The sequence below is a fragment of the Opisthocomus hoazin genome, chromosome 5 (genome assembly GCF_030867145.1).
Source record: "Opisthocomus hoazin isolate bOpiHoa1 chromosome 5, bOpiHoa1.hap1, whole genome shotgun sequence".
Classification (NCBI taxonomy): domain Eukaryota; kingdom Metazoa; phylum Chordata; class Aves; order Opisthocomiformes; family Opisthocomidae; genus Opisthocomus; species Opisthocomus hoazin.
Genome location: NC_134418.1, coordinates 31,716,575 through 32,004,932, shown reverse-complemented (window position 1 = coordinate 32,004,932; position 288,358 = coordinate 31,716,575). Strand labels below are relative to the sequence as shown.

The following is a 288,358-nucleotide window of genomic DNA, read 5'->3' as shown; positions in this document are numbered from 1 at the left end:
CATACACTGAAGAGTTCACATTTGTATTATATTCCACATAAGCTGTAATGGGTTTTTTCCACACCTGTAAGAATTTCTGTAGAATTGCATGCATAGCATTTACAGCTTATGCTAATGATGACTACAAAGTTGTTTGTCTTCACAGAATTAGACATAATCATAATACATTTGCCAGCTCAAATGTGCTGAGGCAATAAAGCAAATTCTGCTCACATTACTCACCACAGTAATTCCCAAATAATTAGTTTGTCATACTAGATAATAGATCTGTGATGTGTCTCAATCATAAACCACGTAATGCATGGTATGGGCATAAAACACTGCTGCTGCTTGAGAAATGCAAAAACAGAAATCAAATTGCTTAAGGTTCAATAAGCAGCCAGCTTCAGACCTACCTGTTTTCATATGCTCTTGTGGAGCTTTTCTTCCACTTCTAGTGTAAGGAAAATCCAGTTGTTTTCTTAAAAGTTCCACTGGGTATGCTAGAAGAACCCTCTCTAGTGCATCCCCACAATTTGACATCACACAGTTCAGTCAAAAAATGTATTAGCAAAATCACTCCTCTTCTGTATATAATTGCACTTATCATACAGTTTTTGTCACTCTAGAGAGGATCGAAAACTACATGACTGTTAGTTGTGTTTTTCTGCAAGCAGAATTCTCTGAGACCTTGCTTAAGTGGATTTCCTAGTTTTTCACTTCAAATTGCTTATTTGTTACTAATAAGCAGTTATTTATATGCATGCCTGGTTTATTTTCCCCTCTCTACAAAGAGGAATATTAATGCTTAAAAGCAGAAATGGGGTGGGGGAGTTCACCCCAATGTTATCTTTTGGGTGACTTTCTTCTGTCCTGGCATGTAAAAACTTCCCAGGGTGTAGTTCAGCCTGTAAAGTGTTGTACATAGCGCTCACATTGTTTAGTGAACGTTACACGCGTAGGAAATCTACTGTTGGAAAATATATCATCCTGAATTGATTCCAAAAGCATTCAGCAAGCGTGTGTGTGTTTGTGCTTGGTTTTGCCTATGTGAATTTAGTTTTCACGTCCAGAAACTGGTGCTCAATTACCATAGAAACACCAATAGTCATACATATACTAAAATCAGCTCAGTACATGATATTACAGCAATTTGCATCACTGTTCAGTTACATTTTCTTCCTGAAGAATTTCTAAAACAAATGAATATGTCCTTAAGCAAATCTCTACGATCAGTGCAATAACAAAAAAGGAGACAGATTGCTTGAAGCGCAATGTGTCGTGCAGTAATTTCCAAAGGGCTAATCATATGAACAGAGAAAATACTGGTGCCAGTTTTACTTTAATTAGTTAAGTTTTATTGAGTGCTACTGTCCCTAGCTGCTGCTCTTTGTGATTACAAAACCATCTACAGTTTGAAACTGGTTTTATAGTTCACCCTTCTTCCAGGCAAGCAGCTGGCAAAAAAATCATTAAATAAAAACACTTAAAATGCAAAATGTGGAAGAAAGATCATAAATATGGAACATATTTTGTTTTCTTAAATCTGCAGTAATGGCCTCACTGGGTTCTCCAAAATGCAAAATAATTTGGATCTATGAGAGTACCCCGAGTGTTGTGAAAGTCAGAGGAATAACCTCAGTCTCGGTGAAGTCCCGCTGGCAAAGCCATCCTTCCAGTTGATACTGTGCTAGAGCCAGCGATAAATTGGGTTGGGGAGGGCGTCCCCAAAAACAGGCATTCTCACTGCTTTTCCTGTGCATTGGGACAGAACTATTCATAAGGTGCAATTGGCTGTGACCCAGATAAACACTGTGTGCAAAAACATGGTGGAATCTCAGTTTTATGCTATTTGTCAGAAAAAACCTTTAAAGGTCCCTTCCAACCCAAAACCTTTGTCAAAGCAAGCACTTCATGTCCCTTGTACACAGCTTTCTGTACCATAGCTTTTTTGGATTTGCATTTCTTGTGTTAGGCAAATTATGGGGTTCCAGGAGCCTAACTGGTGACTAATGGCTCTTTACAAGGTATAGAAATGACTCCAAGAGAATTTGTGGCAGAAAATTTTTGGGGTTCTGTCACTTTAATTAAAAATACTGCCTACAGTTGTTTTCTTGCTAAACTAGTCCAACTCGCCAAGTCAGCATAATCTGTTTGAATGTTGTTAACTCACTGCATAGGAGAAAAAGCAGAGACAGGCTCTCTAGTGCAAACAGTTACAAGTGAGTTACACAAGGGTATCTTGGCAGTTTTCAGATGCTGACATGCATCTAAACAGTCTTGGAGCAATCTAAATCAAATTAAGGTCATTTTAACTTTGACCATAAGTGGCCTCATGGGGAGTTTAATCCATTTTAACATTTCCAGCTGCAGCTAACTCAGATTTAATTTTCTTGTGTATTCCCAAACAGGCAGCTCTCTGTGTGTGATATATTGGAATTCTGTGGGTCAGCAGTCTGTGGAAACCATTGGTAACCAACAGGTGAAGAGAAAATCCTGTAGTCCTGTAGTTTGGAATTCGTAGGAGTTACACATGCAAACCTTCACCAACTACATGTTAAGTGATCTAAGAGCCTGCACTGACAGTATATTACTTGTTACTATGAGTTAGATCCAACCTTGACACTTAAATCTTTTTACCCCCAAAATTTTACCTAAGGGACTGTAAGTATTGTGCTGTGGACTGGAAACAGCAGACTTGGATCAAGGCTCCAGATCAAAGTCCAATCAGCACAATACCTTCCACCTGACAGTTAATACATCCACAGCATTAGCCATAAAACATGGAAAGTAACCAAGTTTCCTGTTTCATGCCACCAAGCATATCTAAGTTACTGTACCCGTGAAATTAGGGCCTGCAACCATGGGATATTTGTTTGGTGTATTTGAAAAGACCCATCTAAGAACAGAACTGAAGATTTCATATTTATTGTAAACAATTGTGAGAGATCTGCTTTATCTAAGAAATTAGTCTGGTTTACTCTAAACCATGAAATCGAAATGGATGTCTTTGTCAGTACCGTTAAAACTAGACAAGAGACAAACAGGAGTTTGATTGCAAGAAGACCATTCTGGAAGTGACCTCCTAGGTTTTTGGCTCCAGGTTTCTGAAATAGCAGGCAATTGCATTTTCAAGTTTCATTTATACAGTTGCCAAGTCAATCTTTGATCAGTGGCAGTCTGTATATTAAGCAAACACAGGCCTCTCTGCTTTTGAGTAAGCAACTTGTGTGGTTTGCCTGTATACAGACCACGAATTTTGCAGATGAGTTTGAGCATCCAAACAGTAATTTTAAGAACTGATTTTAATATATGCATTCTGCTAGTAAAATCAAAATATATTCTGGGGCAAGTATGCATTCTGTTAATCAATGTTTATGGTTTATCTTGTTTAGCTCAGTAACAGGTCACCTAGTGAATTACACAGAGTTTCTTCTACTTCTTCCTTGATTGTTCTAAACCTAATATTTTGCTTCTTTGTAAAATAGGTGTCTATTTTTATCATTAATGCTGGCTATCATATTTGGATTTTGCCTCTGATAAGTATTTCTATTAACAAAACTCCACAGAGAGGAATGCAAACAGAAGGTTAAATACAGCTAAATGCTGGGCTACTGGCTTTTACAATTTTATCAATGTCTGCAAATTTACTTATGGACTCAAACCTGAGTGTGAGAGAAAAAAGGAACGTGACTTGAGATTATTCAAGGTAAATGGCTGTGGGGGTGCATCTGTTTCTTTCATTTTTTCTTAAAAAATAAAAAATTGAATCCCATGAAAATTAGGTGCCTGACCCATGATCTGAAGGCATAGAGCTTTGGCAATATCATAAATTTCATTAATGCATTTATAATTTTTTAACTTAGAGAAAATATTAGAAGGAATTTTCCATAGCGATAGAAAGAGAGCTTGTATCTTAATATCTCTTTTCCCAAAACCAAGAGGGCTACAGCCTTAATGGACTTACATGTACACATTTCTACATGTCAGAAAAAAAGGCTTAGACATTCCTTCCTGATTCTTACATTTCACACAGTTCTATTGGACAAAATACAGCTTGCGGGTTTAATTTATGAAAATTGTAGGAGTAGAAGTTTAGACCATACATGCTATTACTGTGTCCAAAATTCTGAGGTTTTATGGTAGCGAGAGTTATTGGTCTTACAGTGTGGATGAAAGAACCTGTGGAATAAAGAGCATCAAAAGTCAACATAAACAGCTATTTTTTTTACCCATATGTTACATATATGTATAAAAGTGTGTGTGTATATATAGAGAGAGCGTGTACATGCATATACATGCACACAAACACTGACCTACCAGCAGCTGCAAATTATTCAAGATTTAAGAACAGAGTTTAACAAATACATACAGTTAAAGTCTACTCCCAGTGAAGAAACGTAACCTGTAGATCAAATAACTCAAGACTTTTGTAGGTTGATACCAAAACTGCTGGCACTCTGTTGAGGAAATGACAGTTTTTCAGGGTTTTTTCCTCTTCTTTTTCCTCTGTTGTGTGGTGATAGTTTCCATTTCACAGCATTTGTAAGGCCTGTCACTGGGGAATGGAGAAAACAAAAGTAGTAAAATTCCCTCTAAGCCATGGCAATTGTTTGAACAACTGCAGAATGACAACGCTACAGTGGCTTGTGTCACTCCAAGGGCTTCATCGATAGCTCACCAGAGAGAGGATTACGTCCACAAGCTTCAGTGGATTTCACTTCAGGCTTTTCCTGGCCTAGGCTAATCAACCATTCCTTAGCCAAAATATGTTCCTCGTATCTGTAGGCACTGTGCAATAGCACGTCTTTAGTTGCACACTGAAAAGTAAATGATTTTTTCCAAGACTGCATTTGGGAAGCTCCCTGAAGTTGTCAGGGTGCCTACGTCTGCTCATACAAGAATACTTGCACAAAATGTCAACTCTCAGATATTTATTGTGAGCTCTAAGGAAACTGCAAAGAAATAGGAGATGCCTGTTCTATCCTGTGAGCACTTCTAAAAGAAAAGGAAATGGTTGCTGTATAGAAACACATACAGCGTTTTAGCAATGTATGCTTTGAATGCTCTGCCCATTACTTTTCTGCACAGGATAGGTATTCGCTTCCCTACGTAACATGCCACACCGCAAAACTCATTAGGTAGCATAAAAGTATTACTGTTCAACATATAAAAAGATTTGTCCCTGGTGAAGCTAAGCTTAATGGTACTGTCAGTAGTACAGAGCCGGCAATGAAGTATCTGCATCGGTAATTCATCCCACATGGGAAAGCAAGGAGACATGAGGTTTTCATTTCAATTACTCCCTATCTGTGGTGGAGGAAATGCTAACCCACCTGGGAGAGCAACTTGATTTTATTGCAGGACTGTGTCTGTCGAAAGTCCTCTCGCAGGAGCTGGCCAGTGTGTAAATGAGTCTCGTACAATGCTGCTTGCTTGGAAAGAGGATGAAGGAATGAGCAATTAATGAGAATAGATAAGAACTGGTCTGTGCTGAGGTTGGAGGGCAAGATAACAGACTATGTTGATGAATCTCAAGTTTGTTTTTATAGTAAAGGAAAGCTTGCTTTAGGTAATCTTCCTGAAATAGGATTTAAGTTTCCTCTTTCCCCACAGTGTCTGGTTACTTGTGGTGATGTATCAAAAGGCTTGCATGTAATTGAAAAGGCAGCCTGACGCGAGTCGTTAAACGTGCTTGTCAGGAATTTGGAGAGGAGGCTGGTGCTGTTTGGAAGAAAGAATCAGTGGGGCTTCATCCGTGAGCCTGGGACGATGCTAGGGTTGTAGCTAATTAATCCAAGCAGCGATACGTGTGATATTACCAAAGCAGAACACTATAAAGGGTTCTCAGAAAATTCTTAATTCATTACTGTTGAAGTTTGGGAAAGGAGGGGATGGTATGTTTTCATAAATTCTGGCAATCATCCAGGCCCAGCTGAAATCCTGTTTAACGTATGGAGCTATTGCTAACTTTCAGAATGCTCACAAATTCCCAGAGGAAGTGATAGAAAACCCCTACCTGCAAAATTTAAGCTCATTGTTACTACTTACACTGTAGTAGTGCCTTGAGGCTCTAATTTGCCTAACGTGCTCTTTTACAGCATTTTGGCTGGAACTTACTGCCCTCTGTAGAATCCAAGAGGTCACATTTTATGCTTTTTAATTACTAATTGAACTTAATCAGCTATTTTTGGTTGTCCTAGTGTTCAGAACACGCTGCTGCTTACAGATTTTACATTTCTGCATGACAGCGTTACGCTGAATTTCATTCTGGTCAACTTTTGCAGTATAATTTGATGAATGCTCTCTTTTTCTTCGTCACGTTTTGGTTCCTAAGCAACACTTATTTTCTGCCAAATTAGTTATCCTTTTACCTGATGCTCTGTGACACAAAATATACACTAGTTCTGCTGAATACCACAGGTGATTTTAGTGCTGCAAGGATTTTTTTTTTACGAAGGTTTCCAGACTTGGATTCGAATCAATGTAAGAACGGTTAAATGTCACTTACATGTGTAGCTGCTGTATTAGTTTTGGAAAATTGGTGATATCATCCTAGATCCTAGGAAAAAAACGTGCCTGCAACAAAAAAGGCACATGCAACCATTATTCAGAACGAGCAATAGACTTAGTAACACAAGGCAAGATAAGAGCTTAATAAAACAGCAACTCCTGTCCACTGAGGAGTCTCTTTCCAGCAGGCTATAGATTGGGGGCTCACAAGGCTATATCTGCACAGAAATTTTAATAAAGTTTATATGTAGCATACGTATCTCCAGTTCTATCATGTATCTGTGCCCTACGTGATCCGTGTATAGTTATAAGATAAGATAGGTAGCAGTGTTTCAGCCTCATGGAAGAATTGGCCAAAAAAGCCAAACAAATGCTTTATGTACACCAGCTGAGATGCTGCAAGTGGTAACGAGGTGAGGCAAGTGTGCCGGGAAGAAGCTACAAAGACACAGGTGTAGGTTGGTGCAGACTGGATCTTGAAGGAATTCCCTTCAGTTCAGATCTGAAACACCTTGTTTCAATGGTTTTAAGAAAAGACTTCTGGTGGCCTTGCTGCTATGCCAGCCACAGCATTTCTGTGGGTAGATGAAGAGTTCATTTCTATTAAAGAGCTTTCGAAGGAGCGATAGAGCCTAATTCATAAAAATGGGAATAATAAACCAAGGAAATCCACACCACAAAACAAAATACATTTTCAAATTCATAAAAAATAACATTTCTTTTGAAATATACTATGTTCACATGTGCTTAGATCATTTACTAAACTTTCATGAAGTGCTATTATATTTAAATATTATGAAGAGATTTATAGCACAGTTCTGAAAAGCCTTGGTTTTTTTTTCCTCTTCTATCATGTTCTGTCTCTTAATGCGTGTTTTAGTTACATGTGTAAGCAGACAGTTTATGAATGGGTGAGGAATACAAGTAGTTGCCTCACGGACTGGACAGTATCATATTCAGACTAGGAATAAAATACAGAAGTTTGTGTGACACTGATTAACAACTGGAATAGTGCATTAGGCCTATGATGGATACTCTATGACTTTTACATTAAGCCTTGGTTCAGTTCTACAACATACGCTCAGATGTTCATAAGAGCATAAATTCAGGGAAGTTCTGTAGTCTCTATTACATGAGCTGATACATAGATGATCATGGTGGACTCTTCCAGCTTTAAAATCTATAAATAAATAAATAGAATTCTTACTGTCTTCACTAAGTGCAGCTGTGACTGCTTTGAAAACCTCACTATTACACTCCCTTACAGTAAACAAAGCAAATGAAAGTTCTTACAGTACGTACTTGCACAAAGCAAAATAGTATCACTAGAATGTGCTAGTTCTCTTGTGCTATCAAGTAAACAGTAATTAATAATATATGTACATATTAGCGATATAACAAGGGGATATGTGTCCTGAAAAGAAATATTTTTAATTTTTTATTAATACACTTTTAAACAACTGACAGAATATGGAACAATTTTTGGATGAGGAGAGACTAAAGAAACTTAAACTTTTCAGTAGCCTTCTCTTAAAGACTGGAAGAGTATCATCGTTATTCATAAAGTCCTGAATCTTGTGGGGAAGACGCATACTGAACTGTCATTCATTCTGTCATGCAATACAAGAAAAAGGGATGCAGAGCAATCCAGCAGGCAGTGGGCTTGAAATAAATAGAAGGTGATACTTCTCACAGGGCATTAGCCTAATTGTGACACTCGCACCAAAAGTGGCCATAAGACCCAAAATATGAGCAAGTTTAATACAAAAGTATATCATTTCTATTTCAATTATTGATTGTGACACAACTTCTAACTTGGGAAATCCCAAAACTACTGGTTGCTGGAAGGAACCCATTTTTTAGACAAGAGACATTTGTTACCAGCTCTAGGTAGATAAGAATACGCCAGAACAAGCTTCATTGTTTTTTCCGGTCCCTATATAAGGAATGCAGTTAGCATTTTTGTGATTTGACTAGTTAGTTCTGCTTTTGAGCTGAGTCCTATTGTTTGGTTTGTGAATGGCTCCCATTACTGAAATACATAGGTGGCATTTATGACAGATTACCTTACACTTTTCTACAGTAATGACATTCTAGCAGTTTATAATTCTAAACTAGAAACCAGACTAACTAAGTGGCCTGGTCAAAGTTGGAGTGAGGTGTTGGAGTGGGTTTGGGGTTTTTTTTGGTGCGTGGGGGGGAAGACTGGATGTTTCGGGTTTTTTGTTGTCAAGGTTTTCTTTTTTTTTTAACTGAAAAAAGAAAAAAATAAACAAATATTAGCAACCCAAGAGCATCGTCCTATAAAACCTATGATCTCATTGTGTTTTCTTGATTGATTTTTCTCCCTAGATTTGTAGTTAGTGATGTCAACAGTGCGACACTGAAATAAGCAAACAAAATCTCAGAAAAACAACAGCAATTGTCCTGTTCAATACATCTATCTTAATTTCATTCAGCAGCGTAATAAAGTCTCCTTAGCCCCAGTGACAGACACCTCTTTGGCAGAAGTCTGGCGAGGTGATTGTTCCACGTACCCTTGAAGAAAAGGGATGAGATAAGAAATGGCAAGAAATTTAAGCATTTCATGCAACTCCATTGCACCATTCTCTCTCAGCCTAGAGAAAAATCAGAAAAGCTCAATGAGAAATTTACTGTTGTTTTTAACTTTCTACCTTTGTACACTTAATTGATAGTCAAAATGCAGAATAGATGTGTTTGCTCCACAAATCATTGTGGCCCGTGATCTATCTTGCCTATTCAAAAGATAATACTGGGAAGGGCTGCAAGATTTTAGTGAGTTTGAATACCACTGTCCTGCTAATCCATGTGAATCCTAACCTAAGACACTGCTGCCAAAAGCAAAAAAGGTGGCGTTTTCCCTCCACTTGCAACAACTCTATTAAAAGAATTGAGAAGTGGATGAAAAGAAGCTCCTTCTCCAGCATTGTTCATGTGAGTAATACATCTGGGGAGCAAGAGCCCAGTAACTGTTCTGTCACGTTTTTTTAGCACACTCTCTGAGAATTTTTTGCTTAATCTTCCATGTAGATAAAATAAAAATTCATCTATATCATTGTTCAGAAAACACTTGCCCATATATGCTCACTCTATCAGCAGTATGGAAGCAGGTGCACTAATGTATAAAAATGAATTATTTCTTCTGTCAGATTGACTCAGAACTTTTTAGAGGTTTGCATAGGAAGCAAAGAACCAGTCTGGCGTTCTGCAGAGCGACTTGCCAGACAAAACAAAAAACCCCATAAGCTAGAGGAACTGTATGATCAGTATTATGAAATAGGAAGGCAGGGGATTTCAGACGTGTGAAGAACGATGGATGTGAGAGTGCAAGTGTAAAGAAAAGAAGAGTTATTATTGCTTTAAGCTTTTCAAAATGGCATGCTTTAAATTCCATGCAGGTATTACCGGCTGGCAGTATATTCTCTTAGCACAAAATGAACATAAACACAGGCAACTGCTTATGCTTCAGTCTGCTATTCTGCTATTTAGTATTTTTTGTCAATGTATTTTCCAGTATTTGCCTAGAATCAATGCAAATCAACACAACTCCTGTGTTTTAAACAGTCTATATAGTATAAAATGAGGCCCAGCACAACTTTGATAGTTCCAAATGGATCTTTTAAATGTCATTTTCCACATTGTTTTTTCACAGCCAGAGAAATCAATAGCAAAAAAAAAAAACCCAACATTAAACTGATGAAATATGGAATTTCAAGCAGACCTATATCTAATAACGATCTTTCAAGTTCCCTGTGCTGTTATACAGACTTTTGGGATCTCCTAGGACAGCTGCATACCTGTCGTCAGACCATGTCAGGCCACTAGGTATGGCTTTGCCATATACTAGAGCTCAGCCGTCTCTGTTAATGACTTCTGTCTTTTTACATACCTGTGACCATTCAGTGCATGTTGCCTTTCTTGTGGCATTTTTCTTGGTATAAAACTGCACTCTGCAACCACTGTCAAGTAAGCAGTGAATATTTCATGAAATATTTATTTGCAAATCTTGAATGTCCCCAGTCATACATAGCTTTTTTGTTTGAATGTATGATTAATTTTTAAGCATCCACATTTCCTCAATGACACCGAAATAATTTTCTAACAGCATCTTTTTCAGTTCAGGCACAATTGTTTTAATTTTTCACCAAATAAAATGTCAACACTTGACAATTTGTCATGGACTGGGGCATTTTTGTGATAGAGCACTGTTCTATTCAATCAAATCCTGATTAGAAATTCTCTTTGGGGGGCAGTAGGGCATAAGAAGGATAATAATGTAGGAATAGTGGGAGTGGTAAAGGCATAAGTGAAATAAAACTTGAACATGTTCATCTTTAGCTCCAAGTCTATTCATCCGATAGGTAATCTGTAACAGATGTCTGAGAGTTTTTTATTTATAAATTTGTTTATAAGCTTTACTTCAATATTATAATTCAGCTGAGCAATCCTGTCCTATTGCATCATTTATGAAACTTTAAAAGTCACATCTGTGAAATACTCTTTCCACTGCCATTGCCCTGCTCTAGCTGTGCTAAAACATCACAGCCACTGATTTGCCACATTTTGGCCATCATTCTGGCCATGGTGGGCTGTCACAACACGAACCAAATTGTGCTCCTTCTCTTCAGGAAATGTACTAGGAGCCATTATCATTCCATTTGTGCATGCCCCTCCTGGAACTTTTTTGACTGGTCAATCATTTTGAGTTAAACATGAAAAAGGGAAAGAATACCATCAGTTCTGTCAATTCACAGAATCACAGAATCACAGATTCATCACAGATTAATATCACAGATTCTTCACAGGTTAGTATCAGCAGCCAGGTAGAGGAAAGAAGAAAAGCGGGTAGAGCAGTTCCCGCGGTAGCAGCGGGTGGGACGAGCAATACTCGCATGGCGGGGTGTCAATCAGCACGCACGTAGTTCCAGGCTCACCACCATAAATGCTATCTGCTGTTCAGCGGGTACATCAAAGACTGTACGGATGAAGCTGGAGACGGAGAGAAGAGCGCTCGAAGAAACAAATGACACAAGGTTATATCAGCACTGCGGAAATAAGACGATTCGGTTAGTTCAACATGTAGCGGACTGCCTAGTATAAGACAGCAGCAGAGGAAAACGCACTGCACTCGTGTGCGCTTAGAATGTCAGAAACTGCAGCGAATATAGGCTCTTCACAATTCGTGGCAGCTCCTCACAGAAAAGGGAAATTTCCAGAGGCTCTGAAGCCAAGATCTTCTTTAACAGGAGTTCTAACAGTTGCATAGCCTGAAAATTTTGTAGATACCAAAGAGGCCAGCAACTGCTAAAATATTTTGGGGCAGGACAAAACTATAAATATCAAAGTAGATGTGGGTTGTGCCAGAATATTTGTCACCATTTTTAAACACATCTGAAAGGATGAGACCCTTATTGGCTATATTTCCAAAAGAACTAAGCAGAATCACTGACAGACGTGTGACGTTAGACTACAGAAACAAAGAACGAAGAACTGTGATAGACATATCTGTGAAAAATCTTTGCCCTCCAGGTGAGTGCAGGACAGTAACTATAGGAAATACAGGATAAATTTATGAGTGTATGCAAGTGTATTTGTAGGTGCTTGTTATAATTATGTTGCAACCTCCCTTTTGGTCAGGCACAGCTGGTTGAACTATGGGACCTTCTGAAAATTTATTTAGATTTGTTGTAATTGCCAATCGTTATAAAGTGTAATTAAAACTTATTAACAAAGTAAGTGTAAAGTTCTATATGCATGACCTGAAGCTTGTTTTCTGCATTGCAGTGAGTCATCCAAATGTCATTTCTAGTATCTAACAACTATTTAAAACATCCTGAGCCTTACAAGCACTTCATTAGCATTCTTTCTTCCGAAGACCATGCACCATTCCAGATTAAAAGCATCCCTCCCCCTTAAAGCTCGCATTAGAAAGGGACAGCTTTTTTGCAGCTGTGCACTCGTAACACCAAAATCAAATACATCATGAGGCCAAAAGCAATACTTAGAATTACATTTTGCTACAGTTGTGCCCTTTTGACAAATATGTGTTTTCAGCTTTACTGTTGTCTGGGAAAAAAATATGTACTGTTATGTGAATGACAGGCATTTGCTAAAACACTTGAGGCAGGCTGTGGTATTATCACTCATAAACTAGAAAAGTTTTTTCTTTACAAAGAGAAATATTTCTTTTCCACTGTAAAGCTTTAGTTATTCTGAAAAGATCCATCCTGTTTAAATTTTCTAGATTTATGTTGCATTACAAGGTCATGCCTTGTCCCAGATTTCTTGCTCTGGCCTTTTTAACTGCACTAACATTCAGACAAGTTTTAATAAGACAGGTGACCTTCTTTGTAAAAACTAGTGATCTAGGAACAAATGAGACTGTTCCTTCTGTTGTATTTGTGGCCAGGAAACCATGTTGGAGATTATAGCTGCTCTCTGAGATTTTAACAATGGTGTGCCAAAGCTTTAAAGCAGTAACATGCTGATGGCTATGGCAGCCTCTAAATGTGCAACGTAACCTATTCAGATTATTTGGCCCTTCAGAAACTAAGTAAAGCCAGAAAAATGTCCACGCCCCTTACTCACTAACATCCAGACTGTAGCATTAAAAAGAAAAAAATAATCAAAGGAGATTTTGTATCTACATTTGTATCTGAGGTTAAGGGCCATCTTCACTGAGAACCAGCGTTCTTGCAGCAGAAACCCACCAACAGTGCTCGTATTAGTGGTAAGGCAAAGAGCCTCTCTGTCCAAGGACGCTTCCCGTGGACGTATGCGTGTTGATGACAGCATCAGAGATGTGGGTCCGTGGCCAAGCACAGGCACGGCTGCGAGACCACCAAACGGGGTCTATAAAGCTTGTTCACTTTTCAGCCCTGAGGTTAAATGCAGCAAATGCAGCTCCTTTCCTTCATGACTGGTAAGTAAATCTAGCAGCCACTTCATGTTGAGTGGGGTTATATCATCTCGAACATCACTGAGAACTGTGGGACCCTTTTTTCAATAAGGACTTTCCCTGGCATCTGTTACTAAAATATCCCCTTTTCCTCAGAAAGCACACTAGGCAGCATACCATCCAGTTGCTGTTGCCAGAAGCAGTTGTTTCGGTAGGACTCTACAAATTTAAAGAGTTGGTTCTCTTTCATTTGGGATCATGAACCTTATGTAACTGGGGAATGTGAGGGTCCTGCAGGAAGGCAGCCACCAGCTCTGAAGTTGTGTTGTTTCAGTCATTACAGGGGCTGACATGAGAGGTGTCTCTAAGGTCAAGTCCTAAATTTCCAGAGTGACTTTATCGGCATCGGTTGAGTGGCTGCCATTTACATCGCTGCAGGCAGCTGAGATCAGAATCTGGACCTTTGCCTATGAAATACAGCAGGGAATTGAGGAAAATCTGTGTTAAATATAGAATAAGTTAACAGCAAAGTTCTGGTTATGTCATCATCAACCAGGGAGTAAGCCACGGGTGGAATCTGATAATTCACAAGTAGCACATCTGTAAATTAATTACCAGGGTCCACCAATGAAGGCAAGCGGAATGATGTAAGTCCCATGACTCACCAGGTTTTTATTCATGTTTCTAAGTGATGAGTGCCTGGCAAAAGCACAGCATCCACCATGGCAGCAGCACACGGTGAAGTCCTGCTTTTTCCCTTCCCCACTCGGAAGGTATGCTGAGGACAGCGGTGTGCAAAAATTAGCTGGGCTAATAGGAAAAGCCTAGTTACATTTCCTGCTCTTGGAAATAGGAAGAACATTGACGGAGTGTGTAGGCCAAGGCCTGCTTTGCTCTTACTGTAGTTGTAGCTATTAAACTAAAAATAACAGTTCAAGAAGCTGTTCTTGAAGCAAAGCTTTCTGGCCTGAGGCATAACCAGGAAGAGCACTGGAATGCAGGCCCTGAATTGCAACCTCTCTTGTTACTGACAGCTTTGCTGGGCAGCTGAGAAGAAACACGGAGTCTCCAACTAGTAACAATTACCTTTCTAAGACTGAACTGAGTGTTAGAAGAACACTTATAGTGTTATCATAGGAGCATTAGCGCTTGAGTCTATTTTTTCCTACAGACTGTCTTCCCAAGACCTCGTTTACCATTGTTATTCCTGCTTCTCTGGAGCTGGGAGGGAGTTTCCCTCTCAGGACCAGTGATCGCGCCTTCCAGCCTTACGCGCTGCTGCCATGACGCTGGAGCTGTGCGCTGGTCTCCTCCTGCACCGCTGGACTGTCTCATGCCTGCAGCGGCTGGCAGACGGGGCTAGGTGGGGCAGAGAAAGAAAATGTAGTGTGTTGTCATCCTTCTGGGAAGACGTTTTTATCTGCATCCTCCAAGGTTGTTTCCCCCCCCCCCCCCCCCCCCGATAAACCCCTCAGATTCCCCATTCCCTGCACCTGACCTGGTGTGGCAGCAAGCGGTGCAGTAGCGTGGAGGGAGTCGGAGTGGAGCTGCGGCTCAGAGACACCCCTCTGAGTGACAGCTGTCAGGGGTTGCTCCTCAGAACCCAGGCTTCCGACAGAAACTCCTCCACCCAGGCCAGCTCTGTGCTGTCCCTGCTAGTGCTGACTCTTTGTCGTGATGGGCTTTGAAGGAACGGTCTCCTCTAATTTTTCAGCTGCGCTTGACTTTAGAAAGCTGGTATCTTCTTGGGCTTATATTTGCATGTCAGATACGTATGTCTCAGAAACAGAAAGGTTAGACGTCAGCCTGATCTGAAGCAACTAGAAAAGGGCACGTTTAACAGCCCCTACCTTGACTGAAGATAAACTGCAGATAAGCCTTCAGCTAAAGTCATCCTCTCTGCACGTGTTGAATTGAGTTAATTTTATGGTCTCAATACGTGCAGAGACTGCATAACAAATACTCAAAATATGTCATTTCCTAATGGTATAATAAATTCAATTTTAACTATTGTATATTTGAATTAATGTATTCACTGCACTGAAGTTTAAATGCCTGTGAAGGTTCTGTAATTTTTTCCCCTAAGGGAAAAACACTTCCTCCAGCTTTCACAACTCTTCTGTTCCTTTGACTGAGCATCATGAATGGGCTGTATAAACCACCCTTGCAACTCCTGAGTGTCTACAAATATTTTCTTAAATGGAATACTAACAGCACGTTATCTTCCAAGGCCTCTTTACTTGAAGGTCAGCAGAGTATTTTACTGACATAAGCCTACTTTTGTTTTTACAAAAGAGGAAAAAAAAAAAAAGGAAGTTTTGTCAGGCCCATAAAGAAAGAAGGCCAAGTTTCTAGATGTCTGATAGAGATTGCCCTCCGATGTTTTCATTTGCAGTTGGGTGGTGACTAACAGGGTTTGGTATGGCCAATGGGGCACTGCCATAAGGCAGCTCTGGAAAATCAAAGGCTGTGTTCTGCTGTCTGCTAACAGCGGTGTGCTTTAAGGAGGTAATCTCTGCTGCATCTCCCTAATGATTTGGGGGGTTTTCTACTCTTCAAACAATCTTAATTCCAAACTCTTTTCTAGATGATTCTGTAGTTCTACTCGCTGACATTGGTCACCTACTCGGGAATGATCCCCTTTAGCCAGCCTCCTGCCAATCTGAGTATCTTGGATGTGTTGGAAATATTTTTATTATATGCTTTATATAATATTATATGTAATATTATATATAATATATATTATATGGCTAGTTACAACTAACTATATTTGGATATCATAATGCATGGGTTATATAATAGATGTACTGTCACAGCTGGTGTTTGATATTTTTAAAACAAACGCAAGAATTAATGAAAAATTATTTAACTACTAGAAAATATGTATACATTTGATCAGATATTTAGTGTGGTGCTCTAATGTTTGTCTGGGTCCATGGTGCTATTACAGCTTGTATTAAAAGGACATCATCTTTTGTTTGCCATTTTGAGGTAGATGGGTTAAAAGCAAACTAGCATTGCTAATCCAAATTGCGTTTTACCGTTTGTAGTTTTAGGTTTTTATGTACATTCTTTTGGTCTTGTAACACAGGGAAGAAGCAGGAGTAAAAAAATTTGAATAGAGAATTCTTTTAAAGGGAATGTCATTTCAGTATATGAAAATTTAAGGGTTTCTTCAGTTTAAGGTTTTGGAGGGGTTTTTTTTAAAGAGCTTGAGTTAACGTTCTGTAAAGTTTGTCTGATTTCAGAAAAAGATCTTCTACCTCAGAAATTAAACTTTGTAGGTTTTACAATGCAGATGTAATTTTATCATTATCACTTTCCGGTGTGGACAAGCCCTTAGGTAGCACATTACACTCACTAACTCCACTTGTACGTCCATGTTCTCCCTGCTGGAAGATTGTAAACTGCAGCACAATGCTTAGTGGTTTCTGAATAGCTCTTTTCAGTCGAAATTTTAGAGTGGAGACATTCCTGTTCACGTTAGGTTGCACAAGAGCAGTTAGATTAGACCCAAATTAGAGTTCCCTCAAGACAGCATTACTTTTTCTCTCCAGAACACGGATGCCAAGTGCTTTTAAGAACTGAATTACATGTGTGCAGACATCCAGGCAGGCCAAAGCCAGACAGTTGCATTAGACAGCGTTACTGAAGGCAATTAGAGTGTGTAGACAACATTCAGCACCTAATGCGCATGCTATGGATATCGGTTAAGACGCCGCTTCTCGTGACTGCTCTGTCCATTTAGTGCATGGAAACTTCTTTGAAGCATCCATTGGAAGGTGTACCTGGGAGAAAAATACCAGCTCTGGGAACCATTAAATTGGCTGTCATGCCAGGCCTTCTGTTCTGCTACGATAATGCTGATGCTAGCAACTTTTCCATAGGGAAGCTGCTCCAGCTGATTTGACTTTCCATGCAGTGCACAAGTGAATACCGCCTTGTGCACGAGGGAAGTTCTGCTCCATGAGACGAGAAGCCTCCCTTGCTCCCTCCCCATCCAAAAACGTTCTTGTGTGCTGCAGAAGGCTGTGTGACTCAGAGCCATGGGGAGCAGAGCAAACTTTTGAGAGTACACTGAACTTTCAGAACAAGAATCGTCGGCTCTTAAGAAACAGCAGGCAGAAGCGTTCCCGTGGGAGGGACGCCCGCCGGCCTCTCTGTTGGCAGGGTCCAGCTGGAGCATCCGAGGGCTGCCGGCACAGAGCTGCGGCAGCTGCAGGATTTTGTCCGGGTGGCTGCTTAAGGGTTAACGCTTTATAAAATCCAGTCTGAGTAAAAGTTGTTCCTACGACGATGACTCATGTTAAGACAGGTCAAACCTGCACATTTACTTCAGTTTAGCGTAATCATGCATGAATAGAAGTTTCTGATTGCTTCGGTGTCTTTCAGGACTGGGCTGAAGTTGTATTTTGCAACTGCAGCACATTCACACTTCAACCCAAATTTTAAAAAACGATAGTACTTTGAAAAGGCGCATTCCTCGCGTTTGCCACAGCCTGACCAGAATTGGAGGGTTTGGGATTTGGGGCTGGGTTGTGGCTGAAAAGAAACCCGGTGCATTCCTACCTCCCAGCTGTCTGTGGCGATTTCAGAGAAACGCTTCAAACAATCAGTATTCCGGGGAGGGAGGGGGAAACGACCCCCTCGCTCTGGGAAGGCGAGGCGGGACCCGCCGAAAAGCGAAGGGCTGCCCTTTGCAGCGGGGGGGTGGGGGGACATGACAGCAGGCTCTGCCCCGGGGTGGGGGGGCGCTTCGCCTCCGAAACGCGGGTCGCAGCGGGGGGCGAGGCCGGGGAGGAGGCGCGGAGAGAGGGCAGAAGGGAGGAGAGGCCGCAGCGGAGGGGAGGGACGGGGAGAAGGCAGGAAAGAAGTCGACGAGGGGGCCGGCCGGGGGGGGAGGGGGACGGGTGAGGCGCGGGCAGGAGATGGGTCCGCAGGGGGGAGCGGGGCTCCGGCCGCCTCCCGGGGCCGCGGTCCCCCTGGCCGCCTCCGGGACGGGACCCGCCGCGGAGGGGAGGGAGGGAGAGCAGGGGCGGGGAGGGACCCGGCGGCGGCGGAGAGGGCGGGCCGGGGGGCGCGGGGCGGGCGGCGCGGCCCGTCCCGTCCCGTCCCGTCCCCGCCGGCCGCCGGGCCGCCCGGGCTCGGCCGGCCGTGGGCAGCGGCCCCGGGACGGGCAGGCAGCGGGTCCGGAGGCGGGACGAGGATGCTGTGACCCCCGGCGGGGCCCTGCCCACCGGGCCGGCACCGGGCAGGGCGGCCTCCGGAGCCTCTCCCGCGGCGGCGGCGGCTGCGACGAGCGGGGCTCCCCCCCACTCCCCCCCGGCGGGACCCCTGGCGCTCCCTGCCCCCCGCCTCAGGGGCTCTTTCGGTTTGTTGGGGTGGGTTTTTCGGGGGGGGGGGTTCTTTTCTTTTCGCTGTTACTGTTTTTTTCTCTTCCGTCTCGCTGTTGCTCCCGCCGAGGTGAATGGCCCGCGGTGGGTGCAGCTGGCCTCGGCGCCTCTGCAAGGGGAAGATGCTGGCGGTGGGGGTGCTGGCCGGCCTCTCGGTGCTCAGCCTCCTCACCTACGGCTACCTGTCCTGGGACAGTCTCGGGCTCGGCCCCGGAGAGACGGAGGCGACGAGGACCGGGCTGGGAGAGGGGCTGGGGGCTGGCGCCCCAAGTTCGCAGCCTCACATCGTCTTCATCCTGGCTGACGACCAGGGATTCCGAGATGTAGGGTACCACGGATCGGAGATCAGAACGCCCACTCTGGACAAGCTAGCTGCTGAAGGGGTTAAACTGGAGAACTATTATGTTCAGCCTATGTGCACACCATCCAGAAGCCAATTTATCACTGGAAAGTAAGTTTACTACTACTTCATCATTCGCCTCGCCAGCTTAAACGCTGTCCCTGTCGCAAAGAGCACGGGTCTAGCCGGGCTCGGTGCACCGCTGCCTGATCCTGCGGGCAGGGACGTGCCTTCCCGATACACTGAAAAACCTTGAACAAAGCGGACTTTCTAATACATGTGAAATAACAGCGAAATAAAACCCCACGCTCTGTGAGCCAGTAAGGATTCAACCCCGTGAGCTACCCCTGCAGAGCGCTGTAGTACATTTACGTTTACTGCGTTACTAACATACGTGCTAGTTGTCAAGTAATGCTGCTGTTACTGGGAAGCGATCAGCTTAGGTTTTCTGTGCAATTTCAGAGTGACTTACAGGAGTGGTCTGTGTCGGAGCTGAAAGCGTTACGTTTTCCCCAGCACATGCGTTGCAGCCGGCACGTTGGATCACGGGTCTCGCTGCATGTTGACTTAATGCGAGTCCTCTCTGAGGGTTATATTGAATTTATGAGATGATTCCCCAGTTTATTTTCTCCTTTCCTTGACTATAAACAGGAACAAGGCAATATTAATATTGCTTGTAAAAGAAACACATGGGGATGAGTGCAGGGAATCCAGATGCTTCTCGGGATCTTCTGAGCTGCAGTATCACTCTTGTCATGATGCGGTTGCTGCTCTGCAAACGATGAGAAACTTTTCTCTTAAGCCACTGAAATAGCTGCCTCATCAGAATGGTAGAAGCAGTGGGTTGGCATTGCGTGCTTTGCTGTCTCCAGTAAATTGTGTTTTATTGTGGTCTGTTAAGTAAATAACCAATTACTCAACCTCAGGGGCTTCTTACGTGTGGAGGTTAATAAGGACTTGGGGGGGTAATACGCGTTTGAACTGTAGGAACAGTTCCCACGTAACTCCAAGTGTGGACACATTTACTCTGGAACAAAAATGCCTTGTTTCTGTTCAGCTTAACTCACTTTGACAGGAACAGGGAACTCTTAAGAGCAAAACAAAATGAGAGGAAAAAAGCTACATAGTTTGTTTTCTCCTTTCCTTGAGTATAAACAGGAACAAGGCAATGTTCATATTGCTGGTAAAAGAAACACATGTTTAAATAAAACAAGCAACTGGCCTGGTGTCTCACATCTCCATATGGTAGAGCTGGAGATAATTCCCGGTCTCGGTCTGGGTCCCAGACTTGCTGGACCAGGGAGATTTGCGTGGAGACTTGACATGTTCTCTAGAGCAAGGCTTCCCCACACGTTTTTTTTTTCGGTTTGGTTGTTTTTCTTCTTTTTTCTGTATGTGGACGGTGTCTTAGAAGAGAAGTTATTCTGAGACACCTACTCGCTCATTCACAAGAACAGTTGCCCTGCGGCAACTACAGCAACAGCTTGCAAAGGAAGCATGTACCAGGATAGTGTTTAATGCATCTTGGTTGTCTTTAAAGCCGTGCAGCAGTTGGAAGCAAGGACCTGCGCCAGCAGCGTGTAGCCAGCCAGCGTTCTGAGGCCAGTGGTTTGGGAACCAGTGCTTTACAAAGGGAATGTCAGGCCGCACAACAATGACTCACGCAGCGGCGGGAGGAACGGGATGACTGGGTTCCAGGGGAACCAGGGTGCTGCGTTGACTCTTGGACACTCCAGAGGTTGTCTAAACACGAAAAGGAATAAAAGTAATGTAAGGCTTAACAGTAACTCAGTTTAACTGTTTTGATCCTTCATTAAATATGGAGCAGTTTGTGTGTAAATACATACTAATATTAAACGGCAGGCATGTTCTGCAGAACCCTGCTCTTTTCATCGGCTCGTCAGGCGGAAGTGGATCTGCAAGTCTGCCTGCTTTGGTTTTGGAACCTTCTATAGGAAAAAAGAAAATTGCTTATACTTCATTTTTATTTTCTTAGTCTGCTGGTCTGAAACCCTTGGAACATTTTTTTCATGTTGTTCTACTTTGTGAAAGAGGAGCAGCAGAGAGAACTGCCTCGCATGACTGAGAACTAAGGGAGGGAATGGCGAGGGGTTAATGGGCTTGGGTAGAGTATTAACAAGGTAGATTCAGGGGATACTATTATCCCTTCTGGCTGAAGATAAATGCTAGTGATAACTACTTTTAATGCTTTCTTAGTGAGGCGCATTAATTAAAATGCCAGGACTCAGAAACTTCTAATCCAGCAGAAGTGTTGGTATTTCTTGAATTCCAAAATGTGTTAGTTCAAGGCTAAAAGCCTGCTCGTCCACTGAAAGATCACCTGGATGCTCCATGCCTCCCAGTACACGTATTGCACTTGACATGTTCCAGACATTACCTGACTGATCTATGAAAGACAGAGGGACTTGTGTAAACCAGACTCATCAGGGAGCACTGATTCATGTTGCCACGTGGAAGTTAGACTCCAGGGAAAGAGGCTTCAAATGCCTCAAATTCTTCATAGGTCTCCAGGCAGTCCCTCTAAGGCTCATGCTAGTGAAGAGACCCTTCTCTTGGTAGCTGTCCTACACTAGTGAATGAGCACCAGGAAGGAGGTTGGAGGTGGCCTGTTGAAAGGAATTGGTGGAATTAGCTCTTTTTTCCCCTTCGTGCCGTATAACAGCTGGTGAGCCTGTCTTTCTGACCACTTCTCCTTCCCTCTGTTTGCTTTCTCATGTCCTGTGCTTGAGGCTTTGGACTCCCTTCTTTTCTTGCTTTCCGCCAGTATTACCTCTTTGCCCATTCACTCCATCAAAAGCTATTGCTTTTAGGCTAATAATGAGGCTGCCTTCCACAGCTGCTTATTTTGGGCTTACTTAATGGGTGTGGGGAGGGGGTTGCGGCTGAACCTGCGCGATCGCAGGAGGTTTGCTCTGCCTTCTGCTGCTCCCGGGACCGCTGCAGGTCCTGCCCGAGCTCCCACAGCAGGACTGAAAATCTGATAACCTGTGGTTTTTGGAGACTTGTCTCCAGTGTTGCCTTGTGCTGGTTTGAGCAGGGCAGTGGCCTGCATATCCTCAAGAGGTTATTGCCTGCTGATAAATTGTAGAAAGGCTTGCCTTTTTTTTTTTTTTCTCTCCCAAAGGATGTGAGTGAGCATAAGTTGTCCTCCAGACTGTCTATATTGCGTGATACTGTATGTTTTTGTTGTTTCCTCCTTGAAAGTAATAGGCATGCCTCAATCAACTCCATAATTTAAGTAGAATAGCTCAGGATACCAAGCTTTAAGCTCGGGCTGAGGCGAAACCTGTCTTACTCAGGCACTGAGTTAGGTGAGAAGACATTTGCATGTGTGCAGACATCAGCCGTGCTGGAGTATCCTTAAGATGCAGATGTGAACGTGGTGCAGAATGCAGCTAAACTAAAAGACTAATTTTTAATGCATCCATGAAATGAATGAAACATAAAAACATTTCTGTTGTTTATGCTATTGTAATTTACATAGAAGAACATAAAAAGTAGTGGCTCAGACTTCAAGTCTTCACGTTGTCCCCCCCTAGGAAAAGGAGTTAAGAATGCACAATGATACACAGCCTGCGCCCAGCAGCCAACCGGCCAAGCACTTGCCAAGTTAGCTGTTGTATATGTGTGCTTAATAGCCTTGATGGTTTTTCGTTGCATCAGTAATCTTGTAGACCAGTTTGGTAGTACGATTTATGAAGATCTGGATTTATGGAACAATACAAGTCACGTAACTACTAAGAAAATCTAAGATTATTTGTGTCTGAAGTTTTCTTCATGTGCATGTATGAGAGTGGATTGAGATGAAGCAGAGAGTACAAGATTCATTTGTTGTGGTCACATGTGGTGTTGCTTATTTAGATAATCTGTTAAGTTACATTATCCTGAAGAGTCATCTCCTTTTTAGATGAAGAATTATTGAAGCATAGTTAGCATGTGGACAGTTTCGCAGAGTTTTTAAAGAAATTTTGAGAGGTTATGACCAAAAGAAGGAGTATTCCTTTGAGCTGATGAGACAAAAAGACTGTAAGCCTGGATGAACATCTGTTGGGGTAGCTGACCCAATTCTGTAGAGGGTATTATGCAGCACAGTTGTATTTTCTGGAGCAATACTTAATTTAGCAAAGGAATTTGAGAAGTAAGACTGACTGATAAGAGAAGAAGGACTCTCGATATGATATGCCATACATTTTTTTGGCATTATGTAGGCTGCAGACAGCAACTTCCTCTTCTAGGCTCCCAGTTTTGTGCTGACCATCAGACTTGTAACCTTAGGACCATTCTGTGCACTGGAATACCTCTGCGCCACAGGAAGGTTCCTGACCTACACGAGAGTAGGGATCTCTGTTTGTAGAGACCAATGCACAGCTAGGGTTACAGATCGCTGAGGAATCTGAACTCCCTTTTACAGTGAACAGTTATGAATTATGTAAGCCCTACACTAATCTCAAGAATGAGCTTTGCACGATGGATGGAATGTGGAGGTGGAAGATGCTGAGAAATGTTGAAGGGCTGGGGAAAGAAATCCTTCTTTTCCCTGGGATAAAATGAAATGTTGAGAAGTTGCTCATCCAAAGCAGACAGAAATAGAGCGTAAAATCAGTAAGCATAATCAAAGTGTTATTTTAATATAAATAATTGTATCTGTTACCTCATTATAGAAACATTACACATTTATAAATATATATTGTTATATATAGCTAGTTGGTATGTATTCCTTTGTAGGCATCCCTGTGTGGCAATATTGAGACTTATTTTGACAAACAGAAACAGAGTAGAGGACAGCTAAAGTGCTTTGAATTGAAAGCAGTGCAGCTGACTTGCGAGCAAGAAGAAATACTGTTTTCTGGGGGTTCAGACTTCTTGGTAAGCCTTGTCTTTCCCTGCCTCCTGGGTGCATAATGGTCCAAACTGCAGCTTCAGCAGTTTGGTTGCTCGGAGAAGGATCCAGTACAATGGTGTGTGACTGGGAAGTGTGCTCTGAGTTGAAATGAAGGGTCTCAAAGACTTGATGGGAATACTGGGAAATGTACGTAACACCCCATTATATATATTCCCTATGTTGTAGTTAACAAAATATGAAGGACTGCAGAATATCAGCTCTAAGTATCAAGAGATGGTCTGATACTTTATTTGCTCTGAAGTAAAGAGACTTGGCAGTCATTGGTCCTGAGTTTAATTCTAATCAGCGTTTCTACTAAGAACCTGGATGATGAAATAAAATATTCTGATTAAATATGCCACTAAGATAGGAGGGACTGCCAGCATTAAGGGACTGTAGTGATATTGAAAATCATCTTGACAAATCATATAATCTGAAAAAAAGCAGAATTAAAGTCAGCAGTGATAAATAGAAAATACCGTGCTGAAGCAGGAATAACTTTACAAGCAGAGGATGGTGAACAATGCTTAGACAGCATTTCTTTGGAAAAGTAGCTGGAATTACAGTGGATCATGCACTGAATATAAAGTCAGCAATGTCATGCTGTTACAAAAAAGGCAAACATCATACCAGTTTGTATAAACAGGGGAGCCTAGTAGATATGTGAAGCAGCCCTTCTGCTCTACAGCTGGAGCACTTGTGCCCAAACTTGGGCATTGCTCTCCAAGAGCAATGTGCATAATTGGATAGCGTCCAGATAAGGGTGATCAGATATCTCAGAAAGATAACTGTGGAGAAAAGATCAGAAGAAATGGAGTTGTTTAGTCTAAAGAAGAGAAAAATGAGAAGGGACGTGATAAGTCTTCAGTATTTTAAGAGCTAAGCAAAGAGAAAGGGCATAATGTGTTTTCAGTGTGATGATGGATGGTAGAAGAAATGAGGGGCTTTCATCAGTAAAGAAAAAACTTCAGGTTAGATAATAGGGAAAACTTTCAAATGCTAAAGATTGTGAAACACTGGAATATCTGGCTTTGGGAAATTGCTGAGTTTCTTCATTGGCAGTCATTAAGAACAGACAAGACAAGTATGTCAGGAATGACATAATGTAGTTGAATCTGTCTTGGGGAAAAGGGTTGAACTGGATGGCTTTTCTTCCAGCTCGTATTCATCTGTGGCTCATTTGAAGTACATATTAACTACAGAAGGCGTTCTGAAGGAGAGTGTTCATAAAATATTTTTAAACACTGGAAATTATTTCAGCGTTCATTCTGAGAGAAAACAGTCTGTGTGAAAGTTTCATTTCAGTTTTCTCCTAGAAATTTCTGTTTTCCATATCCTCATTTTCTCTGTAAAATTTCAAGATTTTTTCCCCCTAGGCCTTCATAACTCTTGCAGTGTGTAATTATTTATTTCTGCTGACTTCTTTCACGACTTTTTTGGGACTGCTGCCAAAGATGTTGAGATATCTTTTTCCATGTTCTTGTTATGTCTTTCACTTAGGATGACATTGTCCACATATATATACGTATATATGTGCAGCCTATGCAGAGAACGAATGAGTAATTAAATGCAGGGACTTCCTTTTCTTTTTTTGTTCTGCCTCTGTGCTCTCCTCTGTTCGTTCCACAGAAAATTAGATCCAGGTACTGAACTGCTCTATGGTCTTAAGCTAGAAGTAGTCTATTCACGTCACCATCATTACTAATGCAGTGTACAAAGGAGCGTATGAAGGAACGAACTACATGCAAACAATAAAAATTAAAAAAAAATAACATGGAGGAAGTAGTGAAGTGTAGTACAGGTTGTGATAAGTCTTTAGGATCATATAATCATAGAATGGTAAGGGTTGGAAGGGACCTTAAATATCATCTGGTTCCAGCCCCCCTGCCATGAGCAGGGACACCTTCCACTAGACCAGGTTGCTCTGAGCTCCATCCAGCCTGGCCTTGAACACTTCCAGAAAAGCAGCATCCACAGCTTCTCTGGGCAACCTGTTCCAGTGTTTCACCACCCTCATGGTGAAGAATTTCTTCCTAATATCTAATATAAATCTGCCTTCTTTTAGTTTAGAGCCATTCCCCTTTGTCCTATCACTACACACCCTTGTGAAAAGTCCCTCTCCATCTTTCTTGCATCACTTTCTGGTGATATCAAAAAATATTATTTGATAGTTTGGGTCCGCTGCTTGTAAGACCAACATAGTATTATCTGGCATATATAACTAACTAGACAGTGGAAATGGATCAACTTCTATACAAAGTGCAGTAAGTTAAAGAAACACAGTTGGAAATAAAGTTACAAAATCTGTGATTGTAAATTATCAGTACTCTGAGGAGTTTAAGGTATAGACTTTTAGCCTGTGGGGTTTTCTTTTTCTTTTTTTTTTTTTTTTTTTTTTTTAACTGGAAAAGAGAAATTATATTCCATGGAAAATTTAGGCTTAAAATAATTAAGGCATTTTCCTCATCCAGCATTGTTCTTGATGTGTTTTCTTTGTAACTGATGATGCATATTGCTGCCTGTAACTTGAATGAGTGGTAGCGGTGGACTCCTAACAACTCTCATTTTTGAATGTTACTCTTCCTTCAGGAGACCCTTTGGGTGAATCAAGACAGGAAACTGAGATGGGCATCTGGAAATAAAACTGTGTAGTAAAAAGACGGGGTTTACTTTCATGTCAAAGTACTTTATATTTCATGGAAGGATTTGCCAGATTTATAAGCTAGAGGTCAGAAGGATGGAAAGATCTGTCTGCTTTCTTTTTGTCCTTGTGACACTTACGTTTGTGATATCAGACCTAGGGATTTGTTTTCATAATTTTGTGTATCTTAGTTCTGGGTTTGATTTTTTTCTGCATTTTTGGTTTTAAATCAATTTTGTATGTGTTTTTTTGAGTCAGGGCCTCTGCACACATTAGTACAATATTGTTTTAAGGTAACGGAAATCTTTAAATTTGTAAAATGTTTGATCGTTTTTTAATCCATTTAACATGTGCCTGTTTTCTTTTTGTTCCCATGATTTGTGCCTACCAAAGCAGTCTTCGTAGAATTGAGGATATTCTTATTGTAATATTTAATATCCTTAAAATAATATTTCATTAATATGTGCACAGGCAAATAAAAACCATAATAAAATATGATAAATTAAAAGTATAAGTGTTTATTTTGTATTACCACTTGTCAAGAAAGATGAGTGGATGAAAACTAAGCTATTATATTTATGGAACTTGTGGTTATTTCTGATTTTTTATTTTCTTTTCAAGAAACTAATACAATAATCTCTTTCAAGTTTTGGGCAGTTAGATTTTTTTCTTTCTTGTAGTAATTAGCGTGAATTGATTTTTACAGGAAAAGTTTATAATTTGTTGTGGAATCTGATACTTCCATTAAAAATGTAAAATGTTAATGTTTAGTAATGGATACCGTTTGACAGACCTGAGCAATTGCCTCGTCAGTGCATGACACTTCATGCTGCTTTTTACGTGTTCTACTCCAGACTAGTACAGTTTCTTGCGGTGTGAGGAGCTAGCACTTTCTCATTAATTGCTAGCTGTCAATCTTTGAGATTTCCTATTTCCGTTGTATTTTTTGCCTTGTTTTGTATTGATTCATAGTCAGATTTTCTCTCCTGAGGTGAGTTTGCTTAGTTTTAGAATGTATGCTTAAGAATGAATTAGGTAATTTCACTAGCCTTAATTCATTAGATTAATATAAATAGTCCAGGGTAAACGAAGATTGTGCCTGTGTGAGTGATCCTGTGTAGGAAGTGTTTGCTTTTTCTGTATCAGTGGTCTTTTTATGATAGCTGCCCAATTTATTAGTTTTCTTACTTAAAAGCCAGTAGATCTAGCTGGTGACCTCAGCTTGTCTCTGTAAATGTAAATTGGTAGGCTGAAATGCAGTATGAGGAGTTCAGAAAGAAATCAAGATAACACTAATGGGTAACAAATTAAAAATACTAATATAAAAGATGTTTTCACCATTGAGGTTTGACTAAAATAGTTTTTGACTTTTTGTGGTCTGTGATGAAATTGAAAAATTTTAAATAGGGAACTTATAGTACCTGCTGGCTCATAATAAGAAATAAGTTAAACTTTTCATGGTTCTAGTTCAACTGCAATTGTAATACGTTAATTGACTGTGTCAGCTATCACCTGCTTATTAATTCAGGTTGTTATCACCATATTATCAAGCTCTGCCTTGGTGGGGGGGACATTGCTAGAGTTAGAAAACAAATCTGGGATAGTGAAGTACTTTTTAATATGCTTTGAATACAAAATTATCTTCCCAAATGCATATATGTAGAGACTGTATTAGATAATAAGCACTGAAGTAGACATTATTAATATAAGTATGCTGTGGCCCAAGAGCCTGTATTTTTGACCTAGGAGCAGAAAATCAGTGCATAGGAACCACACCTGTACCTTATTTTTCTTACCCCTAAAAACCTGTTTAATGAAGACATTTGTGCCATTCCAGCTTTCTCACTGTCATGGCACATGGTGTTGGTAGGTGGTTGGTTGTGATCTGTAGATGGACTGCACCTTGCACCGGGGTAGGGGTGTGATGGGAAGGGGGAGGGCTGCGGAACTGGTGGCACCAGCAAGCGTATGACCAGGGGGTCCTCACATGCAGGGAAGGCAGGAATGAGAGAGAGACCATGGAGCTAATCATGGTTCACATCTGAGGCACCAAATGTGCGTTCCCGTCCCGTGCGTTGGAAGAAAAAGCAGCCCAATGCCTCCTTTAAAGGGCATATAATAAGTCATAGAAATGTGTTTGGTTATTGAGATTTGTAAGCGTCAGTATGGAAGTGTTTACTCCAATATTTGGAAGCTTTAAATGATACTAAATATTGTACAAAAGAAAGTCCCACAAATCTTCACCTTGCTTGAAGTCACAACCTTCAGCAGATCGGTAGAATCAGGCCTAAACTCCCTCCGTCTCAGTTTCCTGATGACACGAAGTGAAAGACAGACTTTGCAATGCATCTCGCTGGGTTGTCAGCTTCCAGCTTCTGTTGTACACACTGCACGCTCTGATTATCATTTTGTGCGTTAAGATCCACATGATAAAGATATTTCAAGATACAATTTATTAACGCTATCCAGTTCTCTTCCCCTTACGTGTTTATTGTATAATGGCATGGAGTGATGGCACACAGGCAGTTTCCGTGATGGACAGTGGAAATCCGAAATTTCCCACAACTGAACATTAAAATATTCAAAAGAATCAAACATATTTCTTCTAATAATTAAAAATACCTGATATTTAGTATTGAAAGCAAAACAGTGTCCTTATTGCTTAATGATATTTTAATCTGATTATAGAGAAATGCAGGATTCTAACTAAATTGCTCTGGCTTTTATTTTTACTTTTTGAAAAAAATAATTTCAAAATATTAATTCAGCTTTTTGGAGTACATTTTAATTCCAGTACATCCATTTATCAGAATATTAGCTGTTTTCTAGATAAATCTCGTGTGTCCATTTTCAGATTCAGTCTATCTTTCTCTTAATTTATATATTTTAAAGACTTGCTTCCCTGATAAAGAATATTGTGCCATTATGAGATACCGTTATGTAATTTTTCTTAACATTTATAGAACATAAGTGGGTACGAGGGTACTAGTGTAGAGGCAATCTCTGTGATAATAAGCTTTCATAAGAAATTACTTCCCTTCTGTTTTGAAGAAGGAGAAAATTACAAATTTGAGGAAACATTACAATTTGAGGAAAACATGAAGCTAGAGGGAGTGGAGAAAATTAGTCTCGGGGCAGGGGGAAGCAATGTGGTATTTTTAGACTAAATGTGCTCTAATAGATAAACTGTTACCTCAAGAAATTGTGCCTCTCTGAATTTAATAAACTTTTTCAAAACAATACTTAACATCACATTTTATATGCTTAGTTTTAATTGTCATATATTGTAGTTCATAGAATCATAGAAAACTGGGTTTGAGGGGAACTCTTGAGGTTGTCTAATTAGGCCTCCTGCCAATTTATATTACACAGCAGGGACACACAGACTTTAAAAAATCTCTTTTATTGTTTGTTTCCTCCTGGAAATAAGAAAATACTGCAAAGTATGCATGAAACTGGAATTTAGACTATTGTTAGGAAATTCCCTAGCTTTACCAAGTTATCAATTTTAGTGAACTTAAGAAAACCGTTTCATGAACTTTTTCACATTTCCATTCATCACTTAAAAACAGGTGGGTTTTTTTTTTCTTTTTAAGGGCCAACTGATGAAATTAGTTTGGTGAATTTGTTAATGACCACAGCATAATGGCAGCTCCTTCCATAACTGTTCCATGGTCCTGTTTTCAAGCGACTTCAGAAAAAGCTATTCTAGTATGTTTGCTGATTTCTCCTAAAGCAGGGTTTTTTGACTGCTGTACTTCCCTTACTACCATCATTTCAAATTCATTCTGATCTGCAGTCTGCTTCTAGAATTTACTGTCCTGCAGGATACTTCTCTTCAGTTTTCTCCCCTCCTGCTACACGAGGTGAGGCTCTGAGAGCTAGGTTTTTTAACTCTGCAAAAGGCAAGGCTGAGGGGAATCTCACCCCTGTCTTCAGCCACCTCCTGGGAGGAACAGAGAAGGCAGAAGCAGGTTGTTTCAGAGATGCCCAGGGAAAGGAAGAAAGGCAGTGGGCACTGGTTGCATCAAGGCTCGAGCAGTCTGCTGGGAGAGGTTGTGCCGTTTCCATTCTTGAGAAATTTAAAGTCAACTGGAGAGTGCCTTGAGCAACCTGGTTCAGCTTGGAATTCACCCTGCTTTTGTATAGGGTTGGACCAAACAACCTCTACAAGTCACTTCCAGCTTAAATTATTTCGTGGTTCTGATTTGTCACAGTAAAATTTCTGGTGGGGCGAAGGAAGGAGCAACTTGCTTTGGTGTTGTTTCTCCCCCTGTAGAAGTACTCTAGGCAAAAAATAAAGTTTTTAGATTTTGGTTTATGGCCCTCTTAACCAGTCTGAACACTTGCTCTCCTGAGTCATTGTAATTACAGCCCTACTTAAGTCTTATTTCTTTAAGAGCACAGTATACTGCTAAGAATGTAACACCACTAAATTTAGCATGGTATCTCAAATTCTGAACAGTCGCCTGTACTTCTACCAGATCTATGCAGGAAGTATATACGCTACTCAAGATAGACTTACATGTGTCAGGTATGTACTTCACTGAAGCAGTTATACAGTTGGTGGTATTTATATCTGTCTTCTTTCTTCTGAACTTCGTTGTTGCTGCTGTTGTGATATGGAATTCATTTGAATAGGAAGATGAGAATTCAACCCTGTATACAGTGCAGAAGGAAGATAACATTTCCTTGGTTCTTAATTTTGTCACTATACAATTTTGGGCCCTTTTACATTGCAAAACCTTGAAGATTTCATTTAAGATCAAAAAGAATGAGCCTGTGTGATAAACTGAGGAATATTTTGCCATCTTGGTAATACTAGTTATACATGCTGTAAGTATTGCAGTCTTATGTAATGATGAAGAGCTTAGGTAATACGGTTTGGCGCTGTTACAGCCCTGTTGAGTCTTTACTCTGTCACAGGTTTCACTTTATAACCTTTGGCAGTAATGCGCTTCCCACAGTGAAACGGCATGTAACATCTCTTAGAGTTTTAAGGTTCTCTGTTACAGATTTCAATGTTTTATATGTTTTTGCCACATGAGACAATTACATGGTTTATGTATTGGGTCTCCATTGTCACCAGCTTATGTTTTCATGTTCTTTCTATCAGTTTAAAATTTTGGGACTGCTTTATCTGACTGTGATAAGGCTTTGCAGAATGAATGTTGCCAGAGCTGAGTTGATTGGAGACTGGAGCCCAGCAGCAGCAGGCTTTTTAGCCGCCATTCAAAGGAGTCAAGTATTTTCATAGACCTTTTCAGTAGAAATGCTTCTGCTTGCATTGAGCTCAGAGCTTTCTATATAGTACATTATATCTCTGCCATGCAAAACATTGGCTATTTTCCAGTGGGGAAATGTAGCTCAAGTAGCGTGTTAATGTTGTCTCTGCTAACCTCAAGGCTCTTATCTGTGTTGCTGCTAGAAGCCAAGTGGCTTTCTTCAGCATCCTTTTGATAACTCTGCCTGCTGCTACTAAATGTGACCTTGAAGTGTACTGGAGTTTAATGGTCTCAATTCTAGCTGTTATCTCCTACACTGCATTGGTTAACTAGGCATGATCTGTACCAGTATGCTAATTTAACGATATTCTTTGTATAGATGTAGCTTTTCTGTGCAAGTCCTTACAGGCTTTTGAATCTGAAAAACTGTCATGTCAAGATGACACTTTATTGTTCAACATGCTTCCTCTATGTAACTGAGTCATACCTGCTCACTTCAGTAACAAAACCATGTATTTTGCTACCATTAACCATGGTGAGTCAGCTTAGGTAAGGCAAAATTAAGTTTGTGGCCTATTTTGTTTTGTTTTTCGTAATAAACAAGTCACAGTCTGGAACATCTTATAAGAAAAAATAACAAAGTAACACATTTCTGTGTGAAATAATTTCATGTTATAGTTGGGGTTTTGGGGGGATTTGGGAGGCATTTCTGCTCCTTAGAAAATTATTGATCTTGCTAATAAATGTATTTAGGGCCAGAAGCAGATACAGGAGAAAAAAATGTAAGCAGTCAGTCAGATGACAGAGATTTACTTTCTGACCTTGGGATCAGTTGCCCAGGTTCCTGTGTCTGGGAGTCCTCCCTGTAGGGTGAAGGCTCCCGTCACACAAGAGGAAAAATGCTGAACAATCCCTTTTCCTTCCCAGTTAATGACGAGAAAGCTGTTTTCTGGTTTGTGTTTCTCTTGTGATGTATGTGTGTTTTAGAAAATGACAGTCGCATAGGCATGAAGGTAGCGACGCTTGTGTGAGAAGAGGTGTTTTTTCTAATTAACACTGAATGCAGTTAGGTTGATAGTAATTGTAAATTAAGAATAAGTTCCTGTGTTAGAATAATTGAATTAAGTTATTACAGTTTTGTGTAAGAAAAACAGTTGTAGTTGAACATAATATGGCTGGCACCATGAAAAGCAGCTTTTTTGTGCAAGTTCACCCCTTAGGGAGTAATTAAGCCGTTACACATACCATACTCCTGGCATCTAACGTACTTGCAAATGAAAGCACCAAAGCTGGGACCCTGTATAGCCATGTGTGTATGTATAGAGAGAGCCAGTGGAGATAAATGGACATCTCTGAGGAGGTGACTCAAAACACCTTATTTACATAGTTAAAGTATGTGACTGCTACCCCTGTGTGTAAAATGGGCTGAATAAAATTCTTTGAGCCTTACCATGCGTGCTTTCTGACAGCTAGAGAAATAAATAACAAATGAAGAGCCGTATCCAGCAGAGTTCTGCTGGATAAAGTTCTTTCAAGAAGGACAATGGTGGGTTTGTTTACTGGGGCGGAGAAGTGACATAGTAGCTAGAGCATACTAAAAGGATTACCACATCTGTCCTGGTCTAAATCTTCTCTTGGATTGCCTTTATGGTCACAGGCAGGCAGCATAACTTGTCCGAGCTTCAATTTGCACATCAGCAGAAGTGAACCTTCTTACGGCGTTGCTGTTACAGGTTTGGAGCAGGGGAGGTTTCTGAAACTTAATCAACGTTTATTAACTTGACTGAGTTGCCAGTTCCTTCCACAATCTCCTGTCCTTCTAGGGGAAAAGCACAGGAAATTACTCTGTCCGTAGTAACACTGGTTCTCTGTGCAACATTTCCCTCCCATCCTTCAGGACGCCTCTTTGACCTTTTTCACACTATTCCCCCAAAAAACATTGGGGACTTTCAGGTTGTTCCAGAATCAGTTTTAAACCTTTGCAGCCTCCTAAACATGTTCCAGGCTTTCCTGGATATCAGCCCACCAGGTTGTCTTTTTGGACTCTTCTGTCTGCTTACAACGCCAGTTAATTTGGCTGCCCAGACTTAAATCCATTTTCTTCATTTTCTCCCTTATCCTGTCTCCAGCACCAAGCAAAGAGGAAGCCAAACCAAGTCTTCTCCAGAAGGAAGAATTGTATCACCCTGTCCTTTAGTTCTCTAATTCTTCAGGTATTTCTTGGCTGAATAGCAAGCTTGATGTACCTTTCAGACACAGTCAGAATTTATGTTCATGTTAATCAGTTACCGGCATGCATGCATGCAGCTTTTGTATCTGTACGGTAAGAGTATTTATACTTGCCTTATCAGAATATTTTTGAGGCTGGATTAATTATAGTTGATCACTGTAGTAAATACACTTTAAGGAGTATCATAGATAATACTCCTTGCACAGTTCTGAAAATATGTTAAAACAGTTTAAAAGCCTGCTGCCAAATGAGATTTTCTAATAAATACTTGATTTTTACCCTGTAGCTTGCTATCAGTGTCGTATTTTAAAACTGGAAGAGAAAAGGTGATACTAACAGGGAGAAGAAGGAACTTTACAAAGGTTGTGCTAATCCTAAGAATGTTTGAAAAGATAATAAACCTAAGGCATTTGGAAACAGTTCAGGGTTTTCTAATTAGATATGACATGATATGATATGTGATGTGATATGATATGATATGATATGATATGATATGATATGATATGATATGATATATAGGCAAGATTACTCACCTTTTAAGTTCACCCTTCTTTATTCAAATCAAACCATGCTTCACTGATTTACTACAAGTCCTGGAATTTAGTTCTCTGCTACTGCCAGCTTGTCTTAGCAGTGTAGGAAAATTTGTTACACTTTAGTTTGCAATCTGATACGAGAACAAGGTGTTTTCAGAAAAGCAGATGTTCTTTTTACAACTGCAGCGTCCTGGGTTCAGCCCCTCTTCGCAACAACTGGCTTTGCTGGTCCCGGCTTCTGCAGGCGCTGCCAGCGTTTCAGTACCGAGGAGGAACTTGCTGCCTTTGTGCTAAAAGGAACAAATTAAACGCTGTGCTGCTCAGGCTGGTTTTTCTCAGCTGTGCTCTGTGGATCCAGTTGCTTTTGCTGCGCGGCAAAGTGGACTACATTTAAGTGAATCTCAGCTGGACTGACTGGCTCAGACACAGCTTCTGCTCCCTGGATGGTTTTCTTTACGGCTTCTGGGCTGAAGCTAGCTTGCTTCTGGCCAGTTGGGAATGGAGAGAACAAACTGGCATTTGTAGCTTTGCATCCGTACATATACCTCTAGAAAACAGGTATTTAAATAATTTTAATAAATTAGCAAGTCCATCCTACAAAAATATTATTAAAATATGTGGGAGTAACTTGTTCCGAAAAACCTTCAACAAAGATTTCCACACTTTCCCCAGGCAGTCTTAGCTATGATTTCAATTACATAGCTTTTAAATTGTCCATCTTTCTTGCTGCAGTTTAAGCCTATGATCTCTTGGCAATTCCCAAGTCAAGAACTTACTTTTCTACAAAAAGATGATAAATCTCCTATACGTCTGAAGTCTATTATCATGTCTCTGCTCTTCCCTTCTCTAGCCTGAGTAAAATCAGTTCTTTCCATCTTTCCACATAGATCTTGGTTTATGTATCTCTGATGACTCTCAATGTCAATGAACCTTTTATATTTGAGCCTATTTTTCATGAAAAGTGACGCCCGGAACAGGACACAATGTTCCAGTTAAAGTTTGACTAGTACTACCTCGATATTTTGTTCTAAATCCCGAAGTTTCTAAAGTATTTTAACTGTTGAGTAATTGGAAGGCAGTACATCATCTCCTTTACTGGCATGAATTTACCTCAGCAGAAAATCTGGCCAAAGCATCTGTGTATCAAAAGAGAGTGTATGACTCTTTTTCCACTGCTGATGAGTAGGAAAGAACAGATCTTGTACTATTTTTACCAGATAAGCTGTGATCTGCAAATTAAAGCAAGATGATTATCCTTATGGGTCTGTTAGAACACCCATGTTCTGGTGCAGTGCAGGTCAAAGTGCACTCGAGCCACCCAAACCATAAGAAGATAACAGCCAAGTTTGAGTATGTCCCCTCTCTGGTCTGAATGTTTGGATCTGAAGCAAATGCATTTCCTTTTCCTCTAACAAACCTGAAAAAAAAAACTTTGTCAGCTGTTTTATTGCCTTACTTTAAACAGGATGCTGTATGTTTTAGTAACCAGTCACTTTTATACATCCCAATTAAAATGATGCTTTTTTCACAACATCAGGTCATTGCTGGCTCATCTTCAGATTGGGCTAGCAGTAAGCTAGCTTTTTTTTCTGCGAGAAAATAAGTTTGTGTGGTTGATTATTGCTACCTAAAAGCACTCCTTTACTGTTGCTGTAAATGGATTGCCTTCCGTTTAGTTCAGTCTGTTCCTCTAATTCAGGTTTATTTTGAATGTCAGCTCTTCTCTCCAAAAGGCAATGCAGCAGTTCTACTAGCGCAAATTTACAGTCTGCACAGGTAATGAAATATACTGTATATAAATTTCACCTTAAAAATGTATTCATAACCTATATGAAAATAATCCCTATAAAAGTAATTAACCCAATTGCTTTTACTTTTTCCTCATGGATGTATTTTACCAATGAAAAAGCCTGTAGCTTAAATATATTTATTCTAAATTCTGCATCTTAGAACTTGAAACTGAATTTGCTGAATATATTTTCAGGATTAGTTAACGAAATCATATGGGCGTTTCATGATGTCTTTTTCAGCCTTGGGCTTTTGGAGTCTTGGGTGTTTGGTTTGGTTTTGAGGTGTTTCTGCTCTCCTTTCTCTGTGTTTCTACTTCATCAAACAAAGTAATTATCTTGGCTTTTGGCATTACAATATCAAATAAACCATGCCATTGTCAATGCATCCTGCTATGCTAGAATATTACTGGATGTCATCTGCAGGTATTAAATGAAGATAGGAATAGGCTGATTGTCCAATCTTAATTTGTTGCTGTATTTCTCCGAAGAAATGAGGCGAACAGTTACCACAGTGAGTGGACAGAACGTTCTCTGTATCCGTGCTGCTGTGCTGAAGCTGGCAGAACAAGGCTGGTACAAGCTGGGAAACCGGGCTGTCCTGCTTTCAGTCTCAGTTGTGTACTTCCAATAGTGAGCAAGCAAGGATTCATCTTTTACAAGCTGTAATTTCTCCATAGATGGGGCTGAGCCTTGTGGCTCATGGACCTTCAAGATAAAGTTGCTTGCATATGTTTCTTCACAATAAATTGTCTATATTGAAAATCAAGGTGATCATAAATCATATGCAGGGCCAGAAAGCTAATAGGCAGGTACAGCTCCTGTATTCAACAACACAAGTACACTTGTACTCTTTAATATTCTTGTTACTTTGTTTCTCTACTGGGGAAAGACCAATTTTATGAATCAATGGACATTGACATAAGAAGGCATTTTCTTAAAAGACCGTTTGAAGCTTTCAGGTTTTTTGAAGTAGACATATGGTGTTTAACAGCAAGGACATTTTCTACAAAATTACTGTTGGGACCTCATTAGGTTTTAAAGATTAGAGATGACCAATCAGGCATGCTCCAGGAGTTTCCTCTACTATGGCTAATACCTGTTTTTATTAGCAATATGACTTATTTTCTTTTGTATCATGTCCAGCAAAATGAAATTTTCACTTATTATCAGCGAATTGGATTTTGGTTTCAGGAATAAACCATGCATGTTCTTCATTGTGCACAGAGTTTCTTCTCTTCTTCTCCAAAGAACATGGATTATGATGAAGAAGGTAGGAAAAAGAATCCCTTACTAGATTGCAATCATCAAGATTGTATCACAAAAAATTGAAATTGTCAGTTTCTTCATTTAAATTAACATTACTGGAGAAGTCGGTGTCTGTTGCTCAATCAGGGATTCCTGGGTTTTTTACATCAGCAGTTTTTGTTCTCTTTTTTCTTTAACATTAATAAAATATCCTTGTAAATTGGCCAGATTCCATGCACGGTATTGTAATTTAGTAAAATTCAGTGTTACTCATAATTTTCAGAAGAGACTGCTGCAGATTGTAAACCTTCACTATTCAAAATAATAAGTGCTGAAGAAGTAGCCAGCCTTTTAAAAAGGCTTCCTAGAACAAAAACTTCCATGCTCAAAAATACATTACTGCTAAAAAGAAATACTGTCATTTTCCTGCAGTGGTGATAGAACAGTCTGTAGAATAGATATCTGTTGTCCTTCTTAATGTATTGCCTGACCTAGTTTTCATCAAGTGCGGCTACCGTGTAAAGAATCGCCATCCAAATGAAAATTATGGCAGAAGAGTTCCAGTTTTAAAATGATTTATGTCAAATGATCGTGTACATAATTGGAAGTAGTTTTTTAAAGCACTGTCTTGTGTCCAATTTAAAAGGGAAAAGAATGGAATACTGAATGCCAAGTAAAGTTTTGGTATCTAGAAAAAGATTAGCAAGGGAGACATAAAAGTGTTCATTTTCTCTACCACCATTCTTCTATGGAAAATAAATTTTCTGTCTCGTTTGAACTTTCAGTCTTCTGGCAACAAATGTACATGGCCATAGTAGTTGGCTTTTTTAAAAAAAAAAATAGGCATATGAAAAAACCCACCCTTGTGTAGCCTAATTCCCTTGGCGTGCATGTGGGAAATTTTGAATTTAGCAAATGGAACAAGTGTGGTCTGAATCTGCTCTGTTTGGTAGCAGTTGATCAGTTGCGTCAAAACAGTCCAGCTTACTTGGAATTAAATTCTGCACATTTTTGAAGGAAACACTTGCAAACATTACCACGCTGCAAAAGTGTCTGAAACAGTTGGTGCTGGTACAACACTGGCCAGGCAGGAATGGAATTAAAATATTTCCCCTTCGCCGTCTGCTCTAGGCTTATCAGCTGCTAATGCCATGCAGAAACTGTGTCTGTCTATGATATGCTGATCCAAACTGATAATATTTTCCTGCATAAACAGTTTTATTTTGAAATAAATCTTTCAGCAGTTTGGGCTTTAACAATCATGTTTTAACTGCAGTCAATGTGTCTTGCCCCAGAACCTCCAGTGCATCAAAATCTGCTGCCCTTCACAATTAATAACATCAATTGCAGTGACATGAGTGGAAATATTCCAGGTTTACAGTGCAGACTAGCTAGTGACTTCATATTGGAAAGTATTCAAATTCTGAGTCTAAATGAACTAGACACAGAGCATAAATTTAACTTTATATTCTTTGAAAGTACTAAAATATTTTATGCAAATGGCCCAAATATTGCAGACTGCATATAGTGAATTTCGATCATTTCTTTTAGGAAACCTGAGCAAAGGAAAGGGATTACTTGGAAACGAACTCTAGAAAAGTTTACTGTAAATTTAAATCAGTATAAACAAAGACTTATTTTAGTGGTTCTTGCAGTTCAAAAATGTAGTTTTTAAACTTTATTTTATGTTTTTTATTTTATTCTTTTTGCTGAAGACAGCCAGTGACTGTAATTCATCTCCCACCCCTCTACTGGTTGTATGGGTCACCCTGAGTCAAGGTATATCACTCCTGTGAGATCATGTGCTTCATATTTTCTTCTGTGTTCCCATTCTGTCAAGCAAGTGATGCTCAGTCAGCGTCAGGGACTAGGAACGCAACATGCTCAGCCCATGCCACCTCCTGTCATGGCAATGTCTTTTCCATGCCTGCAGAAAGAAGGGGAAAAAAGGTGATATACCACCATATATGAGACATTTACATTTTCTCACTCGTTGTGACTCCTGAGATGCTCAGGACAGCCTTAGAAAGCTGGTCAAGAGCCAGAGATACTGTGCGGTATGCCGATCATGTCAAGTACATGGGTCCATCTCTTGCGTGGTATACACAGGAAACCAGGCAAATGACCATATCCAGAGGTAAAACTTCATCCATCTCCAGAGATGAAGTCCTGATTAGATGATTTACTAATTTTCTTAGTTGTTAATGACTGCACTCTTCCTAGTATTTGGTGTACATTTTGGAAGCATGACTTTTGCATTGGTGTGGTTTTACATTCATGTATCTTTGTTTTGTTAGCTAGATGAACCTAAATTTAAGCGCCAGTGAAGCTGTTATTTACAAGATTTTATTTAATACATACATAGTTTTGCCATGGTTAGTGAAAAAGATATGACTTATTAAAATATAAATAATTTGTTACACATAAAATGTCTTTCCCTTAAAGCTATAATTTGATATTCCATTTAGAAATAGCAGTGTGGATTTTCTTAAATTAGTTGTTTAGTTAAATAAATCTTATTAAACCCAGATAGTCTGTTTCGGTAAGTGGTAGGCACCTGAAGACAGGTAACACACAAAAAGCCAGAAATACACACTCACAAACACACGAAAAACTAAATGCAGCTTAACTGTGTGTCCCCTCCTGTTTTATGTTCCCTGTTGGAACTGAGGATCCTAGTGATAAAACGGAGTGTTCTGAGTTCGCGTGGTACAGCCAGAGATTGGCATGCCAGCAAACATGACAGGGAGGGAACAGATTGCTTCACTTCACAGATATAGATGATTTAACCTGTTTACTATGTATGGCACACAGTCGTTAGTCTTTGAGGAAAAAACACCTTCGCAGGCTGTGAGTGTTTGCTGATACCACTTGCTTCTAAACTTGCACCTCATCAATTCATTATTTAAGGAAGTGAGGAAGGAAAGAAACCATGTCTTAATTTGTGTAGGTGGATGGTAATGCAAGAGCCAGCGAAGCAAGAGGACAACATGCAGTGCAGCCAAGAGCAAAACTTCTTCCAGGAGAGAGAACGTGTTGCTGTCCTCGTGCTGCCCATGCTTATGCAGACCAGAAGAGCCCCAGTAGCACCAGCATGCTGGTTGGTGATGCGGGTAAATGGCAAAAGGGAAGAAGAAATGGGAAAGATGGGCCTGACTTCCCCCTCTTTCTGTCCTCCTTCATTGTAACCTACCCTCCCACGCTGGACTTGCTCTAGGAGTTTTTGAAAGCCATTTTCAGAGGGATAAAGGACGAGCAATCCAGTATCTGTAATTGTCTATCACAGACTTCAGAGAAAGTCACTGAGCCATGGAGACTGCAGCAACTTCAGTCTTAAAGTTTTGGCCCTCCATAGCTGCTTCTGTCAAAGGATGTCGCACAGCTTTAAAGACATTGATAAGGTTGGCTTCACAATGCTCTGTGAGAGGAGGATAACTGAATTATTGTTCTAGTTTGCTAAAATGAAGAGCTGGGATGGGCAAATTCATTTTAGCTTAGCTATGTGGTTTAAGATATTTTTGCTTTGCTCAAATCTTTCCAAAGTCACAGGTTAATGCCGAGATGCCAGAGGGAGCAAAAGGGAATGTAATTTTGGCTTTGCCAACTCAGACCAAAGTTTTGGGTATTAGCGTAAACTATCATTGAAGCTAGGTTTCTGCTAGGAGCAAGGCAGATTTTCTCTGCTGTGTGCAACCTCTGAGCGAGGGCAGAGAAAAGAAGATCTCAAGAGGATGCCACTATTTATTAAAGAGTCGGAGTCCTACGTACTTCATCCTATGTCTCAGGGGAAGTTTGAGACTAATTGATAGAGAGATTCATTCCACCTTTCCTGAATCTGTATTTTGCTTCTTTAGCTGCCAGTTTACTTTAGGATGGAAAAGTGCAATGTGCAGGCACAGTGTTTCATTTTTTTGGTTTCTTTTCTAGAAAATAAACTATCTGCAGGTACTAAAAGGCCATCAAACGCCTTTTAAACAAGCAGCTGAAAACATGGCCATAACTGGGAAGAGTTTTGAAGTAGGAGTTATTGAATCAGGAGAAGTGGAATTTTGTAAGCACATTCCTGACGGACTGAATGGGAGAAATCATGCTTTCTGGTGAGAGCGTGAAATAGTGCATGTGCATGTTGGGGTTTTATTAAAAGGTATAGTAAGCTGCACATGATTCCACTTGTTCAGCAAGCTAATTGAAATCTTTCTTTTCCATCTGTGGGCTAATCAAGAGCTCTGTAATAGTCACACACTTGAAATTTTTAACATTGTGAGACTGTTGTTTTGCTTCACTTTTCCTGTCTCAGTAATACACCTTGGAAATTGCAGATTCAAGGAGAGAATGAGAATTTTCTTTTTTTTTCCATTGCAAGAAAAGATAGCAAAAAAGAAAAATGTTTTTTCAGCAAGAACAGCAGAAGAAAAACAGGTGGATGAGCAAAATACAGTACTTTTTAGTTTGTTGGCTCCAGGATTCTGTTTCTTACCACCAGAACATCTGCAACTATATTAGAGGTTGTATAAACATCTGAACTGTGTCTGCCTTGATCGCACTTCTGTTTTGCGATTTCTGTTTACATTCTGTCATAATAGAGCTAGAGGTATTTTTCTTATTTTTCTTCCTCTGATACTTGGTAACTGTCACACCTTGTACTGATGCATGAGACCAAGAGAAGAACAAATTTTAGGTGGCCACGGGCTTTTTTGTTTTTTTTTTTTTTTTTTAACATAACAAACTCTTAACTTCTAATGTAACCTGGTGTTGAGACTGTGATCAGAATCAGGAACCTGAACGCAGGAACGTGACCCTGTCTGTCCAATATCCTTTGTAAGCCCTGTAGCCATCAGTAAAATGAGTCTCTCCATTTCACAGTTAAAGCTGCTGCACTATTCTTTGACTTGGAGACTGAGTCTGCAGAGCAATAGTTAGAGCTCTCACCTGCAGTGCAGCTCCAGACCCTGTTCAGTGAACATGTTAAAAAGAGCAACTGATAGAGATGTGGGCTGCCTCAGATTTCAGGCCACGGTGCTAGTGATAAAGGCTGATGTGCCTGACTCTTCTAAGACATTTTCCAGTTCAAACTTTTGGTAGTACTGTTTCCACTAAAAGGTTGGGTTTCACTGGATTTTCTAATTTTTTTTTTTTAGTGGAAGTATTAATTCCCCAGAAAGCTGACCAGATTTAATGGACTGAAAGACTCTGACTCTGACTCTGACTTTTCAGAAGTGCTTTTAGTGTGCTGGAGAAGTCTAAAATGCAGTGGAAAAAGACAGCAATGTGAATATCCAACCTGACTGCCTACTGGTAGGCTATTTGAAATGTGGGGAACCTGGAGAAGATGCACTGAGTTCCTGAAGCCTTTCAGTAAGCTAAATAGGTGAACTCAGGCAAAGCCATGACATTCATGCAGAAGAAAACCATATAAACCAGAGCAGAAGGCAAAATCGGAACTTCTCATAAGTGAGTCTGTGACGCTCATGTTAGTTTGGTCCCAGTGACCCCGTTAAGGAACCCCGGTGACCCAGCAAAGCTTTTATTCCAGCACATAAAATCCTTAAATGTAGCTGATGCAAAGGATATTTATATGCTCAGAAGGAATACTGATGAGAGATTTTTCTCGAGCAAATTAAATGAAAAGAAGGTTTGTTCATAAGCAAGTGCTCTAAATCATAGTGAAGCTAACATCTTAATTTTGAGTTCAACTGAGAAAAAGTTGGAACAGCTATTTCAGATCCTGTACAGGGAATGCAAGTAATCTCAGAAGAAAAGCAGGTATTTCCTTGTCAAACCAATCATTCTCGCTTAGATTCTAGAATTGCCATTGACTGTCATTTCAAGCATGGTTTTTTTTCCTCCATCCCACAGGAACGAGAGTGAAGACAGATGGGAAAAAGTGGAGGGGAAAAAAAAAGACACGTTTTCTGAGCTGGAAAAGTTTGGAGGATGTTAGAAAGTGTAGTTAATGCAGGCCTATTTAGCCATGTTGGACTGAGATACTTTGATGGGCTGTATAAAATGCCTTGCATTAGATATTTATTTTTTGATAATACTACAAAACCTTGTGCACTTTATGAAGCACTAAATGTTAGCCTGGAACAGCCTTGGAACAGCCTGTGTATCACTGTCATCTATAAATCCAGATGTGCAATAAGATACATAGATGTATACAGCCATATTTTTATTTTTCTGGTGGAAATCAGGATTTACATTAACCCACACTGAAGGAGTGGATTATTCCTTTTTTAATTATATATTTGGGAGTGGCTCACTTAAGGTATATAATGAATTAATGCTGTTTGAGCTTTACTGCTTCTAATATATCAGAATACAATTGCCTCCATGCAACCTTGATATTAACATTAAGTGGAAATTTATTGTCCTTTGAGTTGGCTTGTAGCATTGGCAACAAACAGAATTACTGTTGTGGGGGTTTTTGTTGGGTTTTTTTTTGACACACAAGGATGATGAATTTCTCATAGCATATGAGATACAATTTCAGAGACAGATGAGAATCAGTCAATGGGTCACAGAAATGCAGTTCAAAGACCCATAGTTCATAAAATATTCATGTACTGCTATGAAAATAAAGGGAAAAAGGCACTTATGTAAGCTCCATATAAATACCAAAGAACTGAAGAGCTAACATAAAACTGTCTTTCCCATTCCACAACTGAATCTAACTTTCATATTTCAAGAGAAACTGTGTCCAGCCATGGCTTTTCTGCAACTGTCCCAGGGTGTATGCCATTTCCAAATATAATAGTTCAGTTCTTTGCTATTGTTCCTAGGCTGATGCATCATTTCTAAGCTATGCTCACTGTGACCAAGTGCAGAAAACTAGTTTGCCACAAGTTTTGGGGTTTTTTTTTCTGCATAATAATGCAATCTGCAAATGAAAAAGGAGCAGGAGGGAAGACACATCAGAGAATTTACTGGGTGGTTTAAACTTGAATGACGTTCCAAGAAAACCCTCCAAAACCCACCACCACCTCCAAATCAGAAAAAAAAATCTTAGCTTCCAGGCAATGAAAGCCTGAGAAGTAATTATGTTGTCTGTTAGCTAGCTCATAGCGTCCTTTACACTGTTACTACATATCATAGAATCATAGAATGGTAAGGGTTGGAAGGGACCTTAAAGATCATCTGGTTCCAACCCCCCTGCCATGAGCAGGGACACCTTCCACTAGACCAGCTCAGCGCTCCATCCAACCTGGCCTTGAACACTTCCAGGGAGGGGACAGCCGCAACTTCACTGGGCAGCCTGTTCCAGTGTTTCACCACCCTCATGGTGAAGAATTTCTTCCTAATATCTAATCTAAATCTGCCCTCTTTTAGTTTAGAGCCATTCGCCCTTGTCCTATCACTACACATCCTTGTGAAAAGTCCCTCTCCATCCTTCCTGTAGGCCCCCTTCAGGTACTGGAAGGCTGCTATAAGGTCACCCCGGAGCCTTCTCTTCTCCAGGCTGAACAGCCCCAACTCTCTTAGCCTGTCAAAATTTCTTTTGATTTTAGATAAGTAGCTATTTGTTTTTAAAATACAGCACTTCTACAATACCCACTAGTGACTTTACGTCTAGACTTTACGTACTGAAAGTTGTAGAGAAGCCCACAAAAAGTAATGAAAGGCTTAAAGTTTTGGTTAATGCTAATAACTGGCTTGAGCCCTAACGAAATCACTAAGTTCCACCCTGATTCTAATGTGGTTTCCATGGATTTTTCATCTTTCCCTTCTCTCTTTCATCTCCTTTCTTCCTAATATGGTACAGCAGTCACCATTCTTACCGGAAGAGATTGATGCAGTTTCCGCAAATGACCATCAGTACTGCTTCCCTGTTGGTTAAATAGATTATATCAGAAAGATAGAAGAAACTTTGCTTTCCAAAGTCAGAGCCAAAATGGATGTTTAGCCTAGACTCTTCGCTTGCCAAGGAATGCGAACTAAGGCTTTACAGATCTTTTGCTGCTATCTCAGTTTGTTGCTGCTGACTCTGTAGCCACCTCTCTTGCTTTTTGATTTTGAACACGCGTATGTGAGCCTGGTTTTGAAAAGCAGAGGTTTGATTTTAACACGAAGAAAAGCTAAGAAATTGGCCCTGCAATTTATAGAACACTGCTCATGAAAAGCTGGGCATTAAATGAACTGTTGAGGAATTCTACAGTCATGCAGCCAGATTACCGGAATTCAGAATATATTATGTGCTGAATATTGAACAAGTTAACTGGGACAGTTAGTGAAGAACTGGTGCATTTAGGCAGCATGGTTGAGTTGCAGGGGCAGGGGCAGATTTGGACAACAAGTTGAAAATGTGTTTTAGAGTATGCACCCACTCTTGTGAGAAACCTGGTTAACTGATCCTTGATAAGCCCGTTGCTCTCAGACAGTATTTGCAAAATTGGCAGTGACTTACTAAGCTCAAGTTGTACATAGTAAGGAAATGCAGTACAGGACGTTTCAGATTTGGTAATGTAGACGGATAAAAATCTGTAGAAAAAATTGTCAAGACGTAAACTGTCTAGTTTGTAACTGAAAATCAGTTAGCATCATGCATCCAGCTATGCTCTTGCTTTTCTAACATTTCCTTGTGTGAAGCTGCCTTTTTAAGAGCTCTCGTTTTCCATCTCTGGGGCACTGACCCTAATCGTGGACTTTTCTTAGGCCATTGTGGAGCCCCAGGCTGAGACTGGGAAGACCAGGACTCTTTCTGCAGTTATGCCTTTGGTGCTGGGCTGCTTCTGTGACATGCTTCATGTTTCCCTGTCTCAGAGTGCCTGTATTTAAAATAGGTATGTTGATTTATCTGTTTTGTGGGACGCTTTGAGACTGAAAAGGAAAAGCTATGTAAATGAGTTATATATTGTTATTACTAATAGGAAAATATAGAGAAGAATTTTGTTACTGAGTTAGCTAACAGGTTCCCTGAAGGGTTTACAGCTTCTTCTGGGCTGCCTCCCTCCTATGTGACCCATTAGAGCTACACTGAGAAGTGTTTAATGAAAGGAAAAGTCACATACAAACAAATCTGAACAGATGTGATGTTTTGATATTCGGCAGTTTTATCAACATCTTCACGTTCTCCCAAACGAAGACAGCTCTGTGGTATTGTCACAACTCATCAGCTCTGCGTGGTATTGTACAGTCGTAATGCAGACAACACTATACAATGCCAGCAAATTGCTGTGCGTGCGTTCAGTGGTGCTGATTTTCTCCTCCTTTGGCTCGCTTCGCTCCTGAAGAGGAAAGAAATAGTTTGTCTTCTCATTCATGACAGATACAAAGCATGCCGGATTATTCTTTCTTCTCCTTCCCTCTTTTCCCTTTACAATCCCCACAATTCCCATATTCCTCTCCCCACACAGAGACGAATGTTGAAAATAACAAGAACAGACTTTAAATGATGATGTTTCATTTGTTTGGCATTACAGCATTTCGTTGATTTTGACATTATTGCCATGAGTATTAACCACTGAAATCCATGATTTCACAACCTTAAAAGGCCATAAGTGATTTGGGAGCCGCAAGTTCTTTGCCACTGATTGAGTAATGTTCCACATAGTTAGTTGTGCTTGAAAGGGAGTGATGGGCTGTGGTGTTACTGTCGTCTTTTTCAATAAAAGCTTGGCTCCCACAAGAAACCCTAAGGTTGAAGATCAAATGTGTAGGAGTTGCTTTGCTGTGATGATGATAATTTTGGTTTGGAACCTCTGAGAAAACAGAGGATGCCCTTTTAATTTCCCTTTGCAAAAGAAAACAACAAAGGGGAGGACTACATCATTCTTGTCTGTACTCATGCAATATACGGTTGTACTGGGGCATAAGAATTACAAGTCAAAATAGAGAACAATTGACTGATCTCCTTTGTCAAAATAAGCATTTTGGACAGTGTATATATTTTCTTCTAATAAAAAAGCTGCCATGCTACTCTAAGGACCTAGATGTCGTATTAGACCGCCCCATACATAATCACGTATATACGTAATATATACATAATCATACGTAATCAAGTATACAGAAGTTTGTACCCACCTTAGCAAATTCATTTGCCCTGGCTGGAGTGCAAGGGTTACAGAAAAAACTTGAAGGACCAGATTTTTTTTAAAGGAAGCTTAATAATGCAGATTGGGAATCAGTGGTCTTTTTTTAGTGGCTGTAACTTGTATTGATTTAATGGAGATTTAGGGACAGGTTTTTGAGAATCCCATTAGGCACCTATTTGTGTCTTTAGCTTTAAAAACACCTGTAGACTGGTTTCTGAAATTCTTGTGATGTTGCAAAGACTAGAAGTGCACTTAAGCATCAGTTCAAAAACAGACAGTTTTTTGAATCTATCCCATTCAGGAAAGCTCTTCTGTCTCCATGGAATTTAAGCAGGTGTGGAAGGTCTGTCTTTACAAAGGGATCTTCCCAAGTGAGAGCTCTATAGCTATTTAATGAAACAAACACTGATGAACCCTAAACGTGTTTCCCTTTCTCCTTAACAAGTAATGTTTCTCAAAGAACCACTGCTACATGTTATTTTTAATTTTTAAAAGGGTTTTATTTCTTACGGCTCCAAATGAAACCTTTGAAAAAGTAAATGCCTCACATTCTAAAAGATCACAATTTAAATTACTTCAATTTTTCTTAATGGTTTTTAATTTACAATATTATGGTGATTTTGTCTTTCAACTGTTGAAATTAGTGATGGAAATTCATGGGCTATGACAATATATGCAATCAATTAGTAACACAACACCATAATTTATGCTCATTCTTTCTGTATAATATACAGGTGGGAATGTAGCGAACTCAAGAATAAGAACAGCATATACAGCTGAAAGAGAAATATGAATGTATGAGCATCTTTTGGTTTGACTGTAGAACAAAATGGGTTACTGTCAAGTGTCCATTTGGTGCACCCATTTGAGTGCCTTAGAGTGTGGGAAGGGTAGCAAGGTCCGAAGGACCAAAATAAGAGATCTGAACAAGGGCCCTGTGTAGTCAGTGAAAACTTTATCCTTAGTGTCTGAATCAGGCTGATAATCCCATCCACCTCTGCCAAGTTACTCTTTGCCTTGAAGTTCTTTTATAGTATAGTATAGAATATTATACATGCAGAATAGTATACTTCCTACCTCAATATGAGTGATCTGTGTTTTCAGGAGGGTATCTGTCCTTAAATCGCTTATCACAGGGTATGTGATGCTACTTTATAGAGGGGAAAAAGCCCCATAGAAGGCAGGCATACAGTGTTGATGGCATCGATACATAGGTTCCATGAATGTACTAGGATTTAATTGTTTAACATATTGAATGCATACTGCCAAAACTTTGTGTGTGTCCAATTCACACCTCACGTATCTTTATCCAACTCACTCCATTACATGAGTCATTCTTGTGGTATTTTGTCTGGAATCAAAATCACCTACTAACATCTTAAATAAGGCAGGGTTTCATTAATATATTAACATTTTATAGCAAATATTTTATGTATGCTTTGTCTGGTTTTAAACATAATTGCTATAACTGTAAGAGATGTGTTTGCTAGATTTTTGTTGGACTAACAATGATTAGGCACCTGTTTGCATTCACGCCCTATCTTATACTCCATTTTACTTCCAGGCCTGTTGCACTGCGGCCTCAGTTGCTGTCAGGCTTTTGGACACTCCCGCAATGCAAACAGTGAAGCAAGGTGTGGCTGAGGAGTAGTATAAATGAGAAATTACCGATTGTTAGAAGGGATCAGAGAGTGCAGCGGTGACATCCGAGTTAGCACTATTTGTTTTGCTAAGCCGGATTTAGGAGGGCAATAAAGATGCATTTGTCCAAATCACTTCATTATTCAGTCGTGTGGAGGCCTAGAAACAGACGTGCTGTTTTCCTCTGTCCCTTGTTAACTCTAGTTTGTTCTCTTCTGTGGTGTGGGAGACTGCAGGGAGAAGTGCAGCAGGATGGTGGGAGGGGGCTGCGTAGTGCCCCATGCCCTGGCATCTTGCAGCCATCAAATGTGTGGGCTGCCGTTAATCACCGGAACAGCTTTCTGATTTCACTGCGCTCCTGCTCCGCGTAGCAGCCTTACGTTTTTCCTCGCCTTTGCCTAATTTGGACACAGTGCAAAGACAGCGACTCGAGTCCGTTTGGTACAGAAGCAGAAGTCAGCCCTGTGAAGTACCAAGCTCCTGCGTTACGCTGCCTCGTCATGATCGGAGGCAGCTGTGGGAGCTGAACCTCAGGGGCGTTTTAGTATTTTCTCCTGTTACAAGGGATGGGCTGCAGTGAGCTGGGCACAGCACCTGCTGAAGTTGTTTAGTCCTTTTTGAGTTCCAACCTATGGAGCTTCTAAGAGAGAAGGACACTGATGACCTCAACATTTAAGAATATGTGGCAAAGGAGTTCAACTGGTCATCATACTTTTATTGCTTTACAGAAATTTGAAAGTCCCTAAAGTAAGAAAAATACCGTGCTTTGAATACAGAAATTTTACTTTCCTTTTCATGCCATATTATACAGTATGTAATTTCTCTGATGTGTTAGTTAAAAATTGTCACATAAATGACTGACAGCCCTGAAACACTGCTCCCCACTCCTTCCTTCCTTTGCTGCAAAAGCACACCTACATCTACATCCACTCAGATAACGGCAGCGAAAGCATTTCATTTCCATGTTCAATCTCCCCTGTGAATAAACAAAGATGTTTCATTTCTCTATGTTGTCAATCAGGAACCTTTCATCTGGGATCCATGTTAGTAAAATACTTCATTATCTTAGTGTATGATTTCTTTGGGAATTGCACGCAGTGCCTTCAACACCATCTGTTGTCTTAACCAAAAGTGGACTTGCATGTTGTGGTCAGTTCTGAGAAATGGATTTTAATACAATATTTCTCAAGTGAATCAGGAAGTAGAAAAGAAAATCCATTAGCGCTAACAACAGTCTGAATCTAATGAGGAATCAGGATCTAGTTCAGTAGCCAGCAATACGTGACAGAATTTGTGCATAACTACCAGTAATCATTGTAAATAAATAGATGCTTGTAAGTGCTGTTTTAACAAATCCAGTTACAAACTGGTCTTAACATCAGGGTGAGGCTGCTTTGCATCCTGCCAACATTTTTTATCAGAAGACTAAAAAGCCCGCTGTGAGCGTCAGCTCTGTTGTACAAGGGACATAGTACCATCCTTGCTTAAAGGCATGAGAAACACAAAGGACTAAGAAACTAATATGAAAGTGTCAGAAGGGCAAAAGAATTATAGGTCAGTTGCAATGCTCAGGCTAAAATCTATGCAGAACCCAGAAGAAAGCGTGTCTCTTGGCTCCCAGCCCTCTCTTTCAAGTCAAGGTTATTCCTTTCGCTAATGATTCAGTGCCACTGCTGTTGCCAGTAAATGTCAGCCCAGAAAACTATCTGTGTTGCTGAAAAGTCAAAATGCATTTTTTTTCTCAACCCAGATGAAGCTGTTCTTCATATTATCAGGGCTGTAGCTTTTCTTGGAAAATTACTTCAGTTCTAGCATAAGCTCTAGGATGGCATGAAACAACTTCTGGCTTGTGTCTGTCCCAGGATACCTGGAAAGACAGCAGCGAAGGGCGTTGTTAGCTTGCTGACAAGAACGCTGGTGTTAAAGATCTCGAACAGGAGGTGTCTGGGTGGGCATTGCAGTCTGTGATAAAAAAGCTAAAGTTGCTTAAGTGGATTAAATGGATTGCCCACTCTCACTTTTTCAGTTCTCAGTAACAGTTTATAATTTAATATGCAACTGATGTGTCAGCATTATCAATTACAAGTGTCTACAAATGTGTAATTAAGTTTTAAACGTAAATGCTCAGCTATATCACATTGCTCTAGGTGGATATCCTGCTACCTTGAATTGCTGTGTGATATATGGGAGATGAGAGATAATAATTTCCTTTTGGTGCAAATGTACATGTTTTACAATAATGTTATACGATGGACCACATTAAGCAGAACAAATAGAATAGCAAAGTTGAGATGAAACAGAAATAATCATCCAAGAATATTTCTTAATTAATAAACATTCATAATGAATCTCTACACTAGAAAATGCATTAATTCAGGGACTCGTTTTGATATTTTGATGACACTGAGCAAAAGTTTACCTAAAAGAGTGTTCAACTGAAACTGATCAAATTGATCCTTCTATTTAAGTAGCTACCTATTGATTAAGGGGGCTAGAATCTGTTCTCTCTTTCCTGTAATACGTGCTTTGAGACAGTTGAGCTTGACACGCGTCATAGGACAGAATAATGGGAATATTTTAAATGCTAAAGAGAGATTGTGGCCATTACCACTCGATTAGCACATTCTCAATAATAATTTATCTCTAATTTTAAACCTGTTTAGTCTTACGGACTAATCTAAGGTTTCAAAAGACACTTAATGGCCTATGATATACTTAAGCTCAGTAAAGCGATGAAACTATGACATTCTCCAATGTCACGCTTAGAAATAGTATGTTTATGTAGTTGCTCAGTGGTTAATGGAAAATTATAGATTTCACAAAGTTAGGATGTTGTGTGAAGGTATCTAAAACATTCGAGATGTCTCTGAAGCTTGGAATAATCCTGACTTTTTCAATGTCATAATGTTCTTTAATTATAAAGCCATTATCTTTCTCAAATGATACCATATAAAATCATGATATGGTAGTTGTTAACCTATATTTTACATCTTGTCATTTTGTCCTCAGTCATCCTTGCTGTCAATTCAAGGTCATCCTGCAGCATTCAGATTGATACAGACTCCGAGTACTGGGTGTATAAATAATACATAAGGACAATACTAATTCAGAAATAGTAATAAATTATCAAAATGGGTACTTTAATTGAAGTGTAAGGTAAGAAAATAACTGTTTGGCTGCTACCTTAAGGACTACTATCAAGTATGTCATTTTTGTGAAAGATATCTTCCTACAAAAAGCAACCAAATAATGAATATCTTTCATGTCTCTTAGGTGTATTCACTGAATAAATTCTTCTTATATGAAGATGAATTAATTTTCTTAAACTGTCACAGAATTACGACTTTCAACCTGGAGATTTTTAGCTGAAAAACATTTCACACGTGTACATGGCAATTGTTGGGTTTTTTTTTCCTGGTCATGTAGAAATGCCTGTCTTATTACTAAATAATGTATTCTTTTAAACAAAATGAGATACGTTGAAATTTACCCTATCTGTAACAATGACTAGTTCAGGATATTAGTAGTGTCTGAGATGGCATTCTCTCCAACACAGAAGTGAACACCCAGGTTGAAATGAAGGCTGCTTTTACACACTTTCAATGCTCAGGAGTTACATGCTGTAGCACAGAGAACAGCCTTTACAAACTGGTCTGTGCCATGTCCCTGTTCTGGCACGCCGGTCTTGCTCCAGTCTCATGCAGTGCTTGCAGCAGGGTCTGAAGACCACTTTCTGAAGTCCCGGAGGGGAGGGAGTTCTTCTGCATGCCAGTTTATGGCTTTTAGACTCCACTTATCTCATTTTCTTCTGTTTTGCCTCCTGTAAGAATGACTGAAGCAGGACTAAAAAATTCATCTCTTAGTAATGAATTGGTTTTCCTTTGCCATTTGCTTGCCTTAACTTCAGAGACATATGCAGGGATGGTCTGTTTATGTGAGCTTCTCTTCTTGCCAGCGTAGCTCCAGTATACTCCTAAACTCACAGCAGTGCATTTCTTTTCCTTGTAACATGTTGATTAGGTGTAATATCCGATGGGATCTATTTTTGCTGAGAGCCCAGAATTTGGTGCAATGTCTGGATTTGTGGTTGGCATGCAAAGTATTTAGTCAAATTGTTTTCTTTTCATGTCACTTCCATCTAGACATGAAACCGAGAGTGCTGATTATGCAATCACACATTTTTTTTTCCCTTTATTCTAAATTAATAACATTCGGTGATAAAGTTGGAAACGTTGTGCTCTGTTTCCACAGCTGCAGCGAACTTGGAGCAAAGAAAACAATAGCTGCGTATACACATATGCATTCCAGCTGCTGCCAACTCCCACGTTCTCCTGTATCCTTTTTGTCCTCCCGTTTGAGCAGATAAATTGTCTCAGTGACAGGAAAGGTTAGTAGCGGATATGCTGCCAATTTAATAATGTTTTGTAAAAAATTGGAATTCGTGTACGAAAATACTAATTACAACTCATTTTGCGGGGTGATTTAAAGTTGAAACTTCTGTTTGAGTTTCATTATGTGATTTTTATTTTTCCCTGCACTAAGAGCACCTTGCAACCAGGGAGAGTAACCCCGAGGAAACACAGATTAAGGTTTCTGTTGCTTTTTTCTCCCAGCTTGGTTCCACAGTCAGCTGTTTTTCCTTTAAAGGTAGGAACTCTAGAGATAACAGTTTCTTTCCCGCTGTTCACCAAGCTCTGCCTCGCTCCCGGGGTGCCAGTTGCGTCAGCAGGAGTTGGGAAGATAAAAGAGAGCAGAGCTGGTGCATATCCTGGAGATTCCAAATTGGCCAGTATATAGAGGCACAAAGAACAACATTTTCTGGCTTGGTTCTCCAGCTCTTGAGCAGCAGGGTCCGTTGCTGTACTGGAGCTTCTGAGCCACCACAAGGGTTCCACTGGAAGTCCCTCTGGTTCTTGCTATTGATACATGTTTATTTTTGTTAATGTAACTCTGAGTGGCATTTCTGGGTGACAGATGATAAAAATACATTCACAGCATAAGCGATATAGTGGTGTAAGGACATCATTCAAATGGGCAAATGTCAGGGCTTGCGTGAGATCAGAATTTCCAAATGATTTTGAGGTTGAGTTAATGCATCAAAATCCATATGGCATTTGGTTAAACAAGGATACCTACTCCTGTAGGTCTTTGGAAAAAGGCAGTTGGAACAGAACTGTAACATTATTAGTCCATGAATAAATCACTACTTCTTTTTTTTCTTTTCCTGTATTTGATGGAGGAGCCTTAGCTGATTTAAAAATAAAAACCCCCACCACAGCCCCCCAGAAAAACTTGAAAGTAGGGCAAGATTCAGAGTCTTTCAAGTGAAACGTTTGCAGTAGCACTGCCAGAGTGATAAAACAATAAATAATTTCAGTTGGACTTTTTATGTAAACACTTGGTTTAGAAGTGGATATTTTTCTGCTCTGATTTATAAGCACATAAAAATTCAGGGAATACAGTTGAAGATGAAATAAATGTGTGTATGAGTGCATGTGGAAACTTCAGTTTTGTTTTATGTGGGCCGACAAAGTGAAAGTCTGCAAAGGTTTAGAGTTGACATTTAGTCTTGAATGTTGCGTTTGCTTCTCTGATCCATCTACATTCATAACCCACTTTCCCCCCCAAATCTTAAAGTTATAAGCCAGAAGATAAAAATGGTTAAATGATAGATTCATTGAGTTTTTCCGGCATGCATTTAACATTGACAGAAGACTTGAGCAGAGAAAATGTTCCGTGGGACCTGTTCAGATTTGCCCATACTCCTCTGTTTCTTTCCTGAGGAAGGTAGGAAACCTGAGGCTCATCCCAGAGTGCATTCAGTCAGTTGAATGGGGACCAGAGGGGTCATGCCTGCTTCAGAAAAAGGACAGTCTTTGCCTCCCTCAAATTTGTAAAAAAAAATTAAATGGAGTTGGTCAGGCTGTGGTACAGTATTCTACATGCCATTTGCTGCAGCAGAGCTCATTTGAACCTTCCAGCCATAACTCATATCACAGTGAAGAAATGCCTCCATACTCTGCTAATATATCTTTGCTCCTCTTTTTTCTACAAGGAGATTTTCTTCTGTAAGTCATGCACCCACCATCTCAGTGGGTGCATCTCCCTAGCTATAGTACAATTTGCAAGCATCAATAAAATATTTTGTATCTAATTCAAACCACTGGGACAATATTGTAGATATGCAGAGTATCTTACCCACAAACTTAAGCAGGTAGAAAAATAAGCAGCATAAGCCAATACATCCTTTCTATCCTTAATTTGTATTGTTCCGTGAAAGGGCACATTTTGTGACAGATCGTGTTCTAATGTAGAAGGCATTTCCTTCACTCCTTAGTGTTGTTCAGAATTTTAACCAGGACAAAATGCTGCATGGCTGACTTGAGAGTTATTTCCATACCTATAGCATCACTCATGTTCATGGCACAAACTTTGATTGCTTACTTTGGTCCTGTTTCAGCCAACTACCTGGCTGAAATCACATTCTTATTTAAACTATATGTTGAACTGAAGCCTTAGCTGTAACTTTACTTTGGAACCAAGTATCTGGAACTTAGAGCAGAAAAAAGCACTTTCTCCCGTGCTGCTGCATAGCTGCTATTTCTGAAAGACAAACTGTTACTTATATAGTAAAGGCTCAAGGCTCCTTAAGATTGTTTCTGAGAAGACTGTATTGCATGAAAACCAAAAACTTTCATGCTAGCATTTAGAAAAGGTCTCACATGGACTAGTACACAGATGCCATAGACCATCAATACTGAAAAAATGGGATTGACGGAGTTTAGCTAACCCGTTCTTGTTTAGAAAAGATATTCAGACTTGCTGCCATAACGAACGCTGAGATACCTGCTGCCTGCTTTTGCTCTCGTGGAAGCAGAAGGGGAAATTAGCAAAGACAAGACTTGTCACCTGTCTCTTAGTTAGGAAAAGACTGGAAATAAAAAAGACAGCAAAATTTAGAAAATATTTTGCTTATCAGTAAATTTGCTTAATACAGAATGAGAAAGAAACACTGTGGCTACAGGCTATGGCTTTTGCTGTCATCAGTCTGAAAGGGCTATGAATTGATACTTGCTGACTGCTTTGCAGCAATTCATGTCAAGTTGTGATGATAGGTTTATTTGCATCTCATTGAAATCAGCTTACCTCTATCTCTCTGCCCCAGTGTCTCCTGTATCAACCTGCCCCTCTTCCAGCTTTACTTTCTGACTTTAGTTTTAAAAACCTTAGCAGATTCAGCATAAAACATTTAGGTTTTATGGCAGATATTACTTTCATATTGGTCCATGTCTGATCGAGAACTTTGCATCTCTCTGCCATGCTCTTCACCAGCCTGTTTGGAGGGCTGAGAGCAGAACAGCTTCCAGATAGCTTCTGCTTCCCTCAAGAGCATCTTACAGAGCTCAAAGCAACTTCGAAGTAAATAAGACTAAACATACCTGTCCAAAGTAACAGCTGTTTCAGAAGGTGAGGGTTTATGGACTCCACGCTAAAGCCTCAGTCTGCTATGAAGAAGTCTTTCTTACATCTATTTTCACTTACTGGTCATTGAGTCCTGCTTCTAATGATTTGCTGGCAGCAAGCGGGATGTTGGAATTTTTACCTCCCCACTAACTTCAACCTCTGAGAACTGGGAACCTCCAAGCCAAAAAATGCCACCGATTTCTATATTCTTTACTCATCTACAATAGCTATATTTCTAGGTCTTGTGTTATGCAAACAATTTCAGGTAAGATGTCAAAGACTGGTCTTTAGTGGTCTCTAAACCTAGTTTATAGACTGGTAGCTACTTGCTGTATTCTATTATTTTTAACAAGGAAGTGCATAATAATCAATAATGATCCCTTTAATTAATGTACCATGCATACCTCAGTGCTATCGCTCCGTTTGCAACTCCTACTGGCAGATTGTTTTTTATTTAAAATATTCTCTTCTAAATCCTAGGCTAGAGTTTATTATTTTTAAAATTGAGCAAATTTGTTCAATGTATCCTAAGCTAAGCAAGCGTAATAAAAATACATTTTCAACATGAACTAACTAGAACTATGTGAAAGTTCCTGAAATTAGAAACTTCATACTGTACTTCTTTGTTAATCTTCAGTGAGCCTTAAGAGAATCTCAGTTTGAAGACAATTAATGCAGTATTTTAAAATTATGAAAGCTTAAAATCAATAGTTTTGTACATGCACATTACAAAATTAGAAACATCCCAGCTTTGTTCTTGGCGCAGAACCCACCCTGAAGTTAAGGGGGAAAATACTCAATAGAAGACTTAGGGAAACTTTTTTTAAGGAAAACTGGTTTGGCCTACATATGTTTAAGACTGCATAAGCACCATGGGGATGTGAGGCATGCCAGGAGAATCTCTTCTGCTATACAGGCCTGAAGTCTTGCTCTCTGCTTCAAGGGGATAGTAGTGAAAATTACGGTCGTTGATCCACTTCTCTATTTTGGTTTGCTCTCCAGATGAGAACGGGGAAACTCATTTAGCTTTACTAAGGACATCAGAAGGGGGAAATTAAGCCTGTAAATGTTAATGCATTCCTCAATCTCAGGTCAAATTGACTTTAGTGTCCCTGTGGTGATTTACGTCCACAGAGACTCTGGAACTTGAACGTACAGTTGACCTTTAACAACTTCATGGTCTCTGCACCTTGAGACTGAAGGTAGGAGTAATGTAAAAGCCACTGGCTTAGCTTTGTGTCTTTCTAGATTAGAACAGGAAGGGAAATCATGTTGGAAAGCAGTATCATGATCTCAAACTCAGGATGGAGGATTTATTTGTTTATTTATTTTTTTTAAGAAACCTCTGAAATATTTCTCTCAATATCCAAGAAGCAAAGTACCTATGAAGTCATCAAGATACTCCCACTGGGAGTCCATTGCTTTGAAGTTTCCACTACAAATGAGTAAACAAAGCGGTGTAACAGTCAACTAGCATTAAACAGCTGCCTTAGCTGGAATGCTTATCACAGTGTTTTTACTGTAAACATCTGAGCAACTTCCCACTAGTAAAATAGAAACAAGAGTAGAAAATGCGCAAAGAAGAGCCATCCCCATGTAGAGAGGGTAAATTAATTTTCAATATGCATATTATTAGCTGAACATTTCACATAAATTTAACTTAGTTCCTTATTCTGCAAATTTCACATTTCAGGTATCTCATAGAGACAGACATGATCTAGAAACTTGGAGGGGTAGGGAGAAAGAGAGCATAGTTCATGTGTATAAAGTATTCACAAGCCTTGAAACCTTATACTTTGTACAGTATATAATCAGTCTATTACCTTTATCTAAATACTATCCCTAAAGCTCAAAGTCTAAAAAACTATAAAACTAGATTTTGTGGCCTGTCAGCATTTGCTTATATTTAACTGTTTACTTTACTTTGCTGCTTATATTTAACTGTTGTAATTATCGTAAAGAATTCCAGACTGTTCATAACTTGCTTTCTGCATTTGGGATTAAATTCAACAAATTTATTCTAAAGAATTAGCTAGTCTTGTGGTGGAAAGCGATGAAAAGTACAGAATCTATTTCAGAGACATTTCACGGCAGTTAGTGAGCTCACGAGCTTATTTTCTGGAGAACTCCCCCGAGATCAGCATCTGCCTCTTATTTCCTTTATGTTCTGCTTTGTGCAGTTTTTTACTTCTCTTGCACAGTCTGAATACAGTTTCAAAACAGTAATGTTGAGACACTTTTCCTGTTGCTATCAATGCCATTTACTTCTGTATAATCACTGCCTTTTGCTCAGATTACTTTGTTTTCCCATGAATGGTCTGCAAGTCTTTGAAAAGAAAATACTTTCACTGAAAGAGTAATATCAGCACATAATGGATCAATTAGGAAGGCGTGTGGCACAGAAAAGTGAACAAAATGACCATTTTAATAGTAGTAAAGAATTAATAATTAGAGGTTGTTATCTCTGAAACATTTCTACAGTTGATATATTTTTACTTAAAATTGATTATTTTGCAGATCCCTTTTTACATATATGAATATAAAAATGCGTATCTATTTGTATGTGTGCATATATGTGTATTCAGAAGCATAGCTATGCCTTAAATAGCATGCACACACATATGGGAAACACACCAAAGTCGCATGAGAAAAGGCCGCGGCAGAGAATTGGAGCAGGACCACTGCATGTGCATTGTAGCCAGCACATTGAATAACTTACTGAGGGGACTGCTGAAAGAGGATGCACTGCTGTATGCCAGACATTATCCTAAGAAGACTATATATAACTGAGGCTAATTCTTGATATTTTTTGGTTCAGTATTTGTCAGATTAACAGTGTAGGAATTTCATGCTTGGATATATAATTGAAAGGCCCTAGCTGGGGAATCAACGTGTTGTTTATGAATTCTTTATGAAAATGAACATCATACTTTCTGTGTAGGCTTTGTCAAGAGGCAAACTGGTTTGCAATGTGCTGTAAATTCTGTTGGCTGTTCTCGCCAGGCTCGGCTTCTGTGTCGAGGAGAAGGGTGGAAGGATCTCTATTACAACAACATCGCTTTAGGGAAAATGCTGACTTCTAGCAAAATTAGCTTATCAGGGGAGAACCTGTCTGGCTGGGACTAAGGGTTGTTCTCAAGATAGAAGAGGCCGTCAAGGTTTAAGAAAGCAGAAGCTATTTCGTAAAATAGCAAGGTGGTTGCAAGGACTTTTCAGTTGGATCAAATAAGGGGAATTTACTGAGAGTTTAACAAGGCAGAGGAAAGAGAAGGAAATTAAATGTCTTGTGAACATCGTTCCCTGAGGACTCTCAAAGATGGAGTGAACTGAAGTATGGGGCATTAGTCAGCGTGGTTTCTGTATTGTAGTTTACCTGTTTTAAAAGGAGAAGGATATTATACTTGAATCATGGGAATGGTGGGTATTTGTGTGTGCATGACATTTCTTTCACAAAAGAAAAGTGTAGATCCCAGAAACCTGTAATTTTGAGAGTATCTCCCATGTCAGCATCAGCTTGTGAGTGTGAGGACAATTGGATGGCAGGGCTCCAGATCCACAAACTGGTAACAGAAACAACCCTCTGAAAAAGTGCCAGTGAGACAAAGAAAAGCAGTCGCGCTGCAGTGCTTGGAGTACAGGCTAGCTTAAAGCAGAGGAGTGCAACACCCAAAGCTTCTGCAATGAATTAGTTAGACTAGAGCTTCTGGTTCTGTGAAAATAAGTTCAAGAATAAAATGGGAGTTACACAATTATTACAGTCTATGGTGCCTTCTAAGATCTTGGCCAGGAAGGCATCATATAAAAGCAAACTTGAAGTTATTTATGGACAGGCAGAGCCTAATGTTTTAATTTTCTAGATAGCTCAGGAGTCCAATCAGATTGGCAATACTAGCAGAATGTGTCGGGAAGTCCCAAATCCTACTACCACAAATCAATAGAAAAGTGTTTTAGGGGGAGGATTCACAGTATTGGTGGACCTAGCAGTTCTATTCATGACTGATAATTTAATCTATTCTCACACTCAGGGAGAAGTCTTCTTTGGTTTACAATGTGCTGTTACATGTTATTTTTTAGCATCAAACTGAAATAAATGGATTTGTCCTTGATTTTTGATACTACTGCCCATGCTGAATTCAGTTTCGAATCATATGGAGGCCATATGTATTCTTTACACATAGACTGTACTGCACTGCAGAATTTATTATTCTGTCCTTTAAACATACTGCTGTTACATGCTCAAAGTCTAGCATATTTATATGCTGTAAATATGTTTGCCACTAGCAAATTATGAGGCATTGTAAAAATTGTATTTATCCACGTAATTTTCTATTGTCTTTGTTAAATGGGGACATGTGAAAGCTTTCTGTGGAGGAAAAAACAGTGCCTCAAAATATCTGTGCTGCTGTACATATAGCTATTTTGACTAACTCTGTTCATGAAGGGAAACATTTCATCAAACAGTTAGGCAAGGAGAGAAAATTACTGCTGAACAAGAGATCCAGTGAAAAAATGATCACTTCCTTTTGAGTGATTGCTCATAAACCTCTTTCACGGTAACAGCATACGCGTCTTTGAGTTTTGACTGGGGTAAGCGCTGTCCACGTGTACTTATGCCTCTTACTCAGGAGATAGATGCCGAAGCATGGGACTGTAGGGGTTCCAGGAGAGAGCAGAGCCAGGCCCTGTCATGTGCATGCTGATGACTGACTCGGTATAATATTAGTAATATCTCTGCTAAGTCATAGCCCATATGCATATCGCATGACGGATGACCAGAAATCAGACCCTCGAGCGTTCAGCAGAAGCAGGTCCTGAGTCAGTGCTGTAGTACTTGTTTGTGCTCAGAGGTTCACGCTCAGAAAAAACAACGCAATCGTTCTGCTTTCTGGGGATAATACAGGGAGGGATACCGGGAAGGTCTGTGAGTTTGACTGCTTGCTTTAAAATAGGAGTGCCCAAATAATGGTTCCCAGGCAGCACATTGCCTCTGAGATCCTTTGACATTGCGCACAGCTACAAGGAAATTAAAACATTAAAAATGAGGCCAGCAGGGAGAGAAGTGTGTGAAGCTGCTGTGTCATGTTTCTTGTTCAGTATTGTTGCCCACTGGCCGAAGGAGGTGGGGGAACCGCTCTTAAACACTTATGAAGCAAAACAGATGCTGTTCTCCTGTTTCAGCAGATTTAATAGTATGACCTCATTAGTTTTTGACATATGCACTTCAAAATACTTCCAGAGAAAACTGCTGCATGCATAGGAATATTTTCTGTAACAGTTACGCGCGTGGGCGTCCACGCGTAAGGGCCTGAGCCTTGCTTTCCGCTCGCCCCGTCCTGATGCCTGTCTCCTCCCTGCCTCCAGGTACCAGATACACACGGGCCTTCAGCACTCCATTATTCGGCCAACCCAGCCCAACTGCTTACCTCTGGATAACGTCACGCTACCTCAGAAGCTGAAGGAGGTTGGTTATTCAACACACATGGTCGGCAAATGGCACTTGGGGTTTTATCGCAGAGAATGCATGCCCACACAGAGAGGATTTGACACTTTCTTTGGCTCGCTCTTAGGCAGCGGTGACTATTACACTCACTTCAAATGTGACAGCCCTGGGATATGTGGCTATGACCTGTACGAGAATGACAACGCAGCTTGGGATCATGACAACGGCATCTACTCGACGCAGATGTACACACAAAAAGTACAACAAATCTTAGCTTCTCATGACCCCAGGAAACCTATATTTCTGTATATTGCTTACCAAGCTGTTCATTCGCCTCTTCAGGCACCAGGCAAGTATTTTGAACATTATCGATCGATAAATAACATCAACAGGCGAAGATACGCTGCGATGCTAGCTTGTTTGGATGAAGCCATAAACAACGTAACCCTTGCTTTAAAGGAGTATGGTTACTATGAGAACAGCATTCTCATATATTCTTCAGATAATGGTGGGCAGCCAATGGCCGGAGGAAGTAACTGGCCTCTCCGAGGCAGCAAAGGGACCTACTGGGAAGGAGGTATCCGTGCTGTTGGGTTTGTCCATAGCCCCCTCCTGAAAAACAAAGGGTCTGTGTGTAAGGAGCTTGTGCACATCACAGACTGGTTCCCCACTTTGATCACACTGGCAGAAGGGCAGATCGATGAAGATATCCAGCTAGATGGCTATGATATATGGGAAACCATTAGCGAAGGCAGACGTTCTCCACGGGTAGACATCTTACACAACATTGACCCAATTTACACCAAAGCCAAAAATGGGTCCTGGGCAGCTGGCTATGGGATCTGGAACACTGCGATTCAATCCGCCATCAGAGTGAATCATTGGAAACTATTGACGGGAAATCCAGGATATAGCGACTGGGTACCTCCACAGGCCTTCAGTAACGCAGGCCCCAACCGCTGGCACAACGAACGCATTTCTTGGTCAGCTGGCAAAACAGTGTGGCTTTTCAACATAACTGCTGATCCATATGAACGAGTGGACCTCTCTGCAAGGTATCCAGATGTAGTGAAGCAGCTGTTGCGGAGGCTTTCCCAGTTCAATAAGACTGCGGTTCCTGTTCGATACCCACCTAAGGACCCTCGGAGTAACCCGAAGCTGAATGGAGGAGTCTGGGGTCCATGGTTTAAGGAGGACAAAAAGAAAACAAAATCAGATAAAAGTAAAGGTGCAAATAAGCAAAAGAAGAACAAGAAAAAAACAACTCGGAAAAAAGGGCAATCATTACATTGCCGTTCACGTCTTGCTGGTGGATAGACTCTAAGCACACTCTTTTGCCAAGTCTAACTCAGCTTGGCCCAACTTTCTTGAACTTCTGACAGAATATACTAGAATATACTGCACTATGGATGAAAGTTGTCATCTTCTAATGTTTTCTCTGATTTCACCAGCACGAGATATCCCAACACTCTGCCTTGAGTGTACAGAAACGTCCACATGACAAACTTTCTCCTCTGCAGGATGAATGGTGCTCACCCATCACAGCTACATTCCACATAATAATGGCATTAACACCTAATTTCATTAAACTCATTTTTGATGGACAAATGGTGGTTTCTTGCCTAAATTAGTTGGAATATTTGGAGAATATGGAGGTGTTAATGGCAGATGTTCTCAAACTGACAGATGGTTCATAGGAGAAAGGAAAAACAAAACTTGAGAACCTCTGTGGGTCAGAAGGTGTTAGTCAGCAACCTATGACATTTTTTGATACGACACAGCAAAAACATGAAGCCATCGGAGTAACTTTTTAGAGATGCTGGGGAGGGGGGCATGATGGGAGGAAAGCTGCTTTGAATTAGACTTTGTCTGCCTTACATAAATCAGAAATATCTTTAAAATTTCCTAGATGTGCTAAGCTCCCCCCATTTGAAGTAAAACCAGAAGGCTGTTATTCAACACACATGAACAGCTAGCACACGCCATGTATAATTTATTATAAGCATAGACAAAAACATCACCAAAGTGAATGTAATATTTAAACACTTTAAGATAACTATACAGCAATCTGTAAAACACATAATTTATTTTACAGCACAATACTTATTTCTCTTCCATTAAATCTTTAATTACTGGGTGATGCAAGGTACCCCTTTGGGTGCTAGGATTGTCTGAGGTTTTTTTTCCCTTGATTTTTAGTTTTCTTTCCACTCTGTCATTCAGAGTTTTATTTAACAGATCCATATTCTCAGAGTACTGTAAAACAAGAAAATACTGTATACACTGCTAGGATGAGAAAGGAGAATGATTCAGGTGCATCATTTCATTATGTATTTGCCTCCAATTATTTTGAATGTAACAAAGTGATTATTTAATTTAGTAGTCACATGAATATTGTTCAGTTTCTGTACAGAAGCTAGGCCACCTTTATGTTTGGGGGAAAATTCTACTTTAAACCTTTTATTTATGTATCTATTAAAATAGTTTATTTTTATGGCATTCATAAAAGTAGTCTGCCTCTTTTTTGCATCAGAGATAGTAATTCTGTCCTTGTTTATTTTAAATGAACTCAGTAAGCTTTTTTTATTGCTATTATTTTTGGTGCAGGGATGATTTTATGGCATTTCCCTTCTGAAACAGAATTTCTTCTTCCAATATGTATACCGTTTGAGACATAGTTCAAAGTTTGCCCTTTTCCAAGGTGTCTGCATGGATGATTAGTGGATGTACTGACTGCATATTCCTGGTGATCTGTGATAATGGATACAATACATATGCACATATAAGTTTCAAGATGAATTATGTTAAGTAAAATTGATGATTCATTTGTTAAATAGCCATAACATATTTTGGTAAAATTTAAAATAAGCATGCTTTTCAGCTACATCTTACTTGACTCAGATCACATTTATGGAAGTGGATTATGGCTGAAAAATTAAACATTTGTACAATCAGTGCACACTAAAATCTGAATCATGTCCAGTGCTCCAACACCCCCCGACCTTTTTTGAAAAGAATCTAACTGCAAATATGTACTGCCTAAAGCTAGTAAATCACATATTTTCAGCTATAAAGCAGCCAATAACGAAAACCTAGAAACAAGTTAGTCATATTTTATTTACTTTTATAATTAATATACTGGGGAGAAGATAGCAATGGACTTCCTGAATAGTTACTTTTAAATAATAATTATGAAAGGATGATGTGTATCTGCACAAGTGTTTGATATTGTCAGTGTTTTTCATATTGTTTGGTCCTAAAGATGACTAATTAATTCTCTTAGGAATCTGTCTAGCTTTACTTAAGTTTCAGACAATGGGTAATCAGGAACTCAGATGTTCTCTAATTTCTCACTTATTTTTTTAAATGTACCGTTGATGTCCTTAAAAGAAATGAAGATAATGTCTTGAGACATTATAGTCCAAAATGCGATGTATAAAACTCATGTCTGTGAAAAAATACGTATCTTTTTTGTCTTTGAGAAAAAGTGAGACTTTTTCAGTTAGTCCGGATCAGCTATCAGTACACAGGTATATGTTCAGATTGGGCAAATGTAGAAATTATCACCTTTTATGATGTAACTTTTCTAGTTTGGGAAAGACTCAACGTTTCAGTAATAAACATTAGGAGGGAAATGAAGGAAGCAGGAACTGATTTTGAAACATTATACTGTCTAGTTTACAACTTAGCACATAAATCATGATGTTTATGTTGAAATACCCCTGTGTTCCACACGGAGTTCAGCATTAGAAAGAAATGTAATCTTTCTGACTTTCCAAGGTCATTTAAAAAAGGCCAAAATTAGATGTGTAAGCTAAATTATACATAAAGAAGGACTAAGATATTTGAATTTATTTTATTTTGGTGTAATAGAAACAAGGCACTGTAATAAAGTGTTATCCTCATAGAATCAATGATTGCCCTTTTCCATGATAGTTTTATGGTTGCTTTGGCTTTTATTGGACTGAAGCAACCAGAGAGTATTATTCTCTAACATTTTATTCTAAAATTATTTATAACTGTTCTGTCTCAGGCAAAATGGGAGTCCTTGAAAGTAAGCAGTGCAAAACAGAACAGTGGATCTGTTCTTGCATGCCTGTATATTAAATAAATGTGCCACGAGAGTAAGCGTTTGTAGAGTGCACAACGGGATATCTTTTCTAAGGCTGCACTGGCTCTTAGTTAGGTTGATTCCCTTGAAATGGATACTCTGATCTGGTATAGGGCAAAAGCTGGATTTAGAGTGGGTTACAAAATACCCACAATTTGGAAGCCTTCCTGAATCTTTTGCTGAAAAGATGTGAAAATACCGTGTTGCAGTTTTCCTGTCTACTCTCTCATGCAGTACTTTTGTTTTCACTCCAGCAATACAATGGCCTCTAGTTTTTGGTGATAATGTATAGCTCTCAAACTGACTTTGTGTTTACTGAGTTGTAGGTCGTTCATACACTCTCACAGCAGGATTTCACAGGTTATTTATGCCTCGGAATGTGTTATGTGCCCAGTCTCAGGGAACGTATGATAGGTAAACATTGTAAACAGCTCAAAAAAGGCAGCTAGACTTACTGAAACCATAGTCCTATACTCTGAAGGCAAACCAACAGTCCTTCTAATTGCTAGGCAGGCGTAGCGAGGGAGTTGTCACTTTACTCAGGCTGATATATTTGTGCAAAAGCACTCCTGAAAAGCAATTAATATTCAGTGTAAGTGAATAACTGATCTCTCTACCCATATGTTTAGGAGATCTAGAAAAAGACTGGGTGGGCGGAGGAAAGGCAGGGAGGATATACTTACTATTTTTAAGTTGTCTCGAGCCTTCTATTCTCCATATGCTATATGGGTACAAGAAGAAGGCAGGTCTGATAGTAACTATCTGATCTGGTCTTAGTGACATCCACACCTTTGGGAAGACCAGCCTGAGCAGGCAGACAATATTTCTTCCTTTTCCACGTATTGTTGATAGCTGTGATCTTGGATCATCATTTCTACACCGAGGCAACCTGAAGAGTGAGAAGGGTAACTGCAGGGAAAAGAGGAAAAAAGAAAAACTTGAGAAAGACAACAACTCAAAACAAACCAGAATCAAGAAAGCCTTGCCTTGTGATTGGTGCTCCCTGAACATAGTATATCATGCTGAATTGCTTTTTAAAATCTTGTAAGTGTGAAAAATATTTGTGTTGTCCTTTTCAGGCTCTCTCAATTTTATTCTAAAGCTCTTTGACATAATTTTCTAATGGTTAGATCATTTTATCGTGTTAACATTATTATTATTATTGTTGCTGTTGTTGTTGTGTTATTTAGTTTGACATAAAGTTGGAAGACAAAACACTATCCTGGCTACAGATAAAGACCAGTGGAAGGAAGTGCCAAGAATGGTAAGTAAATCAAAAATGTCCATGTTTATATGTGGGTCATGTTGCAAGATGTGAGGAAAAGTCCATGCGGTTATGAAGCTCAGTTGGGAATATGAGTTACCATAACTAATGGAGTCATTAGTGTCTGAAGACATCCAAAAGGTTCCTATATCTGCTGGGACATGAGGCTTTTTGGAAAGTGAATTAGGCCATTAAACCCAGCAACTTTCTCTTTCTCCGTGGAAGTAATGGGTGCTGATTGGATTTCAAGCTGATGAAAGAGCACTCATGTTTCCATCTGTGCTGGATTGTACATAAGGGGTTATCAGAGGTATCATCTAGACAACATTGAAACTTGGGGGGTTGTGATCACACTGCACAGAACAAGCTGCTGCTTCTTTCTCTGTGTTTCATGCTCTGCACATTCAGCAACCAACACTCACACTTTTACACAGCCATCCACATTTTGGAAGTTGCCTTGTATAAAGACCATTAGCTTTCTGCAGCAGAAAAGTGAGACAGCAACAAAAGTTAGAACCTATGAGGTCAGATACTGGGCTGCAGCATTTAGGGAATAAACTAGAAATGGACTTGCTGTTAAAATTTCTTCCAGTTAAAGGAGATTCAGATTTGGTTGATGGTGAAGAAGAAGAGTAGTTTCCACAATGCAATTAGACAAAAGAAATTAGTATGTCTGAGCATTCCTTAAACTGCAGGGAGATACTGCATTCTTCAGTGTAGATGGGGGTGCTGGATCTACCAGCTTCTACTCCAAAGGTGGTTCAGAAAATTTCTGAAGAAAGAAAAAGAAAGGAAGAACATAACATATGGTATGTTTTACAGGATTTTTTTTCAGATACGGAGATCTATGAACAAAGGATTGCACCTTTGGTGACTATTATTGTGCATTATAGGCAAGTCCTGCAAAAAAAAGTGGTAATTTTCAGTATGTAGCATTCACAGACTAACTACAGGTTCCTTTTGTCATCTTGCTTTAAACCCACTGAATATTCATCAGTGATGTTCAGCGAAGCAAGTAAAATCTAGTTTACTTCATGCTGCATATACTATAAATTATACTATCAATGTTAGGTCCGCATTTCCAAAATATAAATGCTAGAATATACAATATACCTGTTGACTACTGACTTCATGAACTGTACTCTCAGGACAGCAGTAACTTTTCTTTTGCTGGTCTCAATTTTCTCATTTCCAAGAACAGGCAGAGAATGCATATCCCAAAGAAAAAAGGAGCATAAGATTTAATTTAGCAGTTAGATAACACAACTTTAGCATTCCATTCCTGTTCATCAGAGTGCTCAATAACGCACTCATTTCATTTCTGTGGAACACACGTCAAGGTCTTAATGGAGTGGAGGGGTGATGTAAAAGGCGGGCCAGTGTGAAAAGAGAAAAATATTCTCTCCCTAAAAAGAGGGAAAAAAAAAAGTTCTTTCCCGCTTGTTTTCACGTCTGCCAAACAAGTTAATAATAATAGATATAAATACAATTATCAGCATGAAAGAAGATCTAATTAAGTGCCTGGTTTTGAATTAATGTTGCAACAAAGGTATATTCCATGATATGGTTAAAAGTTATTCTATAAATTCCATTCATTTCAGTTATAATCAGGGCAACTTTGCTAAAATTTAGCTTGCAACTGAAGTAACAGAACTGATTAATGACTGTTATTGTGAATTTCCGTAACAAGTGCAGAATAGAGTCCTGAAATGTCATACCAGCATAGCCTGAAAAATATATTTTTAAAATTCCTTACAAACATCAGAGTCTCAGTAAAAGTCAAGTATCTAATCACCTAAAATTAGCACAGGCCGTGATGTTTGTTGCCATTCCCTAGATTTGCTTAAAAAGATCACTTTTGAGAGTTACTTGGCAAGGCCATATTTATTCCTCCCTTAAATGCAGCTTTGCTCCTGCTAGTTAAGATTAGCCAGCACAGAACTGCATGCAGGAGAAAGTCAAAGGGGCTCTAAAAGCAAGAACAGTTCTTCGTTATTAGTATATAGGGCGTCGTTTGGAAAAGGACGGCACTAGTATCAGAATCCAGTACATTTGGAGAGATTTGCCAAATTCTAATGCGATAGACTAATTCATTCCTTTTAGATAAGCAAGATATATTTTATTTTTTAAGATGGCTAGAGGAGGAGGGCAAATCTGGCCCTGTGAGAAAATGAAGAGTACCAAGCCGTGACTAGTGTCATACATGGAATGAAGAAACTGCAAGTTGCTTAAAATGAATATTTTGGGTGAGTGAACTGAATGTCATTAAAGAATGTCATTGCAGGGATGCAATAGGAAGGCCAAGGCCCACCTCAAATTGAAACAGGCAAGGGATGTCAAAAACAACAAGGGCTTCTTCAACTACATCAGCAGCAAACAGAAGGCTAGGGACAATGTGGGGCCGCTGCTGAATGAGGTGGGTGTCCTGGTGATGGAGGATGCAGAGAAGGCAGAGCTACTGAATGCCTTCTCTGTTTCAGTCTTCAGTGCCAAGGCAGGCCCTCAGGAATCCCAGGCCCTGGAGGTAAGAAAAGCAGCCTACAGAGAGGATGACTTTCGCTTGGTTGAGAAGGACTGCGTGAGGGATCGTTTAAGCAATCTGGATGCCCACAAATCCATGGGCCCCGATAGAATGCACCCACGAGTGCTGAGGGAGCTGGCGGATGTTGTTGCTGAGCCACTCTCCATCATCTTTGAGAGGTCCTGGAGGACAGGAGAGGTGCCCGAGGACTGGAGAAAGGCCAATGTCACTCCAGTCTTCAAAAAGGGCAAGAAGGAGGACCCAGGGAACTGCAGGCTGGTCAGCCTCACCTCCATCCCGGGAAAGGTGATGGAGCAGCTTATCCTGGGGGTCATCATCAAGCAAGTGGAGGAAAAGAAGGTTATCAGGAGTAGTCAGCATGGATTCACCAAGGGGAAGTAACGCTTGACCAATCTGATAGCTTTCTACGATGGCATGACTGGCTGGGTAGATGAGGGGAGAGCCGTGGATGTTGTCTACCTCGACTTCAGCAAGGCTTTCGACACTGTCTCCCATAACATCCTCCTAGGAAAGCACAGGAAGTGTGGGCTGGATGAGTGGTCAGTGAGGTGGATTGAGAACTGGCTGAATGGCAGAACTCAGAGGGTTGTCATCAGCAGTGCTGAGTCTAGTTGGAGGCTGGTAACAAGTGGTGTCCCCCAGGGGTCAGTACTGGGCCCAGTCTTGTTTAACTTCTTCATCCATGACCTGGATGAAGAGTTAGAGTGTACCCTCAGCAAGTTTGCTGATGACATCAAACTGGGAGGAGTGGTGGATACACCAGAAGGCTGTGCTGCCATTCAGTGTGACCTGGACAGGCTGGTAGGTTGGGCAGAGAGGAACCTGATGAGGTTCAACAAAGGCAAATGCAGGGTCCTGCACATGGGGAGGAACAACCCCATGCACCAGTAGAGGCTTGGGGTGGACCTGCTGCAGAGCAGCTCTGTGGAGAGGGACCTGGGTGTCCTGGTGGACAACAGGTTGACCATGAGCCAGCAGTGTGCCCTGGCTGCCAAGAAGGCCAATGGCATCCTGGGGTGCATTAGGAAGAGTGTGGCCAGTAGGTCGAGGGAGGTTCTCCTTCCCCTCTACACTGCCCTAGTGAGGCCCCATCTGGAGTACTCTGTCCAGTTCTGAGCTCCCCACTTCAAGAAAGATGAGGAGCTACTGGAGAGAGTCCAGCGGAGGGCTACAAGGATGGTGAGGGGACTGTAGCATCTCTCCTATGAGGAAAGGCTGAGGGAGCTGGGCTTGTTCAGCCTGAAGAAGAGAAGGCTGAGAGGGGACCTAATAAATGCTTATAAATATTTTAAGGGTGGGTGTCAGGAGGATGGGGCCAGACTCTTTTCAGTGATGCCCAGTGACAGGACAAGGGGTAATGGGCACAAACTGAAGCATAGGAAGTTCCAGCTGAACATGAGGAAGAACTTCTTCCCTCTGAGGGTGACGGAGCACTGGAACAGGCTGCCCAGGGAGGTTGTGGAGTCTCCTTCTCTGGAGATATTCAAGACCCGCCTGGACAAGGTCCTGTGCAGCCTGCTCTAGGTGACCCTGCTTCAGCAGGGGGGTTGGACTAGATGACCCACAGAGGTCCCTTCCAACCCTGAACATTCTGTGATTCTGTGATTCTGTGAAATACTTTGTCTATCATCATCTGGTTTGCTTCTTAAAAAAACAGCCTTCAAAGCTCTGAATACTGGGAAAACTTTAAGGGCAAGGGTGTAACTAATAATGTCTTACCCTTGGGCACCCCTCTTAAGTCTCTGTCTGACAGCGTACCTTTTTTATAGTGATTGGTTCCAGTTTTATTTGGGGTTTCATTAGCAGATTTCATTACATTTTATCACTCTGGATGGAGTGAACATAGTGTTGATGAAGAGCATATTGGAGCTTTTTGGTTGGTGGTGTTTAGTCTGACCAAATCATGTAGGCTCTCAAGTAATCAATAAGCAATCTCTTGGCAAGACCTATTTCTAATACACTTAAATAATTGATCTCTTATTACTACGTAGCTGTGGAGGATTTGAAAATTACATTTACATCCTCTCCATTCTGTTTGGACAGCAGAGGAAAGTATCTGCAGTTAATAAACGTTAACCTCCACAACGAAGTGTTTGCAGAGATACGGAGGGAGTGCACAGCCCTGGCCTTCAGCCCAGATGACTTCAACAACTCAACCTTTTGTCTTTAAACGTGCTTTCTTTGAGAGTTTTACTACTACTGGATTTTTTTTTCCTTCTCTTTGAAAGGAAAAAGGCTAAATGATTAATTTTGCTTTCGACATCGGATGTGAAAGCCTGCTTGGAACCCCCCCCTGTGCAGAATGGCAGCAGGAGAAGAACAAGAAGTGCCTGGTTTGCATCAGGAGGAACACGCCGTGCTGCTTCCACTTCCACCACTCTCCTCAGCCTCCCACAGCCCCTGCTACCGAGTCATTAACAGGAAAGTCATTAAACTTTTCAGCATGTGAGTATGCCAAGATCCGATACTTATCCCTAGATAATGAGCGAGTTCAGATGAAACTGTGCCCTTTCTGGTTCCTGTCCTTTCTTTCCAATCACTTTCTTACTTCCAGACACTGACTAAACTTCTGGGATGGTTATAATAAAATCGGTGGAAGATTTTCTCTATTAAAGATTCAGCAGGCTGAGATCTCACTGACATCTGTTTCCTTCTTGTCCATGCCAGCAAAGACCAGCATGAGGACTTGTACTAGAAGACAGTCCTTGAAGTCCAGCTAAAATCATGTCTTTCTCATATTAGTCATGATTGTTCCTCTGAGGTATACAGGAAAGCATTTCCTATAACATAATCCTAAATTCAGCTAAATTCATAAACAAACGGTAACTGTTCTCATTGTCCTGTTTGCTTATACAGTAGACTTTTTAAATATACAGTGTCTTGCTAAAGACACAAGCTTGCCAGGTTGCCATTTCCTATCCTTTTCTTTAATTCCTATTTCATTACTCAAGCCTAGTAAATTCTTTTTAACTGTTACTTGAATAAGCCTGAAGAAAAGCATCCAGTTCTGGTTTAAAGCAGAAAAATATGAAGAATCTATTACTTCCCATTGTAAATCTCTTGCAATAGTTAATATCTGAGTTAAAAGTATATATGCCTTCTTTTTAATTTGATTTTTTGTCTGGCTACAGATTCCAGCCTTATGTTATCTTTATCCTCGAGACTAAGAGTCCTTTGGCACCTGGGGTTTTCCTCTTATGATTATACATCTGTATTCCCGTCTTTAACTTTTTTAGAAGCTGAACAGATGGCATCCTTAGAGTCTAATCATTGTATGGCACTTTCTCCAGTTCCTGAAGAGGACCTGAGGCTTTTTTGCACACCTTCTCAAGTTTTTCAGTAGACTATGAGAAACGTGGACATCAAAAGTAAATACAATGTTCCAGTACTAGTTTCACTCAAGCTATATAAGGCTCCTGAGAAGAAAGGACTGGTCCTCTGCCTCTGATGAATGCATGTCCTTTGTGACTCTCAGATTGATTGAAGGTTTCTCACCACTCCAGTCATTCTCCTGGTACACCTTCATTCCTTGTTGCACATATTCTGTGCATCAGTCCATAGCTGGTTTCAGTAAAACATATTTTGTTGAAGAGGCTGAATTTTTATGATTCTATGTTTTTTTCAGGTAATCTGCATCACTTTGCGGTTGCCCTGTCGTCTTTGTTTTTGCACCACTCCAGCAGCCTTTGTGTCACCTGCAAATCTTGTCTGCAGTCATTTTGCATGGGCTGGACCCAGTGCTGCTTCCCATGGAAGCACCTCCTTTAAAAGGTGACTTCTCACTGGAGGCCTGTCAGGTAGCCATTGCCAATGCTATTTGGTGTGTGCTCTACTTGCACTATCAGAGTTATTTTAACCTGAAGATTGCTTGGTTCAAGTACCAAAAAAGTTTGGCATCCAGGAGTCTTAAAAGCCTAAATCTCATATGATGGGAGGAAGGTAGCTGTCATGTTCAAACTCTGCCCTGGGGGTTGCGCTGAGCCTAGAGCATCCCCTGCTGCTTCAGTCTAGGGATGGCATTCCCAGTCAAGGAGCCCAGGCAGGGAATGGCTGTGTAGTTTGTGTTTATTTTTGTTGTTTCGTGTGAGGCAATCTTTTACCCCTAAGGTGGTATTTATTCTTATACAGGGGGGGAAAAAAAAAAAAGTTTGAAACTGTCCTGGAAAAAGGATTTGATGTTTTCTCACAGCAATTCCATTCTTTTTCTCAACTCCTACAGCCATTTTCTAAAAGCCCCCTGTGCAAAACAGAAGATGAAAATTTATAAAATAAAGAGGATAAACAAGCTCTCTAATTTTATATCCCAAAATGTAGTAACAGCAGCCATGCCTATAGTGTCCAATACAGGAAAAATATGGATGTCCTCCTCTAAGGAGTAAATTTTCGAAAGTCACTTTTTCACATTTCATGATTCCAGAGGGTACGCATTGTTTAACTCACACTTATGTAAATCAGATCTATCATATTTATTCAGATATAGCCTTCAGGGTAGCGTGCATAACTGAAATGTTTTAGTGGTTGCATTTTCCCACCAGAACATGTTGAAGATCATGTAGGTGAGTAATCAATGCCATAAAATAGCTACTCCATTTCCATCGCTATGGACAAATCCTCATTCTTATTTTCCTGCTTCTGAGTGCGGCATGTTGGTTTATCACTGCTGAGTGGTGAAATTCACTCCATCTCACCAAAACACTACTGCGATACGCATACCTAGTTATTTCTTCCACTGTTTTCCTTCACTGCGTACACTCTTGGTTTTGAGCAATTTCTGTACGTTTACTAAATCTACCCTCACAGTTTGCAATGCGGGGCATTATTTCTAGCCCTCTTTCACATACAGAAAATAAGACATAGGTTGTTCCAAGGTGACAGAGGAAGTCATTGACAACGGCTGGCAAAGTCCTGATGTCCTGAATTGGAGTCTAATGTATAAACCATAAGGCCATCATCATTCCTCAGACACTTCATCAGGTGTGCTCTGCTGGTGTTTTGTAGCAGCAGTGTTTAAATCAGTGTGCAGTAGGACCATGGTAGCCTCTCGATTGCCTGGTTCAGCTGCTGCATACTGAGTTTGGAGATGGAGAGCAGATCTGGACATCCTCACCATCATCCCAGTGGACTGGGGAGGCAAAGGTCACATTCTAAAATCAGCTACTACCTGTGCCCGCGGTTCAGTGGGGAGGAGCAGGCGTTAGGGGAACACTGGGGCTCACTTTATAATTTGCATGCTAAAATCTTTTGCTGCATCCAACAAGATGAGTAATATTTTCCCTATGACAATATCAAATATATTTGTAGAACTGTCTTCTAATTCCAGAATTTTTTCAGTCTATAATTGCCTAGTGATATTATTTCACCAAAGATCATTAATTTTATTTTTTTCTTCACCAAGGACTTTCTGAAAATATAAACAAAAGTAGAGTTGCACTGCAAGGGCATCAGTACTGCTGGAAACAATTAACAGCTTTAATAATGAAAATAGGGCAGGTCTGAGAGTTTGTAGTTGCTTCTGTTTACAGATCCCAGTGAGATACTTACTGGCTTAAATGGGCATTTTGTGAATTACTAAGGTAGATGTGACAGCAGTAAATCAAAATTGCAATTTATTTATTACAGGGAGGGTAGATAGAAGAAAAAACACTGTAGGTGTGATGTTACCAACATTCTCTTTTGTTCCCAGAGGAAAAGATGTGTCAGTCACTCTCTTCTGCATTGTCTCCTGAGGTAGATTTCCCAAGATACGAAAGCATGTTTCTAGTGCTGTCGTTGAGACTTATTGATCCAATACTGTAACTCTGTTATATTACAGTTCCTTACTTTACCTTAAAGAAACAATGAAAAACTTACTGTTTAGTGTCTATCAGATGTGCTGTATTTGCCCAACACTACTTGCACTGCAACATCTCCGCAATATTTTAGGTATCCACCATTCATTATAATCAATTTAGGTTTCTCCTGATTCATTCACTCCTCAGTCTCTCATTTTTTTCTACAATTTTGTAAGTCTTGTTTGTCTGTCTCTTCACTTGCAATTTTAATTTATTTTCATTAAAAGCAGTAATGCTGTTCATAATTCTGGATCTGCACTGGTCCTGTAAGCATGTTAGTTTTTAAGCAATGCAGATATTTCCTGACCAGTATTATGCAGTAAACAGGTTACCGTGTGCAACTAGATGGAGGATTCAATCAATGCTTTTGTTAGCTAGTTGAAGCATAGGCTTTTGCTAAATTTGCTAAAATCCAGAATGCCTTTGCCTGACCATCTGTTTCAAACAGAAATTAATCTTTGGCTTTAATTATAAAACTTCTATCTATATTATTTTTCTTTTCTTATCTAACCCAATCTGCCCTTTTGGAGATTGCTTGAAATCTCCCTGTATTTTATGAAAGGTGGGTGGGATTAGCAGAGTGGCTGATGGTGTGATTTCATTTTTTTTATTAGCCTTCCTCTTAATGATTTTAAATCTATTTGTGCACTTTGTGCAAGTTGAAGCAAAAAATCTGTGTTACCAAACTGTGTTTACAAATTTGCTACAAGATACCATGTTATGAAGCAGTCTAAGTACAGACATGTTAAACCATATGGAAAATCCACCCCAATCTTGCTAAATTGTTCCAATGTTTAATTGCCCATATCATTAAAAGAGTGCACCCTCTTTCTAATTGTTTTTTCTAATTTCATGGCCTAGCCCTCAGATCATGTTATAATTCTTTATGTGTTCCCCGTGAAAGTGTACGTAGATTGAGACCAACCACCAAAAACTCCTACTTCAGGTGCTGTTCTCCAACAAAGAATTACTCATCTTCAAAAGGATTTGTCATTGAAGTGCTTTGTAGATTTTTTTTTCAAAGAAAGTCAATCTTTTTCTTTTCAATTAAATGAGGGACAGAAAGGAGGAAACAGAGACCACCGGGCTGGGGTGTCAGGCGAGTTCTTACTATTGGTAAGATCCACTCTGGACTCTTTGCTTTCATCTTGTAAGGAGCAGGAAAGGGAGCTCTTCTTCCCCTTGCTCTGGTAGAGTGGCTTCCTTTTCGTTCTTGTTGTCAGCAAGCCATTGTCAGTTTGGTTTCTTCTAGCTGGGTTGGCCAACATGCCCTGCGCATCCAGCACATACTTTTCTCTTCCGCCTACCCACTCTGAATCATAGTACTGTCCTAACTTCCATCTTCTGTGGTGCAGGGCAGCAACTCCTTTTTATGACCAAGAAAGAAAAGAAAAACAAGCTGAGTTATGCTTCTTGGCACATTTTCCAGCTCCACTGGAGAACTTGGCCCTTGCCAGTCAGTAAGAAGAGCTTGAGCAAGCAGAGGAATCTTTTTCCTGCCAAGCTGTCTTCCCAAGCAGAGCCTAACTTGTAGCAACGCAGTGGGGAGATGAGTCAGTGAAAAATGGACTTAGGTAAACACTGTTAACTGATGTTACAGAAATTTCTGCCGTGTCTCCAGAGACAGCTGCATTTATTTCTTCATCCAAGTACCGAGATGAGGAGGTATTTGAACACTCTTTAATTGAAATCCTAGAGTATTTGCTGGTCTTCTCATAACTTTTTCCCCTGCAAATTTCAGTTCCCATCCCTCCTCATCATCAGCTGTTGGTGCATGTCATCACAATGCAGGCCTACACATAGCACTGTTTATGAAAGAGTTTAGCTCATTGTCTTCAAACGATTTCCAATGTAGAATAGGGGGCCAGATTACCTTTTTATATTCTTGAAGTTGTTTTCTCTCCAGAATGACCAGAGTAGCTTTTATCAAAATGTACTTTATTCAAATGGTTTCATAACATTCTTAAATTAAAAGCAGTATTTTTTTTAAAAATGAAGATTAAAAGAAATTAAAATTAGAATTATTTCTTGTTTCATGTAGCTAGCTTTCATTCTATGGAAGTTCAGCCAGACAAGGCACACAAAGGATATTTCCATTAAATAAAGACTTTTAATTTTTAAGAGAGAAATTTCTCATGGTCAATTAGACTGTACTTGTTAGGCTCATTCTAAATGTATGTTTTGTATCAGTGTAATTTGTTGATGTGATTTTGCACCAATGTAATTAAACCAATACAACATCTCCGTGATCCCTTATACAGTCGTGTAAAGATGTTTTATAGTTACATTGCAATAGTTTTTTTCCCCATTCCTCAGACAATATAGATAGATATACCTATATGGGCTTCTTCTGGGGACACAGATATTCTTTTTGCCCTCATAGGGCAAAATGCATTACTTTAAATTATGGTTGGTAGCAGGCAGAGACTCCTTTCTGCACTCTTTGAAAGTCGTTGACCATCACAACACTTCTTTATTACCTCCGAATTGTGTCAATCTGCCTGCCTTGTAATTTCACACGGGGATTTGTGCACTAATTCTTTCTATGCAGACCACCCAGACCTTGGATACCGTGTCCCAAATTCTGTCGTCTTAGCACTCACTGTCACTGTTAAACCAGCCCGTGTTTTTATTCCTGTATGATTTCTCTCTACTAAGTGCTTGTACAGAAAGTGTATGTACACTAAATGTTTCATACAGCTTTTAAAGGACTCCTGAAAGGTTTAGCTGTTACGTTAGAGAATGACAGAGGCAAGTATCTTGACACTCCTTCCTTCCCAGAATGCGAGGCAAATATCTTGACACTCCTTCCTTCCCCCCATTTCTGTACTATATTCAGTGAGTGAAATGATTCACTATGATTCATTCTCATTCCCTCCCAAGCTGTGTTCCTCCCTGAAAAGTACAATATTTCTTTTCATATTCTCCATGAATACTGTGGCTGTGACTTCTTTCTCCTGTATTTCTCATAGAGAAGTTTAGCAGCAGGTCCTGTAATGAACAGGCATCCAAGGAGCATGAGAGAAAAGCTGGTATTCTATCTGGAACCAACTCTCTGCACCTCTTGGAGAATAATTTATCAGCTCTTGGTGAAAGGAAACACGATCTGAGAATTGTTCAGCTGGACCTTAAAGTTTCTGGGCCATGAAATGCAGAATAATAGGATTAGAGAAGCAGGAGGTGGAAGATACTTACGGAGTTCTCTTCATTTCCCTGCCAATAAAGGCTATAGCTTTACACACTCAGCCTCTGAAAAACAATACATCGGCAACTGCACAGATACAATTGGTTTGTGTAAAGCAGGAAAGATGTTGACACTTCATCCAGTTCTTCGTCTGTGTTTGAATGAAGACCTCCAAACAACAAAAGCGTTCATCTGGATTTTTACAGCACTAGATGAATGTTTAAAGCATGTATTCTCAAACAATGTCTCTGTGTATATTGAATACAATGAAAGATATTTAGGCAATAAAAGATAAGCCAAGAGACTTGGAAGCAAGCATTATCATATGATGTTACCAAAGTTACTGTCACAGCAAGACAAGTAGTTGTATTAAGCAACCTCACCCTGGAATTTGAGGACCTTTGCTTTTCCATTCATAAATTCTACTAATTCAATGGCTTCTGAGTGTTTATCGCTAGCATTAGGCCCTCTCTAATGCATACAGTCCTTCGGAAATGAAGCTTTGAATATTTGTTTCAGGTTCCAGCTGCTCTGCTTTGGGATGTGAGAAGTGTGCTCAGACTCATTAAATCTGCAGGGCTTGGAAGCTGTCCTCGTGGTTACGCCACAGACAATATTGCATGTGAGACCCAAGCACTGTAACTCTTTGGCACGAAACACGGGGGAGTTCAGCAGCAGTTCCAGAGCTGACTCTAACACGTCTCCTTGTTTTTCAGCTGCTGACGAAAAGGTACCTTTTTAAAAAAAAGTCAGAAGTTAAACAGATGTCCTTGGAGAAGCTGAAGATGGAAATATATTTCTCATGTGAGCTTATTGCACGCATGCAGAATGGGGGCCGCTTTGGGACGTTTCAGAAGAGACCATCAACCTTTCCTCCAGGTCGCGGGGAGCAGAGCTGCCTCGCTGCTTTCTTGAGTTTTGTGGGTAAAACGCGATATGGTGCTTGATGTTGAATTCTTAAGCACAAAGAGGATAAAGTCCTACAGGACTAAATTTCCCGAGGCTAAGAAGGGACAGTACTTTTAAAAACATGGATAAGCCAGCTATGCTACCATGCCACTTCAGTTGCTTCCAACTATAAGCAGAGATCCAGAGGCTGTTTCAAATCCATGAACTGCTTATGGACTTTTTGCCTGAGAGGTCAAGTTGCAGTTGCCAGTAAATAGCAGATAAAGTAGAAGCAACTTCCATGCCACTGTTGATGGATGGCAGGGAAATCAGAAGGGAATATTAAGTAGGAAATTATTAGCTGCTGAAGGGAGGGGAAAAAGAAGGACTCTTTTCCTTTAAGTTTGCTCATTTCTTGAACTTAACACCGCTAACCTGAAATACTCTATTTCTTTTTAACTCTGCTTCTCATTTGCTTTTGCATTGCTTTCATCTAGAGTGTTACATTCCAAGTCACTGTGAAAAAGCTGCCTTAGGAATATTCTTGGCAATACTGCAAGCAGAAAGTACAGGAAACCTCACAAGAGAGTTTGTTCCAGCAGCGCTGCCATCCACGTTTCACAGCTGCAGGGACATTCAAAGCAAATCTAAACACCGTCTTTTCCCTCCTATAGAACCTTGCTGAGGTGGAAGTACCTGGGACCAGAAAAGTTTAATTATGTTATGCCACAATCACGACCCACTGAAATAAAGGGAAAAAAAATTAATCCATGAGAAAAGTTTCACAAACCTCAAAGGGGGCAAGATGGTATAACCCAGTTACTGCATGACAGGCTGGCTTTGGTAACTGATTGTGGGTTAACTTTCTGAAAGTGTATTTACATAAAGAAAGAGAGTGTACACAGTTATTGGGGAGTTAACCTTTCCAGTACTGTTACAGGTGCCTAATTTAGCTGCTAAGCTTTACTGCACACATAGATTAGCTTTGTCAGTAAATGCAATGAAGTCTGTTACTGGTACAAGATCTTAAATATCATCTTAACCTCTACACCCCATCTAAAAATTCTGTGAGATAAAAGGAGTCCTGACCACCCCATTTTGACCCGGGGATTATTACAAAATCACAGAATGGTAGGGATTGGAAGGGACCTCTGTGGGTCATCTAGTCCAACCCTCCTACCAAAGCAGGGTCTCCTACAGTAGGCTGTAGAGGACCTCTACAGAATTTTCCTCTAGAGAAGACATAATGGAGGAGACATAAGGCTGTATTGTGAAGACCTGACTCCCTCTTGAAGAGGCCAAGGGGATAAATGTGATTCAGAACTTTATTAGCTGATTTCACCCTATATTTAAGTGCCATCTTTCTTGAGTGACTCAGAAACTCAGCTTTGGCTTGTACATATTGTGCTACAGTTTTCAAAGCTCCTCAGGATGCCCCTAAAGGAAAGGTAATATTGCCAAAGATGTACTGAGAGGTATACTGGCGTAATTGCTCTTCTGTTTGGTTTTAATTTCAGTTTTGCTTCAAGTTCGCAGTATAGCTAACACTTTTTATGTTCATTACTTTTAGAATTATTTTGCTTATAGGTAGTAAATGTGTTGTTATTGGTATTATTAGATTTTCTCAATTCTCAATTGGAATTGGCAGATCTCTTTTTCTAATCCTGGCAACTGTAATAACCACATAAGCCTCAGCTTGCTATTTAACCCACTTGTGTTCATTTAGGGAAAATCATCAGAGAGGTCTCCTACAGTTTAAAAAAATATCTGCACAGCGGTGTGAATGTGTATAGGTGTAAAGACTAAGACATATCAGGAAATAATTTATCAGCAATTTTATCAGTAATTTTTATGCAGAAGTCTGACTTATTTTCTAATATATAACATTGCAATAATACAGATTTCACTAGGCAGATTAAATGCTGAGTAAAACTGTGAAAATGCAAAGATTTGGCTCAATAAATTAGAATGCTCTACTACTAGCCAGAAAAATGCAGTAAGTGGTCAAATTCTAGGCTGGTGACTTTATTGTAAGTAAAGTGTAATCTGTAAGTAAGAATGACTGTGGACTGGGACAGGGTTCAGGAATTAAAAGCTGGCCTCAGCATTAAGAATAAATCACGTGTAGAAACAAAATTTTGGTACAGTTCTGTTCCAACTTTTGAGGATATAGCACTGACTCCAAAAAGCCTGTCTTTATTTTGTGATGCCTCAGCTCCAGTTCAATTCAGAGAAGTTAACTAATAGCATTTAATTATAGCTACAACAAAGACTTATGTCAAACAGTGTAACTAAGTCAAAGTGGAATAAAAGTCAACTAATATGCTTCTGAGACAATATCTCCAAATAGATTAAACGTAAGAAAATACCTAAATGTATTCTGGAGGTATTACAGGAATAGGAGATACTATTTTCTTGCAACAAATGACTTTCAAACAGAAAATAGTAATCATGTAGAAAGGGAAAGCATTAACAAATACTTCATTGCACTAAATAACCCTCTTTAAAAATTATCCTGATTGTCATGACCTTCTTTTTTTCTCACTTAGCTGATCTGCATGTTATGAGTTACTAGTTGAATTGGGTGTAAAAACAAAAACAAAAAAACCCCAAGTATTTCAGAATGACTTGAGTAAAAACAGATGACAGTTAGAAGATAGCTATGCTAGAACAACAGTACTCATTATTAAGGAAATAATATATAGCAAGCTATATAGAGCACTGGGGAAAACATTGGGAAGAGGGAGTATACATTTTTTCCAGTTATATTATCTTCCAAAAAAACAGTCACACACACATACTATGTTTGCAGTAAAATTGATACATGGAAAAAAAAGGTCCTGTAAAAATAGCAGCATTGGACTGCACAAACTGAAGCATAGGAAGTTCCAGCTGAACATGAGGAAGAACTTCTTCCCTCTGAGGGTGACAGAGCACTGGAACAGGCTGCCCAGGGAGGTTGTGGAGTCTCCTTCTCTGGAGATATTCAAGACCCGCCTGGACAAGGTCCTGTGCAGCCTGCTGTAGGTGACCCTGCTTCGGCAGGGGGGTTGGACTAGATGACCCACAGAGGTCCCTTCCAACCCTGAACATTCTGTGATTCTGTGATTCAAAGAAAATTGTTTCTTGTACACTGCACACACACACACACAAATCACCAACAATCAACTTCTGTTATTAATAATAGCTTTCCTTACACTTTTTTAATAAATATGAAATCTTTGAATTATGCCATATTGGTCAAAATGTTACAAAAAGAAAAGAATATTCTATGTAGTTATATTTTATATAACTGCACTGATATGGCAAGGGAAACAATAAAGCTATGTGTTAGGGTAAAAAAGTAAACATGCAATGTCTTTATGCCCTTCTCTTTATTCATTTAACTTCAAAACCAAATTCTATTCTTTTTCCCGTAGTATCTGTGCCCGGCGCTTCAAGACAAGATGCAAGAACTTACCTATAGCTTTCCATGCTGACTCTTGCTGTAGTTTGCAATAGTTATGTATTGGCCTAAATCACTGACTATGGCTTTTAATATGATAAAAACTCAAAAATCTTGATGTCTTTATAAATGTATATTCCCTCCCTGTGAGTTCTGCTAAGCTGTTGGATTTGGTGACTGCTGGTAGCATTGAGTTCCACAGCTTAGTTACTATGGAGAGGTATTTTTGTGTCAGTCCTGGTTTTCACACCTTTAATTTAATTGAATATCATCTTGTTCCTGGGCGGTGGGGTGCAGAGACAGAAGCTTCTGAGTCACCTTCTTTATTTGATTTACTTTAAGATGTGCATCTTGTGAATTGCTCTTCAGAAAGCAGAGCCTCCGTCTTTTCTGTCCTTGATCTATCAGAGGTTTTATAGCCCCTTAATCACTTTTGTTCTCTGAATCCTTCTGTTCCTGCAGCACACTTCATGACACGAGGTAGCAAGTGCTGTAGAGGCTATCTGCAGAGGGCTGTGTTGTTGCTTCATATAAAGGAATCCCAACTTTTGTCGTATTCATTCGCTTGTTTCTCATGCATCCTACCATCTTGCCAACGCTTTTTTCGCAGCTGCACATTTTTCAGAGACTTTAGTGAAGTTTATTGACAAGTATCAGTGAAGTATGAAAAATGGTTAACCCATTAGAAAGAGATATAATTTACTAAATGTATTCAAGATAAAAGAGACTTAATAACCTTTTTTGCTTCCAGAGAAGTTATAACATCGCAAAGAGGAAATGTACACTTCTATGTTTGGTAAGGTTTTACTTTTTTTTCATTTTCTTTTGTTTTTCTTGTATGTAAAAAAAAAAAAATCATCCATGCAGAAAATGAACAGTAATGGTGTAACTACTGAAAACTCTTAATCATACAACTGGCAGTGGAAGGAGAGAGCTATGTATATGTAGAGGGTACCCTCAGGACTTTTACATGTATCTAGATTATTTACTTTTGTTTTAAGAAACTGCTTGAGTGTCATTTTAGGTCAGTTTACATTGATAGAAGTGTCCTACTTGATCTGTATGCATGTTCTCATATTAATGATTGTACAAAATTGTACAGAGGTGAAAAAGATCCCTGACAATTTCCTTATAATTCTAGGGAAGGTTTGTTATATACCATTTCTATTGCTGTGACTTTGACGTAAGTAGGGAGATGCTGGTGAGACAAGTGTCAGATCTGAGCAAACCGCATCTCCCGTTAATAATGTTGGTCGCTAACTGTAACTGCGCATTTCAGGGCTAAACCAAAGGCTTGGCAAATGCGGGAGCAAGGAGAATCGGGGTACAAAGTGAAAGCAGCACCTTAATGCAGTGAAAGCTCCAGGCAGCAAGGCAGAATTTGGTTTTACGAAGTGCGATGGTCAAGGGAACGAGTTGTAATAGGCAAAAGTTACCAAGTATTCGTATCCACCACATATGGTAAACATATTCAATATTGTTTTCATATGTTGCATCTAATCAAGTGTTTTTTCCTTGGAATGTATGGGAGTTGTAAGTTGGTAGTGGCAATGTTTTTCAAGAGTCACTTATTCTTAGTAGGAGAAGTGTTTGGAAAAAGTTGGCCTATCCAGTTGAAATGCTGAGAAGTTTCTAGGCAGGTGAGATGTGGAGGCACTCACAAGATTGTAAACTCTGATTCTTCATTACTAAAATGTTATGAGACTTCTCTGTAATAGGTACACCGTGGTCAAAATGCAGTTTTACATCTTTGAAAGGTTACATTCTGCTTTCCTACAGCAATACCTTTGCACTACGCAAGAGCAGGCTCTTCCTGCCGGCTTAGAAAGCCATTTTACCTACTGCAAACATGAAAACCCTTTGAAACAAACAGAGCTACAAATGCGTTCTGCAGACATTGGATTAGGTACAAAATGCTGCAGTTTGACACGGTTACCCATACACTCGCACAAAGACCGCACCTTTTCAGTTTTGCTAAGAAACTCTTATCTACAAAAACTTCCAAAATCTCCATTATTGCTCAGAAAGTATCAGTATGGACTAGTAAACTAGTATTTTTTCCTAACTTGGCTGGAATCACCATAATGACTCTCAGCATGCAATAATATTTTCCCCTCGGAGTTTGGAGAGTAAGAGTTAAGAGAGCTCAAATCCTTTATTATTCTGGGCAGCTGTAAAGGAAAGTATTTTGCATTTGGTAGAGAGAAATTACTGGAGCATGTATTTCAAATTGAAAGTGTTCACAAAACCAAAGTGATCTAAATTGAAACTATCATAGTTGTTCACAAGCTTTAATATTTCCTTGAATTTGATCAAGGAGGGGTGGAAATTATTGCTTAAAAAAAAAAGGTGTATGATTATTGTACATTTTATTTCTAGAAAGTGAATCAAACCCTTGTTTAATTCATGTAGTGATCCAAATATTGCAACTGCAACATTTTGTATGAAATTTCAGTGGAATGGTTATTGAGTTTATGTAAACTGTCAAGGGTTATTTGGCTTTCTGGTGTTCATACTATTGATAGCTGAGCTGTTGAATTCTAAAGCTAAAGAGAACTTCTGCATGTAGTGATAGAGACAATATTAAAAAATATTTATAGTCAAGAATATGCAAAAGCAGAAGAAGTGAAAGATATTACGTAATATAAAGAATGTCAGAATATACAAGTGGTGGCTTAAACCCCCATTTTTTGCTTTGATTGCTACATTTAAATCAAGTATGTATCTAAATACTGCTTTTACTGAGGCTTAAGCGTATGAGTATCTTCACTCACATTAGTGGCTGAGAATGCTGTTTAGAACCACAGTACGAATGTGGTGCATTCAGCATTTGCAAAAACGTAATGCTTTTCCTTCCAGCCCTGCATGGTCCTGGAGATGTACTTATTCCATTTCTTCCACAGCTTAAGTTTTCTTTTGACTCCTGTAATAGGAAACATGGCAATGATGTTTATCTCCTGAACAAGACACAGCAAATGGTAAGAGCAAACATCCATTCTGTCAGGTCGTGGCTGTGAAAATACTATCCTACCTGAGATACCAGTAATTTATGTTTTCTGATTCTGTGTTAAATGTATCCTTTTCCCAGGCAGAGTCGGCTGCATTCTTTCCACCAGAGGCTGACAAGGTGATTTGCGTTTCTTGTGCTTTTACTTTATCTCCTCTACAAACAAGCAGCAAATTTCAGCAGCTGGTGTGGCTGTTACAGCCCTTCCATTATTTACATTAAAAGGAAAGGAGAGAAGGAAGAGGAGGGTAGCTGGGGAAAAAATAAAAGAGAAAACAAATTTGAAGCTGTAGGGAAAATAATTATACTTTCTGAGTACAGCAATTCATATGTATCATAAATGGGGTCAAATAAAAACACATGTAAAGAACCATACCAAATACAATGTACACCTATTGTTCTGTAATATTATGGCTTAATCTCTTTGGCTTTTTCTGGGAAGTACCCCATATGCCATGATTATTACTAGTGACAGCTGTCATTTGTTGGTAGTTCCTCCCAAGTTGCTGAAGGTGATCAAATAAACAAGCCTGCTCTCCTGCTATTACCAGTTCTTACTTGTTCAGTTGCACGTTTTCCTTTATGTCAGAACTCTCTTCTCTGACCAGAACGCTCAAATATTAAATTAGGACATTCAGACAGGATTTGTAAAATCTTTATAGACAATGAAGTATTCACTCATTGATATATTATGTTTCTGCTTTAAAATACAGGCGTTCATGAAGTGTAAACATTTCCTCTCTTAAATATCATCATTATTTTCACCAAGAAGCCTTTGTCACTTTGCTGTAGAAAATCCCTGTGTCAGACAGAGAATGGCTATAGACCATTTACCTTTATCTACATACTCTGCCTACAGTAGAGGGAAAATAATAACGCCTAATATTTTTTTCATGACACATCATCAATCTGTCATTTTGAAAAAATGAGAAGAAGTTGAATTAATTATTCTCTTATTGATTCCCCTTTGCCAGATTCATCAGACTATCCTATCCCTGCATAAAAACCCCCAAATACCGGTCTGGATAAAACTTGGCAGAAAACTGCACTGCCTCCACCAAATGACTCATTTGTATTTCATTGTTTTGAGAGGTTTCCTCTGTAAATATTTAATAGATGATGTATATATCTAGATGAATATCAAAGCAGAAAACTTAAAAAACCTTGGCTGCAAGCTTTCATGGTTCCTGATAAGATAAACTTTTTTAATCAGAAAGGAATTAACAGCTCACTCCTAGCACAAGCTGATCAGATTTTTACAAATCATGAGTAATTGCATAAATACTAACATCTGTCCAAATACTTGCCATTAACAAGAAGCATGAATTAGTAAATGCTTGCAAACAAGACTGTAGCAGTGGTTCACCTGTGTTCTTGAAAATGAGTCTTTTTATTCACATCAGCAGTATGAGGCACAAGTTCTATTACTTGAATCAAAATTGTATGTGTATCTCGTGATGTAGAATAGAGAAAGTGTCCATATATTTCTTCCACGCTTCTAATACTTGACAGCAAAAACCTTAGCTGATTATTTGTTGGCACTTTCTTTACATTTCAGTTGGTTCAGAGAGACCAGTGTGCTTCAAGCTTATCATTTACACAGAGGATGAAGACGGCTACAAAATAAGCACGGTCATAGCAGCTCACAAAGTAGTGACCCAGGAAGACCCTCCTGTGCAACTGATACAAAATCTAACAGTTAGACTTGTAAGCATCAGGGAAGGATGCAGGGGCCATCAAAGTTATTTGTACTTGAGTGTAAACTGTTGAAAAGCTAAATCTCTTCTTGGACGGATTTGTGCAAGTGCAGTATTCTTCAGGGACCCATGCAAATCTGCATTGCAATAGCCTGTTTCCTGAGGTTTCCTTAGGGATCATAGAGAATTTATAGGAAGGCTGTATTTTTTTTGTAGTTACACTGCCTTTACCAGCTGCACAAAATTCTCTCTTGCATGACTACATTCCATAGAAGCAATTACAGAAAACTCTGTGATTCTTATTTTAATTTCCTTTAGTAGTTCTGTTGAGACAACTTTTCTTTAACAAGTAACCAGAGCATGCACGTGCAGTGACAGAGAACGCTATGAATGAGCCTGCACGTTCATCCTTCTTTACACTGAAGATATTTGGAAAATGCTATGATGTTTCTATGCATGCTGTATGCTACTCAATTGCAATAATGTATGTAATTTTATGAGAAATATTGAAAAGAGCATAGAAAGATTTACTTGTTGTGCATGTGTTGGGTGGAAGGCACAGAGAAATACTGGAAACCTTCAGAGTAAACACGCTTTGAGGGACTGTACACCTAAGGCCGTGCAGACCAGAGATTTAATTTCTACTCTTATCTTTTCTAGTGTTGCTGCTTGAGAATGTGGTGCTTTTATCAATACAGAAAAAAAGGTCTTTTCTTTCAAAGCAACAGCACAATAAAAGAAAGCAAAACCTGACCTCATTTGTTGGTAGCAGTGTTGAGATGAACTGCAGCTCTGACCTATTTCTCCAGAGTTACAATTATCTGCTGTAATGGTACCACTTTACTTTTTAAATCCCGGATTACTGTACTTAGAGATTGAGAGAAGTTACTCTCTTTCTGGTTACAGACCCAGTTACTTCAGGGGCAAACCAGCATGAAGAATTAATGAATGCATGTGAATGAGCAAAGGCAAGGCATGTGATCAAGTCATTATAATTTATTGGTAATTTTTATTTGAATGTGTTTATATGACTTTATAATTTATTTATATAATTTTATTTATATACACTTTTATGTGTGAATTTATATAAAATGTATTTCTGTATCCATATGTGTCCCCACACAGAATGATGCAAACTGAGGCCGTGTGCTGAGGGGATTTGGGGTTTGTTCATTTGTTTGGCAGACTGTGATTTGCTGAGATGTGATCAGCCTCTCTATGCAATATGGGAACAATAAATATAAAAGACTTTAAGAAATCATGTTCTTACATATTCAGAACCAAAACCCTTGGTAATAGAAGTTGACATAGCTGCCTTTAAGTCAATTTAATACTTGCTTAAATCAATGAAAGGAAAGTGAATTACATTACATGACGATCTGGTGTTTATAATTGGATTCTTTTTTTTTTACTATTATTAACAATGTATCCAACCTTACAAAACAAACTTCTTTTCCCCCGAGTTTCATATTTGTCTATGTCCCCAAAATGAATACAAAATATGTTCTTATGTTTTCTTCAAGTCAAATTTCCATAGTAAATTTTCAGTCTTCAGAACATATCATTCATCTTTTTCTGTTTTACCACTCAGGATACTGTTAGCAGCGTTCACAGCAACATGGCACTGGTTACAAACATTGAGTCCTGCCAAACCCAGTCATGCAGAAATCGTGAATCAGGTTCTCACGAAGCATAGGATTAGCTCTAAAACTGAGTTTCAAGGAAAAAAAAAAAAAAACACAACAAAAACAACTCATATCTTTTCATTTACCCTCTGCTTTCTAGCATATTTTAAAGTTTACCCCAAACCGTAACACTGACAAAACACTTAACACCACGGCTCTTACACAATCGTATGCCAACTGCTATAAATGTAACGCTCCACTTTCAACAAGAATAGTACATAGTCAATTCAGGCCATTCACTTCACATAGGTTAGACTTAATTTACTCAATCCTTTTATTTTTGTCTGCCTGCAGTTTAATGGAAAATCATTCCCTTTTTTGGTCACAGGTCTGCTCTATACAAGGTGATCAAATAAAATGGTTGTTCAGGGCTTGGTGTTGCCCTGTTGCCTTTCATCCCTGGCAGTAAGATGCTACAACCACTAACCACAGAATATATGAATTTTAAAGAGAGAAAGCCTTGCAGTGATTGCAGAAGGCTGAGTTCAAGCAAGGATAAGAAAGTAAACTATCACTTGAATTCCTCTTCATGAGGGGCCTCATTTGTTTTTTGATTCCTATGCGAAGTCATTAAGGTTTGCTGCGAGGGGAATGGTACTCGATGCAGTTTGGAGGAAGACATTTATGGCACCATCCCTGAAGGGCTGACACTCAGGCTAAGCATCTGCTAGCATCAGCTAAATATGCAGGGGAGAAAATTTGGAGAAGCATTAGGATAAGCTTTGGCCAAGGCAGCTGAGAAAGATGAAAAATTTATGCTGTTATTTAAATTACTTAAATTAATTTTATATCTTCTCCTGTCCTTTTCCATCAAGGTAGCAAAGAAGGGATTCACATTCCACTAATGGAAAGTTTTGGAACAGAAGATACTGCCGTGGTTTGCCCAAAAATGAGGCAGAACATTTTCATTACTCCTGAGTGACATTTATTGAGAACAGGCAAAAGGTGGGTGCATTTGAAGTGATGAGAGAAATACATACATGTAAATAAAAATTAAGATTTAAAATTATAGAAAAAAAAGTTATATAACTAGAAAGAAGATCTATAAAAATGAGGACATACACTAAAATCTCCAACACTAACTGTAAGAATAAAACAAACATCTTCCTTGTTCTTGGAACAAAACAGTTTGGAAAATACACCAGAAAAGGCAGATGAATAATCTATTCAGTCTTGGGTCTCATCTCTCCAGGGAATTTCAAGTACTTGGAATCTTGTGGCTCATGGCATAGCAATAATATGCATTTCTTAGATAGACGGGACTTTTCTATCATTTTCTTCTTCTTTTTGTCTGTGTACAGATTTTTTGTGATAGCTAGATACATACATTACGATGTCTTCCACTATATAATCAATTACATCGTTATTATGGTTATTATTATAATCAATTACTTTGCTTCCCAGTAAAATATGTAGTTACTTTCAAGGTCAAGACAATTTATAAATGTCCAATATTTAACAATTGCTCAACATATATTCAAGTAAAGTTCCTCATAATATCAACAGAGATCTTGATAAAGACTTTAAATTGTAAAGTTTGTTCTAAAGATTTCATGACTGATAACAATTTCAATTAGAAGAAACAGACGTTCAACCCTATCATCTAGTTGGACCAATGTCTCTTATCGGAGACATTCAGAGAATAAAACAACTGCATTGTCAGTCACTCTGTAGATGCTACGGACTCCAGCTGAATACAGCATATTCCGAATACTGCCTGTATTCAGAATAAAACACAGATATCGGAATGAAGGCTGTGCTGAAGAGAATAGCAACAGCAAACATCTTTTTAAGTTTCAGCCCTTCAGAAGTATCGCCCATGTCCAAATCAAACAAGGCTTAGTCTCAGCTAAATTTCACCTGCTGTTTCATGTCTGCTACGAAGTGTACTTCTCAAGTATTTTATCCTCCAGCAATGTAATAGAGACAGATGGACAGTCAAAAATATATGTATCCATTTGTATAGATGTAATATAAGTACTAATTATGTCTTACATGATGCAATGTTTAAAAACTAGGTAATGTTTCTAGATCATACATAAAATTCTGGATTATGAAGTGTATCCCACAGACATTTTTTCAGCTGTTTATCTCATCTTCCTAGAACAAAACACTTTGCTACAAGGAAGTTGTAGCAATAGCAATTCCTTGCTAAGAAAAAATATAAACATATCTTTTACCATGTAGCTTAATTTGGTTTTCATGATTAAAAACTTAGAGTAACTTACTATTTGTATTTTGACATCACTACATCTTAAAGACAAAAGCAGATGAAGTTTATAAAGTAGTAAACAGTTTTTCAGTTTTGAATCGGATCTCAGAATATGAAATTTTGAACAAAATACGGAAAAAAATTGCAATTAACATTTAAAACCTGACCAGTTCTGTAGTCAAATGCTGATTAAAAACCAAAATGTTTATTATCTGAAGCATGTGTCCAGCTCTCCCCTCTTCTCACATTTTCCCTACTAGCTCAAATGGTAGATTTGGAAGAAGAGAAAATAAATTTTCTCTTCACCATCTGTTATCTGACATTTGAAAAAAGTCATTGTTTGACCAGTAATGAGACACTTGGCAGCATTTGGGCTATAAATCATTAGCCTCTAATTTGCAAAGCTGGTGCATTTTTAAAGGCAAAACAGATAATGCCCTATGTAGAAATGGCCACATTGCCCAAGACACAGAGCCTCATCTAAGCACTAAAATACAAAACAGATGGAGGAAACCTTCCAAGGGAATATACATAGGGAAAAAAAATTGCTGTGAAATGTAAGGAAAGAAAACTCTGCCAAGCTCAACAGGACTATAGAAAGCGTTAATGACCCAAGGATTATCTTTTCCAAAACTAAATGAAAGACACAACTGTGAAGAAAGATGTTTTCGTAACACAAACATCTAATCAGGAAATGGCATATACCAACATGGGATTATCCCCGAAAGATGAAATTGGAAAGGATTTCCCATCCTAGTTACATCAACTTTCTAAGGATCAACTTTAGACATAATATCCCAAAGCTGACTTGACAACTTCACAGAATAAGGAAAAAATAAAACATAAAAAAACAAAAACAGATGTTTGCTGTTACAGGAGACTTCATATTAATGAATCATATGCATTATATAAGCAAAGGAGGAAAAAAAAATAAGGACCATCTGAAGGCCATGAAACAGATCTCTGTTGTGCTAGGCATTGTGAAAACACGGAGTATGAGACAGCTCCTGCCTCAAAGAGTTTAAGCTATAAATAGAAATTGGGTGGGGAAAGTGGTAGAAGGCCAAGTCAAGGAGAACGGTGTTGTAGCAGTAAAACCAAGGGACATTGGGGCTTGTTTCCACTGCTCCAGGGCGGTTTACCTGGGAGGGGATTATAAGGTGCAATGGAAGGGAAATGAGAAAGGAAAAGATGACTGGAACCACCGCAGAGGACAGACGAGAAAGGGCTGTGGGATCCCAGAGTAAGGCAAAAGAAAATTGCTGGCCTTCCTGAGATGGCGGGGCTTCAGCCAGGGCTAGAGGAAGTTTGCTGAATATCCAAAGTGCTGGCTTTTCTGGGTGTGTGGCTGCGACCCAGGCTGGGGCCTCTGCCTGGCTTCAGGCTCAGGCTGTCACAGGGGATGTGCGATGATGAGGAAGGAAAGTACTAGCTGGGTCCTATCTGGTGTGAATTTTATGTTAATCTGATGATGGTCATAGGGATTTGTGGTGCTATGATATATCAGAAGGTTATTGATAGACGGATGGACAGATAAAGATAGATATTTTTTTTTTTGGCAGGAATAGAAAAGGTAGATCTCATTAACTGCAGTAGAATGTGATTTCAACAAATGTAAACAGCATTTGGGTAAGAAATCTGTGAATAATTTTTGTTGCTGTTTCTGCATTCTGTGTCATTTGCTCATAAGAGATCATTAACGTGCCTTAACATTGTCAAAGAGTACAGGCTCTGAAGGTTACACTTTGAAGCCTGTGAAGGTCCCCTCTAAACCCACACTTTCCACACACCTAAGGCACATATGAATGCATCTTGGTGTTCTCACCTGCTCTGCTATGGGGGTACAAACATACCCTCTTGTATTATTAGATTAGCAGATCACTAATTGTCAGCACCTTATAAAGAGACTTGCACAATGAAGAAACATTTGCATTACACTGACCACAGGAATCTCTGCGTGTGTAAGAGTGAACCGGGCCCCCTGAACAGAAGAAGTGACTGTGTCTTTCTGTTATTGAACATCCGTACACTACATCAATGAAAATGGAATATGTTTCTTCTTCAGACATCCAAAGCAAATAGAGTGGGAGGGAGGAAAATACAGATCTTTGCCCTCAGGGCTGTGTTAAGAAGGTGCCAGGACTCAGTGACTGACAGAGAAAATGGCTCTACAAGTGGAGGTTCGTTCTTCACAACAGTCACCTCCTTCTCCTTCATTGATAAAGCGCTCTGTAAAGGATTAGTTTTAGCTGTTTGGCTCTGGGCAAAGAAAACGTAGTGCATAAGCTGTGTAAAGTCATACACTGTTCAGAGAGGAGCCGTGCTTTGCTTAGTCACAATATCTTAACTGTCTCTTGCTCTGAAAGAATAATTTTCTACTTTTTTTTTTTTTTCTTTCTACCTTGGCTGTGGCTCTCCTCTCTCCTTCCTTACTACAGTTTTTATTTGGTTGCTCACGGGGGAAAAGCAATAGGTAAGAAAAGCCTAATTGAGGCAAGATTAATGCAGTTCCACTGAGAATAAGGAAAAGATTTATTCTCTCCCTCCCTTCCACATATGTCTTGTTAGGAACTCGGCCTCGCCTAACATATGTACGTTTATTCATCTACTTCCTTCTCGTCCTCTGGGAGAAGCTTATCTCATGGAATTTATTGACTTGGCTGCCTTGTTTGTATCCATGTTAATAGTAAGATGTATTGAACACTCACATATTAGTCTTACTCTCAGATGCGAGTGAAGGGGGTTTATCTATGCTGAAAAATATGTACATTTGGCTTGCCGTAACTAGGAGTTACCGTAAAGAAAATGTTGAAATTGGAGACTCTGAGCTGGCAAGAAATGTAAAGGTTTGAAAGAGTGGAATCCAGCAGAGCTGCTGAAATAAAGCATCTAGTTCAGAAGAAATGGGCAGCCTTGTGATCCTGCTCTATGATTTTCTTTCTCTTAGCTGACTCTCGCCTTGGGCTGACAACTTCAGCTAATGCTGACAAACATTAGCAAGTGATGGAGGAAGGAAATATTTTTTTTTAATAACTATTTGATGAAAGGCTGTGAGAAGAGATGAGGAGAACATAGGAGTCCGATTCAATTTATATATAATTGACTCGGGCAAGAGGAAGGAGCTTGGGCCGAGCACTGCATGCGTTGCTTTCTTGCTAACCTTGTACTCGAGACTCTGGTATATCAGAAGATAGTTCTATGGTTCTTTCTGGAAGGACAGCTTTGAAGGTCACCCCGTGGCATCACTCTAAAATTTTGCTCTGTCCAAGGGACAGACTCTTACATCAGCCCAGAAAAGGAATGTCTTTACCCATCATCAGATTCAAAAACCTGCCGTAGACATTAATAAGCTCAAAACAGGCACTAGACCCTTTTACCAGACAGCTGTATTTACTGAAATCATCTACATGTTTCTATATTCAAAATGAAATTTTCATTTTTACTTTTCAGAAGAGGAAGTCTGCTGTTCTGTGCTTTCTAATATGCAACCTACCCTTGATATTTCACGACTTCTCACCTTGCTGAACACATAACTCCTGGAAACAGAGTGCTGTTGGGGTGGTGTGAGGGATAACTCCTGTTACTGCTTCCCAAAGTGGTCTGAAACTGCCACGGACAGCATAGGGACCAAGAGTACATTTTAAAAGCTTTCAGTGTTTCAACTCTGCTTGCCACATACATATTTTTGTGTCCTTTGTTTCTCTTCCTTTCAAGGGCAAATTTTCACTTATATTCACTGCTATCACTTTCTCCTTCTTCTGCTATGTGTGTTGGGAACAAAGGTTGTGCTGTTTAAAGGAGCAGCCTGACTTCCAATGAAATGAAAGTAACAATATTTATCTTGCTTTATTGTGACTTTCATTTCTTTCAAAGCCAGGCTACTTCTTAAACCTGCAGTTTTCTTTTTCAGCCCAAGCTTGTGGTTTTGGGGATGCCTACTAAAAGTTTTTTTTATGAAGTTCTCAATTGTTTGTCACTTTCTTCAGTTTAATTCTTTTTGTCACACCTTATTTTGCATAGAATTGGTTTTGGCTAGTAAAACTGTCTCTTAAACACCAACTAAAATACACCATTATTCAGTGTTGGAAATGGCTTTTTGAATTTGGGGACTCTTCTATAATCTGTAGAAATCCTAAGGCTATTTCAGTAGTAGAGGCCTGAGGCTGCCATCAAACGGTAGATAGGTACTTACTCCTACTCTTAGTGCTCAGGGATGTTCTTGTAGCAGAAACTAATGATGAATTCCTCTTCGTGCTTCAGTTTGTAGAGCTTTGTTCAAGACAGTAAGCGTCCATTTTGTTGTAATCTCAGGACATGATTACAAACATTTTTTATAGGGTACTGATATTATTTTCCTTTTACCCACTTGATTCTGGCTCCAACCAGTGATTTAACAGTCCATTTGTAAAGAAAAGAACCAAACAAAGAATGCCCCCAGCCCCAGCCAGATGCAAGTGATACTAGCTAAAATGGATGCACACTATGATAATACAAAATTCCATTTGTTTTTATTTATCTGCTGCAATAGATTTCAAGTACGTCTTCACTTTTGCTAAGTGATTCCTTGGCATTTTTCTTGTCATCTTGACTCCTGCTAAGTGATTTTTGCTCTCTCTTTCCTGTTTCTACTTTTCTATTCTGTGTTGGCTTAACGGTCTCCTTACCAGTGTACCCTTGGTTCACCATCCCATGAGAACTATCCACGACTCCTTAAAACTTTTTACACAGCCAATGGTGCACTTACGGATTTTTACTTTTTCTGTGGAACAGGGAGGATTTCTGATAGGATCCTTTAAATATTCTTTTCTTCCGTGTTCTTCTGAGCTATCTGAAATTTTATTGGGTAGTTATGAGACCATAAATGCTGATGTGCACTATTATCCATACAGATTTCCCTGTTAGCTCCAGAAATGTAACACTCCTATACACCGACCACATGTCCTTGTTCAAGGAAGACCATTCATACTCCTGCTGGTTTATTTTTTACTGAAGAAGCTAAAATTAATCTCAGTTCAGTTGTAAAACACACTGAACTCTTTCAGGTTGGGATGCTCAGCAGTCCACGGCTGCACATTCTAAATCTCTGCACTCCAATCCCCCAGGTCAGCCTTCTGAGATACTTTCTGCACAGCCTAAAACCAAGTCAAGAAAGCAAACTCGCCCTGTGCATGTCTTCATTCCCTTCAAAACTCCTATTATTCAGTCTGTTTGCTGCGGACTAATTTTCTGTCATTTGTTTGATTCCCTATATGAGCACACTGATCACATTTAATACCTTTTGGGGAAAGCAAATGAGCTGGTATTTTGGGACTTATTTCTGAACAATGATGTTCATTTTAAATAAGAAAAATCTGCTGCTGCAAGGAATTAGCGATTGTTTTCAGCTCATGAATAATCAGCAGTATTTGAAAATTATTTCCACGGATCCATCTCCAGATAAAAAAGTGGCATTTCTCCTGTCAATCTGAGATCAATGCAGAGAATTTGTCTTAATCCTTCCCAAACCATTCAACCTCCAAAACTAATAGTCGCAGCCAGGCAGTTGGCAGGTGGCAAATACCAGCCCTGGGGGGGTTGTGATGACTGTGAGTAAGCAATTTTACTGCTCAACAGATCACCAAGAGACGTTTTAACCTTAGCAATTATTTTTCTCAAGGTCAATGACATCATGAAAGGAGCCAGAAACGTATTTCTTTGGACAATTATAAGCAGAGATTTCTCTTGACCTTGATGTTTATAGGGTCCCAACCATCAAGAGGCTTGCAGTGAGAGGTTATATGGGTCTCCAGAGCAACCCTGCCAAAAGTTTGGAAAAGTTCCAAAATAGCAATAATGCATGATTTCATTGTGCATGGCTAATTGTTTTTCCTGAAAGAAAATCTCATGTTTGGCAGGTACCTTTGTAACAGAGAGATAGCAAGGGTGGTTTTAAATCCCTGAACAGCTATTATTGCACAATCAAACTTTGTAACTCATATATATCTCCCCTGGAAATACAGTAATACACTGCTAACGTCAGAAAAAAATGGGATTTGGGGCCATGGTATTTCATTACAAGCTGTACAGCAGAAACTTGAGACCATTTTTAAGAAATGATTATTTAGGAAATATATCGCTATGATATATATCAGTGTATATGTATGCAATATATATACAGTGAAGTGGTCTACTAGTTCACTAAATGGAAAAGCCCACTACATATATTGGGTTTTTTAAACAAAATGGGGGACAGAAACACAACCGTTGCCCACAGAAACAATTTCTTTCTGTCTGTCACTGTTCACGAGTGAAAGGAGAACACAGGTAAGAGGAAAAACTCTGATGAATCAAAAATCTGGTCTACTCTGCTCTACTCTAATGTACTCTACTCTACTCATGCCACAGTCCAAACTCTCTTTTCTTTCATGAGGAGGTGGGAGTCTCCTCTTTTGGACTAAATCCCCGTTGAATCTTGACTGTCTGTAGTTGGATGTCTGAGCATCTAGTTTCCTTCATCATTTGGACGCAACTATTTGGAGATAGGCTTGGCTTATTCTTATTTAGGTGATGGTTATATGGGATTTGTGGTGCTAGAATTTATCAGAATGGATATAGATATAAATATGTTTTTATATTTTAAGCAGAAATAGAGAAGGGCTTGTGAGATGTCCCCCCAAGATGATAATTATAATGAGATTTAGACATGTAATTATAAGTAATACGTAGAATTTAGCTTTACCATCTTTGAGAAAGAGGAGATCAAATCTGAACACTGCCAGGGGAGGATTCAAAGATGACAGGGAAAAGAAAAACCAATTTTCTGATCAGAGACTGAAAACAAAGAATGAAAGAGGATGCAATTGCACTCTCAACATCGAAGTGGTATTATCAGCATTTGGGGACAAGCTTAATGGAAATTAAAGAACAACATTGGAACAGAGCAAATGGCTCCAACCTGAAAATGGACATGTATATGCTGGATATTAAGCAAAGTTTTCTAACCATTAATGTTGTATTGGCATGGAGTAGAATTTTAATCTGGCTAGCAGAGGAAGATGAGAGGTGAAGTCTGGCCATATTATAAAAGGCTGAAATGGTCCAGAAGCATCCGTGTAGTCCTTTATGTTTAATTCCTGTGTGTGGCATGCCTAGAACCAAGGCAAGGCCTGTAGGCAGGCTTACCTGTAAAGGAATCAGATAAGAGAAATTGGAAAGAAAACCAAGTAGCTCATAAAATTCTTGCTGAGATTTACTGTTACCTCAAATGTTGTTGTCCACATTGCAATTTCAGAGATTCAATCCATTCTGTTCATTTTTGTGAATCTGATCACAAAGAAACAAACTAGCAAATACTCAGTTAAGCAAGCGTATTTCTAAGTTAATTACAGATGGGACAGTAAGCACATACCGACTGTTGTTGATGGCACGAAATAGAACCACTTTTGTTCCACACGCTTTGCTCTCATCAGCCTGTTTTACATTTACCCTCTCAGAGGATATTAATTTGGTAGCATTATAACTCATCATGTGCATTTGTGCATTTTAGGTGGCAAGCAATCTTTTTGTTTTAGACTGCTATAGATTATAATAATCAATTTATTCATGCTTTTTCAGTGTAAAATTTGTTAGAGACAAACTTTTTTTTTTCCCAAAAGAAAATATCTTAAAAAAATTCTGTCAAGAATACTTGGATGATTCTGCTGAGAAAACTTACCTGCATACAAAATTCATAAGCTGAAAATAGTCCTTTATACAAATATATAATGACCTTATAAGCATGTTTTTCTGCACAGCAGTACCCTCAGTGTTTCTTCAATTATTTAATTTTTTTTATCAGGAAAGACTAAACCTTTTCCTGGCTCAATGGGAAATACAGCCCAGGGTTTTTACACTGGGTTTTTAAAAATATTTTTCTTTATCTTTTTATTTTTAGTTTTTAACTAAAAATGTTGGCCACAAGCTTAACATGCCAATCCACTCTTGGCTCTGGATCTGTTGCAGGGGTTACCCGTTTCCCACATGATTACCCTTTCAGACTGTATACCTTCAAACTGCATATCAACTGGATTATTTTGTCTCATCCAGGATTTCCTACGGCAGCCCATTCACTCCCTACCGCTGTCTTTCTAAATGAGCTCTTTCGGTTTTAATGATGACCAGGTAGTTTTCAAGCTCTCAGCAGATAACCTCTGCAGAAGGCTTGGCTGGAAAGTCAGCAATTAATCACAGGCAGGACTGAACGCAGGCTCCCCTGAAAAGCCAGCTTCTCTGTGATAAACTAATTACCTGCTGGCAACATTTAAATTCTCTGGTCACAGCTATTAAAAGCCAGAAGAGATCAATAGATCACCGTACCTGACTCCTTCCATAAAATGGACCATTACGTTTCATGAGGTCACCTCTGAACTAAGCCCAGCAGCTCAGATATGATGAAAATACCTTTGAGAAGAGCAGCCAGTGTTGTCTTAGGAGCATCAGAAGATAAACATTCGGATCTGGAGCAGTTTGCCTCCTGCTTAGTCATTAGGAAAACTGGGAGGTATTTCTGCCTTGAATCTCCCTGCTTCGCATTATTCTGTTCACTAGCTTACGGTAGATTAACTTTTCAACTGTGCTATAGAGAAACAGGAGATAATTCCCTTATGAGTAGTTCACTTATTAAATGTATTCATCCACCTTAAAAAAAAAGTCTGAAAGGAAAAGCAAATGTGCTGTGCTGGGAAAAATATTAGAGACTGATATTCAACCCCACCTGTTAAGGACAACACGCTATGAGAAATCGTCTAAGTCTCAACCGAAGCCCTTTCCTTCTTATTATTAGCGTGTGTCTTTTTCACACCAGAAACCTCTAAGGTTTCTCTGAGCTTCCCAAAATGTGCGTAATTGGTAAAGCCAGCACCATTACTGATACTTGGTGGTTTTAATTTTTTTTTTTTTTTTTTTTTGCTTTGAGAAGAAATGAGTAAACCTTGAAAAGGACTGCAGGGAGGGCAGAGAACTGCACAGAACTATTTTGCTTTAATCATCTAGAAAATATCTTTTCCTCCAGTCAGAGGTTTCAAGGTCAAATAGGTGTCATTACTTTTCAGCTGTGATTGGGAAGGTGATCGAAGAAACGATACAACTAAAGTCCTGTCTCCACATTCTGAAGTAAATAAGCAATCTTACATCATGGATAAACTTAATCTTTTACAGATGATGGGTGAGTTTATTCACAAGCTATTGTTGTTCGTGCTTCCAGAGATGTTAAATTATAAATATAGATGAGGGCTGTACTTCAACGCTCCGGAAGCCGCCTTTCTAACCCCTTTGGCAGGGCTGTTGAACTAAACACAAAGCTTTTCTCTCTCAGAATCTCTTGGGGCATATTAATCCTTCACTTGTAGGTTTGTCAGATGAAAAGCAGCTTGAATGGTTTGATTTTTTTTTTTTTTGGATTGTGTCTGAAATACTACTGGTGCTGTATACAAAGCATATAAAGCCAGCGTCCAGATACCCAAAAGCTTATGTGATGCTTCTTTCATTCGCAAGATACCCAGCTGACCTGCTACTGCTCAGAACAGTGATGGCTGAGGCTGAGGAGCAGCCCGTCACTTGCAGTTCCCGCTAACAAGCCCATTAGTGATGGCTGGCAAACAAGACCGCTGTGGAATAAGCAAGGAGTTTGTCTAGGAGGCTGAGCCACATGTTATGTGCATATACATGATGGCCACTGTGGGCTACTAGTGTGTTTTACCAAACTGACAGCTACAACACTGGCTACAACAACCTTCGTATCAAGACGAACTATCAAACGAACTATTTGTGAAGAAATGAGTAAAGATTGAATGGCTTCCTTTAAAGACACATCTTCTAAGACACAATATAGCTCTCTGTGAATGGGAAAATTGCACACTATCCCCTTGCGTTCTTCCCATGCCCTCTTGACTACTTATATATGCAATATGTAATATATACTCTTATAAAAGTCAGCTGTGCGTGTGGCTTGGGGACAGCACTGGACTAGGCTCTGTGCTCCGATGCCAGCATGGCTTCTCCTTCTACCACTGCGAGAGACAAAATACAGGGCTGGATAGGCCAATGGTTTGACGTAGCAGGGCATTTCTTACGCTCTTATGCTAGTTTGATCCACAAATCCTTACTTATAAAGCAATCTTCTCTCATGTAAGTAGCTTTGAGCACTCAGACAATATATCTGAGCATCAAATCCACATTTCCTATAAAACAAAATGGGTCACAGTCATTTTTCTGTCTTTCACTCGACAGATCTACACCGAAGGTGAATCTGGTTTGCTGGGTTTATGTGGGGAGCCTGCTTTTCTATGCCAAGTACTTTGCAAGTCATCTTTAAAGCTTACCATACCCAGGTATTTATTCTACGCAAAAATGACAATTTTTTCAGCAAAATGGAAGAATAGCAGCCTAATTTAAAGCAATCCCTGCAATGTCTCCTTTGAAACTCAGACAGGATTCAGAGTTGTTCAGACTCTTCCAGTCCTGAATGGCTTATCGAGTTTTGAAAATCCTTTATTCAAATCTTTCTTTGCTTTTAATTTAGTTTTCTCCCCCTTTTCACATGAAATTTCTCAAAATCAAGGCAATATCTTTTAAAATCTTTTCAGAAAGAAAACTTGACTGCTGTTTTCTACCTAGTCCTGAAGTCAGGAAGACAGAAATATCAACAGTGGGCAAGAAGTCAGGCACTGGAGCAGCATTTAGTTCTGTTCTGTAAGCAATCAGAGAAGTAATTTTGTGCCACAAGGAAGATTTATCTCCACTAGATACCAAAAGATACCATTCCATTAATGGCAGTATCAGATTTTCAGCTTGACATTTGTACATTTGTTCATTCTCACACATTGGAGTGGTTGTACCTCCAGTGTGAAAGTACAAAAAGTACTGTAATCTCATCCTAAGCCTAACCGTTTTTTCTCCACTTTCCCACCAGCAACCCAAAATAGCCATAACTTGCTTCATGCAGTTAGCCATAAATGTCAAAGGTGAAGAGACCACATATTCACCATCATTGTATGCCATTCACTTGGGACTCTTGTGTACTCTGCAGGTATATAAATATGTAAGAAAGGGCCAAATACATCATGAATCTCATTGAAATGGATGATTAATATGTGAACATACAAAATTAATACATTGTCATGATAGCAAGAAAAATACAAGAAGAATATTTATTTTACTGGTGCGGAACACTAAAGATTACGTAAGGACACAAAAAAAAAGTTCATATTTCACATTTTCATATTTCAGTTTTACGTTTTACATTGATTATTAACTTTAAATAGTTTACAGTGAGAGAGATGAAAGCAATAACACGGATAGGAGGAAGAGATGAAATGACAGACCGAAGAAAAAACATTGTTAGTGATTTCCACTGTGTGGTTCAATATGCCCATGAAAGAATGCGCGTGGGTTTTTTGTGTTTTAATTGACTCATGCAGGTGGCTCTAGAAATCTCTCTCTTTCTTTTTTTTCTTTTTCTCATTTCCCCAGGGTTGATATATTTCTGTAGGTCAGGTAAAGAGGGTCTGAAGAACAACTACATCAACAAGGAAGCAACGCAGAAACAGAAACCTGGACCAATATTCAGTCAAACCCATTCATTATGCAACTCATTTTGTACTCATGTAAGTAGATCCTTGACTCTGAAGGAACTTGTGCCTAGGGAAAAGGAGTGGAAGAAACTGTTATGTCCCCATAGACAGCACCTGACGGGGAGCATGATACAGTGAAGAGAGGGAGAGCATGAGACATGCAAAACCTCAGTCAGTCTGAAATTCAGGAGCCCTGGAGATACCCAAGGAGAGGAGAGTATGGACCTCAGGAGAAGAAATTATTTTAGAAGCATGTATATATCTGAACTTGACCCATCTCTCTATCACATGAGAGACCTGATATGAAAGGAAATTTCTGTGATGAAGAGTGGAAGGTTGTCACCAGGCCATGGAAAAATTCTCTTCACGAATTCGTTAGTTCCATGTTGGAATTCAGGAACAGAGGAATGCAAGATCAAACAGGCTCACATGCTGCAACACTTCAAGTAGCTTTTTTTAAAAATAGAAATCACATCTGGTGTCTCCTTTGAAAAAAATAAAGTATTGTACAAAAAGTTACAAAAAGTTCTGGATGAGATTCTCTGGTCAGAAGTTCAAGCAGCTTAATATGATCAAAACTCCAGTCGAGGTTTTTCGAACGAGAGTTCAGATTCCTCTGTGCATGTGTCTGTGCTGGAGTGGTTGCAGCATGACAAATGCCCAAGCAGCAATAGCCGATGTTATGAAATAGCTCAAGTGGAGGTCAGTGACAACCAACTTTGGGGTAGAACTCCAGTTCAACCATAGTAAAACATCCCCATCACTGGAGAACTAATTACGCTGTCAGTCAATGTAAATATGAAACGTAATACCAAATTATAGATACTATTCCAAAGAAAAAGACTTCAAAGAGTACTGGCTTCAGACTACTTTGGTCTGAGCTCTATCCCTGGTAGCCTTCTGTGTGAGATGAACATAAGATATGTATGTACAGATGAGGCTTGCAGCAACAGTTCACCGGGTCTGAACATCTCCTGTGAGTCCGGAAAGGCAAACAGCATTTGAATAGGCAGCAGCAGCCTGGCAACTAATAAACACCACATTACTCTGCATCTCATAAATCTCTGTGAACTTCATTTATTCTCTTCTGAGAATGAATAACTAATGTGAAGCCTCTTCTTGCCAGTTATTGTAGCACTACACAAAATGATTTAGATGTGGAAGCTGCTATTAATAGCAGCAAACGAGCTACTAATTGGATGGTTATGTAATGGCATTGTTATGAAGCCTAGTTTGGGTTTGACACCTTCTGTTTTCTAACAACAACATTAAAAACCCTTAACAAATCCATGGTTAGCGATATGTAACGTGAAACAAAGACTAAATAATTACCAAGTTTTTCAAACTCAAATGGGATTAAAAAGGAAAAAAAAAATCAATTAATTTATCTGAATTCTAGTAGAAATGAGGTGGAAGTGAATCATTCAAGAGATCTGCTGTTCAAAGGGATACTTTAAAGGAACTTTCTTTAATACTTGCCCTGCACATACTGACAAAGAATTCAGAGTGGCCTGTTTCTGTGACTTGTGAAATCTCAGAAAGCTTTTTTCTGTTAAAAAAAAATAGGCTTTCAGTGAGTATGAACAGAATATAGTTTAAGGAGAAAGAAGAACGACCAGAAAAGATCTCTGTGACACACACTGATACAAGTCATGTACTAGCATTAGGCATGGATCTCTACTCTTGTAAATGACAATATAGATGTGCTTACACAGTTTGACATTTTTAAAGTAACTTAAAAAAAAAAAAAGAAGAGAGAAATAAATGGGCATGACATTTTATTCCCTGCTGTACAGAAGGAGAGAAAAATTACACTCCATTAGGAGAGAAGCTTTTATCTGAGATGGCCCTTTGCAGTGCCTCTGTTCTTGGTGTTTCTGAAGGCTGGAGCATCACTAATGTAACGTACAGCACCGGGAACTATCATCCTGATCTCAACTACTGTCCTCTAGTTGTGAGGTTACTTTCCTTTTGATACATCAAATGCAGCATTATACAGAGCCTATAAGAAGAAGGATCCCTCCAGAGGTTTGTAGTCATATATATATATGTATAATATAATATTTAAAGAGATGATAATTCTTTGTCAACATTGCACAGCTCTAATGCCTCTTGGTTTAATCTTTTACCTCTCAACATGCCTGGTGCCAGCAGTTGTTGTTTGATCAGTGTTATCTATAACCTTTTGTTGCCAAGGGAAATCAAGGCTGTCACTCCAGAACCGCTTCCTTAATGAAGGAGCCCGGGATTCTCACACAAGAAATCTAATGAACACTTCAGCTGTCTATCTACAAACACATGTCCTCATGTTTGTGCAGAGAAATACATGTAGTTGCTTCCAACTGAGTCACCTCTTACATTTCAGGAAGCTGTGAGAGGAGTAGCAGCAGCGTGGGAGGAAAGCAGGGTGCGGTGGCGGCATCATGACCTGCACGTAAAGGAATTCAGCCCCTGACAGAGAGAGTGGGTATAGCAGCGCGCACTGTCCTGCCGGAGCCAGACACAGCCTACATATACACAGCTATACGCACGCCATCACACGGACTGCCTCTGTCATCTGCAGCAGTTTTGCAACTGATAGGATATTTTGGGTTGCGCTCTTTTTTATTGCTTTTTATCTGGCAAGAGATACTGTACTCAGCCATGCTGAGTCCGTGTTATTTTCCGCTCCTTGTCATTTTACATTGTCTAGGTGGTGATAAAAACCCTGATTTATCCAGCACAGAATGCTAGGAAGGGGTTATATCAATAAAGGAAAACTCTACTTCAGTTCCTTCATTGTTAAAGCACCCAGAGGAAGCAGCCAAAGGGCATACAGAGATTTGATGCATGATGTCCCAGCACCACAGTAATTACAGCAAGCATGCCTAACAAACTGTGCTAACTTAGGATTCGGCAACCGTTGAAAGGAACAAGACATTAGAGAAACCAACCAGGAATTTGGGTGGTCCAGATGTCTTCCACATGTATCCAGTTAATTATCAAGAACTAGAAACTCTTATCCATTATGTGTGTGTGTGCATATATATCAGCATGCATAAATATATATATATCTCTCCAACTATTAACTTCATTAGACTATTTTGGAATCACAATGTGGCAAATAACTCCTACACATCAGATGAAATGACTTTTCTCTTAAATGTACCTTTTCACTAGTAGTATAGTTTGTCTGTATTGTTACTGCTTTTCTATAATCTCACTTGTGTGAGAAGGAAGAGGGATATGGCAGCTTCTCTGAGTAATAACGCTATTTCATACTTCTGTTGTGGCAGTACTGAAGGGTTCTAACACGATACAAACTTACTCCCAAAAGTTCTTGATCCCAAAGTTCATTCACAGCCCTATGATTATTTAATTCTTGATTATCCTGAATTTATACTGGTATAAATTTATACTTTCACAATACTTCAAAAACTCTCAAAATACTTTAAATAGTGTCTAAATCTTTAAATTCTGCTGCATGTTAAATACCTTAAAAATATTTGAAAGTTACCTTTAAATGATGTTTAAATATGGGAAATTTTTTCCTATCTCTGATATCACTTTTTCCCCCTCTGTAATAGTGCTTTTTTCCACCCTCTGCATTGCCTGCCTGCAGGCATACATGCCACATACATACTACGTACATACTACACGCTACATACAAACATCACTGGTTTTCCCAGGGCATGGCAACCCACGCTTCCTCGTTGGTGAGTGCATGTGATTATTGTCTGTCTATTGTCTGTTTATATCTGTTACCATTTCCTGCTGGGTTTATATACCGCATTTCATGTGTCGGTCATATTTTAATTGATTCCTGGCATTTTATGCTGATGGGTAAAATTCATGAGATGAGTGAATGGACCAGTAATTTCCAATAATTTGGCAGTCAGACTACTTGTTTGCACTGCAGAGAAGTAGTTTGTTTGTTTGTGACACCACTCAGATGTTATTTTGGGACCCCAGCTTACAGAGTGTTAAAAACCCAAACTGTTCCTGGGCTTTCTGGTATTGTCCTTCAAAGGAAGAAACATTTAGCTAGGTTGTGACTGCCGCGTGACTAAGGCTGGGACAGAAAAGCCTTCCAGGGTGATTAAGCTATTTAGGTGCTCTTTTCTCCTTAGTGGTATTCAGCCAGGGAAGGTGGAATCACAGAGGAAAAATATGAGCTGAAGGAAAGATGGTTTTCCAGTGGAGAAACCGAGAACCTACTTCTCTGCAGGATATCATCCAGGAAACACCATTTTTTGTTTTCCTCTGGATTTTACCAGGTCTTTTTTTTTTTTTTTTCCCAACAAATGGAACGAGCTCCCTGCAGTTCTGAATCAGAAAGATTCTCTAGACAGAAGCGAGGATGGGGACGGAGCTTACCTATAGCTTGTGTCAACCGGAGGAGATGATGTTGAATATTTGCATATCATAAGTGAGGGTAAAAACCAGACTGTATATGAGTAATTCCCATTGATCTTAAACTACCAAGCTCCTGCAGTAAAGCCTGTGGCTATCATTGCACTTCTGGTACTGTTCTATACCAATAACCAGTACTATGAAGTGTGGTAAAATGTATTCAGGAAAAAAAAAACAAATTAAAAAAAAAGATAGTTGATTAATTCTGATGATTAGTGTGTTAAATCTGTATTTACAGACAAAATAACTATAAAGTTATACAAAAAGCATAAATGAAAACATTGCATATGTCTAATCATTACTTGGGGTATGAATCACACTATATTTTATAATAATTACTAGAAAAATATTTACTTGAGCCAAAGCTTCAATACAATTAAGGAGATTAATCTAATTCAGCAGACTTCTATGCCCTGTATTGGCCATCAGTTTTGCTTGAAATAAAAATGATAATAGCACATCCATCATATTTCACAGTTCCAAGAGAAAAACTAGTGCTCCAAGTGTGAAAAATTCCTTCTGGTTATTTACACAAGTTATTTAGTGCTAAGACATTGAAAGGAAGATAGTGCTGTAAAGCTGGTAAAAGACCCAGGCTGAGTTAAAGTTCCCTCCTGTAACACAGTACTTCTGAAAGCTATTTGCAACAGCTTTGTTTGCTAGAATCTCCGAAACAAGCGGTGTCCATCCCACCCGAACCTGGCGAGCCACAGCCTCTGAGCTTCTCAGATGGTGCTCCATGGGTACGTATGCACCCTGACAGAATGGCTGTCAGAGCCAGTTATTTATTATTTGCTCTTTCCAAACAGGAGTCTAATAAAGCTGGTGGTGAAGCATTGGCACAGGTTGCCCAGAGAAGCTGTGGCTGCCCCCTCCCTGGCAGTGTTCAAGGCCAGGCTGGAAGGGGCTTTAAGCAACCTGGTCTAGTGGAAGGTGTCCCTGCCCATGGCAGGGGCGTTTGAACTGTGTGGTCTATGAGGTCCCTTCCAACCCAAACCATTCTGTGATTCTATGGTTCTATGGCTAATTCCAATTGCAGCAAAGGCTCACATACGGCATTGCCTTCTGTCTAAGGTCACACTCTGTTTTACTCCATTCAGCGAAGGGCCACTGCACAGGAACTGCTCCTGTCCCTCTCAGCACGGACTGTACTTGGATGGCTGTAAGGGAAAGGCCTGCCTTCCTTCACTCTTTCTGTAAGCGATCCACATAGCTTCTGAATAGCGAAGGTAAGCAGAAAACAATATTGAAATTGCTGATTTTGCCCACCGCATGGAAACGCTCTCATTTGATCAAATGTCCCACTGTGAAATGTCTCTCCATTTCAAGCAAGAGTGTGGTGAAGGGCTGGGCTGGAGAAGACCCTTGCCCTCAACTGACCCAAAGGTAAGCAAGAAGCAAATGCTTTGCACCTTGGTGTATACCTGGAGAGAACGTAGGCAGAGAACTGGCAGGATCATCTTTAATTTTCCCAATAAACTGAGAATGGTAAAGACCATTACAGTAGCCTTTTGTACCATAAAAGCAGAGAGAACAAATATCATGTTACATATTACTGAAACACAGCGGTAACATTCACAGCTGTGCCCTTATCAAGATCTTTCGTGTTACAACAAGAAATGTTCTGTGGAGTTCGACAGAACACGGTAAAGGAAATGTTGGGAAATGATGGCACTCTTGCAAATGATTAAAACAGAAACAAAAAGAAAGGAAAAAGCGTTTTTTGTATTACCGATGTACTTTTTGCAAAGTAACACCTCTTGAAAAGGAAACCAGAACTTCCCTTATTCAAATAGTTTTGTTTCAGTGAACTGATTTAGACAATTTGCACTTAATTCAATGAATCTTTTTTACTTAATGTTTTTTGGCCAGTAGATAAGAACATATTTGTCGCTCTGAGTATTCTGAAGTATGATGAGTGCAATATGTGAAGACATAGGAAATGGCGTTCTGACAAAGTTAAATTAGTCTGCAGGCTACCTGTTTGGAAGTTGTATATCTCTTTATTCTTTCTTCTTTTCATTTTTCTCTTACTGTTAGCACTCCCTGCTGTCTAGGTCACAAAACCAGTTACTGCATTTCTCATGTACTTACATTTAAAGCCTCCATAAGTATTACAGCTGTGTTTTTCTCAAAAGTCAGCCTTCTTGCCAGTCAACGCTGTCTCAACATTAGCCTATGCACTGGTTCTTCCAAGATTCTCTGAATCTAATATGTATAGGACATGAAATTACTTCGAGTCACCTCCCTCATTTGTTTTGGAAAATGCCTGAAAATATTTACAAAACAATCACCAAAAGAGCATTCAGAATGAAGAGTCAGCACAACTTAAATAATTGCATGTGATTTCTACCAACTGAGTAGACATGTCTTGAAATTTTATTATATATCCTTGACTTTTGGTCCCTGGTTAGACTGAGGTTTGCTTCTCATCGTGATAACTGGCAATAATATCCAGCAGGCTTTTGGGTCACTTAGGAATAACTAAAGCACATCATATTATTCCTGTTCTTTTTCACTGCTTCTTCCTGTTCCAGTTCTTATGGCAGCTGTGGTACGGGATTCATAAGACCAGCATGTAGTCATGGTGGGTTTGTAGCATTTTGGAGTTGCCTGCATTCTCTGATGCCTTTATGGAGCTTGCTTAATGCGAGGGGAGCACAGCAGATGAGTGAATGCAGACTCCTCTGTTTTCTACTTCATTTGTAGACCTGTGAGCTTCTGTGGAGTATGTCAGCCAAGATCATAGCTAATTCATAACCTTGATCACACTGAGGTTGTCATAGCCAGCTTTTCCAGATGCATACATTTCTCTTGAATGTACATGACGAGGTAACATTAAAATCAGACCTCTTACCACGCCAGACAAATGCATGTGTTTCTCAGAGTCAATCAGCACTGAACCAAAAGCAACAAACCCCTGGGAACTCTGGAAGGAGATATATTTATCCTTTGTGAGTCATCCAATCATAGAGGCCTCAAGGCTGGTGCTAAAACTTCCCAAAACATTCGGAAAGCAACCACAGAAATCAATCAAACAAACAAAACCCTTTAAGAGTGCTAAAAGGAAGCTACAGAAGCACATCGGAGCCAGCACTCACTCGTCAGGACATCCCTTCTCTGCTCCTTCAGCTTCTGCCACACATGCCAGTTCTTCCAGCACACAAATTCCAAAATTGCTGGGCTTTTTGCTCACACTTCGGAGGCCTGATGCCTCCTGAAACCCTGCAAGTTAGGTTGCAGTGACCCTAAAGCTGTGTCTCACTTAAATGTTCGATGTGCTTGTATTTGTCAATACCAGTTTCTCTGAAGTAGTTCAACTGCTCCTACATGTGAAATGAGCATTGTCAAGAACAGATCTATACCCTTCTACAGACAAGATTTCATAAGCAATTTTCCAAAAGTAACTTGAGTTTCTGGGGTCTGAGCAGGTGAGTTTTGTTGTTTCGCTTTCTTTACCTTTCCTTGGAAGGAGCTTTGTCAACGTGATATATCTCCCTGGCATCTTATCTACAGTTGATTCTTTTGCGTGGGAGGTCTCTTTCCTATTTCTTCTCAAAAGAGAGTGGGAAGGAATTTAATGAGGTCTGCGTCTATATGAGTTTTAGAGAAATTTGTAGCAGTTATGTCTGTATTTGTCACATCTGTGTTTCAGACCAGAGCAGTTTTTTGTTAATGTTGGCAACTCTGAACAAAGAAAGTCTTAAACTTATTAAATGTAAACTGCGTTAGCCAGCTGATGGGGAGGAAAATCCAGACCACTTTAGTGGCACCTTGGAATCATTCAATTTTAATTCTTTTAATTAACATCAAATACATTTTTGCTGTATGGAAAATTTTCATAATTTAATTCCTTTTTTGTGCTTATCTATTCCTCACTGTACTGTCTAACTGCAACCTAACCATCCATATGTGTGTGCGCACCCTGGTATATAGTTATTGACAGCATTTGGCATGTTGGCTCCTGGACGTTGTGCAGAGCAAATACAGATAAGCAGTTTACAGCCCAGTGAAGTCTCACAGAATTCAGTCTGGGCGCTCTTGTGGCTGTAGTGCCCAGAAGAGAAGTGCAGTCTGGAAAAGTCTTTTCTGCCTTCCTCTACAAAATTACTTCTGAGGTTCAGCAGTAATCTTGGCAGACTGTAAGCCAGCCTGTCTGCTGAAGAATATTTACAGCTCAACTTGTCCAAGCTGTTACCTTTACCACATTCAGCAGGTGATCTACTGAAAACAAGGAAAAGAATCCCATTAACTTTAGTAGCTACTGGGATAAGTCCTTATTCAACTCGGATGGGAAGGGTGATTTGCCTACAGATAATTGATGATGAAACCAATATTAATCCAGCTGGCCAATGACTCAATTTTGAGAAGGAGAAATAGCCCCTTCCTTTTTCAAAACATATTGTAATTATGCAGTCACTCTCCTAAATGTTACAGTTTAAAATACCTTTATTGAAGCATTCTGGACACTTTCAATTAATCACTGGTCTTTCCTTAGTTAGATCTGAGGATTCAAAACGTTATCACTTAGAGCAGTGGTGTTTGCTGACTTTGTCACTGAATTCCTGCATTTGGCATCACATTGACATGGTTTCAGTCATTAAGTGCATGAGACAGCAACCTCCTGCATGCTTTTCTGTGTTCTGCTCTTCCTTCTCACCTTCCAGTCCTTACTCCATTGACTAATTCATTCACAGCCTGAAGTATCTTTTTTTAATAGTATCTACCATTCAAATCCATGTCATGCAAGTCAGTGGCAAAAGGTATAATCCTTGCCTAACTGACTCTGCTACTTGCTTGTAAGAAGAGCTGTGTAAATAATATAATATTTTGTTTGCTAGGGATTCATAAAAAATTACTCAGCTCAAAATTAAGGTGCATTAAAAAGAAATCACTCTCTTCAAAGGCACTGTTTTAAAGGAACATTCTTAATCAAGAATACTTTCAAAAGAAAAGAAGAAAAATGTATTATTTAAAATTCTGAGATGAAACTTGTGTCTTATTAGAGCATTTCTGTTTCCTTTCCAATGCAAACAAATTAAAACATCTCAGCTTTGCTAAGCCTGTATTTTTGCCCTTGTCACACACACATACACACACACACACCCCCCTCTAAAGATAAAAAAAAGGCATTAATTTTTCATGTAGTTCTCCCTGTAGTGCTTCTAGAGGTAGGAGTTAAATGGCCAGCAATGCCTCCTAGCCTGTCAGGAGTAATGCTTTTTTAGGCCAGAGAGAAGTTTTGGTCTCCTGCATACCAAGGGCGTGACAGAATCACTGAGCTATCAAATCAGTTATTCTGCCAACATCTTTCTGGTTCACTGAAGAGTAAATTAATCCTATGTATGAGTGCTCCAGCATGAGAATAAGAGCGAGAGCACACACACTGCCATAGTCAGGTAGTAAGCTGCTTGCCAGAAGTGTAAATAATGGATAAATAATTAATTTTCTTTGGGGAACCTTCAAGGATCTACTTTTCTGAGTGCTCATGCACACATGGTGGAACAACTGCAGCAAGGGATTGAGCAAGAGAGCTTCTCCATGGAAGGAAAACAAGCCCTAGAGCAGGTTCCTCAGCAGCTCCACAGCGGTTCTTTACGACACACTGGAGACCTGGGATGTCTGGGACTGGCACCAGTTTCTGGAGTCAGCACTGATCAGAAGGCGTTTGGGAGGGAGCTGCTCCAGCAGAAGACATTAGAACACGCCTTAGGCCACCATCGTCACTTGGAAATTATAGGCTACAATGAGTGAGTCTGGCACGCCGACCAGGTGATGTTACCAGTGCTTTCGTCCACCTCAAAACTTCATTAAGGAAATCACAACAGCAACATGAGAAAACAGAAGAGATACAATATACGGTGCAACAGATAATTCAGTACTGACCTGAAATCTCCTGCCTCCAGTTCAAACTATGACAATGAACTGCAAGCCCACATATTGTCTTCTGTGTGATCCTCTTTTTATCCTGTTCTTGCATCTTTCCTTGTTTCCACATACCTGCTTGATCCTTTCATTGATTAACCGCTCTCCATTTTTCCTGCTGTCTTCAGATAATCATTATTCTATCCACTTTTGCATGGATTATCTTGTTTCTGACCCCAACAACTGTTTTACTTGCTTCCAATTTCCTTTTACTTTCTCCATTTTCTTAGAAAAAGTTTTCTCCCTTTGTTCCCTGTCCTCTTCATTTGTTATGTTTCTGTGACTCTCCATTCCTATTATAAAACTCATTTACTCTCTCTCATCTCTCACGATCAGCCACAGGTCCATTGGTCTAATTTCCCCTTTCCATCTGCTGTCTGACACCTCTCCCTTCCTCTCGCTCCCACACAGCGTTCTCTCTTCCTTTTTTGGTCCTAGCTTGACATCTCTCTTCTGACTTCTCCATAGAACTCCTACCCATCACCTTCTCTGCTGATCGTGCTAGCAGAAATGTTTCGCCTTATCCCATAGATCTCAGCTTCCTTCACCTCCCTGATGCTCATTAGATCAAGCCCACAACCACCTTCTTGGCCAGTTCAGGGATGCTTGTCGTGCAGTATCAACACGAGCCTCTGTGGTAAAGCAATGATACTTTCAACGTACTATTAAGGAGGCATTTGCTCACAAACTAAATATACAATATTTCTAGCAGTCCTCATAATGCGAAGTCTACACGAATGAGCCTTTGAAAGCTCTCTGACTCCTTCAAAGCATAAGCAAATTGAAAATCTGGATTTGCAAGATCAGAAATAAACCAAAAACCTCACTTTGTCTGCCTAAAAATAAAGCCATATAAAGCAAAGACCTTGCTGAATAACAAACTCATAAACACAGTTTCCTTCGCCACAATAAATGTTGTTTCAGATTCTGAAGTTGAATATATAATTCATTCCACTGAGCTGTAACTGCAGGAACTTTACAGGAATAGCTCTTCGGCTTCTTACTGACTTGAACTGCTTACTGTTTTTTTTAAGCCTTCTTTTAGTTCATTATCGAGATCTGACTTTCTGCATCCACCAGGTCAACCACAGACTAATTGTTTCTGTGGCCTTCATAGAAACCTGAAGCTCTAACTGGCTTTTAGACGTTAACCTAGCGGGCCAGAGCCTCGGCTGCCATTCTGGCTGCTTTGGTCTGCTCAGGAGGAATTTGGAGAATGCACGGAGTGCTTAAGCGGCAGCTACAAATTACAGGTTTGTTTCAGCTCAAGAGGGAACCACATTTAAGAGATGATTTTGTAATAAGAAAAAACCCTCTGAAGTGAAGTGTTTCCAAGCTATTCATCACTTCCCTAGTATCTCTGCTTATGGAAATTCTCCAAGTCCTACGATACTGATCTTGTAAACAATTATTTTCTTTCCTTAGCTCCTATAATACCACTCATGCTTGATATTTCTGTTAGAACTCCTTGGCCCCTTCTTAGACTTCCCCCCCCCTCCAGCTTGGGAAATGGGAAAAAAAAATAGATTTTTTTTTTTTTTAAAATCTCAGTGTGGATAACGCATCCTTATAATGTTATCAAAATCCCCACAAAAACAACAAGAAGAAAGTGAATTGATATTAGTAATTTCTTCTTCTGAACATTTTTTTTGTTAAATAATAAATGTATGGCACCATACAAAGACACTTTGGCCAAATGCTTGTTGTCAGAATACACTATTAGGAAAAAACAACATAAAACAGGGGAATACGTTTAATTTCTTAATGTCTACATATATATAGATGAGGAACCCGGCAGACATGCCCCCGTAAATACTCACAATCATCAGACAACTCTGGGGTTTCAGTACTGCTGATTGTATTATTTATGCAGATATATACAAAATTATGCACAACTTGCATGTTACATTTTTGTTGGAACTAAAAAATACGCTACCATTCTGAATACTTTTTAATTCACGTTCACTTCACCCATCTGAGAATCGATTCATTCTTGCTACAGTGTAAATTTGCTGGTCTGAAGTGAAACATCCTCCAGCCTTTTTGTACTCGCACGGCTGCACGTAACGCTTCCCTGCAGAGGCACTTACGGAGTAAACGCTTTGTACTTGCTCACGAGTTTCCAAGGCTTCCTTCGCTGCCATCTTTGTGCCTGTTTGTATGAGGTGCAGCTGCCTCACCCAGAGGAAAACCACCCTCGTGCACGGGCTCTCGCCTTCGCACTGCAGGCACACAGGCGTTCACATTAGTTTAGGGAAGTGTTGGCAGGTTTTCAGCTCTTCCTACAACACCACAGCTCTGGATCCCGATTCTAGAAACTCTGGAGCTTTCATGTAAAAGACACTCTTGTGGATGTATTTTGTACGCGTGTCTTCTCGCACATCAAAATAAGGATTTCGGTGCTTTAGGCTGGCTGCTGAGACTCCAGCTACACGCTGCTTTTTACAGTGAAGCTCTTGTTGTACCGCAAACTGACATACTCAACGCTTTAAATGTTTAAAGCGCTGTGCAGGTGTTAATTTAACTCATTACTTATCTCACCACCACTTAGCTCATCAGAAAGGAAAAAAAGCAAAATGATACAACTTGCCCAAAGTGAAGCACATAATCACGGGCAAAGACTAGGCCAGAAATAAGAGTGAAGTCACAACAGCATTGGTGGCACATACATGTTTGAAAATCCTTCTGAAGTAAAAAATTCAAAGTTGGGAAAGAGTGAGTTTTTGTTTTGAAAATCGCTACAGTTCCAACAACTAGCATTTCTTCATCTGCCACTATTACTATAGCTTTAAGTATTTTAGAAAAGGAAATCTTATGGATAAACCAAACCTAAACATACACACATTTTTCACTTACCCCCCAAAACTGCAACACACAAACGCTTTATGTATTTCAACAGCGGTTTGACCACTGCTTTCAGAAACATGGAAGCGGATACATTCCAAACACTTAAAAATCTAACAACATTTAAAGTATCTTGGAGAATTATCTCTTGAATTTCAGCACGGCCTGGTAACCCCTCATTTTGTGTTCAACTGTGGTCTTCGATGACGCGGTTGCACGCCATTTTAACAGAGAAGCCTGCCCTTCCGTGGACTATCGCATTTTATCTCCATCACCGCACATGTCCTCTCCGCTCTGCCTGCTCGCCCCTTCCCGTCTGTCTGTGACGCGAAGGCGGCGCGGTTCGTGTTCCCCGGCGGTGCCTGCCTTGGGGCGCACGGTGCTCCCCTCGCAGCATGAATGGCTCAACATCTCCTTAAAGCGATGGCCAACGTCCACGTCCCGCCGGCCCCTCCAGTGACCTCTGCTGCCAGCGACTTCCCTGTCGCTGCTCCCGCTCCCCATCCCTGGGGCTGGATCCCCATGGATTCGGTGTGACCGCCGCGGCTGGGTTCGGGAGCCAAGGGACGCGTGGATACCGCCTCCCTTTACCGTCACCCCAGCCTAACGGTGAAACGCCGACCGCCTCACGGCGAATCCGTCTCTAACGAGGCAATTCATTGCTACGAAGCTGTTCATGCCACTGCGGCGGGTGAAGAACGGGGGAGACCCCGCCCCGGTGCCGCACAGCCGCCGTTCCTCTGCGAGGAGCTCCCGCCCGGCGAGGCGCCGAGGCCGCACGCTGCCAGCACCGGGCGCAAAGCCCCCGCGCCTCGACGGGAGGCGGCCCGCCGCCGCTCGGGGACGGCGCCTGCCCGTGGAAAACCGTGGCCGGCGGGGGTGGCGGCCCCGCGGTCGCGGTCACGGTCGCCGCCCCGCGCACGCGCGGTCCCCTTCCCCTCCCGCACGCGGGCAGGGCGCGCTGTGACGCCACGGTGCTGCCGCCACGGCCGCCCCCCCCCCCCGACCCAGCCGGGCGGTTGGTGACGTCAGGCGGTCGCCGAGGAACGGGGCGCAGGTGCATCCGTTTCCTCAGGGCGAGAGGCCCCGGTGCGGAGCGGAGGGTCCGGGTGCGGGGTCCGGTCGGGTCCTCCCCCGCCGCCGGGCGGGAGTCACCTGGCTGCAGCGTCCCCCGACGGGGCGGGCGCGGCTGGCGGGCTGGGCTCGCTAGGGGGAAGCACGGCACCGGGAGACGCGGCGGGGCGGCGCTGGGGGGGGGGGTGGGGGGAGCGGAAGGCGGAGGCACAGGCACCCCTCGGCCGGCCGCGCCGCGCCCCCCGCCCCGGTTTTGCTTTCCGTTTCGGCGCCACCTCTCCCGGGCGGCCTGGGGAGAGAGGGAGCGGGGCGCTCATTGATTTATTACTTGTTTCCCGAAAGGGCGGCGGCGAGGGAAGACCGAGGACCTGCGCGGGGAGGACGCGCCAGCTGGCGGGGAGGAGGGCGCCGAGGCAGCCCCGTCACGAGAGGAGGCGGCGGCGGGGAGGAGGAGGAGGAGGAGGAGGAGGAGAAGGAGAAGCCGGCGCGGAGCCTCTCCTCGCCTCGCAGACGCTCCGCCGTTCCCGCCTCGCCGTCCCCGGCCGCCGGGAGGTACCGGCGGCCGCCCGCCCTCATGATGGCCTCAACCACCACCTGCACCCGGTTCACCGACGAGTACCAGCTCTTCGAGGAGCTCGGGAAGTAAGGACGAAGCCCGCCGGGCGCGCCCCGCCGTTGGGGGAACGGCGCGGGGCTGGGGAGCCGGCGTCGCCGGGGCGGGGAGGGGGCTGTGGGGCTCGGTGCTGAGGGCCACGGCGGGGAGCGCCCGGGTTGCCGCCTTACACCCGGGCATTACGTGCGGGCTGGTGGATGGCGCTCCGCGCCCGCCCGTCCCCACGGGTACGCGCGGCCCCTGGGGCGACGGGAGGCTCCGGGCGGGCGGCGGGGAGCTGCCCTGCTCTTATTTATTGTTTCTCACGGTCGTGGCCGTGGCTGGCGGGGAGGGGGGCCCGGTCGGTGAGGGGCCGGCGGCCGGGGCGCCCCCCCGCGGCGGGGCGGGAGGCGGCCGGGGCCAGAGACTCTCGGCCGCGATCGCCATGTTGGGGGCTCGGCGGGGGCGCTGGGGCCGGGGCCGCGCTGACCCCCACGGTGCGTGCTGGCCTTGGGGGGGGTGTGTGTGTGTGTGTGTGTGTGTGAAAACGTGCCTCCCCTCCGTCCCTCCCCCCGGCCGCCATCGGTTGCAGCCGGGGATGGGTTCGGTCTTGGGTAGGGCTCGTGGCTACAGCCGCCTTAAAGCCCCCGCGCCGGTAACGGGGCTGAGGCTGTGTCCGCTGCTTGCTTTCCAGAGGGGCCTTCTCCGTCGTGAGGAGGTGCATGAAGATCACCACCGGGCAAGAGTACGCCGCCAAAATCATCAACACCAAAAAGCTCTCGGCTAGGGGTGGGTACATTTTGACCTAGTATTTGTGATACCTTCTGCCCCCTGCTTTTTTGCGTTCTTGTGATAGGTGTTAAAAAAATAATAAAAACAGCTAAATGATTTAATATGTTGCAATTTTTTTATTTCCTTGTTTTTTTGTCTTTTTTTTTTTTCCATTTTCTTGGTGATTGTTCTTTTCCTGTGTTAAATCTTTCATGAATTGACTACGTGGAGGTCTGAGGTGGCTGTAAAGCATTTGAGAAAAGATGTCCGAATACTGAGACAGTTTAACATAATGCTTCAGTGTTATATCTGAATAACTTTGAATATCAGCTTGCAAGCATTTTGCAAGCTGGTGTTTTTTGGGGGTAGGTTAAGTAATAATAAATTTCCATTATGGCTTTTATTTTAAATTTTTTAGCTTTACTGAATTTTGTGTTTCCAGTGCATTTAAACGTGAAGGTCTGACTGTGAATGCATAAGAAAAAGTGTACTTCTACCTCATTCTAAACTTTGTTATGAGAAGAAAATGGTGTAAAGGAAGAAAATTATCATTTTATGAACTAGCCAGTTCATAATGTGAAGCAAGTCATTCTGATCAAGCGATGAACTGCTTCACTCCTATAACCCCACCTGCTGTACGTCTTGTTTGTACTTTGTGTGATGCGTATATCTCCTAGGTATTTTCAGTATCAGCAAATGTGTCTTTATGATACATTTGAGGTAAATACACACATGCTGTGGGTTACTGTTGTCAAAAGCAAGCCTTAACGGTGATCTGTCAATTTCTTGTTAAGTACAAGTCAGAGTGATTGTGCAAGGGTGTCGGGGATTACAGATTATTATCCGTTAGCGTTATCTGTGTTTTGATACAACTTTGTGGTGTGGTAAAGAACGTGGAAGGCAATAAGCGAACAATGTCAGAGTGTAAACCTGTTTATGGCCTGGTTTGATTTTGATGCAAAGGAATCGCTGCAGCTAAACAGGAGTTTGAATTAATTCATTAAATTTGAACATGAAGTGTTACTTATGGCATTATGGCATGTTCTGGTAATGTGCTGTTCTGATAAAGATCTTTTGACATGGTGTCGATACTCTTACTTTCAACTGATGAAAGTGGTGTGAAAATTTGCTTTTTACCTTTTGCTGAATTTTAGTCTTCATACTCTGACTGCAAGATTTGTTTTCCTTTATTTTTCTAAAGGTACTTCAATTTAACATACTCATTTGTAGAGCTGTGGATTTAACGGGAGAAAGGTTAAGAAAATGGTAATACTTGAGATAAAATATTTTCACAAGTTTGCCTAAAACAGATCTTCCTTTTTTCTTTTGTTAGCACAATAAGGTGATCTGTTGAATTTTATTGCTTAAAATAAACCACCCCATTCTGTGTGATTTCATAGATCTAAGTACCTTTCAACGCGAGTAGCTATAGCAAGATCAGCACCAGGTTACTTACATGCCGTGGGTTTGATGTGTCATAGGATAAATCTTGACATGCTGGACTAGATTAATAAAAACTTTGTTTTCCTTAGAAGTCGTCATTTGGAACATGCTATATTTCAAACTTTAATTTTTGTACTTCGTGAAAGACCAAGTTGTCCTTGGTGTAGTCCATTAATGAGTGGAAGCAAATTTGGGAGAATTTATCTCATCAGATGGAATGAGGCAAAACTCAGAGATTTTTCTACAGGTCTAGTACGTAAGCTCCCAAAGGAAGGGGTTATGATTCGAAGCTGGACCGTGAAATATTCTTTCTTATCAGAGCATGTGTGATGCCAGGCCCATGAGTGCAGGGAATGCGTTTGTATCTCTGTGTTCAGAGATCCCAGAAATATTAGGTAGTTTTTATTTGGTTGGTTGTTTTTTGTGGTGGTTGTTTCACTTTCTAGTCTTTTGAAATCTACTAAACAGCTTCTGAAGAGCAAACTTCTTAGAGAAATCTTCAGATTCTTACTAGGCAATTTTTTAATTGCGGAAAGGTGCGCTTTAATTGCACTTGTGGTGCAAAAACTAAATATTAAAAAGCCTCAAACTGTGCTACTTTCTCGTGGCTGATACAGGTGTACAGCTTATAACCAAGATACTGTTTTTCAGACCTAAATTGTACTTTTCATTCTGCTCATAGCTGAATTCCTTTAGGATGAGGTAGCAGTTCACTTATGTGTTACATACTTCTTACTGGAAATACCAACTATAATGTAAATCTAAGGACTATTCATTGGGTCAGCTTCATCTGTGAGCAGAGTTAGGGGCTCTTGGCTTGAAGATGCATATCCCTTGTACGGGACCTGGCTCTCTGGGCATCTTTAAAGCCCAATGACGAGTTTGGGCCTTCTTGCTTGCCAGATTGAAGAGCAGTTTCAGTGTATAAGGTGGAGGAGTTGAGACTCTCGAGACTAAAGCAAGCTTTCTTAAGGCACCTTTATTTAACTCGGAAAGGGAACATGTATAAATTTTATATATGTTTGATAAATAGCTTTGAAATTAAAATTTATTTAACTGGCTTCAGCACAGTCAGAACAATACTTGCCTCTCCATCCCGCCTTCACCTCAGCCATAAATGTTTTTGGAGATTTGTCCAAATCCTTACATTAGTAGTCCTTCTAAAGTGAGGAACTGATCTGGTCACAGACTTATGCCGGGGAAGGTGTGTTGTCATCTGTTTCCTTGTATAGTTACAGGGAAATTTCAGACTAATTGCGTGTGTGCAGAGGCATGGGCTTTGGTTTTAATTTGGAGGAGAAAGGAAGCTATGCCTCCTGTTCCAGCAGAAGTAACCTTTGTGCTGTAAAGTTGATGAGCAGTTATTTATATGTGATGTGCTCTTGTTTATATTTGGGACTACCAATTTGTAAGAAAAAGAAATTTACGATTTGAAGTATTTGACTTCATGTGGCAATTCTAATTCCGTATTTTTCTGATTTTACTAACAGAAAAATATTTGCAATTTAAATATTTTCATTTCAGTATAGCAAAATTGCTTTTGCTTATTAGAATATCTTATTCTTCTTCTTAAAGTACTCTTAAGCTGCACTTAAAAGTTCTGAGCTTTGATTTCACATTTACTAAGTCAGCTTAAAGCGTTACATTGCCATTAGAGTATCAACAGCTAGTTTTCTATGCATAGAGTATGTTCTAGACAAGCTTGCCCGGTTTGATTATGCTGCTGATTTTTAAAAAGTGGAAAAAATAGGTATGTAACATACCCCTCTAAGTGCAACAGTGAACAAGCACACAGAAAACTAAGGATGAAGGGAAGAATGTATGTTTGCTGGGTATGGGTTCTGTATTGTTTCATCTGATGACATCGTTGGGATTTTCTTACTACTCGGTTTCTGAAGTGTGCTGTTTTGGGCTTCTCTGTTGCTTTTCTTGTGTTGAAAGCAATGTAGATAAAAGTGAACTTCTGTGAGGTGACTTTACTTTTCCCCTGTCTGTTCCAAATACCAAATAATTAACAAATCATCTTTTTCTTTTTGTCAGTATCTGTACATCTTTTATCTTTTCTTTTGAGAGTCTTCTGGCTTTGATCCAAATTGATTTCATATAAACAGATCCTATTTGCTTAACAGGTTTGGGCCTCATTTGCTGACTTAAAAAAAAAATTAGGCAAGTGTTTGTGTCTCTGATGATACTTGAAAAGATCAATTACTAATATATTTTCATTGGGTGTAGTTTTTGCCAGTATCTCATGTTGACATTTTCTCTGTAGTGGCCAAAAGCACTGTGCCTTCGATGGCAATTTGATGGCATCTGTGAGGGGAGGATGATGTTCCAGTCCATTTTCTTTTCTAGGGTGCTTTTGTAAATACTGCCTAGACACACCTCTCCCAGCCCTTAGGTTGCTGCGGCAGAAATATAAAGAGCTTTGTTTATGGGCATGCATGTTATTAAGAGTGATGTAAGAATCAGCTGGAGGTTATCACTTCTTTGTGAAAAAGCTCTCGTGAGCTTTCAGGGACCAGCCATTCCATTAGCTTCAGTGAGCTTTTGAGCTTTAAGCCTCGGAGGCTTCACTGGTTATTTTTCTTCCTTCGTAGCAGGAAATTTCCCAAATCTTTTTCAGCATCTTCCTATTCTTCAAAGAAGAGAGTATTTCCTCTGTGCTTGTGACTGCAGATGCAAGGCATAGGCAGTGGTGACTAGAGCGATTGTGCTTCCCCACAAGAAGCTCTGATGGGCGAGGAAGCTGAAAACCCCACCTTTTTGGAGCAGGATTTTAGTGGCGGTATTGAGAAATCTTGCTGTGGGAAGAGTCTTTCAGTGTCTAAAGCTGTGCAAGTAGAGCACCTCATGATCCCTAAAGTGATTTAAAATACGTTAGGGATATGAATGAAATGTGAAGCATATAGGGTAGTATTTTTCAGTGCAGTTTTTTTATGACACAGAGATAAATGTTTTTGTTGTGACACTAGACTAACATTTCATTTAGTGAGGTAGGCTGTGTCAGTCAGTGCCAGATGTTTTACAAGCGGGCAAGCTCCAATAAGGCTTCCTGTATTGCACAGGAGGAGAAAATAATTCTTCCTGCTAGCAAAGGTTCCTAATCTAGCTAAAGAACTTGATCTCTGAAGCACACATTTAGCTGTACAAGTCTATTAGAGTCTGTGTATTTTTAATGCTAATTTCTGTTGTTACATACACATTAAGTTGTTCCCACACAGGGAGTACTATCCTTAAGGGCATTTAGTTGCCAGTGAAGCGGATTTCGTCTTTGTGAGGACAAAAACTAAGCTTGGGATTTTAGCTGTTTTCTTCAGTATCTTGCCCTAGTCTGTTTCTCAGGTTGATTACCTGTCAAGAAGCACCATGTTTGCCGCCTTCTGTGTGTTAAGAATATTTTTAAAAATGTTTTTCGATTGTATGTAAGAAGGCTTACCTGCTAACGTGGCTGCCCTTTTTTAATATTTGTGCTCTTTCTGTCCTTCAGCTTAGTGATGACATTCTTTTTAGTTTGACATAGCTGTTGTGATTTAACGTGGATATGTTTGCATATTTATCTGCAAGTAGTTATTTCAATTGCAAATTACCATAATTTAACAGGCTACTGCTTCTATCAGTATTAAAATTGAGTCCATTCACAGAGTAGTAGAGAGCACTCATAAGAGTATTATTAAAAAAAAAAATTAGATTTTTGTTTAGATATTCTGTTTTGAAGGTTTGGAGCTTCTGTTCATGCTTTGTTTTTAGTGAAAATCTGAACAGCTTTCAAATACCGGTGAGAACGAGGACTTTGAAACTCGTTGTGTTGAGTGTTGGTGGGTAGTAATTTATTCTAACAGTTTAAACTAGATTTGAAAATATTTTTCCTGGCAGTTCATAGTTAAATTATCCATGGCAAATATTATACAGTTTCGCTAATGTCACTTCTGGTTTTCTCTGCGAAGGATTTATTTTCTCTCTCCATTGTGACTGTTGTTGCTGTTATGATGGGAAAGTCTCTTTGTAGCTCATACACTGATGGGCCTTACATAAATTACCTTAGAATTTGAAGATGCATGTATTACTCTTGTTATCATTAAAGCTTGTTGCTAGTGTTCTTACTGGGAGTTACGTACTAGCTAAAGTTAAAATTGTAGTATGTACTTCAACATATTTCCACGTGGAGGATGGGGGAAAAGGAGTTCTAGCATACTACGCTGCTCTTCTTGTCTTGCACTCCAGAGAAATGTCCTTGACATGCAGCTCTGCGTAGTTTGAAGTAATACTCTAAAAACAGTGCTTACCGGTTAGAAGTTTGTGGCAGTGTAGCCATTGATTGCAACGGACTCATGACCCAAATTCAATATGTAAAATAATGCAGGGGAGTCAGGGAGAATTAAAAAGGCATCGTCTGTCATCTGAGTTTGACCAAGCTCAACAGAGAGGGGGGGAAAAAAATACATAAGAGATGTTCTTCTGTCCAAACTCCAAGATTATTAAGCATGCCTGAAATTATAAATAGGTCGAATGCATCCGTCCCTCTTTGGTGCTTCCCATTTTCTCTCATTGTGTTTCACCACTACTTTGGCCTACACCCCCACTCTGCTTCAGATTCTCTTCCCCTGAAATGTTAAGAACAAAGGGATTCTTGGGGACTTACTTGGCTACCACTTTCCTGCCATTTTCTGTAAGAAGTTGGAAATTCTGGCACTGATGTTTGCTTTTATTTTGTGTGTTCACTTACGGGAAACTAAAGACTTAACTGCGCATCTGAACAGCTACGCTTCCAGAATTGCTGCTGTTGGGAGAGAAGGGAGGACTAGAGGCAGGGGAAAATATGAATTGACTACCTTTATTCAGCTTCCACATCACATTCTGATACTGCCGTATGGATCTGTTCTTTTTCTCCTGGTCTGAGAGAAGTTGCGTTCCCTGGAAATGTTTTACTGCTTATGTCCCAATCTTACTTCCAAATGAAAGCGCTTCGTTAAATATGAAAACAAGGAAATAAGCACAATGGTAAACACTTAACCTTTATTATAGGTTGGTTCTGTCTGCACATAATACTGTACATAGAAAACATTGTTCTATGTCTATTTATTCTGAAACCACAGGTGAGCTGAGGTATTAAAGTGACTTGCATCTGTCCTCATTGACAGCAAGGTAGAAATATGCTGGTTTCTGGAAGAACTGAGACTGAATTTCTAAGGGTTTGTTCTGCACCTAATTTCAAAATCTCTCTTAGTCTTAAAACTTACCTAAAATAAAAATGGTATTAGAATGTGGAAGTCCTGCCATATGTGGGTATATATTTGTCCAAATACTAAAAATTATTTATTAACTTTCTCTGGTTGTGATTACTGGTATGTGAAGTCATCTCTGCTGCTCTTACTTACACTTTTATGATTCCAAGGTCTGGGTTTGGGTTTTTTGTTTGATGGTTGTGGGTTTTTTTTGTGTGGTGACTATTTTGGCTATTGCTTGGAAGATAGGAGAAGGCTGTATTTTTTTATTTTTCCATTTAATTGGGAAGCACCTGATCTGAGAGACTGAAAAAGTTAGCTAAATATTTTGCTTTACAAACATAAATATTGCCAAAATAGTGCTTTTTATGTATCTGTCCTTCATTTGACCTCCTGAGAAATGTAGGCCAGGGTGTTTCATGTGTCAGGATCCAGCTTCCTCCTTTGTTGCATATTTGTCAAATGCTTTGTAAGGATGCTGTGGGGATTTTTAATAGCATGTGTGAGAAACATAACTTCCTCTGTTCATTGAAAAAGGTTAAAAGAGAACAAAAACCTAACTTAAAGATGGTAGTTCCTTTTGTTAAAGTCCGTATTAAAAATCATTATGCATTGAATTTGAAGAAACATCTGCTGTGTTTTGGAGAGACAGAAATCCAATCTGTCTGTTTATTGCTTGTGTTCAGCTCTCTGTATATCTTTGTGTGCATGTTTGTGCAAACTCCTCCTCTGTTTAGTCCTAGTATTATGAGAAATGTCTTGTGCGTGGTATCAGGAGAGAGTGGAGAATTTGTGTGACATGGTTTTAGTATTTTCTTCCAGGGGAGACCACTGAGCTGTTATCAGTGTCGTTTGTTCTGAAATGCATGGAGTTTCAGTTGTTTGAATTAGAAAACTCAATTTAAAGCTTTGCACCCCTGTTAATTGCTGTTGCATCTGATTGGAAGCTGCTGGTTATATTCTGCTGAACTGAGAGTTTACTTAATTTCTCTTGAATCTGTTGCTTCTATAGATGCCACTGGATAGAAGCACTAGCTATAGTGAGAGTCAAAAAAGCTCGGGAGGCAGAATTTAGGCAAATTTGAAAATCTGTCTTATCCCTGATTTAGCTTTTATTCTAATCCAGGGCCTCTTTAGTGGAAATTGAGAAGCATAAATTGTGCTACAGCATATATTTATTTTTTGTAATTAGGTTTTTAAGTCTAGACAATTATAGTTAACATGCTGAGCGAGCTATTACAGCTTAAACTGTTGGTTTAAGTTGTTGTATTTGGTAGAAAGGCACTTTGACTATCTGGTGATTTGAGGTAGCTTTCATTACGTGAATTCCTGGCCTTTCAGAAGTAGCACGTATTTCACAGGAAACTTGGAGAGCAAAATGTGAAGGCTTAATTTAAAAAACAAACCCCGAAACCTCTCAAAAGTAACAAAGTCCATTCTATTTAATAATGGAAATGTGATGCTTGGGATATTTCCTGGTCAAGATGAAGCATTTTGTCTTGTGGTGGGAGGCATTTTTTTAGTTCTTACCAATAACCAAGAATTTATGCATTGCCGGCATCCATAAAGAGAGAATTAATTTATGTTTTGGCAGTCACTTTCACCTTGAATGTAGAGCACGCTTGTTGAAAAAGTTCACGACTGGTCATATGATTTCTTTTGCTCGGATACCGCCGTGTCGGTCAATTGGATTGTCAGCTGGACAGCCTCTCCCCCCATCCTAAATGTGCTGTCTAGGGAGTTGGTTCTTTTTATTGTGCATCAGTTTTTACTCTGCCGATGCACAGCTGGCAGTGCCATGGAAAGCGTGGCTGCGGTTACGTTCCACTGGATGTGGAACTTTACCCAAACCCATCTTTAGTCAGAGATTATTATGTGCAGAATTAATGACTTGAGAATCTGATCTATGAGGAAAAAAATAGATGGTATGAACTGAACATGTGCTGGATTGAGTGAGCACGTGCATGAATTTTGAGTTGTAAGGCAGATTGAAGACTGTATCAAACCCTGAGGGTAAAGTTAGCTCGCGGTTGTTAGGTGTATAGTCTGCAGGCAAGTATGTAGCCCTGCCGAGCAGCCCATCGAGCCCTGCGGCCTCCAGCTGGCAGCTCTCCTTACCTGTGAGGCTGTCGATTGATCTGCACGGCATTCTGGGCAACGCGCTGGGTCAGGTGGCAGAAAGCGGTCTTCCACTCACTCTGCTTTCCCTGTGCTGCAACGAGCAGTGTGCCTTGCCCAACAAGGAAGATTAACAAACCTCCACATAAGCGGAAAGGATAACACACCTCTGCTGTAAAGTTTCATCATCTCAGCACGTGAGAGGGAGAGAAACACAGACTTACAGCGTCAAAGCTCGTATTTGTGGCAAGCAATCTACTGCATGTGTTTTCAGAACTTTACTCCTGATTTAATTATAGTCAGGAACTGCTTACTTGTAAATTTTCCGCAATGTGAATGCAAGTGTTGCAGCAACAGTCACGTTGCGTATTCATGTTGCTGCATGAACAGATGGGGTTCCTACATAATATCCATATTTGACAATCTGATGGGATTTGCCAAGCCTAAGCTTTCATTTAAATTTTAACCTCTTGGAGAGATAGATTTGTGATTTAATCAGTCAAGGGAGGCCTTGAAGTTATTTCTATTGCATAGCAGATTTCAAGCTAGTGCTTAGGTATGATTTTGGTTTGGGAGATTCCTTGTAGGAATAATAGGCTATTGCTATTTAGCATAAATAGCAAATTCAAAGATTTCTCTTGAAACCTTATTCATTTGGCTGATTTTATTCATATCCTTCAATAGGTGAAGAGGTATTTTATATGCAGTTAAAACATCGTGTAACATGGACAGAGTTCTGTTGCTGTGGTACTGCCTTGCAGGGAGGATTTTGTGCTGTAGGGCCGATGACATTCAGCTTCCTTTTGGGCAGCTCCAGGTGCTACTGAACTTTGGTTATTAACATGTGCTTAAAAACTTGTTTTCCACCTTTTTTATAGAAGGATGCCACAAATGTCAAGTGTCTCCACGATGCAAGTAAATTTCAGTACAGAAAGCAGCCTTCAGAAACTACATTTTTTTGTTACTTGTGAAACACTGTAGCTATGACAATGCAAAGCTCACCTTGGTGTTTCTTATACTGTGTATACTGCTTTTAAAATATAAAAAATGAAATTCAAGTGTAAGGTAGATTGCTTAGTATTTACCTTCTTTATGCAACGTGGACAGAATTAAATTGTGGTTAGGAGTGTGTTGATACATGTGCTTGGGACTAAATGCCCTGCTGATCACAGCACACACACCCCCCCCCCCCCCCCCCCCCGTTTCAAGGCTTTTTAGTTCACCACCCCAAAAGGGGAAGGAGGGGAAAAAGGAAGAGTTTTTCCTTCAAATTTCTGCGGCTTTCCACGGTGCTTTTGCTGATATTGATCATTTATACATAGTAAATTTTAGCATGTTAAAAACACTGTTAGTTGGTCGCTCTTTTAATTAAAGCTTCCCAGTAGTCTTTTAATACTGGAGAAGCGTAAGATTTGTAAGATGATGGGTACTGGTGCTGGATGGAGGAGCTTCCAAAAGCCGGTGACATTTCTTTAATACTTAGAGCACTCTATGATCTTTCATAGCTGATGCGTTTTGGGGGGGAAGGAAGAAAACAAAGGCCACTGGTATAGCTCTGTGTGTGTGTGCGTGTGTGTGCGCACACACTGGATGCAGAAAACGATCCAGCAGACCTTGTGTATACCCAGCCAGCTTGTTTACTGTAGGAAAATGTTTCATGCTAGAAGACCTATTAACTGAACTAATTTTACTTGTAATGGGGGCAAGAACTAGTGTCTTTAAATTTCTGTTTATTTCTGGTTAACATGGTTTATCTATCTAAAGTAAGTAATAGGTTGCTTTCGGTGCCATGTTAATCAAAACATGTTTACTAATGAGATTAATTTTCCCAGAGCAGAAGTTGCTTATGTGTGGTCCATCCCCCCTCCAAGGAGATGTGTATTAATATTACAGATGTTTGGCAGACCAGATCAATGACACAGCTAGCCTTGCTGCTAATGGTGGTAAGCTCAGTGTATCTCAGATGGTTTTAGGAAACCTGAAGTAAAGGGACAAGGACTCATGGATTAGGTGTATTTCAGATCTATAATGGGTGGAGATTTTTTAAGTCTCATAATCAGAAGTTTAATACTCCACATTTTTTTGAATTAGTTTTATTTTGGTCACAGGATATTCTTGTAGCCATATAAATCTCATGAAGTTGTTACATCTCAACAACAATTCATACTCCTTAAAGTACAAAATATTTGAAAAAGCTTTTCCTTTGTCCTTTAAGTGGGATTGATTCCTCTCTGTCTCCAGCTATTTTCTTGCTCTGATAATTTTGAATGGTAGAGATTGGTCATTTACCAATACTCAAAAGGAAAGACAAATTTAGAGTCAGATTTTTTATATGTGTGTGTATGTTCAGTGGTCTGTTCTTGGTTTTCTTGTTTCATGTAACAGATTCAATCCAGCTAAAACTGATACCTTCCACTTTCACAGAATCACAGAATGTTAGGGGTTGGAAGGGACCTCTGTGGGTCATCTAGTCCAACCCCCCTGACGAAGTAGGGTCACCCAGAACAGGTTGCACAGGAACTCATCCAGAAGGGTTTTGAATATCTCCAGAGAAGGAGACTCCACAACCTCCCTGGGCAACCTGTTCCAGGGCTCCGTCACCCTCAGAGGGAAGAAGTTCTTCCTCATGTTCAGGGGGAACTTCCTATGCTTCAGATTGTGCCCATTGCCCCTTGTCCTGTCGCTGGGCACCACTGAAAAGAGCTTGGCCCCATCCTCCTGACACCCACCCTTCAGATATTTATAAGCATTTATAAGATCCCCTCTCAGCCTTCTCTTCTCTAGGCAAACAAGCCCAGCTCCCTCAGCCTTTCCTCATAGGAGAGATGCTCCGGTCCCCTCACCATCCTTGTAGCCCTCCGCTGGACTCTCTCCAGTAGCTCCTCATCTTTCTTGAACTGGGGAGCCCAGAACTGGACAGAGTACTCCAGATGGGGCCTCACTAGGGCAGAGCAGAGGGGAAGGAGAACCTCCCTCGACCTATCCATTGTCAGACTTCTACAGGATAAGAGAATATTTGGGCATCTACCACTTGAGGCTGGGCTTAGGTGAACAACAGGAAATAAAATGAAAGTGTATCCAGGCTGAAGATGAGTCCCTCAACAGAGTAAACGGTCCCAATGAGTAATCAAGCTCTATCTTAAAATTAACTGGGGAGGTGAGGGTCTTAGTTCTTTTTACTTTACTGAAGAGAGAATTTAGTACTGCACTGCTTTGCTTTGGAAGATTTTTCTGATCTGCAGCCCAAATTTGTTCATTGACAGTGTTTGTTGTCTGTGCCTAGGTTGTCCTTCAGAGAATTCTTTGTCTTTTATCAGTGTATTTATCAAGGACAATCTTGTTTCCATTATTTTTTTTTTAACAGCCATCTTCCTTTAGCTACCTCTTGTATGACAGACTTGCCATTATTATGGCCATTCTTCTTTATGTACACTTTTAAGCTAGTTTATATATGTATATGAATGGAGGATTGGAATTGACCAGGAAAAAAAAATTGGGTGAGGTCTTATGTGTGACTTTAGTAACTGCATGTGTCTGCATGGGAGGATCTTGTGTGGTGAATTCCAGTGTTTATTTACAGATGCATTTGACTGGTGCTGAGACTGATACTGAAGGAACTGCTTTAGTAATTTCACTTCAGCTTTCCCTTTCATCACTACGTTTCCTATCACCCCTCTTACCAGTTTCCTACCGATTTCAAAGCTAGTTCGGTAATCTCCATTTTTTCTAATCCCCAGATACCTCATTTTCTTTGTTTCTACATCTTAAAAAATGAAGCCTTGCAGGAGGCATTGATCCCTGCCTGAAAAAACTGCCCAGAGTAGTGTTTTAGAGGACTTACTGTACACAACCAGTAGCTGATGTGCATAGATGTAGGTAGATGCTTTTTTTCTTTTCTTTTTTTTGTATAGTTTCTCAAGATCGTGCGTATTCGAGACCTAAGTTAAAAAACATTTCTTTCCATCGCAGGCGTGTTGTTCAGTTTCTGACATAGTAGCTTTCTACAGCCTGCCTTTACTCTCACCTCTGTGCAAGGTCAAGTGGAAACTGCTGTGAAAATAGCTCTATGAAATGAAGCTAAATCAGGACTAGTTTCTGTTGAGTGTTGACTTTTGTTTCTGCAACCACAGATGCTCATCTATTCAACAAAATGGCTAAAGAAAATGAAAACTGTGGAAATGTACTTACAGCAGCTTAGTTCATTGTTTGTTTAAAGAGAAGTTCTATTGATTCACATGCTAAATAAACTGAAATGCTTTCAAAATGTTGCTAATTGTTGTTGAGTGGTTCAGTCAATAAAATATAGTGTATAAAAATCCCTAACTAGCTGAATATGGATTTTGAGGGTTTTTCCGAGTGCATTGCATGGTCTTCCCCCCGACCCCACCCCCTTAGCAGTCCCTTCACTTAATGTTTCTCAAACTATAGTTTATAGACAGCTGGTATTTCATAAAGCTATGATAGTGGGCAGCAGAAACTTCACGAACTGGGAAAATGTCTGAGCTTCTGGTTACGTGACTTGCACTGCGTGTAGTTCTCTTGGCTGGTTTGTATTTATGGCACTTTGTAAGGAAATTCTGGCAGTTACCAGTGAACATGTTGGTCTCAGGTGTTGTGTGAGAGGACTCGGATGCTGCTTGTCTCAGGTAAGCATGCTGGTGCTCCGTGGTACAGTGCATTTAGAGCTTCTGGAAGTAAGGACTAAGTAGACAGGTTTAAAATCTTGAACTCAGTGAATGTGTCTTTTTGGAACACAAAAGTTCATTATAATTATATGAAGTCCTTATGTGTGTGTGATACAATCTGGTTGTGTACTCAGCAATAGAGGCAAGTGTGACAACTAACAGACTGAATTTTGCTAACAAGTGTAAGTGTTCATGAGGTCAGTTCCTGGGTTTGCATCTGTCACATTTACCTTCCTAGGCAGAAAATAGTAATTTTTATTAAAAATTGAAATAGGTTTTCAAACAAAAATATTTATTAGTAGTAAACCACAAAGCTTCGCATAAAGCCACATGCTGTTCGGCATAACCTTTTTTTTCTTTTTAAATTTGAGTAGTGTTTTTATGAATATGGGGGGTATGTGTTTAAATGAATGGAGTATTAAGCTTCCTTGCTCTTGTAAGTATTTAGGTTGATTGACTGATTGAAATTCCTAAAGTAGAAGCGTGTCCCTTGATGTTAGGTTTGTTACTTAATAAATCTTAATAACGATCAATCAAAAACTAATGCTAGATTAAAAACCAAAACAACGAACAAAACTCCTATTATTTTTAGTATGGTGTTTTAATAATTTGTTGAGATTCTCCCTGCCGCTTTCCCTGTCCTGGATCATCTTCATTTAAAAGGAGGAAGGGAAGGAGATCTCTGCAAAGACAGTAATGCTCCCTTACAGGACATTTTACAAGCTGCAAGGTACAGTTCTGCAGAAAGGGGAAAAAAAAGGTAACAGCTTGTTTACAGTATTGAAATACAAACAAGAAGTATGAACAAGTGTATGGTAATTCAGAATTAGCGCTGGCTCCTTTAGTAAATAATATAATAATACAGTCTTACTAATTTAACACTAATATTATCAGACTTCAACAGCAAAAATCAATTTAATCAGATGCATATTCTTTGCATCTCTTACATCTCTTATATTCAGCAGACCATGCAAATTGTATGGAGAAAATAGGATTATGGGAATGCGAACAGAGCTATATACCTAATGCTACAATCTTATTCCTCTCAAAAATCTTAGATATCCGAGCTTTGTGTTAACTGAAGTTGACCCACCTAGATCTGTATTTCATGGCATAGTTGCTGAAACATCTCAGATGTGATTGGGGAAAAAAAATCTTTTTATATTACATAAATGCGTTTTCAGTGTGAGAATGGCATATACAATACCTATCTGGATTAATCGAAGTGGCTGCAGAATAAGAGGTAAAAAAACCCAACATTTGTGTTATTAATCAGAGATTGTCAGTTCCTTTCGGAATTTTACTACTAATTTTACCCAGAAAGTTGTTACAACATCATGATATGTAGCTATATAAAATTATCTCTGTGAATTTTGAGTATTTGCACACTAAATCTGCTTCTGGGTTTATGTCTTTGAAGTATTCCCCCACCCCCCCCGCCGTGTTCTTAACATACTGATTATTTCTTTGCCAAGAAGAGAGTGTATGAAGGAACCATCAAAGAAACTGTGCATGTATACTTGCTCTTAGAACCTCACTAGATGATCTTTAAGCTAAAGTGCTTTATTTTGCAACTCTGGCAGACTTAACTGCATACAGTCAGGAAATTCCACTCATTGGCAATAATTTTGTTCAACTGCTGTAACCTGATCATGTTTAGTCTAGTAGCTGTATCCTAAGCAACTTCTGGTGAGATATGGATAGTTTCAGAGTCTGTGCTATTCATATTTTCTTCTCATGCACACTTATTCCACCAGTGTTGTTAAGGTATTCAGTAGCTCCAGGTTTGAGAACCATTGTTCTCAAGTCTGGTGCGTGACAAGGTTCATAAAATAGGCCTCTGAGTTTGGCAAGCGTAGATTTGGTGGGTTTTTGTTTTATTTTTGTGGGGTCTGTGTGTGGATTTTTTTGGGATGAAATTGTTAACATCCCATCTCTACAAGATGGGGTCCTTATAACCTCATTACAAGGTAATCTGATTATTTCAAATTCTGTCTCTTTCATATTGTTCCTTTTACTTGAAAGGTGCTTGTTTTCCTTTTCTGTGTTATGTGAATAGTCAGTGAAACAAAAGTTCATGTAGTTAAAATGTTAGAAGATCCTCCTTTAAAATGCATGCTTATTTGAATCGAATGTGCCTAGGTTTTAGATATATTTCATTTTTGGCATGCATTTTGATGAAAATAATTTCATATACAGCATTTAAGCACCTTAAATGTGCAGGCAGTACCACTGCAAACTGTACGCTTATACCAGAACTCTTTCTTGAAACTACAAATGTGTTTCTGAGCTTAAACTTGGTCTGGTTTTATTTTACGCTCTTATTCTTTGAACTCAAGTCTGCTCCAATACTGCAAACATATCATTAGCATGTGGTAATGTTTTCTGAAGGTCGCTTTTCTTTCATGGTAACATTTACCCATTCCTACCAGAAATCCATGCTGCTTTAATTTTAGTTCAGCTTTCTGAATTTCAGTTTTAACCTATCTGTAATCATGTAAAAATGGTATGTGGGGTGTCAGCTGCGATCTCTTGGTGTACCAGGGGCTCTTCTGTTTGCATTGTGTGAGTATGGACTACCTGACAGATACAGGAGGAGAGGTTCGAGAGGAAAGGAAACATTGGCATGGTAATAGTCACCAAGATAGACAACTTCATGGGTATTTTAAAGGATTAAAAATCTGGAGGGGGGGGGGGAAAGCTGGAAAGTGTGATGTTTGTTTAACCTGTTTTTTTGTTGGTAGTTTTGCCTTTTCAAGAGGTGAAAATATGGTCCTGGCATCTCATTATCCTGTCATTCTAGCATAAGAGCTAAAGAAAAATGCATAAAGAAAAAATATCTGCTGCTAATAGAGTATTCAGTAGTAAGCTATTAAAGGTTTAGCTTGAGCGATCTCACATCAAAATATAAAGCAGAATAAGCCTTTGCAATATAGTTAACTTTTAATTGCATATTTAAAGTGATACATTTAAGTTACTAGTATGTGAAGATTCTTCATATTTTCATGAGACTTTCTATGAAATGGCTGAATAAAATGGTCTGCCACTACTTCAGCCTGATTCTCATTAAATAAATTGATATTCTGTGGTGGATTGTTAAGTGACAAGCATTGCAAATGCACTTGAAGTTTTCCTTAATGACTAAGCTTTCTTGCCTAATATAAAAATGGGAGGCTGCGCAGGAGTGAGCGATGTTGTCAAACCTGTCATCAAGTTCTGAGAGTTGGTTTGAATACTTGTAATATTCTTCCTTTAATTGACTTGAAAAGTTGCAAAGGCTCATTATAAAAGGGGAAAAGCATTTTTAAAGATGGTGGAAAAATTTAGCTTCATAGTTAACTGTGCAAAGGCCTAAATAATTAGTTACGGTTTTATTGCCTGCTTATAGCATTCGTTTGAAACGTAAACCTGCATCAGCTTAGTTTTTTAAATCTTTTTTGGGGTAGGACTAAATAGCTTCTTCAATAAGCATAATGATACATAATTCCTCCTCTGAACTGCATTTTTCCAATTCATTGTCTCAGCAGAATTAACTTTAAAGAGTAGCTTGTGAAACTGTTGGATTTATACAACTGCACAGTGCCAAGGACAGATGGGGAGGCAATGCTGTTAAAATGGCAGATGGCTCTCTTGTACCCTCTGCCAAAGAAATTATGATAAAAGACCAAGTATTTACTTTAACTTTTGATTTCTGATGTTTCTTTTAGGAAGTAGCATATTAAATTTTTCACTCGTGTGGACTTCTCCAGTGATTTCCCCTTGAACATAAGGAATTAAATGAGGAACTAGAGAATTGCCCTTGGGAAGACTGTAAAAATTCACAATATAGAGGGCTGATTTCAGAATTGTCTCTTCTCTTTTAAAAAATGAGCAAATAATTGAAATGATGTCAGTAATTCTGTTCATGTATTTGTAACACTGCATCCTGTGTCAAACCAAGCATAGGATTCTGAGGGTGATGCCTTCACCACCTTCGGCTGAATCCAAGGAGAGTTTAAATGGGTCAGAACATGTGAGTGAAATCCGTACTGTGATGTTGACAGATGACAGTCTGTAAAATTGCCATTTCGATTCCTTTTTAAAAACATGCGTGTAACTTTAACAATTCCATGTACGTTTTTCAGATATGGAATGATGTTACAAAGCAAGTGACCACCAGAAGTAGTCTGTCAGTGTTTTATCCCTGTTGACACTGGAGCCGATAGGAAAATCACACAGTATGTCACAAACGTTTTATGTATGTATAGCATTGCTGCCACTCATCCAGGCAATGTCGAGCCAAATAAAGATAACTTTACTGTTCTGGTTAGTAGAGCGTATTTGCTGATTCTAGTAAATGGCCTATGGAAAGAATTCTCAGTCTCTCCAAAACTCCCTTTTTCTTCTCCTTTACGCCCAGTGCTGTTTGTCTTGCTGCGTCTGCTCCAGTGAATACAGGGGGTTTGTATATGTGTAACGTGGACTATGGGAACAGTTTTACAAGTAGTCTTGTCAGATAACCATTTGATTAATACATAACCTGCTTGATAGATTTAAAATGGCACCTGAAACTCTGTAATATGCATCCATGATTCAGCAGTTGCAATGAAGGTTTCACTTAGATCTTGTTTACGGTTATATACAAATATTTGTTTATGTAGAAGTCAGTTGACCTTTCCTGGGAGGGAATTCTTTACCAGTCTAAGCTTTCTTTTTACCAGGGATATTCTTTGAGTAAATCTCAGATGTGTGATTTTCTAGTGTAACTCATGCTGCTCTGTTAGATGGAGGACTAGTATTTTGTTTGTTTGTTTGTTTTAATTGTTGAGGTCGTGTTGGTAGATTTGAAATATCCGATTTATTTTATGTAGTAATTGTCCCAAGTGACACTTTTCTATCAAAATCTGGTCTATATTCAGCCAGTCATTCTTAAACCACAGAACTACTATACACTTTTTATTTCTTGAACTGCACTGGGTTTTAGATTTTTTTAATTGTTTGCTACCAGGCTACTTGATTAATGATTTGCATAGAGCTTTCCAATGAGGAATTTTAATTTTGAAGTAAAGAAACAGAGCTAATATCTTCCCACTTCTAGACTGCTAGCAATATAGAAATCTTCTGTATTATACAGGATACTCAGCAGTAGCTTGGAAAGAAGGCTTACTTCAAGAAAAAGGCATACACTGTCATTTTACCAAAGCCTTTGATGGTAGTGCTTTTAGTATTAGTGAAATTTGATATCACATAATGTTAAAAATCAAATTGTAGGGTGATGAAACTGTGTTATTTAGGAAGCTTTAAGTTCTGGTTCAGCATGATAATTATATATCTTGAAGCCTGTGAATAATCCATGGGACTAAACATACCTTAAGTCTGCTTGTGTTTACATACTCTGATAAATCGTAATTTCAAACCCAGAATAATGATCATCTTGGTTTGCTCAGTGATTGCATAGTTCTAATAAAACAAGTGTGTATTAGTAACACAGGTAATTAGTACACGTGATAGATTTGGCAGATAACGCCAGCTGGTAGTTTGGTGAATTTGAAATGTGACATTTTATATATTTATATATCTCTGTAACACAAGGAACAATTACTAGGGTAATTTAGACTTGATGGATATTATTTCATGTTTACTATAAAAATCAAGAGGCAAAGAAAGCTAGTGGTCAATTTATTAATGATAGAACTGAGCATCTCTACTGTTTGTTCATAACGGCGCTGAAAATGTTATTGGAATGTGTCCCTTAACTAAAAAGCCATGTGGCAGGTTTGCAGATGGGAGGAAGGAAGAGAAATGAGATTTCTGTCCTTGGATCTTACTGTAGGTTAGTTGTCCTTTCTGCATGCTGTTGTGTGAACTATCCGCGCTGTAAGCTGATTACTGGTTTGATTAAATAATTTTCATGTTAAACTCTTATGTCTCTTTCTTGCCTCTCCTTTTGGGACATAGACAGAGGGAAATTCTTTGCAGGTAGCACTGGGAAGCAGACTGAGAGATTTTAAGCAGTTATGTAGTGTTTAATAGAATAACAAGCAAGGTCCACAAATCCATGGGCCCCGATGGAATGCACACACGAGTGCTGAGGGAGCTGGCGGATGTCATTGCTGAGCCACTCTCCATCATCTTTGAGAGGTCCTGGAGGACAGGAGAGGTGCCCGAGGGCTGGAGAAAGGCCGATGTCACTCCAATCTTCAAAAAGGGCAAGAAGGAGGACCCAGGGAACTACAGGCCGGTCAGCCTCACCTCCATCCCGGGAAAGGTGATGGAGCAGCTTATCCTGGAGGCCATCATGAAGCAAGTGGAAGAAAAGAAGGTTATCAGGAGTAGTCAGCATGGATTCACCAAGGGAAAATCATGCCTGACCAATCTGATAGCTTTCTACGATGACATGACTGGCTGGGTAGACGAAGGGAGAGCCGTGGATGTTATCTACCTTGACTTCAGCAAGGCTTTCGACACAGTCTCCCATGATATCCTCCTAGGGAAGCTGAGGAAGTGTGGGCTGGATGAGTGGTCGGTGAAGTGGATAGAGAACTGGCTGAATGGCAGAACTCAGAGGGTTGTCATCAGCGGCGCTGAGTCTAGTTGGAGGCTGGTAACAAGTGGTGTCCCTCACGGGTCAGTACTGGGCCCAGTCTTGTTTAACTTCTTCATCAACGACCTGGATGAAGAGTTAGAATGTACCCTCAGCAAGTTTGCTGATGACACCAAACTGGGAGGTGTGGTAGATACACCAGAAGGCTGTGCTGCCATTCAGCGTGACCTGGATGGGCTGGAAAGCTGGGCAGAGAGGAACCTGATGAGGTTCAACAAGGGCAAGTGCAGGGTCCTGCACCTGGGGAGGAACAACCTCATGCACCAGTACAGGCTTGGGGTGGACCTGCTGGAGAGCAGCTCTGTGTAGAGGGACCTGGGTGTCCTGGTGGACGACAGGTTAACCATGAGCCAGCAGTGTGCCCTGGCTGCCAAGAAAGCCAATGGGATCCTGGGGTGCATCAAGAAGAGTGTGGCCAGCAGGACAAGGGAGGTTCTCCTTCCCCTCTACACTGCCCTGGTGAGGCCTCATCTGGAGTACTGTGTCCAGTTCTGGGCTCCCCAGTTCAAGAATGATGAAGAGCTACTGGAGAGAGTCCAGCGGAGGGCTACAAGGATGGTGAGGGGACTGGAGCATCTCCACTACGAGGAGAGGTTGAGGGAACTGGGCTTGTTCAGCCTGAAGAAGAGAAGGCTGCGAGGGGACCTTATAAATGCCTACAAATATCTGAAGGGTGGGTGTCAGGAGGATGGGGCCAGTCTCTTTTCAGTGGTGCCCAGTGACAGGACAAGGGGCAATGGGCACAAACTGAGGCACAGGAAGTTCCGTCTGAACATGAGGAAGAACTTCTTCCCTCTGAGGGTGACGGAGCACTGGAACAGGCTGCCCAGGGAGGTTGTGGAGTCTCCTTCTCTGGAGATATTCAAGACCCGCCTGGACAAGATCCTGTGCAGCCTACTGTAGGTGACCCTGCTTCAGCAGGGGGGTTGGACTAGATGACCCACAGAGGTCCCTTCCAACCCCTTCTATTCTGTGATTCTGTGATTCTGTGGTCTGCACGTTTGGCACCTTGCTTGTACTCTGCCTGCCTTTTGCAGCTTCTGCAGCTTCAGGTGTAATCATGTTAAGGGTCTTCTACATCTATATGAAGAGTAATATTTTCTCTTGCTGCTGATACGGCACAAACATGATATTCTCTGTAAGCTTGACTTCCAAACACTGTTACACAAAATCTGTCAAAAATTTGAAAGAGCTGAGGTATAGTACAGAATGTCTTGGTTTGGTTTAGCGCCTCTGGCTTTTGAAATGAGAATGTAGGCTTCTGGTTTAGTCTTAAGATGTTTCAAAAGCAAGTGATTCAAAAGTCTTTTTATCTTCAGAAATGAGGTACTTCTGGTGTCCACATAATATTGTGTTAACCTATGTTACTTCTTGGTCTTTATTTTCATATGCCATAATAAAACATTCTTTAAATGGAATAATTTTTATGCCGTTAGTTGACTAAAAATAGCCTAGAGCAATATTCAGCGTTTGAAGAGGATGAAATGCTTTGATCAATAATAAAAACTGAAAAACTAGGAGTAATTGATGCTGAAAATATTATGTATTTTTTTACTGGGGAGCGAAGGGTAATGATGAAAGGTGAAAGGCTGTTTTGTTTTATGTCCTAATTTTGTTCAGATTTGGCATGCTGCATTTAAAATGACTGTTTGATCATATGACCATAAAACATCTACGGTCTTTGTTAAACAATATTATTTCTGACAGAATTTTTTTTTGAGAGTCAGGGTATAAAGTGCAGCTTAACTGCTGCAGAATACTCGTTTGAGAAACAAGCCGTGCCTCTGCCTGGGATGATGCATTCCTGTTTGCAGTGAGATTTGTAAGTGACGCAATTACTGTTCTTGAAGAAGGTGTCATGCGGAGGAGATTACCAAATTGAGCTTCTCTTAATGAAAGTCTGACATAGGACGCTTGCCATGGTTCCTCGTTTTCAGATCTTCTGCTACAGAGGTGCCACATGTTCTCCATGAAGAACAGATCTCGTAATGCTTGTTCACCTCTCTCAATGCCTTTGCGTGTTCCTGAAAGGGATTATCTCTGTCTGATAAGCTCCTTAGTTGCTCTGCACAGGCCTTTTCCTTCACAACTATTCCCTCAAGATATTTATAGGTACAGCATTAACAACATATGCTGTGTTAGAGGGCTGAAATGGATATTTATATAGGCTTTTACGGGCTCATTTGGCTGCTAAGGAAATTCAGCTATTGGGTCTCTTAAATTTTGCAAGATGTTCATATAGAGCCCTATGGGATATTTGTTTCTTGTAAGCAATGGCCCTGCAAGGTTTTTTCACCCCTCTTCCTACATTTCTGCACTCTACATGAGACAGAGGTGGCTTGTGAACATAAAGAAAACGCAGCAGGAGAAAAGAGCAGATAGAGGGGGCGAGGACGGAACAAGAGCGTGGTTGGTTTACTTATGATGTTGGAAAGCTGTGAAAGCTATTGGGCTTTCATTGTGATGCTTTGCCATGACTCTACAGAATCAGGCTGCAAGGGACAGTCCTTGTGCTGCACAGAATTACAGGAACATATTCATTCTAGAACGCAGATTGTAGCGTGGAAAGGATGTTTTTCTGCTATGGTTACCTAGTGTATGTTTATATATACCATCCCTTCAGAAGAAACTCTTTGAAAAGATGACTGCATTCAAATTGAATGATGCATTTGGGATGGTCAGTAAAAAGCAGGTGTAAAAGATAAGAACAACAATCTCCGAAAAGGCTACTTAACTGAAAAGCAGAAATTATCACTTCAGTTTTCATGGAGAAGTCTCTCCTGTAGCGTAAGGTCATTTTCATATTAAATATTCAGTCTACTGTTCCTTCCATACTTAAGTGTGCCTGTAAGCTATCATTAGTTACTGCGTAGATGTACAAATCTTATGGAAGCAGTCTTTGTCTCAGTTATGTCTCTCAGAATGACAGAATATCACTGGGAAGTGGAACAATTTCAAAGAATTACTAGCAAGTTTGGATAAAATAATTCCACGCATTTTATGCTTGTAATTGAAGCTAGATATCTCTGTATAAGTACCTTGTTAACTTCAGGAGTTTTGGCATGGATAAGACAGAAAAGCTGATTTTGGGATATTTAGGTAAAGTAGAATCTTTTTCTGTACAAGTTGAGAGGTGAAGAGATTTGTAAAGTTCTGAAAATTTCAGAAGTGTTGTGAACGATGCTGAGCAAGCTCTTCTGATTTGAAAGAGGAAGAGGGGGTTCCCCTTTGTTGGAGGCAGGGAAAAAACCAAAACCAAAAGCACAACAGAAAACCCCCAGTTCCTCTGGAGGCAAATGAACAATTGAGAAACTTCCTCAAGAAACTTTGATGTCTTTTGCCCAAATCATAAACCAAAGTCTTGCTGAACTGCTCATGGAGGAAAGTGAATGGGAAGCATTGTGGTTCCCTCAGATTGTGGAGGAACTGAATAGAAGAGGAACATTCTTCTTTTCTGCCCAGGCAGAATGAGTTCTTGACTTCTTTTAAACTTGTAGGAGAAGCTGCTGTATTTTTTTGATATTTAGATTACTATTCTTCAGGATATTAAAGAAGAAATTTTACTTAGCCTAAAGGAACTGAATAGTATTTCTGCCTAATCTGTCCTTTACTCAATGCAAAGTGATTACCTCTTCCCCCCTGCCCTGACGGGTTATGTTTATAGGTCATAAAGAAGCACCAGCCAAATATAAAACAAACTTATTAAGCAGAGCAGAGGAGTAACACATTCTTCAGTATTTATGTTGGAAGGAATGTAAATATTTTTAAATTTTCAGTACAAGTATTGAACTGTGTGATTCCAATATCCAGTGATTGAAAATGGCCACTTTATTCACTATAGCTGAATAATTTAGCTTTATAGTTTTCTTTTTTTTTCAAACAGGTTATCTACCAGAGGCTTTTTTTTCTTCATTTAAATAAAAGCAAATTTACACCTTTACATTACTGAGGCATTTTTGTCCTACTACTACCGCACACATTCAGTACTAGCAACTGTTGAGGTTGAAAGGCGAGATAAAAACATTTAAAAAGTAAATAAAAAGTGTGATCCCCCAAAAGCGTGGTCAAATGCAGGAAAAATTATCTAGATATTCCTGATAGTTCATAATTAAAAAAAAATTATGATTGCTTAGAGGTGGGTTGGTTTTTGTTGGGGTTTTTTTTTTCCCCTTGTAGATATGACCATGTGATCTTTCACATCTCTAGAGTCATCTGAAGAGCCAAAGAATTTTAACACTGAGTGAACGTGAGTTTGACAAGCTTTTCTGATCCAAAGTTAATTTGCTCTTAAAGAGTCTCTTTCCTGGCAGCTCCTGGAATGGGTTTTTGAGGATAAAAGTCCTCCATATTTCTGCCTGGTCTGAATCCTTGGGTAACACCCTTGTCCTGTTGATACTTGAGTTGTCTTCATGGAGTCCAGATTTGAAATACTTGCTTTTGGCAGTGGTTTTCCCCTGGTGTTTTTCCTGTCGATCTTCACTATTTTCTTTTGCTGTTGGGTTTATCTCCTGCATATCACAGTATGGTAGGGGTTGGAAGGGACCTTGATGGATCATTGGGTCCAACCCACCTGCCAGAGCACAGTCGCCTAGAGCAGATTGCACAGGTCCTTTTCCAGGCAGGTTTTGAATATCTTGAAAAGGAGACTCCACAGCCTCTCTGGGCAACCTGTTCCAGTGCTCTGTCACCCTCAGAGGGAAGAAGTTCTTCCTCATATTCAGATGGAACTTCCTATGATTCAGTTTGTGCCCGTTGCCCCTTGTCCTGTCTCTGGGCACCACTGAAAAGAGTGTGGCCCCATCCTCCTGACACCCGCCCTTAAGATATTTATAGACATTTGTAAGGCCCCCTTCAGCCTTCTCTTCTTCAGGCTGAACAAGCCCAGCTCCCTCAGCCTCTCCTCATAGGACAGGTGCTCCAGTCCCCTCATCATCCTTATAGCCCTCCGCTGGACTCTCTCCAGTAGCTCCTCATGTTTCTTGAACTGGGGAGCCCAGAACTGGACAGAGTACTCCAGATGGGGCCTCACTAGGGTAGAGTGGAGGAGGAGAAGAACCTCCCTCGACCTGCTGACCACACTCCTCCTAATGCACCCCAGGATGCCATTGGCCTTCTTGGCAGCACAGACACACTGCTGGCTCATGGTCAACTACTTGTCGTCCACCAGGACACCCAGGTCCCTCTCCACAGAGCTACTCTGCAGCAGGTCCGCCCCAAGCCTGTTCTGGTGCATGGGGTTGTTCCTCCCCAGGTGCAGGACCCTGCACTTGCCCTTGTTGAACCTCATCAGGTTCCTCTCTGCCCAACTCTCCAGCCTGTCCAGGTCTCGCTGAATGGCAGCACAACCTTCCGGTGTATCAGCCACTCCTCCTAGTTTTGTGTCATCAGCAAACCTGCTGTAGTAGTAGTAGGCATGGCCAGTCCTTTCAGAATTTTTTGCTGTGTGATGTTTGTTTTTACTTCAGCTGTTGGCTTCAACTTAAGATTTTGCAGTGAAAACTTTTCCGTATGCCACTGAATAGAAGATGACAGTAAAGACTGCCTTCTTCCTTTCTGTGATTTAGATTCTCTCTCTCTCTCCCCCCCCGTCCCGATCTCCCTGATGCCTACTTTAATGGGATATCAGAGTGGTTTCTGAAAGCCTGTGGTGTATTATTCCAAAAATTGGTGTACCTGACAGAGCATTTGTGCCAGGGAATCGTCAGAGAGGTTTGGGGCTGTGAAGGCCAAAGTTAGGCTAGCCCAGTGCATGGAAAACCTTATGTAGCCGTTCTGTGAGCACTCTGATGCACTGAAGCCTCAGTTCACAAATAATTAGATAGTAGATGGAAGGTTTTAAAATGCATGGGTGTGCAGTGTTTAATTGCCATCAGAATACACATTTTATCTGTTAAAATCCAGATTTAGATTTTGAATTTTTAGAACCATTAGAAAAGAGATGAAGGAGTAAAATCTCATTGTTACTGATGAATGGAGAATTTTGTTCAGTCCAGAATCTGCATTGCATTAAACCTTTTGAACAGTTGAATTTGATCTATAAGCAGAAGTATTGACACATGACCCCTAACGGCAGATATGTGAAATTGAGATATGAGTGGGCAATTAAAAATGTATCTTTAAATAGAAGTGCTATCTATACAGTGTCCAGCCCATTAAGCAAACTGTCAGACTGTAGCCTGGAATTCTTTTTGCTGAGGGAAATTGGAAGTTAAAGTTCTTGAAGTAGTTTTAATAGTGAAGAAAATAAAAGTGTGGATAAGAAGGATGGAAGATGTGCGTCTGAAAAAGGTAAGCAGGTTTGAATTTCATGGGTTTATTGAAGTAATTTAGAAGTGAAAGGCTGAATTTATAATCTGTGAGAGATGGTTGATATTACCTCACATTATTACACTCTGGACAAATACTTACAGGTGGGGGAGAACTTTTATTAATTTTACACAAGTTTAACCATGGAACAGTGACTTAACTGTCTTACGTGCTGCATCTGATCTGTAGCTTCAGTATCCTTTTGTACACTGAATTCTGTAGCCCTTTCAGGAGATTTCATGACATTGGATAACTTGCCAATTGATAGATGTTGTTGCATCCCATGTGGCGCTGCAGTGGTGCTCAGAAATACAGCTTGGAAATTAGAAGGGGTTGGAGGATGCTAGTTTTCCTGAAGAGCTACGTAGGATCTGGAGAAATCAGAAGCATTCAGGATGAGACTCTTATTTCCTGTATAACTCTGCAAGCTGTTTTTTTCCTCTTAGGTGCAGAAGCTTGATTTGGTTAATTCTGTGGAGCTTAGGTTTTTTCCTAGTGAGATACCTAATTCTGAAAAATGTAGTCTTAATGTGTTTTCTAAAATGTTGCTCTAATTCAGTGTAATCTTTCATGAAATCATGAGAAAACGTGATGTGGGCTCTGTGGACTGGTGTGTGTTTACTGATAATTTGGTACAATGTGTTCCTATTGAAACAAACTAACTTTAGTTCCTGCTTGACTTTCCTAAGCTATACTAATGTGTTATATATAGTGATGGCTCTTCTTCCTCTGTAGTTTAACAAAGTAAAAATAAAGCTCATAAAGCCATCACTCACTGGTGGCACTCATACACATGCTGACATAAAGCGGTCCCAGCTGTGGTGGGCAAAGTGATTTCTTCTACATGTAATCTGGTCTGGCTTTTGTACAGCGTGACGTAGGGAATTCAGGTAGGCTGTTGTGCTTCCGTTTGGATCTGTTGATGGATTCTACAGCAGAAGAGCTTAAATTGTCCTGGAGGACCATGTTGCTTCTCCATTGAAAAAAATGAAGTACAGATGCAGAGGGGAAACGCAGTAATAGTGTGGAGGTGTTTTTTGTTGTTTTGTTTTCCCCATGAGAGTTATCGGAGCTCTCTTTGGTAGTAGCAAACAAATCCTTATGTACAGAGCTTAAATCTGTTTCAGGGTTTTGACCCATTGATCTTGCTTTCTGCTTAGTTAGGATGGACAATTAATTGGCTGTGGAAACCTGATAAACTTCCAATTGCTTAACAACGTCAAAGCAAACAATAACTACCATGTGTTTTCTCTAAGGTTGTTTGTATTTAAAATAGCCGTGAACATGTCAAGTGGGGTCATGAATAAAAAGCTGTCCAGATAAATTACTTAGATAATTAAATTAAATTGAATTTTAAATAGTCATTTGCTTCATTTGATGATGTTGCATTGTGTAAACCTGTTAATTTGGTTTTTGTACAGCTGTTTCGCTTGCACTGGGACCAAAAGGTCAACGTGTGTTTCTTTGTGTAGCCTCCTGTTTATATACAGCAAGCATCAGATCAGATGTTAAAACACTGGTGCAGTGCCAAAGGTGCCCAAGCTTCCGAGCTTTTGAAAGTCTCTTGATAGGTTGAGAATGATGAAGAAAATTAGTTGTTTAGTAATGTCTGGTTACATACATGCTTCAGAGTAAATCAGCATTGTACAATCAAACCATGGATCATTTAGCCCGATGAATTAGACGTATTAATTCCGTAAAGAAGGAAAATACTGGTTGATGCAATGGGGTTAGTGGGTTACAGACAACTCTCTTGCATGAAGGTTGCCAAATTAACTGGAAAACCTTGACATTCTTTTATTTAAGTAAAGGAAAAAGAAAGACTCTAATTGTAAAAACTTAAGTATAGAGCCAATGTGGCTGAAAGCTTACCCAAGAATTGAAATTTATGTACAGTAGTTGATTTTCTCCGTTGTCTATGAACCACTGTATACAGGAGTAATACAGTTTCTGTACTTCAGCTGGATGGTCTTCAGGCAGTAGCCACCAATTTGCACTCAGTTGTGTGTTGGATTGGGCTTTAGGCATGTTGTGGCAAGCAGGCAGCTTGTTAGGGGCCAGTTGCTATTTTCGCTTTCAGAAATGCTGGTTGGCTTAAATGGAGAAAAATTACAAACCTCCAAAACTGTAACCCTAAAAATTTCTGAAAGCTTACTACATCATAAAATAGTTTATGAAAAATAATTTTGTGGCGTTGGAAGGGGTGAGCATTTTAGCTCTGCTATTTAGATGGAGTAAATGAGCCCGGAGAATCAAATATTGATGGAGAATATTTAAAACCTTACTTAGAGCAGTATGTGCATACAAGAGCATTTAAATTAATATGAATGTGAGCAATGATTGGTTAGTTACATGTAACTTTGAGAAGTTTTATGTCCAAGTGAAAGTTCAGAACTACGTAGGAGGGTTCAAGTGAGCTGACCAGCCTCGTACAGTAGAGCTTCAGTTTGGGACCAATTTATACTTGGATTCATTAGTCTGGAGGGAGAAATCAATAGGTAATTATTTAATTAACCAAGTTATGTAGTGTTTCTTTCCTTTTGGGTCGAGAGTTCCTTAACTTAAAAAACTTACCTTTAAAAAATTACTATGAATAAACCAAGAAAAGGATGTTAGATGAGATTCAAAGCTTATTTGCAATTGAGATGTATCATTTGTTGACAGTAGTGAATTAGTTTGCATTTCAGACAGGTTTTTTTTTCTTTCATTTTTATTGTTAAGTGTTATTTTTCTGTTGTGTGTCATTAGCTAGACATAATGGATCTTTAAGCTTCTATCCTTATTTACTTTCCATTAAGTTTATAAAGCAATAGAATGATAGAACTTTTAATGGCATTTATCCAAATCTATTCTAAAATTGGAAGTTTTGGAAAAATTAATTATCGAATACCCTTTGTTGCAGACTTGATCATTTAAACATGTACAAACTACTGTACTGCCTTTTAATCCAAATAAAGAGTAAACAGTTTTTTAAAAATTCTCAGTTATTTCACCATTATTATAGATGCTTGTGTCAGTATAATAAAACTTTTTAAACGGGTGGGTGGGGGTGGGGACACACGCTGGTTTAAATGTAAATTCTGATCTTCCACTTATCCAAGAAATGGTTGGCTCACTTGACAGCAAAGCACCTGTGATTTCTGAACTATGAACTGCAATACAATCAGTGGCTCCTAATGAATGCTTTAGTAACTGAATTCTGCTTAATTAGTGTAGTTAAATTTATGCATTGCTAAAACTCTCAAAAAATTTGTTATTCATTGTAATTTTGTGGATCATGTAATCTTTGTAGTTGCATACAAACATGTGTCATTAATTTTTCAGAAGAGTTTTAACTAGATAAGTATTTTTCTGAGACACTGAGAAACACTCTAAGATTCATTTAGTTTAATTGATGAGCAGCAGGTATACTGTACTTATATAGGTATACTGTTATATATAGGTATACTGTTTATCTTATTATGTTATTGCAAACAATTCATCCCTTTAGTTAATGTCAGCAATTGTAATGATTGATTTATCAAATAGCCTGAAAGTATCTTCAAATAATTATAAGAGGATCAGCAGTGTTCTTTTTTTCCTGTATGAATTTAAGAAGGCTTCCCAAAGGAAAGGCAGATCTTAGGCCATTTGCAGTTAATACAGGTGGCAACTAAACAATCGCGTTCTGTTGAGCCTCTCTTACCGAGATGTTATGGCTAGATGTCAAACAAAACTTTCTGCACATTTTTCTAAGGAATAAAATGGATGCAGGTCAGTCGGGTAGTGGCTGCTTCAGGCAAAGAATTGAAATATGCAGTTAGAACAGCCAGATCTTCTATGCAGTGAGAAATGAGAACTTTTTATGACTCTTCGTGGCTTTTGTCTGGAAAATTTCAGTATGTTGAACACTTGTTGGCCTAGTTCTGGTCAAAGTTGCCTGTTTCCACGTATTACTTTCCATGAGCCTTGTCTGCAGAGTGGTCCATTGCCAACATTGCACAATGTTTTAATCTGTTGTGCTTTCATTAGCAGAGACAATCATTTTCAAGCTGTAGTTGTTTGTGTTTTCAACTCCTGATAGTGATTCTCCCTCTTCCCCTGTTTACTGGATCATTTTCACCTTCTGCCAGAGTAAAGTGATTTGAGTAATTTATTTGATTAATTAGTTATATAAAATAGATTTGTAATTAATTGTCACATCAGGTCACCATACCTCTCTTCTCATGTATTTTTTTCACTTTGGTGATAGGTCATAATACTGCATACGTTAAATGAAATTCTGACTGCAAATTATAATTGGCTAGGCCTTATGGCGTTTTTGTTAGTGTTGGCTTACTTTATTTTACCATAAAAAATTAATAAGAAGTCTGTTTTGTTCTACTTGGGTGTTAGTCTTGCTACTTTTTTAAATGGAAATGGACATCACTGTTTGAGTTACTGTGTTACTTTACAGTGGGAATTTCATAGGTAATCAAGTTTGGATTAAAGTGATTATTACAGGTCAGCTGTACATGATTTTTTCAATATAATGGTTTGAAATTAATTTGTAACAGTCAAGGTTTGTTTTCTAGTAACAACATTATGTTGTATGGTATCAAATAAAATAGTCTCATCTTCGGTTGTGTAGGGATGGGGTCAGGAAGGCCAAGGCACAGCTGGAGCTGAACTTGGCAAGGAATGTAAAAAATAACAAGAAGGGCTTCTACAGGTATGTCAGCCAGAAAAAGATGGTCAAAGAAAGCGTACCCCCGCTCATGAGCGAGACCGGCGAACTGGCAACAGCAGATGAGGAGAAAGCTGAGGTACTCAACAACTTTTTTTGCCTCAGTCTTCACTGGCAACCTCTCTCCTCACCCCTCCGGAGTCGATGAATGGCATGAAGGAGACCAGGAGGGTAAAATCCCTCCAGCTGTAAGTGAAGACCAGGTTCGGGACCTCCTGCAGAACCTAAATGTACAGAAGTCCATGGGACCTGATGAGATGCATCCCAGAGTCCTGAGGGAACTGGCTGACGTAGTTGCCAAGCCACTCTCCATGATATTTGAAAAGTCATGGCAGTCAGGGGAAGTTCCCAGTGACTGGAAAAAGGGAAACATTGTGCCCCTTTTCAAAAAGGGTAGAAAGGAAGACCCTGGGAACTACCGACCTGTCAGCCTCACCTCTGTGCCTGGGAAGATCATGGAACAGATCCTCCTAGAAGATATGCTAAGGCACATGGAGGCCAGGGAGGTGATTCGAGACAGCCAGCATGGCTTCACCAAGGGCAAGTCCTGCCTCACCAACCTAGTGGCTTTCTATGATGGTGTAACAACAAGGGTGGACAAGGGAAAACCTATGGATGTCATCTATCTGGATTTTTGTAAAGCCTTTGACACGGTCCCCCACAACATCCTTCTCTCTAAATTGGAGAGCCATGGATATGATGGGTGGACCATCCGGTGGATAAGGAATTGGTTGGATGGTCGCAGCCAAAGGGTAGTGGTCAATGGCTAAATGTCCAGATGGAGACCAGTGACGAGTGGAGTCCCTCAGGGGTCTGTACTGGGACTGGTACTGTTCAATATATTTATCAATGACATGGACAGCGACATCGAGTGTACCCTCAGCAAGTTTGCAGATGACACCAAACTGAGTGGTACGGTTAATACACCAGAAGGATGGGATGCCATCCAGAGGGACCTGGACAAGCTGGAGAGGTGGGCCTGTGTGAACCTCATGAGGTTCAACAAGGCCAAGTGCAAGGTCCTACACCTGGGTCGGGATAATCCCTGCTATCAATACAGGCTGGGGGATGAAAGGATCGAGAGCAGCCCTGCTGAGAGGGACTTGGGGCTACTGATAGACGAAAGGCTGGACATGGGCCGGCAATGTGCGCTGGCAGCCCAGAGGGCCAACCGTGTCCTGGGCTGCATCAAGAGAAGCGTGGCCAGCAGGTAAAGAGAGGTGATTCTGCCCCTCTACTCTGCTCTGGTGAGACCTCACCTGGAGTCCTGCGTTCAGCTCTGGAGCCCTCAGCACAAGAAGGACATGGAACTGTTGGAGCAGGTCCAAAGGAGGGCTACAAAAATGATCCGAGGGCTGGAGCACCTCTCCTATGAGGACAGGCTGAGAGAGTTGGGCTTGTTCAGCCTGGAGAAGAGAAGGCTGCGGGGAGACCTGATTGCAGCCTTTCAGTACTTAAAGGGAGCCTATAGGAAAGATAGGGACAATCTTTTTAGTAGAGGCAGCAGTGACAGGACAAGGGGTAATGGTTTTAAACTAAAACAGGGTAGGTTTAGGCTGGATATGAGGAAGAAATTCTTTACAATGAGGGTGGTGAAACACTGGAACGGGTTGCCCAGAGAGGTGGTGGAGGCCCCATCCCTGGAAACATTCAAGACCAGGTTGGACAGGGCTCTGAGCAACCTGATCTAGTTAGCGGTGTCCCTGCTCGCTGCGGGGGGGGTTGGACTAGATGACCTCTAGGGGTCCCTTCCGACCCAAAACTTTCTATGATTTCTATGATTTCTATACTAATGCTTCTAGGTATAAATAGAAGAGTTACTGTTAATAGTTTATAGCTGATGGTTAGCCAGTTGGCTCTTTAATCTGTCTCTCACCCCTCTGAAATCTAGGAAGTCCTTTTCTTGTGTGATATCCTCTGAAGTGCAAGCTTATGTTGAACCGAAGTCTCCTATGTGTAGACCTTGGTAACACCAGTTTTTTGCGTTTGGTGTTATCCTTACAGTGCTGTACCAGGCTGCAGTGCTTCCCAGGAAATGTGTCATTTTTCTGCAGTGGCTTTGTAAACGAGCAGAGTGTTCATCAAAGATGTGAAGGGTAAATCCCTGTCAGTGGGGCTGGAGAAACAATATACGCATACATGTATATACAGCCACACACACTTTTCATTTGTTTCATTTGTGAAGCTCTTAAGTCTGTATAGTTTGGTGCTTTTTTTTTTTATATACCTCACCTGAAATATACACAATTTAGTTAGGAAGGTCATCAGAATAGATAACTTACGTCAGACTGCCTCTTGTAAGGGGACTTTTCAAGAGGAGCTGAGAACTTCCAATATTTAGTGGTTGAATTACTTGCATTTCAGGATGTATCATTCCCAAGGCAATCCAAAAAGGGTTTTTGCCTCTCATTTCTTAAGTGAAGTCTAAAAGAGACTGTATTTCACTTTAGTGAAGTGACAGCATGCAAGTTGTGATCAGCAATTTACATGCTAAATAAGCTTGTTTCGTACTTCGACTTGACACCTTCAGGGCGCACCTGGTCATAAATTTGCTGGTGGTGTTATTTTTTTGAGACAATGCTTATTAGTTGAAAGTGTGACACAGGAAGTTTCTGGTTTAAAATAATACTCTATTTTGCGAGGCAGCTTACAGCTGAGGTATTCTATAAGTCTGAAAGATGACGCATTGCTGACAGTGACCTGTCTCAGATTAAGTGTTCTGACACCCGGTGTGGTGGAATTTAAGGGTCAGTCATGAGTGGATTCAAAGGTTGTTGGGAGAAGGTGAGCTGAGGAGAATGGATCCTTTCCTTGTCCTTGCTGGCGAAAAGCTGAGTTCCTCTTGGGTATGAAAATGAAACCAGTTGTAATTGCTGCAAGCTATCTTCTCCTTAGTAGGAGAAATGGGAATGGAAACAAAGAAGAACAGCTATGCAAAGGCAGTGATGCATAGAAGGTCGTGACATGAATAAAAAACTTTGAGAAACACTGTTTTACACACTACGTGATAGCTCAGAAGCGTGACGCACCTTTGCAGCATCCCTGGCGAGGGCGATATTCTAGGAATGCAAGTACTTGAGAATTTAGCTGGTTTTGATACCACAGCATGACAGATTTTGTTTATTGTGCATTTACTGAGAGGAATCAGGCCCATAATACTGAAGTAATTTGACATCCTGGTGGAGGAGTGCTGTCGTGCATTTTGATTAGAATATAAATATTTGTTGGTTGGATTTGATTGCTTAGAGCTGATCATTAATCTCTAAGAGGCGCCATGATTTTTTTGTTGTTGACTGTCTTCTGACCTCACCAATCATACCAAACTAGAAATGTATTTAGTCAATAGCTTTTTTAATTAGAAATATGTTTCTAGATCAAATAGAATCCGAAACATAATAGGTTTTAATTTTAGGCCTGATTTCTCAAAATCTTGCCAGTTGCTTCTCCTTTAATATCAAAACACATCCCTGAATATCCATATGAATGCTTTTCCCCCGTAATTAAATTCACTTTTTTCAGAATGCTCAGAAGCGGAAGCAAGGATCTGTAGGGATCTCGACACCTTTGGCTAATATCTGTGGGTAACACTGTCTATGTGATGGAGTCCTGAAATCATGTTTCTCTCTCTGTACTTTAACGTGGCTTTCGAAATTTCTGAAATCTGTCTGGTTTTACATGCATTACATAGCTATGTGTAAGAACAGTAAAAGGAAGGTGCTCAGGAGAGCGTGAGAACGTCCTCTCTTTTGCTCTAGCCGTGAAGGACCAGTGGAGCTGCTTTGCAACTGTTGCCCTGCTTCAAAACTATTGCTCTTCCTTCTTGAAGCTGGGGGCAGGAGCTGGTTTTTCTGCAGTCTTTCAGTTGGCCATCCCTTCTCCTTTAGGTCTTTGCACTTCTCAGTTCTCTGCTTTTTTTAGTTTTTCATCTGCTTCTCCATGTTTGTGGTCTTTACTGAATCTTTTTTGTGGGAGTGCTGCTTTTGTTTTTGTTTTTTTTTAAGAACCATTCTCAACTACTGTGTTAGCTGAAGCTTGGTGAAGTTAGGGAGAACTGTCATGTGCCAAAGTTAACAGCTGTCAGCTGAAGCTTAAGTGTAACACAGCTGCAGGGATGCTGGCAGTAGGCGAGTAAAACCATCTCCAGAAGAGTGACCACGTCCTCCACTTTTCCCTTGTCAGTGCAGCTGGGTGAGGCGTTGTGTGTCGGTCATGGTGCGGTGCAGGACGTTTGCTCTGTACATGTTGGGAGCGTTAATTCAGCGTTAATTCTCAGGAAGGGAAGAATGGCTGGGTCAGGCAGCTGCAAGGCACACACGTGGAGTGAGGCAGAGGCGTGTGATGTAGTGTTGTGGTAACGTTTGATCAGCACTCATCACCAAGCTTCGTACATTGAGTCGACTAGCTGTGCAGTGCTTCGGCCTGAAGGTGCTTCAGATCACTCTTTGGTGACATAATGTGGTCAGCAAGATGAGAAACATAATTGTAGGCAGGTAGATTAGTTATTTTTCAAATGGAGTACTCTAAGTAGGGATTTGAAAGAGGTTGCATTTAAAATCATGTGTCTGTCTGGAGCTTGTGTCACCTTTCAGTGTTTAAAAAATAAGAGTATTACTATTCTTACTGGTTCACCGATTAGATCGTTCAAAGGGCGGTTTGGTGTTCATAAGTCACTCTGAGCACATTCGAAGTTGGTGAGAGTAATTTGGTTAATAATAATCAGTTTGGAATACGGCATGTTAATCAAGAATGCTATTTCAAGGGGCAATAATACCTCTCTGATGCTTTTCACTCCTGGTTTTACTGCAGGGAATTATATTCAAAACTTTTTGTCTGTTTTTTTCTTATGTGCATCAGCAGTAAAAATACCATCCGGATTCCTTAGATTATAAGGAGTCAGTTGCACAGGAGTGTTGTTTGTTTCTGTTGTTTGGAAGAAATATAAATAAAGACACAGTTTTGTTTGCTGAAGTTTTGTTGTTGGTAATAATACAACTTGATTTTTGAATTCTGGGGTGAGATTGCATTTCAGAAAAATGTTAATTCTGGTACAAAAACTATGTGGCTATAGAAGCCAAGGCAACATAAGTAATTTTTGTTCTGTTATTTTTGTAGAGCTTTTCTCAAAGTAGGATCAACGCAATATAATAAAATGTGCCATAATATCTGCGTTGTTATGCTACCAAGTGGAATGCTATCCTGGTTATACTGAACATAGAGTCTGGCTTGAATGCTTTATTTCTTGAGTTTATTAATCGGAGTTTTCAATTTTGAGTATGTAGTTAGACCCTGAAATCCATATATAGATTTATAAATCCGTGACTTTGTTTCTCCAGTGATGAGATTCCATGTTTTTGTCAGCAGTAGCCAAATTTGAAAATCTGTAGGTTGTGTTTGCAGTATTTGTGAAAGAGAGCCAAGAGACACAGGAGTGTATAAAGGGGCACTTGACCAGGATGAGCTTTATGTGAAGATAGAGCACTTTTATAAGTACATGCTATCCTTTATAGATCCCTGCCTTGAGAAGAACTGCCTCTGAATGCCTATGCTTGTGACCAAAAGTTGATCTGTTGCAATTTCTGAAGTGATAAGTTCTATTTACTCTAACATTTATAAATGAAACGATTTGTGTTTGAGTCCCTGTGTACGTGAGCATTTAAATATACTGCCAGGTATTACCATGAACGTATAGTGTGCCAGCGTGCCCATATGAAGCCACATCACTTGTTCTGTGAACCTCCACTAACTGTAATGTACATCGTACCTTTTCATACTGTGTTTAGCTACCTCATGGACTAAACTGTGTATGGTGTTCAGATGACAGAGGAAATCCTGAGGGAGCTAAGGGAAGCTGCCACTGAATGGTTCTTTTATGGAACCGTTAAGAGGGTATGGTAAAGAATACGGGGGAACCCCCCAAAAGAGTAAGAAAAAGAGCAGCCTCCCTTCCTCCTCTGCTTCTTCATCCTGAATTCTGGATGGGTAGACATCAAGTAATAAAACACTTAATTGGAAAAAACCTTATTTGTATGAATGAAGATTCTGAGGCTGACTTGGAGATCTGTGGCAAGAGCAGAGCAGAAACTTTAAGAGCATTTTGTGGTATGAAAATACAGAAGGAGCAGGAGAAAGGGAGCAAGAGGGGTGATACGAGATGATGGAAAACAGCGCTGCGTAAGGATGCTGAAACTGGTAAGATTTTTATCTGGAGTTGGTGATATTCTTAAATCTCTCGTGATTCCAAAAGTAGTGGGTGTTGAGTTTCAAAGATCATTTGCAAAATATCTAGCTTGCCTAAAATACTGTATTCTAGAGTAGAATGATCACCCCAAGAATGTATGAAGGTTCAGTTATTTTTGAAATGAGACTCAAGTGTCACAGATAAATTGGTGCCTCCCGTGCTGTAATGATCTTGGGTCTCTGCCCTAGCAGCTCAGAAGTGTACGTGTTTTCTATATCAGAATGCTTGGCAAGGGCTGTGACCATCGATTTCCCTTGATTCTCTTTTAGTTTCCTTTGCTTGACACTTCAAGCTGCGAGTGCTTACAAGTCCTACTGAAGTATTTCGGTGCTTCTGTTTCAGTCTTTTAGTGTATTAAAATGTTCCTATGGGTATATAGCTGCTGAAAACACAGGCCTCATTAACACATTTTTGTTTTGCTTTTTGACAAAGCGATTGCATATTTAAGTAATACGCTACTCGCAGCCAAGCTGCAAATTTTCATAATCCATTGAAGATACTAAGTGGATAAAAATAAACATGTCTCTTAATCTTAAAAGATGAGTTGCTAAAACTGCACATAGTGGGTGGCAGCTTCTTAAAACGCTTTTTGCCTACACCTGAAGCTGTAAAACAGCTCTTTTCAGGAGCGCCATTTCTGAATTCAGGCTTATGAATAACTGGAGTTGGGAAATCCTGTATTTTATTGCAGAATTCACACATGAATACTGCAATCAGATGCTTTTAGTATGGAAACTCCAGTGGTAAGAGTGGTGTGCAACCTTCTTTAAAATATGTACCAAAAGTTGCTGCTTAGGGAAGAGGGCATATTTCATTGCAAAACAATGAGAAAAGAAATGTTATTGCACTTACACCAGGGTTGCTGAAAATACCCTTGAATTAATGTGTTTTTTAAAGGACCACTTAGTGCTGTAGGCAGTCTTAGTAGTCTGTCACTGAAATTATTTAGCTTTGCAATTGTTTTTTTTATTTGAAGTTTTTGAGTTTTTATAGATTAATTTCCTTGAGAGAAAAGTCTTGCTTGCTTAAATTCATAATGGCCAGGCCTTTCTTTATGTGAGATGGTATGCTACTACGTACATCTACTATGCTGTAAAAAGAGTGGTGTGAGGGTGGAGGGAAATGTTTATGTGTTAGTCTGTGTCGTCCCCTTCCCCCCCCCCCCCCCATTTTTACATACATATATAATCCCAGGTTTTGCCCTTCAAATTAATTATGATTTAGATATTCTCACATTTGCCAGTGAAGTGAATCAAAAGCTGTTGCAGGTCTTTTCAAAGGTAGAAGAGGTTGAGATATTTCACTGCATACCATACATCTAAGGAGAGAGTGATAATCGTCTCTGTAGCTTTCTGCAGTTCCTTCTTAATGCACCTCAAAACCTGTTTGTCTAAAGTGGTTTTAAAGTTTAAAGAAATAGTCTGGATCTTATTATCCATAGTTAGTTTCAGTCAAGTCTCTGCAGTACCTGGGGAGGAAGCACATTCACTGGTTATACTTAGGCGTGTATCATGTTAGCACTGAAGCCTGACTCCAGAAGGGTTGTTCAGCATCATTAGCTGGGACAACAGGAAAACCAATTTTAAGTAAAGCTGGAAAACTTGCTGTACCAGATGGTCAAAAGAGAGTTATGTTGTTCTTTTAGTCCAACTAAGTGGATTTGTGTGGAATTTGCTATCAGTGAACTCCAAAGTCGTGGGATGGGTTTAGTGACAATTTGTCAGACTGGTGCTAGATAACTGCAGTTATCTCTTTCCCTGCAGGCAGTTGGGAGTGTTTAAGCTTACACAATGAAAAACCAGTTTCACAGTGGAAGCAGAAGCTGTAATGCCTGAAAATACTGTCTTTTCAAGACTGCTCCAGCTCTAGCTTGAGATACATAGGTGAAGTGGAAGCCATTCAGTGGTTACTGCTTTAGCACTGCAGTCAAGCACTTCATAGACTTGTTCACATGTTCTTAACAGGTCTGTAGTTTGCTTTTGCCTTTTTTGCCTGCTTCTGATGTTCGAGTTTGCACTTCACCCTTGCTCAGTCATTTTATCTTTGCAGATTCCACATCTCTAGCTGCTTCATGTCTGTATCGCTGTGATGTTTTAAAACACACTTAACCTTGACAATACTCTCCTGTTTGACTTTTATTTCTTTTTTCTACTGTATTTAATTGTTATGAAGTACAAATTAATAGATGTCTGTATCCATTACTTTCTGAGAGTGTAGCATTCCATACTAAAAAAAGAAAATAAAGGAGACTATAGACAAGAATTTTTTTCCCAGTGAAGTTCCACTATAGTGAGGAAAGATGTTATAGGCAAATAGCTCATTCTGCCTCAGTTGAGAGTAATTGCCGCTATGTAGCAAAAGTCTTTTTTCTTGTTCCTGGGTAGAAAATGGCTTCTGTCCTTTGTTTTGTACCTAGTACTGAAGCCTTGAAACAGTTATGGGATTTTTTTTTCTATTCTGGATTACGCTAAACCCTGGAGAGCTGAGGAGAGGAAAAGTTTGGGTTAGTGTTTAATTGTAACAGCAATGAACAAGGCAGAAAGGCTTGTTGCTGAGCTTGCCTCTTTTGAGACATGAACCTTAAATTTGCTGTTTGTGAACAGAGGAGATTTGTTATAGGTATCAGTGACACCATCAACCTGGAATTTTGCTAATACTTAAATCTTAGTAGAAGATAAGTAAATTTTAGTTAAGTGTTCTGTGGTACTACTAGGTTGTTCAAATGTTGTTCTTGTGTTGCTGTCTTCTACCTGTTGGAAGACTACAGATAAAATACTCAATCTGTCTTGTTTTTCCCCATTACTGAAACGCAGATAACAGCTGTTATCGTAGGAAGGAATTGGTTTGGTTTGGGTGGGTCGTCTTGTGTTTTATTTGGGTTTTTTTTAAATAATAAAGGAAATAGCTTGTCTTATTATTAATAGAGAAGAAATAACAAACTAGTATATTTTGCAAAATGGAACAGACTTTGTTAAGCAGTTTTAACAAAAGTAAGCATGAGATCTTAACTGCGTAATTTCATAGCTGTCATTTTCCTTCCTGTCATCAGTATTTTCAGTGACTATAAAGAAACTAGGTTTAAAAATATCAGTGTCTAGAAGAATACTCTGCTAAAATATGCTCCTTTATGATTGTAGTCTTAAAAAAGCCTTTTAACTAGCAGGAAGCAAGTGCTGCTGCTATTGTCTTCATGTAGCTTCCCTAATGAATCTTAAAGCACTCTGTCTCTTCAGACAGATCTGAATTTGTTTTGCTTCTGTATCCACAGCTGCTTACATGGTACTGCTCATGAAGCATTGAATTATTTTTTTTTAACTTGTGTGTAGGATTGTGTATGAATGTAGAGCAGAGATTTCTAAATGCCCAGAAGTGGATGTAGGCCCAAAGCCTGTAGCTGGGAAAGGGAAGCCCTAGGAATGTGATACAGAGTTGTGCTTTGCTATTTATTAAACCTGTTCCAGCTTGAGAATTAAGAGGAAAATGCAAATCTTGCATCCAGAGTCTGTCACTTCACATAAGAGCTTTGCTATGTGTCTAGCTCGGTGATTGCTGATAGTATGATAGTATTTTCACATTTTATCTTGAGAAACAGGGATTCAAAAGAAGAAATACCTTTCTCCTTTTGAGAGATGTTTTCCTGAAGTTTATTTTGCAGAGAAATTATAAACTGAAGTCGATTGTGACTCTGTCCTGGTACAGGACATCAGGCTGTTCACGCAGGTACAGAAAATGAGTCAGTTTGTTTGCAAATAGATTGTGCAACAAAGTGCTTTGTGATAGATGTATGGGGGAGCTTAGTGGTTTTGCACTGAAACCAAACAGACTGAAGCTTAACTTCTGTATACTTAAACCTGATTTTCTGTGAAACTGCACAGTAAATTTTAGTGGTCTTTTCGCTAGACTTTGTGCTCTTATTTTATATGGTTGTGATTTTGTTGGTCTGTAATGATTAATGGACAGTGATAGAAAATGGAACAGTATCTCTGAAAGCCTGGCAAAAGTATTTCCGCCATTCTTACATGGCCCTTGCAAAGGTGAAGTCTTAATGTTTCTGTTAGTAAAGTGACAATACCTAAATATTTTTGCATGCTGGCATAGTTTCTCTTACAACTCTGTGTGACCATTTCAAGGCTAACTTGACTGGGAACAGCCAGGGGCCAGAAGTGAGGGCAACTGTGCCCAAAAACCTTTAATGAAATACAGCAGTGGCTAATATTTAGATTTCAGTTAGTAGCATAATTTGGACATCACAGATGATGAGAAATGTTTATGCTCCAGAGTGAGGTACTTACTAGTGAGAGAAGAGTCAGTTTTGTGCCTCTGGATTTTTAAAGGTCTGAAGAAGAGCATTTACAGTCTAGCAGAAAAGTCACTACTTTTCCTCTCCAGTTTGTATCTTCTTGTTAGCTTTCAGTGCTGGCAGTATATACACTGGTGTACTATCAACCTGTGTCTCAGATGTCAGAGTCATTAACACTGTTCACATGCCTGCAACCCATAGAATTTAAGATATGTCAGCATTAGGAAAAGCTTCCCCCCACCTTTGAATGATTTAGCTAGCTCTCTTAAGCCATACCTTTCAGTAGAAAAGACATAGCAGATAATTCTCCTCTCTCCTCAGCCTAGTGAGTTTCTAAGTTACTTGAAACAAAATGTGACTGAATGTCAGTGGCTTCAGCCAGCTTGCTGACCCTTCAGATACCTCTTGCCCATGTGAAGACTGGGAGCGTAGTCGTGGGCACAGCACAGAAGGTATAACTACCAGCTGGTGTTGCTTTCTGTGTTCAGGTATGCACAACGTCCCCATGCCTTCAGAGTTCTTGTGGGTTTTGTTTTGTTCTGTTTCTAACATTAGGCAGGAAGTCTTCATGGACTGGGATGTTAATTGCTTTGTTAGTTAAATCTCTGATAGTGCAGAACATTGAAAACAGACCAGTGATCTGCTATTTTTAAATTAAAGACAGGACTGTCTCAGTGAGCACGTGGCCTTGTAAAAGAAACTTCTTTTAATTTGGGATTTAAAGGTGGGTTTTTTCCTTCTTTTAAGTCTTTTGTACTTTGATGATATTACAGGTGAAAAGATTGGGTTTTTTATTCTCAATAGGAATGTTGTTTCTACTTTTTGTGTATTTCTGATGATGATGACTGGATTTTTTTTTTTTTGTTCTTCAAAGGCCAAGACAATATTACTAAGTATTGTCATCTCTTTTCTTAGTGGTTAGTGCATGCTGAAGAAACTTTCAAGTGTAAGTTCATTTTAGTAGCCATCTGACAATCTTATTTGACAGTGACACTGGCTTTGGTTGTAGCCTGATCCACAAGGTTGCAGAAAAAGACAAACTCAAGGAATCTTTTTTGCAAGAGAAGAGGCTTTCATGTTGACTCCTTCGAGCTCAGTAGTACGTTGTCTTATTCCTGTATGCCCGGTAGTAGCACAGGTCACCAAGTCTTCACTGGTGTCTTTGGAATATGTTTTAAAAATAGAAGTAGCAATTGAAGAAGTTCTCGAGAGAGAGTTAAAGTGGAAATAAACCCAATAAAGAGAAATGAACTAAACATTGCTTCAAAATCCAATTAAAAATAGAAGGCAACAGAAGGGTTTTTACAAACCCTGTGGGAGGAAAAGGTGAAGGCAAGCCATGTTCAATAAATCTTTTAGGCTAGCCTATAATATATGGAAACAGTTTACACTTTGTGCATATGTATTTCTTTTACACTGTACTACTGCTGCTTCAGTTGGTTCTTTTAAAAAAAAAAAAGCATCAGCTTGATTTCTGTCTGCCTGTAACTGGGTCCCTTGAGGAGAGAGGCAAGAAAATAGATGATTTTTGGTGCTCTCTTTCAGTGTTATGTGTATGTGCTACCTCTGGAGCCAGTTTGTGGTGCTGAACAGACTTTTGGCAGCAGACACAGATATTGATATTGTTATGGTAAAAGCCAGTTTGTGGGATGTTTGAGTGAATTTTAATTAGATGGGAAACAACTACAGAAGCCAAGTTTTTGTAGCATGACTCATAATTTACGCGCTGTGGACCAGTTCCATCAGTGAGAGTACTCCCAGAATAATGACTACAGTGACTGGCCCTCTGCCAAGGAAGGGTGCGAGTATCTGGCTTCGTATGTTTGCTGAGGTGCCTGTTAGCTCTCCTCTGAGTACGAGCTCCTCTAAATTCTTACTTCAGAAAAAATCTGCCTTTTGAAGAGTGTTCGTCCTTGTTCAGGACTAAATTCAGGAATGTGCAAATACCAGTGGACGTTTTTGTGGAGGAGATAATTGCGCTACTAATATTTCCAGTGGTAATCAAGATTTTGATGCTCTGTCATACCTCTAGCCACAGCTGGATTCTTAGTATTTACCTTGCATAGCACGGGTTTTACTTGCGGTATTGTACGTGCGGGAGCTGGGTGGGTGAAGACTGGAGACCGCAGTGTTCATACATGATGCATAATAATGTTGCACACAGTTAAGCAGTAACACAGTTACTGAGTCAGACTCTGAGAATGGGAAAGTTGGGCAATTCAGAGTAATGTTTTCCATGGCACTATCACTCAATTCTGCTGCATAACGTAAGGGATTTTGTCATACTTATTATGCAGAAGTGAAAGGGTGGTGCAAGAAAGCTATTTAGGGCTTGCTAATTGTGAAAGCTGCTTTAGCCCTAGTGTGCTTTAAAGATACAGCTAACGTAAAGTGTAGCTGGGCTAGGCTGATGCTGCACAGCATACTAATGCTTCCTCAGTATAATACTTTCTCATCATTGATATATTCATTTAAGTGAACATTTGGAGCAAAGATGGAAACAGAAACCTCCCTTTTCAAAAGGAAATTTTCTGCTTATTTACAGACACTCTCCCTTTGTGTTGCCTGAGGAGCAAGAAGGGGGCAGATTCCAGCTGTACTTGTGGTAGATACTGTTACATGTTATATTCAGTAGGTGCAACGGTAAGTGCCAGAAATCAAACATCTGTCTGCACCGTAGTTGGGAGAATTAAAGGTTCTTCTGCTATCAACCTAATCCTGATCTCCGTGACAGCAGGATTGTTGTCACAATGGGCATCCTCTTTAGCTAACAGACAGCTTTCTTTCACGTGTAGTTACATAAGCAATCAGAAAATGGTATGATGTGTAAAGGTGTGGAGTGGTTACAGTTCCTTTGGAAATCTTAGAACAAGAGGTTCATGGCATATTAGTCAGGGTAGCGTTAATAAAGTAGAAATTACTTGAGCAGGAAACTTATTTGCATTCTTAAGCACAAAAAGATCCATGGGAAACATCTTCTAGAAACATCTGCTAGGTTGTCCAAGTGGAATCTTGATGTGCCAGGAAGTGAGAGGGCTTTAGGAATGCAGGTGCTTTTATTAGTGCCTGTGGTGGCATTAAATGGGTCTTTTGAAATTGGTATTGAAGAGCTTGGGTTAATATCTGTTTAAGTCTTTGGAACTCTTTCTGGAAAATGTCTACAGCTGTTCGTTGAAGGAATGATGATTATGATCTCCAGTTGAAACACTTATGTTTGAAGACACTGAAGGTGAATGTTCGTTAACAGTCAGCTGATGTGAGATATCCAGCATCTAGGCTTTCTTCACACTGAGGGCCCGCAGAATCCCAGAATTGCTGAGGTTGGAAGGTACCTCTGGAGGTCATCTGGTCCAACACCCCTGCTCAAGCAGGGCCACTGAGACCAGGTTGCCCAGGGCCATGTTCAGATGGCTTTTGAATAGCTCCAAAGATGGAGACTGAGCAATCTCCCTGGGCTGCCAGTGCCAGTGCTCAGTCACCCTCACAGTAAAAGAAGTATTTCCTGATGTTCAGAGGGAACCTCCTGTGCTTCAGTTTGTGCCCATTGCCTCTGGTCCTGTCTCTGGACACCATTGAAAAGAGCCTGGCTCCATCTTCTTTACACCTTCCCTTCAGATATTTCTACACCTGGAGAAATCATCCCTAAGCTGCTGCTTGTCTAGCCTAAATAGTCCCAGCTCTCTTAGCCTTTCCTCATAGAAGAGATCCAGTCCCTTTATCATCTTTGTGGCCTTTCACTGGACTCCTGCTAGTAGCTCCTTAACACTCTCATACTGAGCAGTCCACAGCTGGACACAGCACTCCAGGTGTGGGCTCACCAGTAGAGGGGAAGGATCTCCTCCCTTGACCCGCTGGCAACACTTCTCCTAATGCAGCCCAGGATGCCATTAGCCTTCCCTGCAAGGGCAGATTGTTGGCTTGTGTTTGGCTTGGTGTCCACCAGGACCCTCAGGTCCTTTTCTGCAAAGCTGCTCTCCAGCCGGTCGGGACCCAGCATGTCCTGGTGCCTGGGGTTGTTCCTCCTACGTCCCCTTGTTTAACTACATGAGTGAGGTTCCTGCCAGCCAGCTTCTCCAGCCTGACTCGTTTTCATTTTCTGTCTGACAGTGAGGTTATAGTTGGGGCTGGCAAGAGGATGTTATCCAACTGAAGCTGTGACACTAGGGGGAAAAAAAAAGGAGCGTTTAGAGTCTTGGAGGTGGAAAGGGTATAACAGGTTGTGGCTCCATGGTTTGGATGCTTAGGAGAGCACGTTCGGGTTCTGGTCCTCTGGACCTCATTAGGTGGGGTGGGTTTTTTTCTCGCTTTTTAGTGGTTAGTACAAAGTTCAATATGTAGTCCTGGGGGTGGGGGGAGCAGCAGCAGCAGAGATATCTCTTGTTTCTTAAGTAAAAGTCATCATCATCACTATCAAAATATTTTTGCCTTTTGCTTGCTGTTTCTCTTCATCTCCATGGTGATTTCATTTTTGATGTAACACTGGGAAAAGTCCAGCTGGATAGTTCCTTTGTACTAATTGGTATAGAGCTGTGAATGCATTTGATCTAAAGAGGACAGTAAATCTTCTTTTCCTTTGGGAGTGCCTTAGCTGTTAATAGCTGAAATATCAAAGCAAAGAAAGTGAAAAGATTCACACCGACATTTTAAAAGTTGGTAGATGTTAAAAACGCACTTGAAAAATAGAAGTGGATCAGATTCACGAAGTGGCTTCAGTACCAGTTTCTAGAGCACTGTGAGCATTAGGCAGGAGGTGGGGGCTTCTCGGTGCCTCAGTCCTTGTTTGAACTTGTAAATTCTGCCACTCTACAAGTAGGGAGGCACCTGGTTGTCTCTAGGTTTAGGGGGCTGATTTAGGTAGTGATTTTCTGAGTTGGCAGTGGTTCATTAAGTCATCTTTGTGTCTGACCTGAACTTCCTTGGCTGGGCCTTAAGGACTTCCGTTATTCTGACCAGCAGAGATGTGACAGAAGTGGTGTTTAGTTGAGATCCTGCTCTGCAGCTGCAGCCTTGCTTAGAGGATGTTTAGATCTTCGATGGAAGGCAAGCACTGCATCCTAAGTGCCTTAAACTAGGCACTCTTGGGTAGCCAGGAAGGTTGCTGAGTGGTTTCCACCATGTAAGAAGACAGTAGAGTAAATGGCAAATGATTTGATCTTAGGAAGAAGCTTATGAGAAAATCCCAAGTAAAAAGAGAAACCTTATATTAAATTGGCCCTGCCCATTTTTATACCTGACATCTACAGAACATCCTGGTGTGATACATTAGTAATTTGTCTTGGTGGGGACTGATTTTAAAGAAATCTGTATGAAATTTCCCTCACCTGCCAAGCTTTTTCTGTTGTCCTGGCAAGAATCTGTGCACATCTTGGTTCAGTGGCAGCTCTGCCCTTAATTATATTTTCAGCTATTTCCAGTTATGAAGGTTTGGGTAAAATACACCTAGCTAGTTGCACCCATCTCTCTAGGGGTGTTGGTGATGAAGAGAAAATAAAAAAGGTTTGTGTGGGTGAAAAGGGGAAGAGGAAAGACAGAGAACTATAAATTTAAAATATACCCGTATTGCTTTTAAAGAGGAGAAGAACGTGAGTGTCTTACCACACCCCATTATTACACTGCCTGTAAGAGGACTTGTAATAAGAGGTGTCTTTCAGGGCATATTAGACTAGGGGCCAGGATCATAGCATATGCCCTTATCACTGGGAATGATTCTCTAAATTGGCTTCAATCAGTTCTCCTTCTTCCCTCATAGCACTCATTAGAAGTATTACGAAAAGTTCCGTTAATGAATTACTCTGAAGAGTTTATTTTACAAGCTACCATCCTGTCACAGACTTGTTCTCTCAAAGGCCTTTGGCAGCTGAAAAAATACTGCCACAAGTTTCTCTGCCCTTGGAAGTGGAATACATCCAGCTGTGTGACAGGTGGTGGAAGGCCCTGAAATGCAGATTTGGTTTTGAAACTGATGAGCTGTATTGGGAAGAAGCAGAAATTGCTGAGGTTTGCTTTTGTGCATTATCACTGCTTTCTGTGTCAGTGCTCATGATGTTTTAGAAGCAAAATGAAAGTGCTGTGATCCTTATTCTATGCTGAACTACAAAGCCTTTCCGTCTCCCAGAGCTGTTCAATGTGCATAGTGGCTGTGAGCTCTTGGAATTAGCTGAAAGGGCTGCGGGCAAATACAGTATATGAGTAATGACTTTCTGTTTTATAAATTTAGTATAACAGTGGTACTATTTCCCCAGTGCTTTGCCAGCAATTTAATTAGAATTGGCAGTTTTAATTAAATAACACAACTGGAGGCTGGGTTATTTCCCTCCTCCAGTTCCCTTACCTCAGTTTCAGAAGAGAGAGGTTTTTCTCTACAGTAGATTCAGTTAGTGGAAAAGAGTATATGGTAAGCAGAATATTCAGCTGTACCAGGGAAACAAATTTGGTTGTTTAATAGTAGTGGTATATAACACTCGTAATTTAAAGTATTTCAACTGAATAATTTTTTCAGATACGCAGCAGTGTATAGTGCTAGAAAAAGCAGTGACAATACCAGAGGCTGATGCTTAGAGGGAATGGGAATTGAATGAAACACCGTTTTTTCTTGTTGGAAATAACCTCTATCTAGTTGAGGGTTTTTCTGCTAAGTAAATGGAAATTCTTCCATTTGAATTACATTTTATTGTGGTTGTTTAGATGTGGTTTGGGCTGCATTTTTTCGGGGGGGGGAGGGGGAGGCTAGGGGGGATATCATGGGTGTTTGTTTTTTTTTGCCAGAGCCCTGTGCTGTGATTTTTTCAAAGACACACTTGCATCTGTGATTGGGGTTTGGCAATAGAGCACCTTAAACATACCATCTCTAATCAGAGTAATAAAATTCCACACTTGAAGTGACAACATGGATATTTTGAACAAATCATGTTGCTGTAAATATACTCTTATGTACATACTTATTTTCTCTAAATCATCAGGCTAATAAAATGCAGTAATTTCCCAATTACTTTACTTTCTTGCTGTCTTTCATAATATCAGTAACATACTGTGCAGTGTTTACCATTTAAAATATTCCATTTTTACCCTTTTAGACATCTAATATCAATGATATTCCAGTTTTACCCTTTCAGATAGCTAATGTTAGTCACTGTGCCAGCATCTGGACTCTCTGGAATATTACAGTATCTTCCCTGGAGTCTTTATTTACGGAAGCGAGGGATAAAGATTCATTATCTGGAAGGGCCTATTGACTGTCTTTGTTTTATCCCTGAAAGCTATGTGTGATTTTAAAAGGTCGATCATGTCTTTATAATGCTGAAGTTGTACCAGGGATGAACCTGACACCGTGAGAAACTGAAATGCATCAAGTGTTCTTTTACGTGCTAGGACTATTGGGTTTTTCTCCTTTTGACAGCTTTTTCTCACAGCTCTGTTTCTTTCTCATGCTCCGTGTAGTCTAGGATCTTTTTATTTTCCTGAGGTGGAGAATGATTTACTTACCTTGTTCATTTTGCCAGCAAAGAGATAACCCGGTATAGAGTTTCCCAAGAAGCTCTGTAGCTAGGGCAGTTCTAGCAGCTTGGGAATTAACACTACACGTGCAAATACCCAAGTGTTAGTTGCTCTGACAGTGGGGAAAAAAATTAAATCCCTTTAGGCAGGTTCTGTGCAGCCACTGACCATTAAAGAGGCTAGCGTGCCTCGGGGGCCTTCCTGCTTGCAGCACTAGATGGCTTAATCTGGTACAGGATTTCTGTATACTTACAGGACTTAGAGTTCCTGTAATTATCTTCTGGTTATAACGTATGGCACAGAGTGCAGAAGCTAATGAAAGCACGTGTTTAAGGAAGAAATCTTGTTTACACAATAAACACCAGCAGTTTGTCAAAAGGAAAAAATTAAATACCTGGTAGTGCTTGCTTTTATTTGTGGCTGTTTTGTAAAATCCTGTTTATTCTAGCTGCAATTAAAAAAGAAAAAAGCCTGACTGATTTGCCTGAGAACATCTTCATTGCCTGTCTATAGAAAGAGTGAAATGATGGCAACAACTGTTGACTCAGGCAAGCTGCTTAGGTGTGAATCTCTTACTGAAATGAGACAAATTAGGAATTAAGAGGCGGAACACTTGGAGGATTTGGGCATTTATCCTTCCTTTCAAGTATTAGAGGCTTTTGTGTTTTCGTGGTTCAATGAATTACGGTGGGTTTACATTTGTTGTTAGAAAATCAAACTGAAAGAATGAGAGATCTATTCAAACTCAGGGACAAAGCTCTAGATTAGATCACTAACCCTCAATAAAGGACTCACTAGTTAGCGTTGACTGAAATTACTGTGGTGGTACTTTAACAGTAACAACAGTAATCCGCTGAGATTTTTTTTTTATGAGAAAAGACTCCATTTGGATACTATCTTTTAATAGTATGTGTTTGCAAGACTTAACAGGGTTTGTTGGGGTTTTTTTTAATTGCTCTTACAAACTCACTGAATTGAGTTACAAAAAAGTGATTCTAAAAATAATGTCAAAATGATCCGCTTTGAAAGCAAGACCATACTCATGTAGCTTGGAGGTCATGGCATCAGAATTCTGGTATCAAAGATTGCTGTAATATAAAGCTTCAGATGGTTAAAACCTATTCATGCACATGGTATTTGAGGAGGAAATTTGTTATGAGGAAAGACTTAGCAACTTGGCAAAGCAGAAAAAAGTTAATATGGTGAGTTAGTCATAAACTACTTGTTTCTTTTAAAAAAAGTTAATAGAGGGCAGATAATCAAATTACTATAATGTGGAACTCCTTTTTGAGTTTATTATTATTACTGTTATAGCTTTTTATGGGTCATGTAGAAATAAATACCTACTTATGGCCTACTATTGGTAAATACTGAAGTTTAGTCATTAGGGTATTTTTGTTAGTGCAATAGTATCTTCAGTCCTATAGTACTAGTGCAGCCTACTGTTATTTTTGAAGAAATATTCCTGTAGGCATGTGCTTATGTATTCTTAGCATTTCTTTTTGTTATGAAAAGCTTTGGCTTTGATGTTCTTAATAAATTTCCTCTGAGTCATAATGGTAGTTGCCAAACCATTGTTTTTGTTCTTTTTGGACTGGATTCTAGTTCTACAGTTGTTTCCTCCTAGGGGGTTAAAGTCCATGAGCTTTTATTAACATAAATGTCAGTGATTTCAAGTGGATTTGCATAAAAGAAGCCCTTAGTCTCCGATAGAAGAAGTCATGTGTAATGTTTAGTTCAGAAGTAACAGTGACTACAGGAAATGTTAGAAATAAAAGTTGTTGACCTTTTCTGCACAATGGAATTTCTGCCTTTGACTGCTCTTTTTTCCCTTCTATTACATGTGGAATACTTTAGCATCCCTAAGCTATCAGTGAACTGAACATCCTCTCTGGTCATCTTCTGTTGAAAAAAAAATTAAAAAATTTGTCCCTCCCAAACAATTAGTGCAATATCTTGTTCTAGAAATGACATCAAGGCAAAAGATGGTGATCGCTGATATGCTTTCTAAAAATAAACATTGCCAAAGTGAAGAACTAAAGTCAGAGTTCAGAAGTTGTTCTCTGCAGCAGCTTCAAAATCAGGAACTTACGCATGTCTGTCCAAGCCAAGTGGAAATCCTAGGCAGTCATTATGACTTGGTGTCTTACATGTGATAATTACTCATTTATATTAAAATTAGCTAGTGTCAGTCAGTTGTTCATGATTTATTTCAAGTTAAAAAATAATTTGCTACCATAGTTTACATATTGCTGTATCTCACAGTGTTTGGGTGTTTTATAGTAAGGTGCATTTTTTTCTCTTTTTACGATTAGGCAGTAATGTTTTTATCAACATCTGGAGGGAAAATGAGTATGTCTCGTAGCATTATTTTAGAAACCTAGATACTTGAAGGTGCCGTCAAAATTTTAGTTTTCAAAAGTCTGTTCAGAGTTTATGATGTTCTTAATGGATGTCATGGGTTGAACTATTCCTCTTTAAGATGGGGTCTGTAGGACTGGAGTTCAGCAAGGCATTCAAGTGTTTACTTAAGCCCATCCCTCTCAGTAAAGTATTTCAGGGCAAGCAGATGCTTTAGTGCTCCTTAGACCGCTGAGTTGATGCCTGAGATTCCAGGCATCTCTTATATAAAAGATGTGTTTTTCTGAACTTACTTTCAATTCCTAAGAATTTTTTTCCAAATACTGTTGTTCCCTGCAAACTTACTGCAACTTTCTGCAGGAAATGAGTGAAGAAATGGAAAAAATATTTTCCTAATTGTTGTTTAGAGCTATTCATTCAGGAGCAGTTATGTAACATTTATTTTCAGTGTTAGTGTTATAAATGGGGTATGAGAAAATAAGTGGGAGCAAGTACTTGAGGATTTAGTGTTTTGCAGGCCGACTTCTCTTCATTTTGACACGTTGGAACATAGGATGGAAAATAAAACCTCTATGCTTAATATAACACAGCCATCATATGACTCTGTTATACAAATCTAATAAATTTATCAAGATTCATTTAAAAAGCGACCAGTCGTTAAGCTGCTCACCAAGTCTAAAGTGTCCCTCACGTGGGATGAAGCTGTCATTTCCATTAGCTGCACATGCCGACCCACTTGTGCTGCGTATACTCCCTTCAGGCAGTTCCGACTGAATCGGGAAACCAGACTTGTGACTTTTGTGAACACATCATATAGCTGTCACACCTCTTAGCACAAGGGGATATGTAGAAAGGCTTTCAGACAGATGCTTCATGGAACTGAAGTGCTGATTCAGCAACATTTTGTAATCACAAGTGATTTCAGCACTAGTTTCAGATGCACAAGGTATAAGTCATTTAGAGTTTGATTAATACTGCTCTCCTTTAATCTCATTCTCCACACCTGTGAAATCGTATGATGCAAAAAGGTGGTAAGCACCCTGAAACTCCAGTTGCTGAATTGTTACATATTCCTCTGTAAAATCTGAAAAATGGAAGCTGCTGTCTGGCTGAAATGTGTTCTGCTAAAGCAGTCTCAGTGCTTTTGGTCTACTTCCATGCGTGCTCTGCTTTAACTCCTGCTGAGAGTAAGCCTGCACGTTCTGGACTATAACTTGTCATATTTCATGTCTGAACTACTCAAATATGAATCACGACTGAGAGGCCTAAAAAAATTTAAACAAACAAGCAGAAAGTAGAAGATAGGACAAAATGAGAAATACTGTATGCACTTAGCTATTTATCATCAGCAATTGAGAAAATTAAGAGGTAAGGGCATACAGTCTAAAATTGAGAGCCAAAAATGACAGGAGGACGGTGAAATTAAAGGAAGAGTTCGCAGCATGCAAGAGGAAGGGTGTCCAGTTGTTTAGAGATGGAAGGGGAAAATGTGGAGAGCAAAGGGCTGCCAAGGGAAAATGTGAAGAGCTTTCAAAACCTAGTATATAAACATCATGCAAAAAGTCAATTAAGTCAATTGAAGGGACTCCAGGAGGGTCACCTGGTAAAAGTGATGGGGAGCAGCTGGTTTGGGGTGCCAGATGAGGGGAGAGCAGAGTTCTGGGAGGCTGCGCTGTGTGAAATAACGGCATTCCAGCCAGAAGTGGGAAGCTGAGACTGAGGCAATAGGGAACAAAAGCGGTCAGTCTCAAAAGAAGCCTTATTGTTTTGCTTTTAGATATGCTCATGTCTTGCACAAAGAGTTCTTGCCAAAACCAAATTATGGTCCAAAAAGAGGAAGGGTTGAAGAAGATTTGGCTGACTACTGGTTGTAAGAATTTGCAAGTCTGAGTCACAAACAAAAATACACTGCTGTAGGGACAGAAAGAGGTAGTAAGGAGAAGATTTGGGATGAAAAGTGCACTCAGGTTTTGCTGTTATGGCAAATGTAGGTCTTGCACAATGATGTGTTAGGGAGATGGTACAACATGCAGCACTGGACAGAAGCTCAGAGTAAACGAGGTGATACAGAGGAGAGATGATGGGACACACGGTAAACAGAGTTAAATGTCAGGTGAAGATTGGTTGGCAAACAGTTGCAGGCGACTGGGCGATGAAGCTTGTACTTACTGACTCTCAGGGCCTTTCTGTTTACATTGGCCCTGAAGAGTTTTACAGTAGATCACTCAATTTCAGTAGATGTGCTGGTTATATAGTGTCTAAAATATATCCTGTATATGAAATGACTATATATAATTGTGCATATATTTAATATATAAACCATAAATTAATATATATATGTTATTTTTAAAAGTGGAGATTCATCTCTTCTAACTTGGTAAGGGTTTTAACCCAGAATTTAACCCAGAAATAGGCAAAATGCATATATAAACAATAGCTACTTTTTGTTCTCTAGGGACAGTTGTTTAAAGTTGTTTTCACTTGTGTCAGCGTGACTTACTGGGACAATGCAGCAGTTTCAGACTTTTACTGAGGCTCTTCATGCTTTTCTAAGTCACTTCTCTCAGAATGAGTGGAGTGAGTCACCAGCTAGCAGTTTAAATCCACAGCAAATTAGAGTGTGAAGGGGGGGAGTAAATTTGGATTTATTACCTTGAACTCAGCACCGTGTGAATTCATGCTTTTGAGAACTGTTTAAAGGTTCCCAGCTTCTGAGTAAAATCCAGTGTGCGTTCTTATAACCATTCTGTTGGTCTCTTCTGTCTGTTCGCTTTGGACATCATTAAACAGAAATCATGTAAAAAAAGTGTAATCTTCTTGGCTCAGTGCCTTGCTATTAATATCACGTGTTCTCTTTACTCCTTTTGTTACCTCACTTTAAATCATGCCCTCCTCAATTTCAGCAGGGATGCGAGATACAGAAGAAATGCAGGAATATCCTGCACTTCTTTTGGTCATAACTGTCATAGAAATCAGGGCTAAAGTGTCTTGATAAAGTGTTCTGAAGACACTTGTACCATCTCTGACTCTGTAATCCATGCTTTGTAGGTAGGAATGAAGTCTCTGTGTCTATTTATCAAATTCACACGCACTATGAACACTAAAATACTAACACAGGAAGTGGGTGGGAAGAGGAAGAAAGCCCTACAGGAACATTAGCCAACTTAAAACGGCTGTTGTTGGTGGCCTTCACAGCTGAGAACAAATTTGCCTTTTGTTTTCTTAATGCCTTGGGGCAGAATTTGAAAATCAACAGGTGTCGTTTTTATTCATTATTTTACAAAGCATCTTGGACGAATATATTTTGCTTTTCCTTGATATCCAGAAGCCTGACTGAATAGAAGTGTGTGTGCAAACATAGCTGCAGAAATAACTGGAGGCATATCCTGTGCCCTGATTTCTGGTCTCTTGATGCTTTTGACCAACGGCCTAATAAAAGAATTGGCTCTGCTATTGCTGTCTTACCCATTACGGACCTGGGTATCCATGGAAAAGATGTCTTATATCAACGAACACCTGGTGTGTGCTTCCGTTCAGGAAACATTAGGAGGGGTGGGTCAGACGAGTACTCTTAGTGTCTTAATTTTTTATTATAAGAATGGCCCACTTTCTTAGCTATAAATACTAGGAAGAGAGGAGTAAGTAAAGACTGTGTTTTCAAAAGGTTTCCTCAGGAGCAGGTAGTGAATGCTAGAGCATTCATTTTGAAAAAGTGCTTTTGGGAACTGAAGGACCATATCCCTTAGCGTTTACCTTCTCTAAGTACAGTGGAGGCAGTAAGCGAGGTTTATCTGTGAGCATTTCTGTAGCACGAACTCAGTAATGGAAACTTCAAAGGGCCGCATCATGTACTGTTACATGAATAAATGTGTTTCTTGTTTTCTCTTATAGGCCGAAAATGACTAGACTGCAAAGTGCTGAAGATCTGTAGATGATCTTTTGTAAGAACCAGCTCAGTCGGAGGCTTAGTAATGTTGGTGCCCACTAATGACTTCACCTTACAGAAATGATCAGTTCTAAGAAATGGAACTGGTCTGCTTCCAGAGCTTTAATACCTCCTCAGGTATTAAACATTAAAAAATGTATTTGATGCAGTTAGACTGTGTATAAATCACATTCCTAGATTCACAGCAAGTCACTGTTGCAGCACTATTCCTCTTAAACAATATACTCTTAAACCACAAATGTTTACATTCCATGATACTTAGAATACTTCATCATGCTCTATATAGTTGTCAGAGAAGCTGACAAAATCAGGGATTGTCGGGAGGGAAGCTGTATTGCGCTCTCAACGTGTGTGTTCCCCCTACTGAGTTACAAAGAGCTGGTTTGCATAACTGCCAGGAAGACTCTGTGGAAAGAATATGTCTGCTGTTTCAGGTCACCCAGGCATCACCTTTGACATTTTGGTAGTACTGAAAGGTAAGCTGTCTTTGATGCTCCCCTCCCCCTCAAAAATTTTGCAGCTCTGTGGTTTTTTGGCCTGGAGGTTGCATACATGGAAGGGCTTATTGTAATCTTAACATTTCAATTTTATGTATTTTTACTACTGACAGCACATTTATTTCTCAAGGGAGAGCTCGATTAACTTTATCTGTGTCACTGTATTGTAGCAACATCATCCACAGACTGGTTCCAGCCAGTCCTTTTTCTTTCTCAGGAGTGAGAGGGCAGCGTTTGTTTGGACAACGTGTGTTCCCATCGGGAAGCGTGGTCTGCCTACTGTTCCCACATACGGCCAGGAGCTGCCACTGCTGTGGGAAGAGGCCACTGTTGCTGCAGGTCTGCCTTTTCTTGGCACTTCATGGTGTCAGTGCAGCCTGTGAACTCGCCCCAGAATTTCTGCTTCGGGAAGACACATTCTTTTGAATGATTTAATAAAAAATAAGAATACAGGGAACCTGTGCAAAGCAGGAGAGGTCTTGACCTGAAATTCTGTAGCAGGTCAAGATGTGCTTGGGCCTGGGGTGGGAGACCTTCAGAGCTGTGTCTCTGTTGCATGACTTGGAAAGTATCTGAATGACTGCACTGCACAAGTCATTAGGGAGAGTCTCAGCCCACTTACATGCCTCCCTTCCTCACACAGGTTAAAAGAAATCTGGCACTTCTATGACAGAGGAGCACAAAGAAAAGGTTTTGTTCCTCAGTGAAGCGTTCAGAGAGACCCACTAAGCTGTTTCAATTTCTAAACCCTCAATCTTACAAATGACCTGTATGCAGTGAATAAGGGTCCGATCTGGCATGGGGTGTAAGCAGACCTCACATGCCTCGCACCTGTGTCGTGCCTGTGGAAAATTCCCATTCAACAGCTCCCTGCCTAAATATTACTGGGTGTTAGGTATGTCTTTGCCCAGCCCAAAAACAGCTAAAAGGTTGGGTGGTTAGGTCCTACCTGGCAATTGAACTGCCTAGAAATCATGTGAAGCAGGGCTTAACGTTTCTAGCAAAGGGCTTCATCTCCTAAGCAGGCTCAAAGCTCTCTGACGCTTGGCTGACTATCAGTTCAAAGACCTTAAACACCTTTTGTCATAGGGAGTAGTCTCTTGATCTCTCTGGTTAAGATAGAAGAGCTTGTTCTGGTGAGATTTTAGGCATCCAGAGGTCACGTTCTGTGACAATAAAGTTTTAAATTCTAATACAAACAAAAAAAGGCATGAAGAGTGAGATTTTAATGCATCACAAGGTTTCCTTTTAATAGGAGCTTTGTTTTTCTGTGGAGGAGGGTGAGCAAAAGAAAATCTTTTTTTTAGTCAGAATAATACTAGAAACAAAGTACAGCTGTGTCCTAGTGCCTCCCGTTGTCAGAATTTGTGCAGTCATCTTCTAACTTCCATGAGAGAATATGACAGGGCCGAGGTGTACTGGGTGGGCTTTAAGGTGTGCCGCAGTGCCATCTGAAGAGCCTCTGGGGACTTAGAGCTCTTTGTTTTCTCTGCATTTAATGGTCTGAAAAAAACACATGGAAAAAACTGAAAAGTGTTGAACTGTATTGCACAGAGTAGGAACCAGCTTGTAGAGACCATCCTCAGAAAGATAAAGCAAACTGTGAGAAAACATACATCAGCTCATACTAGACAGTAATACATCCAGTCAGTACTGGGGAAGCAATGTACAGACAGTGAAAGGGGCTAAAGATAGAAAAGTGAGCGTGAGGGAGATGCACTGACATTGTTTGCTGTGCACTGCAAGCTCTAATAATAAAATAACAATAGGAATAGCGCAAAAAGTTACTGCAACTTATTGTTAGAAAGAGGCTTTTCTTTGGAGAAGTTTGGATTTTAGATACCTGTGTTGACAGGTGGTGAGGGGTAGACATCTCTGCTGTGGAGATAAGCTCAATTTGGGTGGTCATGCAGGATCAGCACTTTGGATCATGACGCTGTGGTGGAAGAGATTTATGCTGAAGACATTAATCATATCCCTCTTTAATTATAAAATACAGTATGACTCAATCCAAGAAATAGGTATAGTCTGTGTATTTAAATTTTTGTAAGAAAGTGAATTTTGATACCACTTAAACAATTTGTTACTTTATTTGCTTACCTAATAGGAACTTGATACAGACAGTCTAATTTTCTGATGCCAACATCGTTAATTGTAATATGAGATTTTTGTCTATTAGAATATTGTCATATGAATTAAGATTAGTTCAAGTCTTTACATTCATACAGTCTGTCCGTACCCCAAATTTGACACATCCATATTCTGTTAGTTTCTGTTTTCACAGAATTCCATTAGTTACTGTAAAGACTGAATTTTTCATGGTTCAGTGCATTAGATCTTTTTTCTTGGCTATGTGTCACAGTAAAATTATTTGTAACTGGCTGCAAGTTTTTTTCCATTAATAAAACTGTATTATTCTCATTTCTACCTTCTGATTGTATCAGTGTTTTACAGGCAGTGATCTTTTTCCAGCCTTGATAACTAGCTATTGCTGTGATAGATGCCATTGTTCAGAAATGGAAACTTGCTTTCTGAAAACAATCTAGAATTTATAGAGCATTCCTGCTGCATTTGCTTCGCTGCTTTTTGAGCTTCTTACTTGTATTTTTCTTTTAATTTTCTCACAGTTTCATATGTAGACAGTGTAGGAGACCTTTTTGTAATCAAGTATGGGTAATTAAATGAGAGCAAAGGAAGCAAGTGTATAAATATACTTGACTGTTTCCTTTTTATTACATGTTTGGCTTTATAGCTTGGCTTCCTCTTACTGATAACCATTTTTCCCTTTTCATACTGACAGGTGAACACAGTTTTAGCTGATGAATTATATATCTACTGTGAAAAAATGAGAGGAATTAACTTTTTGCTTTTAGTGAATGACCTACTACTGAATTTATTTTTTCTAGAGTTTTTCCTCTGATACTGTTGTAGCATAAATGTGTTATGCTCGACACTGTCACAGACTTTCTCTCAGCATTCGTGGGATTTTTCTGCCTGCTAGGTAATTTTTCTGGCTGTACTTGTCATGGCAGGGCACTTGTTTCCTAATTAGCTCTTGGTGCAGCAGCACACCTTCTTACACTTCAGATGTTTGGGAGCTGAGTGCTCAGGGTATTTTGGTTTGATCTGCCCTTTGACATTCACCTTCAGATCACAAGTAATTGAAGCCTGGCTGAAAACAGGGTAACAGAAATAAGATATTTATGTACAGCATTTGCAGTTGGATGTACTTGGAAATAAGCTGAGTAGAGGAAGGAAAGAACACAGTATTTCCTGAAGCATGTAGAAGAAACATGCAGGCTTTCAAGGCTAGCCATCTTCTTGGGTACCCCGCAAGGGTAAATTTGCATTAGTTCCCCCCACAATAACTTGCATACTACAGACTTACTCAGAAGGCTTCTGACACTCTTCTAACAACGCGAAGGGTTACTTTATTTCTTTGAAAGTGCAGCTGTCCTCTTCTGGACCTTAATGTCCACTTAAATCCCTGACTCAAGGAGTATTTAATGCTTTTTCTGCTGCCTTGTGGCACAGTGTGCGTGGTGTGAGGTATCTCCATTCACTTAGCATTTCCTTTTATTACAGGTATAATAACAACTACTCTGACACAAGCAAATGAATGAGGTAAATGCAGAGAGCTTGTTATTATATTTTGTTACACCAGATACCACCTAATTGGCACCAGTCAATATACTAGCTAAGTTTGGGGTGAAAATCCGGGAATATTACAATATAGTCAATAATAATGATGATGGTGATGATGTAACCTTCATATATTGCAGTGCGTACAGCAGCATGTCTGAGTAAAATGCTTTTATTGTGATTTACAAAAATGAGGCGTGCTTTTTTAACAAGTACAGTTATTGTTCTTAAATCATGCAATAACATTTTAGCCTCTCTTCATGCCTGAAAATGTTCAGCTCTAGTATTTGTTACTTGAGGACACTATTATGTCTGTAAATAAGAGCTTAATACTAACCCTGTCTCAGCATGATGTGCTACTTGTCCTTTTACTAGAACGTGATCATTTTGTGCATTATCCTCTGGTTTTATGGCACGGTCTGAAGCAGTCTCCACAAGCACAGCTCCCTCTGACTGAATACTGTGGGCATGCGGTACATGGGGAAGGTCCTTGCTTTGACATGTAAGCTGAAAGTGCGAGTGACGATCGTATTCACTGGGTGCTTTTAATTGGCAGGCCTTACAATGTGAAGCTTTGTCTCTAAGAAATGGTATTAATTTGTGAGGGAAATACTTTTTTTTTTTTTTTTTTGAGAAATGTACCAGCTGAAGCATTAGAGTTAGCAATATGAAGTTCAGTATGCCAGAAGAATTTATGTGGTTGAATAAGTGAAGAATGTAGTTCGGTTACAGTGACTGTGGTTTCAAAGTATTTCAGTACGTCAGCATGTGCAGATACCCTATATTTTTTTTGTGCAGTTGATGCTAAAATCTGTGACATCAGTGGGAGCCAAGGGCTGCCAGAATCTTGCAGGTTTGGACTCAGTATGTTGTTTTCAGTTAAATGAAAGAGCTCTATCTAGTTTATGCTCTGTCACCTGAGAGTTTATTTCATCTAGTAAATAGTAAAATAACCTTTACTTGTCTGGTTTTTCACCTTGTTCAATTGACTGTCTGTCCACCATAGCAGGAGGAACATTCGTATCATGTTCCTCATGCACTGTATGGGCTGGTACTCTGGATTGCCTTACCCAGGTGGTACCCGCCTGCTCTCTGTGGGTTCAGAGTGCTCCCAGGTAGCAGTTAAAAGACCAATGAAATGTTTAGTGTATGCGAGAAACTAATCATATGAGGTGTTGGTTCAGAAGCTGTAGTAAAGCAACAGCAAAGAAATTTCAACTGTTTATATTCAAAGTCAGAGATGAAGTGCTTTATTATATCTGTGTTATTCCTGAAGAGTCGACATAGGATGTATTTAGCACTTCATAGAAGACTCTCAGGCACCTTCCAGGTTTCTGGCTATGCTGGCTAATCCTGTAAATATAGATTGAGGTAGTACAGAATAACCTTTTAAAGTAGCGCTGGTAGTGCACCAGAGGTAGACGTCTTGTGCCAAATTACCAATAGTCCTTTTGATTTTATTTTTTTTTTCTCCATGAGACACTAAGCATATTACCATCTTTCTTCCAAGACAAACTTAGTTTTGTTTGCATTTCGTATTGTCTCCCTGTGTGCTGTGTATAATGCGGCAATTGGTCAGCTCTTCATCAAGTTGCAGCCAAAGCTGATGGACATTAAGGTGCAGTAACTGTGTATGTCTGTGCTTGTGTTTCAAACGAAATTCAGTGGGTAATGACAACGTATCCCTCCCTCCCCTATTGCTTGAAGTTTCCCTAATTTAAAATAAGTTGCAGCAGTTGAACCGCTGTAATTTTCACAGGGCTTCTTGCATTCAAATTCATTGCTGTTTGTCGATGACCTCTCTGTTGACATCATTAATTGTGCTTGCCAAAGTCTTTACTGATTATGCCTAAAATGGTTGGATGGACAACATGAATCACCAAAAAAAGTGTGCTGATTAATTTTGGACAAATACTTGATGTTAAGTTGTCAAGATCTGTCAGGAGAGGTGGAGACTGAATGTATCTCTTCTATTGCTGTTTGATATGATTTAATAGTTTGCTTTCCAAATATACGTAACATAGGTCAGTCTGTCTCGCTTCACCCAGGTTGGTGTGAGGTTAGTTTTAGGGAGCTGGTTCTGAGCATTTCAGACCCAGAGTTGTCTGCCAGGCATCTCTCTGCTGTGAGGGTGCGTGCTACACCTGAGCCACCTTCCATGGGAGAAGGTTAGGATTTTCCTGTCCAGCTTGTCCCTCTGTCCTCAGGCACTTTTAAACACAGTAGTCAGCAGTCAGGTTACTGACTATGTTAAATAAGCCTGTATATTTTCTGACATTTTATACAGACTGCTCTTCAGACTGTATTATGGCACTTTTTAGAGATCAGCTTGGTTGCTGTTCTTTATCTTCAGAGTTCCAGGCTTATGCTTTGCCATAGTGTGACACTTGGGTCTATATGTATAAACCTTCGGTATCCTGCCCGTGTTTTTAAGAACATTTTAATTAAGTGCAGCAGGAGGGCATAGGAGTTGAATTGTTTGATAACAGTTTAGTTTTTTTTTAAAAAAAACACCACCAAAAAACCCACCACACTCAACCACCCTCCCAAAACAACTATGACCTCCCCCGAACCCCAGGTTCATCAATAAATTAATCTTTGATATAGTCCTCTATCCATCATTGCTTTTATAAGCACTGAAGTATCACAAAGGATTGGAACTGTTGCTATTTGTCATTTTATTAATCTCATTACCACACTTAGGAGGTTGTGCCTGCCATGAGGAGCAGATTGTTCGGTGCACTGCGCGAACAGGCTGCCGAAGCTGGCTAGCTGGTAACGAACACAGTCAAGGGCAGGAGAAACAGCACTCGAGATCCCAGCTCAGTCCTTAACAGTAATTACTGCTGGAACAACCAGGATACACAACACAAGTAATTTTGTGACTTGAGCTGCCGACCTGGTGGGGAGATGCCTAGGCTGTGGTGATCGCTCCCATTGGAGCTCGTGAAGCCAGAGTGATCTTCGGGAAGGTGAAGTTGCAGTTTCAGGAGACGGAGTTTTTTGGCAGCAGCTGAGGCCGCTGTCATGCCGCCTCATATCCGTTGTGTTGGCACAGCCTCGTGTGTAGAGTTTGGTTTTCCCACTTTCAGGGCGACTCTGCTGATCTATGTTTAGATGAAGTTCTCTGAAGGGAGTAGCACACAATGCTTGGTTGGAAAGAGCAGAGCTGGAAGTGCACTTTGCACAGAGCCTGGTATCTGCCTGCTGGTCAAAGGTTCCTGCAAACCTTTCTGTCGCCCCTTGGCTGGTGTAGGAAGGAGAAGCTTCTGGGTTGTGGCCAGCTTGAACAGGAGACGTTAGGTCTCCCCACAGAAGAGAAAGGTGAAAGGAGGAGCACTGAGGCAGTTCAAGCAGGCTCACGCTGTTGTATTCAGGCACCCAGAAGGAGGGGGTTTATAGTGTTTTTTTTCTTGAGCCCTATTCTGACTCTTGTTCAATAGACTCTGATGTCGAACTGGTATCAGGGGAACTGTAATTTAGTGGCTTGGAAAGATAACCTAATTACTCTGAGAACAGATACCAGAATAGATCTGTTAAGAGTTACGTTACGAAAACAGAAACTTCTCCATTCTTCCTGTAGTATTTTGATGCCTGATACTCTTTTGTAGATTAAACCTCTTGTTTTCTCTAAATGATGGTTATTCAGCTCAAAACTTACTGTGTGGATTGCTGTTTTTATTAGGTGGAAGGACAGTTAAGAATTTCCCCTTTCAGTTGTTAGGAGTGTTCTCAAATATAATGCGGATAATTAGGATGGTGGAGATAGCACAAGCCAAATAACTTGTGTGACATTTGAAGTTTGAGTCCCTGTGAAGGATTGGTTATTATAATATCCTTGGATATCAAATTTGAGCTAGTTAAAATAATAGCAAAAGAGCCTCATCTCAAGAACATTTTACAGTTTATTTCTGTTCTAATTTTGAAAGATTTTTAGCTAATATAAAATTGAATCTGTGCTGCTTTTCTGCCTCTTGACAAAAGCTTAGTATTCTTAGCAACCATAGAAGTTATGCTGTAGAAAGTAAGCATAAATGCAAGAGAAGTCTGTTGGAATTACAGGATTACAGTAGGCAGTAGCTCGCTATTTTTATTATATCCAAATTAGGTTATTGCCTGAGTTACCCGTGTGTGTTTTATACTGCTTGACACTAGACATTTTAACATACCTGAAGACCTTCAGGTATTTCCCATATAAATAATTTATGCCCCCCCCCCCAACACACAGATTCTCATATGTGTTATATAAAACAAGTACTATATTATTTAACATTAACCAAAATGCAACAGAAGTAGTCCTATAAATGGTGGTGTTTGGAGCAGATATTATAAAAGTGTCCTACGTAAAAAAAAAAAAAAGCTGAAGTAAAACGGAGCTGGGCGCAAGTAGCAGTATTTTGTCTTCAGAAGTGTCGTTAGGGCTCGGTGGCGTGCAAGTTCAGACCCACAGCCTGCTGCTCTACCCAAAGGTTAAAAAGAACCAAATGGCCGGGAGCGGAGGAGACAGCAGATGGTACACCTGGACCTACATGTTCAGGGTGTCTTCAGGTTAATGAATAATTAGCCTGAGAGAGAGAATTAGCCCTGCTGGGAAAATAATAACTGCTGGTCATTAGTTATTGGAAGTTCCCGTGGCACGGTATCACGGTGGGAGCGTGTGGTGGCAGGAGTGCCGGAACTCTTGTCGGGGTGGCTATCATGTGTCGAACTGTGTGCCTAGGTGTCATTAAAGCAGTCAACAGGTAGGATTTAAGGCAGTACTAGAGGTTCAAGTTGTCCTTGTTTTGATTAATGTTGTAACATGGTTTATTGCCTGATAATTATAGGCCATGGCGTGAATATTTCCTGCTCTCCCCAAGAAATCAGCAGCATGATTCTTCTAATGGACCTGCCTGTGGTAGTCCATCAAAGAAGTGGTTGGGTGCAATAACCTGATTCAATATTACAAACAGTTTGAATGTAAAATATTAATGGATCTAAATAAAGGTGGTATTTTTTAAAGATTACATTGGATAATGTATTTTTTTGCTTCTGTAAAGCAAATACACTGAATTATGTTAATCTTCATATTAAAAGCAACTGTTTTGCTTTCCTTTGTTGCAGATCACCAGAAACTGGAAAGAGAAGCTAGAATCTGTCGCCTCTTGAAGCATCCCAATATTGGTAGGAACATTCAGTTGCTTTATACGGTAGATAACAGTTTAGAAAATTGAGGGAAAATACAAAATAACAAATACAAATAGCAGCTCAGAGAAGTCAAGTGGAAATACCTCTAGGCAAAACTATTTCTTTATAAAGAATATTCCTGTCTAATTCTGCTATGGGTTGTAATATCCCAATAGATCGCCTAAAGCAACATGTACTGTTCTCATCTTATTTTGAGCTATTGCTCTGCCATCAGCGAGCTGTCGATGCCAGGTGTTTGGGGTTTTTTTGAGCAGTGTGTAGGAGGAGTTATTTCCAGTACTGCTCATGACTTTTTGCGACCTGCAGAAGAATTTAATCTAACAGCATATGTTGCAAAATGAGATGGACCAATGTCGATAGAGTTAGTGTTGTTTTTACTGAGATGCTTATTTTATACTGTTTTATTTTGCGTTCGAGATCCTATTCTTCTGTAGAAAAGATAGGTAGATGCAGAAAGCTCTGCTCCTTTTATTTCCAGAATTGGAAACTGTGTTTTCTACTCAGGCATTCACGGAAAGCAAAAAAAGATATTTGGGAGGGATGGGGTCTGTCTCTTTGCTTGCTTTGGAAACAGATAAGTATGTTGATCTTTTAAGGAGTTGTATCTGAGTTTTTCAGAAACTGAATTATATGCCAAAGGTATCTCTCAGAAGAATATTTGCTGTACCTGAGACTTCTGTGGAAGGGTGGGATTTTCCTGTCTGTCTTGTTGCTCTGTCCCCATGCACTTTCTTAAAAGCTGTCATCAGATCTCACTGAATATTTTGAATAAATGCTTGGTACTCCAGAAGCACTTAGCAGTCTGCTTGCTCTTCCTCCTAGTTAGTTTTTCTCCTTTTCACTTTTAACTAACAAGTGCTGGTATTTGTGACATTTTTAGACTAATGTAATTGGTTCGTGCCTGGGAAAGAATCAGCTCCTTCCTTTTAATAATCACCATAAATTGAAAACAAATGTACCATAGTTCAAAATGAAATGTCAAATCGCCGAAAAAGCTCTCTTACGCAGTTTCAAAAGCTTAGAGATTTCACATGCAAATTTAGTTGAAGAGGAAGAGTAGTGTTATCTGCGTTATTTTATCCCAGCCAAAATTTTTGCATTGTAAAGTGATGCAAGACAAGGGAATGTAGAACTTGTTGCGGGAGGAGCTGCAGCTCTTCTGCAGTTATGGAAAGCAGTGGTTACACATATGGTGCTAGCCTGACTCTAGAGTCATTTAGCTGTGCCTTGCTGTAACTATTCTTAGAGTATATTTGTGAGTTTGAACAAGCCAGGGAAGACGAATTACAAACAATAATAAACTGATGAAGTGGAAGAGCTGAAGTGCACAGAACTCAGTTGAAACAAATGTCTGAATTGATGTCGTGCTATCACGTGTCTTGGGTTTGTTGAGTAGCTTGGACCAATATTAGGATGTAGTCCCGTTCCTCTGTGGCAGACCAGCTGTTCCACATACGGTGTTTGTATTTGTGACCGCATGGCTTGAAGTGCAAACCGGCGATGACAGCTTTGGTGACAGGCAGGTAGGGTTCTGTAAGTCAGCACAAATTCCCTGCATCGCTACCTGCGCCAAGGTGCGCGATTCAGTCGAAGGATTATAGACAAATTCTTCTTCTTCTGTTTTAGAAAAGATGCCATGTTCTATGTCTGTCTGAGAGAAGAGTGTCGTGACTTGGAATTAACACGCCAGGGTTTGGCAGCAGGCGTTCTCTTCTGTCGTCGTTCAGTTTCTACTGTCAGCAGTTCTGCCAGCCCTGCCTGTGTATCTGCCGCAAAAAAATGTTCCAATTAGTGTGGCTACAATAGTTCCTTGTCTGCATAATTGCTCGAGTGAAGGCCACTTTGTATCTGGTTTCTCTCTTGGAGGAAGACCATAAATGTGGTCTGAAAATGAGAAACTGTTTTTGTAAGTTTAGAAAGGTAACTCTTTTCAAAAGGTAGTAATTTCAGGCCTCTCAAGTCCTGTCACCTAAGCTGTGGGGCTGGAGAGGTTCATGTCTGCATGCTGCACTGGCTGGCCTATCTCCGCTGCAGCTCCAAGCCCGGGCAGTGGTTTGCTCTCGCCCCTTCTGCAGCCATGCCCTCAGCCAGCTGAATGTTAACCCTAAAATCATTCCAGGTGCATGCTGCTACCTCACTGAGTGTCTTCTCCTTGGGCCACTGTCACATCCCTTTTTTAAAAAAGTCATCTGTAATGGGTAATAACACTACATCACACTAGAAAGCACTAATAGCGAAAAAGGAAGCATACCAGAGTAAGGTAACTCGGCTGTAACGGCAGAGATTATAGTGTGCTTTATATGTCTTGAAATGGCGAAGATTAACCCTTGTAAACACGTTTTAATTGCACTATGTACATGACAAAGAGTATGTGTGTTCAAAAATATTAGCAAGTCCATGAATATAAAATTCGTGCTTTTCTCCTGATCTGTGTTTTCTCCTGAATTTACTGCCACTTGTTAATTTCTAATAGCTGCGAAAAGATTATTTGAAAAGCAACTTGCTACATTAACAATAAGTATACGTAACCTAAGAAAATTAAGAAAAAAATTTATAAAAAATATTTTTTTTAATGTGATCTCTATAGGAAGGCAGAGATCTCATTTAATTGGTTGGGCAGTTTCTCAAAGATGGTCTCAGTGATTATTTTCCTCCAATGTAGTTTTTTTTAGTTACTTGTCTTTTTGAATTACACATTCATTGCAGGGCAGCGGATTCCGGAAGTCAGAATTCAGTAATCGTTTCTCTTTTCTTTCAAGCTTATTCTTCCTAGTTAGCTTGATTAAATCTCCCTTCAAAAAGTGGCTTAGTGTAAAGGTCTCAGTTTCAGGTTAACTTTATAATAATACATATATAATAGTGCTTCTTTTTAGAATGTTGTATGGTCTCTTTGGTTAATTATCTTTCAAGTCTTAAGACTGTCATCAGATATTTTAGGGTGAAAAACCCTTTTTGATTACCTTTCTCATACTTTTCCTCCAGTGAGAGTAAAGTAGCACAGCTGTGGTGAATTACATTTTTAGGTTTTAGCCTGTGAGTAAATGTATTGTAGTTTCCACGAGAGAGATTTTTTTTTTTTTTTTCTTTAGAGAAACAGAGTTTAAAAAAAATTCTAAACCACTGGAAATATTTTCCCATTATCTTTCCAGAGAAAATAGAGAATTATCAGAAACTTTTACAGATCACTGGGTTTGTATTTCCAAGGTAGGTGTTCAATTAGTACCTAAGTGGAAAAGTATTCAATATTTAATTATTTCATCAGGATAAGAAAGAATTTAAGACTAAACTTATTAACAATCAACATACCTATTTTTATCTTCTGAACAATACCATTTTTATATTCATTTCATATCTGGTTTGGTGGTAGTTTTATTTAATGAGTGCCATTATGCAGTTAGGAAATCTTAGGATGACATTTAAAAAGGCCTTCAATCTTAGTCTGTATTCGTATGCACTGAAGTTCAGAAGTTCCTCTAGTATTGGCAGGGGAGTCTTAAAATTGGACATGAGGTTTTTTTTAAAATGTAGAATTTGAACAAAAGATTTGAAAAGCAGCAGATGGGGGAAAAATAGAAGACTAAATCAGAATGCTTTCAAAAGGATAAAACTCTTGAGATTTGAAAATTAAGGAGACACATGTGGAAGTATTTTCATTTCAGTTGTTGATTTGAATCTGCCCAAGTAGTCGCAGTAAAATGTTTAACACAAAAAAACTGAGAAGAAACAGATATTTTCTGATGCCTTTTGGAAGTATTTATGACATCAGATTATTATTTCAGGATTGAGATACCTACCAAAAGTTCACAAATAAAGTATTTAAATGTATATTGAGGGAGCTTAATTCTTACTAGGCATTTCTACTGAAAGAACAATTTGGAATTAGGATAGGATACCAAGTTCTGAATTCACGTATGAAAATTTAAATCCCTGATGATAATTCTCGCTAGACAAGTGTCAGGAAGGGAAGCTAACTAAATAAAAATCCAGCTACCTGGCACTTCCAAGTCCTTGCAAATTGAAGAAATCCATGGTAATTCATTTTGATACACAAATGTTGTGTTGCTTGATATAGATATATGTGTTTATGCATCGCTAAGCCTATAGGAGCATGCGGTCATTTGAAAAATGCTTTTTAGATGCAGCATATTTTTTAATTTTTTTTTTTTTTGGAAGCACATCTTGCCAAGTGCCCTTGATACCCTTTTAATGAAGTCATGAATCTAGCTACTAGCGTAAACTGCCTTCTGTAAGGGATTTGTTCTACTACTGTATTATGTGCTAATGTTTTTATTATGGAAAATTGGTGTATTCTTTGTTATGGACATTAGGAAAACAGATAATCACAGTAAAACATTTAAGGTGGTAGTTCTCGTATGATGGGATTATCTGTGGCGGGGTTCTAAAGAAGTCTCATTCAATATTTTTATCAACAGATTTAAAGAAAAGAATTGAAGTGGTATCAGTTTGATATGGTGGGACTAAGGAGACTTACAGCCAATAGATGTGAGCTCACATATCTAAGAACAGTATGTCAGCCTTCAAAGAGGAGCGTCTGCATCTTGGAAAAGAGTGACTTTGAAAAGCCTGCGATGACAGGAAATAACTACTTGAACACAAATCTCACTGGGATGTTGTAACACCCAGGGGAAATACCGTTCTCAGATGCATGGAAGTAACAGTCAGAAAGAGGAAAATAGTATTTATTTTGTATCTGCCAACAGAAGTCACTTCTAGAGTACTATGCTGAGCTTTGACATCCGCATGCCAAGAAGTATGATCTAGGTAAAGGGGCTGATCTGAGGAGGTCTACCAGAATAACCAGAAAATGTTGTTTATCAAGAAAAAGGCAAAAAGAAACATGACTATAGTGATGAAGTTAAAGATAGAAGTTAGTTTTTTGTCAATGAAAGTATCAGAATTGCTTAGGGGTATGATGTTTTCTGACTTGAAGTGTGAAATTTTTTTTAGGCTTTATGCTAAGAATTGTCCATTACTAAAGATGTATATACTCCTGGTATTCAGAACTGGTTATACTCTCCTGGTATTCCTGCAGAGCATCGATGATAACTTTCTGATGCAAGTGGTGGAGGAACCAGCAAGGAAAGGCGCTCTGCTGGACCTTGTACTAACAAACAAGGAGGGACTTGTTGAGGATGTGAAGGCTGGAGGTAGACTCAGTTGCAGTGACCGTGAAATGGTGGAGTTCAGGATCCTGCGTGGAGGAAGCAGAGCGATAAGTAGGATCAAAACCTTGGACCTCAGGAGGGCTAACTTTGGCCTCTTCAAGGAGCTACTGGGAGGAATCCCATGGGCCAGGGCTCTCGAAGGCAGGGGGGTCCAAGAGTGCTGGTCGCTGTTTAAACGTCACTTCCTCGACGCTCAGGAGCGGTGCATGCCCCTGAGAAAGAAATCCAGCAAAGGAGGCAGGAGACCTGCATGGTTGAACAAGGAGCTTCTAGTGGAGATCAGGTGGAAGAGAAAGGTCCATGGAATGTGGAAAGAGGGACAGGCCACTTGGGAAGAGTACAGGAATGTGGTCAGAGCGTGCAGGGATGCAACGAGAAAGGCCAAGGCCCACCTGGAATTGAAGCTGGCAAGGGATGTCAAAGACAACAAGAAGGCCTTCTTCAACTACATCAGTAACAAATGTGGGGCCGCTGCTGAATGAGGTGGGTGTCCTGGTGACGCAGGATGCGGAGAAGGCAGAGTTACTGAATGCCTTGTTTGCTTCAGTCTTCAGTGCCAAGGCAGGCCCTCAGGAATCCCAGGCCCTGGAGGTAAGAGAAGCAGCCTACACAGAGGATGACTTTCCCTTGGTCGAGGAGGACTGTGTGAGGGATCGCTTAGGCAATCTGGATGCCCACAAATCCATGGGCCACAATGGAATGCACCCATGAGTGCTGTGGGACCTGGCAGGTGTCGTTGCTGAGCTACTCTCCATCATCTTTGAGAGGTCCTGGAGGACAGGAGAGGTGCCCGAGGACTGGAGAAAGGCCAATGTCACTCCAATTTTCAAAAAGGGCAAGAAGGAGGACACAGAGAACTACAGGCCAGTCAGCCTTACCCCCATCCCGGGAAAGGTGATGGAGCAGCTCATCCTGGAGGTCATCATCAAGCAAGTGGAGGAAAAGAAGGTTATCAGGAGTAGTCAGCATGGATTCACCAAGGGGAAATCATGCCTGACCAATCTGATAGCTTTCTACAATGGCATGACCGGCTGGGTAGATGAGGGGAGAGCAGTGCCTGTTGTCTACCTCGACTTCAGCACGGCTTTCGACACTGTCTCCCATGATATCCTCCTAGGGAAGCTCAGGAAGTGTGGGCTGGATGAGTGGTCAGTGAGGTGGATTGAGAACTGGCTGAATGGCAGAGCTCAGAGGGTTGTCATCAGCGGCGCTGAGTCTAGTTGGAGGCCGGTAACTAGTGGTGTCCCTCAGGGGTCAGTACTGGGCCCAGTCTTGTTTAACTTCTTCATCAATGACCTGGATAAAGAGTTAGAATGTACCCTCAACAAGTTTACTGATGCACCAAACTGAGAGGCGTGGTAGATACACCAGAAGGCTGTGCTGCCATTCAGCGTGACCTGGACAGGCTGGAGAGTTGGGCAGAGAGGAACCTGATGAGGTTCAACAAGGGCAAGTGCAGGGTCCTGCACCTGGGGAGGAACAACCCCATGCATCAGTACAGGCTTGGGGTGGACCTGCTGGAGAGCAGCTCTGTGTAGAGGGACCTGGGTGTCCTGGTGGACAACAGGTTGACTATGAGCCAGCAGTGTGCCCTGGCTGCCAAGAAGGCTAATGGGATCCTGGGGTGCATTAGGAGGAGTGTGGCCAGTAGGTCGAGGGAGGTTCTTCTTCCCCTCTACACTGCCCTAGTGAGGCCTCATCTGGAGTACTGTGTCCAGTTCTGGGCTCCCCAGTTCAAGAAAGATGAAGAGCTGCTGGAGAGAGTCCAGTGGAGGGCTATGAGGATGGTGAGGGGACTGGAACATCTCCCCTACGAGGAGAGGCTGAGGGAGCTGGGCTTGTTCAGCCTGAAGAAGAGAAGGCTGAGAGGGGACCTTATAAATGCTTATAAATATCTCAAGGGTGGGTGTCAGGAAGATGGGGCCAGACTCTTTTCAGTGGTGCCCAGCGACAGGACAAGGGGCAATGGGCACAAACTGAAGCACAGGAAGTTCCATCTGAACATGAGGAAGAACTTCTTCCCTCTGAGGGTGACGGAGCCCTGGAACAGGCTGCCCGGAGAGGTTGTGGAGTCTCCTTCTCTGGAGATATTCAAGACCCGCCTGGACAAGGTCCTGTGCAGCCTGCTGTAGGAGACCCTGCTTCAGCAGGAGGGTTGGAGTAGATGACCCACAGAGGTCCCTTCCAACCCTGAACATTCTGTGATTCTGTGACTGTGTACGGCCTGTTATTTTTGGAAAGCTGAATATTGTTGAAGAAAGACTGAAAGATAAGGATTCTGTTTCTGTAGTGCTTAGGAAGCTGGACAGTCCTTACTGATTATTTTTTTATCCAACACAGAAGCATCATGGAAAACTTTCTTGAAGATGTTTTCACTTCATATAGAAGTATAGCTCCAGGGTATCTCTGAAAGCTGAGTATCTCTGTCTAGACACTCCTTTGCATGTGACTAATTCAGTTAGTTGTTCAGCAGCTCTTTATTTTATTCTTTCTTTTTTTGTTTTATTTGAAGAAATCCATGATTATTTCTTCTCTGTCCAGCTCTGTAGTCACGATGCCTAATGAGTGGTGTCGGAAAGAAGCCTAATAGGACAGTGGATTAGAAATAATATTTCCTGTTCTTCTTTTTCACATCTCTGTTTCCCACTTAAGTGATGGATGTATGAAGATTTGTTTTAAAAATATAGGATTTCCTCATGCTTTTCACCTACAATTATTCCTTAGCAATACACATTGCTTATGTTGTGATTTCTTGCCTGTTCTCACCTCAGTTCTTTATATCAAAGCAATTGTAGAAAGCGAGCCCTGCTGAATTTTGTGTTTAAAAGACATGTTCATTTTGGTGTGTATGTTTGTTCTTCGGATAAGCAGAAGATTACAGACAATGGCTATTTCAGCATGTAACTTTTTATTTATGGCAGGGAGGGGTTTAATCTCTGTTACTCATTTGTAGAAAAGTCTTTACTCAGGAATGCTTTAGAAGTATGTAAATGTCCTTCTCTGCAGCGATATTAAATTCTGTTTCCTTCATAGCCGAAGGCTTGTGGTTTTTTTCTCCTCTTAATATCCTAATAAACAAGCAAAAATAAGAAATAATATGGGATATCTTCCTTGGTATAAGAGTACTCTGTTAAGTCATAATTGCTCAGGACTCTGTACATTATTGCCAGTCCAGACTCCTACAGTCTCAGTGAGAATTAAAATTATGCAAAGTCCGTTAGCTGACCTTAAGGCCTTAAAAGAATACTTTGGGGGGGCTCCGAGTCCTTTCTTCCTGATCAGTCCTTGGTAATACTGGTATTTTTTCCTTTTCCAGCATTTGTTGAGTAATCTGGCCTGCTTCCTGTGCTGTGATGTGCTAGGAAATTGCTAGGCACAGCTAGCTCAAGTTCCTTCAGTAACGGAGCTCCAGCAGTTTGTGCTGGGCTGCAGTAGTTTGTACATGAGTCTGATTGTCAGCATTGCTCTGTTTCTCAGGTTCTGACCATGATGAGGGGACTAACAGCATCAGTGTGTCTAGGTTTTCTTTTTTACTTATTACAGTTTGCTAACATAATAGAGTTTAAAATGAAAGATGTAAATGTAGGTTAAGCCTTACTGTTCGGAGAACCTAGTGCTTTTTCTTTGTAAGATTACACATCAAGTTATATTAAAAGCTTACCTCCTTTACTGAACAAATGCCCACAAGGATTTGTCGTCTTGTGTAACAATTACTTTTACAGCTGTTGCACGTACTAATGCCTCCAATTTTTTAATTTAGATATCTGGAAAGAAAATTTGTAAGGAAAATAATCATCTCTTAACCAAGAAATCCACTGTCATTGTCCCATTTTCTGGCCTTTACCTTATTTTGGTAAACTTTGATTTCTCAATACTCTTTTAACTTTAGGTGATTTTAGCACTTGGATTTCTAGTCTAGCAATCCACATATTTTTGATGGTGTAACACTGTTGCATCATCCTCTTACTACTTTTGATGTTGATTTAGAGCCCGCTTTGGCAGTTTAGATTTATGAGGTCCCAACAGATGATAAAAACTGCATTAGCCTGATGATGCAATTCCTGACCCAGTCTGGAAAACTGTTGATTCAAACCTGTTAAAAATGGGGTCTTTTTCCAGGTTGAGTTTGCTCTTGCAGGGTTTGTGCTGAGTTTGGGTAGTATTTTTCTAAATCAGAGTTACACTGTCTCTCTCTGTAGCTACTGGAAGGGCTTCTGCTGTCTTTACGTTCCCACTTCTTAAAAGCTGTACACAGCAAAGTGCTATGTGCAGTGTAGCAGGATCACAAAAAATCACCAGAATCTCCTGGTTTTCACATGGCAGTGCTAACATGTCTGGCTGCATTACAGGGCATCGTTCCCTGCCTGCTGCTGCCTCCTCCCTTTGCTTTACAGACGGTGAATGAGATATGGCAAGCAGATGGGATCCGTTAGCCAACTGCATGAGGCTCAAGCCTGACTCTGAATCCTCATCCCTTCCCGAAAGGCCACAGCAGATTTTACTGACATGTGGCAGCCCTTCAGGTGATAAATTAAGTCATTTTGGCAACAGGACAGGTTGTCCCTGAGTGGCTTTGTAAGTCAGGATATTTAGAGGCTGTAGGTAGGACTGCCAAGCAGAAATGGTGTCATGTCAGATCTAATAGGCCTGAGCCAGTTGTGCGCAGGTCTGCTTGCCTAACCTCCGTCAGCCTGGAGCTGTGGCATTCCCGGCTAGCATGAGTGGCCATGCTTTGGAGGGTAGAGAAGTCTTTCTTTGATGAAGAACTATAGCTGGACCAGCATACGGGAACTGGAGCAGCATCCTTCCAAGGAATGGTGGCTTTGCAGCAGGTGGAGAGGCAGGCCAGATGCAGGACAGTCTCGGACAACAGGAAAAAAGACAAATCGCAAAACTTGATTTCATAAGTGTATTGGTGTCTGTTTGCAGTCTGCTCTGGTTTATATGCTTTGAACTGGGAACTTCTCATAAATTGCTGAGGAAATTGATAGCACCCAAACTTGGCACTGCTCCTCATGAAACTCTCCGTGCTTGTGTTCAGCTTACTTATTCAGGAGCATACCCTTACTCCTGAAGGAAGGGAGGAAAAGCCCGTGTTTTGGGGTTTGCTCATCTCTCCCCACAGTAACACAAAACGTGAGCATAGAAGTTGTTTGGTCCTTCATGGGGGGCGGGGGGGTGTAAGAAACTTCATGCTGTCTTACCCTTTTTGGGCAGAGGATAATTAAAGATATGGGGGTTTTCTGTGTCCTTTATGCAGGACAGTGTGTCCTTTATGTTTTATATTCACCAAGGTTTTGCATGAGACTCCACATAAATTCACAAGAATCTGAAGAGAAACACTATTAACATACAGGAAATGTGGATTTAATAAATCCTTTCTGAATTTCTTTTGACTTACTGTGGCAGGAGTAGGTTGGGAGTAGCTCAGCTGGCATTAATTAAGTTGCTGTATAAACCAAATATGGAATAAAAATCAGGCCTGCTTGGGTTTGGTGGATGTAGTTCTTTAGCACAATATTTTTTCTGAGCTTAATTTCAGGTTTCACTGTTTAGATCAAAAATATGTTAATACAGACTTAAAAAGTAATAGTGCACTTTTTTCCTGATGCAGTGAAAATCAAACAAATCCTCAACTATATAAATTTATGCTCAATAAACATGGTTCTCAGGAATGTATTAACTATATGCGTGTAAATATGTATAGGGGTTTAATATATATACATATATAAAATCTTTTGTTTACCTCATAGAGAAACTGGAGATCTGTGGGACTGATGCATGTTATAAGATCTTGCTTCCTTTAATTATTTTTATTGCTTAGATGAGCTGATCATTTCAACATTTTTAAATCTCATCTCGTTAATTAAATTTGTAATTTCCGTGATGAATAAGGTAAACCATAGTCTTTGAGAGAATTAAAACATCAAGAAACCAAATAAACCAGTGATGTAACATGTTTCATACTTAATGTAAAAGCCAATTTAATGAGTATTATAAAATAACAGATTCACTGTTTAGACTCAGCTGTGGCTACAGCATGTAGCTGAATAGGTGAAGTGCAAATACAGAAGCCGGTTTTGTAGTAGCTCTTTGTAAAATTAAATGTACTGTAATGAGACCGAACCAGGTACGAACACACAAGGAGGGCATCGTGGTTTCTGTTGCAACTGGCCTTTCCGCAGTCTTTCTCATTTTCAGCAGCTGTTGTTACTCCTGTGCATCTGGTTTCTTTTAATTGGTGAAGTTGTGAATCTATTGTTGGTTTTTAAGATGAAGAGACTGAAAGTTTTCACTTCTGATGTTGTGAGAATTTGGTGGGGAAGGGGCTTTCTGTAGAGCTGCTGACAGCCCGAATAGCAAGTGAAATAAAAAAAACCCCACCATAGTTAAAATACTGTAAGTTGTTTAGTGCTAATAAATGTGTCAGTAATTTTCAACTTATAACATATTAAGTGTCAGATAATGTGGTCTGTCTGAGTGCAAAGCAAAGAAGTGTGAAGGCAGCTTTATTAGGTGTTAAAGCTTGTGTCTTTTGGTTACAGCATAATCCTTTTATTCTGGTAAGAGCGGCATTGAATCCTTAAGTTTTATACTTCTGGCTTACTGCAGAGTGTAAAAATGTCTTTTAGTATAGACAGTGAAACCACTCTTTGCCACACTGGGATAACTCTCTTCCCTTTTAACGGAGGACAAGATTATTCTAGCTCCAGTGAAGCATTGCTGGTTGTAATATCCTTGATAACTGTAGCAACATCCATAATGCACCGACCAAATGAGGTTTCACTAAGATTTGCCACAAGTTTTGTCATTTTTTGCCTCAGAAAGTATATGCATAATTTGCACCAAAATAGGTAATGATAAAGTGTAAATCAACTGTGAACCAGACCTTGAAGGATTTTCCTCGCCTACTTATAGCTGGTTTAGTACGTTTTTGTAAATGCATGAAGGTTCTTCTGATAGTGTGTTGAGATTGTTCCAAATACTTTTTCTTTACATAAAGTCAGTTACGCTTGTGTAGCCAGTCATTTTAAGTACAAAACAGAGTAATTGACAGAAATGGGAAGTGGATTATAAACCTCTCTTGAGGAACCTGCTGCGGGGGGTGAGTATGAGAATAGCTGCCACGCTTCCCATTTGTGTTTTGATTTCTTGTTCTGTTTTACTTTCTATGTATGCTTTCTGGAATTGAAGAGCTTCGTTCTGATTTCAAGAATCGTATAAATAAGCTAGATTAAAATGAATTGCTCTCTTTTTGCACACACAAGATGAATCTTTGAGAACTTACATTTTTTTGTTTGAAAGCTTTGTTTATTATGACTTTGCAGCCATGTGTTATGCTTACGGATAGACATGATGACTCCCAGCTAAACCACAGATATGTAATTTTCCTCTGGACCCTTTCCTCCAAAAACATAGATCTCTACTACTTAAGCTAAAGTAAGCTTATTCTTTCAGTAAAGCTAGGACAGACATTTTTAGAGCGTTTTTAGGGGGGTATTGTCAGTTCTGTTCCCTTTTTACTTTGTACAGACAATGGGTCGATGGTTTAGTAGGTGAATTCTGCACTGGTTCTTGGATCCATACCCAAATGCTGGAAAAGCAACATTGTGAGCCTCTTTCTTGAGTTGGGGAGAAGAAAAAAAACAACAAACCCAAACTGAAAAAAGGTTACAGTATATTTCGTAGCGTGGTTGGATGTAGCTGTGTGGATGGCATTAGTGCAGCTCCTGTGTGGGTGGTAAAATTGTTGTTGAGTAGTTTCCATTATAAACCCAGCTCCAGCCTTGACATCTGTGGCTGTGGGCTGAACCTGCTCTGTGGGACACTTTTGTCTTGGCCTGTTCCCTTTCCCAAGAGGAAACAGAGAATTATCATTCGGGCAGCATTTGTTTCCCCAGCAACCTAAATCTGCCCATTTGGCGTGTTCAGCATCCTAACCCGAGGAGGGTGGGCTGTTGTCCCTACCAGCGGGGACGCCAGGGAGGAATCGGTACATGCCTGCTTCTGGAAGCGGTCCCTCCGAGGAGGAAGTGTTCGGCTGATTGTAGCACCTCGGAGCTGAGACCCACCCTTGCCTCTCCTCGCTGCTGTATGAACCTCGGTTCGCTGTGACGTGCAGAAAAGGATAAATTCGGCGGTGAGGGCAGACAGAGGGGAAGGAGGAAGGGTGGCATGACTGGTGGGGAGGAGGAAGCACTTGAGTGAGGGATTGGGGGAAAGCTGGGGGTCTGAGCTGGGAGCGGCGAGAGGCGGAAGGAAGGTCTCCTGACTTTGGACCATGGATCATGTTCTGACTTGAGCGATCATAAATCAGGAGTGGCGCTTTGGGAGCTCGCTGTGGAGCTTAGGAGTGTCTTTGCTCCTCTTCTAGAGACGATACAAACCCAGGGAGCTTGTTAGGAGCAGCAAGCCTCGGGGCTACTTCCATGTGCCCAGACATTTTGCTTTACTTACATACCATGCCCCCTGACAAAAGCATGGTAAACCATGGAATCATGTGGGTTGGAAAGGATCTTTGGAGGTTATCCAGTTCCAACCCCCTGCTCAAGCCGTGTCCAGTAAAATTAGGTTAGTCGGGGCCTGTCCTTCTGACTTTGGAGAATCTCCAGGGAAGGAGGTTGCACACCCACTCCAGGCCCTGCTCCAGTGTTTGGCCACCTTCCTGTCAGCATAAATAAATAAATAAATAAATAAATGTGTCTCTATGCCTAGCTGGGATTTTCCATACTCCAGCATGTGTCTGTTGCTTCTTATCTTGCCTTCTGCACCCTGGGGAAGACTGTCTCTGCCATCCCGACAGCCTCCCCGCCGACGGCTGATGGCAGGAGCGAGATGCGTGCCAGCCTTCCCTTCTTATGGCCGACCCAGCCCCTCCTCACATGCCAGCTGCATCCCCTGAGCGTCGTGGTGCCTGTCTGCTGGAGGGCACCTGAGAGAAATAATAGCTAGCGACAAATTCTTTCAACAAATTGATTCTGTGATTCTGTGAGTTGGGGCTGTTCAGCCTGGAGAAGAGGATGCTCCAGGGACACCTTACAGCATCCTGCCAGTACCTGAAGGGGCCTGCAAGAGAGCTGGAGAGGGGCTTTTGACAAGGGCATGGAGTAATAGGACAAGGGCTAATGGCTTTAAACTGAAAAAGGGGAGATTTAGATTACATACAGGGAAGAAATTCTTTACTGTGAGGGTGGTGAGGCCCTGGCAGAAGTTGCTCAGAGAAGTTGTGGATGTCCCCTCCCTGGAAGTGTTCAAGGCCAGGTTGGACAGGGCTTTGAGCAGCCTTGCTGAAGGCGTTAGAACTAGATGATCTGTAAGGTCCCTTCCAACCCAAAACATTCTATGGTTCTACAATCATGGCTTGTTTAAATTCAGCTGCCCTCAGAAGTGCTTAGACTGGGCTGAAAGTTAACGTTACGGGTTATTTCAGAGTCACACGATACGATGTAATGCACGGTATGGTCTGGTTTTGTGCTCGTGAATTTAAATGTGAGCATTGCATTAGTCTGCTCTTAGGATGCTTTCCTAGGCAAGATGCTGCAGAGGAAAATAGTTTAGGGCAAGGAGCAAGGCGTTTGCAATGTTTCATTCTCTAAAATCTTTCCTGCTGATGAGCAAACAGGGTACTGGAAGGACAAGTGGATGTTTTTTAATACAGCTGTGTCCCTATTAGGATGTTTTTGTTCTTTTCTTAAAAAAAAAACTGCTTTCATGTTTAAATATTGTGACATTAAATTCTTAATGAAAGTGTAATTTGACTAAAAGCTGTAAACAAGGCCTGACGTTTTGGAATGCAGTTTTTAATTAGTTGCAAGGCGTGCATTTGGAAGTACATTTTATAGGCTGAACTCGTCTATGTCATGTCAAATGTAGAAATCCCTTTTCCTTTTGCTTTCTGCATTTCATATGCATCTCCTGCATCTCTACCAATGGAATGCCTGTTCACTAAGAGATTTTATAATATCTTGGATATTACATATTGATAACAGCACATGGAAAATCTGCTTGCTTGCTAAGAATGTGAAATTTTGCATAGACGATGAACAAAGCCGAGTGGAACTGTCACAGTAGGAGGCTGGCTGCCCGTCAGTCCGGGGCTCTGCTCTATTTAGCAACATAGACCTAGGGTGTGTTCTCTGTCCATGCAAATGCACGCCATGAGTAGTGGCAGCAAAATTATCCCTGGTGTTGTGTTCTGGACTGCCTGCTTAGCCCAGCCTGTCCATAGCTCTGCTGGGATGTTACACTTTCGTGTCCCCCTGCGTGGCAGCGGCGTGCCAGTGGCTGGTGCCAGTCTGGGCAATTCTCCCCTTGTGCTCGAGGGTGAGGGGACAGAATTGATCCGTTCCAGGCTGACAGCAGTTCCCCTAGCCCCCTGTAGCAAGTGTTTCAGGTGTCCTTTAGGATTTTTCTCACTCCTTCAAAAGTTTGCCATGAAAAAGTCACAGATTCACTTTTTGTCGTGATGGGAGGCTGTTGTGTTGCTCTGCTCCTGGAGTGTGTCAAAGCGGTGGCATACCAAAGGATGCTGGCAGGGCTGGTCTCACAGCTTTTCACATGCTGCAACCTAGCACAGAGTGCGTGCTTTTAACCTGCAAACACCACTAGCCTCTATCACTGGCAATGGAGAAGTATCTTGTAATTGCTCAGTTTAGTCTGGTTTTTGGAGGTATCTGCAGTGAAGACTTCCTTACTCCTACAAAACTGCAGATCCAGGATTTTTTCCAGTTGATAGGAGTTTAATGATACCCAGTCACCTTCCAAATTTGGAAGTTCTTTTTTTAGTGGCTTCACCAGAGCATTAGTATTCTCACGGACTGCCCATGGGAATGCGCTTCTAATTTTAGTTTGTCCTCTAGATGTCTGTCTCCCTTAAATACATCCAGCTTCTCATTATAGCCACGCTGGGCCAAACGTGGCACTCTGCTCCCGATACTTGTATGTTGAAGATGTTCTGCTGTTGTATGGTAATCAAATCCGCAGCTTCTGCTCTTGTGCTGCACAGCAGTGAATAGCACTCATGTATCAGGAACGGTGTCATCCAAGTAGTGGTTTTTAATTAATTTATTTGTTGTACATTTGTTTACCAGGTGACCTTGAGAGTTATTTAATATATAATTATTTAATTTTTATTTAATTTAAATTATTTTAATTATTTAATTTAATTATTATATTATTTAATATAATTGCTAGGATTATATTTAATTTGGCTATGGAGTCTTTCTGGGAAAGAATTGGTTGATGCGCTGAAGTTGTAATTGCAGCTGAATGGCTTGCAGCTAGCTTCTGTAGGGCATATATTTTAGGAGTTACTGGATGTGCTAAATAAAAGGAATGTTTACAAAGATACTTTGAATACAGACTGGCTTCCAGCTCTCTGTTGCAGCTTCTCTTCCATCCAAGTTTATGTGGGTTTTCACTGAGCTAATTACAATCTTACAAATGGTCACATGGGACAGGACAAACTCTCTAATTTCCATTTATTGTGAGACTGTGATTAAAAGACAATGGCCGTTTCTCGTCATAAACCTCAAGTTTGTCATCTATTAAGTTAATATGCATTCTCTGCCTTTTGTAAAACAAACCTTTTCAGTCATTTAGGATCATCATTCACTTGTAAACTTGCACGTTAGGAAAATGATAGTAATTTATAGTTGTCTTCAGTTCTGGTAGCATGACTTACTGTGACAGCTAATTGATAGAAGGGGAAGCCACATTAACGCAGAAAATAATACAGATGGTCTTGAGCCCAGCCCAGTGGATAGAGATGGAGTGGGATTATTATGGAAACCCTGTCTTGGTGTAGTACTTTGAATCTCTCAGTCTTATGCTCTGTCAAGTTAATGAAAGGTCCTACTGCTTATATCTTGTCTTGATTAATTGTAGAAGCATTTGGGTATCTAGATTACGGCAAATTTTTGTTGACTGCGTTTGCTGCTGTATGGGTGTCGGCAGCATCATACAGATAGCTAGAAATAAGAGACCCGTTACATAGCCTTCATCCTTTTCATCAAGACTTTTCAGGCAGTCTGCTTTTTCAGATTTGTAGTGAATAGAAGAAACAGACTTCTTTGCATCTTCGCTGTAACCTGTGGCATAGTGTAAGGATGCCTAGGCTTGCTCTTTGTTTTTGCTGTTGTCAAAGAACAGGTTAACTAAGTCATGCTGATACCACTAAACTAACAGGGGTGCACACACCAGCTTGTTTGAAGTCAGTTTGGATATCTCCACACCACATTCCCATTTGCAGTAAAGACACGCCCTAGGAAACATGCTCTAACTATAACAATTACAAATGAAAACATGTATCTGTAATTGTTGTGTACTAAATCATGCACAGCTAAAGAGGGGGAAGTATCAGCAGAAATCCTTCTGCAAAGTCAGCAATCTTTGGAAACATCTTGAACTAGTCAGTCTTAGCTAGAAACCTCGCTTCCTGTGCTGCTGTCTCTGTGGGAAGCTCTAGCCTGGCCGCTTGTTCGGAGGAGGTAAGCTCTTCCACCTACAAGGAATGGGTCATCTCAGGTCTGAGGGGACATCAGAGTTCTACATACCACAGACTGCAATGGTGTGCACTGCTGCACTGGTATGCATGGAACTGATCTCTGGTTTATCATATTGCTCACATTCAGGGTATTCGGACAAATGTTTGTGAAAGAGGACACCAGGGACAGAGATGTGATTATGTTTTAGGTCTGCCCATCCATTTTAGGTCTTTTTCCTCAAAGCTGGTAACACAAAATTTGGGGGCTCGATCCCATGAAAGTGGCTTTAGCTTGTTTTAATATCTATGCATGAAAACAAGGCACAGAGGAGCTAAATTTACAGTGGTACTGTGTAACATAAGAAAGTAATAGGTTCATTCCCCGAAATACAGAACGTGAAATGATAATAGGGCAAAAAGGTGTTTCCTTTTGCCTTGGTTCACTTGGAAGACAATATTTTAATTCACATTTTGTGAACAAAAAGGTCATCTTATGTTTAGACAGGCTTCATCATCTACAAAGAAAAAGTGTAGCCATGCACAACTGTGTGACGAAGCAGTCCACAGAATTGAGAGCTTTAGCCAAGTAGGTGTGCATTTGCAAAAAAATGTATGTAGCAAGATACACAAACAATTGCACAACCTGAAAAGGTGGGAGTGTTCTGTTTGCGTTTGGTCCTTTGCTTACCTGAGACGTGCAGAAGCGGCTGCGCGGGATGGGATGAAAAGCTGGTCTGGCCGGTGTCCGGTGGCTGTGCAGGCCTGGGAGAGACTGGAGACGCATGCAGCAAGATTTCCCCTGAATTCTCCCTGGTCTCCAATAATTGCAGCTCAAGAGCTTCCTAAGGAAATTAAAGCTTGTATGTATTTTAGTAGCAGTGTGGGTCTCTTCCGTGAAGTTGACTTTATTGTTCTAGAGCTAACTTTTCGGCTGGAGCAGGTCCATGGCCTGCAAATGCTGCCATCGCTTCAAAATACAGCATTTTCTGATCTCTGAGGGCTACTAAGAAATAATTTAGAGATACTGTTGATGTGGTATCTTAGCTTTTTTTTTTTAACTTAAGGTTTTAATTTTGGATAATACTCCATTTTCATGCCATATTCTGATATTTGGTATTGCAATCAAAAGCGCCTAGAGTCTGTCTTAGTGCCTGGAGTAGAGGATAAGTGATTTGCTTGTCTTGTTACCAACCTGATAAATAGTCATTATTTCCAGATACCCTCACAAGGTGGTACCTGAGTGAATCGGTGTGCACTGTTGGTGGTTTGCATGAAGATAATTGTGTGTAGGTCGTCAGAAAATGAGCTAGGATCTGTTTGTCTAATGTTTGTAACCACTTCACTGAACAGTGTGACTGCGTTTATAACGTAATTCATGTGTTTTAAACTTCTCTGTCTTACAGAAAAGATAATGATACACCACCATGATCTTCCTTGCAAATCTGGAAGATTTCAAGTTCACACTGATTTTTCTTGTCCACAAATATAACGATTAAATATGTCTACTCTTTCATGAGGGACTGGCAGTAGGAGTTACGTTTGATGTAACACTTCTAATGCAGTGGTAATTAATGTTGAACTTAGTACGTAGGGAGTAGAATTTTAGGTCTATCTGCATATAAAAGCTCCCCCACCTTAAGCAGAACGTGATTTATTTTTAAACTGATGTAGCTATTTTTTTCTGGTCACCTACTGTTCTGTAAACTGGGAAATTGTTTTAGTTTAAATTGAAAAACTACGTTCAACCTAGTCGATGCACAGTGTCTAACATCTATTAACAGGTATTTAAGGCCCAAGCTGAGGAGACACTTTGTACCCTTGTCCCCACCACAGTCGAGAGCAAGAGGAGCATTCCTCGCACATTGTGCTGTTAACCTGCTGAACCTGTTAAATCTCAAAACTCTTTTGTTCCCAAGGACTACAGCCTCCCTATTCAAAGCAGCTCGCGGCTTGTCTGTTGCTCCCTCGTGTCGAAGATTTGCATTGACTGAAGGGGAGAAGGATCTCAGCATGTTTTCGTTCCGGAGATGGGTCAGGGAGCAGTTTCTCATGGATGTCAGGCAGCAGGTCCTGCGAGGTTTTTCCATTCCCCCTCCGTGTGTAATCCTCAGGTCAGAAGCATGCATTCCACGCCTGGAAATGGGTCCTTTACACAGCATTTGCTCTGACATTTCCTTGGTGCTGGAAAGGGATGCTTCATGGTGGGCTCAGGGACCAGCTTCTTGGCTGAGGGAGATGAACCTCAGAGTCCAGCTTCCCCAGATCAGTATGCTACAGAGAGATTCCCCCCCCCCCCCCCCCCCAGTTCACTCTCCACAGTTGGCACTGGGATGTCACTGGGAGCTGAATGAGGCAATTCCAAGTGCATTTGTGTTTTCTGTCCCCTAGCACAGTGATGTGTTAACAGTAAAATTTGTTCTGTTTTGTTTTTTTCTCCAAAAGTATATTCTTGTTTGGGAAGTATTGTAGGAAATGGAAAGTTTCCGCAGTTTGACCACATGGAAATAGTTTCTGGTTCCTTGTTATAGCTGGAAATGAAATCTGCCTGGATTCCTTGATCACAAGTGTCAGGGATTTGTTTCCACAGGGATGACTGGTCTTCTGTATTTACTTTAAAAAGCCAATTCACAGAGCAGTTCTTTATGTCTAGGATGAATAACATGATATAAAGACACGTATTTGTGTGCATGATTATTCCTTACATTAGAAGTTACTGTGGAAGTTTATTTAATATTCTTGTTGACCTGCGGGTCGTTGTGAGCTGATTTATACAGAAATCAGAGGAGACATCATTTTTATGAAGATAGCGGGTCAAACTGCAATTGTGTGTATGTTCTTCTGAGTGACTGTCAGAGGTTTTCAAAGATTTGAACGTCTGCGTTGTCATCTCCGTTGGCTCACTGCAGAGCTACAGCCTCCTGTATCTGTGTAAACAGGGAGGGGATTTTGCCAGTTGTCCAAAGGCTCGGTTAGCTGTGGAACCCACTGGAATACTGGAATATAAAAATGCATCAGGAAAAATGAGTTTGCATGCAAAATTTCTTCCCCTCAACAGATGCAGTCCACATGGAAAGGACTTCTGCAACTGTTTACATGTGTTTCTTTATTTGTGTAAGCATATTTATTACAGATTTTTGTTCTGGTCATGTTCTTAAAGTGCCTTCGTATAGTGAAATGGAATACTTTCTGTGGCCATTTTTATTGCAGCTGGGGGAAAATGAAATCCTTAACAATTAAGGTTTGCATTCCATTAAATAGCAAAAGACCAGCTTGCTCTTTGTGACATTATATGATCATTTATTAAATTCCTCACGAATGTAGTTCATTTACAAACATCTTCTTTACCAAAGTTTATTGAGTGTATTCCACCAAAGTGACTGGGATGCTCTTCTGAATGACTTCAAGAAAATTTTTCAGATTTTTTTCTGCATAATCTATCTGCTTTACACAGAAAATGCCTGTTTTGTCAACAATGTGAAAATACTTCCTCCAACAAAATGACTGTATTTTAAATCAGTATTGGGTTTTGGTTTGATGACTTTTTTTGTCATTTTTGTAGACTGAAAATTATTTTTTCATGTTATTAGTAAAATGAAAAATTCTGTGTATCTTGGGGGGGAAGAAATGGGCAGGAATGTCAAGTTTTCAGTCAGCCTTCAAAGAGAGAGGGGTGCAGAATGTTTATTGTAGCTTCACTAATTCAATTAGGGTAAACTTGCATGCAAATGCAATGCAAACAGCAGGATGGCAATTTACAGTGCATTTAATATATTCATCAGGCTATAGAGCTGGTTCTTCAACCCTGCTGCATTTCCATAGTGTTACAAAGTAGATGTAGTATAATGATCTGAAAGATAATCATGGGGAAAATAGCTTCATTCTTTGGTTATCTCCAGCTGCCCGGAATGATCTGTTTCAAAACTTTAAGGCCCTTATTCTCCTAAAGCATTGAGAGACCAAGAAACAATGACTGTCTATATATATTTTTATATATATATACACACTATGTTTTCAGTATTCTCCTTAGTCAAATAAATAGTTCAGACTAATTACAAATATTCTTTGTTAGGATAGTTATATAGGAGTGGTCACTGAATTCAAATTTCATACAATAATTGAATTATTGCTCAATTATTAAAAAGAAATTTCATATCTGACATAAATATCAGTAAAGATCATCTTTTGTCTTTTCTTACTTCTGGAAGCTATGACAGTTCTAATCAACTTTCAGATGAAGAATTTTACTAAGTTACCTTGAATACACAGTCATCCCCTTTTGGTTTTACTTGATGGTCTTTGATAGCCTAATCAATAAATTTTTCAAATTTGGGGGGGGGAGCTAAAAATGAAAAGTTTTAGGAAATTCAGTTATAGTCATTGCTGCTACTGACTGAAAGAATTTGGCCTAGGTTTTCTGAAAGTGATTATTACTAAAGGTGCCTTAAATACAGTGCTAATTGCTTTGAAAACATTGTCTAAAGCCACTTGGCGCATGCCTTGCGGCTTTATGAGAGGTTCTGGTGGAGTGGGTGCCCTTTCTTTTCTGTGGTACTTCTTGAGTCATGCCGCAGGATTACAGTTTTCTGCTTTCCTTTTTGTTTAAAATATTGAAGTAGAGTGACTTTGCTTTCATAAGCTGATGCCTTTAAATACCTTGGGGCCTCATCCTCATGAAAGGGGTTCATTTAAAAAGTAAACAAACTTATTTCTCTGAGTGGTCATTATATAAATTGTTTATATTTCTGTGTTTAATGTGTTTTAGGAGAGGAAAGCCAAGAAGGGAGGCTGTGTCCTCCTGCCCAGTGATTACAACCCCCCAGTATCCAATTTTGTAGACGTGTAGGTCCTACATATTATTTATATAGATCTGTTTTCAGTGTTGGCCAGCACTGTAAACATTAAAAGGGAGATAGCCTAATTTTGACAATTGGGCAATTCTGTCTGAGGTTTTATTTTCTTGTGATGCATCCATAGTCTAGGTGAAAGCTGCCTTCTACTGCATTTACATTTGGCAAAATTATCTGTCAAGAAGATACAGAACTGTATCTTTCCAGCGGGAATTAACAGACTCTTTTACTTGTCTAATGAGGACGTTAGATGCTGTGCGTTGAGCGGGTTTCATTCACTTTTTCATGTGATCTTTCCCATCACTTCAGTTTCTTGAATTGTTGTAATTGCATATGTCGCTTCATAATGAATTGTGGCAATCAATGAGCTGCCCAACTATGGTGGCAATTTTGTCATTGCTGGTCTACAAAGAAGACTTGCTTTAATGTGGGAACTAGGCCCTGCTTTTAAAAGTTAATCAATTACATTCCCTTCATTAAAGTATGCTGTGTGCTTTTCTGAACCTGTTAATTTTAATTAATACAACATCTCTGTGTTACAGCTTGTCCTTTTAGTGGTTAACACTCTGAAATTCTTGTCAAAATTGTCATTGTTCCTCTTCTTACATGAATGCTAAAATGGTTAAAGAAATGTTAATGCTTAAAGGATTCAACACTGGCAGCTGAGACATCAGTTTGCTTTTAGCAAAAATTTGTGTAAGACTTGTTTTTAATCCATGCAGCTATCCTCATAAGGCTTAATCTGATGACATTTGTAAAGCTTTGTTGTGTTGTAAAAAATCTTGTTAAACTTAGAAAATCGGGGCTTTAACAGCAAAGAGGAATTAGCTCAACCTGAAATACAGGATTTCTAGTAAATGACATGATTATATATATTAAATGAAGACATAAAGATACAGGTGTCCATTTAGTACTCTCTTTTTTAAACAACTATATACAATTTTGCTATTTTAACATAGGAATAATTAAAGGTGTGTAACTTCAGCCATTCCTTTTAAATTCAAGGATATAGGAAATGATTCCGCAGTACTTTTCTATGCGTGTGTGCACACATGAATGCACACACACCTGTGTTATGGTGCACTGAAAAGCGACAAAAGTCTGTTCGCTAAAGAAAAAAGTGTCAGAGTTACTACAGCAACTCTCCCTGGAGGCTACTACTAATACAGAATGATGTTTTGGAATACTTGTTTACTTTTTTTTTTTTTAATTAGTTAATTTTATTTGGGATGTTTCATTTTTAGCAGCTAGATTTCTGATATTTAGGCTGAACCAGTTTCTGTCTTGTAAGTTTCGTTTGTTAGCACTTGGTGCCTGAAGCATGTGTGGAAGCCGAACTCGAGAGTCTGTCTGTGCTTATGTGTCTCCAGTTAAGACTTGAGAAGCTGCTTGGGGTTTTGTTATGGTGTTTAGTAGCCCAATGAGCCTCCTCTGATCACAAAACTTACTTTTTCTAAAGCATTCTTTATTTCTCCTCTCTCCCTGACATCTCCCACAACATGTATTGATGACCTGTTTAAACTGTCAATCTTTATCCAGCAGGAATGAAGCCAGAGTCTCATCATCACAAAAGAGTTTGTAATTTGAGGCCGTCTGCTTTGACATCAGTACCTCTGTGTACTTCATCTCACTTCAAAATCTGCTCTTTTATCTATTTTGGCAAATAATTTTTTATTTTCTGTGTAGCAAGAATCTTTTACCAAAGATAACAGTTTGGCAAACTGACTTCAAAGCATGCATTAGACTTGAGGGGTTTTAATGAAGGCAGTAAATGTAAATATTCCTGGCATTTAATCAGAATACAGAAGTTTATTGTGTGAGGGCCTTGATGGGGGAGGGTTTTTGTCACAAATAAGTATTTTTGGAATATATGGCATTCTGTTCATTCTAGTTAACACTTGCTGTTACAGTGCCTTGGGGACAAATGCAGTCTTTCCAAATATTAAATTGCCTAATTATTTTTCCCGTCATTTTTCATTATACCAGCACAGATGCAGATTAACAGAATTTTTTTCTCGAGTTGTTGACGCTAAATATCTGTGAATTTGGACTGTAGTATCTTTTGAATCAATTTGGAAGCTATATAGGTTTGATTCACTGTTGCTGACTAGAGACCTGTTAATACCATACACAGCACTGCCGACTTGCATAAAGTCATTTAATGATAGTAAGTATTACAGTATACCGCTTGTGTATTTAACAGCATGGGGGAGGATTATTTTCTCAGATACACAAAGCTTTACCCTATGTTTAATGTCTTTCAGAAATCAGCTGCCCTTGAGCATTGCCACTGTACTAATCTTATCAGATTAGCCTCTAAATATTTCAGATTGTTAGGTAATGGCTCTTATTAATATTTGCAAAGTTCTTTCTACTGTAACTGAGCAGCTTTATTATAGAGGGCTCCAGGCTTTCATGGTCTCAGAAGAATAGTATTGTACGTGAGGATGTATAAGCATAAGGAGCAATCTCAGCTTTAACGGTTCTGCCTAAATTTCTGACTCTGAGCTCCTGAAATGTGAGCAGGGGGAAAGGACGCTTCCCTGCACACCGAGGAGCACTGCTCATCACCCATGGCAAGAGCCAGGTGCTGCTCTGTGGCTTGGGCATCCCTCATCTTGTGGCTCAGCAGATGATGGAGGGACCTGCGCTCCACACAGCTACCCACTCTGTTTCACCCCATACAGGGGGTACGTCTGGATGGCCTCTTCTGTGGTCCTGTGTCAGCTTTCAGCTGCCTGACTTAGACCCTGGACATTGGTCTGTTAATGTCTGGAGGCTCTAGTTGTGACTGTGTTATGCACCACTGATTTAAGGAGTTTGGTTGCTCTGCAGAGATTATTTATACCATGCATCAAAAGAGAGGAACTAGTAGTGACAGCGATGGAAGAATGTGGGGCACTGGGGTAAAGAGAATGAGGTTGCAGTGAAGATGGGTTTTTTTGAAGGAAGCAGATGTTTGATCAGTGCAAAGAGCAGCACTCCTAAGCAGCGGTTTGCAAGCTTTTGCATCCACAGCTCTGCTCCCATATGCACTTTTGTGGAGATCATATTATCTTGGGATGTAGACTGAAAGTTACAGGATGAATTTTGACTTTGGTCTCCCTTCTTGGCACTGCTGTAATGAGTTGTGTGCTGGCATCCATGTGAGTTTCTGATGCAGTTCTAGCAGTAGCTTTATTTTCCTTCCCTCATCGCCTTGGTGTATTTAGTAGAACAGGAAAGATGACAAAGGGTGACTTGGTAGGAAGATCTGAGTCCTAACAGTGCTGAGCCACTGCAGATCTTCCACTTCTCAGCCAAGCAGTTTTGCTGAGCATGAGGCATTCTTTGTCAGACAAGAGAGAGCAGAAAATGCTTATAGACAAGTGTTTGGAAATAGAAAATTGAGTGGTTCAAATATTACCAAAACCCCGTATCTGGTTATACCTTTTCAGTAACTGAGGGTTTTTTCAGTTTTTGTTTTACCTCTTTATTTTTAAATGCAACAGCTTATCCCATATCTAGTGGCAGGCAGATAGCAATTCATAGAATACCCAAGATTAAATTAAGTCATTCCGTTAAGTAATGAAGTTCATTTTTTTAATTTTTTTTTCTAATAAGAGTGATCTGCATAAATACTTTGATACACTTTTGGAAGTGAACATGGAGGGAAGGCACATCTGTCCCTTTTTCACTCTCCCTGCAGGAAGGCAAGAACTTGAAGGAATAATTTGCATATTTCAGAAAATACAACATATGTATGCTTTTGTGACTTTCAGACCCATTTTAAACCTGTGCTACTGATGAATGATCCCTATAACTTCCAAAGAGTACACTAATTCAAGACATCTGGCTTCTCAGAGTTACAGAATCAATGCTTCTGGGAGTCCATAGATCTTAATCTTTAGCACCAAAGGGAAAATGAGTGTCTTTAACTACATTACCATTAAATACGTTATCCCTTTCCATGGTCTATTAATAAACGCGATCAGTGGGATTGCATGGAAAGAGTCTTCCCTAATGAGCAGCGCTTTGGCAGTTTTGACACCTCCATGCAGGGTTGTGCAGCTGCTGTACTGATCCATGGACCATACCTTCTGTTGGAAGCTCAGTCTTCTCAAGTATTTTGTCTTTGTAATGTCAACTAATTCAGATACCAAATTTATCAAAAATATCACTTCAGCAGTTTCACAAAAATTAATATTTCAGGCAATAGTTTTAGATACGATTAGGTCTCTTTATGCTGAACAGTTTTTATCTGACTTCTTCTACTGTTTGATTCATCTCCTTAACTGGAAGAATTTTATTTTCATTGAAAGTATATGGAATACTATTATTTTGATTTTTTTTTTTCTTTAAAGGCAGAAATTCAGAAAAGAGATAATAAGGTTGCTTGGTCATTATATCCAGCTGTTTTCTATAGCATAGCCACAAAATATTGTAGTTCAACACAAATAAAGGAGATCATTTTACTTTCCAATCTGATTGGAGCTTGCCCACACTAATGGCTAAATACAAAGCTAATAAAGCTAATAGGAGTTCTCCCTTAAATTATTATAATGATTATTGCAGAGTGGTGATTGGAAGGTATTTTGGATGAAAATCAGTGCTGAGACCAAAGGGATATTCCTGATCTTTTGCGGGCTTGTAGTATTTTTCCAAAAGAAAAAGCTGTGTGCTCCCTGGGTTCCTGTCAGGCATTTCAAGTGGTTTGCTCAAGGGCAACAACTTTGTTGTCAAAGGTTGTTAAACACCTGCTCTGTAACCCACTGGAGGAGAATGGCCATAGTGCTACAGCAGGCAGGAGGGGAAAAATAGTTAATCTTGTGTCCTTTCCACCATGTAATGTGTTTGTTCATGACAGCAGTCGTGAAACAACTCCATAATGATTAGCTCTAACTGTAATCTTTTCAAAAAAGATAAATGGAACTGTTTCTGCTCATGAATGCTTTTTGTGTCTCAGGAGGGAAAGGAATTGCAGTGTGGGTTACTGATAGGGGTTCTTATTTTGGGTGAATAATCTTTGTAATTGCTGCCTTTTGGTTTGTCATGCCTGAATCCTGCCTGGTACATGTGCATAAAGAACTATACATGCTGGAAATTAATACACGAATACCTTTTGTAGTGAATCACCTCTTAAACTTTGTGAGTAGCTTCTCAAATTGTCATCACAACATCCCTTGTCTTTCCCAGTGAAAAGCTGAGCTGCAGGCGGAATGCAATAACAAAGTCAGGGCCATGCTGGACTTGCCTGTGTGCTGTTGTGCATGCTTTACTCCAGATTGTCTGGCTGTCTTGTCTGCGCCACAGATTCTTCTCCTTCGCCCATGCTTATTGGGGATTTTCACCTAGCAGATTTAGCTTCATAAAACTGTATCTGAACTGACGGAAGAAGTCAACATGAGCACTTTGCCAAAAGGCAGTTTTGATCTTCCCTGGCTGCCTCAGCCTATTTTCCTTTTCAGAGGCAGTCAGGGACATGTGATCCTGATTCAGGGAAGGATTTGTCCTGTCTCACTTCTATTAATCAGACCTTTGGGAGGAAATAAAAAGAATGAATGTGATCCTTGAAGAAGATATCCCCATGGACATGTCAGACTATAGTTTGGCTAGTAAGGAAATAGCCTCGCCAGGCTGAGAAAACCACTGTCCATCATCTCACATCACAATCCTTTTCTAGTCAGAAGGGAGTTATAGTTCTGCGGTGACACTGAACAAAGAAGCCCTCTTCTAGAAAAGCATGTGACAGACCAAGAGCACCTCCTGTTTCAGGCAGGTCACAAAGCTCTGGAATCCCCTTCACATGGTGCTGTGCTGGTCTGCTTCATAACAGGGGTCTGACAGATGCCTCCATCCAACATAAAACTTTTACTCTTGGCTCTAGTTTTGATGTGTGGTGGTGTGCAAAGTATTTATCTTCTCTGACATAGCAGGAATAAGCTACTGTTCTGTACGGAGCTGCTGATATCTATATGTAATACCTGTAGTAGTGTGTCTATTTCAGTCTTTATAGATATGAAGTATTTATCGCAGTCTTAAATATAGATATTCCTACCAGTACCAGATAGATATGATTATTAAAAAAAAAAAAAAAAAAGAGAGAGAAAGGGGTTTTGTACTGCCTTGAACCAAAGCCAATGAATTGCAGCTTATTCATCTTCTATGACTTTGTCACTTCAGGGTCACAGTTTTCAAACTGTGCCTTAGTGACTGTAGGTTGGTGTTGACTTCATTCTTACCTAGGAGATGATTTTCTTGTAAATGTATGTAAGAAAGACATTCCGTGTTTAAAAAAAAATACAGTGGTAATTAAAGAATACAGTCCTTTGCTTCAGCTGGTTGCTAGCAAATCCACACTGGAGCATTAGGAGGAATGAACCATGAAAACTGAGTAAGTATGCATAGAATATAGGCTGGTGACTGTTTTGTAGCCACAAGCTCAAGCCAAGACTGTCTGGTTTTAATAGCAAGGTAATATTTTTAAAGGTGGATTTAATTTCTGAATTTTAAGATCTAATACTTTGTTTCAATTCTCTAAAGATGTTTCAAAAATCTGGGTTGTTTTAACATGCTTCAGAGCTCTGAAAGCAGTTGGCAGCGAATACTCTGCCTCACCAGAAGTATTTGGTAGTTCTAAATATCTGCATGGGATACAGGAAATCTAATATGAAGGCTTCTGCCTGTGTGAATATAATGCTGTTAGCGAGCAGCGAGGAGAGGAATGCTGCTTTGAATTCAGAAAAGGTGTTCACAGAAAAACCATGCTTAGAGTTCTTACGAATCTATTTCAGGAACAGGCAGTTTCTGTCAAAAGGTATAATTTGCTATGTATTAAATCTTAAAAAGTTTTAAACTTTTTTGGAGAGGCATATGCAAAACATAATAGCTGCACTCCAAAATTCACTATTTTAGGGTTATGTTGCATCTCTGTAATACACCTAAGGGTCTGTACTAAATCCCGCTGCTAATTTCTGAGCGCTCACTCGTGAGTAGTATCTTTGATGCTGGTAGTATACTCAAAAGCCAGATGTTTCAGGAGTCTGTGTTCTGAGCTAGAAATTTCAGGATACTGTTCTAGGCTAGTGCTCGGTGTCTCATCTCAGATTTTGTTTCCTTTAAAAAACAGACATTTGGGGTTATTGAAATCTCAACTCAAAAATGCATCCAGAAAGAAAGTTTATTTTGGTTTGTTGAAGTGGCTTTTTTGTTTTGTTTTGTGTTGGGGTTTGTTTTTATTTTTCTTTTAAAAGACATGAATAACTGAAGACATGAATAAATAACGTGTCTTGAATTCCCTGCAAGACATTGAAAATGCACTAGTACAAAGATCTGGAAGATTCATATTTCTTGCTGTTGCTACACTGTTACTATTTGATTAATTGTTCTTACACTGTCGGTGTGTTCTAGTTTTTTAATCAGTTAAATTTTATACTGTCTGATATTTACATTATTTGATTCCGATATCCTAAACTGCATTTCCCCTAATGTCTATAAATAGGGTATGTTTTACCACAGCAGCAATGTACTACCTTGGTCTTCTATGCTCAAGGCTTGCCCTTCATAAAAACTTAGACAAACCTAGTACATAGAACCAGCCAAAACCACAAATTCTGATTTAGTCCTACTTGGCTCTTCTGAATCATCACGAGCTCTGAGCAGTGAGTCAGCCAAGAGCTGGGTTTCTCTTCAGTATTGTGTAAACACAAGATGTTTCCCATGTATTTTATGAAAAAGGATTTGTACATAAAGCTACTATGTGGGGAAATTTGAAAATCGTTTTCTTTTACACTTTCTTCATCAGCTTACTTTTGAACATGAAGCAGTTTTAGGGTACCCCGATTTTTTTATTTGGTTCTATAATGATTTGGATCAAACTACTGACAAAGCTTCATGTATTGTGGGAAAATTAGCTTTGGAAATTGCTATTTCATTTAAAGTAATTAAGAAAAGCCTCAAGACTTGATTCATAGTTCTACCATGATGTGATTTGAATTCTTAAAACGCAAAATGAAGCTCTGCAGCTGCCTAGTGCATTCTCAGGGAAAACTTCAGATATGGATGCACAGATGTGTGTAAACATGACATGGGGTTTTAATCATTGGGATGCTGTAAGTTTGTCAGCTGTGACAAGCACTGGAAAGGCTAATGACTATTTTCTAGACATCACATCCTTTTACTTTCTGGCAGATCCTCTTATGCGCCTTGCATCTTCCCAGAAATGGCTCCTCACGGTGATTTAATGAGAGGCAGTTACCTTGCCGAGCTGTCACACCCCCGCGCGCTCGTTCCTTTTCTCTTCCTGCCCATCCTGGCTGTCTGTAGGTCTGGCTGAGCACCCGCAGCTGGGTGCTGGGTAGTCCCAGGCCCTTGCCTTTAGTCTTTCAGCCGTAGTGTTGGCCGCCACTGTGGAAATTCAGCATAGATTGGCAGGCATCAATCTGCCAGTGGATTTATCTCTTCACGACTATTCACCATTCATGTGGTTGAAGTGGATGACAGGAAAGAAGATTAGAGGGAAATACATATATGAAATATAAATATGAGGAGGAATATAGCTTATTCCCTTTCTGACCCCATTGAGAAGCGTCAGTTAAGTGAAGAAGCTAATGATGGAGCTGGTAGCTGTTTGATTTTTTTTTTCCTTCTTTGGTTAGAGAAAGGAAAGCTTTCCTTACCCGAAGTCTGCCAGCCGTTCAGCCAGAGCTTTCTTTTTTCTCAGACTGATGCAGTTTGTAGTTCTAAAGGCTTTAGCTCCCTCGTGGTTTCTCATCCGTATTCCTATTAACAAGTTTCCAACCAGCATACCCTTTACCACTGCAGCACATCAGATGCATAGTGAGAGAATTCCTTTTTCATTCACTTCGCTTCTCTGAGCAGCTTCACATGTGTCTAGTTTTGGAGTTTGAGAGGGTTATTTATTTTAGCTATCAGCTTTCATAAATGAATGTAAAACTTTTTAAAATGAAGGCCAGCGTTTAATACCATGCTTTCAATGGAGCCAGTTAAACCTGTAAGTTTGCCATTCTCAAAATTTCTTCTCTTCCTATGCTGATCTTTTTTTGGCCTCCCATGCACAGACATTCCACCATGAAAATACACTGCAGAATGGTACAAGGTCTGAATGAGGGCAAGGAGTCAGTATTTTATGGATTCTGTCTTGCAGAGATACTGGTATACCCATAAGATTCTTTCTTTTCTTCGTGGTTGTGTTCTTATTTTGCTTAAGGAGTCTTAATAAGGAATGTGTGCTTGAATTGTTGTTCTGGAAGACTATTCTCAATGGTGTGGTATGGATTTGGTTATTAGCTAGTTGTCATTTGATAGGGAGGGGATGAGCAGTTTGGTTTGGAGGTTTTTTGGGTTTTAAGGGAATACAAGTGAGTCACACACAACTTTCATTTTTTCCTCTATAAGCGTATATTATGATATAATGATGTTTCCAGTGAACAGAAAGGTGGCTTCAAAGGGAGAAATACTGTATTTTTATACTGCTGCAGCTGACTGTTACAGTGAAATTAGTCACTGTCTCAGTAGTTAACTTGTTTAAATGTTTGACTGTTTTATCTCAACAAAAATTGAAGGCATTTACTTAAAAGTTAGAATAAGGAGAAGGTGAGACTAGAAAAGGCAAATTAGGGACTGCAGACAGTGATTTTATTTTTAATTTAATGATTAGTCAAAAAAGAATCTTGAATTACTGAGTGTGCACTTTTGCTCTCCATTTATTTTAGTATAGTCGAATGCTTTTAATTTGCAATGATGCTTTCTCTTTCAAAATCAGCATCTATTGTCTTGATTATGGAATTTGTTAACATAGCCCTTAAAGTTTGTTATTCTGCTGAAATCTGTGATTAATTCAGGATTTCTTTTTCCCCATCTTGTTTTGTTTACAACTTTTAAGATGTAATGCTGCTGAGAAAATAGTTGTATGTCATTAAGAATACTGTTTCAGATAATAAAACTCCAGTGACTGGAGACTCCTGCACATGCTATTTAAAAGATTGACGGGAGGTTCTGCCTAGGAAAAAGGGAGCTTTTACTCCCTTTATAATACAATATATTAAGTGGAAGTCTGACTGCTTTTAGTACTTTTTCAGTCACGATTCAGCACGAAGGGCAAAGGCAAGGTGCATTGTGTATTTATGTGCCCATACACGCGGGAGGTGGTAGGAAATGAGTGCAGCGTTCTTCTGTGGCAAAGCAAAAGCAGAGCTGATTTAAAAATAACTGTACAATGAGCTGCACATACAGTCTTTTGGTTTCTTTGTTTATCTCACCTTATGAAAAAGACAGTCCTGAGGGTGGAGAATTTAAAAAAAACGCAGATGAGAACACACACAGATGCAATACCAGCTCTACAGTAGAATCAAAATCCTCCCTTCTCCCATAAAATCAAAGACAGACATTGAAGACATGAAAAAGATGACTGGTGTTAATCTTTTTTTTTTTCCCCCTTTCAATAGTGCGGCTTCATGACAGCATATCAGAAGAAGGATTCCATTACTTAGTCTTTGACTTGTAAGTATGTGTTTTGCATGTTTAGCATGTTGGGGATGTGGTATTCAAACTTTCAGAGGTAGATACAAGCTCACATGATAAATGCCTGGTTCTGCTGCAATGAGTTGAACAAACAGATGTAAACAGAGCTGGAAGGACGGTAACATATTTGGTCATTTGCATGTGCAAGAACTGATTTGTAAGTGTCACTGTAAGAATTCCATATTAAAAACTTAGGGCCACTGTTGAAGTGGATTTTAATATAAAATGTAAGTATGTAAGTAAAAGTTGCATGATGTGTGCCAAAGCTGAGCAAACATACGACTCAGATCTGCTGCAAGCCAGTTGACTGTAAAGGAATCATAAAAAAACAGGTGGAAGACAGTTTCTTTACATAAAATCTCCACTGCTGGATTGAAAGATAAGCCTGAGTTTCCTACAGGGAAAGACTCTTTCAGTATTTTGTTCCTTACTCATATCTCACTGATACATAGAATGTTTCATTTTGACACCATTCAGAATGTAAAATGCCAACCATGTAGAAAGGAAGTTTCCTACTTATTTCCCATTTTGCTTCAGGAATTTGAGTCCTGTGAGCTGTTCATGTAGAGACTGTGCGTATGTGGAGCTTGTTTCTTCTAGATAAAGCTGTTCAGTGGAAGAAGAGGTGGTGACAACATGAACTACAAGTCTCAAGACCCTTACCTTAAAAAGAGATATTTGATGTTCTTCCCTGGGATGGGCAAACTTTTCCACTCACTTGAGAGTTACTGCTTTTGGTTCTGGGTATGCACAAACATGAATGGTTAGGAATTGTCTCGCAAAACTGACTTCTTTTGGTAAAATTATCTATTTCAACTGCAGATTTTTTTCTAGGGAGGTGTATGATTTTGACAAACAACATACCCACTCACCTAACTGCCCCCAGGACCACAGCATGGCTTTGCTGGTTAAAATGAGAATACATTATTTCCCCTGAAATGTGAAATAGTTCTTTTTCTAAGCATACAAACTGAAATATTTGCATTCAGTGTAAGTTAGAACCTGGATCTTCCACAATCAGTTGTGTGCTTTCATGTTCAGGTTACATTTTGGTTTACTTTCTTAGTTTTTTTTAAAGAAATCTTCTTCAAGACTAGATTTGAGACTAGCAATACAAAAATATTAAATAGTCTTTCTGCAGTGAAGGCACTCAGGGTTCAGTACTCAAATCCTAACTGGGCTCAACAGGAATTTATATCTGATTTCCAGGTAAGTGCTCTGACTGCTGGCTTGGAAATGGCTCTAGGGCACAATGTGCATGCTTGTTCTCTGACAAGCACTGGGTTTTGTTTCACTGCCCTTTTTTTTTTTTTTTTTTAAAGGGCTACAAAGGAAATCTTTCTGTGTGGATTTGGAAAGATCTTCGTAATCCTGAACATTTCCAAGAAGTGCATGCAGAATTCTTAGTTCTAGGGACAATATCCCTTTCATAAACTGGTGGCATTTTTATTTTTTTGTTGTACTACTGTACTGTTAGAAACTATGGCCTACTGTAATTGCAGTTAGTCCACTTCTGCCTTAAACCAAATACATAATGCCAGCCTTATCTCATGAGATAATGATTGCAATGTGAGCTAGAAGGCATGTGAACAACTTCAGAGTTGTAGCTAACAGTATCTATATCTCAATAGTAATGGAACAAATAGAAGCCTGTATTCTGTAATAAAAATTAATACCTAACCCAAAGATACTGTCTTGGCAGAAAACTAGATTCTGCGGGAAGCACTCTGCACTGGCTGGAACTTCCTCTGTTTCCCCGTCAGTCCTGTTCAGGACAAACATAGGAACAGTCTCAAACGTATACCGTTCCATCTAGAACAGCCCGCATGGTTTTGGTTTTCATCTTCTTCAAAGAAAGAGGGCTTCAACATACATATACAGCTTTTTATGTCTTGAACATGTGGTTTGCTTTTTTTGTCTAAGTGGTAGAGGTAGTGAATGTACTGAGTGATAGTTGTCTTTGGAAAAGCAGCGTGTTGCATTCGTGAAGAATTTTTGCCTAATTGGTAAGAATGACCACAGTTCATTCAAACTAAGAAATGATTGCTTTAATGCTCACTAATACTACTTCATCTTTTACTGCAGTTACAAATATGTAGGTTAGTGGCTTGTTAAAAGTACATAAAAGAGCTGCCACAAAAAAAAGCTACCATATGGACTTTTTTAATATGAAGGTCAAGTACATGCTTTTATTTATTTATTTAACTTTTATTCAACGGGAGCCTCACTGTGGTGTAACACTGTCACTCCACCCACTCATACCATCATGTTGTTATCTTAATGATTTCTTTCAGACTGTGTGGGATTCTTTCAGACTGCATCCCACATAAAGTGAAGAGGAAGAGTGCTTTTTCTGTGAACAGAAAAAATCCAATCATTGTCACACTCTATTTTGAATTTCTAATAATCTCTTTTGAATTAATGTCATAGAGATGTCTGCAGTCTGAAGGAGAAGCCTGTTGCTTCACTTGTATACCTCAGTGATAGCTGTGCTTTTATCTGGAGAAGAAACAGTGATTAATGTACTCTGTTACAGGCGTGCATTTGGGTGAAGAGTTCTAGTGTCAAAATGGGAAGGTGGAAGTCTTCTAAAATCCATGTGGAAACTGGACATTGAACAATGAAAGATGCACTTTGTGCTAAAATGCGGTATTGGGGTGTTCCTGTAAGAAGCCCTGCATAGGAGAGAAACAGATGCAGTGAAGTATTGACATATCATATATGTATAAAAAAACCAAAATTTATCTTCGGTTGCTCACTCCTCATCTCTGAAATACATACATGGCAGTGTCATTCTGGAATACGGTAGTTGTTTTGCACTTGACTAGGCAAGTTAGTGATTTTCAAAGTCTCGTTGCTGTTGCTGCCGAGGAACAGAGGCATCTTACTGGCCTACCAATTCAGCTCCTACGTATTTTAGAAAATTAACTAAGATAGCCTTCTGTGATACTTCTCCCAAGCAAAGGACTTCCCTCTGTTATGTTTCTCTCGCTAGATACAGTGATTTGTGGATTAATGAAATGTGCATTGTAAGATTAGTAATGGACTTCATGAAGTTTCGTACTCCTCTTTTCTTATTGGTTAAGGCAACTGCAGTTAGGATTTGCGTCTCTCTATCAGCCCGTTGCAGTTGCTAAGCACGAATGAGATCGTCTTCAGCATTAATGATGTTAGATGAGTTCAAATCCAATCAATTCTGCCAGTATTAATTGCTGTATCTGAATGGAAACAGCTGTAGCACTTGAAGACTCTCTTGTGCAAGTCAATGAGATCCTCTTTTTTCAGTGTCTCCCATTTTAACATACTTGATGAGATGCAACAATTGGTAGATTTAAAATCCTGGTGTTGCTGCTGAATTCCAAGTAGAGGGACTGTACTGTGTAGAAGAAACAAAAATACCAAAAAAAAGGCCTAACTGCAGAACAATCTTTGCCTAGGGTAAGTGCCTGAATCTATCTTTTTCGGAAGTAGAAAGGTCACAGAAAAATGTAAAAAAAGTATATGGCCACTGTAATTTTGTAAGGCTGCTTCCTCACACCTTCATTATGAAAGCAATTTAAGAAATAAGAAATGTAAGCTAGGAGGAAACAACGCCAGTGTGATCAACAGCAGAGGCTTTTTTAGATAGCTTTGCTAGTTTGGGAGTTCCTTTTAAATATGTTCTTAATAAATTTTCCTAACCAATTGAATGTGGTACGTGGAGTTTTGTATGTGTTGTTACGAATGTTTGCAGTAAAAAAAAATGTAGCATTTAACACTGTAAATGCAGTAATTTGTTTTAGTAGAAAATCGATTGAATGAAGCAGTTAAAAACTGCTTCTTAGTGTAGCTCTCCCGAGAGATAAATAGAAATAGCACCCTTTGTATGTGGAATCCTTCTGCTTTCCCCTCCCTCTGCAGTTTTCTGAAAGACACACCTGGTGCAGAGGGCCTTGGTGTTTCTACATGCTGCTTGTACTTCATTTAAACAAACCCATGTGCTTTGTTTGTTGCCATTTTAGTATGCTCCTCAGAAAATTAATAAAGAACAATAACAATATGTGAGAACCAGTGGCTTTTACTTTGTACCCTGAAGGTTACTAGAGCTCATATCATGAATGTGCTGTCGTGAAATAGGACCTCACTGAAGTCAACAACATATCTGTACCAGAAATGCATTGAGATCTTGTTTTGGTTTCGGCAGCCGCCGGCAACAAAAGCGCCACGCGGCCGCCCCTCCCCCCGCCGGCGTGCGGAGGAGAATGGAAAGAAAGAGGCAGAAACTGGTGGGTCGGGATAAGGGCAGTTTAACAGAACAGCAAACAGAGGGAAAACAGGAACAACAACGATACAAATAAGGAGAAAACACAACCACGAACCGTACAACAGCCGCTCTCCCGAAACCGGACCGGCGCTGCGCCCGCCCAAGCCGCGAGTGCGTTCCCGCGCCGCTCCCCCCCACCGGAACCCAGCGTGACATCACACGGTATGGAATACCAGGCTCTGTTTGGCCAGGTGGGGTCAGCCCCCACCCCCCGGCTGTGCCCCTTCCTGGAGTCTGGTGAAAATTAACCCTGTCCTGGCCAAACCCAGGACAGATCCATTTACTTCCCCTTCTAATCTTGTGGGGAGAAAGTAGGTTGGCAGCTGTTCATGGAGCTTTATCGTGAAGGACCATAGTTGTTTGTGGGTTTTTTTTTAGTTTTTACCCTCTTTTTTACAGTGTTCATGTACATTGTGTGTAGCCTTCCTTGGATATATTTTTAGATCTAGCTATGCTGGTAGTTGCTTTCTAGTTTAAGTATACAGACTAGAATCCATATATGATTCCTACCCCACTCAAATGGTACGATGTATCAGGTTTTCATTATTTCAGCCTAGGGGAAAAAACCCAAATGGTTAGCAGAAGCAGCAGTGAAACTATAGGTGAGCCCTCCATTTTAATTTCCTTCTGTAATTTGATTTCAGAGATCAGCCTAAGTATTTCTGTTCATCAGCAAAACTTCCAAGAGTTCTGGTTTCAGCACAGCTCTCCATGTCAGGCAATTCAGTGCTCTTACTGGTAACAGAGGATAGCACAGAGCCGTGCATTCTCCGAAGAGTACATCACACTTTTGTTTCAGGTCATGGCGTTCGCCAGGCAAGGAGAACCTCATAACTAAGGATCTCTTCTGTGTGTGTAGTTTGTATTCATGACAGATATCTTGGGTCCTTCACTAGCCATCATGTTTCGTAATTTAAGATACAGGGGGACAAAATCCACCTAACAAAATGACATCTAATAACAAGTAGAACGCTTTGTAGACACTTTGGTATTAAACAGTATGGAGTATAAAAAGAAGTTTATAGGTAACTGTTCTGTTCTTTACTTTTAAAATCAGTGAGTAACATAGGTTGGTATGGTAAGGATCCCTAGAGGTCATCTGGTCTAACCCCTTCTCAGTCAAGGTCCAGTTGAATCAGGTTGCTCAGGGATTTGTCAAGCTTGGAAGCATCTTCAAGGATGGAAATTGCACAACCTCTTGGAGCAACAAGTGCATAGTAAATAACTATAATAACAATAAAGAAAAAAAATCGGTTTGGGCATTTCTGGTGTTTCAGCTTGTCTGTTGCTTTTCATGCTGTCTCTGTGTATCCACCCATTAGAGAGTTGTAGACAGCAAAGAGATCTCCCCTGAGCCTTCCCGTCTTAACGGTGACCAAATCCAGTTATCTCAGCCTCTCCACGTGCCTCCAACGCTAACTGTCTCAGTGGCCCTCCATTAGATACAGTTCATCATGTCAATGTCGTTCATGTACTGGGAAGCCCAAAAGGGGACACAGTACTCCAGGTGCGATCTCACGAGTGCCAGGCGCAAGGGAAGAATCGTTTCCTTCAACCTGCTGGCTGTCCTGTGTCGTGGTGCAGTTGACCTTTTTCGCTGCAAGGGCGCATTGCTCCTGTGTGCTCAGTGAGCAACGGCCACTAACACAGCTATAATGATTTTCTTGGAGTCAGAGAAAATCTCAGCAGATGCAGATAAGTTCTGGCCTCTCTTAGTCCCCTTATGACCATTTAGCTGCCTTCTGAGAATTATTCCTATTGTATACTTTGGAGTGACAGAGCATGGGAATTGCTGACTACTTGTTTGGTTGTCAGTGAAACTCACCTTTTTTGTTCTTGCTTTTATTTTTTCATCATTTAACAATGATTACGAATGCCAAGCAAATGTTTAGTGTCAGCAAATGAGAATGCATATCCCCTTCTTTTCTCCATGCTTGTGAACAAGCATCAGCTTGGTGTTCTGCCACTGAAGCGCACTTTGATGACAAAAGCATTTTTTTTTCTTTTTCTGGCTTGGATCAAAAATAAGCGTTTTAGGGAAGAATAAGATCAAAGGATGCTTTGTTTTTTCGTTGATCGCAAAGTGAGAATTATTCCTCTTTACCAGAACTGTGGTAGACTAATATATATGCAAAAAGGAGGTATCAAAGACTGTCAAAATAAGCATCAATCAAACATTTTGTGTTACAGCAACCAAAGCCAGTTTCTGGAAGGTAGAAGACGAAAAAGAAAGAGAATACAAATTAGGCAACCAGCTACTTTATCTCCTCCAGGTTTTATTGCAGACTTTTGTACAAAATAGCATTCTGTTACCTGAAAGTGATGACTTTGCAAAGTCAGTAAGGTATAAACTCGGAAAAAAGATGATGTAATCCAAATGTAAATGGAAACATGAAAATTAAGTTCTTTAACTGGCCTTCTTAAAGAAAGGAGCTATGCTGCTGGCTGAGCAGGTAATTTCTGTCATCATCTAATGTGACTGAATAACTGGGATCTACAACGAACTGTTAGTACAACAATTTGCAAATTAATGTTATGGTTCACATTTAATTTTTTAATCCTATTAAACTTACTTGTATTCAATAATAATTGTATTCATTGTAGTGTAGATTTTTAAGGATCTTAATCTTTAAGCATCTTGTAGCCCACTAGATTTTACTTTTGGGAATTTATTGAGACTATAATGTGCTATGTGAAAATTCACTACATTCATAAACAGTAATGAAATACAAACATTGATCTCCCATCTAGAAATTATTTGTGCTGGTGTATCAGTAGGGTCAAGGTTTTGGAAAGCAAGAATCGGACTAACTCGTGCATCCTGTCTGTCAAGGCTGTGTTTGGGAGCTCTGGTTAGGCTGTGCACTTGGGCACTCCACACTGTGTGCGTCTTCAAGGCTTGCATCTGTTTTCAGCCATTCAGTACAGCACCTGAATATGTGAGGATTTGCATTTAGCAGTGACGTATGCCAGTGTATTCCATAAGAGAGAAACGTTAAGAGTATAGTACAGGAAGGGTCTTCCTGTTTCTTTGAGTCCGCTCTTGTTGACACAGGCAGCCAAGTTACAATTTTATTTAAAAGCTCATCAATCTTCATCTTAAAAATACATCACCTGTCTCAGTTACTTTACCAAAAACTGTTTAATTACACCAGTTTTATGATTGTTAGAAAAATTCTCCTGGTTTTAGCCTTATATTTATTCACAGGTATTGTATGTTTATTTATTACTGTATCAATATTGTCCCTTACACCTCTCCTCTATGGAGAGCATGGTTTATGCTCTTTGTCTTCAGTATGTATTTTCATCCCTCTTAAACTTTGTTTTGCCAAACTAAACTGACTTTGCTCCTCTGAGAGGATACAATGAGTAAGTGAATGGATAGCCTAGTAGCAGTTTTTTGTTCATACTGCTGTTTCAGTTCTCTTTTCTGAATGCGAGTGACCAGAACTGTGAATGATATGAGGAGGGATTTTACTGCCGTGTGTAAGGACATTGCTGTCACCTAAGGACATTGCTGTAACCCTATTTCAAATGCATGCCAAGACTGTGGGAGCATCCTGCTGGTGACTTATTCTGGGCTGTCGTCCTTCGGTTATAACAACATGGTTTTATTTCATTTTAACCACTTCCTACTATTAAACCACTGGTTGTACAATGAAATCCCAAGTATGCAACCATGCACAGTTGCGTCTGTTACTGGTCCTCTGGATCATACAGTTCTTCCATTGTACTATTAATGCCTCTTTAATTATTTTAAGTGGCACTTTCGCTAAACTATTCCTACTTACTTGACAAAGATAACTGAGAATTTTCTAGGAAAAAAATCTGCCATTGAACTGATTAAAGTACTCTGCTTCTACTGATACTCTCCTTCCAACTCAGTAATGCTCTTTCTAGTAAAAGCACAAAAAGCAAGCCACTCTGGCACGTGGGTATACTTCTGTTGTGTTTTGGCCTACATGTAAAGACCCTTTTCCCTTTTTAGCATTACTGTACTCTTATGTCTGTCTTGCGTTGCAGTTCTCAATTCATCCTGAACTGTTCTGAACTTCAGCCACAATTTTCCTTGCTGGTCAGTTCCCCTTATTCTTGTAGTTTTACTACGCTTACTCTTGACATCCTTAACTGATGTACGGCATCTTGCCCACTAAGCTGCTGCTCTTTGCTTTTATTTTCCAGTTACGATTGCGCTTCCACCACAGCCTTTTTATTCATGTAATGGTATGGATGGACAAACCGTCCGCTTTAGTTTGTTCACCTTGCTGGTCAAGACCTCTTGCATTTCTGTACAAATATTTCAGTTACTCCTCTCTGACTTCTCCCTGTCAAGTGAATTTAAGATACATGTTTTCACTTCTGAAATCTCCTTTCCCATCTTGCTTTTTCTAACAGAGTCACTGGAGGTGAATTGTTTGAAGATATAGTTGCAAGGGAATATTATAGTGAAGCAGATGCCAGGTAAGTAATTTGTTTTTCTAATGTAGCCTTTAATAAATCTAGGATAGTTACTTAAATATCTCATGGTGTTTGGCATCGGTTTCACTAGCACAGTCTGTGAGACTCTAGGATTTCTCCTAGAGTTATCTTAGACTTGGAAGGGCACAGTTTGGCGTTTTGAGCTCACGACTGTGTGGTGGTGAACTCATATGAAGTCCTGTTGCCTGCTGATCTGAAACAGCTGCAACTGGATCTCAGTTTGTTAAAATCCTTGTAAACTTGTGAAGTCGTTAAAATCTTACCCACTTTTCTGCTCTGCAAACTGGACATTCTGGCTGTCTCATCTAGGGATTCTTACATTTGCTGATCAAAGTCTGAAATATATGTTGGTCTTGAAAGAATTTTACATTAAATACCATTTTTGTTCTCAGTCCAGAAGTACTAATTTCCTTTTCATATTTAAACATTTTTGTTGTGTTTCATCAATAAGCAATTATACTTTGCATCTCATAGTCTGAGCTCAAATTTGAAATCTCTAGCAATTTTCTGCAAGTGCTTGTTGAAAAACTTGCAGAATAAGTTGACGATTATCATAATTTGCATGCTGACATAAAGTATCGGGGCCGTTTTTCCATCTCAGAATCTGTTTGCACTCGTATAGTAATAAATCTTAAATATTCTCATGTAATTACGAATCTTAAACATTGTGGTCATTTCCTTCAAGGAAAACATGTTATACCACTACAGTCTTCACAGAAAATTTATCTCAAAGTAAACTTAAAGAATCTTTACGTTTTTCTGTGCTCAGTGTCACACATCACCATTGATATGTATTTAGTACATATAAGTTTCAGTTATTCCTTTATATTTGGAATTAATTGGCAGGTGACGGGAAAGCATTAAGTGTCCCTAACAACAGGGGAGGATAATAATGAACAAACAAGGAGTTACTCTGAATATTAGAAAGCTTCCACTGTTCATTGCTCTTACCTAATTTCTGTAGGAATGTTAGAAACATCATTACTTTCAGCATTTAAATGTGGAACAACGCATAGCAAAACATGCTGGAGAAGAGAAAACAAAATCAGTAATTTAGGTGGGGTGGAAGGAGAGGAGCTATGTTTAAAAACTTTTTGAATTTCAAAAGTTTTTTGCCTGCTGTGATTCAAGCAAAATTTCTAATATTGATGCCAAAGGCCAGCAAATGGTGTCATTGTGTGTTTTTAAGATACTTGTGGTTTAAAAAGAAAAATTGCAATTATTTTTTTCTGCTCTAGAATTATGACGTATTGGAAGGGGCTGTGCATATATATATAGGATATATATATGCATTTTTTATATTCAGTAAAAACTTGACCAAATAAGTGAAATCTCTAGTTATCATGCATCTCTGTATTTTTATATATTTTTATATATATATTCATGTGTGTGTATATATATATATCTCTATATATAGCATGCATGTGTGTGTATCCTTATAGAAGTATTTAATGGACTTTATAGATGCATATCCTAGGACTGTTAGTACTGGTCTGCTCCTGCAAGCCCTTACTCACCCGAGTAGTCTTTACTCATACAAGCAGTCCTGTTCAGTGAGTTGTGAACTACTCGCATAAGAAAGGGTTTTCAGGCTTGGACTCCAGTTATGGATTTATGACCATTCCTTCTGAATTCCATGGTCAAAATGTTTTGGATGAGCAGTATCAAATCCTTGGCCCCTAACTGCAATGTATTACTTACAGTCACTACCTTCTGCCACAAGCATATCTTTAAAAAAAATAAAAACAGAAGCTCTTGTGGTGCCGAAAAACATCTGAAAAAGTTCCAGTACTCTAAAAGATTAATACTTTAGTTGTGCTTTTTGGCATTGTAGGCTGGCCAACACTTGCAAACCTGGGCATGGAAAAATAGGTGCTAATTAAATCGCAGCACCAAAATAAACCATTTGTCTACATTTTTAATGTGGACTTAGTTTCATTACTGATTCCTAACTAACCTAGTCCTTGATGATATTTTAAATGGAAACGCATGCCACCTTTTTGAATGACTTGGCTTTATTCTACTAACAGTTTTTAAGAAACCATTAGATTCAAAATGAGAAATGTTTTGCTTTTCCTTAGTTTTTGACTTTTTTTTTGTGTCATTTGTTTTCTGTGTATCATTTCGTTTCTGAACATTTTCTTGTTTCCGCACTTCTTGTAATGTTAACTTCACTGGAAAAATTTAAAAAAAACCAAAACACATCACTAATCGTTTTATTGCCTCCACTTTATTTTTTCTACAGCAGTGGAAAAAGTTTCTGTACTGCTGAATGAAAATACAGTCTAATGATTCTGTCTTACAGGTGTCATATGTTCCATGTTAAATGTCTTTTTTGGTTTGTTTTTGGGTTGGTTGCTTTTTTTTTCGCTTTGTTTTTTGGATATGTTAGAGCTGGAAATATCTCTCTATTCAACATTGTTTTGTTCCAGTTCAGTGTGCAATCAAGACTTGTCAGGAGGTGTAAAATTGTTTTTGTTCTTTATATTATTTTTAAGTTCTATTTTATTTTGTATTTAATGTGATTATGTGCCTTTAAAATGTTCTCCCTTCCATTCTGCCCTTGTATCTTTGCAGTCATTGTATACAGCAGATTCTAGAAAGTGTTAATCATTGTCATCTAAATGGCATAGTTCACAGAGACCTGAAGGTCAGTATCTGGTGCCCATCAATTGGATATAAGAGTTTTGGGGTGTTTTTTTTTCCGCTGGGTAAGGGCAGAGGGTGGGTTGTCTGCGATGTTCCCTTGCCTATCCTACTCACCCTCAAAACAACTTAGCCGAACAAATAATGCATGATGCCTCTTTCCAGTTTGCAAGTCTACAGGCCTAATAGACATCATGGCGAAAGGGGGAATGGTTGCCAAAAGCGCTGTCTCCTTCCAAGGGCGCTGGATTCGCCCCATGCTGTCGAGCGTGTCTGGTGTGTCCCGTGGCGGCTGTCCGTGTATCACTGCTGTGTGCGCCCGCGGAGGTGAACGTTGGCTGTGGTTGTCTTGTCAGCTTGTGCATCTAACCGCCACGTCTGTCCCGAGACCCCCCGGGTCGCACAGCCGCTCGCACGCTGCTGCGTCAGAGTGTGACGAGCCCTCAGGCAAGTGACTCTAATCGCCGGCTAAATTGGACCGCCAGAAGTTAATCATTTACCTGAAACGCCTCGCGTGGAGCGGGGGATGCGGGGGTGTTTTTTGTTCCCTCAGTGGCTGCTGCAGTTTCTGATGCCTCTGAGACAGCTCTCAGCGAGGAAAGGAACAAGAAACCACAGAGGGTGCCAGATATTTCATACGGCCTCATCGATGAGTTACTGGCGAAATTCGTACGCTTTCTCGACGATTTTCCTTTAAAAATTATCGTTAAAAACAACACACCTAAATTAAAGCAAAAAAGTAAATAAACAAAGTAGAAGCAGACGACCCGAGGCTGGCCCTTTGCCCCCGCCGCCGTGCGGGGTCCCTGCCTGAGGCCGTCGCGCTCTGAGCCGGGCGGGGCGGGGCGGGGCGGGGAGCGCGGCACCCGCCCGCTTCCCGCCGCCTGCCGCTCCCCCCCCCCCCCCCCTTCCCCCCGCCTCGGCGCGCATGCGTGCGCCGCGCTGGGAACTAACGCGCGCCCCCGGTGTTTGCATGCAGTCATTGCATCCAGCAGATCCTGGAGGCTGTGCTGCACTGCCATCAGATGGGCGTGGTCCATCGCGACCTCAAGGTGAGTGCTGCCTCCACGCCCCGCCACGCCCCGCCCGCCCCCGCTGAGGAGGGGAGCGGCGCAGCCCAGCGGGACGCAGCCCCCCCGGCGCTGGCAGCGGGGAAACGCTTGCCCTTTTTTTTTTTTATTTTTCTTCTTCTTTTGCTTTTTTGTTTTTTTGTTTTTTTTTTTATTTCGCCTGCTCACGAAACCGAATGGCGAGCGTTCGCTGAAGAGAAACTGCTAGAGGCCTGCCCGCGCCTAGCTGTCCGGATCTGGGCTGCGAGGGCAGGCGCCACGGCCTGCTGGCACCCCGTGCCAGTACTGGGGAGGACGGCACCGGCCTGTCGAGCGTTTGGTGCATTCATCCTCCTCTCTGTCAGCCAGGGCTTTCGGGGTGGGCTGTGGGGAGAACTTTCTGTCTCATCAGCGTAACTTGGCGTGCTAAGGTTCTCACCCCACGTGTTTTGGTGACGGAGGGCGGGCTGCTGGGAGATCACTGGCGCAGAGAGACCGCTCTCTCCTCCAGATGATGGTTGGGCCGCAGGACGTCTTTAGGAAGCGGGGATTTCTATGGGGCCCTCGTCGTGGTCACCTGGGGTGTGGAGTTCCTTCCAGACAAATGGTAGCATTGGGATAGGAGCTTCAGAAAGAAAAATCCCTGTGCTGAGGAGAGCGTTACCTTTTTCTTAACCGTATACATACCCAAATGGCTGGAGACGTCTGCTGCAGAAATGCTCTCTGCATTTAAAGCATGTTGGCATGGAGAGAAGCAAGTAAAGATAATTTTCTGTTACTGGGAAGCTCAGAGGGAGACAAGTCTGTCTCAAAGCTGGCAGGAAACTAGCCCTGTGGATAAGGGAGAGGACTTAATTTGGGCACTTGGGCTTCAATATCCTCAAGTAAAAGAAGATTGTTTATTTTGAAATCGAATGGAAGTGTGCTGTGTGAAATACCAGATTCTTTACAAAGACAGGGAGAAAATGGCATGTGGGCTAAGGCAGTGAAACACACTAATTCCTACTGGCCCAGCTTTTTTGTCTCTTATTTTCCTTTCTGAATGAGTTATGGGGAGCAGAAATTTCCTCCCAGGATAGGAGTTTTCTAGTGGTTATCATTAGTAATAACGTTGGAATCAGAATGCCGTCATCTTTCTTGCCATTCTTCAGTCCCAAATAAACAACTGTTACAGTCGTTGTCTGAATTTATAAAGTCTCCGTTGTCCTGTAGGAACATAAGAGGTTACGCTCTGAAAGCTGAGAGAGCATGATGGATTTCAAAGACAAGCACACAAAATTCTCTATCCATTTTGCATTTCTGGGTTTTCCTGCACCACGGTTGTACAACAGGAGACTGACATGGCTCTATCCAATCCATAAATCTTGCGTGGCAGTTGGATAATATGGAACAAATTTAAATGAAAGGATGTCAAATTTGTCCAGCTGCTCCAGTGATTCCTGTCCTCACTGTACGTGCAGTACTGTGCTTGTAGCATGAAAAGGAATTGAAAAGAAGGATTGTAGCCATGCAGACTGACAGAACAAGGAATGCTTTCTGGTACCTTTCATGCATTCACGCAAAATAACTTTTTCTCTGGAAATGCATTAAATCCAGCTGTTCCCTGCTCCAGACCACGTGTGGATTTCTTCCTCTGGCAAATCCAAGATGAATTGGAAAAAACAGTGTGAGAAAAAATGTTTCTGCCAAGCTGTAGTACTTCAGGAAGTAACTTCAGGAAGTAGAAAACCATCCTTCTTCAGTTACTACTTTGTGGCAAAAGAAAAAGAAAACAGAGAGTGAAATGGAAGACTGTGGTGAAATCCCAGCAGAACTCTATGTACCAAAAAGAAGATGCCAAGGCCCAAGACCAGAACTACAAGATATGTAGAAGATGGTTATGGCCTGGCATCAATCCTGAAACTGCAAAACTTGATGGATTTTTTTCCCATAAGTCAGACCACAATTTGGCGGTGTGTTTGGGGGTGGTGAAGGGTGACAAGAAGAGGATATTTTGGACAATCTCATTTTATTTAACTTTCCTTTTAGCTTAGTTTAGTAGCAAACAGAATGGAGCTTTTGCAGCCTCTTACGACCTGCAGAAGTGCTTGTTGCTGCTCTGTTCGTAATCCTTGGTGTAAGTCAGAATGGTGGTGGATCCTAGATTCAGAAAAAATTAACCTGTTAATGGCAGTCTGTCTTTAACAGATGGTAAAAGTGCACTTCTATGTAGGAATTCCAGTTCTTGGCAGTCAGCAATGTTGCTGCTTTTGTGAAACTCTGTGATTATGACCCTCTTGCATTTCTCCCAAAAAGCAGATGCTCTGTTTATATTCAAGGAAAACTACACAGAGGCATAGGTATTTGATCTCTAGGAATTAAAAACTTTTGGAAAAATAAGGCGTAAATCATGTTAATTTATATGTAAGTAATTTTAGTAGTTAATGCTGCCATTCTATATGCTTGACTGGAGCCAGTCTGCTGGTAACACAAGGTGACACGATTAAATCCAAAGTACCAGTCCTGAGTGGCCCACACCGGGCTGTTAATGTTTTCCAAGTAATTGCAGTCATTCTAAGTTAATGCATCATAATTACCTAGTATGCCTGTCGTCATCCTGAAGTGACAGCTGCAAGTTGTTGAATCGCATAGTCCCACACAACATTGCCCTAAAGGCGGTTGTCTTTGGCACAGGAGTAAATCGGGAAGCCTGCTTCAGCTTCTCCTGAAACGTACTCACCTATGACAGTGTTATTTCTGTAGAGCACTTTGATTGGCAGAGTAAAGACACATAATGGAATTAAGAAATAAAAATCTCAGGGGGGGGACGGGGACCAAAAAAACCTCCAGCAGCAGAAAACACGAAACTACTATTTTGAACAAGATCACGACTTGTGGAGTGGTATGCGCTTGGTAGGTTAGTGGTTGTGTTTCAACCCAGAGGGTGAGGCATTTCACTGCTTTTGGCTTGCTGAAGGTCACAACCAAATAGGATCACCCATTGCTTTAAGAGGTTTATCTAAGAAGTGCATTCCAGGAAGTAATTGCTGTAAACTTCTCTCACTCTGGTAGGAAACCTTTAAGAACTATGTGACTCTGTGTTGCAATTAGTGTAGTTAAATGATAAGCAGCGTGACATTGCTTAAATTGGTGTTGATGAACCTAGAGAGGAGTCCTTAGCCATTCAGTCAGTGTTTGATACAATGTAGTTGAATTGGTTACTGACAATTTAAGTGAATATAAAGATTATATTTTATTCTGAGAGACCTTAATCTCAATTTTTTTAAATGTGGAAATAGAAGATTCATGAATTATTCACAAAATGTTTTTAATACTGTCTTTTCTATGACATAGCAACAAGGGAAGAGTGAGAGAATGGTGTTTGTAAATTGCTGAAAAAAGTGTTCCTTTAGAGTTTGGTGAGAGGGAAGAAGACACATTTAGATGAGTTTGTCAGGGCCAGTTAAGTTGTTAATTAATAGAAGTATCACTGTGGCTGAGGCCTTAATTAGGCTCAAGCATATTTTGCTGGATACTTGGCAGATGTATTAAAGATAGCCTTTGCCAAAAGAAGCTTATGATCTTGATTGTTTCCAAGCTCAGTACCTGCATGGGATTAACTGTAATCACATAAGTAGTCCCTTGGGAACCTACATGACTGCTGCTGGGTTCAAAATGAAATACGCATTTAGGAGTTTGCAGGATTGGGTCCCCAGTGCCAGACTGGATATAGTGAATTCCCTTGTGATAAATCATTGCAGAAATTGCTTCTGAAAGAGACCTAGCAATACGCATGAAAGTGAGGTTTTGTTATCATGTAAATGTAGAACAAAACCTTTTTTAAAAATGTGAAATTTAGAAAGAAATTGCAAGAAAATACTATACAGGTCACAGTTCTCTGAAATAATCTGTTGAATTCTACAGTATTTTTTAAGATTTATTTTTAAGAAAAAGTTAAGTTCGCTTTGGACAATTTGCATTTGATGTGTTTGCTAAACGGAGTTAAAAGGATACATGATGAACAGTAGAATGAAGACCACTGTTGTGTTCAAATCCTTTACTTTTAATTGTGTAAGTATACTGTAGCATTTGATTTCAGATGTGACCAGCATACCCTAAAAAAAAAGCAAAGTGGGAACTTTTGCAAACTTACGTTGTTATTTGCAATAGTTTCTCTGCAAGCACAAATGTGGGCGTGCTGGTTTTACTGAAGGATTTGCAATGTAAATACACCCGCCCTCTAAATACAAATATAATAAGATGTCTGTTATTGTTAAGTTGTCATGCAAAACGTATTTATGTTTGACAGTTATAGATGCCTAATCCTGCAAACTGCATAGGTTAGACTAGTAATCAAAGAATACATGTCTTTTGGAGGTTTTCTGCGGCATTTTTCCGGTACTGAGCTCTTGGGCATCTCTGAATTGTCATATCATGCAAACAGGTGTTGCGGTTCCACAAGACCGTTCTGGCCAACCTTCTGCTCTAGTCGATGTGCACGCTGTCCTTAGTTTTGCTGTCAGGGATTGTGAAGGCTGTTTACAGGCCTGGTGGTTCTTTCCAAGTAGGAATGGAAAGTGCAGGTTTTGCAATTTCATGGAGAAAATGCATGGGGTTTTTTTGCTTTTTCACTTCTCTAAGTACTTGCTCTTTTCCAGACTACCGTAACTAAAAAAAAAAAAAAAAAAGTTAAAAACTTGTCTGAACTGTATTTACTTATCTTTTCATGTCAATTTTTTTCTCTTTCTGAATAAAGCCTGAGAACTTACTTTTAGCTAGCAAATCCAAGGGGGCAGCAGTAAAACTGGCGGACTTTGGATTGGCTATAGAAGTCCAAGGAGAACAACAGGCTTGGTTTGGTAAGCAAATATTTTTTTATTTTTCTCACCATTTATTCAGCCTAGCCATTAAGCCTCCCTAAAGCACCCAGCTCTCACCCTAGTGTAAAACACGTAGCTGTGTGACTACTTGATATGTAGCTTTAAAAGGGGTATTTTGTTCATAGCTACATCTCTACAGCTGACTGCACTCCAGACCTTTTTCTCCAGGAAGAATGTTATCTGTAATTCTTACCGAATTAAACAGAGCTTGGCAGCAGTCCTTATTTGTTTAAAAAAGAAAAAAAAAAAAAAAAGAGAAAAAAGAGCAAACAAAAATCCCCCAACACTTCAAAAGTGACCTGTAGCTACATTTCCAAATCTGAGCTCTGCCTCATAGCCTTCGCTTCAGTAGCAAAGGTACATCACCTTACCAAATGACATAAAATATCTCAAATCTCTTCTGTTGATACAACTGTGTTCGTACTGGGATTTTGCCAGCACAGCAGTACTGATGTGGGGTAGAATGGAGGGGAGGGGGGTTTTAAATTTACACTTCTAGTAAATAGAACTTTGCAAATGTCCCTTATGCATGTAGTCTAAGTGCCATTGACATTTCTTGACCTTGAAACTTGTTTCCTGATTCCTGGCTTATCCTAACTTTTGTTGGCCTGCAAGTTTGGCTTGGGTGCACACAAGCCCTTTCTGCCCCACTTTCTCCTGTGTAGATACAGGAAGGAAATACGGGGGTAGAGCCTGGGAGGGAGGTGGGTGGTTTCCAGTCAGGTTCTGGGGTGACTGAGGAATAAGGCTGTAGGTTAATACTGCTGAGTGTACCTGCCCCGTCATCAAAACATTTTGTCTGAACAGTTGTCTGTCAACTGAAAATACCAGAACATTTTATTCTGAAGCACTTTGGAATGTGACTTAAATGAAGAAAATAAAATGGGGTTTGAGTATCTGAAGCTGTAGGCAGTCATCCACATGCAGATATGGGTGTGACAGTACAGTCCCAGCTCTTTATATTGCTGTCCTAGAGGTGACTGCCCCTTGACACCAGCAAGTAAAACTGTTCATAAAACTGTTCTTTGTCCCACTGAGGTCAAAATAAACTGGCTTATTAAAAGTGTACAATCATTAATATATAAGCAACTCCCATATTAGATGATGGAGAGCATAAATCCAGAAAGGTAGAGGGTGGTTAAAATCATCGTGAATGTTGCACAGCAGTCTGGAAAGGGTTGTCTATCCACAGTTTACAAACATCTTCTGAAGCTGGGACTGGGGTTTCGCAGACACATTAGTGATTTTCTTTAAAACACATTACCTTCATCTTGAAGGGATCGAGAGTACACTTGCTTGATGGTGAAGGTGACAAAGATGTGTGGGAATGTGGAAGCAAAGTCTGTGTGTGCATGTGACTGCCAGAAGAGAACACGTTCTGTGCTTCAGACCTGCTTGTGAAATGGAGAATGAGGGTGCCTGCCCTCCTGGAGGTGGCAATTGAAGGTGTAAAGCAGGTCTCCAGAATCAATACCTGGAATGGATCTTACATGTCCTATACAGAATCACAGAATCACAGAATGTTCGGGGTTGGAAGGGACCTCTGTGGGTCATCTACTCCAACCCCCCTGCCAAAGCAGGGTCTCCGACGGCAGGCTGCAGAGGACCTTGTCCAGGCGGGTCTTGAATATCTCCAGAGAAGGAGACTCCACAACCTTCCTGGGCAGCCTGTTCCAGTGCTCCGTCACCCTCAGAGTGAAGAAGTTCTTCCTCATGTTCAGACGGAACTTCTTATGCTTCAGTTTGTGCCCATTGCCCCTTGTCCTGTCGCTGGGCACCACTGAAAAGAGTTTCGCCCCATCCTCCTGACACCCACCCTTAAGATATTTATAAACATTTATTAGGTCCCCTCGCAGCCTTCTCTTCTTCAGGCTGAACAAGCCCAGCTCCCTCAGCCTCTCCCCGTAGGGGAGATGCTCCAGTCCCCTCACCATCCTCGTAGCCCTCTGCTGGACTCTCCAGTAGCTCCTCATCTTTCTTGAATTGGGGAGCCCAGAACTGGACAGAGTACTCCAGATGGGGACTCACTAGGGCAGAGTAGAGGGGAAGGAGAACCTCCCTTGACCTGCTGGCCACACTCCTCCTAATGCACCCCAGGATGCCATTGACCTTCTTGGCAGTCAGGGCATACTGCTGGCTCATGGTCAACCTGTTGTCCACCAGGACACCCAGGTCCCTCTCCACAGAGCTGCTCTGCAGCAGGTCCGCCCTGAGCCTCTACTGGTGCATGGGGTTGTTCCTCCCCAGGTGCAGGACTCTGCACTTGCCCTTGTTGAACCTCATCAGGTTCCTCTCTGCCCAACTTTCCAGCCTGTCCAGGTCACGCTGAATGGCAGCACAGCCTTCTGGTGTATCCACCACTCCTCCCAGTTCTGTGTCATCAGCAAACTTGCTGAGGGTACCCTCTAACTCTTCATCCAGGTCATTGATGAAGAAGTTAAACAAGACTGGGCCCAGTACTGACCCCTGAGGGACACCACTAGTTACCAGCCTCCAACTAGACTCAGCGCCGCTGATGACAGCCCTCTGAGCTCTGCCATTCAGTCAGTTCTCAATCCACCTCACCGACCACTCATCCAGCCCTCACTTCCTGAGCTTCCCTAGGAGGATGTAATGGGAGACAGTGTCAAAAGCCGTGCTGAAGTCTAGGTAGACAGCATCCACTGCTCTCCCCTTCCTCTACCCAGCCAGTCACACCATCGTAGAAAGCTATCAGATTGGTCAGGCATAATTTCCCCTTGGTGAATCCATGCTGACTACTCCTGATAACCTTCTTTTCCTCTACTTGCTTGTTGATGACCTCGAGAATGAGCTGCTCCATCACCTTTCCCGGGATGGAGGTGAGGCTGACCGGCCTGTAGTTCTCTGTGTCCTCCTTCTTGCCCTTTTTGAAAATTGGAGTGACATTGGCCATTCTCCAGTCCTCGGGCACCTCTCCTGTCCTCCAGGACCTCTCAAAGATGATGGGGAGTGACTCAGCAACGACATCCGCCAGCTCGCTCAGCACTCGTGGGTGCATTCCATCGGGGCCCATGGATTTGTGGGCGTCCAGATTGCCTTCAGTTCTCTGCTTCAGGTTACAAGAAGAGGATAGGGGGCAGTGAATTAATTATGATGCACTTCTCTCCAGTTCCACTGAAGTATTCATCTTTTTTTTAAGAAAAGGTTAATTGCAGATTGTTCGTTACAGTTAACAGATGCCCAAAGGAAAATGGTGAAAAAAATTTAATACTGGTCATTTTAAATAACAGGACATGTACAAACGTGATGCATCTGTCTCACATACCAACCTCTTGGAACAGATGTGAAGCACAGGACAAAATTTCTTGTAAATCCCAGGAGGAAAAAATACAGGATAAAATATTTATGGCAGCTACCTATTCTCCCTTACAGCAGCTAGATAGTGCAGTTTAAAATTAAACAAAGTAATTGTGAGCTTGCTGTCAAAGCTGAGAATGAAAGCACAAAGGATTTTGTGCAGGCAGTGGGTTGAGAGATTGAGTGTTTGAAATCTAGGATTTAACTAGATGTGGATGCACAGGCAGTACCGATGGACATATGTTGGTAACTTTATAAGCTAGTCTGTTGTTTTAAATCCCAGCCTTTATATAAATGGATTTCAGTAATCCACAAAAGACAGAGGAGATTGCTCTTGCACATTAACAAATAGACCACTACAAAAGGAGTGGAACAGAAACAAGACAAAACACAAGTGATTTGTTATAAAGACAAAAACATGAGGTAAACAGGAAGCATCTCAAGGAAGAATCAGCAGACTGAACTTGACTTCAGTGATATTTCCTCTAGATAATACATCTGCATGGATGCAGATGGTGCACAGAAGCTTGCAGTTCCCCTTAAAAACTTGCACTTCATTTTTTGGTCATTTGGTTCGTGTGAAGTGCTTGGTTTAGACTCGTAGCGTCCTGAGGACTGCCATGCTGAACTTGGTAGAAAGGCGATTGAATGGAATGTCTTCAAAATATATGTGTAAGGAAGATGTAAGATGGCAGCAAGGTAGTAGAAAGAAAGTGGTCTAATGTGGCTCTTTTTTTTTTTTAACTTGTGGCATTCAGTAAGACTGGGGGGGTCTGTGCCTTTTCTGTAATTTTGTCTGCAAAACCTTTCAGTATTGGTCTGAACGCCTGCCTTCTTACGCCTGCTTTGACAGGGCAGAACATGAACTCTGATGTGCTCGACGTTTTGAACTTTCTCTCACTTCTTTCCAAAAGATCTTTCTGCTTTCCACTGGATTCTGCAGCACTTAGTGACTCATGGTGTGCTCTGATTCTAATTATAGCTCTGCATCAATATGGTTTTCTTTTTTTTTTTCTTTTTTTCTGGGGGGTGTGGTCTTCTATTGTGGTCATTTTTTTGCTTAAGCTGTGACTATACCTCAGCAGGAAACTGGCTGGAGCTCGGTGTGAAAACACTTTCCTGGTTTGCATGTTTGCGAAACAAACCTGTTCCTTGCCTGTTTGCAGAAAATGTTACAGGGTTTAGTTGAAACACTGCAGCCTGCTAGCAGGTGTTTAACGTACCGGGAAGGTGTCAGGCGGGCTCCGCTGCCTCACCCAGGCAGGTGACTCCTTGCTGAAGTCAGTCAAAGGACTGCAGTTAATTCACTGGTAGCTGCATTTAGTTATAGTTGCATTGCAGCTTAAATTAAGTCCAGCCTTCCAACTAGGACTAAAATATGCACCACTTAAGTCATTTGAGTAGCTTCACTGAATTAGTTTGCTAGTTCCATTAAATTTAGGTTGTGTACAGTTAGTCTTTTGGATCCAGCTGTGCGGGACGAGGCTGCTGCCCTGTAGTTACTCTCAGCTGCTTGCACTTGCACTTTGCTGCCATCTTCTCCGTATCTTCTCACCAGACTGCTCATTTGAATTTTTATTGTTAAGTGAAAGGGAGGTATGTTAGCAAAGATACACAGCTTGCACTGTTTCAACTAACCTGGTTTGTTTTACCATTTTATTTTGGAATCCTTGCATGAGTAGTGCTGAGAGGCCAGAAGTCTAGTAGGGGGGTGATGAAGGTGTAGGGCAGATCTTAGCTGTGTGTTTAAGATGCATTTCTCTGCATTCAATTAAGTTTATGTTGTGGGATTATAATTAACCTTCAATCCAGGTTTGACTCAAGAGGCATGCTCACTATTTATGAAGTTAAGTATATATGTAATCTTTGTGTAAGAGGGTTTTGAGACTGTAAGCTATTTAGGGTGAGTAACATGCCATCTCATGTACCCATCCACCACTGAACTTGACAAAGCATGGCATTTGTCTTGGGCCTCTGCATGCTTATTTAAATCATGCGATGATAGCAGTACAAGGTGATGCAGTCTTTTCTAGACACTGTACAGTCACAGTTCCCAGCTTTGCAAGTTGTTTGAGCTAAAGTAATTACTGCTATCAGCAATAGTTTTCTGAAAAGTACACACTCGTGTTGGGATCCCTCTGAGCAATTACAGAATTACCTGATAAATAACAGTTACCAATTTCAATATGTTTTTTCTTTTTCACTGAAATCATGACTGTGCACTCTTCTATGTTTGCTGCTTGAAACAACTTCAGAATATGTACTGAAACCATACCAATCATGTCTGTTTAGACCCTTTCTGTATCATCATCAAGAGATAAAATTAGCTAAGTACTAGCTTTAAAGTTTATTTTCAAGTGATGCTTAGTAATGTTTATGGACCTATGGTGAGTTTGAAAGTCGAGGCAACTTTACTTCCCCTTTAAAAGGAACAAAAGTATGAATGTAGAGCACTACAGCTGAGAAGAAATACAAAACACCACTCTATTTAAAGCTACTTAGAACGTATATTTTTGAGCTTCTCAAAGGAACTGAAGATGTGTTTCCTGTATGATAGTACTCTTTAACAATTCATAGCTCATATCAGGAGACTGCAAAAAACAGGCTTATTTTTCATGAAAATATTTTAGCTGTGTTCTCAGTAGAATATACAGAATGTGTTCCTTCATTTCCTCCTCCCACTCTAAAATGATTGCCAGCTTCAGGGCAAAGGCCGCCTTTTTCTGTAGCTATACACTTTATACATTATCACCATCTCCTATAAGTTTTGTGGAATCCAGTGTGGTGTTTCAGAAATGATATGTGGTCCTTCATGAAAGCCACCAAATTCTCACCTTTCAAGAATTCCCAAGCATTTATTTTAGCCAAAGATGCTTGAAAGAACAGACGTGCTAACTGAAGTGGTACAGAATGTTATTGGTCATTAAGTTTTTATCATTTACACTGTCCTAAGAAAAGTCTACATTTATATCTACATTTTGCATTTCTCCTAAGAGAAGGCAGCACTGCTGGTAATGAATAAAGGATGAAGAACATAGAAATTTTAAAGGCTAGCTTACTTCAGAGGTGCTGCTTGTGAACATTTGTAAGGAGGTTTCCAGAAGTGGAATGACTTCACGGAAATTAGTTTTGCAGTGGAAAGATCACATTAGAAGTAGCTGAAATACAAACAGCAAAGGCTGTAAGAAGGCTTGAGTCCTAAGTCGGTGGTCTTCATACTGAGCCATAGCCCGTTGTGCTTGTGCGAAAGCTAATCCTGAACATCTCTGAGCATTTACTTTGCCGCCATCTGGCATTGGCTGAATGGAGTTTCCACTTAACTTGTGTGAAGAAATTTGAACAGTGTTTTTACTTTCTTTTTTTCTTCTGAATGAGAGATCTCTCCATACATAAGCTTTACTTAAATCTAGCCCTACATGTTGTTTGCTCAGAAATCCACCCTCCTGTAAGACTGAATAGGGATCTTTAAGGGCAACTTACAGTTACGATATTGCACCTTAGCTGCCCCTCTGTGCTGTTAATTAGTTCCCCATGAATGTCAGTGGAAGTACTCTGTGTGTGATCATAGTCTTCACAGCTGTCATGAGTTAACCCCAGCCAGCAGCTCAGCACTGGACAGCCACTTGCTCACTCATCCCCCCTGGTCGGACGGGGGAGAGAATCAGAGGAGTAAAATTGAGTAAACCCATGAGTTGAGATAAAGACGGTTTAATAGGTAAAGCAAAAGCTGCGTGTGCAAGTAAAGGAAAACAAGGAATTCATGCACTACTTCCCATGTAGGAATTCCTACATGGGATGTGGTGGGGTGGTGCAAGTAGCAGAATAGGCCTTGACTCCGTGCAAGCATTTCTCAGCAATAGTTAAAACATCTCAGTGCTATCAACACTGTTTTCAGCACAAATCCAAAACATAGCCTCATCATATTAGCTAATAGGAAGAAAATTAACTCTGTCCCAGCCAAAAGTAGCACCACAGCTGACAGCTGATGGACTCACCAGAAATCCCATGCAAGTCATGTTTTTATGGTCTTAATTTTTATAGTTTGGGGCTGTTTTAAAATAGGCCACATCAGGCTAATGATTAAAAAAAAAAACAAAACAGTAACAGTCTTTGGCATGCGTGGTGTGAATTTTCTTTCAGTTGGTATCTCCAAGGGGATCACTCAGATAATGTTTCTCACACTCCTCCTCTGCCAACTTTCTTGACCTTGACCCTGAGCCAAATGTGTTCGCACCTCACTGCTGGATGTCTCGCTACGACTTACAGTAATGCAGAAATCAAGAGAGAAATTCCATCAGCTAGCTTGTAATCTTTCCAGAAACCCTCCACTGCTGCATTGTCACCAGGTCTTGACACTACTGGTGAATCTGAAGTGCTAGTGTAGGTGGGTAACCAGCTGGCTTTTTGCTGTCTTCTCGACTCTACCAGGTGTGGTGGCAGAAAGGGATGTGCCGAGTCTGCATAAGTTTTCCCATTATTGTTACCTCTAGGTGATTTGCCACAAAAAGTTCAAAAGGAAGTGGTTAGTGGTCGATGGCTTGGGAAATAATATCCTGAGTCTTGTGGGCTGAGATGAGAATCATTTGATTTGTGCAGAGCATGTGCAACTTTTGAGAATACTCGCCTTGCCTTTTGACAGGCTTTGCTGGTACTCCAGGATACCTTTCTCCAGAGGTGTTACGAAAAGATCCTTATGGAAAACCTGTGGATATGTGGGCATGTGGTAAGAAATTATTCTGAAAGATGGTGTTCAGTCCACCGTAAAGTATTTTGAGGGAGAGAGGTGATATCCAGAATACATTATATTCTTCATCAGATAATATGTATTTAGTAAAATTGAATATTAATTTTTAGAAGAGCTCACTGGATCTTTTGTAATTCTACTAGCTTATTATTATCATTGTCATTTGTGAAGATATGTTATCATGGCATTCTGGGACATGTCTATACAACACACTTTCACAAAATATTAAAAAAAAAGCTGCAGGTGCCTGATGCCTAATTAGTTAGAAAACATAGCAATTCATACTGTGAGCTGGGCCTTAGTTTTGGTTCATGAGCAGCCTAAAACCTCATCTGACCAATGTACTAGAACTGCAGTTTTAAACTGTGAAACTGAATGTTGTGTGGATTGGAGCAGAGAGCAATTACTTCATCATCCAGTTCTTGAAACAGTGTAGTTCAGGTACTGGCAAGCGGCAGCTGCCTAGCTGAAAACAATTGGTGTTTTCCTTATTTTACTTCTACGCAAACTTACTTGGTTATATTTATGAAAGCACTTTAGTTATAGTGAATCATCTCTGTAAGACTAGCAGATGGACTTTTTAATTTCATATTGACCACATATTTATACAGATGAATTGAGGTGCCCAAATTTTCTTTGCATGAGATTACATAAAACACAATCTTACAGACACCAGTACAAGCCATGATAAAAACAGAGGTAAAAAATGCATTTTCCTAGAACATCCGTGATCAATGAACATTATTTATCTGGCTAGCTAGACATGTTCAGTGTTCCTGATCTGATGTTTTGTTGGATACTCATTATTGCCCGCAGTCTGCATGGGAGGTTATCTTGTGAACCCGACATTTACTATTTTCTCCAGTATGAGTAGGCAATATTTTTCAGTAGCTGGGATAATACTGCTGAGCCATTTCTTTTACATGGTTGACAGGTGCAAAATGAATTTCTGGGGTTTGTTTCTTGAAATTGCTTAATACTACTGTGAATTTTCTGCAGGTGTCATTCTGTATATCCTCCTGGTGGGTTATCCTCCTTTCTGGGACGAAGATCAGCACCGGCTTTACCAGCAGATCAAGGCTGGTGCTTATGATGTATGTACCTTACTCTGTATATTCAATTATTTGTAATTGTACCTCTAGATAGGAGTTTTCTAGAGTGAAAAGTGAAATCAGAATTATTTTCTAATTTTTTTTGTATTGGTTATCTTTATGAGCCACTCAATATAGCGAATGTCACTTCAGTGACATGAAACTTACTGGGATGGGAACATCCTATGCTAGTTTAAATCTTATTTCCTTATGGCTCCAAGTTTTCATTGTCTGTTCCTTGTGTAAATCATGCAAGCTTATGTTATTCTGACAAACCACTTCAGACCTCTGTGATCTCCCAAAGGCGTGTATTTTTCCTGTGGTTTATCACTTCAACTGGTGAGTTATTCTAAATTGTTTTTAAGAAGTCTTAAGCATCCTAAATATACAACTTGATGCTGTTGTCACCCACTTTTCAAAACACGTGCTGCTATAGAGTTTTTCAAAAGGAATAATTTCATTACCTATGTGTATTCCAACAAAAAGCATTACAACTGTTGGTAAGTAAGAACTGATGATTTGGTGACATTATGAATTTTGCAACATTATTCATTTATATTACATTAAACAGACAGAAGGCCGTTGATCCTCAGATGTAAGTAAGTTGTGAATGATGAAGAGGAAAAGAGAGAACCTTATCATTTTCAGGCTCTTATTTGAATCCAGTCCTGGACTGCAATGACTGAAAAGGGAATCGTTATGCTGTGGCCTTTTATTGAAAATAAACTTATAGTCTGTCAAGTCTTCTTCCTAGTGAAGAAGTAATCATACAGTAACAAACAGGGTGACAGTGGGGAATTATGATTTCAGCCAAGAGGGCAAGAAATGAGGAAGTGCCGAGACTGAACTATGCATCTGTATTGTACATACATAGTACCTACTTGTGACGTATTGTGCCTAGATAGTATCAAATTCAAAACTTTTATCTTCATTAAAAGAGAAACTAGGGCTGTATTAAGTGCTGTATGACCATATGCCTCTCAAATGACTGGAACCTGTTACTCTGTGTGCCATTGTTATTTTATGCTATGAATTTTAGTCGGCATCATGTTACTGAAAATATAGAAATGCTGTGCATCTGAACCAAATAAATAAAAGCTCAAAACAGTAAAGGAGAAAACCATTATTTATAAAACTGGCTAATTCAAACTTTTCTGATGGTGGCAGGCTTTTTTCCCCCTTAAATCTGGTAAATTCTGTTAGCAAGTAATGTTACAGAAATATTATTAATAAAAATCCTTAGGTAAAATTGTGTAGAAATTGTACAAGGTAATATACACATATGTATTTTTTCTTAAGTTTCCCTCACCAGAATGGGATACAGTGACTCCTGAAGCAAAAGACCTTATCAATAAAATGCTTACCATCAATCCAGCAAAACGTATCACAGCATCAGAAGCACTAAAGCATCCATGGATCTGTGTAAGTAATTTCCAGAGATTTAACAGACTAATTCGGCCGACAGATCAGTTTATGGTTTATTTCAGTATATAGCGAAGGTGTTTAGAAGGTAATTTTTGTCCTTACTTGTGCAGCTGTGTAACTATGGGAGCATAAGATTGTAATTGTACAGATACAGTCAGTAGTGTTGTATATTGAGGTCTCAGCCTCGGATAAGATTTTTTGCAGAAACGAACTCCTTTGCCTTGACTTTGTGGTGCAAATGTTCCAAAGTCAGAGCATTATTTTAAATCATCATTAAAAAAATGTACAAGAAAGTGATTTTCAGTAAGATGATGTTTTACATCTTCATTTCCCTATAACCATTATGATAAGCATGAAATGTAAAGGCAGGAAATTAAGGGACTTTTTAAAAGCCAATTTGCAGGTAGCACAGACTGCCTATCTGTTACTGGATCCAGGACTAATTTCCAGTTTTCAGTACATTCTGCAATTTGACTTTGCAGGTACTCTGGACTGATACTTTGAAAGTCACAGTGAGGCATATAGCTGGTTCCTGGCTCTATTCATTCCAGTAGGATGTATTGTCTTGCCTTTAAAATTGTGATGCAGATTGAGTTACAGGGAAAATGCAGGTACCGCTGAATTTTCCCTGAAACATTTCCTGCTGCTGTACCTCACCTAATACCACTAATGCTAAAGTAATGTTTCTTTTGTGTTTTAAAACGTATTTTCCAAAATCATAATTCAGTATATTACTTTGCCTGTGTTTATACTGTGTAACCAAAGTTCTCAGATTTTGTGGTTTTCTTAGTCCTTATTTCTTTCAAGAGGACTTCACACATGGGAAAGGCTGAGTAAAATGAGACCTTTGGTTTTGGTGATTTGGAGATTTCCCCAATGTGTAGAAATATGCACATAGGGATAGTCAGACAGGGTAGAAATTAAAGGCCTAGGGTTTGGACCATGTGGGTTGTAATATGTATGTTGTAGAGTAAGTAAAATGCTTGACGTCTGGCTGGGTGCGTTAAAATGTTTCTTTTCTTCTTCTCTTAGCAACGTTCTACTGTTGCCTCTATGATGCACAGACAAGAGACTGTAGATTGCTTGAAGAAATTCAATGCAAGAAGAAAACTAAAGGTAAGAGTGAAAACTTCTGCAGGGATGAGTAGCTAATCTTGGAAAGGTAAAAGTATGCTGGCTTGTGCTCCATCTGTAAAACAAATGGTCCTTAAGCAGTTTTTTTTCTTTAATATTATGCTTAAATGAACTATTAGATAGATTATGATCTTTTAAGCATGAAGATCTTAAGCTTTTCGCAAAAGTGACTAGAACATAGCATAATTTCTTTGGATTCCAAATAATAACAATCATCTTCATTTATACACATCAAAAATACTTTGTTGAAGGAAAATCTTTAAAGTTATTCTTTTAGATTATCTTTTGCTTACTCCTGACCAGACAGGATAACTGCAGATGCAAACTTTTCTAATTAGCACATTACAAATAAACTCCTCTTCCTACCTAAAAAACAATCTAAGCACATTAGTAAAGTCTGTTTTGCATTCAGCTGTGTATTTTGCTGGTAATTACTGTGCCTGTGAGTACTCATGGTTTGGCATTATTTACTCAGGAGATTATCAGGATTGCTGATAGGTGTGTGATTAAGATTAAATTACAATTTATGCACTCATGGCATCACGATAGGTAATGCGCAGACAATCCATTCTTTCTGGATTAATTTAGTAATTGGTGTAATTTACACGTGTTTTCCTTTTTGTTGTGTCATGTTCACATTCAGAATTTTACACAAGTGTGATGCTAATTTGAGAAAATGTATGTGTACACAGGGGGCCATTTTGACAACTATGCTGGCTACCAGAAATTTCTCAGGTATGTTCATTGAGCTCCAGATTGATACAGTCTTTATGTTTTGGTGTCTGTGATGACTAAGATCTAATTAGGATTTATTAGTACAGAAAGATCTTTGTTATTCAGGAGCGTCTAAATGTGATATGTATGAAGTTGTTTCCTTTGCAGAAGCAAACAAGAGCATTTAAACTATTTGGACCAGATAAAATCTTTTGTAGTTGACAGCCTGATTTTTCAGTAGAATGCGAGTTCCTTCTCTTTGCTTTTTTAGTGTTACCTGTCAAAAGACAGACAGTGTTTTCTTGTCTGTTGTGGTGGAGGAAATTTGAAAATAATCCATATATCTCCACGTGCATGAGTATCACCAAAAAACATTTAAAAACTTATTTTTATATGCCTAAAATCTTACTCTAGGATTCTGTTGCATCTTGTATTAAAAAAAAAAAAGTACATTCATTCTTTATTGCTTTGCTAAGGAGTAAGTAAAAGGAGTCCTCTTTTTCTTTTCTTCTAATGCCGAGCTTGATATAATGAGATGTTTCCTCTTTATGAAATAATTTTATAGTGATATGCCTGGAGATTTAGATCTTTGTACTAAACAAATTTTAATAGCAAAAGCTAAAATAAGTTTGCTGTTAGTAGAATTAGTTGTCCTCAGTAGTAGTATTGCCAAAACTTTGATGCTATGCTGAATTTTTCATTTGCCATTTGAGATTTCAAGTGAATAGTGAAAAAGAAGGCCAAATTTAAAAATCAGTGATTTTACATATCCTCCTTCTCTGTGATGTAACTGTTGGAGTGTAATGTAAATTAATTTACGGACAAAAACATGATAGTGCTTTGGGCATGTTTTGAATAATAATAAGCACTGAATCATCCAAAATAAATTACATAATCATGAATGCAAGAACAACTTGTTCAATTTGCATAGTACTTGAAATGCAGTTTCTTAGTTAAGTTCCTATATTTAATACACACCTATAAAAACAGAAGACTACATTTACGTAAATCACATTGGATTAATGCTTAATGAATTGCCAGTATCTGCCAATTGATTTTAAAGTTGGGAATGCTGTAGGCTGCATATCTTGTAAAAATGCATTATTACTAAATATCAAATAGATTATTTGTCATCACTTTTCATAACCGTCACTGTATGTGTAAGGGTCAGTTTCAACTTTCATCAACCAAAAAAAGCTGAAGTAATTTTAAAATAGTATTTCGGCATGAAAAGCAAACAGGGTTTTTGGCTTTGTTTTGGATTTTTTTCACCTATCATCTCTGTTTTACACCATAATGATCCACATTTTTCCTTGATGACATTTTATTTTTTCAAGTTGATTATTCATTGTATTTCATTGCAAAGCATGCTTTTGAAGGTCATTTGTCCATAATGATGTGGTTATAAAAGTGTTTTATTTTCCTTTTTCTTTTTTCCTTTTATGTGGAATGTATATTTCTTGTGAGGTAAGACCCTCAGCACGTGAAAGGAACATCTTTTTTCTCTTCTAAATCAAAATTGCTGTTTGTCCTAAATCACTTTAATTTCTACATGTTGTCACAACACCATTTCTTTTCAGTCTGCTTTCTGGCCTGTTAGCGCTGCCTTAGGTTTCATTTATAGCTATTGCTTGTAGTTGCAAGAAATCTTTCATTGCGGGCTTAATTTAGAATATGCTAATTGCTTTGCTACTGCAAATTCTGTAAACATTTGATTTGTATGCAGTATCTGTGCTCAAAGAAAGATGCATCAAAATATTATTAAAAATACATTCCAAGCCAAAACCAACAAAGGCAGTGAAGTATGGAATATGTAATATAATATACAATACTGCATAATAATCCATACTAGGCACATTTCGAAGGACACGCTGGCAATGCCGTAAACACAATACTTGTAGTTACTGCTTTTGGTGCCCTCATTTTACTGGCTTTCATTTAATTGTTTATATATAACATGTAATGTTTGTAAGCATTAAAAGAACTCAGAAGTTTTATGCTCAAATCTAGCAAAAAGATTTGGTTTGCTATGAACAGCAGCTTACAAGAACTAATTTATGTTTTCCTGTATTTTTGTAAGGGCTAACGGTACAAAGCAGGCTTGAAAGCGATGAACTTCTGGGTTTTTTGGCCTAAGGCTTTAGAAATAACTCCTCCCCTTCACTTTCCCTAAATGAGTTTCTGAAGTTAATGGAGTGCCCACAACATTTGTGGTAATGTAAAATCTAAGGCCATGTTGCATAAAGTTCTGTAAGCACATGTTGCAACAGGATGTATCCTATCTCAAAAATACATGTAAAACAACTGCTTGTCAATATTAATTTACATGTTTCTGTAAATAAAAACAGGCAGCGGTCCTGTTGTATAATACAGGCAGAATTATTTTTGTTCATTTTAGTTGTAAATCATGGGCCTTGTGGGAGTTTTAATGGTAGTGTTGGTTGATGTCCATAATTAATAAACTGCATTTGGAGGGCTGATATATTAGTGAAATTATAAACATTAACCTGGCTTAATTTTCAAGTTTTTTTAATGTAAACACCATGATAATGGGCAACAGTTATTTCTGTGGAGTTTCCGAGGTGACCTGACATTTTCTGTACTCAGAACAAAAGCTAAATAAGCACTTAACACAAATGTAACCAGAGAATAAACCACAGATACAAAAATTAACTTCAAACTTCAAACCACATCCTGAATAACTCCAATATCCTCAGCTAGTTTGAGCAACCTTAGGCTTGCAAGGTCCAATTGTTTTGGGGGTCTTTTTTTGTTGTTTTAAAGAGAAGGATGGTGGTAATGATGGGCGCTCCATTTCAGGACTGTCTCCCTTTGATTGTACCGGATTGTTAGCTTCCTACTTCTGAGCAAAACACCATATATGGAACTGCACTTTTGTACAGCCTAAGCAGTGATATGTTTTCTGGTAGGAAGATTGGGTTATAAACAACAATAAAACAAAAAAATGCCATGTTTGTAATTTGTTGTTCTTCAAGCCTTTGGCAGTGTGTCATGAAGCATTTAACACTTTAGTGAACAGTTTATTTGAATTTGGTAGTTCACCCAACAAGTATTTCTGCTGTAAATGTTTTCAGGCTTAGGGCTGCAGTGTGTTTGTTTGCACATTAGCCCTTGAAGTTTAGTAACTTGGAATGATTTGGCCCTGTGCTTGGTGCCAGTTGTAAGTGGTGGAATTTAAAGCCTGACATGTGGATAACGTTATGGCAACTGAAGCTTTGCCCAACAGTCCCCACCATTTTGAAGGAATTTGATTGGTGTGCAACATGATTCAGAAAATAGCAGGTTTTCTTCATTAGAAGTTGAAGCAAAGCCTGTCATTAACTCCTAGGCAGCACTGCTCCAAATCAACACTGCACTAGCAGATTGTTCTTCCTTTCTTATTTGCAATTTTCCTGACCTTTCACGCAAAGTGACTGATGAAATCCCCAAAGAACCATTGCTCAGAGACGCTTTATTAAAGCCCACTTTACTTTTCGTAAGGAGGAATAGATTGTATCGTACCTCACTATGCTCTTTAGATACCTTATTGATCTGATACTTGTTACTTTTATGTCACTGTCACATTAATACCATCATTAAGATACCAGTGGGCTCTACAAACATGTGATCAAAGTCCCTGCCATCAGAATAGTACCTTTTCATAGTCACGTCAAAATATCCCCATCAACAATTGTAAATATATTGCAGTTGAAAAAAATGAACGTATCCAAAGGCTGCTTCCTTCCCACTCACCCTGCTTCCATTTGCTCTATGCCACCCGAGGAGGTCTCACCTTGTATAAGTACAGTTAGCCTACAGCTTTAGTCAATGGAAAAAGAGGTGTATGATAGTCTTAAGTATTTGTAGTTTCTTAAACCTTCTGTTTCTTATATTGAGAGCAGCAAAAGGAGGAAATAAAAGCTGAAAAAGTATCTGCAGTTGGGAGGCAATGGGGGGTTGCTGTGCAGCTGGTCGATCTCAGTGGTAACCACCTGACACTGAAATTATTTGTCTCGTTTTACAGCAGCCAAGAGTTTACTGAAAAAGCCGGATGGAGTTAAGGTAGGTTGAACACGTGCTTTAAAATATATTTTATTAGTCACCACCTATTTGTAACTTCTGCCAGTTTTTAGGACTGATTATTGTTATTTCTTTCCTTTATAGAATTTGTTAATAACTGCTTCTTACTGTGTATTTGAAGTGAAGCTGAAAAAATAAAGTAAAAGAAACACTTGAAAACCAAGCGTTTTAATAAGTGGAAGAAAACTACTGGAGAAAATGCTTTTCTTGTTATTTTAATGAAGGATGATTGTGTAGTTAATGACTCGGTGTTCTTAATTAGCTTAGAATACAAAATAATAACTTGGTGGTGGGCATGTTAGCTTTTTAGGTATCAGTGTTTATCTGCATCTCTGTTGCTTCTGTGTTTCCACTTGACTTGATCATTAGATTTCATGGAAGACCAAAAGTTTTCTGGTAGGCTTGGCTCCACATGAGGTGTATTCTGCCAGATGTACTTGCTATATTTGGCAGAACTTGAGGGGTTTCCTATCTCAACAAATCAGCTCATCGTGGCTAACAGACCTTGCTAAGAAGGGAACATTTTGGCAGCTTTCATACATGATTTAGAGCTCCTATTCTGATGTCACCAGATCCTGCAGGAGGAGAGATGCTTCACAAATGAACATTCTGGATAAATACTTGGAAAAACAGCCAGGAAAAAAAAAAAAAAAACCAGCAATGAAAAATATTTTATTTCTTTTATCAGAGGACTCCTGGAGACTAAAATAAGTGCCTCGAGCTTTCATTATATGATTCAAAAGATGTTCTTCTGTGCTCTGTGTGTTTACTGAGAAGTGTGTCTTTGACCTGAATTTTAATTTTCTATTTAATCTTAACTTTTTACTGTAACAAAACATTGTATCCTTAAATACCAGAATCATAGTATATTTGTTCCTGTTCTCCCACATATGCACACTTTTCCTATCAAAAAAATCATGAGACTGACTTAAAATGAAGTGAGTATACTATGATTTCAGTGCTTCTCGCTGCCAAGTGGGAGATACTCTGGTTATTTGGAGAAGCAGACATTCAGTACTATTCTGTCGTTCCTGTGGAAAACTTAACATGTTTCATTGTGGAATATATAAAATTTACGTACTCTATCTGACCAGCTTTTTCGTTTTAAATATCATTCCTCCTACAGGTCTATAATGGTATTTGTTATATCTCAATTTTGATTATAATATTGGAAACATTTGTTGCCAAAATTTTGCCTAAATTACACTTGTTGGGATTTGATACTTTGGTTTTCAGCACATTTTATGTGTCTGCTGTTTGTCTGCATGGTCATGTGGAGCAAAGGGAGTAAATTTACATCTGGGGAAGTCTGTTTTTGTCGTTTCTGTTATTGAGACACTATATACTCCATAGCATTTTTCCACCCCTCTGTACAGCTTAAGCTGTCTTTTTCTTAAAAAAGAAAAAAGCCAAACCAGAAATATACTGTACTCCATGCATTGATACTTCAAATCCAACCAGTCACATTTTCTTCTTTTCCTTTCTCTCTGACTGGTCAATTCAGAAAAGGAAGTCCAGTTCGAGTGTTCAGATGATGGTGAGGATCTTTATCGACAGATTTTTTTTTTTTTCCTCCTGTGAAACGTTCCCACTTAGAAATCAAACAGTTGCATTTAGTTTTGTTAACATACTGTGAGAAGCTGCAAGACTTTGATGTACAATCTTGTGAATTTTAAGCCTGCAGTTGCTATATACCATCCAGAGTGAATTGTTCTGCAGTTCTTTCAAGCAATTTTTTAATTTTTTTTTTTTACCTGGAGACATACAAAGACAGAAAAGTAGATGTAACATTGGCCAATGCAGCTGTCCTTAGTAAAAAAAAATAGTAACAAAATGGTAATCTTATAACAGCCTTCTATTAATTTTTAAGACCTCCCTATTGTAAAAGCTAACAGTATTAATATCATAAAATGTGACACAAACCACATTGCACAGTGAAATATTATCGCTTTAGTTGAGCCACTGTAGACCGAGATGCCACGCTAAATGCTCAGGAGTGAAACAAACAATATCACAGCCTTTCCATACGACAGTTTGCCAGCTAACATCTTTCACAGCTCAGGGCTTTGTCAAAAGATGTCCCAGCTGACAGTCAGTCTCAATAACTTTTCTTCCTCCTCAACCTACTTTACAGTCTTGTGTTCATCTGGCCTCTCTGATCCCACACAGCAGTTTACTCTGTTCCCGTTTGTTGTGGTTGTGAATCTGACTGTTGAGATGTTCATGGTGATCAGCTGTGATGTCCCAGCCAGCTTCTGTTGCTGCTGCCGCTAGAGAGAAGGCAAGCATCCCTCATCCACACCTTTCACTGGGAAGTGCGACTCTCCTTGAAAAGCAAAAATTGCTGCTGCTCAGGTCTGAGCAGACCCGTAGTTATGTAGGTAAATAGTCTGTTCTTTGGGACTGTAGCAGCGTCCAGACGAGGGTCACCGGAAAGGTACGGTGGAGATAACGTGAACTGTGCTTTAATTTTTTGTTGCAAAAGTACCATGTGAAAGATAAGTCCCAAGATGCAGGTTTTGTTTCTTAAAATATTTTTATAATATATTGAAAAAAGACCAATAATGATTCTGCAGTCATGCCCAGCTGTTCAGAGCATTTGTGTGTGTCTGTCCTGCACTACTATCAGACCTAAGAGAGTGGCTTTTGACAAGCAATGCATTTGTATAAAAGTTTTCCTTTTTCGCAACAGATAGAAGTTCACCACTTAAGCACAATTCAACTTTAGAGTAACTGGTTCATAGAAAAATGTTTTACTCCTTTTGGAATCATTTCCCTTTGCTGTTAAAAATATATGCGAAGTACACTATGTGTGTTCATATACTAATAAAATCACATGTCATGTGTATGTTCTGTGAGAGGGAGAAAGTGTACAGGCTTACTGCTGTTTTCTCTCTAAGTTTCAAAGGGTTTTACCAAGTTCTGTTTATGCAGAAGAAATAACTGTGTTTTGAATTACATTATCTCTTTCTGCTTTAAATAATGAATGCTGTATTCTCAATATCTTACTAAGAAGTTTTGAATATATTTCCTGCAGTTTTCAGCAGTAGCTGTAATGGATATTGTTTATTTTTATAGGACTTTCACCAAGGGAGTATGGACCCAAGCCTGCTCTCCTTACTCAGGCAAAATTGGAATTGAAATTTGATTAACCTGTTTTCATTATGTATTCAACAGCAAGCATTCGTTTGGCATATCACTTTATTTTTTGTATTACGCTACTACTGAATAGGACTGTATGAAATCTGGTGAAGTCTTCATTTCTTTCCTCATGTTTTTGCTTTATGTCTATCTGCCTTTTGTTAGGGCCTTTTTATTTGTAGTCTCTTAATGGCTACGCTGTCATAAAAATATGAACTTATAGTTATACAACTTGATATGTGATTTTTCTTTTGTTTTGGAAGATTTAGTATGCTAGCAAGCAGCGTTGTTTACATTCCCACTGTTCCACAGTTCTCCTGTATAACTTTCATTTACTGAAGTGGTTGGGGTTTCTTAGAAGTTTTTTCCCTGAGTAAGGAGTTCAGGTTTTGCCCATCTCACAGACCCATAAATATTGAAGCAAGTTAGTTGATACATGAAATACTTGCTAATACTTACGTCTCCCCATGAATGACTTTATGCACAAATGTTTTGAGTTCAGGCACCCCTGCACCTTGTGACTGTAATTGTAAATAGATAAATGAAATTTATTTGACAAGAACTGGGCCAAGTTGGGGCATAAACTAAACACTTGGAACTCTATAGTGACTTGTATTTTCTGTTAGTGACTGTTTCTGTAGAAAGACCATGGTTTAAAAAAATAACTGTTTCTCATCCTCGTGCTGTAAAGCACTGTGAACTTTGATTTTAAATCAAGGAAAATTATATTTATTCTATATGGGAGAATGGATCTTATCAGAAATATTACTAAATAACATTTAGTGTCGAAATAATGTTCCCTGACACAGAATAAAAAGGCTGCTTTATATTCTTCAAAGCCAGTTAAATGCTTGTTAAGATAAGGAAATTTGCAGTCTGTAATTAACTAATGCAAACCCCTTTGACATTTCTATAATCTAGACATATTCCAAGTAAGATTCAGTTCAGCTGCGGGCTTAATTCCTGCAATGAACAAATCAGCTGCCACACCTGTACCAAAGTAAAATAATCCTCAAAAACTGCTGAGGACATGAAGTACAGTGAATTTCCCCAGTGGTGCTAACTTGTGAAGGGTCAAATTTAGCAAAGCCCTTGGCACAGACGAAACTTAAATGTTAGCCTCTGTGGCTGAGAAGCCGAATATTTCACCTGAGACTACAGAGCCATCTGGAAGTTTAAATCAGAAGTCAGATGTGTCATACCCAGCTCAGTATGGTCCACTGTTGCGGGACTTCCTCTTTCTTTGTGCCTTTTCATGTATCACTTAGCATATTGCCATTTTCTAATTGGTTTAGAAGGGTTTTTCTTTTAGTAGAAAAAATACCAAATTTTGACCCTAAAAATGCTAGTTTGTTTCTTTAAATGAAGACGTTAATTACATTTTTACAAAATTCCATAAATGAAACAATTTTGGACTTTTTTTGCTTTGTTTTGCACCTTTATCATTAAATACTGTGACTAGAAGCTTCAGTAGAACTTTTTTTTTTTTTGATCAAAGTATTTCCAGGCAACATATATCTGTACACCCAGTTCTGCATGCTGCTTTGGACTGCTCTTGTTAAAATTAGACATGACCAAAATGTACGTTAAAAAAAAATTCCTAATGATTGTTAAAGAAAAAAATGACATTTTTCAATCTAATTTTGCTATACTTTAATCTTGCTTCTTAGTGCATGTAAAAAGTGGCTTGGGACATTATTTTTAGTATTTTTGTTCTTTTCATACCACGGTATTTATGAAAGCCGAATCTTAAAAATGGATTTAAAGAATCAGATACCTTTAAACTTACTGCTGAACAGTTTAATTTGAATTAAAATTTTGCATAAATAAAAGCCAAAAGTCTTGTAAAACTGTAGTAGTGTGCTAAGCTTAAGAATTATCATCATGACTTACGTGTAAAGCTAAGCAGATAGGTACTGGTTTGTGGAGTAAGGCTACCGCTGCTATAGTGTGAAACCTTACATTTTCAGGTTAATGGTATCAAAATTGAAAGGCTGATACACAGTTACTGCAGGATGCTGGAGACTGCAGAAAATCACAGCTGGAGTATATTTTTGTCTAAATTCAAACAAAAAAAGCAAAAGAGGCACTAGTCTCTTTCTAGCATCAGTTATATTTAATCAGATCTGGAATCAGTCATGCTCATTCAAAATTGTTCCCAGAAGCCAGCAGAACAACTCTATAGATTTCTGGAGAGCTATGAATAATACAATATTATTACGGTTGTGATAGGTAATTAGCAATAAAGAACAACTGGGTGCAATTATTTAATACTGTTGCATGCCAAGAAATGACAATGGCTATTTAGGACTTTCTTCAAACCCATATTATTATTTCTTTATTCTTCATATATGTCACTAGCTGTTACTTAAAGACTCTCTGTTCTTTTAAGTGTCACAGCTGAAGTCATCTGTACCTTATGTAGACCTTTGTATAGTGCATCTGAAAACCCGTAGCTAGCGTGTTTGGAGGAGTTGCAGCTAGCCATTGGATCTATTGCTAGTGTTCTTTCAAGTTCATAAGTTCATCTTTCTGTGATTCTTTATTTCCATATCTATATCTATATATAGATATCTGTATCTGTATATGGATGTTCTATACAGAGAGATATAGATACGATGCCTACTGCGAGTTCTAAGGCCTGTCTGTTTCTATTTTCTGCATACCTACAGATAAACAACAAAACGAACGTGGTAACCAGCCCCAAGGAAAATATTCCTACCCCGGCGCTGGTATACCTGGAATCTTCCTTCTCATGCTATCTTGAAGTTTTTGACTGTCTTCTGTTTGTTCTTCCTTCTTTTTTGCTTTTTCATGCATTTACTCTGTTTGCTTTCTAAAAACAGGTTTTGGAAAAACTTTTTGTTTGAATTATGATTTCCTTTATTTTTGTGAGGAAGTCCATTAGAGCGTGTTTATTAATAGAAAGTGTTACATGGAAGCTGGATGCGATAGAGTCACAGCATTTGTAACTGTAGTGGAATTTTTTGCATGCTGTGCCAGAAAGTGAGTAGAATGCGCTTGATGTTGCTCTTAGCTCTTTGCCTGATGACTGTTTCCGTCTTTTTAATGCTAACCTTTTGCACAAAATAAAAAAAACAGACCACCACACTATTATTTTCTCTGCTTTGTCATTATATAAGTATTGATGTCAAGGAGAGCTAACAGGATTATTGCCAGGCAACCATAAAATAGACCTTATTCAGATTTTCATTCCATATTTCCTAAAACTCAGCAGGACTTTGCAAGTCTTCACTGGGATCAAGAGGCATCTAGCGCTAAACATTTTTACTTGTTTTTCTTAGATTTATATCTGCAGGAGACAGTACTCATTAGTAGCTGTGTTAGGAACATATTACTGATCAGAGTACTGTTCATGGATGTTTCTATTGCAGTCTTGCTTTTATTAGTAGCTCCAGTTTCTTAGACATACGTTTATCACAGGGCTCACAAATATAAAGGCCAGTGTGTGAGTACTTAAGTTTGTGAGGCATTGTTTCCATTATGCCTGCATATATAGCTCTGAAAATGTGGAGAATTCACACACATCGGGAGAGATTTTTCTCTTGATCTTTTTTTGTGCTACTGGCACTGAAGCATCCATTGCGAAGTAATTTCTAAGGACCGGTTAACAGGTTTCACGCATGAGTATATGGGAGTCCGTTCCCAGACATAGCCATGTGCAATAGTCCATGCTTTAACATGTATGCTGACTAACTGCCGTTTCAAAGATTATTTAATCTTTTTTTAAGGGAAAAAGGATTTGGGGAAATTACACTTCAAAATGATGCAAAGATCTCTCTCAGCTTCTATTATGCTGCTCTGCCAGGGCAGCAATTGGTAGTAATCTATGTCTTCCAAAACATGGTAGTGTTCAGAGGTAGTTAATCCTTATTGATTCGTCTGTATTTTTATTTGATCACTAAATACTAATACAAGCAAACACACTTAAAGAAAAGAGGTGATTTCTGGCCTTTTTTTCTGGCCTGGCTTGGACAGGTAAACGCGCAAAGCATTTAGTATGCCCTTGTGTGAAAGAGAGCCTCTGCAGGTCTCCAGAGCTTCAAAGCCCTGTATACATCGGTCATGAATAAGGTCTCTGCATGCTGCTGTGTTAGGTGAGATGGTCTTTTTTGCTGTCTTGCTGTTGAGGACATCTGTGTTAGAGACATCCAGTTTCACCTGCTGGCAACAGTTAACATTTGTTTTAGCTCTTGTCAGTGTTCAGCATTTGTGAGCTGGCTCTTCTTGCACTCCCTTGTACTAATGAGAATGTATTTACCAACGGGAACTCTTTTTCTCTTTATTTTGTTCTCGCTCAGGAGCCCCAAACTACAGTAATCCACAACCCTGATGGAAATAAGGTATTCAGAAAGAATCAATGCCATCTTGCTTCTCCATACCCCACATTTCATCCACTATTCCACAGCAAAATAGGGCCATTCCAGGAATTTATCAAGGAAAATCTCATTCCTGCATTTGTTATACCTGGTGTATCTTGAGCCTGTTTTCATCTGTGTTCATCTGCTGCGTGTGTCCTGCTGAGTGCTGAGCTTCAGAAGCTCTTGGGGGACTCGGTAGCAGTTGGGAGAGTTCAGTACCTGTGCAGCCAGGCTCGGGGAACGTGGTGTCTCTCTTGTTTCAGCCAAAAATGCTGCAGTCTAAGTAAAACCAAAGAGCGGTGTTCTCAGAGTGCGGTGAGATTATACTGATGAGTTTTATGTGCAGTTGTCACCTTAGATAAAGATGTCATTTCAGTTTATCCCATTTGCTGTTTCTCAGCATGCTTATACACCATGTTGTGACGTGTCTTTTGCACAGGACTTCAGTTTTCTTCCATAACATCACCGAGCAGTTAAAAAAAAAAAAATTAACATTCCAAGTGACAAAAGAGGTCTTTTCGTTTTTATGCATTTTTCTCATGCTCTTTTCTTTTTCTTGTGTATTGTGATGTTTGCGTTTGGCAGCTGATTCCTAAAACGTGTTTTGTTTTGTTTTTTTCATGCATGGACTTGAAAAGGGCCACGAAATATCATCATATACATATAACACATGTTCCTAGGTTTCCTGGAAAGAGTTCACTCTTCAACAATAATTTCACTGTTTACAGTATTGACTTAAAGAATTGACATTTGATTTATCTAGTCTTAACTACCTGTGGTTATTTCATATGAGAAGGATTGAATCTGAGTGAAAAAATAACGCATGCAGACATTTCTCAAGCATGAAAACGCAGATGGTGTGTATTGTGCTTGTATATCCCATTCCTATATGTACCTTGCATCTGTCAAACATAGAGCTTTTATTTTCATGTTACTACTTATTCAACTCCCAAAGTTTCAACTCGTAGGCAACAAACAGCCTGTGGTTTGGACAGTAGTCTAATCTTTATCACTGAAGTCCACTAAAGACCAGAAAAAACAGACAAAATATTGGCGTGACTACATCTACTTGACTTTATTATATAATCATAGAAATTAAGATACTCAATGTCCCAAAAGGTCACAGCAGACAAGCAAACCACTTAATGCGGAGAGTTACTCCTAAATTTGTCTGAAAGACTGATCATTGTAGTGTGGCAACTGGAGTGGATGCTTCAATATTACAGGCTACGTCTGCCGTGTGAGCTTGTGCATGGTATTTACAACTTGTATTTGTGTGGGAGTTTTGTTTACTTATAAGAGCTTTATCTAATATTTTAAGTGATAGAGCATGATATGTCTGTGTAGAGTGAAACATCTTAACATTAGCCAGTTCAGGAAGAGCATGGTGACTTGTTAAGTTTTGTTCATGTGTGAATTAATTCCTGTAGTTTTATTTATGGATGCACATACGTTTTGGTTTTTTTTAAGGTCTGAGTAATGCATTAACCATTTTCAACATTACTTCGTCTCAGCCTTGTGAGGACACAGTAAATAAAGGGCACTGTCAAATTTACCTTTTAATATTTAATTGTAAAATCCTTTTAAGAGTTAAATACAATACCAGTGCTATCTTCTGTCTCTAAGATAAAAATAGACCAGTTAATCCTTTTTGCTATTGAGCTGTGAATTAAAAAAAAAAAAAAACTATTGATTCTACTTTTCAAGAAAGTATACAGATAAAAAAAACCCCAAGTTTAAAAACTTTAGGCTTTCTACAACTGTGTACCTATTAGATTTGACCGTGCCCAGTTGAATTTGCCCATGATATTTCACATTTCTGGTAATTCATGAAAGGCTGAGTTAGAGCATCCTTGCCCTTTTAACAGTGTGGTGGCTTAAGTACAAACTGTCTGATAGATGAGTCATTCCTTTATATGGCTGATTGTTTGAAGAGTACTACTACAGAGGTAGCTTAGTTTGTCCAAGTCATTATCATATATTTATCAGTTCTGCATGTCCTTCACAAATTTTTTTTTATCACAGAAAAGTATGAAAGTGACAGAATCTGATCCAGTATTCTTAAAATCACTGGGAGATCAGTTTTAATATACATTGCAGCAGAAAAAGTTGTAAATTGTAACGTGCAGAAGTCTGCATATTTAAAAGTTGGAATGGAATGACTGATTTTGCACAATTGGTTGAATCACTAAGCTTAAAATGGCAAGCTCTCCTACTTGGCTGAGGTAATTCATGTAACATTTCAGATAGACTTTGTACAGTTGGATGTTAAAGAAAAAAAGTTTCCTTTACATTCCTGTGAAGTAAAAGCATTAGAGAGCAGGAAATGTAGTTATGTTCCCTACTGTAGAGAATGGCAATGTTTGACATCATTATCAGGTGGAAATGTCTGAACCAGTGTGTGACCATTTGTTTGTGAATTACATCCCACCTTGCTTCAAGGCTTTGCATGGTATCTGTAACTAATTTTCAAAGGCACGCAAAGAAGACTTGGCTTGTTTTATACATTCTGCTTATATTCTCAACAGGAATCAACAGAGAGTTCCAATACAACCATTGAAGATGAGGATGTGAAAGGTATGATTTTAAGCTTGAAACATGTGGAGAAGCAATAATGTGAGTTAAGTGAACGTATTTCTTCGGCCATTACACGGAAACTCCTAATGAACCTTAAGAGAGAACACTGTTTTTCCTTGTTTTAAAGAAATGAGTTTTCTCTTCTATGTTATTTCTGACATGGTTCAGACTTACCTTTGACTTTTCATTTCCCAAAACACCATTTGCCATGATGTTTTGGAATGAAGACTAGAAAGTTACTGCTTATTAACTAAGATACTAGTTCCAGTAATAATAGTAGTAGATTAAAAATGTGTAGGTCAGTGCTTTGTAACTCCTACTTAGTTTATGTACTTTTAGCATGCAATTGTGTTTTGGGTTTGCTTTTCTTTTTGATGTCACCGTTTTATTCTTATTCTGTTCAGATGCCAGTGTTTTTTCATGTTTCTTTTTTGTTCTGTCCGTACACTTATTTTAATCTTCTTTTATTCTTTAAAACTAAAATCATTTTTTTTTAATAAAATTAGTTCTGTAACTTCTCAAATAATTGTTTTTGTTTCCATTTTTGCCCCCCTAAATACTATGCTGTGATGTTACTCATGCTTACATAACATTGTGTTTTAAAACAAAAGGTTTTTAAAAAAAGAGTATTAGGTATGGGTATCTCTTGTTCACATGAAAGTCTGGTTTGCAGTCTTAAAGTGTTGTATGTACAGGTGAAACACAAGCCAGAGATAATTGTAAAGATAAAATGTGGACAATGGAAAAGAAAAAAAAATTTGTGGTGAATCATTGTAATATGGGGTTTGCTTTATGCTGGGAGTAGTGTAATACGTAAATCACTGTTAACAGTGTGTACTAGCAAAGTTGTGCCCTAAAATAAAAGACTTGAATCTGCTAAAGAGCTTCATTGGCCTCTGAAGAGCATGGGAGAGTTTTAGAACTTAGAAGAGATTCAAACATAAAGTAGTTAGAATTGTATCAAAAATATCTAATGCTTAGTTTCTGGCTGGTAGAACAGGTGCTATACATATTTGATAAAAATATCGGTACTGCCAGGGTAACGAATTGATAGTGTAAGCATGAAAGCACAGCCTGCTGGTAGCGGCTGTCCAGGGATCATGTTGAAAATGCAGAGTTTGTATTATGCTGCATATGAGATTCACTGGGCATTTGCATCATGGCAGCGTAGCTCAGGCTTGCACAGGAGAGCAGAGCGAGCCTGTGTCAGAGCCCAGCATCTTGTTTCTGCTGCTCTTGGAAAGGCTGAGGAGCTCAGCTGGTGCATAGGCTAATATCTGCCGTCAGCTGTGCTGCTACAATTTTCTTCACTTTTGCATAGTTGGTGTTGCCTCAGTGGAGAGAAGATTTTCTAAGCACTGTTAGTAGCAATACAGCTGTAATTGTGACTTACGTTACTGTATGAGCTGCAGTTAGCACTAATTAAATCAATGATGTTGGCGCTTTGCTCTCAAAGTTTCAGAGGATCATTTCACCTCCACTTGAACATAGTCTTGGGTGCATTGACAGCCAGTACCTGCTCACTTTAAATAACAACCTAGTTGAGAGGGCTTTGAGTTAACACAAAGTAATGGCTTGAAGAACAATTACAGGTACCTGCTGCTGATGCAGAGGAAAATACAAAGTAATTTACCTTTATTCATAACACTTTGTATTTCTTCCTGCAAGCCATTATGTGTAGTTTAGCAACTAACCTCATTAAATGAATAATTTAATTTTAGGGCCTCTACGTGATGATACAACATGATGTTGTAACAGCAGGATTTTTATAAAATACTATCGGAAGCTTAGAGCACAGAATTCTATCTCAGGAATGCAGTTACAAGAAGAACAGTGAAAATGTTTTGCCTGATTCTTATATAAGATTCTACAGTATCACAGTTAAGAGCAGATTGGATGGCCACAACGTACTTTATTCCCAAAACAGAAAAGAGGATCTTGCAGTAACCACAGGTCTGAGAGACAAGATGCTGGTTGTGTCCTTCTCTTTGCTGTAGCTTAGTGGCAGATGCAAAATGTTTAGCAGATGAAGTTTTCTGTTATTTTAGGTTCCTGACTCGTTGCTACATAACAGTGATACAAAGGGCGTAAAGTAGATAAGCCTGTAAGACGAGCTTACGCTGTACTCCAGAGTGTTGTATTGTGTATTTTCTGGAGACTGCAGAAGGAGGAGCTGGAAGGTGTCAGCTGCGCTTGTAGAAGAGGAGGCAGAGTAGTGTTGTGTTGCTCATTACCGGCTTTGGTGGGAAGGTGGGGTGCTTTCTCTCCACCAAGAATGACAGTTTGAGCTGCTAACGTCTGGGATGATCACAATAACCTCATACATTGATGAAGCTGTTTCAGCAACAGGTCAATGGCCTAACACACGGTGGTACCACTGCCATGTTCACCAGGTGCACATTTTATTGCAGTGTACAGGGATTTTATTTTCTGCTTATTTAAAAAATACAATCTCCCTGTTGTTAATTGCTTGCAAGCTTGCTTGTTTTTCACTTTTCAGTATTCCTCTCACACTTCCAGTCTCTCCACCAAAGGCTACTTTTCAGCTTGTTTTATTATAAATTTAACGGTACCTCTACAGTCTAATTTCTAGAATGATTCAGTGAATAGACAGTCCTGCAACCCTGACAGCTCTTACAAGCTCAAGCTTCATGCTTTAGCAGGGCACTTAAGAAAGATATTTTCCCACTACGCCAGACTTGACTTCTGGATGTAGATTCTCTAGGACAACAGTGAGAAAGCTATTGTCTTGTCAGGAACGGCTGCTGGCTGCAGCTGGAGTTAAGATACTATAGGGATGAATGGGTTTCAGAGGTAACAGAATTCTCTCAGTTTACTGACTGTCTGGGAGAAGTAATGGGTGACTGACTGGGTCCTTATGCGTATGCTCAAGATGATGCTTGTCACCAAATTTTAGATCTAAAAGGAATGTTCCCACTTTAGGTGATAAAAGACCTTAAAAATCTTTTTGCTTTTCTTCACAGCATGGAGTATAACATAGGAAGAGGCTCTGTCCTTCCCATGAAGGAGAAGGGAAATGGGGATGCTACTCTGTAACTGAAAAGTAGTATTAACATATGTTTTATAGTATTGCAGTATGACCCACACCTCGAAGAGAATGACTCTTTTTTGCAAAGGCGTGCAATCTGTGCATTTTTTTCCTCCTCTTGTTATTCTGACACCATGCATAGATTGCACAAACAGGTGTAAGGTTCCTTCCTTTGTAGAAACTACCAGCCCACACATATTTAAAACAGTCAACACTGCATCAAGTGGTTTCCTTATTTCTTTTATCGATTTGACTCTTTAAAAGTTGTGTTAAAGTTGCATGGCTCATGTGAGTCTGGTTGAGATATAATACCTCCTTCTATGATCAGGTGACCCACCTAGTGAATGAGGGAAAGGTTGTGGCACCTAGTGGATGAGGGAGAGGTTGTGGATGTTGTCTACCTGGACTTTAGTAAAGCCTTTGATACTGTCTCCCACAGCATCCTCCTGGAGAAACTAGCTGCTCATGGCTTAGACAGGTGTACTCTTCACTGAGTAAAAAACTGGCTGGATGGTCAAGTCTAGAGGGTTGTGGTAAACAGAGTAAAATCCAGCTAGCAGCCGGTCATGAGTAGTGTACTCCAGGGCTTGGTTTTGGGTCCCGTCTTGTTTAACATCTTTATCAATGATCTGGATGTGGGGATGGAGTGCTCCCTCAGTAAGTTTGCAGACGACACCGAGTTGAGCGAGAGTGTCGATCTGCTTGAGGGTAGGAAGGCTCTGCAGAGGGATCTGGGCAGGCTAGGTTGATGGTCTGAGGCCAACTGTATGAGGTTCAACAAGGCCAAGTGCCAGGTCCTGCACTTGGGTCACAACAACCCTGTGAAATACTACAGGCTTGGGGAAGAGTGGCTGGAAAGCTGCCCAGTGGAAAAGGACCTGGGGGTGCTGGTCAGTAGCTGGCTGAACATGAGCCAGCAGTGTGGCCAGCAGGAGTAGAGAGGTGATCATGCCCCTGTACTCAGCACTGGTGAGGCTGCCCCTCGAATACTGTGTTCAGTTTTGGGCCCCTCGCTACAAGAAAGACATTGAGTTGCTGGAGCGTGTCCAGAGAAGGACAGCGAGGCTGGTGAGTGGTCTGGAGAACAAGTCTTATGAGGAGCAGCTGAGGGAACTGGGGTTGTTTAGTCTGGAGAAGAAGAGGCTGAGGGGAAACCTTTTCGCTCTCTACAACTCCCTGAAAGGAGGTTGTAGTGAGGCAGGAGTTCATCTCTTCCAAGTAACTAGCGACAGGACGAGAGGAAATGGCCTCAAGTTGCATCAGGGGAAGTTTAGATTGGATATTAGGAAAAATTTCTTTACTGAAAGAGCAGTCAGGCATTGGAACAGGCTGCCCAGGGGAGTGGTTGAGTCACCATCCCTGGAGATGTTCAAAAAACATGTAGATATGGCATATTGAGACACGGTTTGGTAAGCAAGGTGGTGATGAGTTGACGGTTGGACTTGATGATCTTAGAGGTCTTTTCCAACCTCAGTGATTCTATGATCTCCAGCACAGCCATGGGTTTGTGTGCCCTGTTGGACTGTGTGCACATATGCATATCTCTACAAAGCATTACAAATCTGAAGATTCATTAAGAAAGGCAGCAATTAAAAAAAGATAGTCTTGAATCACCTGTTGCAAATGTGTCTTTAAGAACAGATTCTTACCTCGTACCTAATGCATACAGTATTCTCCACTCATGTCAGGATCTCGCCCTATTTTTACTTCCGAAGGCAGGTATTTTACTTGAAGACAGTAAAGTCAGGCTTTTCATTTATTTATTGAAAATCTTGGTGTCTGTAACTTTGTCTTGTTTATGTATGCATTAACATTTTTTAGAACATTTGGAACATACTGCTTTTATTAGAAACAGTGCTTGGCAAACAATAGTGAGCTTTAATAATTCAAGGAATAAGCTAATTCTAGAATTTGAGTCTGAAATTACTTGAAGCTGTAGTTCAAGTTCTTTGCCAGCATAAATTTCTGACATTAACCATTGATCGTGGGCTTATCTGCATGACAGTGATCCTTCCTAAATGTAAGGACAGGAGTAGACAGAAAGAACGTACTGAAAACTGGACCATAGGCAATGCCGCCTGCTGGGGCAGCTTGTGGGATTTCTCCTTCTTGTAGTGATGGGACTGCAACTCTTTTGCTATATACTTTGATATGGGATTAATATGTTTTTTACAGTAATGCTCTAGGATACCGTTGTTATTTTTTCCAGCAATGCACACAGACTTTTATAAAGCTGAGTTGTTAAATTTGTCATGGCTGGGAAATCTAGATTTCTTGTGGTAATTTTTGCCCTGGAAAGGAATTAGTGAAAGCACTAGTAAGAATGATGATTCCTTCCCAATGGGAAAAAATTGCTGAGCTGTAGGGCACTTAGAGTAGGTAAATTTTGGCTAATCTTTGCCACTCAATACAGCTGTAAGGTACATCACTTCAAAACATGAACCTTTCAGGAGGCATGTACTTTCATATATTTGCTAATTTACTTATTTTGTACCTGTTGTTTTCATTTTATTTAACAATAGAAAGAAACCGATGTAAAGTAATCCACTTGGAACATACTTTCCTGAAGAAAAACCTTAAAATTTCTAACAACATTTTTTTAAAAGCTCTTTCAAAACCCTGTATGTCTCAGTACTGGATAGAGGGATAAATCTGCGCTGGCATCTGAACAGAGTCATTTACAGCTACGACCTTTACAGCTGTACTTTGGCACCCACACTGCCTCCCAAAAGTACAGCATTAGCATTGTTTGTGTGCTCACAGATTTTATAAGTTCTTGTTGCTTGTAATTTAAATCACCATTTTTTTTCTTTTGGCCTTCTCTTTTTCTTCCATCACATCTACTTGACCCTCATACAGCTCTCAGAAAGGAGGGTGACATGGAGAGGTTATGTTCCACCCACCACTCCTCCTCTTCCATTGCTTCCTCATCTCGCTGGTCACCACCCTTGCCGTGCCCCAGCGGCCACTCCTGCTGCCAGTGCCTGCTGAGGATTCTGATCACACTCTACCTCTTCATCTTTGTTTGTTCATATGTTGTGTTTCTTTCCATCAATTCAGCGGGCAAGTCCATGAAAAATGCAAACTCAGAGAGTCATTCGCTTGAGTCTGAGCTCTCCCACTCCACTCCTTCCTCTCTACTGTGTAAGTTGAGAGACTCATCTGTTCAGATGATCTCTTTTGACTCTCCTTCTCTTCCCTCTCCACCGTCTGACAGCAGCACAAAAAAGGTCAATACTGTGATTTGTCTGATCTAGGAGTGACCTTTTCTTAGGGTTCAAAAAAGTACAGAATAATTTTTTTAGATATTTAGTTCTTGGCCAGGTTTTATTGTAAAAATATTATCATCAGCTGTAACAGCAGTATAAATAGGTATATATTTCAGAAAGTTGTGTCTTGCAGAGGTAACCTTCACTGTAGTTCTCAACTTACAGATTTCTCTCTCACCTCTGGCTTGGATCCTGGATAGGGTCTCCAGATGAATTACCTATTACGTTTATGTGTGTCATCATTTCTTTCTTTAGCATCACCATTGATAAACCAACGTTAAAGCTGCTGTGACATCTGTTAGCTTGCAGCAGTTGATTCATGACAACTGAAAAGTTTCATGCTTTGCTTAGGAGAAGATCTGTGATGATTAGTGACCAATTAGCTGTAAAGGAAATCTTCAGGGTGAGGAGACTATGTTTGAGCAGTTTGAATATGAGAGGAGAAGGGCATTATGTTAGTAGCTTGTATACTGGTAGAACATAAAAGGCCTGGGTAGATGCATTGCTTGTTTATAAATTAACTTAGAAATTCTTCAGAGTGGAGGAACTTTGTGAGTTGAAACAGGGAATGACTTGAAGGAATATAGGCTCTGCTTGCCAGATTCCAGTCCTGCATCCTGTGTGTGTTAGGGTAGTTGCACTGGTACTAAGAATGGGCATTTGCACTGGTAAAGGTGAGATCCAGATGGGCCCTTGGAAGTGCAGGCTGGGTGTAGTTGGGCTGAACTTTATTTTCAAATTGGAGTGGAATTTTCAGTAGGTGCAGTTAATGCAGGTGAGAGAGGAATCAGTCCCTGAGATGGTGGGCTGTCTCCAGTCACGAGTGTTGACAGGTAATGTTGAAAGAGTAGCTTCAGCCTGAGGAAGGAGCAGTATAATATATATATTGATATATAGATGACTATATATCATACTAGAACTACAAATACTGACAGCGCAGACTGCACAGAACCTTAAAGAGGAGAGGAATTAACAGGAAAGACAGGGACCTGTATAACAGACAAAGCTAACACATCAGTAACACATGCTATAAAGGTTTTATTCTGTTCAAAGTACATATCCCCAGAAAACACATTATGTACCCAGTGTTGGCAGATTCGTGTGCTAGCAGCCTCACATTTCCTGCTTCATTGGGTCCTTAATAGTGCTGAGACCACTGTTAATGTTTAAACGTAGATGTTCATTACTAGTTTTGTTACCAAATTTAGGAACAGAGGCACCTCAGGTAATACCACTATCCTTGAAAAAAGTAGATTATCTTTAGTTTCCCTGAAAGAGTGTGGTGGAGAAATCGCGTAGTGTGTATATATAGTAACCTTTTAAGAAAGTGAATTATCTTGTATTTATTCATTCTGTGACTTCAGAAACAAGCACACTTCTTTGCCACTTCCACAGAATAAACTTCTCAAAAATCCTGTAAAAAGGTGCAGGTAGAATTCAGTTTAAGGAATGCAACAACTATCAAACTAAAAAACAGTCTGCTACAAGACAGGATAAGTATTAGGTGAAACTATTCTCGTAAAGCTACTTGGTGGAGACACAATGGTACTGCTACTTCTGGTAGTTAGCATGCCAACTCAATTTTGTTTTAATGATTTACAAATTAGATACTTAGAATTCACCAAAACACTAGCTGGCAAAACAGCAGAAGTTAACCCAGTGTGTGAATATGCACCAGACTTGCTTGTATTTTTTTTTCTGATGTTTCAGAATAACTTCATCCTAATAATGGGAGTACTTAAGTAACTACATTTAGTGAGCAGAGAAACTGTAAAGTCCACATAACCGCACCTATCCTCAACTTAGTTTTAAAAATGTGTGATTCTGGTGTAATATGATTTTAGAAATGGACATGATATGCTGTGTTTTCTGTAGCTGTACATTTGATAGGGACCAGCAGTCCCATGGCCTGAGAAAATTCAAACTACCAGAAGTCATTATCGTCTACCAAGAATAGGATTAATTCAAGTACAAGTAAAAAGAAGCGCTGAGAGAAGACATTGGGAGCATGTAGGCTATTAGGGTAAAAACTGCTGGTATGGCTAACGGAAAATGTGTTTGTGCTGACATTGTTTTGAAGTGGAGTTTTGTTGGCATAGCTGTAACGATCTGTTTCAGAATAGTGATACAGATTACAGAGGTCTCTGCAGTACTACTATTGGAGGCTATTGGAGTTGTGCATATGTGGCAGACTTACATTGTTGTGCACAAGTGGCAGACTTACATTGACCAGAAAGAAGATAACTGCTACAAACAGCTATAGTAAGGAGTAATTTTCACCAGCAGCGAGCAATATTAAAAAATCAGTGAAAGTTAATACTGGTGAGACTTTTTTTGTAAACTACGTGGGAGTTACTGGGCTTACCAGAGACAATGATACAGGCTGAAGTGATTATGTTTTTTAAATTACATCACAGGAGAATTCAAGTCAGTGATTTTGAAGAGCAAATTTGAGAATTTAGAAGAAAAAAATCATACAGTAAACTCAGACTGCAGTTTAGGATGGGAGGTGGCAGTCAAAGGCACATGCAGTTTCTTTACGTCGAAAGTGTCTGGGAAATGAGAAGAGCTCCAAAGATGAGCTAGATGAGTACCCGTACCTGACAGCTATTTCCTGACAGCACAGTGGTAAGAAGGTGGGAACCAAAATAGTCTACAGCGTTAGCTCTGCGTGGTATGCAACGGAGTTCACTCTGTTTGTTGTTAAGTAGCAATTATTATAATTGTCAGTATACATTATAATTATAAACAAGAAAAATACTGATTTCTTAGCTGGTGAACTTGATAGGTTTTAATCTGCTGTCACAGACATGGGAAAAAGATGATGTAAATGTGGCATGTTGAGAAAAGACAAGTTGAGGAAGGATTATCAGATAGTTAAAGTAAGTCCTGGAGAATAAAACGTCTCCATTCCAGCCCTAGGTGCTTGAGCTGTTGAGGAATATATTTTTAGAGGTGATGCAGTTTTCCTAGGAGTAAAATAAGCAAATACCACATTTCTTACAATCATTGTTTGGGGATGATGATGATGATTATTATTATTATTACTATCTCAACACACCTCATTGCTTTTAGAAGCAGTTATTGATTTTCCGTTGTAAAACACCAGTGGACAACAACAAGATTTCTCTGAATTGGTAGAGTGATTAGGTAGGAGCACAGTTTAAATAAAAATGTGCGCAGCAACAAAGCTTGTTAATGTCTCAGTTATCAAGACTTTAAACTTAAATTTCTTGAGACAGCAGGCAGATTCCATGATTAATGTAACATGTTGAGAAACAATAGTGCAGAATCTTCTAAGTGCAGTGACCATGATGTAGCTTTATTCTGAGACTGTAGGTAATTCGTCATTAAAAAATGAACATTTGCCAACATTTGCCACACAGTATAAATATTAGTAGAATTGTATGGTAGTTCCAAGGAGAGAGCATCTTTAGAAATAATTAATTTCATATAAATAAAAAGAAACTGTGTAGGGCATATGACAAGTTGCTTAAAATCACATTATGATAGAGGCATAAATAAGAGATGCTTTGATTTTGTTTGATCTTTTCCGTCAGTGTAAGGTGGAAAAGTGCTGGCATAATTTTTCAGATATTTGCCTACATATCTAATGAATTAAATTGTTTTCATTAGGCAAGTAGTAGGCTTACAGGTTTTCAGACAGGTGAAAGACAGTTGATAGCCTGAAAAAAATTCTCCACCCATATCATAATTTGATGAATCAGACTGAATCTTTGGAATCAGCAGATGCTAGGAAAGCGATGATACATGTAAGATGACAAGTCAGATGTCTTAGTTCATGTTAAGGTTAAGTGGTGGGGTAAGAGATAAACTCTGCTCTTACAGACACTAAATTTTGATAAACTTCTTGAGTGAGAAGTCACCTGGACAGTGCCGTGACATCTGAGGGTCTAGGTGTTTTTTATGTAGATCTAAGAGTCAATCAGTTATTTATCCATGCAGCACCCTCTTTTATTTTCTTCACAGAAATTACTTTCTTGGAATATTTGTGGAATAAATTGTAAGAGAAATTATCAGCAGAGAATTTCCAAATATTGGTGTGAAGAGAATGGTTTTGAAAAACATTTTGTGACATTTGCTATATTCCTCTGTTTCTGGTGTAGCAGTCCATGCTGTAAAGTTGAACGATATCTGGTGCATCCACATAGCCAGAGTTCAGTTTGCAGCACGGGATAAAATTGGTAGTCTATTTCTTTTGAAACTTTGGGTTTTTTCAGAGTATAGAAATAACATTAGTGGCTGTGTGCTTTCCATCTAATTGCTATTTGTTGGGATGATGTTACGAAAAATTTCTTTACTGAAAGAGTGGTCAGACATTGGAATAGGCTGCACAGGGAAGTGGTGGAGTCACCATCTGTGGAGGTGTTCAAAAAACATGTAGATATGGCACTTTGAGACATAGTTTAGTAGGCATGGTGGCAGTGGGTTGACGGTTGGATTTGATGGTCTTAAGAGGTCTTTTCCAACCTTTATGATTCTATGATGTTCAGAGTAGCAGTGAAGCTAGGTTCCCCCATACTGTGCCATTCAATTTTAGCAGACCAATGGCGCCTTCATTAGGACTGTACTGTTTTAAAATGATAGCACAACAGGTAGGATTTGTCTCCCTGGATTTAGACATCCTCCACAATGTAGCTCTCTGTATTTGAACTAGTTGTCTAGACTCCCTTTAGTCAATGCGGATAGGTGAGATGAGTCACACTTGTCTAAAATATCTATTTTAGGATGTGATGAATCGTGACCTGAAAGTGCTGATTTCTCTCCATTGACTGTAAGGGAGGGGAGTTGAGAGAAAAAACTTGTTTGTCTGCACTTATGTGTGTCCATAATGTTGTGAGATTAATCCAGTCTGACGAGTACCGAGTTATGTAATTAAGAGTACGGAGTTGAAAGTTTCAAGGGTTTTTTCCTTGAGAAACAACGTGTGAGCAAGTAAGAAGCAGAATCACGTTAATCATCTTCAAGTTCATGTGCTAATCTGTAAACAGGCTGCCTCATTCTTCTGGAAAGGTGCTTTACTGCTTCATGGGGATTTCATTGCTATCTGTTTCAAAGCGAACGGTAGTAAGGGGGATGCAGTTCCCTGATTTTGGGTATTATTTGAAAGACAAGGGCTATGCATTTCACGGCCCTTTTGCCAGTGAGGTCTGCCCTGTGCTTATTTGATAAGCTGTTTTCTGAAAGACCAAAAATACTGGTTTTATACTTCGCTAGTATGATGGCTGTTCTAGGGTTATTTTGTGCTAAAAGTATGTCAAAGAAAAATACAAAAAGTGCATTCCTACTTCTGTAGGATCAGTGGGGGTAATTAATAACCATTCCAGTATAGTAATTACATAGTCATCTAGAGTACTGAGAACAGTAGAAAGGTGCTCCAATATCTGAATGAAGCGTAAGGTATTTTAAATTGTTATTTTCAGAATAAAAATACTGGTGTCAGTTTTAAAAAAAAACATGGGTAGTATGGTGGTCAGTCAGTTACCAAAGATTCTTTTTTGTGTTTCACAAAACATGAAGTTTCTGGTACATGTATTTCTGAAGACTTCATTTTCACGTATCTACAGCTCATTTTTATTCTACACCTTCTCTCTGCAATTAAAATACCAAAATAGTTGTCGTTTCTGTGTGATTCTTGTAGATAGAGTTTACAAACGTTGCCTGGGGCTACAGGAAGAGAAGAAAAGCCCCATAGTAGTTCCCCCCTAGAAAGTTAGTTTTTGCTGTTGTTTTGTACTTTTTTTTTCCTGTGATACTTGATTTCACTAGCTATGAGACTGCACCTTGTAGGTTTAAGGCATTTATAGTGTTACATGTTTTTTAATAAACGGTGTTCCTACTTATGTTGTATTCTTTAGATATTAGTGTTAGTGGTGTTCTTTGATTGTGAAAGATTATCCCCACCCTGCAGCTGAGTAGGGAAAAAAGGTAGTGAAATACAGCTAGATGTTATTAACTCATTTAAAGTTAACATATGTACTACAGCTGTGCTGCAGAAATAATTTTAGCCAGTGTTAGAAAATGTTCTGGTTTGCTCTTTTCTTCTTATATGGTCTTTTTATAGCTCCTCTTTATAATATTCTGCCTTTGTATTAGTCATGTACCTACTGACTTGCCAAATCAGGGGTCATATATTTTTGAACTGCTGATATCTGATTACCTTCACTCACTGTCCCTACAGGAGTAAAGGTTGTATTTACAGAGTAGGTCCATGGTGTTTTCTTGAATGGATTTACTTCACCTGTATTCTGAGCAAAGAATGTATAAGTTACCATCTTTTTGACAGAAGTTTGCCATTTTATGGTAGCTTTCTGCTATATTGTCTGCAGTCTTTTTCATTATTAGTTTTTCAAGAAAATGGCTCAGCACCACTGACTTAACAATGTTCTTCTCTCACACCTCAGTTGTTTTAAAAACACCAAATGTATTTTTGCTAAGTGTAATCCTTTGCTTACAGAGCTTATATCGTTTTATGCTACTGAAAGCCATAGCCGTATTCTAAGACAGTATAGATGGGTCAGGCTTTAATTTTTCGTTTGGCTCTTACCACACCCCTTAGAAAAAGTAGCTGAACAAGTTTTATCAGAATCCCATTACAATTTTTGAGTTCTCCTGTATCTAAGAGTATTTTTGTCGTTTATCAATCTCTTACATGCCGTAACACTGTATGTAGTCCTTGCACTCTGAACACGTGATGAGATTTTAAAGGGAGAGAATAAGACAGGCATAATGCCACTCAATGCCAAAGAAGCTGCGCATTTTGGTTCAGTCTGATCATCTCGTCGTGCTGTGAGCGAGCATACAGATCTCTGGCCGGGTTTAACCAAAGCTGAAGCGTGTTATTTAGGAAGTTCTTACTGCACATCGAATAAAAAGTATAATAGCATAAAATTACCCCTGTACATCAAACAGAGAATTCAATACAATAAAATTCAATACCAAGTTTACTATTGAATCAAAAACAAAAAAAAGAAATCACGTGAAAATGGTGATTGTAAGTGACAGTTCTCTGGCAGATGGGAACTGGCCAGATGCCTCTGCCCTGGTGCCTTACGTGTTCGCTTGTTGTCCTTGTGTATTTTGTAATAAGTATTTAGATGGAAAAAGAAACTGGAGGTTTGTAAGAACATATGGTATATAGAGTCCATCAAATTCATAATAAAATTTCGGTAATTTTCTTACCACTTTAAGAAGTGCCAATTATTCCTGTCAGGTGTTGTCTGCAGTAGCAGCACCTTGTTCCTGCTGATATCCATTTTACCCTTGTTCATCTTCAGCGCCCTCCCTGTTTATTCCTTTGCGCTAAGGAGAAGTGCCAGAGTTTGACTTGATTCCCATAGCCACTGACGGCTGCATTTTCCTTCTTGCTGCTTTCCAGTCTCATTGTGATTTTCTGCTTGTTATATTCCAGTTCTTCTCGGTCTTCTTTCTCTTCCTGCCTCCGAAGCTAAACCTCTGCTTCCTAGACAGTGTATTTATAGGCTGAAATACTTTTGGTCTATATTTGTGCTCTGTCTCCCTGCACCCACACACGTACCTGCACAGAAAGTATAAAATGCTAAGATAAAAAAGATCCCCAAGAACAGTCAGTAGGAGGCTTGTGTAAAATCACTGTGGCTACTGAGATTTTTAATTATTATTTAGTATCTGATGTTGCTGAATGTTTCATACTGCCTTGTCTTTTGAACATCTTTTTTTATGATATTCACTCTGACTCTCAAATGAGTAAGGGCTGAGAACAAGGGCGAATTTTGCACACAGGATAAATCGTTTCTAGAACTCCAGCTTCTACATTACGCTCCATCTCTGTCTTTGACTCTTAGTCACTTTGTGCCAATGAGATTGCATATCAGATAACTAAACAGGAAGAAATCTAATTTTCTAATCTGTGTGTAATTATTTGTGTGTTGCTGAAAAGGAAGAGTAACGCAGACACTTTCATATACAGTTTCACGTGGTGCTTGAGATTTTGTAGAAAAATTGAGAAATGAGTTGGAAGGCAGATGATTTGGCAACATCTTTCTCTTCCTGATGGTCCACATCATGAACTGCAAGATCTTTCCACAAGTACTGGAAGAACTGACACTAGTGCAGGCGTTGGATGGTGGTTGGTTTGAGCCAGTGAGATTGCCTCCATCTCCTTTACTTACTTTGCTGGACCATAGAGCTTCGTGATGGATGTGTTTTCTATTCCATGGACAGATCAGCAGACACAGCTCTACTAGATGTTAGTACTGCCCACAGAGAAACTTTGCTGGAGCCATATTCTGTAATATTAGGTGTCTCCTATCAGAAAGCTTCATGCAAACATTTGTTCCACTGCAATTTCATATTGGGAGAAAAAACAGGAAAAAGAACAAATTGACAATACAGGTTAATTTCTCCCTTCTGGGGTTAATGTTGAATTACATCTTGTAATGTAGTCCAACATTAAAGGTATGATTGAAGGACAACATTTTGATTGAATAAAAAACCCCAATTTCTTTAGGTGTGTGTTAGCAAAAATTTCTATTCTCATTCAGATTGAAATAAAATCTCAAAATCTCAGAAATTCACAGAGTGAAGCTTCTGTCGTTCAGATTCCTTTAACTCATACTATTGAAGGCATGAACAGATGCCAGTGAGTCAGGCTACCATCAAACCAAATTGAGCTGTTTGCACACCTTTTGTTTAAAATAACACAAAACACCTTAATAAACTCCTGGGCTTGGATCACAGAATGTTGTGTAATAGAATATATTCAGATATTCACGGTTGTTTGCTGTTCCCTATCACAATATGTATAACATTTAAGTTAACTGTGGGCTTCTCATGGTAAAACTTGGAAAAGAAAGGACTGATGTTATTGAAAAAGGGAGCGTTGCCAATTGTCTCTTGCCAAGTGAATGTAAAAGCACGTGTCCATGTGGTTTTGTGGCTCTTGTGTGTGGAAACTACAGTACGTTCGTAGACATTTTCATTGCTTACATTAACAGTTACCCAATAACATGATTTCATTATTGTGTAGCAGCTCATCAGAGACTTTTACCTCATTTTCCGCTGTATGATATAGTAGTCTGTGATGTCCTAGTCTCTGATGGAAATATGTTAGCAGGTTAATTTAATCACATCCTTTGGTTTAGTTGTAACATGCAAAACTTGCGATTTCCTTGCTACATCAAGTCTGCATATTCTGGATGTCTTTTTGCCAGCCTTTTCTAACACTGCACCATTATTTCTTCCTCAGCCATCCTACGACTTGGGTTGTGCTGACAATGCCATACAATGTCCGCAGTTTGGTCTATGTTATTTAAACATATGACAATGGAGCCATTGCTGATCTGCAGTCAAAACATCTCTCATTAAAATTCTTTGTTCTTTCCACAATCTTTGTGAAAAATAACGCAATTCAGACTCGAAATATTCTTACCCATCATGCTATCTAGTAGTCAAGCACTACTCACAAAAAGCCTCACCAGACCTTTATGTCCACTTCTTTGTCCATCACTTCTTTCCTTGCTGGTTTCTTTTTGGTGCTTTTTGTCTGAATATGTTAGGTTTGCACTTACTAAAAGAGATGGTGGAGCGTAAAAGAAATTAAAAGGTTCTTTAACATCATTATGCCAGTTCTTGCAGTACAGCACTGGAGACTTGCATTCTGCCTATGCTCCCCAACATTTTCTTTTTGAAGAACAATGTGAGCTCTCAGTACTTCGGTTTCAACATTTCAAGCGTATTTGCGTGTGTGTGTGTGTTAATAGTCTAGTCCACGTGTAGGAGTGTGCAGGAGAATTACAACTATTGCTTGCATAGTGTGGTTGCTTGTATTTCTATTTATTTCAAGATTGGTCTTCCAGATTGATTTTCTGAGGTTTAATAAGGAGTTGAATGTAAGCTAAATTCTTGTATATGTACCGGTAAAATCTGTCTTCCTTAGCATTAAACTCACAAAAATCTGTATTTAAAAGTAATGCCATTCTGGTTGAACTTCATCAGTTGAACTTTACCAAAGGATGAATATACAGTGCAAAAATATAAACCTCTGTTCCTCCAAAAGTTTTCAGAAGTAGAAGTCAGTTTTCAGAGTGAAGTCAGATTTTCTATCTTGATAAAGTCTCTTCAACTTTGCCCTCGTAGAGTAACTGGTATTAGTAATAACCATACCACTGTGCAGGAATTTGTTTACTCCACGCTGTTTTAGTGTAACTCCTATCCACATTAACAAATACTGAACTGTGGGCATATTTCTTGACTGATAGATAAAGGAGAAATTGTTTCACGTACTTTTGCTTTTGAGGCGTATGCAAACACTGCTTGAGTTTGAGTATTCTTACTAGAAATAAATATTCTGCTTGTTGTTTTTAATGTGTTATTCTTCTGTTACTATTTAGCATTTATTGTTATTAGTTAGTAGATGTCCTGTAATATCACCGAACAATCTAATTTAGTCTTATTGTAATGTAGATGCATTAAGTATTTTACAATCACAGAAGTCAGAGCTGAAAGACACAGTGTTGTAATTAGACCTGTGTGGATGTGTATGCGTTACATGTAATCCACAAGCCTTGCACCAGGCAATCTTGATTATAGGTTTAGGGCCTAAATTCATCTTTACTTAAATGTACACATTTGGCCAAAGCGAACACCAAGTGTTGCAAAGATTCCCAAAAATCAGCATTAGACATTTAAAAGGTAAAGGCCCCAGGTGTATAGGAAACATTAGTGCATCGCTTGTAGAATAATAACCAGTTTACTTTAACTTGAAGTTAAGAGTTGGGGTTTGGGTTTGGTTTTGTTTTGCTTTTTAAACAGCAGATCCTTGAGTGAAGGAAAGAAGATTAGAAGCATGATAGGAAAGTGGATTGATCCTGACAAGTGTTTAGTTTGCTCATGAATACAGGAGTACACTAATGCCGGAACAGTGTAAAGCAGCAATATAACATCCTGTCTTCTGGTCATAGAAAAGGAAGAGAAATGGCTCTTGTGCCAGCTGAGGAATAACAGAATACCTTTGTTACAGCTGTTCTTCTGACAGCCTTTCAGTTTCCACCTTCCACTTTGCTTTCCATTTTAACAGTTGTATTTGTATCTCTCCCTAGCTCGTAAGCAAGAGATTATCAAGGTCACTGAGCAGTTGATTGAAGCTATCAACAATGGGGACTTTGAAGCTTACACGTAAGTTTTCTCATTTGGGAAGGAATGAGGAGAGTTCATATTTTGACACTATATATATGAATATGCATATTTATATATGAGTGTGTGTGTTTGTATTTATGTATTTTTGAAGTTCATTCTCAGATACCCCCAAGAAACACAAGACATGTTCATTGCTGCTTTGCCCCAGCTTTACACAAGCCTGGTTGCCTATTTCAGAGGAGCTGCTAGTGTAAGTCCACCGTACTGCTCAGCCAAGACAGGTTCATAATCTTGACACAAAATATGCAGCGGTCTATCTTGGTGTACGAAAGTAAAATAGTGTTTGAAAACACAGTAGAAGCCTCTTTTAACAGATTTTTTTTTGTTGTTGTATGTAGAGATTGATATTAGCTGGAATCCCATTTGTACTTCAGAGTGTGAAAGACCACGTGGAATTTAGGTTCTACCAGCCTGTAATGAGCACTGGGCAAGAATTTGCTGGGGGAAAGTGGGACAATTTCTCTCTCAGCTTTCCTCTGCAAAGACACAATTTCATCACTGCTGCTCTTCTCTTCCTACCTCCAAAAAAATTTTAGAAAGTAGGGGAGAGCCCTTCTCAGCATTTCTTTTGGTCTCCTGTGGATCTCTGCATGGATTCTATCCTGTTGCAGCACAAGCCTCACTGTTCAACAGTAACACTGCTCGTCCTGTTTAAAGACTTGCCAGCATTAAACTTTTGTTTGGTATGATCACATTAAAACCTTTGTTCTACAAATGTCAAGTGGAAACTTCTTCCAAATTCTTATCTAAATTTTGCCAGTTGAAAAAAAAAATTAAGTCTTGCTTAAATAATGACGCGAGACATAAAATACATCCTTTGGGATTGCACAGAAGCAGTTTTCAGAGTCACAACTAAAAATTCTTAGCTGTAATAGCACTGACTTGGGCCTTCTTTGGCAGTCTTTTTTTTTTGGTCAGAAGATGAGTTATGTGAAATCTAGTCCACCTAAACTAAGCTGCCAAGTTTGTACTTCAGGTGAAACCAGAACTCCATTACTTCTCCCCATTTAAGTTTTGTTCTTTTCCAGTGTGGTGGCACAGGTGAGTAACACGTCCGATGGGAATAAAGGAAACATTTAAGCATGAAGCAATCTCTCCAAAGTTGTGTTACATAACTGCATGTGTTTATTACAGAATTTGCTCTTTTCCACAGAAAAATCTGTGATCCAGGCCTGACATCTTTTGAACCTGAAGCTTTGGGTAATCTGGTAGAAGGGATGGACTTTCACCGGTTTTACTTTGAAAATGGTAAACATTCCTTTTTCATCTCTGTGAATCATCATCTTTTCCTTGAGATTGTGTTTCTCCGGTCTAATTAGCACTTTGGTTTGGGAGTTAATTGATTTGGGCAGGGGAAGGGAGTGTTATTTTTTTCTTCCAGGGTTCTGCTATATGTGTTTTCCTGTCTGTTTGTGCTGCGCTTATTCACACATAATAGGGCACCCTGCATAGCAGAGGAAAGTTTCAGGCATTTGGAAAGAGAAAGTCAAGATGTTTATAAGAAAAAACAAACAAAGCATAGATAAGTAATTCTTACACATTTTTTTTTCCACTGGGGGAAAGGGAAAATCATGCTGTGAGTATACTTAAAAGAAGGGTCACTAGATCGTGTGATTGCAGTGATTGCAACTAACAGTCTGCACTTCCAGTGAGAATGTGATGTATGGGGGAAGACATTGTAGTCACTCAGGTCTATATGGCTGAGGACCTGATCAGCTGTCTTTTGCATTGGTGTGTGTATGTATATATACACACACATGAAAACATCAATATATATGCTCTCTCTATATATATAATTTGATCATGTCAGCTATAAGAAAGAAAAATTACTGATAGAGTGGATTTAATAAAGTTTTGGAGGATCGCGTAATATAGTTAACCATTTTAGAGCAGACTTGACTCAAAATGAAATAAAATATTGTAAATTAAGGTATAAGCTTATCCAGTAATTTCTGAGAAATGTCTGAGCATAAAATGGGATAGTTGCATTCCTAAATTATCTTCCATCTCCAAAATAACATTTTTCCATATTTTTACTTAAAATGTTTCCTTTCATTACTGCTGCTTTTTAGTTTTCATAGATATCAGCACTTAATAAAATATGTCAGAGTGAGCTAACAGCTGAATTATTTTAACTGAAAATATTAAGTACAAATTACATCAGGCATTAGACACAACATTGAAACTGAAGTATTGGGAGAACTCAACTGGGAAACTCAGGATGGTGACCCCCACTTTATTTAATCCATGTATGCATATGGATTAAATAATACATACTATTAAACTTTTGATTGGTTTCTTTATAGGAAAGGGGAACACATACTTTATGCTGTGACTGTGCTTGTTTCTACAATGTACTTGAGCTAGTTATCAGTCATGATGATCAGTAAACAATAATTATTACTTTGTATCTGCTAAGCCTGAGACTTTTGTTTTGTAAAGTAGGGTGATATGAGTTATTTTGGCTCACATAGAGAAAATTTAATTTATCCTTTGTGTGTGTGTGTTTTGTTTCCTAGCTTTATCCAAAAGTAATAAGCCAATCCACACCATTATCCTCAATCCTCACGTCCACCTTGTGGGTGATGATGCTGCTTGCATTGCGTATATACGGCTCACACAGTACATGGATGGAAGTGGAATGCCAAAGACTATGCAGTCAGAGGAAACGCGGGTCTGGCACCGTCGTGATGGGAAGTGGCAGAATGTTCATTTTCACCGTTCAGGGTCACCAACAGTACCTATCAAGTAAGAAACAATTCAGACCACAAGTTTAAACGATGTAGGTCAGACCAGACAGTCTAACAACTGCTTTTGGCCTTAAAAACTATGAAACCGTCCTCTTGATAGTGTAATTTCTTGTGGTCATTTATGCAGTATGTATTATATTCAGTAGTGTGCATATAGTATTGGTGCAAATATTTTTAAAATAATGCTTTTTTGTTGTTGTTTTCAACTGTGATGCCCGCTGATCCAGCTCAGTCACTGAACTGACAGCTTGAAGAGCAGAAAAATGTTTTAATGTAGATAAGACTTGATACAATTCACACAAAATAGGGTTGGAAAATCTGAAATAAAATTTCAGGAAAACCTGAAAAAAGCCAAAAAACAGTAGGATACATGAGCTGTTAGAGCTGACCAGAAAGTTTCAGGGAAAAAAGTATCACTGTTCTGAAAAAATGAAGTTTCAGTAATATTTGTTGTAATTTTCAGCCACCTCTGCTTTCTCAGGCCTAGTTATGTTCACTGGAAGTTGATTCTGAACCAGTTTACATATTTACTTTGTAAATTAAGTCATACAAGTACCTATCACATCCTTATCTCTTTTCCCACACTCTCTTTGCTTAACTGCTGTATATTCACTGTCTGATAGTTATGACATCCCTGTGGGTAAGCCTCTCCCATCATCATTTTTCTCTTTTGTTCATTTGGGCATCTCTGCATGCCCTCTCATACCGTCAGAGTCATGCCATGACTCAACGTGCGCAGACCTGAATTCCCTAAGCCAGATTATCAGCAGCGTAAGTGACAGCACACTCATAGTTGCAATGACAAAGTAAAGAGCCACAGCTTCTTCAAGAGGTTTTGCTCAAGTCCTTTCCTTTTCTGCTTGCAGCCTTCGCTAGTGCTGCTGTGTCCCTCGGATCCCAACCTCACTGACTTCTGGCTTAGGTTAGGCTGTTTCCAAATTAGGCAGCACTGGTGTAGGCCTTGGTTTGCTCAGGTGCAAGCCCTCTGTATAGGATGTAATTACATGTGTGTGAGGTGTCTTAATGTGGATAGCGGTTGAATTTTTCGACGTGGATGAGCTTACATTGCATCCTTCAAACTTCTTCATGTCCCACATTTGACTTCTTGCACCACTATTCTCCCGTATGAAGTAATACTTGATAAAGTAAGGAACATGAGAGAATGAAGTGTTAAGCTTCAGTGGGGATGATTTTTTTTTTAATTCAGGAAAAAAAGTAATTCGATTACCTAATGGTAACTGTTGCATTTTATTTAAAAATATGAAACCATTTGGAGCAGGAACCATGGCATCCTTTGTTTTCACATTCCAGCTGCACTGTCGGTATTTAAACAGATAATGTTGAAAGAGTAGCTACATTTTCTTGAAATGCAGTGTTACGTAGATTTTTGATGTCTTCATAAAGGAGTGTTTTGTCAAGGGGTCTGATCTGGGTATGTGTAGAGCCAGAAAGCACAAGGCATAAGTGAAGCAGGTTCACCTGTCCCACTGCACCCTGTGTTTGCAGCAGAATGACATGAACTGCACTAGGGAATTATTTAATCTTTTCCTTTGGGTTTTTTTTTCCCCCCTCTGTTTTCTGAGAGGGTTGGAGGGTCTTTTTTTTTTTTTAACCTAACCGTATTGATAGGAAACAATCCTAAAGAAAAAAGGTAATTTATGACACTGACTCTTATACATCAAAAGCAGAAGGCAACAAAATAGCCATCTTACTACTATTTTCATGGAAGATTACAGAATTTGCCCAGTAACTCCTGTAATAATTATTTGAGTAATACTTTCTAGAGTCATCACATGTGTGATGGGCTGCTGCGCGCTGTGACACATGCTGCTCATACCAACACTCCCCAGAGGTGGTTTCTCTGGAATATAAAGGGCAGGCACTAGCTGCCACAGAGCAACTCCTGGCCCTTCAGACTGCACGTCTCAAGGGAATACAATCGTACGTACAGGTCTGAGATTTGCCCCTAAGTAGCAGTGCCAGTATTTAGGAGTCATGTAATATCAATTCTTTATAGTTGCTCATGCTCTCTAATAAAGGTAAGGATTTCTGGGACTGCTAAGGATGGAAGGAGAAGCAGCTGCGAGGTGTGATTTTTTTAAGACTGCAGGGTTGTGTCTGTCAGTGGGTGTTCTGAGCCTGTGGGGTCAGGCAGAGGAGAGTTCAGGGTTGCAAGAGGGTATCCAAGCTGAAAGGTCACAGAGGAGGAGTAGCGGCTCAAAGCCTTAAAGCATGGCTAAGGCTTAAGGAGAGATGCTCTGAAATTGCAACATAGCCCTACATGCGTAGCCCCTGTCTAGCACTGGCAACAATATCACATAAATCCCTCACCTAACTCTCATCTTGAATTCGGAGAGGTTTTTTTGGACTTGCTCATATCACTGTTCTAAAATATCATGGTCTGATGGTTAGAAACCTTACTTTCCAGTATAAATTTTAGTTGTATTCAATATATCCTTTATTATTCTTATTTCATCGTTGTTCTCTTATACTGGGGATAGGTATGCAGACATGACCTGTTTTATATGAAGGCTCATCAGATCAGTTCCCACCTTTCTATTTTTGTAGGGTAAATATACAGTGCTAACTTGGTTGGCTTTTTTTGACAGAATCTTCATTTTCCTGGCTACCTTAATAGCTCTTCACTCTCTTTTTCAGTTTGAGGTTTGTCTTTTGATTAGTTTGGGTTCTTCTCAATTGATGTGCACAATTGTGGTCAGGGCTTTATTTAACTTTACAATGTCTGTCTTTTCCCTGTTGAGAATGCCACACCTGCTATGTTCTGGCATCATTTTTATACTTCTGCCATCCACATCACATCAGCAGATCATGTAAGACAGCCGTGTATTTACCCTTGACTGTCATTTCCAACCAAGGAGTATATAGAAACTTTTGCCAAGTGTGCAGTTTTGTACTTCGTGTTATTACATGTAACATTTCTGGATTACCCAGCCTTCAAGGTTGTTTCATTCTTCTTGCACAATACTCCTGTTTTCCATTGTATTTATAGTGCCTTCCACCTAAGTGTAAGTATACTACATGAGATCAGTCCTACTGCTTGTGCTCAGGTCATTGGCAAAAACTAGTTAGTCTTCTCTAGGCTGATAGTTCCCCTTTCAGCCCAAGCAGTGTTGTTTTTCTTTTGGTTATTTTACATATTCTTTCTTTAAATCCCCATCTTCTCAAGTTTAAGTGATAGATTCCCATGTAGCGCCATGCCAGAATCCGCCTGCTATAACCCATCCTGACCGTCTTTTAGACTGCCTGGGAACTTCAACTTTGCTTTTCCTAGTCGGAGCAGCAGTGTACCGATAACTCCATTTTAGAAAACTACAGAAGAAATTTAATTAAAATATTGTTATAGATTATCCTTCCTTTCTTTTCTCGTATTTGAAATTTATACAGTCTACAGCTATGTATTTAATTATTACCAATGGACACAGATAATAATGGCACTTCCATAATAAAAAAGTATCTTACACATAATATGTGAAGAAGAATTTAAAATCTAACAAACTTGCAAAAGCAATTATAGCTGTGATCTGCTTCTGCAAACATAAGATCCTAGATTATGTCAGATCAGTTGCTGCAAGCACAGCAGTAGCTTATTTGTTCTCAGGACTACACTAAGGAGTATGCATAAACCTAAGGACAGGACTGAGCTCTTCGTAGCTATAGGTGTATGGAAATATTTCCTTATGGCAGAATATTTATTTGGGAAAGAATGTGAGCACAAATGTATATTTAGTTTATAAATAAATTTTAATTGTAGTTACTGCTGTGAGTCAGACAAGACAAACTTTGGTTTGTGTCTTGTCCGTTGTTTCTCTCCGAGTGATACGACTGATGGTAGGAAATCTTTCTCTGTATTCCATGTTCTTAAGAACTTGTGCTAATGCTTCTGCAGAACTGTGTCTGCATGTGCACAGAGAGTAGACCTGCATGATATGGGCAGTCAAAGGGCTGTTGGACCTAAAACTGACTCCCAAACCTAAATTCAGACCTGAGGCTCCCGGGCTTACATTCTCTCACTTACCACACCTTACACCACCTTATACTTTCATGAGTTAAATTCCAGATAGCAGGAAGACTAAAGTAAAGAGTTTGTTCTGTGTTTGTACAGTGCCTAGCACAGCGGGATCCCAGTCATGACTTCGGCCCCTAGATGCTACGGTAATACAAATGATGCTATAAGCTGTGATAGTTAACTACTTGCTTACACTTTCCTTTTCTTTCGTTTACTCTTTGCATACGGCTCTAGCATGTCTTGCATGTAAATAACATAGGATTCTTCCTTGTTACTTGGTTCGGTTTTTGTGTGAGAATCTGAGTCCGTGGCTGTAATGTACATGCTGAAGAAGCAAGTTAAACTCAAGAGATTCACATCTGATTTCTGCCCTGCCACCTTTAAGAAATCAACTAAGGCACATCCGCTTCCTGCCTCAGTTTCCTTTTTTATTTTAACAGCCTCTCTGGCATGTTGTAAAGGTGGAAAATGTCTGTAAAGTGGTTTGAAAAATAAAAAAATGCTTTGCCTGAGCGTTTTGGGTTTTTTTTTTCCCTTGGTTTTCTGCACAATATTGTGTTAAATGACCTTGAGAAGACTGTTTTTTAATAGTATTGGCTAACACTTGAGCATGTATTGTTGTCTGGTGGTGGCGTTACTTCAGTAATGGCAATCTGTTTTTTTTTTTTCTCCTTCCTCCTAGCTAAAAATATCAGCGGTGCCGCTCTTGCATTTTTCTGTACCCAACGCACCTGGTTGATTACCATCTTGGCCATCCCGTTCTCTTCATGCATGTTTCTGAGTGCATGAAGTTGTGAAGGTTCTTCATGTAACACATTTGTGATGCACCATATTGCTGTATATTCCATCTGTTAACATTTCAATGAAGGTGACGTTCCATGCAAATAGAGAATAACAAGGCATAAAAGATGAAAAAAAGTATTTGGTAGACAGCAGTAGATACAGAATACATTTGTCACTTTCTCCATTTATGCCAGGTTTTGACAGACAACTTTAAAAACTATCCTGTTTATTAAAAAAATATATATATAAAAAAAGTACAGTTTACCCTCTTTTTTTAAGAACTGTTTTTTGACTTCTCCTTTGCCCCTGAGTCCCAGGATTTTGCTTTAGTTCTGGCAGGAATGGTTAGGATTTCCGCTGGCAGCTCCGATACTGTAAAACAGATTTTTATTACAGCGTGTAGATGGACGAAATCACTGATAAATGTGGAAGTGATAATACCTTGGCTTTGTACCAGCTGAAGCCTTTCTGGTTTATTAGTCTCTGTAAACTGGAAAAATCTCATCATTTGCTGGTTTGGTCACTTCAGATTTAGCTGTCAATCTTCTGGTGAACCAGCAGCTTCTTTTTTTCTTTTGAGTCTTTACCTTTGCTTTCTTACTATGCTATCCAATTTCTATTGGATGATTAAGCAAAATTAAAAATTTTAAGGAACTAAGTGATGATTGAGGGGCAGTTTTTGAGGACTAAAATGGAAGAGAGAAAGATAGATTTTTATCACTTTTAGGGTGTACTGTAAATTTTTTAAGGAGGCTTTAAAAAAATACAAATTTCTGGTTAAGCTGTAAACCAGTTGTGTGGTTAATATACTCGAGAAATATTAGGCCTTAAAAGCTTAGTATGAAGAGTTTACTTATTTTACACTGCTGCTGTTGCTTCTCTGGAAATGTGTTACGCATGTAACACCAGTTTTCTAATGAGACTCTTAACGCTTTACTACAGATTTGTTTCCCCCCCCTCTTCCCCTTCAGTCTGCTCTTGGTTTCTTAAAAACCTCGTGCAGCGTACAGTGTCAAGGACAGCCACCTTTGCAGCATTACCAACTTGCTTTGGCCACTGATGACTTGCTGCAGACACCTGTACGTGGAGCGGGGAGTGCTCTCAGTGTCAGTTCAGAACACAGACTTTGTAACAGGGACTATTTTTGCTTCCCTTATGTTGCTGTGAAAGTACATCTTGCAAGCATTTAGGTTTGTTCCCTTCCATTTTGAATAGAAAAATACAGGGATCGGTTTTTTTCTTTTTTTCATGTGTTAATTGTTCTGTTACCAGCAGGGCTAACTGTTTTCTGCAGCGCTGTATAGTGCATGATATCTCAATCCATGTCCTTTTTAGAGGTTAAAAATTTGCAACTCGGCAGCCTGAAGTTTTTAAAATAGGAAAGCTTCCTAATTTGTATCATTTCACCTTTCTGTGTTGATGATAATCAAAAGCAGTTCTTAAACATTTTGATGTTGTTACTAGTGGATGTATGGTAGATGGATTTAAGCTTCTCTGATAATTACTACATGATTTTAAACAATATATATTTAAAACAAGCATCTACAATAAATGTGTTGAGCCATATTAACCTGCCAATGGGATCTGTGAAAAAGTAATGGCCTCATTTTTTTTCTCATTAATTTCTTTACCTTTTTTTGTGAAGCGGCTATAAGTGGCATAACTGTATTTAAAATTAACAAATTAGGTGTAGGGTGTTTTTTTTATACTTCTAACATAGCATGTGGTGTTGACGTATTACTGTAGACCAAGTTTGTCTTCCACACCAAGACGTGAGGAAATTGTGATTTGTTCTCTCCACCACAACTGAATGATACATTTCTGTCATTTTGGAACACTGCAGTTTACCGTGGGACACAGTGTACATATTTCTTGCCATAATGGTAAATGATTGATATATTTAAGGATTAATAAATTTGTGATTTCTGCTGACATTGTGAGTGTGTTTTAATTTCCCAATTAAGTGTGATTTTTGCATTGGAAAATGTGTAGTATCTGTTTGAATTAGGATGTCGGAGACACAGATGCAGCTTCTCATGAGCCAAATTTGCAGTTTGAAAAGATGAATGTTTGCTTTTGTGATTTGTCTTACGGTTAGTTCTTAACTGCCTTTCCTGAGGACCCGATTGTACACCATTTGTACTGGACTTGGTTGATAGATTTTGGACATACCTTTTGTTTATAGGTCCATATTTAGTAATGTTTTAGGTAGTTTGCACATCTCTGTAGCTGCCTTAC

General features: G+C 39.8%; 2 protein-coding genes across 13 annotated transcripts; both read left to right on the top strand.

Annotated features, from left to right (window-relative positions):
- Positions 1 to 31,130: 31,130 nt before the first annotated feature.
- On the top strand, positions 31,131 to 64,745 carry ARSJ (arylsulfatase family member J). Its single transcript, XM_075422093.1, has 2 exons — positions 31,131 to 31,222; positions 62,209 to 64,745. Exons 1-2 carry the CDS (start codon positions 31,131 to 31,133, stop codon positions 63,602 to 63,604), a joined length of 1,488 nt encoding a protein of 495 aa, XP_075278208.1. The 3' UTR covers positions 63,605 to 64,745.
- A 53,132-nt stretch (positions 64,746 to 117,877) lies between these two features.
- CAMK2D (calcium/calmodulin dependent protein kinase II delta) lies at positions 117,878 to 288,052 on the top strand. Of its 12 annotated transcripts, XM_075420876.1 has the most exons (23): positions 117,878 to 117,959; positions 118,319 to 118,618; positions 119,263 to 119,357; positions 183,983 to 184,042; positions 217,029 to 217,083; positions 225,803 to 225,868; positions 228,464 to 228,536; positions 234,317 to 234,419; positions 242,398 to 242,481; positions 243,502 to 243,596; positions 244,893 to 245,015; positions 246,051 to 246,134; positions 246,845 to 246,887; positions 250,891 to 250,928; positions 252,451 to 252,483; positions 256,760 to 256,819; positions 258,410 to 258,451; positions 260,998 to 261,046; positions 278,464 to 278,539; positions 279,714 to 279,808; positions 281,080 to 281,308; positions 285,434 to 285,483; positions 286,020 to 288,052. In XM_075420876.1, the coding sequence occupies exons 2-22, from the start codon at positions 118,551 to 118,553 to the stop codon at positions 285,438 to 285,440; spliced, it is 1,578 nt and encodes a 525-aa protein (XP_075276991.1). In that variant the 5' UTR covers positions 117,878 to 117,959; positions 118,319 to 118,550; the 3' UTR covers positions 285,441 to 285,483; positions 286,020 to 288,052. The 12 variants fall into 12 exon arrangements, 11 of the variants coding, with proteins under 11 accessions (XP_075276991.1, XP_075276994.1, XP_075276992.1 ...); XM_075420879.1 differs by lacking the exons at positions 117,878 to 117,959; positions 228,464 to 228,536 and adding an exon at positions 229,512 to 229,584 and having other exon boundaries at positions 118,159 to 118,618; positions 250,894 to 250,928; XM_075420877.1 differs by lacking the exons at positions 117,878 to 117,959; positions 228,464 to 228,536 and adding an exon at positions 229,512 to 229,584 and having other exon boundaries at positions 118,159 to 118,618.
- The last annotated feature ends 306 nt before the right edge of the window (positions 288,053 to 288,358 follow it).

Excerpts from the sequence above, each read along its gene's own strand:
- ARSJ (XM_075422093.1), top strand. The coding sequence starts at position 31,131 with ATGGTATCTCAAATTCTGAACAGTCGCCTGTACTTCTACCAGATCTAT. Across the intron at positions 31,223-62,208 it reads GATAGACTTACATGTGTCAG|GTACCAGATACACACGGGCC; the intron begins GTATGTACTTCA and ends CCCTGCCTCCAG.
- CAMK2D (XM_075420876.1), top strand. The coding sequence starts at position 118,551 with ATGATGGCCTCAACCACCACCTGCACCCGGTTCACCGACGAGTACCAG. Across the intron at positions 228,537-234,316 it reads TAGTTCACAGAGACCTGAAG|CCTGAGAACTTACTTTTAGC; the intron begins GTCAGTATCTGG and ends TTCTGAATAAAG. Across the intron at positions 256,820-258,409 it reads ATATTCCTACCCCGGCGCTG|GAGCCCCAAACTACAGTAAT; the intron begins GTATACCTGGAA and ends GTTCTCGCTCAG.